This window comes from Macrotis lagotis, chromosome X (assembly GCF_037893015.1).
Source record: "Macrotis lagotis isolate mMagLag1 chromosome X, bilby.v1.9.chrom.fasta, whole genome shotgun sequence".
In the NCBI taxonomy this organism is placed as follows: Eukaryota; Metazoa; Chordata; class Mammalia; order Peramelemorphia; family Peramelidae; genus Macrotis; species Macrotis lagotis.
In genome coordinates this window covers 317,697,749-317,986,106 of record NC_133666.1, presented here as the reverse complement: position 1 = coordinate 317,986,106, position 288,358 = coordinate 317,697,749, and positions in this window count along the sequence as shown.

The following is a 288,358-nucleotide window of genomic DNA, read 5'->3' as shown; positions in this document are numbered from 1 at the left end:
ATCTTCAATTTGAACTCAGGATCTATGACTCTAGAGTCAGTGCTCTTTTCATTGAACTTAAAGTTCAGGCTCAGGTAAAACTTTGGAGTACAGGAATGGAAGAACTACATTATTTGGTATCTTTATGAAACTTTTCCACTAAGGGAGTAATGTGTCTTTCTGTGTCATTTGTGCATCATTCTGAGTATCTAGCATAAAATAGTAAAGAAAGCAGTATGTTATGCCTGTGTTTTCTTTGGCATGGTTGGTTGGTTATTGCCCTTCAGGCTCAAAAAGAATCAAAATGACATCACTAAGTCAGAAACAATATACAATTTCTTGGATTGTGGCTGTTCAGTTCAACAATATTTTGGAAGGCTCTACCATAGGTAGGTTACAAATAGTCCATATGAAAGTATTTGAAATAGAACTGTCTCTAAACTTGAGCATTCTAATTATTCTCATTTTGCAGATGAGGAAAGTGAAGCAAATGGAAATTATGTTATTTGTCTAGGATCACATAAGTAGAAAGTAACTGAGACCAGATTTGAACTAAAATCATTGTAATTCCACCACCTTTGCACCTCCACTGGTCAGCTCTGAACAATGGACCCTGGACCTCTCATACTCAAAAGGTGTCTAAAACTGTACATTTTGGCATCACTGTTTAGTCACCTTCAATGAGGCAAGTTTTTTTTTTAAAAAACATGTTTCCATGTTTTCATTGAAGATACAATGAAACCCAGTTTCAAACTCACTTAGGTTAATCCTTCTGGTTCTGCTCTCACCTGGGAGTGATCCCCATTCTCTCAATGAAAGAGAAGGGCAGCATTCTTCTCTTCTCTTCTCATCCCTCCAGGATTTCTAATAGCTCTGACTCTATCTGCATTGAAGAAGACTGTGGTGGTTCATGCTTGTTTAAAGATTCACTATGTCAGTGGTTTTTCACACTTATTAGGCAATAATGGCATTTCTTCATTATCCCCAAATGTTGGCAGAAGTAGGCCAAGGAACTCTACATCTGCTCAATTATCTATTATCTGTTAAAACTTTAGTTTCACTAGTGCAAGATAAGAGAAATCATGATTCAGCATGAATATGATCTAGGGACTTCAGTGGATTGTAAAATCAAGATGAAACTATAATGCAAAATGGTGGTTAATAAAATAAATCTAATCTTAGACTATACTGGAAGACATAGCTTCAGGAATTTAATAACTAATTGTCCCACTGTCCTTAACCCTGTGCAAACCACATCTATAATATAATGTACATCAACTTGGGCAACACAGTTCAGGAAAGACATTGATAATCAGAATGTCCAGAGGAGATCAATCAGAATAATGTTGAGTTAACTGTTATATGAGGAGCTGTCAAAGGAGCTGGCCATTTGGCTTGAAGAAAAGACTGAAGGTAGTAGGCTAGTTGTCTTCAAATATTTGAAATTCTGTCATGTAAATTTGGGATCAGCTTTATTCTTTTTTGTACCCGGGTAAAAATCTAAGAGCAATGGGCTATAAAAGGGCAAACTTACAATCAGAGTTGTTCAAAAATGAAACAGGTTGCTTTGGAAGGGAGGGAGTTGCCTTTCACTGCAAGTCTTCAAATATCGTCTAGTTGGCTACCAGTGAAATATGTTGTAGACAAGAGAATTCTTTTTATATGCATTGGTTGGAAACAATGAGCATTGAAGTTGTTGGCAGCTCTGAAGTTCTTTAGTTGAACATAATTTTGGCTTGGGAAGAGGCAAAACTTAAGATAATAGGAAAGAATTAAAAGTATAATTAGAAATTCAATTAGTTCTTGTGGTTTTCTTTGGCATTCTAGAACTTACAGTTTATCTGAGGGTCAGAAATAAGATGATAATGAAGGTAGAGCACTGAAACTGAAATTAGAAAGACATGTTCAAATTCAGTCTTAGATATTAGCTATCTGACCTTGGACAAATCACTTAAACATTTCCTTAATTTTTTCATCTATATAATGGAGTTAATAATTGCACTTGTGAAGGTCAAATTAGATATTCTTTCTTTTTTTAATAAATATTTTATTTATTTTCCAATTATATACAATAGTAGTTTCTACCTATCATTTTTCTGTAAGGTTTTGTATTTTACAATTTTCCTCCCTCCCTTCCTCGCCCCACCACAGAAGGCAGTCTGATAATCTTTACATTGTTTCTATGCTATATATTGATCAAAATTGAATGTATTGAGAGAAAAATCATATCCTTGAGGAAAAAATAAATATTAGAGAGATAGCAAAATTATGTAGTATGTAAGACAACTTTTTTTTTAAGCCCTAGAAGGCAATAGTCTTTGTTTTTTGTTTAAACTCCACAGTTCTTTCTCTGGATACAGATGGTATTCTCTGTTACAGATACTCTAAAATTGTCCCTGATTATTTCACTGATGGAAATGGCAAGTCCATTAAGATTGATCATCACACACTTGTTTCTGTTAGGTTGTACAATGTTCTTCTGGTTCTGCTCATTTCGCTCAGCATCAGTTCATGCAAGTCTTTCCAGGCTTCTCTGAATTCCCATCCCTCCTGATTTCTAATAGAACAATAGTGTTCCATAATGTACATATACCACAATTTGTTCAGCCATTCCCCAACATTCACTTGATTTCCAATTCTTTGCTACCACAAAGAAAGCTGCTATGAATATTTTTGTACAAGTGATGTTTTTACCCCTTTACATAATCTCTTCAGGGTATAGACCTAGTAGAGATATTGCTGGATTGAAGGGTATACACAGTCTATTGCCCTTTGGGAGTAATTCGAAATTGCTTTCCAGAAAGGTTGGATCAATTCACAGCTCTACTAACAAGGTATTAGTGTCCCGGATTTCCTACATCCCTTCCAATATTGCTCATTGTCCTTTCTGGTCATACTGGTCAGTCTGACTGATGTGAAGTTCCTCAGAGATTAGATATTCTTTCTAAAGTACTTTTCAAACCTTAAAACACTGTATACCTGTTAACTACTACTCTTATTATTAGAAAAGGAATACAACATTTGGGAGGTTTGGAGAGTTTTCAAATCTTTGCATTGATACCCTGTGTTGCAAGGGCACAATAGCCATCATGATCTATGTGTCTGTTGTGGTGCTCCTGACTAATAGACAATGTGAAGGAAAACTTTATGTTGGGAGATATTTTTGTTTTAGTTTCAGACTACTAAGTTTACTATGAATGAGTGAGAAATAAGAAAGAATGAATGAAATAGCTAACCAGGAAATAGAGTTATGTCAGGAAGTGGGACAAAAGCTAGGAAAAAAAGAATCATGTCCCCTTGATGTGATTATTTTTGGACCTAAGATGAACTGGGATTTCAATCCAGGACAAAAATGGGAAGATCTGGTTGCAAAGATGATGGAACTTCTGGGAACTGAATTTATTTTTGTCAAGTTAGAGTAGGTGATTTATTTCCCAAGGTTCTGATGTTTGATTAATAAATTTTGACAGAACTCTTTAATCAATATGTTATGACATATTTGGATGACATTCAAATTTTTTTCCTGCCATGGTGAACAGGAACCTATCGTGCAGGTCTGAGATTTACTCATCTACTTGTCTCATTCTTGTCTAAATCATAAGCCTGAGAAATATTTTCCATAAGACTAAGGTAAGCTTCTTAGAAATCTATATTGGGTTTGGAAGGATTAGGAATGGACTATGGAATGCCATGCAGGACTGGATTATGCCATGCAAAGTTAAGGCTTTCTCTTTTTAGACAGTTTGTTTCTGATCTCTCAAGGTTGTCAGAATGTTATTATGTTAGAATGTTATGTTATTATTGAGGAAAGGAATATTACACAAATGAGATGTCATGGAAGAAAGGAAGATTTCTGGGATCAAAGATATCCTTCATGGTTATACTTCTGTTATAGAAGCAAAACTGTCTTTCTCATTTCTTTGTGGAATTTCAGGTGTGGCTATTGGTGTTTCAAAGTTTGTTGAAAGAAGAGAACAAAACAGAGTCTTGAGGCATATTTAGCTTTCAGCCATTTATTGCAAGAAATTTACTTTAGTAGGACAGAATTATTTCATGATGACCTAGAAACCTTGTAGACTACCCCCCAAACCTGAAACTTTCATTAGAAGGTATTGAACCCCCATTTACAATTCTATTGGACCTTCAGAATTTAATTAATTTCAAAGAGGTTCAGAGATCTTCTGCCTTTTTTGATACTATTCTCTCCTGGTTCTTAGTTGCTTCTTTGTTACTTTTGTTGAATCAATCTTCATTTCCCAACTTCTAATTATGTATTACCTAAGACTTGGTCTTACATGCTTTTCTCTTTTGTTAATTTAATCAAATTCTATGACTTCAATTATATTTATGAAGTAAATCTATATGTCCAATACTAATCTCCCTCCTGATCTTTAGCCCTGTGTCATTAAGTACTTCTGGACACCTGTCTGCTTGAATTCAATTAATTCATCCAACTCAATAAACATATTAAGCACTTGCTGTCTATGAGGCATTGTCTTAGGTGCTCAGGATCAAAGAGTCATACACTAGAACTGGAAAAAGACAGGGTACATCAAACACAATTTTTCATTTTGGGGATGAGGAAACTTAGATCCAGAGAATGTAAAAGATTGGCCCAAGATTGCATATTGTGGTTAGGATTCAAACTCATGTCTTCATGATTCTAAGACAGCATTCTATCCATTTTGCCACAATGTCTCCAATACATGTTTATGGAGGCAATGCAACATAAAGCTATAGAGTGCTGGTCTCAAGAATACCTGTGTATAAATCTTACCTCAAAAACTTATTAGTTATGTAACAATGAATAAGTCACTTAACTGTCCTGGACTCAATTTCATCATTTATAAAATGAGAATAATGATGTCTGCAGCACTTATTTGGGGGAAGCTAGGTGATTCTCTGCATAGAGTAGCCAGACTTGGAGTCAGGAAGACCTAATCAAATGTAGCCTCAGAAAGTTATTAGCTATGTCTTTTGGCAAACCTGTTTGTCTCAGTTTCCTCTTCTATAAAATGAATGGAAGAAGAAATGGCAAATCAATGCAATATCTTTGCCAAAACCCCAAATGGGGTTATGAAAAGTCAGACATGACTGAATAACAACAAAGCACTTACCTCATATAGTTACTGTGAAAATCAAATAAGAGAACATATTTAAAGTGCTTTGCAAAGCTTAAAAATGACATTAAATGACAGTAGTTCTGGGAGAGTTTTTTTTATTTTGCTTTGTTTCTGAAGCCGAATTCATTATCTTCCTCTCTAAAATAGGTCCTCCCTCAAATTTCTTTTTCTGTTGAGGATATTACTTTAATCTTTCAATCACCCTAGTTAACAGCCTCAGAATTATCCTTGAATTTTTTCTATTCCTCATTCTCTGAACAATTCACTTATTGATTCTCTCTCTACAATATCTTTCCCATCTATTCCCTTCTTTTTACCACTCAGTCATCAATATAATTCCTGTTTTTGCAACCTCTCAGCCTAGACTGTTGGTCTCTCTTTGGTCCAAATTTCTTATGAAGTATGAAAATTTCAGATTTTCAACTTTAGTGGGGATGGTGATGTGTATACATTCATGCATATACACACATACCTATATTAATATATGTGTAATATATATGTAAAATATATGTATAATATATGTAAACTATATATATATACATATATATAAACCATATATATACATAAACCATATAAAGCTCCTTTCCACAGGGAAATAGTGTTTGGTTTGGGAATAGGAGCAATATGACAAGGAAAGTAGCAGAGTCGATCAGAGACAGATTGCATTATCCTGTCATTATTGGTGAGGGGTGGGAGGGATGGAGGAAGGATAAGAAAGAATACTAGCTGCTGCCAATAAAACAAACAAGGAGACTACTTGCAACCATGCAGACTTTTGGAGCATTTGGTTGTTTGTGCAGAGAGTATCACATCCAGGAATAACTACTGCTGATAGGGATGGCTGATTTATTTCAGATTCTAGAAGCTGACATGGCCTTATGTCTCTGTGTCTCTTTGTACACTATGAATTACAGGAAGATGAAAGAGTTTGCTATGTTGTCTGTATATTCCATCCCTCTCATGGCTGGGATCCAATTTTTGGCACAAGCAACTATGAAAAGGTTACTCCAGTGACTAAGCTATATCTCTGGTAGTGCAACTGTTGCCTCTGAGTTATATTGGAGAGCTGTAGGCATAAGTCATCATTGATCAACTTCACCAACTAATTTATTAAATATTTGTTTTTTGTCATTCAGAAGGGATATTAACAGATGTGTAAAGGTTGATGCCTTCTGTAAACTTAAAAACTAATTGGAAGTCAGAACACATACACATAAGAAGATGAACTATTGTTCATACAAGGAATACAAGGAAGCATAGACCAAAAAACCAGGTGAATGACATGAATTGTCCCTTGTGCATAGGTCAGGAATGGCTGTCTTCCTTTCATCAGAGGGACAGAGGGGTTTAGTGACTTGCCTGACATCACAAAGCAAGCCAGAAATAAAATCATGGGGTTGAAGCAATATAGGGACACAAAAAGACTTGGCACAAAGATAAAGCTAGGTTTCAGGAACAGCTGAAGAGGAAGAAACTAGTGAGCCCTCTAGTCTTCTCTTTACCTTCCTGTTAGAATTCTAACCTATTTCAAAATGACTGTGGAGAAGCTCACAGGACCAAATTGTTACATCTTTTACACACTCTGTTCCTGATTTCTATTAGTATTTCTTGAGATTTCCAACAACCTGTAAGATGATAATAATCAATGACATGTAGAAATGAGTTTACCATGTAAAAAGCAAAGATGAGTCTGACTCCTTGGTGTCTCATGTTGGTGAAGAGACAAGTTTGGATAAGTAGGGAGATGCTGGATTATGAAGGAACCTTAAGAATCTAGCTATCAGGGTTCAAATTTAATGGTAAAATAAATTCCTCTAGGAAATAAGGAAGCCAAGAAATAATGTGGTCACAGGTTTCAGTGAGATACCTCTGGTCTGCAACTTAACCTCTACAGACAGGCTGCCATTAGCAGCTCCAAAGTGTGACAGAAGTTCCTCAGGCTACACAGATGTTAGAACTACTTGGCAGGCAGGTGCACCAGGTATTAATTAAGCCCCTGGAGCCAAAGAGCCAGAAATAGCAGAGGGGTCCAATTTGCATAGGGGCCCTGTGTGTGTCTGTTTACTAATTATCATGAAGAAACAAAAAGAGAATCCTTGGCAGAGGAAGGTAGGAGCAGTGACTATGTTAATTCAATTAGGACAAGATAAACATTCATAGAGAACAAATGAAAGCAGAAGATGATGTGGGGTCAGTTATACAAAAAGAACCCAAAGAGAATAATTATCATGAGTGCTGATACTGGGGGTGGGGGGGTTGGGGAGGGGCTAATGACAGATCAGAGAAAAGACCAAAGGGCTCAGTTAATTAATATTTAAAGAAGACTAGGGACTTCATAATCAAATTAAAATGATACTTTTGAGAGAAATCTGAAAAGAAATTGAATTATCAACTATTCTCCCAAGAATTTTTATGGTAGTCAACATTCAACCAAACTTTAGTGCCTTAATCAATAAAAGTCTCTGGTGAAGAACTGACCCACCTGTCATTGGAACAAGCAACTGATTTTCTTGGTAATCAAAATGCACGGAGGTCAGTGCATACTTTTTCAAGTTATAGAACAGATAACACTTTTCCTCTCTGAGAATGACTTTCCCTCTTCTTTGCTTCATCCAATTGATAACCACTTTTTAAGATTCAGTTCAATTCACAAAGCATTTGTTATTTGTCAACTATGTGCTAGATGATGGAGATACAAAAATCAAAATGAACAAGTCCCTACCCTCAAGGAGCTTTTATTCTACTTCAACCAAACAACATATACATAAAGATGTCAATACAAAGTAATTTCAAAATTGAAGTGAGCAAAGTGACTGGGTAGAACAGCAAAGTGTCTGATGTAAGAAGTGGTACTTGAATCTTGAAGGGAGTGAAGGGTTTTCAGAGGCAGAGAAGAGGTGAGTGTAGATTCCAGTCATAGGGTTCCACAATCCCTGACACATAGATAAAATGGAGATAGAATTTTAATTATGGGGACTGACAAGTGCAAGTTTGGGTAGAAAACAGAAAGTGAGGGGGAGTATTAGGAAATCAATCTGGAGAGATAGGTTGGAACCATTATGTGAAGGTCTTTAAATACAAAGCAATAGAGTGTATCTTATCTTCAAGGCAGTAGGGAAACACTGGAGTTTCTTAAACATGGAAGTGATGTCAGAACTTTGATTGAAGAATGTCTATGTGGAAAGGAGAAAGACTATTAGGAGAGATACTAATTAGGAGGAAATCAGGGAGGTAGCTGTAGCTACAAGAGTGGAAATGAATGTGAGAATGTCATGGAGCTTTTTTTTCTATAAAGCTTGAGAACTTTAAGTGTATGGATGGATAGGAAAGAGTCAAGGATGGCTCTGAGGTTGCAAACTCAAATGACTGGAAGAATGGTGAGATGTTTGACAAAAATACTTAAGTTAGGAAGAGGAATATGATTCAGGTGACATACTTAGTATGAAACTGGTGACGTTGAACAGTATTTTAACTTCCTCTGAATGTCTAAAGCACTTATAATCATAGTTTGTTTATTCATTTTCAGTCATGCCTGAATCTTCCTGACTCATTTTTTTTGGCAAAGATACAGAAGTGATTTGCAATTTCTTTCTCCAACTAATCTTACAGATGAGGGAATTGAAACAAACAGGGTCAAGGGACTTTCTTGTCTGAGACCAGGTTTGAACTCAATTGTTCTTGACTTCAACAGAATGGAAGTATACAAAGCAACAAAATTGTTCTGATTGGCTTCATATTGATATCACTCATATATTACAGTTAAACCATAACATATAATGTCAAACAGCCCATTGCACCATCAAATGTTATCTCTGTTTTTCATATTTATGACATAATTCCATTTCTCAAATAATGTTTCACCTAAATTGTTTTTAGGAAACTCAGTTAATGATGACAAGATATGCCTATGTGCTGTCTTAAAGTGTTTGCTATTTCCTACCTGTCATCCAAGAAAGTATATTGTAATGAAAAACATACCTGAAAACAAATCATTCAATAAACATTTATTATATGACTACTGTTTGTCAGACACTGTGCTAATCCTGAGGATACAAAGACAGAACAAGATATATCTCAAGGAGATTTTATTTATCAGGGAAGATATGTATGTATTTTAGTGTACACAAAATGAATAAAGGCTAATTTGGGGAGGGAGGACATCAGTGATTGGAAGGAATGAGTAAAAGCTATTCATAGAAGGTGGAATTTGACCTAAGAATTGAAAGAAGATTCCAAAAGATAGAGATGAACTGAGGGTACATTCTACACAGAGGCTTGCTCTAAGAAATCAATTAGAGTCTCTGCATTTCATTTCTGTGTCTGCATCTTCCTCTGCTCCTGCTACTGTACTCTCATTTTAAAGTCTAAGCCCAAGTATATAATAAGGTTATCAGTTGGAATTCAGGCCAGGTGAATTCAGGAAAGTTGGAGTAAACCTTATCAAAGGAGTTTTACACTTCATTAAGGATATGTATATATATATATATATATATATATATATATATATATATATATGTATATATATATGTAAATGATTTCTTTATTAACTTCTTATAGTAGTTAAAGATTTATAGTTTTTACAAATCAATGAAGGATGTTCATGTCACAATTTTTAGGGACTCCTTAAATGAACAATCCTTTATGTGAGGGTCCAGTAATCCTCTTACTAGGTAACTCTTTTGCTTATACTCAGGAAATAATGTATTAGTAAATGTTTAATAACCAGATCTCTGAAGACCCAATTAATGTTTTGCCCATCACTTAAATCTAAACAATTAACAAAACAATTGTACAAGACTGATGTGTAACATTTGCCAATTTCTGAAGTGTTATACTTACACACACGAAAAAAAATAACTTGATTTTCAGGATCTCATAGAAGCTGCCTAGCATACCTCTGCTATACTTGGAATCAGCATATAATTATACAGTGCCTTTCTTTTGTAGTGCCTATCAATTGAGAGGTTCCTGGGCACTCCTAATTGTTTTTATAAACAAATAATTTTTAATCCTTTATGGGTTATGAACCTCTTTGGTATTCTGGTGAAGCCTATGGATCCCTTCTCAGAATTTTTTAAAATATTTTGCTTCAATCAGGCAAAATCTGCCTTCTCAATTCCTGATGCTCCTTTTCTAGTTCCTCCTCCTAAAAGTGAGAATAAAGAAAAATAGCCTATTGCAAACATATATAGTCAATCAAAATAAATGTCTATATTGACTATGTCCAAAAAAATTATTTTTTCTCATTTTGCATTCCAAGTCTTCACCTTTTTATCAGGAGGTGGGTAGCATTTTTCATTTTAGCCCTTTGGAATCATAGTTGGTTATTACACTGATAAGAGTACAACACAATAGTATTCTTTCACATACTGTATTTCCTCATTTATAGGACACACCTTAATTTTGGGCCTGAAATTTGAAAAAAATGTATTACATAAAGTTATTGAACTCAAGTTTTATTCATCATGAAATTCAAGGTCTTCATGGTTTTCAGGCATCTTTTGGGCAAGTCTGATGTGTGGACACATACTTAGTCCATTGAAGCACCAGTTGTGTCTTCCTTTGAAATCAGTAACTTCTATTTCATGACCAATTCTTTTTGCCTCATGCTGATGCATCTTTGTGTACACAAGAATTCCACTTGCCCTTTGCATCTCAGTCCATCTCTTCAATTCCCTCTCTAAATCAACCATTTGGCTGATTTGCCTCTCATGGCCTTCTTCTGCTGGAGCATTTAACAGTAGGGTTTCTTTTTCCCATAGCCAGTCTCATATTGTTTCCTCAGTTGGTGGAGGACCAAACTGACATTCAACAGCATGATTTCGATTCACTTTTGCAAAGTGAATCATGTTTAATTTGAATTCAGCATTGTACAAAAATATTTTCTGAGCCATTTCTGGGCAGAACATGGCAAAACATAACCTAATATACTGGTAACAAATGTGAAACAATGAGCCCAAAGACAACAAGAGTGAAAAAGCAGGAAATGCAAGTAAAAAAATCTACAACCACTGTCTAAGATGCTCCAATTTTTTCAAAAAAATGGTGCATTTTATACATGAGAAAATACAGTAAAGAGAATAACATAATATCATTCTATCTAGATGGTAGCATAGGTAGAGTACTGATCTTGAAGTCAGTAGGACCTGAGTTCAAATCTGAACTGAGACATTTATTATATGTGACCTTGGGCAAGTCACTTAACCCTGAGTACCTCACATCCAGGGCTCTCTCCAGTCATCCTAGTTCAGGAGTAGGAGGAGAAAGAAATGCTGGTAACTTAGCATAGCAACCTCCTTACTCATGTCCACTCACCTCCCTGATGCCGTGGTCTTTTTTGACGATGAAGGAACACCATCATCATCATCATCATCATCATCATCATATGCAATATTGTAATGTATTCTTCAGTTCCATAATTTATAGGCACCCCCTTAGATTCCCATTTTTTTCCTCTGAAGGGTGAAGTGTTAAATTGAGATCTTCCCTATCAGCCATCATGGTTCAAGGAGAAGGAACTCCCTAAGCACACTGAACCAAAGATTTTTTTATCAAAGCAAGTTCTAGGAAGGGGATTGATGGGGAACACTCCTGGTAAACATGTTTTGGAGTCCACACCTGGGGACTTGGCCTGTCCTTGAATGCTGAATACAAGAGACCTGGAGAAAGTGATTGTACTCAGGATCTGAAGGTGATTTGGTTGAAACTCGTGGATCACTGAGTTCAATCTTGTGAACCTTTGGACTTGTGCCATTTTTGTGTAGGCACTTTTATAAAGATCTTACATGGGAAAGTGGACTTTGGAAGTCAACCCATTCAGAGAGGAAGTTCTGTTGAAGGGACTTTCCCAAGCAACCTTCAAGACTGTGTTGTGTCCTGGAGAGCTATTTGGAACTATGCCCAAAGGGCAACAAAAATGTGCATACCCTTTGACCCAGCAATACCACTACTGGGTCTATACCCTGAAGAGATGAGGAAAAAGGGTAAAAACATTACTTGTACAAAAATATTTATAGCAGCCCTGTTTGTGGTGGCAAAGAATTGGAAATCAAGTAAATGTCCTTCAATTGGGGAATGGCTTAGCAAATTGTGGTATATGTATGTCATGGAACACTATTGTTCTATTAGAAACCAGGAGGGATGGGATTTCAGGGAAGCCTAGAGGGATTTGCATGAACTGATGCTGAGTGAGATGAGCAGAACCAGAAAAATACTGTACATCCTAACAGCAACATGGGAGTGATGTTCAACCTTGAAGGACTCACTCATTCCATCAGTGCAACAATCGGGAACAATTTTGGGCTGTCTGCAAAGGAGAGTGCCATCTGTACCCAGATAAGGAGCTGTGGAATTTGAACAAAGTACAAGGACTATTCCCTTTAATTTAGAAAAAAAACCCAGATATCTTATTGTCTGATCTTGTTACCTCTGAGACTTTTCTTCTCTTCTTTAAGGATATGATTTCTCTCTCATCACACCCAATTTGGATCAAGGTACAACATGGAAATAAAGTAAAGACTGACAGAGTGCTTTCCATGGAGGGGTGGGGGGAGGGAAGCAAGATTGGGGGGAAAATTGTAAAACTCAAATAATATCTTTAATAAAAATAAATTAAAAAAAAGACTGTGTTATGGCTTGATCCCCAGTCAGTCAGATTTTTCAGGTGTTGGAGCCTTCTTGGATTGGATAATTCTTTCTCTTCTTTCTCTCTTATCTTTCCTTTTCTTCATATATTATATTATATATATGATCATATATATTATATATATCTGTGTTTATGTGTATGTATTCATATAATATATATCTTGGATTAAAAGTATATAATTTTAGATTATAATCTTGGGATATAAGTATATTGTCATTAAATTCTCATTTAGAGATTAAAGAGAGTGTCACTGTGGGGACAAATCTGAACCTATCAAACAAAAAGTCAGCACATCTCATAACCCTCTATTATATCCTCACTTAAAAAAGCTAAACTTTTTTTTATATCCTTAGAATTGATTTTAGTTAGGAGTAATTCATACTTTAATCTACTCTCCTAATTCCCCATCTTCTGTGTTCCTCCTTTTCCTTCTATTTCCATTTTGAGTGAAATGCATTTGTTCACCAAATTTGGCTCTTGTTTTGTATGGTTAAAGTTCAGTTTGGAGGATGTTCTGTATTTTTCTTTTTTGAGCTCATGCCTTATTTGGAGCTTTTCCTGCAAATACAGAATTTATTGCATTATCTTCAGTTTAATAGGCTTTTCCTGGACACATCTTTTACAGAATAGGTTAAAGAGAGGTCTAGACTTGTAGGTTTCACTTTTATTAAAACTGAATATTTTTATTATTATTATAATATTTCACATTTATAGACCATATTAGAATTTTCGAAGTATTTTCTTCACATCAAATCTGTGAAGTAGATAGTATATTATTGTCATTTTGCAGGTGTGAAAATTAAACTTTAAAGGAGTAAAGCAACTTGCCAGTGGCTACCCAGCTAGTATGTGAGACAAAATTTGAATCCATGTATCCTGACTTCAAGTGTATCTAGTTCTCAATATTGTCTATCTCTCATGCCTGGAATGTTCTACCTCCTCACCTTTTTCTTTAAATTTCCTTGGTTTATTTATCAATTTAGTCTAAATTTCTGCTACCCCAGGACACTTTTTCAGTCTTACTTGAAGCTTTTAACAACTCTATAAGATAGAGTATGTTCATCTTCATTTTGTGGATGTTGAAACTGAGGTTCAGGCAAGTGACCTGTCCTCAAATACTTCAGTAATTAGCAAAAGAGGAAGGAGTAGGATCTTTATCTCTTAACTATTAGTTCAAGGTTCTCCACTATACCTTGGATAGTCCTTCTTCTGATTCTCCTTGTGCAACTCATTAACAATCAGTATATCTAAAATACATATTCTAGTATAGTACTCAATTGCTTATATTTTTCTCTTTTTGAATACTTTCATGTATTACTGTTTTGGGATATTACCTCTTTTTCAGTTTGATCCATGTGGCTCTACAGACCTGTACATCTCATTCTAAATTTACTGGAGTCTATTTGGTCACTCTTCCCTTTGTCCACAAAAACCTCAAAGCAATATAAGTTGCCCATGTTTTAATATAGCCACAGTTATTCTATTGATGCTCTTGGCATCTGTGGCAGGAGCAGCAGCTCCTCTTAGTCATATGGGGGATAGAGCATACCGATGGGCTACCTGGTCTTTTGACCCCTGTTATACGTCTTTTGATCCTAATTTTTTTCTTTTCAATTTAGTTACACAGAAAAGGAAGTAGAAAGGATATGTCACTCAAGGTTCACATAAATAAAAGGAAATTTAAGACTAAGTCAGATCCTTACACCATAGGAGCCTTTATTTCAGAAGGTCTAGGCTGAACCACATACGTTATTCAGGGAACTCTAACCACATGATTGACTTGAAACCAGGAGTCAGACCCATCCCTTTGATTTTCTTGCTTTGTAGCCAGCCTGTCTTCTTAACAAACACGACCTCCCACAGAACCCTTGTTATCCAGATTTCAACATTTTATAAAGGTATGAAATACCAAGACTAGATGATGAAGCCAGAAGTGAGAGAACTAATGAAATCCTGTGATTTTTGAGGCTTGGAATTGTTCTTGAAACAATTGATCCAGTTGTTCTTTAAATTTTATCAAGCATTAATTACCGTGTGTGTGTGTGTGTGTGTGTGTGTGTGTGTGTGTGTGTGTGTGTGTGTATGAGAGAGAGAGAGAGAGAGTGAGTGGGGGTGTTGTATTTTAAATACTATCCAGAGAGGATCAGTATTCCAATTTGCATCTGACTGAGCTCAGGAATTTCTATTTTATGTTTTTAATCCAAAACCCTATGTTGAGGGCTCCTCTAAGTTTTATATCTATTTTATTATCTGAAAGTGGTTTAGAGCAAGGGGGTGAGGTGGGGCTATGAATAATATATACAATTTTTAACTGTCTGCAAAGCTGAGGGGAAAAGAGAATACTAGAGGGAGGGAGGAAATATCCCTGGATTTGCATTTTGTATTTGAAACTTAGAGCTTTGAGTAGAAGTATGTGCCTTTATCTGACTGTCACTGTTATGGATGATTTCTGTATATTTATAAAGATATTTGCATAGCTTTTATCAGATGGATACTCTTAACTGATTTAACATCCCAGGCTCCATTTGGAAAATAAATTAATATTTGAAAAGAAGATGAAAAGCTCTCCAGGTTTCATTCATTGTAAGTCTCTAAGGCTCTTCACTGACCACTTGCTATTTTGTTGGGGAAATCTTTTCCATTCTGACCCCATATGAACAAGGGGTATGAATGCCAGTAGTCAATGTTCTTGCTCAATACAAAACACTGAAGGAAATTGGTCTTTCCATTTTCCTTTTTCCTTCCTTTTGTATGTGTCATCTCAGTTGCAAAACTTGTGGCTCTATCCCAAAGGAATTCTGGCTTATTGCTCTGAATGTGACACTTCATCTTCCATCCCTTCTCATCTTCCTTATTCATCTCAAGATCTAAAGCAATGAAATTTAATGATGAAATTTCAGATACTAACAGGTAGTGTCAGGAAGTCTTCCCTAAGTCCCTCAAAACTATATAGTTAAATAATAGCCTGCCCTTTAACTCAGATAGTGGATAATGCCTATAGACCATCAAGGGCCTTGGAAGTCATCTGGTCTTGTATCCTAACCAGTTTTGGAAATGCTTCTTGACTTTCTATCTCATCCTCTTTTAAAGAATTAGGCATCTCTCAAATCTTAAAGGACTTAAAAAATCATAGTGGTTTATATTTGAATAACATTTTATGCTTTTCAAAACCTCTTCATCTCCTTTGTCACATTTGTCCTGACAATTTCCTGTGTGGACTCTTACTGATCTATGTGTGAATGGCCATTATGGTCATTTGAGGAGAGAGAACTGAAATTGTGCCTACCTATATGTGTACACATAAATGTACACAGACACATGAGTGAGGTTGAGGATGGTTTATTTCATACCAATGTAGTTATTTTGAAAACATCTACTTGAACTCAATTAATTAATTGGTTGAATTAAATCCCTTTTGTTTCTCAAACTGGTTTGTGCATATGGATACATGATTTAATTTTTTTAAATTTTTTTAGTTTTTTGCAAGGCAAATGGGGTTAAGTGGCTTGCCCAAGGCCACACAGCTTGGTAATTATTAAGTGTCTGAGACCAGATTTGAACCCAGGTGCTCCTGACTCCAGGGCCGGTGCTTTATCCACTACGCCACCTAGCCGCCCCTACATGATTTAATTTATCTTTCAAGTCTGTTGACCTTTTTGGTTTGACCATACTGATTGGGAGAGAGAGGAGTCTGAAGGAAAACACTGGTTTTAGGGAAAGCCACTTGCAATGACAGTATAAGCCATTAGTCTGACACAGTCCTAAAAAACATTCATAAATAGAGTTCTTATCTTTCTCCTGAAAAACTAAGCACATGATGGCCTGAACTTGTTATCTGTTATTTATGAAAATTTGCCCAAAAAGCTCTGAATAATAATTCTGCCACACATGTATATCCTAGTTTTTACTTTCCCAAGGGCTTGCCACTACTGCTATTCCTAGCTCCACTACTAATTATTTAATCATGGTGCATCCGGCTGTAACATGGATTAAAGACATAATGTGATGTTTAAACCAGTGCTTGCTTTACCAGCCACACCACTACTTGACAGATGACAAAAGTAAAATAAAACAATATTCGATCTCAGTAATAGTTTTCCTTTCTAAAATGCTGAATGTGATCTGTGTTGATTACAGGCCTCTATGTTGATACAGGGTAGTTGGGGAGAGAAGATAAAAGGAAGAGGGAGGTAAGAGATTTTTGGATGTCACCTAGTACAACTTCTTCATTTTGCAGTGGAGAAAACTTAGGCCCAAGCAGACAGTATGACCTACAAAGGTCAGTCAGTCAATAATCATTTATTAAATGTCTTCTATGTGCCAGGCAGGCAGTTAGGTGGCTGAAACAGTAGCTGCAAAGTAGACAGAATACTGGGTCTGGATTCAGAAGACTGGAGCCCAAATGTGGCCTTGTAACACTTAGTTACTATGTGACCTTGAACAACTCAATATCTGTCTTAATACACTGAAGAAATGACAAATCACTTCATTATCTTTGCCAGCAAAACCTGCTAGATGGTATTGGTGTACTATGGTCCATGGGATCACAAAAAAACAGACACTACTGAAGATCTGAAAAACAGCAATGATCTCTGTGTCTTTTTGTCTCCTAGGTATTTACATATTTCAGAGGACTTGGGTCAGGAAAGTGCTTTGTAAGTTGGATAAATTCAAATTCTCAGTCTCTACATTTTATAGCTGATGAAAATGAGCCCCCAAAAGGATAAATGACTTGTCTAAATTCACACTTGTAACTAATACTGTAGAACTTGGTCTAGAAACCAGATTGCTTGATGCCTTCAAGCACTGCTAGAAAAATAAGGAAAGTAAAAATAAATCAAAACTTGATCTCATTAGTTGGATATGTTCAGGACCTCTGTATTTAAGGAGAGAAGATGAGAGGAGGAGGAGATAGGAAGTTTGATCACTTAAGCTGTTAGATATATGTGTGTGTGTGTGTGTGTGTGTGTGTATGTGTATATGATATACACTACATATATATGTGATGTATAGATATATATGATATACAGATATATGTGTATACATGATATACAGAGGAAGTTTGTCAATAAATAATTAATAGCCTTTAAAAGAAACATTTTAACTTTCAAGTGTCTATAAGATATGTTTATAAGATCTATTTCTTTTCCTAGAATCTGAATTATGCTCTGGAATACTAAAGGAAACAAGCAAAGAATTCCCTGAACTATATTATAGGATTAGTTTTAGGCAAGCAAACCTTAGAAAAATGGAAGAGCTTGGATGATATCCTTAAAATTCTGAGCAGGAACAACATCCCATGCCCCATTTGCCAAGCTCAGATCATTGAACTAGTAACAGCCACTTCCATAGGGTCACATGCCTCCTGAGGCACATTGAAGATTGATAGATTTCTGTCCTCATAGGATGTAGTGAAACAATGCTGACTTAATTTTCTAGTGTCAGTCACATCTAATGAAGGTGATCCAATTGAAGTACAATGGCACTTCATAAATATCCAGTTGTGTTTATTGTTAAACATGTGTTGCATTTATATAAGGACAGAAAATGATTAACTTAAACAGATTTATTGAAACACATGGAATCAGTCACAAAAGAAATACTGCTTTCCATTAAAATTAGTAAGATTTTACTACTTGATTCCCTTTTGATAGTTGTAATAATCATAATAAATCCTATGTTTGTATAACTTAATATAAATTTCAAAGTACTTTTTTACATCATTCATCTTATTTGGCTTTCACATCATAATACCCAGTGATAGTAGAAGACAAAACAGTAGTATCCCCAATTTGCCAATGAGCAAACAGAGCCAGAGAGGAGCAAATGACTTTCTTCAAGTTCCAAAGCAAGGTTCAGTCCATTTAGTTGTAGTTGAAGTTCCTTCTCCAGGTCTATCTGGTGATTTTCTCTTTAACTGGCAGTGCTTATTAGTAATGCCTATCAGATATGCATTTAGGCTTTTAGAACCCACAACTTGACTGAAATGGGGGAAGGGCAATAGTGTTTAATGAAGTGGAAAAGGCAGGCTGAAATTGGGTTGTGAAGAATTTTAAAAGCTAAATAGGAATTTATATTTTGTTCTAGAGACAATAGGGAGCCACTGGAATGAATTAAGTAGGAGAAAAGCATGGTCAGAGCTGCACTTAAAGAAAATTACTTTAGCAACTATTGAGAGGATGGATTGAAGTGAGGAGAAATAGATAAGGGGGTCAGTTAAGAGGCTTTAGCATCAAACAGTTCAGGTGAAAGGTGATGAGACTGAAGCGGTTGGCTTCTGTGTGAGCAGAAATAAGGGAGGGGTAGAGAAGTTGTAGAAGTAGAAGTGGTAAGCATTTTCAATTAACCGGATATGGGATGAGGAAGAGTGAAAATAGGGGATAGGGCTGAGATTATGAATCTGGCTGACTGGAAGATAGGTGGTACTTTCAAATAGAAATTAGGAAGTTTGAAAGAGGGGGTGGGTTTAGGAGGGAAGATAATGACTTGTGTTTGGGAATTAACATAATGCTACATAGCAGATGTTTAATAAATGCTTGTTGACTGACTGACATGTTGAATTTGATTTGTTTCTAGGGTATCCAGCTGAAATGTCTAATCTACTGGTGATGGGGGAGAGATAATTTAGGAAATTATTGTGAATTGTTGTGAATTATCTGTATAGAGATGATAATTCCAAAGGAATTATTTAGGTCTCCAGGTAAAGTCAAGTAGAGAAAAGAGTATGAGTTCAGCATATATCCATGAGGAATACCTATAGTCAGGGTTCATACCAACAGCATGATGTGGATGATGAACAAGTAAAGAAAACTGAGATGTAACCAGGTTGTCTTTAAAAGATGAGAGTTTGCTGAGAAATGGTGGCAAAGGGAGTCTAGAACTGGCTAGGAGTATTTAGACTCCCCATCTGCAATCAATGAATTAGAGGTGGTTGAGAATGTGCAGTTTGGTCAGGAATGTACTGTCATCTGCAAGGAACAACATTTAGGTGAGAGCAAGTAGACTGAATGGAAGAGATCCAAAATGAAGGGTCTCTTTAGTGAACTCTAGTTCTGTGTCGTAAAATTGCTATTTATTTTTTTGAACTAGATATCTTTTAGATGTTTTGATATGTATAAAATGGAATTCACTCTTCTTTCCCCTCAAACATGCCCTTTCCCCCCCAAACTTCTCTAATCTTATTCAGAATAACTTCAATAAAGAGATTCACAGATAAGGGATCATCCTCAATTCACTCTCACTTTCTCCACAGATCTTGTTTCTTCTTCAACTTTTTTGGCCATTCTTTCCTTCTCTACTGTCACATAATAACCTATTTCAGACCCTCTTTGTCTCTCACCTGAACTATTGCAACAGTGTCCTAATTAAGTCCCTTTTTAAAATTTGTTATCCACACAGCTGCTAAAATTATTTTCCTAAGACACAGACCTTTCTATGTTCCCTGTAGGAACACTCAGTGGTTCTCAATTAATTCTAGGATCAAATAGAAATTCTTCTTTCTAAAAAAATCCTTCATAAACTGGATCTATTGGGCCTATCAGTACCAGACCTCAAAATAGATCAAAAAGAATCAATTATCATAATGATTTGGTACTATAATAGAAAGAGAAATGATTAGTAACACAGACTGTGTATGCAACTTTCAGAAGCAAATGAACATTAGTAACCTAATTTTCTCTAATCTCAAAGGTCACAACTACTAAGAATTTACTTTTCTACCAAAAACTATTGGGGAAACTGGAAAGCAATCCAGCTGAAAACTAGATATAAATCAACATCTTCTATCATATATCCAAGATAAGCTCCATGGTTACATGACTTAAAATAAGGTATATCAGAAATGAATTAGATGAGCTAGAGGGAAATTAATTTTTGATCTATGGTAAGGTGAAGAGTTCATGACCACACAAGGAATAGAGATGATCACAAAAGATAAAATGGACACTTTTGATTATATAAAAATTAACAAACTTTTGCATAGATAAAGCAATGCAGTTAAAATTGGAAAAGAAGTATTAAGTGGAGTAAATCTTTGCAGCAAATTTCTCTGCTAAAAAAAATCTCATTTCCAAGAAACATATAAAATTATTCAAATCTATTAGAATTAGAATCATTCATCAAATGATAAATAATCAATAATATGAATGATTTTTAGGAAAAAAACTTGTCATCAACAACCACATAAAAATTCCAAATAACTAATGTATTAAGAAAATTCAAATTAAAGCAACTTTGACATTCTTCCTCATACCCAGGAGATTGGCATAACTGCCAATAAAGGAAAATGACAAATGTCAGGAAGGTTTTAAGGAAAATAAATGCATTAATGCATTACCAGTGAAACTGTGAATTACAATTGCTATTCTGGAAAACAATTTGGAGCTATGACCCAAAGCATTAAATTGCACATACTCTTTGACCCAGAAATGCAACTACTAGGCTTATACTCTAAAGAGATTTTTTTTTAAAAGGCAAGGTCATGTGGGAAATATAAAAGCCCACATAGATAAGAATATTTAAATTGGCTCTTTTTTGTAGTAGGAAATACTGGAAATTAAGAAATTATCAACTGAAGAATGATGTAAAAGTTATTGTAATGAAATAGAACACTATTGATCTCTAAGAAATGATTTAAAGAATGATTTCAATGAAACTGTGAAGATTTGTGTGAGAAGAAAAGATAAAAGTAAGGAGAAACAGAAAAGCAATTTATACATGAGTAAATACTATAAAAATAATCAACTTTTAAAAACTTTAGAGTTTTTCTTTTTTTCTTTTCAACTAGTGTGGAGTAGGGACAGAAAGAGAAAATAATGATTTTTTTATAAATTAGATATTTTAAAAAGGGATCATTATATATGGTACAGACTACAATGCATTCAATGTAATGTATTCTATTTTTATTTTTTTTTTCATTTTTTTGGTGAATTACTGGGGAAAAAAACCTGAATTGATAATTTTTCCCCCTAGAGAGATTGCTATTATTCATTTTCTTCATGCAAAATACAATGCAGTTAAAGTTGCTTTCTTTGTCTCTCACAAAAGGGTATTCTGTCTCTCATCTCTGACTCTTTACTGTCTGTTCCCTATACTTGTAATCTCTTTTTTTCTCACTTCATTTTAGAATCCCTAGTTTCCTTAAAGTTTCAGTTTTGGTACCACCTTTTCCATAAAACTTTTCATGATCCATCACTGCAAGCTGCTAGAACCTTCCCTATAAAATTATCATGTATGTATCATTAAAATTAATTAAATTAAAATTAGCATGTATTTATCAATATGTATGTATGTCCTCCCTTGCTCTTTCTCACTCATTTTCTCACTTGCTCCCTTCCATTTATATGTGTGTATATATATATACAGAAATCTGTAATAACACACACACACACACACTCATATATTATCTTTTGTGATTGGAGAGCAGGGATTATTTTATTCCTTGCTTCCCCAAGACAATCACATGACCTGATATGCAGTGAGTGCTTAATAAATTTTTCTATCTTTCAAATTAAATGCTTCAACTAATATCAGATAGATGAGAAAATTGTACCTAGATGCAGAATAATTAAGTACCTCCTCCCCTAAGCTTCTTCTAAAATCCTTGCCTTCAGCATTGTAAAAGGATTCAAGAGACCAACTAGTTCATCCCATATTTGACCAGACTCCTCTCTACCATTTCATTAGCAGGTCATCATCTAGCCTTGATTTGAAGACTTTGAGTGGGGTTTTTATTCACTGTTTCCTGACTGGGCTCCTCCTATACTTCTTTTAGCTGAATAATGCCAAGAAATAAGTTCCCTTTCTTGTACCAGTTTAGTTTATAGCTGGCATCATAGTTGTGAACCGACGTTGCATTTGCAATTTGTGTATGACTCATATTCCAGGCAAATCCTTATTTTATAGGTCAGATGCACCTCTGCATTATTATCTGTAATATGATTTTGTGAAGGCTGAGTCAATTTTTACATTGCTTTATAAGTAAATGGAGATGTGGTCCAAAGAAAACAAATTTAATCCCAGTAAGAAATATGCAAAAACATTTTTAAGTCCCAACTTCAAATTATACATTATTCAGATTATGCATTTTATTTATTATTTATTGGCTATCCAAATTATTCATTTAGATGAGATGTGGGTAAGAATAATACTCAGTCAAAGAATGTAAAAATGAATCTGACACTTCAATCATAAATCATAAATTTACAGCTGGAAAGGACCTATTTAACAGAGGAAGAAAGTCACTTCATTCTTTTCTAAAGCCATAGAAAGAGCTGGATTCTGCCTTATATTTACAGTTAATCTACAGCTATTATCTCTAATCCAGGTATTTCCTTTTAAAACCGCTAAATTTATAAGCTATCTGCTATTGGTTGTTTGTTTAGGTTTAACCTCTGGTGACTTCTTGCTGACTCCTTGTTGGCAGTTTATTTGATAGAGATTTCTTCCTATTAAGGTATGTTTGCCTTTTAAATCAGATTTTAAGTTCTGTTTAAGCTCCTGAGAATTGGTTAGACTTCTTCCACTATTTACTGATGTTGCCCATGGTCAATCATGTGGTCACCACATTGATAAGACTGTTAAACTGAGATTTAGGAAATCTGGTTTGCTCTTGGCCTTGCTGTGGTTGCTGTTGCTATTTTTGATAGCTCAAATTTTAAAGGACTGTAAGATTTGCAAAGCATTTTACATAGTTCAACTCATTCAGTGCTCCTAATAGTTTTATTAACCCCATTTATAGACAAGGAAATTGAGATTTGGAGAGTTTAAGTGTCTTGCCCAAAGACGCTGGGGGCAGGATAATAACTATGTAAAGAGCTATGTGTCCTTCAAACTTCTCTGACTTCTTCATTTATAAAATGAGGGTTGGATTAAATGATTTCTTAGGTCCCTCTCAATTCTAAAATTCTGTGAACTTTTTTTGATTGAGAGCAAGGTAGGCCTTATGAATGCATGGGCTAAGTGATCACTTGCTAGTTATGAGTTAATAAGCAAAGGGAAGCTCTAGCAGTTTAAAAATACATTGGGTGATAGAAATAAATCTAAGAATATGTATGTAAGCTGAAGGAATGATCAAATTGAACAAAATATTTAATAGGGAATACCTATAAAGTACTACAGTTGGTGTTTTTTTAATTATCTGCAAACTACTAGGAAAAACTAGAAAATAACTTGGCAAAAATTAGGTTGTCTAGTATTTCACAACTTCAAAAGTATATACAATCTATTTAAATGACTATACAAGCTTCAAATGAACATGTAACCTAAGTATAAAATTTATTCATTATCAATTTTGGGGAGATTAGGAAAAGACTAGCTTTTTAATAGCAAATGACAATCTTTCTTCCTTTGAGGATCACTCTAAAGCAGGGACAGGGAATATCTGGTCTGTTGTTATAAGGCCTGCAAAATCATTTGGTCTGGTGCTGCCATGGCAACCACAGGCAAGTCTCAAAATTCATTCAATCTAGGAGTTTTATAGGGATGAATTAATTAAATGTTTGACCAAATATAGTAGACTAATTTTTAAATTGATAATTTTGTGTAGTCCTCCAATGATGTTATAAATATCCAAATAACTTTTGGCAGAAAAAGATTCCTCACTCCTGCTCTAAATATATAACCAATAAGATTCAGGCTATAGTGACCCATTGGTCCTGAGGTTATTCCCCTTCTTTTGCAGAGTTCAGTATATGGTTCATCATGGTCGTTTCTACCTCAATGCCTATCCATATACAAGAGTCTTTATTCACATATATATGTTAATATTCTCAAACATCTGGTCCTTCCAACCCCTCAGCCTCCTCAACTACCATTCCCTGCTCCTTCATTCCACCTCAATCACAGAGATGTGCACACTTTTTGCCATTCCCCACAAATAGAGAAGCTCTATTCCTGCCTAATATGTCTGGGAATTGAATAAATTTGAGACATGAATGAGTGAATGAAAAAAACATTTATTTAGTGCTTACTATATGAAAAGTATGGTATGAAGTCCTGGGAATCAAAAAGAAACTTAAGGCAATTTCCACTTTCTAGGCTTTGCCTTTTAAAAGGGAGATAATACATGAAGGAAGTTGCAGATCCAATTCAAAAAATGGAAAAATCTTTCTGGTCTTCATGATCTAAGAGCATGACAGATGAAAATACATTTTTTATAATGTCATTTCAATGTACACAACTGTTTGATGGTGCTGAGGACTTTGGCACGAACTTTGTTTTTTGGTTTTGTAGTTGCTATGGCTACAGCTACAGAGCCAGCCATCAGGGTGACTCTCTACAGGGATGGCTTCCCTGAACTTTTGAGTGTCTGGGAGATATTGCTTTTGTGAAGATTCTTGGGTTTGCCTGTCCATAGAGAGTAACGGTGGTTTTAGCAGGAATGACAGACCCTTGCGGGGTGGGGGGGAAGATTATTCCTCTGGATGGTAATTGTGAGAACTAGAGTAGGAACTTTTGAGTGAGACTGTTTGTCTCATTGTCCCTGGGAAATCTGGTATCAGTTAAGTGGGGCAGTGGATAGGGCACTGGGTCTGAAAGACTCCATGAATCTGACATCAGGCACTTAGTAGTTTTATGACTACAGATAAATCATTGCAAGTTTGTCTGCTGGGTCAATTAGGTGGCATAGTGGATAGAACACCCACCATGGAGTCAGGACCTGAGTTCAAATTCAACCTCAGACACTTAATGAGCTGTGTGACCTTGGGCAAGTCACTTAACCCCACTGCCTTGAAAAAAAATTGTCTGCTTCAGTTTCCTCATCTATAAAATGAAGATAATAATAGCACTTATGCCTTAGGGTTATGAGAATCAGATGAGTCAGTAGCTGCAATGCTCTTAGTACAAGGTCTGGCACTATTTCTTTCCTCCTCTTCTTCCCTTTCTTTTTTCCCCTTCATTCATTCCTTCATTCATTTGTTTCTTCCTTCTTCCCTTCTACTGTCTTCTCCTTCTTCTTCCCTTCTTGGCCTTCTTTCTTCCCTTTCCTTCCTCCCTCACTCCCTCCCTCACTCTTATCTTCTTTTCCTTCCTTCCTTCCCTTAGTCCCTCCTTTCCTTCCTCCTTCCTTCCATCTTTCTCTTCCTCCCTACTTCTCTCTTCCTAATTTCAGACCCAGAACTCTAGCTTGGGGCTGGCCTGAATAACTGGTTAAAATAGCAAAAATTCTGATTCAAAAAGCAAGTTCTTTGGTAGCTTAGAAAAGGTAGAGCCTTATAAACCTAAACCTGATGATATTTTAAAGAAGAGCTGAGCTCCTCTGACCTCTAATAGTATATCCAGGCTTAAATCCTAGCTCTGTCACTAACTACCTACTGACACCTGGGGCAAATTATTGAACTTATAGGGAACCCATTTGACTTATCTGTAAAATGAGTTTGACTACATGACTTGTGAGCTTTAAATTTGCAACATGATGACTACACCAGATTTCTTAACATAGAAGTAAGTCACTCAGTCTTTAGATTGGTTGATGTGACTAGAGCTAAAAACAAACACAAAGAAACAAATACCAAAAGAGTTCTTTTGTTTTTCTGTTCTAGGGTAGCTATAAGGTTTTGGTAGAGCTACCTTAGAAGTAATTGACAGTTTTTTTTTTATTTTGAAAGATATTTTTCCTGGATAATGTTCTTTGAAAAGAGCCTTTTTTTCTGGGCTAGGAATCAGGATTGGGCTTTCATTCTTGCCTTCTTAGCTCACGTTATCCTTCTACCCTTGCAAAAGCCTCTGTAATACTGAATTCTGACTCTGACAATAAGTAGCTGCCATGTTGAACAGGTTTCCTAATCCATTTGGACTTAAAATTTCTTCATCTGTTAAATGGAAATAAAAACTCCTATTCTATATACCTTACCATGGTTGTTAAAAGGGTCAAAGAATACACTTTAAAGCATTTTGAAAGACATATATGATGCATTATACAATGCAATATTGTTACTAAGTCTGAAGAGAAATGAATTAGAAATGTAAAAACACATTATTGAAAAGAGAAGGGCAGAATAAACAAGAAAATGGAAAAGAATAAAAGTGAGTTTATTGAACTGTTTGTTATGCTTATGAAGGAACAACATAAGTAATTGATGAAATGTTTGTGATAATTTTTGTTTTGCATGGTGATAAGAAAAAAGCATTGAATATGTATGCAGAAATATCTTGGCTTTCAGAAATCACTGGGGAATGAGTCATGTAGAGAATCATATTTTTCAGATAGCCAGGGGTATATTCTTTTATGGAATAAAACTTTTTTGAACCTTTTTTTTTTTACTATCTATTATCCATGTTTTAGCTTTCTTAAATAGCTACAAAGTAAGCATGATTTAACCTTTTGTTTCTGATATACCAGGGTCACCATTTCCAATATGCTTGAAATAGAAGTCATTTCTTTAGGGACTGTTATGCTAAAGGTCCCTCATGCTAAATGAATGCCAGACTGCTTTACTTCTGGATTAAACTTCCTTTTTATAGTTTTTCTGACTTCTTCATTTCTTAAAGTTAACAATGTATCTGCCTTTGTTAGCTTTCTCATCTTTTCAAACTTGCTATTTCTAATATGCTGAAGATTGGAACTATATCACCAAAGTTATTAGAATTTTGTGTAAAATAAGAGTACATAAGCTCTTAGTGAGGTGCCATTGAGCTCCTATGAATTAAGTTCCTAAATTTTAGTGCCTGGATTATAAAAGAGTAGTATAGTAGCAAGAATATTGGGCTTAGAATGAGAATCCTAAATTTCAGTTCTGTCATAGCTGTCATATTCTGTCATAGCAGAATAATTTTTAGAATTTTAGATAAGGCCCTTAACTTCTATGAATCTGAGTTTCCCTATCTGTAAAATAGGGATAATTATGCACACACACACACACACACACACACACATTACCTATGTGATTGGGTGGTTGTAAGGAGGTCACTTTGTAAAATCCTATGTAAACCTTTTCTTTGTTTCCCTCCAAGATTCTGGCTACATTTTGAATGGGTGGATTGCTGATATATATGCCAAAAAAAGTATTGTTTATATCCTAATGCTTTGTCTTCAAGAAAATCTTGGCAATTGAAATGCAACAGGTAGCTAGGTGTCTCAGTGGATAGTGCTGGAGTTAAGAAGACCCAAGTTCAAAACTGGTCTCAGACACTTGTTTGCTGTGTGACCCTTGGCAAGTTGACTTTAATCTACTGGAGAAGGAAATGGCAAAGCACTTTCATTTTCTTTGCCAAGAAAATCCCATAGACAAGCACTGGTGTGCTGTGTCCACAGGATCACAAAGAGTCAGACACAACTTAAAAATGAGTAACACTGAACTATAAATCTTAAAGGGCTATAGTGAATGGGAGGCAGGGGCAGATTTTGAAAAAGGTACTGTATGGGAAGAGGACCAAGAAAATAAGCACTAGAGAGTCTGGAGAAACAGGAACAGATGATGGATATATTTACCTAATTCTTGAAGACAAATGCAGGTGTGGAAAATATTTTTTATAATAGGGAGAGAAAACCTGCATAGATCAAAAGTATTTTGTATGTGAAAGCACTTTGAAATGTTTGAAGTTCCAGCTATAAACACATTGTTATTTGGGGATTTTTATATGCCAAATTTTATATGCCAAATTCATCTATACCGAAAGATCTATACCTTGTTACAAAAAATAGAATGATGGAGCAATTGACAAAATGTGCAAAGTCAACCCACAGGTGACCTCTCCCTGGCCATCATAGCCAATGTTAGGTCCTGTTTAATGTCTATATAGGGTTCTACTCCTGGATGCTTATTCACACAGACGCATATCATAAACCCTGGCTTCCTGACACCCAACCAGGCTGGCAGCAAAACTGGTTATTAAGTTTCTCAGCCTCCCTTGCTTTATTTTATTGCTTCTAAGATGGGAGCTCTGTGCCATTCTTAGACAGCATCCTTTCTAAGCAATTAAATCTCGCCATCTCCCAATCTCAGAAAGCCGCACAAAGGAAGTAAATAAGATAGGAGAGGCAAAGGCTTTGGTGGGGTCTTCCAGGTTATTTATTACTTTAATAAATCTAGACTCCTCTTGGCCCTCCTCACTCTCCTGTTTCTGTCAGACTGTGGAGGATAAACGATTCCTTAATTGTTCAGTTTGTGGGCTGGAGGGTGGGTGCCTTGCACAGTTTATTGTGCAGCAAAGGCTGTTAAATAAGACAGTGTGAGAATCCCCTAGCCAACAAGTCATTAAAGAGAAATTAAAAGCAGAAAACTCTAAAAGGCCCCTGTTCTGACTTGTATTAACCTCTTGTAGCCCCATACTATTGCTTTTGCAGCTACTGAATACAACATGCAAGTCTGTTTGAGGAACTGACTCAGAGGAGGATAAAACTAGAAGGGACCTTTGAAGGTCATTTAGTCCCTTCCTCTGATTCTAGGAAAATCACATCTAAATTACATCTAAACTTTTCAATTAATCAAAAACCAAGCATTTAATTATATCTCATTATGACTTAGGCATAGGAAATTGGAAGGCAAAAATGAAATAGTCCTGGATCTCAAAGAACTTATAATCTTTAAATATAGATACATAATAAATATGTATATATAATATGTATATTATATATGTTCATATGACTATATTTCTATGCACATATATATGTATATGTATATGTACATGTATCCATTTTTGTGAATCTAGATAGCTGTTCATGGGTATATTTTTTGTGCATATATATGCACTTCTGTAATTATATGTATAAGTATATACGTTTGTGTAAATATTTCTATATATTTCTAAATTTCCATTTTAGCTTTGTGGAAGAGCTTCTCAAAATATATGAATAACAGGTTTTGGCCTTTGGAGGAGGAAAAGAGGTAAAGTCAGCTAGAGGTTAGCTTAGACTAAGGAAATGGGACCAGGGAGACAGTGATCAGGGGTTGAAGGTGAATTGAAAGAATTGAGAAGGAAGCAGCTGCTATGACTACCAATCAGTCAACCAGCATGTATTAAGTTCCTACTGTGTTTCTGGCATTATTATAGGTACTAGATTGTGCTAAGGACTGAAGTTATGAGATCAAAGTATTTTGGCAAAGACTGCATTCTTTGAGCTGTTAGAGTTACTAAGACTGAAGCTGATGAATTTTCTTTCCTTTCTCTTAATTCCTTTCTCTCCTTCAAGAAGTCATGTACCTATTTCCTAATACTTCTCTCTGTTTCTTAAGGGGAAAAAATGCATAGTTCTGCTAAATTGTTTTTTAAAATGCTTATTATGATAAATGCAGTTAACCCTTCCTTTGCTAGCTTAGATAATCATTGTGCAAATGCAGCAGTCAATAAAAAAAATCACTAAGAAAGAGAAATAGATTTTACAACTGTATTATACTTTTCTGGAGTACTTTTATGGCTTGGGACTCAGATCTGTAGGAAGGGAATTATTGATTTTTAAAAAATATATAATTATCTAGAACAGAGAGATTTATTCTGGACCTTCTCTCTAGACAAAAAAAAATGAATCAGCAGTTTGACTCAAGGAAAGATGTGATTTACAAAGTATTATTCTATTTTCTTTGCCATTATTTCTATAAGGAAAAATAAGAATTTGTAAGGAAAATCACTTCCCAGAATTGGAAGTCTCTGGGAGAGACTGGGGAAGTGCAGCCTCACCCACACAAGTCAGAGATAGGGAATGAATAGGGAATGATAATTCCGCTCACCAGGAGATGTAACAACATACTTCCACATTTAGCCAGTGCTGGATATGGGGGAAAAAAAAGGAAATAAAAAAGAAAACAGACAAAACAGACAAAACAAACAAAAAAGTAATTTTGTTTTGTATTATATTTTTGTATGTGTGGAGTGCGGGTTAGCTGCTAGGAGATTCAGGAAAGCCTTTAAATGTAAGTGTTGCTTGAGCAGAGGTTTTATGGAAAAATGGGGATTCAAGAATATTCCTATCCATAGAAGAGGGAAAAAAAGACATGAGACTTTAGGAGTTACCTAGGCACCTTTCTTTCTTATAGCAGAACTGTACCTATCTAGTTCATTCTCTTTTTGCAGACAAGAACCTCTGATCGAAGAGCTAAATTTGGTTTTTGATTTCCTTCCCATCTTCAAGGTCATATTCTCTGGCTACTGTATTATTTAACAAAATTTCTTCTGAAAGTAGTTCTTCTTATTCTTCCTTTCAACCTTACAAAATCACCACTGCATGGAACTTCAGAAACCATATAATTTCATCAGTGGTGTCAGATAAAAAAAAAATAACCTGTCTCTTAGAAAACCACAAATCAACACTAGCTATACTATATTGTATTTTTATTTATTTTCTTGAACATTTCAATTACATTTTAATTGGATTCCAGTCCCACCCACTGTGAAGCTTTAGAAGTCATTTGCATTTCTGGGTCACAAGTTTGATATCTCTGGTTTAAACCTAAACATGCCTGATGTACTTATTTAGCTTTCCTTTAATGAAAGAAGTCCCTATTTCTCCCTTTTAGATTGAAATTTTCTCTCTGCATCAAGCCCAAATTGCCTCTTTTATGCATTGCTCCTAATTATGCCCTCTAAGGTTTAGCAGAACAATTTTATTTTGTCTTGTTATAGTCTCTAATACTTGAAGACAGTTATATCTTTCTTGTCTTCCTTTTTTTGAATATTTCACTTAACATTTTTTGTTTTGTTTAGCACTTACTTCCCAGTGATACCCCTATTGACCTATCGAATTGGAACCCTCACTATATGTAGGCAAAACAAATGAATACATTATTCATCTCTAAATATTTCTGCCTATTTCTGCACCAATTATTTTGCTGATTTTCTGTCAAAATACTTTCCCTTGTCTTCTGAAGTCACAACTGGATAGTTTTGTTTAGAATTTTCAAATTTTTCACTGCCATTTTCCTTTACATTACTGTGATTGTCTTGTGAATTGTTCTGGTTCTGTTAATTTATACTCTTCCCAAGTTTCTCTGAATCCTTCATACTTACCATTTCTTTCTTTCTTTTTGAAAATTTATTTATTCATTTTTATTTTTTGTACAAATTATGTTTTTTTATACATTACTAATATATTCTTGTTTGAGTAAACATAATACCCCCCCCCCAAATATAAACCCTCCTGAGAAATAAAGTAAAGGAAAGAGAAGAAAAATGTGCTTCAGTTTGTGTTCCAAAACCACCAGCTCTGTCTCAGGTGGATCACATTCTTTATGATAAGTCCATCACAAAAGCTACTTCCATATTTTTCTACTGTTGCCATTGCTGATTGCAACTTCCTCCATTCATACCTCCCCACTATCAAATACTATATTTTCTCTGTCCTTTCACTATGTCCCTCTTCTAAAATGTGCTGTAGGGTAGCTGAGTGGTGCGGCTGATTGATTATGGGCCCTGGGGCCAAGAGGTCCCCAGCCCACATACCACCCCTAAGGCCCAGCAACCACCGGGCCGGTGGTCCTCAACAGGCCACCCCACCCTTGCAAGAAGTATAAAAGAAAATGTATTATATCTGACCACTCTCCTTCATGATCCATCCTCTCTTCCATCACTCACATACTCCTCCTTCCCTCTGTCCCTCTTCTCTCCTTTTTACTCTATATGTCTATACCCCACTGAGTGTATATGCTGTTTCCTCTCTGAGCCACCTCTGATGAGAGCGAAGGTTCCCTCATTCCCCCTAGCCTTCCCCCTTCCATCCATTGCAGTAGCTCATTACAACAAAATAAAATCTTATTATACAAAATATCTTAGCCTATTCCACGTCTCCTTTCTTTTACTCCAATTACATTTCCCTTTTTAGTCACTGACTCCATTTTTAATACATATCTTCAAATTTAGCTCTTTCCTGTGCTTCAACTATAAAAGCTTCTTCTACCTGCTCTATTAAATGAGAAGTTTTATATGAATGTTATCAGTATCGTTTTTCTATGCAGGAATACATGCAGTTCATCATCATTAAGTCCCTCCTATTTTACCCTTCTCCTCCACTCTCTATGCTTCACCTGAGTCCTGTATTTGAAGGTCAAACTTTCTGTTCAGCTCTGGTTGTTTCAACAGGAACAATTGAAATTCCCCTGGTTCATTGAAAGTCCATCTTTTCCCCTGGAAGAGGATGTTCAGTTTTGTTGGGTAGTTGATTCTTGTTTGCATTCCAAGCTTTTTTGCCTTCTGTAATATTATATTCCAAGCCCTACTAGCTCTTAGTGTAGTTGTTACTAAGTCCTGTGTAATTCTGACTGCAGCTCCATGATATCTGAATTGTGTCCTGGCTGCTTGTAATATTTTCTCTTTGACTTGGGAGTTCTGGAACTTAGCTATAATATTCCTGGGTGTTGTTTTTTCTGGATCTCTTTCAGAGGGAGATTAGTGGATTTTCTCAATTTCTTTTTTGCCCTCTGCTTCTAGAATATCTGGAAAATTTTCCTGTAAGAATTCTTTAAAAATGAGGTCAAGGCTCTTTCTCTGATAATGACTTTCAGATATTCCAATAATTTTTAAATTATCTTTTATGAATTTGTTTTCCAGATCAGTTGTTTTTTTCAATGAGATGTTTCACATTTTCTTCTTTTTTTTTCATTCTTTTGGTGTTGAAGTATTGTGTCTTGAATTCTCGTAAAGTCAACAGCTTCCTTAAGCTCCAGTCTATATCTGAAGGATTTTTTTTCCTCAGAGAGTTTTCTTATGTCTTTTTCCATCTGGCCAATTCTGCTTTTTAAAGCATTCTTCTCCTCAATAACTTTTGAACTGTTTTATCCATTTGACCTATGCTGGTTTTTAACATGTTATTTTCTTCAACATTTTTTTTTGGATCACCTTGACTAAGCTGCTGACTTCTTGATCATGTTTTTCCTGCATCTCTCTCATTTCTTTTCCAAATTTTCCTTCTATCTCCCTTACTTAATTTTCAAAATCTTTTTTGAGCTCTGTCATAGCCTGAACTCAATTATTGTTTTTCTTGGAGTCTTCAGATGTAGGAGTTTGTATTTTCTCATCTTCAGATTGAGTATATTGATCCTTCTTGGGATCATAGACAATGCATTTCTCAATGGTGTTCCTCTTTTTTTCTCTGTTTACTCATTCCTCCAGTCTGTGCCTGGTTTGGTGGGTGCTTCCTGAACTTTTGAGTATTATTGAGATACCCCCCCCCACACACACAAGGATCTCAGTGTGTGAAGCTCTGACTTCCCTCCTGGTCTGTGAATGATCACAAATGCACCTCTCTGCCACGGGATTGAAGTGGGTGGGCCTTGTTCTATGGGGGGCCTAGCCTGTGATCAGGATCTGTATGTGGTCAGAGCCCCAGAGTCCTGTTACAGGTATAGAGGACAGACCTCTGAAGTCTCTCTTCACTCCCCTGCCTTCTGTGGACTGAGCACTCAAGGCTCAGTTGCCTGGGGGCTCCTGCTTATGGGCTCCTCTCCTGCTTACTGGCTCTCCACTTGCTTCTGTGTCCTGGATCTGGGCTGCCCTGTGGCTGTTGCTGCTGAGCTGACCACGTTGACTAATGCAACTGTCCTGAGGGCCTGGGCTTCTTGTGCTCACTCTGGCAGATGTCTCCCCTGCTGATCCTCCAATTTGTGCCTGTTCCCCTGGGTGTAGGTCAGGAAACTGCTCCCGCTGCCATGAGCCATGGCTCCCAGGTACCCTGGGGCTGCTTCCAGGAGGCTTAAGTTTCTTCACTGTGGCTGGCTGCCCCTCTAACCCTGTGGAGTGGAGCATTTCCACTATTTTCTGGGTTATCTTGGTGTGGAGAATTGCCTCACTGGATCTTTCTGTGGGTTCTGTCTCTTGAAAATTTAGAGTCATAATTTTAAGATTTTTAAAAATATTATGGAGAGAACACCTAGGGGAGGCCCTTCTCCTGTCACCATCTTGGCTCTGCCCCCCCCCCCATACTTGCTATTTCTAAAAGAGAAATAGTTTATTGCAACATATACACCACAATTTTTCACCCTACAGAAAATATGTTATTGTGGTATGAAGTTGGCCCTGGGTTCTCAAAGGCTATGCCAGTTTAATGTGAACTCTGGCAATTTCTACTGGACTGGAAAGGATTTGAGTAGGGTCTGTGCAGCAGACCAAATTTGCTTTCTGAAGAACAGTTGAACTAAATTTGGAGAAGCTTATCACCAGCAGATTGGCCACTTGATGATGAATTATTTAACCTTGGAAACCCATGAAATAGAAAAGTGCAGAATACATCTCAGTCATATGCTGCCCTCTTCTGCTTCTATTTTGATGGGTGAGAGAGGGGCTAGAGGATTTAGATATTCTTTAGATTATCTACAAGCTTTAACCTGACTCTTAGTGCTCTAAATGTGTAACTCTTCTCCAGTGACCATTTCTAATGCACATATTTCTGGAAGAACTATATAGCATCAATAATGTCATTCTTGCTTTAAACAAAATTAGAGGAAGAAGAGAGATACTTCCAAACAGAAGGATAACTAATGAGTTTTTCTTAGAGATACAAAGAAAGGAGTTGGTTATTTTTATCATATGCATAAAAAGCAACAAGAAACATTATTTCAAAGGATATTTGAAGGAGCAAATAGCATTACAAAAATAAATTGATTATATTTTAAATATAGTGAAGGAAGCAACTTTCTGCGTGCCATCAGGCCACTGATTTGTTAAAGTAAATAGCATTAGTATGAAGCTAGAAACAAGAACAATAATAAAAAAATAATTAAATTCTGAATTCTTTAAACAAGTAATTGACATTAGAAAATGGGTAATGACTGTCAAAAATGGTACACACTAATTTTAATAATTTCATATAAAAATTAGCCATATCCTCCCCTCCAAAAAAACCCCACTTGATGTATTTTCTAAGAGAAAGAGCAATGGTGGCCAAATGTAAACCCAATTTAGCAAATAAATTCACTTATCAACTCTTAGGAAGAATAATTAATGGATATTGAGAATAAAGGCTTGAAGGTGAATGAATGAATGAATAAAATGTATTCATTAAACACATTATATAAGGAACACTTTTCCTAACCTGGGGATACAAAATTATCTGAGGGAAAAGAACATACCAAAGGTCTGGATAAATTCTTGAATCTTATTAATATTGACAAGAGTAAGTAACCAAGAAAATATCAATAACCACTGGCTCAGATTCTTATTCTCTTATTTCTATAAAAGCTTTATAAGGATTATTTTCATATACATTGGCAAAAGTATCAGTAGGGAATAAATGAGTTTGTAAGTGATAATCAACAATGGAGATATCTTACCATCTGACAAAGGACTAAAGATCCCACTCTATTTATTTTTTACTGTATACAAAAAACAACATATGTTCCATGCAATAGAGCAGAATGTTGCCTTGCAGCCTCTCTTTCAACAAGGTGTGTTTCATCCATACTTCAAACCATTCAGTCCATAAACATTTATTAATACTTACCATATGCCAGGCAGACAGGAAACATAGCTCAGTGGATAGAGAGTTGGGCCTGAAGTCAAGAGGAACTGATTTCACATCAAGTCCCAGACACTTACTTGTGACCCTGGGTAAGTCATTTACCCTCTGTTTGCCTTAACCCTCTTGAGAAGGAAATGGAAACCCACTTAGTATAAAATTGCCAAAAAAAAACCCCTCTCATGAATAGGATTGGCATGCTATGGACATGATTGAATAACCGAACAACCAATGTTTAAGTGCTAAGAAAGAGGCAAGATAGTCCTTGTCTTCAAGGAGCTTACAATCAAATGAGGAAACAACAACCAAACAAATATGTACAAATAAACTACTATAGCATAAATAGAAAATAATTACCAGAAGGAATGAATTGGAATTAAGAAGAAATAGGGAACTAAAAAAAAATCCAGAAAAAAGAGGGGTCAGCTAGGTGGTACAATGGATAGAGCACCGACCCTGGAGTCAGGAGGAACTGAGTTTAAATCTGAACTCAGACACTTAATAATTACCTTGCTGTGTGACCTTGGGCAAGGCACTTAATCTCAGAACCTTGCAAAAACAAACAAAAAAAGTTATTGGGAAAAACTTTCTGTAAAAGATGAGATTTTAGATGGGATTTGGAGAAAGCCTGTGATATTAGGCAACATTTGGAAGGTGAGCATTCCAGTCATGGGAAGAATCTAGAGAGACTATCTAGAGCTGAGAGATGAAGTATTTCAGGATATTCTGGAAGATAAAACAACAGAAATAATACTGCTCTATGACATTATGAAAATAAACTTCAGGTGAAGTATAAAAGAGGGAGCCTTGTGCTCCCCCAAAATATTCTTCATTATGATGGAAGAGATCCAGTGCAGAATTCAGCTTAAGGAAGGTTTTCTATTAGATGGGTAAGTTTCTGCAAATGTTTCTGCTTTCAGTTGGTGACTGTGGATTACATAATGATCCATTACATTTAAAGTTTCTTAGAAGAAAACTGCAACCACTCAAAAAAATTGTCCTATCTCTAAAGACAAAAGCAATGAAGAATGTCTGTTGCCCAGATTTGAGTAAATGACTGAATGAACATCTTCTGGAACTTGTATGACTGTGTCTGGGACAGTCAGTAAAAGAGACAAAAAGCCCACATTTGAAAAAGAGGAATTCAATAGGTTTCATTGCAAAGAACTTTTGTTGATCCAAAGCTTCCCTTCAAACCAAAGGCACATTTCTACAATACAGACATATTACTTGTATTCCTATAAGGCATCAGGACCTTAAATACTTCTCCCTTTGAAGAGCTAAAGTTGAACAAATAGAGGAATGGAATGGCTTATAATAGGTATGAGTATGCCAGAACACATCTCCAATGAGGAAACCCTAAGAACAGGAGTAAAGAATGTCATCAAGGAATTATGTGATAGAAAGAGAAGTCAGACTAGTCAGATGCGAAGGGAAGGGATGACAGATAATCTGAGTATTTCTTTGGCACTCTGGAGAGAAAGAAAGAAAGAGGGAGAGTGATGATTGTCTTCAGCATGTTTGATGGCCTTCCTGTAGTAGGGAGAGAATTGGAAGAGGATGAGCAAACATGGAAGTTTCTATCTGCATCATTTCAGAGATCTCCTGAATGAGTGAGATCATAGAACTATTTGAGTCCTTGAGATAAATGAGGAAATAGAATTAGAACAACAATATACACTGTTACAGTGACTGTGCAAATCCATTTAAAAATTATATCACAAAGAAAGAATAATTGAATGTAAAGAGGCCAGAAGGAGACATGGAAACAAATATATTACTCTTGTTAGTATATACTTTTTTGAACAATTTTTTAAAAACTTGAAGTTTATGGTTTTATATGCAATTTCTTTTTGAAAATTTTATTGTTGTTTAATAAATAATATTAAATTGAATAAAATTTGCAGAAAGTAAAATAATTTCTCAATTGTATAATAGCCAATGCTATTATCCAACTATCAGGGATTTTTAAAAAAAATGACATTTTTTTACTATGTTGATAATCCTATGGAAGTGTAATTTCTTATATCTATTCAATATTACCCCTCTGACCAAAAACTGAATCATTTTTTCCTTTTGTCTACTCTATGACCAGTATAATTTTACAGCTTCAAGATTCAGTTCAAGTACCTCTTCCTCAATAATGAAAAACCCCCAATATTTATTTTTAGCATTTGTTTCAAAAAAAATTTTGAGTTCTAACTTCTCTTCATCCCTCCTTAATCCAACAAGTAATATATTATACATATGAAATCATGCAAAAACATATTTTCATATTGGTCATGATGAAAAAAAAGCAAGAAAAATAAAGTGAAAAAATACTTCAACTTGCATTCAAAGTTCATCACTCTGGAGGTAATAACATTTATCTTCACAAGTCTTATGGAATTCTCTTAGATCACTGAATTGATCAGTATAATATAATTTCACAGTTGATTATCATAAAATGTTACTGTAATTTGGTACAGTGTTCTTTTAGTTCTGCTCCCCTCACTCTGTGTCAGTTCATTTAGGTCTTCCCAGGTTTTTCTGAAACCATCCCCCCCCTTTATTTTTTATAGCACAATAATATTCTATCATAATTATATATCACAATTTATTTGACCATTCCCAATTGATGGACATCCTCTCAATTTCCAGTTCTTTGTTAACACAAAAAGAGCTGTTAACATATTTATATAAATGAAGTGATCAGAACTAGAAGAATATTGTAAACAGTAACAGTAATACTATAATGATGCTCAACTGTTAAAGACTTAGCTACTGTCCTCAAGACAATGATTCAAGACAATTTCAAAGGACCCATAATAAAAACTGCTAATCACTTCTCTAGAATAAATAATGAACTCTAAGTATATTTTGACATGTAATTTTTTTCCACTTTATTTTTCTTGTTTTTTTGGTAACATGGCTAAATATAAAATGTTTTACATGATTTCACATGTATATTGCTTCCCTTCTCATTGAGTAGGAGTGAAACTGGAGGGAGGCAAAGAATTTAGGAATCAAAAATTTAAAAATTGTTAAAATAGATAATACATTTATCTATTTTTGAAAAGAAAAAATATACCCATGACTCATTTTCCTTTTTCTTTTTTAGATATAGACCTATATTCCTGGGTCAAATGATATGCCCTTTGGGCAGAGTTCCAAATTGTTCTCCATAATGGTTGGACCAGTTCACAACTCCACCAACAATGCAATAATACCCATTTTTCCACATCCCCTCCCTCAATAAAATTTTAATCTCCTATGCCTCCCCATGACTTCATCCTTTCTGCTATTTAGTCACCAAGTGGGTGTTATATACCAGGCACTGTGTTATATGTTTGGAATTAAAATATCAAGTGAAAGAAATGATAATACCTGTAGTCTGGAGTATAATTGGGAAAGGAATGGCCTGAGTACCCTCCTTAAAAGGAGGTTCTAAGAAAGAGTCATCCAATCAAAGTAAGAGGCCTCAGGGTAGGGAAGTACTTCCATTCAATGAATTTTAGGGCTGGAAAGAGTTGAAGAAATTTCTGGGTCATGGGAAAGAAAATCTTGAGTTTAGCCCCCTAAAGCACACTGTTTATTATTCATAAAAGATAACAGGAATTCCAAATTTATATATGGAAGGGTCATTTTGCTCAATCCCCTTGTTTTGGATCTTTAGTCTAGGGGAAGTGTAGTACTTTCCTAAGATTAAAAAGTGAGTGGCAACAAAAGGCAGGAATTGAAACCCAAGTTCTCTGAGGACAGAGCTAGCACTTTTTGTATAATGTACAGTTTTCAAAAGCTTAAAAAAAACCTCACCTATGTTAGTACTACCTATCATCCCTTAAAGGTTTAAGTTCTCTGATGCTTATCATAATATGACTATGGACAAATCACTTGACCTCACTTAATCTTAGTTCAATCATCTGTAAAAAGGGTATTATAATACTTGCTTACAAATCCAATAGGTTGTTTTAGGTTATTAGTATTTACTTGTAAGTCATTTTTGTTGTTTTTTGAGAGGTTATTGATTACCTGTTATAATTTATATGTTTCTTCTGAATTTGGGATAGCATTCTTATACTCCATCAGATTTGGTAAATTTTATTGGTTGAATCTCATTCTTGACTTTGAATAACAAGGGTATCATAATAGTTCTTTACTTTGTCCAAATTGACCAGATATTCTCTATTTCTTTCTCTTTGACCCATCTCTGTTATATCTTTACCCTGTTTTTTTATACTTTTCTCATCCTTTTAAAAGTCTGTCCTAAAACCTGCTTTTTAAATAAAACAACAACATTCAAGTCATCTTATTTGTACTAGGAAGAAGCTGTGTAGACTTTGAGAGCACTTAGGAACAAATTGTTTTCCTTCCCATCATCTGGAGGTTTTATCAAAGTTTGTGGAACATGCAGGCAGTGGGATTGGGGACTGAGGAGTTACTGGAAATGAGATGAAATGTAGCATTTCTGCCCTTATTTTTTCTGTTTTCATATGCTGAAATTAATGTGTCATTGTGGAGATTCTAAACAGATGGGGAAAGGTCAAGGTTTCTTTGTTGCTAAGTTTGTTTCCATGACTACAGCAATATGTGTGTATTATCAGGGAGCATCCTTTGTTTGGTGGCTGGTAGTTCATTAGAGGCAGGTGGAGAGCTCCTTCGATGGTTGTGGGTAGTTTGTTTCTCTTTTAATAATGAAAAAAGTGGGAAAGAATGTAACCTAGCAGCACTACATCTCATATTGTACTATAAAGCAATAATCATAAAAACAACTGGAACTGTTTAAAAAACAGAAAAGTTGATAAATGGAACAGATTAGGCACATAAGATATAGAACTGAACACAACAGCATAGTTTGATAAAACCAGATATATACCCTTGAGGATAAAAACTCACTATTCAACAAGAATTTTGGTTTATTTTTCTTTTGTTTTTCTTCCTATTCTGAAAACAAAAATGAGATTAATATCAAAATAGAGCTGTGGAACAGAGGTAGAGCTCTAAACTTCCATGTAAAGGGATACCAACAAATTGGATCAGATGGTTGAATATAGGTGAATGAATTCTGGGTAGAAGATGAGGTAACCAAAAGACAGATTAGGCAACTAAGAGGTATATAGCATAGAATACTGTACTTTGAAATTAAAAAATAAACAAAAATTATTAAATATTCCCAACCCTCAAAAAAGAAAACAAAACAACAATATGGATTTGGATTCTGCTTAAGATATTCATTGGACAATCTCTATCATTTAATCTCTACTTTGCCTCAATTTCCTCATCTCTAAAATGTGGATAATAATAACACATCAAAGAATTATTATGAGGCTCAAATAAGATAATGTATATAAAAAACTTTGTAAATCATAGAGAGCTAACTAAATGATAGCCATTATTAAGGAATGATTCATATTATTGTTCATCTCAATCATTGTCAAAATAAGCATATTTATTTTGTTTGTATTTACATGGAAATTTTGCCCTCCCTAATTGCATTTCTTTCTTGGAACACAGGGAAAATCAAGAATTGTATTTGTATCCCCAGGACCTGGCAAACTATAGGTGCTTAATAAATTCTTGTTGGCTGTTTAAAAGATTGATAGCTCCTACATTACCCTCCCTCTGTTGATATTTTATTCATAGATAATTAATCAGCTTTGGCCAACAAAATGATCACTATGACTGATCCTCCTTAATTAGCAAATTATTTTAATGTAACCAACTTGATAATTAGATATGCAAAAAGTAGTTGAATATGACTGCTATCTTTGATTATGTTCTATGATTATGATTAGCTTTCTCTTCCAGGATTCCATGTTGAGTACCTAGCCTTTCCTTCTATCATACATCACCAAATTCCTGTATTAAGTTCTGTTCCATGGGGTCTATTTCTTTCTGCCTCCATCTGTCTGTCTTTGTATCTCTGTCTCTCTTAATTTAAGGTTTAACTCCCTCTTTGTTTTTTGAGGTGAAAGTCAGCTCTCTGAGAAGTGGAAAGAATATGTGCCTGAGAAGGTATTAGAAGAAATTGAAGCTATCATTGAATAACTGTCAGTTAATCATTACTTCTGTGAGCCTCAGTTTTTTTTTTTTATCTCTAAAAGAAAAGACTGGGGTTAGATAACCTCTTAGGTCTCTTCTACCTCTTATAATATGCAATTGTAGAAGGGATCTGGATTCAAATTTCTGGCTCTGCCAACTATAAGCTGGTGACTAGATAAATCTTTTTCTGAATCTTTTTCTCATTTAAAAAATTGGATAATAATGACTGTCATACTTTTCAGGTCTTGTTTGGAAGTTTTGTGTATATTATAAAGAACTATACAGATGGAAGGTATTTTTAGCATTAATGAAAATACTTTGTCATCTGAGATTTTTTTTCCCTAATGTTAAAGTATGAGAAATCCTAGTAGGAAGCCTGTTAGCAACCTTGTATCCAGTCAGCTTGGGCCTGCACTATAAAAGAAGACAGCATCAAACAATTCCTGCAGAAGGCAAGATCTAATTTTAGTCACTGAACTTGGCGTGAAGATGAGATTCAGCAATACAGGAAAAGTAGTTTGACTCAGGCACAAACCTTCAACCCAGAACTGAAATGGAGAATGAAAGTTCTTAGGAATGTTACAGGTCAAAATTCAGATCTTCCAGGTCAAAGAAAAAATACTGTAAACAGTCAAAAAGATTCTGGATTGAATGCAAATAGGATTTGATTTACAAGCTATAGATAGTGGCTCTGGATTGAAAGGTGGATATATCAATCCTTATGATTCTTGATAACGTGATGACAGGGAGTTTGCTAGGATTGAAAAATCTCCCTTGGGATGTTCATTGGTAGGACTTCCTACAGTTTTTTCCTTCCTTGGTATGCCTGTCATCCTCATTCTATTTCAATGCACAGGAGCTACTTACTAATGTTTGGGAGCAAAAGAAGACATTTTACCCAATGTGTTGAAGAAATTAACAATATTTTTGATTCCAAAATAATATAGACTCTCTGAGAAGACTATTTTTGGTTTTGTCTTTTTACTCTTTAATGCTTAATAGAGTGCCTCAAAGAATATCTAATGTGGATGGATGAGAGAGTAGAGAATGGAGATGGGAAAAGATATAATGGGGCTATTTCAACAATTCAAACAATAGGGGATCAGGTTTGGAATTCTAGTGTGGAGGTATGAGTGGAGTAAAGGACACAGATTAGAGGGATGGAAAAGGAAAATCAATAGTACTTTACAATAGGTTGAATTTGAAATAAAGGGAAGATTCAAAAATACATCTGAGATTTTGAACTTGGTTAACTGGGATGATATGGTACCTTTAATAGGAAGAGGAAAATTTGGACAAAGGGTAAGAGAAGTAGAGAAGAGGATAAATTTCATTTGGTATCATGAGGCTGCGTGCTGGCAGGATCCCCAGATGAATATGTCTAGCAGGAATTTAAACAGGGATTGGAGCATATGGGATAATCTCATACATGAATGAAATGAAATTCCTTTCACTGAAATGAAATGAATTTTATTTGAAATGAAAATAATTCAGACCTTTAATGTGGCATAGTGTTTTTAGAACCAGGATGTCAGCATCAGTAGGACTTGGATTTCAAAACCCACATCTGACATTACCTTAGAGACAATGGGAAAATCAGTGTCACTGTGCCTCCAGGCAATTCTCTAAGAGAGTTGATTGATGAAAAGTTGAAGTCCTGCATTGGAGCTCCTAATAACAATGAAGTCACAGGTCTACAAAAATAATTCTTGTTTTTGTTTTTTTAAAAAGAGATTTTATTTATTTTGAGTTTTACAATTTTTCCCCTAAATGCTGCTTCCCTCCCCCCCACCCCCCACAGAAGTCAGTCTGTTAGTCTTTACATTGCTTCCATGGTATTTCTAAGTTGAATGTGATGAGAGAGAAATCATATCCTTAAGGAAGAAAAATAAAGTATAGGAGACAGCAAAATTACAAAATAATATAATGGTTTTTTTCTAAATTAAAGGTAATAGTCTTTGGTATTTGTTTAAACTCTACAATTCTTTCTCTTGATACAGATGGTATTCTCTATCGCAGATAGCCCCAAATTGTCTCTGATTGTTGCACTGATGGAATGAGCAAGTCCATCAAGGTTGATCATCACCCCCATGTTGCTATTAGGGTGTACAATGTTTTTCCTGGTTCTGCTCATCTTGTTCAGCATCAGTTCATGCAAATCCTTCCAGCCTTCCCTGAGTTCCCATCCCTCCTGATTTCTAATAGAACAAAAGTGTTCCATGATATACATATACCACAGTTTATTAAGCCTTTCCTCAATTGATGGACATTCATTCAATTTCCAATTCTTTGCCACCACAAACAGGGCTGCTATGAATATTTTCGTACAAGTGATGTTTTTACACTTTTTCATAATCTCTTCAGGGTATAGACCCAGTAGTGATATTGTTAGATCAAAGGGTTTGCAAATTTTTGTTGCCCTTTGGGCGTAATTCCAAATTGCTCTCCAGAAAGGTTAGATAAGTTCACAGCTCCACGAACAATGTCCCAGATTTCCCACATGCCTTCCAACATTGATCATTGTCCATTCTGGTCATATTGACCAGTCTGAGAGGTGTGAAGTAATACCTCAGAGATGCTTTAATTTGCATTTCTCTAATACTTATTAGATTTAGAGTAATTTTTCATAAGACTACAGATAGCTTTGATTTCCTCATCTGTAAATTGTCTTTGCATATACTTTGACCATTTGTCAATTGGGGAATGGCTTTTTATTTGAAAATTTGACTCAATTCTCTATATATTTTAGAAATGAATCCTTTGTCACAGATACTAGTTGTAAAAATTGTTTCCCAATTTACTACATTTCTTTTGATCTTGTTTACAATGGTTTTTTCTGTGCAAAAGCTTTTTAATTTAACGTAATCAAAATTATCTAGTTTGTTTTTAGTGATGTTCTCCATACCTTCCTTGGTCATAAACTGTTTCCCTTTCCATAGATCTGACAGGTAAGCTACTCCTTGATCTTCTAGTTTGCTTATAATATTGTTTTTTATGCCTAAATCCTGCATCCATTTTGATCTTATCATGGTATAGGGTGTGAGGTATTGGTCTAATCTAAGTTTCTTCCATACTAACTTCTAATTTTCTGAACAAATTTTATTGAAGAGAGGGTTTTTATCCCAATATCTGGACTCTTTGGGTTTATCAAACAACAGATTACTATAATTGCTTCCCACTATTTCACATAGTCTATTCCATTGATCCACCACTCTATTTCTTAGCCAGTACCAGACAGTTTTTTAAAAATATTATATTTGTTTTCCAATTATATACAATAGTAGTTTCTACCTATCATTTTTTGTAAGTTTTTATATTTTACAATCCCCCCCACTCTTCCTTCCCTCCCCACTCCCCACAGAAGGCATTTTGATAATCTTTACTTTGTTTCCATGCTATACATTGATTGAAATTGAATGTTGAAAGAAAAATCGTATCCTTGAGGAGAAAACAAAATATTAGAGATAGCAAAATTATGTAGTACATAAGACACTTTAAAAAAAATTGAAGGAAATAGACTTTGGTCTTTGTTTAAACTCCACAGTTCTTTCTCTGGATACGGATGGTATTCTCCATCACAGGGGCTCTAAAATTGTCCCTGATTATTGCATTTATGGGAAGAGCAAGTCCATTAAGGTTGATCATCATCCCCATGTTGCTGTTAGGGTGTATAATATTCTGGTTCTGGTCATCTCACCCAACATTAGTTCAGGCAAGTCTTTCCAGGCTTCTTGGAATTTCCATCCCTCTTGGTTTCTAATAGAACAATAGTGTTCCATAGCATACATGTACCACAATTTGTTCATTCCCCAATTGTTCGACATTCATTCAATTTCCAATTCTTTGCCACCACAAACAGGGCTGTTATGAATATTTTTGTACAAGTGATGTTTTTACCCTTTTACATCATCTCTTCAGGGTATAGACCCAGTAGCAGCATAGTTGGATCAAAGGGCATGCACAATTTTTTTCAAGGTTATGATTACTAATTCTTTATTGCCCTCTGTGCTATCTTCCCTCTGTTTGTATTTTCCCCCTTTCCCCCCATTTATCCATATTCCCCAGTATTTTGTTTCTAAATACCACCCCCTTCAGTGTGTTTGCCCTCCTATATTACACCCTCCCTTTTCTTTCCCCTTTCCCTTTTCCCTTCCCTTCCTTTTGTTATTTCCCCCTTTTCCCCCACTCCCCTTCCCTTTCTCCATCCCCCCTCCCCTTTTCCCCTTTTAATACTTGAAAGGTTAGATGTTTTATAAGCTAACTGAGTATGTGTAGGTTGACTTTAAGCCAAGTCTGATGAGAAGAAGATTCAGGTGTTTCTCCTCTGCTCCCTTCTTCCCCACTATTACCATAGGTTTTTTGTACCTCTTAGTGTAATGAGATTTACCCCATTCAATCCCCTCCCTCCTCCCATTTCTTTCCTGTCCCCCCTTTTTAAGGAGGTAGTATTTTTTAGATCATTCTATCTAAGTCATAGAAAATTCTGAGTGTCTACACCTTCTAGTTTAGTATATTCTATCGAATAGAGTCAAAATTCCTGAGAGTTATTAGAGTCTTTCTCCCAAGTGGGGTCAAAGCCAGTTACATCCCATTAGATAGCAGTCTCATGGTCAGGTCATGAATGTCCATCATTTCTGGCTAGGTGTATTCTGTCTGTTAGAGTTACGATTCTCAAGATTTATGAGAATCTTTTTTCCCCCATGCTGGGATATAGCCAGTTTCAATTTACTGGATTGCATTTTTTTTTCCCTTTTACTGCCCCCTTCCTTTTTTTTTTTTTTTTTTTTTTTTTTACCTTTTCATATGTCTCTTGAAACCTCCTGTTTGATGTCCAAATTTTCTGTTTAGCTCTGGTCTTTTCATCAGAAATTTTTGGAATTCTTCCATTTCGTTAAATATCCATCTTTTTCCCTGGAAGAGAAGGCTCAGCTTTGCAGGAAAGTAGATTCTTGGCTGCATTCCAAGCTCCCTTGCTCTTCTAAATATCTCATTCCAGGCCCTTTGATCCCTTAATGTTGATGCAGCCAGGTCCTGCGTGATCCTTACTGTGGCTCCTTGATATTTAAATTGTTTCTTTCTGTCTGCTTGCAGGATTTTCTCTTTTATCTGATAATTCTGGAGTTTGGCCACAACATTCCTTGGTGTTTTCATTTTAGGATCTTTTTCTGGTGGGGATCGATGTACTCTTTCAATAACTACTTTGCCCTCCAATTCCATGATATCAGGGCAGTTTTCCATCACTAGATCCTGTAATATTAAGTCCAGGCTTTTTTCCCCCCCACTCTTCAATGTTTTCAGGAAGTCCTATAATTTTTAGGTTGCCCTCCTCGATCTATTCTTGAGGTCAGTGGTTTTGTTGATGAGGTATTTTACATTTGCTTCTATTTTTTCTATTTTTTGATTTTGTTTAACTGACTCTTGCTGTGTCATGGAGTCATTAGTATCTGTAGACTCCATTCTTTTTTGAGGGGAGGAGTTTTCTTCATTAACCTTTTGCAACTCCTTTTCCAATTGGTCAATTCTACTTTTGAAAGAGCTTTCCATTTGACCAATTGAGGTTTTGAGAGAGTTAATTTCTTTTTGCATTTGCTCATTTGAGGATCTGAAAGATTTATTCTCATTTTGTAATTGTCCAATTGATAATCTGAGAGATTTATTTTCCTTTTGTGTTTGTCCAATTGTACTTTCTAAGGTTTTGTTTTCTTGTTGCAAGTTATTAATTGTCTCTCCAAAATTTTTAAGCTCCTTCCTTATTTCTTCAAGGAAGTCTTTCTGTGCTGGAGACCAGATTGTATTCTCCTCAGAGGTTCCAGGTCTCTCTGAGGTAGGGTCTTTCCCTTCCAGGAATTTTTCTATGGATCCACCTTTCCACTGATCCTTCTTCATTTTGCTAAGACCTGAGTTGGGGAGGGGCTGGTTCACAGGGGCTTGGGACCGCTAAAGGCTTTACTTACTGAGTGCAGTTTCTGTGGCTGGCCAGTAGGAGGTGTTAGTTGCTTTCTCTGGAGTGTCTGTGACCTTGGTTGTGGCCTTCTACCTTTGCTTGAAGGGAGGGGTTGGAGCTATTGAATTCTTTTGCCTTCAATCAATGGTGGGCTTTACCCTAGCCTAAGGTCATTCCTCAGCTGGGCTGGTTCTTCTGCTCACACAACTAGGCCTGAGGCAGAAGTAGTTTGCATTTGTTTCTTTGGGAAGAAGTCTGAGCTGCAATGGGACCAGAGGAGCCCAGGATGGTGTCCACAGCTCTCCTGCACCAGAACTCTACCCCCAGCCCCGTCCCCAAGCTCCAGGGGGACAGCACCAACACCAGCGTCTCTGCTTCCCTATGGACCCAAGCCCCTGTCATCCAGCCCCACCGCTGATCCAGCAGGTCCAGCTCTTGGGCCTTCAGTCTCCTGGTTCTAATTCAGCTGTTAATCTGGCTGATCTGGGGCTGATCCTCCCTCTGAGCCTGGACTCATCCACTTGAATTCAGCCAAAGCTGCTGCCGGAGACAAATCCTGAGGTAGATATTCTTTCTCCTGGCTTTTCTTTCTGGGTTTTGTGGGTCGGATTATTTTAAGAGGTTTGTTTCATGTGGTAGATAGGGAAGAGATCAGGAGACTTTAGAACTGTGCCTGTCTTCTCTCTGCCATCTTGGCTGGAAGTCCAGTACCAGACAGTTTTGATGACTGATGCTTTATAATATAATTTTAGGTCTGGTAAGGCTAAGCCACTTTCATTTGCACTTTTTTTTTCATTGAATTCCTGGAAATTCTTGACTTTTTCTTTCTCCTTATGAATTTATTTACAACATTTTCTAACTCATTAAAGTAACTTTTTGGAATTTTGATTGGTAGGGCACTAAACAGGTAATTTAGTTTTGGTAGAATTGTCATTTTTATTATATTAGCTTGACCTATCCATGGGCAGTTGATGTTAGCCCATCTGATTTTATTTGTGTGAAAAGTGTTTTATAATTATTTTCAAAAAGTTTTTGAGTCTGCCTTGGCAGATAGACTCCCAGTTATTTTATATTATCTGAGATTACTTTGAATGGAATTTCTCTTTCTAGCTCTTTTTTTTGCTGTATCTTGCTAGTCATTTACAGAAATGTTGAGGATTTATGAGTTTATTTTATATTCTGAGACTTTACTAAAATTGCTAATTGTTTCTTGTAGTTTTTTAGATGATTTTTTTGGATTCTCTAGGTATACCATCATGTCATCTGCAAAGAGTGAGAGTTTTGACTCTTCCTTCCTGATTCTAATTCCTTCAATTTCTTTTTCTTTTCTTAATGCTGAAGCCAACATTTCTAATACAATATTGAATAGTAGTGGTGATAATGAGCATCCTTATTTCACCCCTGATCTTATTGGGAATACCTCAAGCCTATCCCTGTTGCATATAATGCTTGTTGATGGTTTCAGATAGATACTGCTTATTATTCTAAGGAACAATCCATTCATTCCTACACTCTCTAGTGTTTTTAGTAGGAATGGGTCTGTATTTTGTCAAAGGCTCTTCTAGCATCTATTGATATGACCATATGATTTCTGAAATGTTTGTTATTGATATAATTAGTTGTACTAACAGTTTTCTAAAATTGAATCAACCCTGCATTCCTGGGATAAATCCTACTTGGTCATAGTGTATTATTCTAGTGATAATTTATTGTAATCAATTTGCTAAGATTTTATTTAAAATTTTTGCATCGATATTCATCAGAGAGATAGGCCTATAATTTTCTTTTTCTGTTTTAACTCTTCCTGGTTTAGGTATCAGCACCATATTGGTATCATAGAAAGAGTTAGGCAGAGTTCCATCTTCACCTGTTTTTCCAAAGAGTTTACATAGAATTGAAACCAATTGTTCCTTAAATGTTTGATAGAATTCATTTGTGAATTCATCTGGCCCTGGAGATTTTTTCTTAAGGAGTTCAATAATCATTTGCTGAGTTTCTTTTTCTGAGACAGGGTTGTGTAGGTATTTAATTTCCTCTTCATTTAACCTGGGAAACTTATATTCTTGTAAATATTCATCCATTTCATTTAGACAGTCAAATTTATTGGCATAGAGTTGGGCAAAATAATTCTGATTTATTACTTTAAATTCCCTCCTCATTGTTGGTGAGTTCACCTTTTTCATTTATGATACTAGCAATTTGCTTTTCTTCTTTCTTTTTTTTAATCAAATTGACCAGAAGTTTACCAATTTTATTGTTTTTTTCATAAAACCAACTCTTTTATTTATTAGTTCAATAGCTTGCTTTCAATTTTATTAATTTCTCCTTTAATTTTTAGAATGTCTAATTTGGTATTTAATTGAGTTTTTTAAATTTGTTCTTTTTAAAATTTTTTTAGTTGCAGATTTAGTTATTTTCCTTTCTCTAACAAGTAAGGATTTAAAGATATATTATATCCCCTGACAGCTGCCTTGGCTATATCTCATAGTTTTGGTATGTTGTTTCATTATTGTCATTATCTAGGATGAAATAATTAATTCTTTTTATAATATGATGCTTGATCCACTCATCCTTTTAAAATGGGGTTATTTGTGTCCCTTAAGTTCTGGGTCTATATATCTCTGAGCCAATATTGCATATGATTTTTTTTATTGCATTTTGATCTGAGAAAGATGTATTCACTATTTCTGTCATTCTGCAATTAATCATTAGGTCTTTTATGCCCTAGTACATGGTCAATTTTTGCTTAAGTGCATGTACTGCAGGAAAAAAGTATGTTCCTTTCTATTCCCCATTCAATTTCCTCCATAAATCTATCATATCTAGAATTTCTAACAATCTATTTACCTCCTTACATCCTTCTTGTTTATTTTATGATTGGATTTATCTAAATCTGAGAATGGGAGTTTGAGGTCCCCCAGTAGCTTTCCTGTCCATATCTTCCTGTAGTTCTTTCAACTTCTCTTCTAAAGAATTTGGATGCCATACCATTGGGTGCATACACATTTAGTATTGAAATTACTTTATTATCTATGGTAAATTTTAGGAGGATATAGTTTCCTTCCTTATTTCTTTGAACACTATTTTTGCAGCTGCTTTGTCTGATTTAAGGATTACTACCCCTGCTTTTTTCACTTCAGCTGAAGCAAAATATATTTTGCTACAGCCTTTTACCTTTAATCTATATGTATCTCTCTGCTTCAAATGAGTTTCTTGTAAGCAGTATATTGTGGGATTGTAGTTTTTAATCCACTCTGCTATTCGTCTACATTTTTTTTTAGATTTTTGCAAGGCAAATGGGGTTAAGTGGCTTGCCTAAAGCCACACAGCTAGGTCATTATTAAGTGTCTGAGGCCAGATTTGAATGTACTCCTGACTCCAAAGCCGGTGCTTTATCCACTACGCCACCTAGCAGCCCCACTATGCCACCTAGCAGCCCCTGTTCGTCTACATTTTAAGGGAGAGTTCATTCCACTCACATTCAAAGTTATAATTATTAACTGTTTATTGTCCTCCATGCTATCTTCCCTCTGTTTGTATTCCCCCCCCTTTTTTACTTTATCTATATTCCCTAGTATTTTGTTTCTGAATACCACCCCCTTCTGTGTGTTTGCCCTCCTATATCCACCCTTCCCCTTTCTTTTCCCTTTCTCTTTCCCCCTTTTTCCTTCCCTTCTTTCTGTTAGTTCCCCTTTTTCTCCCTCTCCCCTCCCCATCCCTCCCTCCCATTTCCCCCTTTTAATACTTGAAAGGAAGGACAAGTTTCTTAACTTAACTGAGTGTGTGTTTAAGTTAACTTTAAGCCATGTCTGATGAGCAGAAGATTCAGGTGCTTCTCACCTCTTCCCTTTTTGTACTCTATTACAATAGGTTTTTTTAATCTCTTCATGTAATGAGATTTACCCCATTCAGTCTCCTCCATCCTCCAGTCTCCTCACTGTCCCCCTTTTTAAGGAAGTATTGTTTTTAAATCATTCTATTTGAGTCACAGAACAGTCACAAGTGTCCATCACTCTTGGCTAAGTATATTCTCTCTAACAGAATTATAATTCTTGAGAGTTATTAGAGTCTTTCTCCTGGGTAGGGATATAACCAGTTTCATTTTATTGGATAGCAATCTCATGGATAAGTCATGAGTGTCCATCACTTCTGGCTAAGTATATTCTGTCTAATAGAGTTTCAATTCTCAAGAATTATGAGAATCTTTTCCCCAGGTGTAGATATAGCCAGTTTCATCTTATTGGATAGCAGTTTTTTCTTTAATCCTCCCCCCCTTCTTTTACCTTTTCATGTGTCTCTTGAGCCTCCTGTTTGATGGTCAAATATTCTATTTAGCCTGGTCTTTTCATCAGGAAATGTTGGAAGCCTCCAATTTCATTAAATGTCCATCTTTTCCCCTAGAGGAGAAGACTCTTTGCTGGGTAGTAGATTCCTGGCTGCATTCCAAGCTTTCTTGCTCTTCAGAATATCTCATTCCAGGCCCTTCGATCCCTTAATGTTGATGCAGACAGGTCCTGTGTAATCCTTACTATGACTCCTTTGTATCTAAATTGTTTCTTTCTGGCTGCTTGCAGGATTTTCTCTTTTATCTGATAGTTCTGGAATTTGGTCACAACATTCCTTGGTGTTTTCAATTTAGGATCTCTTTCTAGAGGGGATTGATGTAGTCTTTCAATAATTATTTTGCCCTCTGGTTCCATGATTTTAGGGTGGTCTTCCATTACTAAATCCTGTAATATAAAGTCCAGGCTTTTTTTTTCTCTCTTCAGTGTTTTCAGGAAGAAAAATAATTCTCAGGTTGTACCTTCTTGATCTCTTCTTGAGGTTAGTGGTTTTGCTGATAAGGTGTTTTGCAGTTTCTTCTATTTTTTCAATTTTTTGGTTTTGTTTAACAGTCTCTTGCTATCTCATGAAGTCATTAGTTTCCACAAACTCCATTCTTTTTTTTAGAGAAGAATGTTCTTCATTTACCTTTTGTAACTCCTTTTCAAATTGGTCAATTTTATTTTTGTAAGAGTTTTCTATTTGCCTAATTGAGGTTTTGAAAGAATTATTTTCTTTTTTGCATTTGCCCAATTGAGGTTCTGAGAAAATTATTCTCATTCTGTATTTGTCCAATTGTATTTTCCAAGGATTTGTTTTCCTGTTGCAAGGTATTAATTTTCTCTTCCAAATTTTCCAATTCATTTTTAATCTCCTTCCTGATTTCTTCAAGGAAGTCTTTCTGTGCTGGAGGCCAGATCATATTCTCCTCAGAGGTTCTAAATCTCTCTGAGTTAGGGTCTTTTCTTTCTAAGTAGTTTTCTCCTTTCAATGGCCTTTCTTCATTTTCCTAAGACCTTGTGGTGGGTAGGCACTGGTTTGCAGAGGTTTGGTGTTGGGATCCCTAGAGACTTTACTTACTGGGTTTAGTAACTCCACATGGGCTAGCCAGTAGGGGGCACTATTTGGTTGTTTCTGATAGGAGGCCCTCCCACTTAGAGAGGGTGGTTAAAACTGCTGAATACTTTTATCTTTGAACAATGTTGGGCTTTGCCCTAGGGCAAGGTAATTGCTCACCCCATTCACAGCTGAGGGAACTCTGCTGCTCACACCTGAACCTGGGGCAGAGGTGGACTGTAATTGTGTTTGTTCTTCAAGGGAAATGAAGGTATACACTCTGAGTTCCTCTAGACCATAGGAGCCCAGGGATCTGCTACTCTCCTGCACTGGAACTCATCCTCCAGCCCTGCTGGCAAACTCCAGACCATCACTGCCACCAACAATTCCTCTGCTCCCCACTTTGGCTCCTACTCCTGCAGCAGATCAGGCCAGTCCAGCTCTCAGGATCTCAGGTTCTCACCCTGTCCTGTGCTCCTGGCAGAGTCCGTCCACTGAGCCTGGGCTCACCCATGATCCTGGAAGACAAACCTTGAGGCAGATGTTCTCCTAGCTTCTCTTTCTGGGCTTTGTCAATTTCTGTTAAGAGGTTTGTTTCATATTATTTATGAGGGAGCTCAGGAGACTTTAACACAGTGCCTGTCTTCTCTCTGCCATCTTGACCGGAAGTCAAAAATAATTCTTGTTAATAAAAATTATTCACATTTACAAAGTACTTTTCAGTTTTACAAAGTACTTCCCTGACACCAACACCATGAAGGAGATTTACTTACTATTATTATGTCAATTTTACAGACAAGATTAAGGAGTTTAAATGAATTTAAGTGGCTTACTCACCTAGTCTCATAGATAAAATGTCTATAAACAGAAATCTAAACTCATTCCATGGCTCTTTCAGCTAATGCATCTCATGGAGAGAGATGGGGAGTGGTTATGTAGATTTAGGAATCATCTGCATAGAGGTCATCATTGAACTCATGGGAGTAAATAAAATATCTCATATTGCAAAGATATAGAGAGAAGGGAGGATGACATCCTTGGGGGATCACTCCCTTTTAGGATGATGATGAATAATTGAAAGAGACAGAAATATTACAGAATCCTAGGGAGGAAAGAAATTCATGAGAAAATGTTGAATATTGCAAGATAAAGGAAGATGAAACCCAAGAGAAAAGTATTTGCTTTAGCAATTGAGAAGTCATTGATTGGTAACCTTGGAAAGAATCTTTTGAACAATGTATTGAGGTCAAAAGTTAATTTTCAATATTGAGGAACAAGTGAGGTTCTGAGGAATTAGAGATGTTGATTGCTGGTTATTCTATCTGGGAGTTTTGAAAGTGAAAGGAAGGAGAGAGGATGATAGCTTGAAGGGCTAACTGAGTATAATGAGGCATTTTTTTAATGACTGGGAAAAACCAGGGAATGATTTTATGAAGAAGGGAAGAAGCTAGTAGGTACAGTTAGAAGAGATGAAAGTGAGAAGGAAGGGTGGGGGAAGGAGAGTTTTGCTGGGGGAAGTAATAAGGGAGAGAAGGAAAGGAGATTAAGGACACAAAAGGAAGGTTTGGGAAAATACATTGCAGATGTTTAGATCCATGATGGAGAGTGGTATAGTAAGTTTTCTTCCACAAAATTTCTCTAAACAGATCAAGAAAATGCACCAGACTAAATGTTGATTGGAAAATTCTGAAAAAGTCACAATGGCTTTGTTCAGCACAGTTTAGCAAAGGAAGACAGACAGGGGGATCTATAGACACTAGAGACAGGTTAAGGCCAAGGTTCTAGTGTCCAGGGTGAGACTGTGTATAGACTATACCATAGTGTCAGGTGCATACTGGAAACTTTAATGCCTCTTACTCAGTTCTGGATCACAGATGAAGGGCAGACTTGATAATGCCCCAAGAAAGCAGCAATAGGAGTATCCCATAACTTTTCTACAGAAGTGCCACAGATTCCAGTCCTGCTATCAAGTCCAAAGTCAGGAACTAGTCTGGAAGAAAGAGCAAACAAAGAAAAATAATCCACTCATAAAAAGTTCTTATGGTGGCAGGGAAGTTCAAGATGCAAATCCAGGAGAAGAAAATGAATCCAAAATATCTATAAGAAAAACCTTAGAGAAAAACAGAGTTTAGGTAAAAATTCAACCAGAATTCCAAGAAAATTTGAAAATGTTTTCTTTAAATAAAATAAGAAAACTTGAGGAAAAAATCAGAAAACAAATGAGAATCATCAAAGAAAGAATCAGAAAGAGTATTAATAACTTGGCACAGGAGGTACAAAACCTTGTCCAACAGCAAATTCACTAAAAATTCAATTGGAAAAAGTAGAAACCAATGACATCTATGTCAATGAGTGCCCATCTCAACCCTGATTAGATGAACACATTTAGGTGCCATCTAACCTCATGGACATCTTTTGAACTTGCGTCCCTGCTTTTATATCCCTAGAGTTAGAAACCACTAACCTTGATCACATATTTAGGACCCCAAGATTTGCTTGACCTTAAAGACCTTCTCAGGTGCTTAATCTCTGACATTCCTGGATTTGTCTGTTTGGTCTCTAATTTATTTTTAAGATTGGTCAGTTGTTCTGGGTGGTGTTGAACAATAGCCAACATTAATCATTATTTGTGCAAGCTCCTTGAGGGAAAGGGCTATTTTAATTTTTGTCCTTGTACTTCTTAATAGGAATCATATTCCAGGCATATAAAATATATAGAAAATGCATGATCACAATGGGTTGACAAACCAGTCAGTTAACTGCCTTAGATACAGGTTGCTAGAGTTCAGGTAAGGGAACTGAGAGACTTCACTTCTACCAGTTGGTTGTTGACCTTGCTGATCAGTGAAAGAGTAAGTATTTTTTGTTTTTGCTTTTGGTTAGTCTTGCATAAAACCTGGGGTAAAGGAAAACAAAATATAAGAATTAGATGTGATTGCCCATTTTCCTTTGAAATGGAAGTTTGTTTACAATGGCATTCCCTATTTAAAAATAGATAAAAATTGTGATCTTTTTTCTGCCACCAAACAGATGTTGGAGAAGCTAAGTGGAGCAGTGAATTGATTGCTGGGCCTAAAATAAGGAAGACTTGAGATCAGATTTAGCCTTAGACACTGACTCTGGACAAATCACCTAAACCCATTTGTCTCAGTTTCTTCATCTGTAAAATAAGCTAGAGAAGGAAATGGTAAACCAATTTAGTCTTTGCCAAGGAAACCCCAAATTCAGTAAGGAAGGGGTCAGACATGACAGAAACAACTGAACAATAGCAATTACATAGTGTCATGCAGATTGAATGAATAATGTGAAAAATGATTTACAAACCTTAATTTCTATGCTGATAGGAATTATGATTATTATTTAGTACCTCCTGAGGCAGTTCATCACTCTTTCATCATCATGAGGCTATTATTTATATTGACCTGACTTGTGCCTTTTTAATAATTTCATCCATTGCTCCTAATTTTGCTCATGGTTGCAAAACAGAGTAAGTTTAATCCTATTCCTACATGATAACCTGTCAAATATTTGAAATAGCTACCATGCTTTCCTGCCCATCCCTATCCCAACCCCAACCCTCAAGTCTTCTACAAGCTAAACATTTCCAGTTTCATTAAATGATCATTCTGTATTTAGCCTGGTCTTATACCATCTCTCCACTTATGATTACTCTCCCTAGTATAAGGTCTGGTTTGTTTAAGTCTTTCCTAAAATGTGACAAGCAGAGTTTACTCTGCTTAGATACAATCTAACCAGGGTACGGTTCAGTAGGGCTGTTATATTCTTTTTTTTGCTTTGTCTACCTTAATGAAGGATAAATTTTTGCAGAATATAACTCATAGCAGACACCTTTATAATTCTACAATTGATTGAAAAGTATAGAGAAATCAACATCATATTGTGTGCTTTGCTTTTTAAAAAACAATTTTTCCTTCTTTCTTTCTTTTCCAGTTACATACAAAGATAGTTTTCTACATTCACATTTTGAATTTCACATTTTTTCATCCCCTTTCCTTCCCACCCCCTTCCCCATGGCACCAAACAATCTGATATAAGTTATACATGTAAAATCTCATTTAACATATTTCTATATTGGTCAAGCTGTGAAATAAGAACTGGAACTAAGGGAAAAAATGAGAAAGAAAGAAAAAGCAGAAAAGGAGTTTTCAAAAAGTGAATGTAGCATGCTTTGCTCTGCATTCAGAATCTGTAGTTTGTTTTTTAATTCAGATGTGGCTGGCATTTTCCATAACGTGTTTCTCAGGATTGTCTTTGATCACAGAACTGCTGAGAGGAGTTGGCATCAATCACAGTTGATCATCTCACAGTGTTGCTGTTAGTGTGTATTATGTTCTGGTTCTGGCTAATTCACTCAGGCAAGTCTTTCCATGTTTTTCTGAAGTTAGGCCTCTCATGATTTCTTACAGAACAATAGTATTCCATAACAATTCATATAATATAGCTTGTTTAACCACTCTCTAATTGAGGGACATCCCCTCAATTTTCAGTTCTTTGCTACTACACAAAGAACTACTACAAATATTTTTGTACTTGTTGATCACTTCCCCTTTTCTATGATCTCTTTGGGATACATAGACTTAGTAGTGTTAATGCTGGATCAGAGGATATGTAGTTTTATTTCCCTTTGGATATAGTTCCAAATTGCCCTCCAGAATGGCTGGATCAGTTCACAAATCCAACAATGGTGCAGTACTGTCCCAGTTTTCCCACATCATCTTAAAGGATATAGAATACTCAAGATCTTACTGTGTGTATTGATTTTTTTTGACTATAAAAAGGCATCTGACTGACCCTAGGTCAAAATTCAACCTTAAAGCCTCTCCTCCAAATCTTCATGCATATGCCAATATCTCATAAGATACCTGAAAGATATCCTCTTCTTTTGATGACCTTGTTATTAATAATCTAAGATGGTATCAAATCAGAAGATACTCTGAGAGTCAGGGAATATCCATTCTCTGAACATTGGAGATGGCAGGTCATCCACAGGATGGTGGGGAAGGTAGCAGAGGTCTTTCTCATATTCAGACATATCAGGAGGCTTATATAGTAGAATTCCCATATTTATCCTTCCTTACAAAACTTCCAAGAGTTGAACTCTTGGTTAAATCTTGTTTTGAGCTGATTCCCAGATAATGAACTCCATTTCACATAAAATGAACTTGGTGTATTTTGTGAGGATTTCAATTGTAATCAAACCCATGATGATAGAAACTTTTGTCATAGTTGGCCTACACTCAGGAATGCTATTCTCACAGCAAGGTGGTATTAGGGGAGAAAGTGCTGGACCTAGAGTCAGGAAGACCTGAGTTTAAATTTGACCTCAGACACTACCTGTATAACCCTAGACTAGTCACTTAATCCCTTTACCTTAATTTCTTCATCTGTTAAATGGGGATAATAATAGCAAATTACCTCCTAGAATCGTTATGAGGACATACTTTAGAGACCTATATAAATCCTTGCTAATACTATCACTGCATTTAGAAGCATGAACTTCTATTTGTTATTCTTTATATAGTTCTTATTGTCATTGTGTTACTCATAATTCCAGACACTTACAAATGAGGAAATCCCTGAGCAGAAAAGATGATGGTATAGGCACCTTAAGAGTGCTCAGAGTAGCAACTATAGATAATCTTTTTTAATTTGGTGATCTGACAAAGTAAAGGTAAGGCAAGGAAAGCATCGTTAGGCAGACCTCCTTTGTTTTATTTACTGGGAACAAGAACTGAACAGAATAGGAAGGCATGGGTATGTTGCAACAGGCATCATTTGAGGAAGCCTAGAGTCATTTCAGGTCATCATTTTTCACCCCTTTCCTTGAACTCTATTCCTGGAAATTTATTGGGCTTTCATAGGCCTAATTTGATTTTTATTGTACTTGAATTCAATTATTTTCTCTCCATACCCTGTGTATGATCTTCCTCTATTTTCCCCTTTCCCAATTATATTTTGTCTTCCCCATTAGATTACCAACTCCTTTATGAAGGGACTATTGTATTTGCTTATATATGTGTCTGTAGAATTTAGCAGAGATCCTGGTACATAGGGTATACTTAGTAAATGCTCTGGCTTAACAGTTCTATTTGTTTATCTGTCTTTTATCTATTTGCCTGTCTCTATCACCTGTAAATTCTTATCATTATTTGAGTTTTATCTGTTTGTCACTGTCTATTTCTCCATCTTTCTATCTATCTGATGAATCTTCCATGACACTTGAACTGGTGACATTATGGAAGAAGAGCTGACTTTGGGACTTTGAGGAATGTCAGTTCATTGAGGAATATCTCATGCTTTGGAGACTGGCATTCCAGTGTATTTTTTAGTCAATTTAGTCATAAGAACCTTTGGACTTGGCTAAATTATTCCTGAAATAATATGTGAATAGTCCATCTTTATTTCCATGCCTTTTTCTGAAAATTAAAACAGATCTGAGGTATTGCCTCTTACCTTGCAATGTGGTATATATATATATATAACAAAATAAGATAAAAGTCACTATTGGAAGGGTTATGGTAAGATAAATATGTTAATGCATTGTTGATGTAACTATGGTTTGGTAAAAAAAATTCTGGAAAAACAATTTGGAATTTTGTAAATAAAGTGATTTAAGTGCCTAAACTCTTTGAGAACCCAGAGAATCTACTGTAAATATATATCCCAAGGATATCAATTATTAAAAGGACCCCATAAATGCAAAAATATGTATACCATTAATTTTGTAGTAGTAAAGAACTAAAGTCAAAGTAAATGCCAATTGTTTGGTGACTGGCTACACAAATTACTTGAATGTAATTATATAATATTTACTTGTAACAAATTATGAGTGTGATAAATATAGAGAAATATGGAAAGACTTCTTTGAACCATTTAAGAATGAAGAAAACAAAACCAGGAAGACAATATAAATGTAGAAATGACAACATTGTAATGAAAAGGACAGGAAAGTAATCAAAACTGAATATTGTGAAATTATAATGACCAAGCATGAACTTAATGAATAGCAATGAGATGGCATCTTCTCTCTTTCTTTGCAGAGATGAGGGACTATAGGTATAGAGCTCTGCATATAGTGTCAGATTTTTAAAATTAGTTAGTTTGAGCGGACTGCTTCCCCTTCCCCCTCTTGAATTCTTTGTTATAATGGAAGACTATCTGGGAAGGAAAGAGAAGAAGAATATGTTGAGAAATGTAGGTGGTGTCAAAACAATGGAAAAATTTTTCTCACTCCAGATGCTCTATTTCTATAAATGATACATTATTCTTCCAATCACCAAGACTTGAAATATTTGTCATTTCCCATTTTTCTTCTTATCAATTTAATTCTTCCTTTTATAATATCTTTAGTATTCTTTCTTACCTGCCTTCTTTTTCAGATTCTCTGCTACCATAGTAATCTAGTTTCTCATGACCTCATGTCTTAAGCATTATAATAGTCCTTTAACTCACTTCCCTGCCTCTATTGCCTTTCCTCCAACCAGCCCTACATATGTATTCTTGCTAATATATTAATCTTTCCTCCTACTCAAAGGTTATCAATTCTTCCTCATTGCTTTTAATATAAAATCTGAATGGGCAATGAAGTTCCTCTAAAATTTTTCAGCCATCTTCTCCTTCCCCATGTTCTACTCCTACTCTGCAGTTTGTTCTGATCAAATATTTATTTATTTAATATTAAGGTAATGGAGTTAAGTGACTTATACAAGGTCACACAGCTAAGTAAATACTAAGTATCTGTGGTCACATTTGAACTCAGGTCCTCCTGACTCCATTATGCCACCTAGCTGCTCCCAGACCAAATATTTATTGATTATACTTCTTACAGATTTATTCATTTGAAGAGAATGCTTGAGCAGAGGTCCAGAGTCCTCTATTATTCAAACAAAATCAACTAACTAGGCATAATCTTGCTAAAGGTCAAAATGCTGGCATGGATAATTGCTCTATCACCCAAGCTAGGCTATTGGTCTTGGCAATCACTGGGACACAGAATTGTCAGCTCCAAGATACCCTTGGGCAAAAAAAGTGGGGGAGCACAACTTTCCTCAACAGAATGTATTTTTTTCTTTTGACTCTTGATCTTTATATATCTATCTGCATATGGAATATAATCAAGACTCGTGCTCTCTGTAAGATTATGGTAGTAGTACTTTCTGTCTGTCTTTTTGCCTCTTTCCTTTTCTCCTCTATTTTTCTGTTTTCATTGTACTGAATAGCCATAGTTTACTAACAACTTTAGGTTGCTAAGATGTTAGGTTGTTTAGGTTAAAAAAACAAATTGTACCTTAGAATTTAAAGCAAAAGATTTTCAATATCTCCATGGGAGAGGGTAGGGTATACTCAGATCCTTTTTTACTATTCTTTCCCAATTGTACTTCTTCATAAACCATGAGGGAAAACAGAAACAGAAAAGTAGCAGTTGAACAGTTTGAAGGGTGACTAGGAATATGTGACTTCAAGGTAAAGTTCTTTAAACCTAAGCAAATACAATGGCCTCGTAGGCCCTTGAGTTTAGTTTGGAAGGATTTCCAGATAATCCCCCCTACCTGGTTTACAGATTTATAGCTACAAAGCATTGCAGAAGTCATTAAAAGAAATTTCTCATTTTACTGAAGAGAAAACTGAACCCCAGCGAGTTTAAATGACTTTCTTAGGACCATAGAGCTAGTAAGTATGTGAGATTGAGTTTGAAATGAACTCTTGCAGCTTTTTCCTTATCACTCTCTGGCAGGTTCTAGCTAGTCAACTAACTTATGGCTGCCATTTATTTTTCAACATTATAGATCCTCTATTCTCTTTAGGAGTTGCTTGGTGAGAAATGAAAAATCTGCCATTCCTTTCTTCTCTTCAAAAGACAAGAATGAATCTGTCCTGAAAGGTCCCTTCAGGATCTTCTGAAGAAATCTACTGCTTTCATAAGACATCAAAAAACAGAAAAACTTTCAACTGAGAGCATCCAATCCATCCAATCCATCCAATCAACAATCACTTATTATGATCCTACTATGGTCAATTATTGTGCTAAGCAGTAGGGATACAAAGTTTGGCAAAAGATAATTCCTGCCCCCAAGAAGCTTTCTAGCATTCATTCTTTGATTCCCTTCCACATCTCACATGTAATGTGCTTTCCAGCCTCCATGCCTTTATTCACATCACTATCCCATTCTTTCCCCTTCTATAGACTTAATCAGATTAAAACCAGGTTTTAAACACCTAGATCAAGTCCATTTTCTCATGGAAACTTCATTAACTGTCAGAGGCCACAAGGAGTTCAAATTCCCTCTGACCTAACTGTAACACTTAAGGTCTGTACTGCTCATTTAGGTTTTAACATAAATTGCTTTATGGTATTATTTGTTTTTTGATGAATATGGTCTATCCCCTAATTAGAATGATAAACCCTTGAGGTTAGTTTGGAAGCATTTGCAGTTCAACACAGTTATGGTACAAAGTAGAAGCTCATATGTTTGTTGATAATGATTTCATGATAAGGGAAGGAACCTGTTTCTCACTAACTCTTTGACTGATCTTGTGCAAAATAATGTAGCTCTCTAGGCCCAAGTTTTCTCATCTATAAAATAAGAATGACTAACTCTAGGCCCCTCTTCAGTACTCTAAGAAGAGAATAAGTCAGGGAAGGGGAGAGGAAGATGAAGAAAAATTTGGAATTCAAAATGAATGCAGCAATTTTCAAAATATATAAATGGGGAAAAATAAAAAATACAAATGCTATAAAAATAGGTCAGTAGCATTTCTTCACTTATAAGATAAAAGAAATGAAAACAACACCTGAAAATATTTTAATGTTTTGCTTACCTCAAATTACACCCTACCCCACACATGAAGAGAGTAAGTCATCTTGATCACCTGACCACAAGAGGCTATGTCTCAATTTAAGAGGCAAGAGAAGGAGGTCACTCATCTCCCATCCTTTGCATTGTAAAGGAATCAGTGTTTTTTTTTTTTTTGTTTTGGGGTGGGGGATAGAAAGGAGAGGATAAAAGGAATATCAGTAGAATATATAGAATAGACACTTGGGGCTATGGTGGTATGGAAGAGCTCTTGACTCAAATCATGTCATTTTAGAGATAGTCTTAATTTCCAGGTAAATGAGTAGTCACATCCACCTCCTACATTTGGTCTCTTTTGCCACAGTTCTTGAGTAAAACCAAGTGAAAGTCAAAACAGATTATAACCTGATTGGACCTCAAGACTTCAACATCATACTCATAGATTGGAAAGTCTCTTTTCAATCTCCTGGAAAACAATAAACTGCCTCCAAGGCCACTAGCTAACCATTAGTGAACCCAGAATAACTAAATGCTTTGAATGTTATGATATTTCTAAGAAATAGGAGAATTGAATTCTATTCAGAGGTTTGTTTTCCCTAAATACATTTTTCTTTCCCATGAGGCAACCAATGCTCTTCCATGTCATGTATTTTAACTATGGGCAAAATGAAGCTTTTAAAAAAATCATATATACCCTTAATTATAAGCAGTGAGTCTTTTTGCCCCAAACAAGATTGATGATGTACTATCTACTTTGAAATCCAGGGAAACCTACATCTTTTCTTTCCTTGAAATCTGAATTAGGGGTTGCCACTAAAGAAATAAAAACCTAGGTCTGTGAAGCAAAGTAAGTCAATAAGTCAGTTAGCATTTATTTAGCACCTACTATATGCCAGTGTGTTAAGATAAAAGAAAGGCAAAAAACCCCCTGAAAAACATAAAACCTCAAACAGGTAGTTTTAACCACACAGTAGAACTAGAGTGGCAAGGTTTTCAGAGTTAGTATTCACATTTTATGTGCATGTAATCCTCAATATGAAGGTCTTAAACACAGAATGTGCCTTAAGGTCTCTATTAGGAGTCTGGGAAAATTACCAGGCTCTTGGGCTATTTGACCATATATGAGGGTTCATGTCATTACTGATTTCTGCATGTTGGAAATAGCAGATATTCTCTCTTGGAGGAGGGATTCATCTAAAAGCTGAAAGTATCATCAAAGGGCTTGTCAGAGACATTAAAGTTTAGAAAAGAGTTTATCACTGAATGTTTTTAAATGAATTAAACAGAATCAGTTTTTTAAAGTTTACCATTATGATTTCTTCTACCTACTCTTGTGGACACTGCCTATGATGTCATCATATACATCATTTATAGGTATTTGTCTATAGGAATCTTAGACTTGGAGGGAATTTGTTTTGGCTGGTAGAGTATATTCCTTTATATGCTATATATTATTGCACTATTTTTTTCTAAGTGGAACTAAATTGGTACTAGGAAGAACAAAGAGAGGGCTAAACCTGCGTGCTCATTACCACATCAGACAGGGTTCCCAGGGTTAGCTTGGACTTATGACCCAAAGCACAGCTGTCTGAGAGAGAGTGCATAAGAAATTGAGTATAGGAACACCACCAGCAGCTCCCTAATTATTTGATATTCAGGAAATGTATGTATGTATGTGTGTGTATATATATATATATATATATATATATATATATATATATGTATATATATATATGTGTGTGTGTGTGTGTGTGTGTGTATGTGTTTTATATGCACATACATATAAACATGCACATATTAGCCTTCATGGGGATATTTGGAATGTACTGGCTTGACTGCTATATGCATAGCTGTCCATGTGGTACTTAGAGAAAAACCTCCCATTTCTCTCCTTGAAAAAAAATCAGCCCCATTTTGTTGCTGCTGATATACAATATATCATGAAATGCAGGTATTTCTAATCCAATTTAATCCTGAAATTGTACCACTGGAGACTCATTCCTACATTCCTTTTGTTAAAGAGTCTCTGAGTTAGCTGGTGAGATGCATGTACCTCTGGCTATTCGGTAAGCTAGCTTTCAGCTATGAACCCCTTAATGTTCAGTTCTAACTGAATGAAGGCTGAGTGGGATCATAAAACTTACAGCTGGCTGGGAGGGATCTTAAATAGTTTCTGCTTCAAGCTTTTCATTTTATAGATGAAGAAATTTAGATTGAGAGAGGTGATATAACTTGATTAAAATCATACTACTGATAAGTGATAGACTCAGGATTGCAACCCAGGTCCTCTGCCTTCCAGTTCAATGATGCTTCCACTCACCACACTGCCTAGGACAGTAGGGATGAGTGACTGTAACATGAGGCTTTAGAAAGGTAAACCTAGGCAGGGTACCATAAAGAGGGACCTTGGGCACACAGGAATCAATATTGAAGAAGCAGAGATTTCTGACAGAATAAAGAGGTGGCACACAGTGGGAAAAGGGGCTATTGAAAAGGGACATGAGAAAGTGAAGAAAAAAACTTGCATTTTGCAGTATTGCCAAAGGTCAACCTAATACACACAACCTCTTTGGGATAATTTGTAAGATGATGAAACGATGTGAGGAACAGAGCAGGTGGTTCCCTTGGCCCTTTCACCTCCCCTGCCTCCCCTGCAAAGATATCTTCCAGCCTCAACCAGAGCTGACCCATACTTCACTAGGCAGATGTGAGATTGTGCCAACATCCTTGTTATGCCAAGCTGTGAGACCAACTGTTTCTTATTTTCTTGGAATGGAGCCACTTCTAGACCTTTGCTCCTTTGTTCAGGAATTGGATTCATTTACTTCATTCCCTTTGAGCTAGTTTGGTCCCTAAATCAGGGATGGATACTATCTATTCTGCCATAGATAAATAATGATTTTCAAATCACTTCCTCATTTATTATCTTATTACATTATGACACTACCTCTGTGAAGCAGGGAACTCACATCTTGAGAGGTTAACTTATATAAGATCATTCAGATTTTTAGTGGCAGAAGCAGGGCTGGAATCCAGATCTTTTGGGTTCTAGCCTAGGCTTTTTTCCATGTGACAATACTGTCTTTTCTACTTTAAACTATGTAATTTGGAACTATTTAACAAAACAAATAAATTTTTTAAAAAAGAAAAGAAAAACAAAGAGACCTTAAAGTTCATCTAGTCTAATGACCTCATTTTTATTTTAAAATTTTATTAATTTTTTTTTGTTTTTATGTCCAAGCCTTTTCTGTATATATCCCTCATATTGCTTTACTTGCTTGGTGATACTTTTCCTCAAAGAAAAACTAGTCAAAATAGTGACTGAGTCTGACAGGAGATGTAGCATATCACACTCAGTCCATCACCTCTAAGAAGAAGGGAGCATTCCCAGCTTTTCCCCAAAGGCAAGATTATTTACATAATTATGCAGAATTATTTATTTACATTATTACAAATATTTATTATAATTTTTTTTTACATCTTACATATTCTTTTGGTTCTGCTTACTTTATTCTGTATCAGTTCATACATAAATTTTCCCATGTTTCTTTGAATTAATAATGCTTATTTATTATCGTGAACAGTCTATTCTATTTATGTATTACTGTTAAGCTCTTATCAATTTACTAGAAGCCCACTACATTTCATTTGTTATTAGAAACTGCTTTTCTGTGAATGTTTTGGAATATTTGCATCACCCTTTTATAGAGGAAAAATAGGTTCTGAGAGATTAAATTACTTTCAAAAGTCACATAAAGAGACTTAGCTTGGAATGTGGTACTGGCTGGGTCTTCTGACTTCAAATATAGTGGGTTTTTATTTTGATTCTTCTCTGACCAAGAAAGTTCATGATGATTTTATATAAGAAGCTAAATGTGATGTCAATCTTGAGACTTGTTAACTTTTAGTATTTACAAAAATCTTGTAGTTTGTAAGAAATATCAATGTTCTTGTGAGCCAGGTTATTGGTGGAACTAAGGAAGTTTATGTTCTTTCCCTTTCCCATCCCCACCTTCCCATATCACTTACAGATATATACCATAATACCAGCCTGGAGCACAATGCAGATATGGGGTAGTTTGAGTGAAATTTACTCAGATGTGGGCCCTTTTAACAAGAAGAAAATAATAAAATTTTAAAAGTTTTTGTCTAGGAACTCATGAAATACCAAGGAACCTCCATATCAGTAGTTACTATCTGCTTTTATCTTCCAGAATTATTTAAAAAGAACTTAGGAACTGCTATATACCTGAAATATGATTTGGAATATGATTTTAATAAAAGGACCATTTAGTATTTGGTCTCTAAGTACTAGATGTAGCATAGTGAATTGAACAAAAATTGGTGGAAAAGAAAAAACAAACAAAAAAGCTCTCACAATGTCTTTTCTTTGTGATTCTCAACTGAATGACCAAGTAGACAAAAATAATCATTAATTGTAACTAATTATATTAAGGCATTGGTCAGTCAACCAATATGACACAACACTAATAAGACCTCTTCAGGGCATTACTGAAGTAGACTGGGCAGGGTTGAATACATGATATGATTTTGGGGGCATTAACAAAGGACTCAGTTGAAAAAAATCTTTCTCCTCTGTAGAATATTTGAAATTTCACCTTTGGAACAAAATAGTGAAATAAATTTATTTGTCTCATCTTCCCACTATAAGGCATTTCATTTCCTGTTAAGTGTGCCCTTTTCCTTGATCATATGGACTGTCCACTATCACTTATCACTTATATATGTTGTCTCCTATTATATCCACTTCTTTCCATCCTTCCCTCCATTGCTAGTAAAAACCTACTTCCTGTGTGTCTTATTCTCCAGAGTTACCTCTGCTAGAATAATCTATGTGCAAAGCAGTTTGCTAAGCACTGATGATATGAAGATGAAAAATGATTACATCTAAACTAGTTATAGAGGAAAGAGGGCATGCAATATTCAGGGAAATATACTATGTGATATGTGAGTCAGTTTATCCCTGTCCTAGGCAATATAATTCTCAACTGAGAGAGTCAGAAACATGAATAGACTGTACAGACTCCTCACTTGAGGTCCAGTCTCTTGACAGATGATGATGTTTTATCATCAGAATCTCTTGGGAGGACATGCCTCAGAGCAAGAAGAGTCAAGAGTTAAGAGTCAAGTGAAGATCTAGAGATATGACTGGAGTCTAATGACCTAGCAATGGAAAGTGTGGGAGGTGAGTCCAGTGGGATGTGACCCACTGCAGAAGGCCCTAGAATGCAGAGACATCATTTAGATGGCTTGGAACTGGGGATGATATGAGACTTGTTGGGAAGGCACTGGGACAAAGAAAAAGGAGAAGGGAGGAAAGGAGTATTTTTATAGCTCTTACTGTTGTTGATTGAAAGTAGGAGTTTCATTGTCTCTGTTACCACACCTATACCTCAAGGAGGCCATTGATGAGAAGAAAGTTCTCATAGACATGAAAATATCTATATCAGCACTTTTTTGTGATAGCAAAGAATTGGAAACCCAGTAGATAACCACTGATTGGGAAATGACCAAAAAACTGTGGTATGTGAATATCAAGGGATATTATTGTGTTATAAGAAATAATGTATATGATGCATATAGAGAAGCATTAAAAGATCTATAAACTGGTGTAGAGTGAAGTAAGTAGATCCAAGAAAACACACAAATGTCTTCAATAAGGTAAATAGAAATAAAATCACAAGCAAAATAATCAAAAGTGAGTGTGTCAAAATAAAAGAAAGTGAGATGGAGGAACAGAGAGACAGAGACAGAGAGAGAGAGACAGAGACAGAGACAGACACAAACACACACACCAGACACACACACACACACACACACACACACACACGCGCGCGTGCACACAAACATACGTATATATATACACACACACACACTCCCACACACAGAGAATTTTCACTGGATGGTTAAATGAATATGAACTTGGATAGAATGGGAGATTATGGAGGATAAAGGAGCCTGGCATGCTATGGTTCATAGAGTCATGAAGAGTCACACAACTCAGCAACTGAAAAATAAAATTTTCTTACTTTCAGTGACTTACAACTCTCCCCTCGCCCCAAAAGAAAGCCACAGAAAGAAAACCCAAAACAAAGACAAAACATGTTTATTATTAACTGGCAACTTTTCCCCAAAACCTGTATGTTCATATTCTTTGATCTTTTATCTTCAGTGAATAGTTCTTGACCATATATATATATTCAATATATATATATTCATATTAAATCCCTATATGTATGAATGTGAGCCTTTTGTCAGAGATATTAGAATATACAGAACTAGAACTGGAAGAGAACTTAGAGGTCAACAAATTCAAGTCTCCCATTTTACAGATGAGGAACCTGAGGACCACAGAGATTGTGTTGTACTTAGTCATACAAGTAGAAAATGGCAAAGTCAGGATTTGATTTTGGGTCCATTGACTCTAAAGTCAGACCTCTTACAATCTTAGGCTGAATGGTTAAATGACTAACCCAAGGCCACAAAGTCAGTGTCAGAGACAGACAAGTCTTGAACACAAATCTTGATTCTATTATCAGCTCTCTCCATTATGCTATGTTGTCAGCATAAAATTTTCAAAATGCAAATATTCAAGAGTCAAGTGAGAAATACAGATAACAAGTGATATAGGAGTTCAGAGGAAGGAGAGAGATCAATGGACTAAAGTGATCAAGGAAATCATTAAAAAATGGGGCTTTTGAATTGTTCTGGGAAGTGTGTGCAAACACTGACTCCATGGAAATAAGCAAAAACATCATAGATGGAGAGAATAGCAATGGTATATATAGACAAATATATTCTGAGGATAGTGAATGGACTAATTTGTAGGGTTTATGTTGGATTATAGCAAGCAATCAATATTTAGAGAAGTATTTGGGATCAGACTGCAGAGCCAAGTGATGTAGCAAGCAAATCTCATTTTCTCTTTTATTTCTATTATAAAATTTTCAATTAAATTAAATCAGCAAATCATTTCCTTTCTTGAAAGGATTACTAGAGTAATAAGTTCAGGGAAAATGGAGCAGGTGTTTACCTAGCTTTTTGCAAAATACTTGACAGAATTACTCAGGTTATTCTTGAGGTCAAAATAGAGCAATATGAATGAGGGAAAAGCATAGGTGGATCAATTTGGCCATGTTTGAATGGATTCCTAAGAAAGTAAATTAATTGTTAGATAAAGTTGTTAATGAACTTGGAAGGAGGTCTCTAATACATTGACCCTGGGATCTGTGTTTGGGTCTGTGCCATCACATTAAAAAAATCATTTACTCATATAAAGTCATACCAGAATTGCTTGTCAAGGTTGTAGAGGATGCAAAGCTAAGAAAACTAGCTAACATGATAAATGTTATAGAGTTGGCAACTGGAAGCCAATGATGATTTTTTTTGAACAAAGAAATTATTGAAGTAGTGTTTTAGGGAGAAAAAAGTCTGACAATAGTGTGCAAAATGTATTGATGGGGGAAAGGTACTGAAGTATTATTATCTCTGCTATAGGAAAGGAATAATTTGGGCAAAATTACTCTCTTTTCCCAATTAGCAATTTTCAGTATTTTTAAAGCAAGGGATTGATAGTATACTATGGTAGGCTGAATGCCATTCAACAGAGAGAACTAGAGACATTAAATTTAATTTGAAGGCATCTAGACTTTTAGGAAAACATTCTGACTTAATACAAAGCTGCATATTCATTGAAAATGACTTCCATAAATTGAACCTGTAATTCTTGGAGGGGGGGAACTTAAATTATATCGATATACAGGCAGATCTGTTAGTAATACTGTTAACTTTTAAGCCTCTATGTTCATGGTCTCAAGTAATTTTGTTAGTAAAAAGCATTCCAGAAGACAATGGAATTAGTGACTAGTCAATATTTGGGCTAGATCAGTGGGATTCCTTTACATGAGGTCATAGAACTTTCCACAGAGACTTAGGGAAATCTGAGTTTGACCATATCTCTGTTGCCACAAGAAAGAAGGCTGCTCCTTACAGGAAGCTGACAACAAAATGATAATAGCTAAAAGGAGAGCAGACGAATGCTTTTGACTGCTCCTTCACCTGTCAGAAAAGAGAGTGAAGAGTTGGAAATATGAATAGAAAACCAACGTGCTTATTTTACATCACAAATGTTGGCTAGTCAAATTAACATTCTTCCTGCTAACATTGGGTTCATTACTTGGGGAGCACATTTTTTTTGACTATTTTGATAATTATTTCAATATAGTTCATATCTTTTGAAGTTCTATGTATTTTATGTATTCTAAAAATATTATTCTGATTAGGTTCCATGGATTTCCCTTATTTAAAGGTTGGGCTAATTTTGAATTGAATAGATTTAAATCCATTGATAAATTAAAAACCAATTCCCTAGTGCAGTCTTTAGAAAGAAAACTTCTTGGGCAGCTAGGTTGGATAGTGGATAGTGTACCGGCCCTAGAGTCAGGAAGATCTGAGTTCAAATCCAAATTGCCTAGCTGTGTGACCTTGGGAAAGTCACTTAACTCCATTGCCTTAAAAAAAAGTCAAAAAAATAACCAGAAAGAATATTTCTTACAAGAAAGGATTGTTTCATTCTTTGTGTTTGTATCCATTGCCTATTCAGTGTTTAGAACATAGTAAATGAGATTTGTTGAATTAGATTATCTCTTGCTTTCTTCATCATCATCATTATGCCTCAGGAAGTATGGCATAATGATTATAATGTCAGAAAAAACAGATAACATATCTACCTCTGACACTATGTGACTTTGGATAAGTCATTCAACCTATCTAAATCTCAGTTTTTCATCTGAAAATGATGAAAGTAATACCTGTAGTACATACCTCACAGGATTATTGAACAGTTCAAATGAGATGATTTATATAAAGCACTATATAAATTTCTATAATATTTACTTAATAGATGCAAGGGAGGAATAATAAATTATATAGCAATATACCCATGAACCTGGATCACACTTTCTCACCAATGCAAACAGCATTATGGAGGAGAACAGGTATATACATATAAAAAAATCAGTGAAGAAACATGAGTAGGTAAATTCATGCACCTCATTCTGTACAACAATTACTCTGTAAAACAGGTCTTGATATTCTTGATCTCTGTAATGAATATTCTACCATATATCATCTTCTAGGGAAAAAAATCTCTTCTATCTGGTCCCTTTCTGTTCCTCACAATTCTGCTTTTAGACAAAGTTGTTTCTGTGCTACTCTAGAACTGACGAAACAGTAATAAATACTTTCTGAACATAGCCATCTTTGACAAGGTTCTGAGAATGCATTCATCATGCTTTTTCAGTGATAGGGAGTTAGTTCCCCTTAAGTCAGAGAGCTGCTACCCTCCAGGGATCTGCTCTGGAGCTCTGAGAAGTTTTTTCTTCTCAAATTGTAGGTTCTAAGAGAGCCATGCAGCTCTTCCTCAGTGAGATTTTCAAATAAGAGAGGATTCTGTTTGTTTATTTGCTTTTATCCAGTCAGCTCTTAGCAAAGTCATCCTTTTCATGGCAAAGTAGGTATAAATCCTGTTCTCCTCTTTTTCCATCTCAACCATAGAAAATAATAAAAGGCAACATAGGAAAACCCCCTGAAAGGTTCCCCCTGTCTCAAGGTGTATATGGTTCCAGAGGGCAAATCTTCAAGTAATGCTTCTCTTTAAATCAGCATTACTCCCTGTTAAAAAACTTCCAGCTTTTATCAACTCCTGTCATTTTTCAACTTTCTTCTAAAAGCAGTTCTTCTCACTCCTTGTATCTTATGTCCATGATTCCTCCTGTGTTTTACTTCATTTCCTCCTTCTGTTGTCATCTCATCTCAGTATGTTCTGTACTTGTTTCATGGATTCTAATGCTTCAGGTGAGGGTCATTTGTTAAGCAGTGACCTATCTCTAATGTCATGTGAAACTCAAAAAATTCACATTCACTGTCACTGAGCAGTTTCTTTCCATAGTTTCCAAACAGTTATTGAATTTTAGTTAAATTTATAGCTTAGAAAACTCCAAATAGCCACATATAAATGTACTGATGGACTACAATGACCTATATACATCCTTCACTCAGTGCTTTGCCTGTACACAATTCCTCTCAGTACATTTGTCTGAAGGGAAATTTCCTTTTGATCCATAGCAATGGATAGATAGCAATTTGTGTCTCTCTTCTCAACTTTTTCTCTGAAAGGCTATTACTCAAGCTAATTTTTATCTGCATTCCTTACATAAATAGTATTTTACTGAAACTTTCAGCACCCAAAATATTACAAATTAAAGGGGCATATAAATTAAATTTAGAATTTTAGAATATTTAGAATTTTAATGGGAAAAAGCTCATTCACCAGGCTTCTTTATTTGGAAAACTGAAAGCCTTACAATTGAATGTTCCCATAAATACATTTCATTTCCCACATATATATCCTTCTACAAATTGTTCCCTTTATCTACAATTCTTTCTCTCATTTCACCTCTTCCCCTTTGAATCCTTACCTCTTTTGAGCCTCAATTTAAGCTCTACCTTCTACAAGAAGTCCTCCTTAATCCTTTCTTTTTTTGTTAGTACTCCATTAAAATAACACATACATATGTATGTATGTTTATATTCATATACATCTTTATTCTCTGTTTAGTTATCTGCTTCATATTGCTTCCCTTCAGTAGAATGTAAACTCCCTGAAGGCAGGTCCCATTTAAATTTCATTCTTTGCACCACCAGCATCATTTTTAAAAAATATGTGTTTATTTATAGACAGGAAGAAAGGGTAAACTAAAAATCAAGAAGAATCTGTAGAACTTTTAGGCAATTAGCAGAGCCCTAAATTTGTGGAGCTAAGGATCATTTGATGATTGCAGACCCTTTAAAGGAAGTCACTTTGGATTTGTCTTGGTCTCTTTTTGCAATGGGATGCTCCTGATCATATAGTCTTGCAATGCTGATGCTTCTAGCATCAGAATAGGAAAATGAGACTCTTGGGAAAGCAGAAGATAGTTAAGACTAGATCAGTACAGTGAGATTCCCATGCCACAAAATACAGATATCATAGGGCCAGCAAATAAATGCTTTTGTTGTAGCTGCTTTGACCATTTTGGGCCCATTTGTTCAGGCAACACCAGGTCAACTTCAGAGAGATATCATGACAATGCATCTCCTCTAGACTAGAATTATAAGAATGGATAAAAATTTCTCCAAATTCTAAAATAGCAAAAATAACCAAGTTTCCAAGGTCACATTGACTGTGGGGGAGAAGGGAGAAGGTACCAGGACAAGTAAAAGATTTTAAATTGGTATAAAACTGACCCAAATCAAATGTCACCTGAGCCATGAAGCTATTTCTGATTTCCTTACTTAATAACACTTCTCTCTATTAGACTTCAAATTAGACTTCCAATGTAATCTAATCTAATCATGCATTATTGTATGTTATAGTTACTTGAATATGTACCATTATTTTTCCAGGTTATAAACTCCATAAGAAGAGAGATCATTTCTTATTTACATTTTATATCTCCTTCAACATCTACCAGTGCTCTGCACATAGAAGGTGATTGATAAATACTTGCTAAATTAAAGTAAATTTAATTAAGAATTGAATAGGCTCTGAGTTTGGCTGCTCAGATGAGAAAAGTTTATAATAATTAGAATATTACACTATTGAAATGGTGTCTTAGGACTTATCTCCACAGCAATGAAAGAGTACAAGGAGAGTTTGAATTGCTGCAGTAGAGAGCAACTTTACTTTGGAAGGAAGATTGGATCCCATAAATTCTTTTTTGGATTCTAAATTAGTTTAACTCTATATCTCTAGCAATGTTTTCACTAGCACCAAAAATTTGCCCAAACTTAATGCTCAATAAGGCAGCCAGGTGATACCATAGTGCAAGGAGCACTATACCTGGAGTTAGGAAGACTTATTTTCCTGAGTTCAAATCTGACTCCAGACACTTACTAGTTGTGTTATACTGGGCAAGTTATTTAGTATTTACTTCAGTTTCCTCATTTGTAAAATAAACTGGAGAAGGGAGTGACAAACTTCAGTATTTTGACTAAAAAGCCCCAAATAAGGTGGTTAAGAGTCAGACATGACTGAAGTGACAATAAAAGCAACACCACTTAGTAAATTCTTGATGAAGATCATAGCAAATATTCCACTTGATGTTTTAGATTCATTTATACACAAGAAATATTAAAATACCTCCCTCCAACTATAGCTTGCTATTTCTCTTGGATAATTTCTTCAAAGCTTTCTCTGTTCAAACTTTATTAAACTCATTTAAACTTGGAAGGATGAAGGTTTTGATATTATCCAAATCCTTCCCAGTTCCCATTGGTTCTTTCCAAGTCTTTTCCTTTTTCATTGACCTATTTGGAATCTTTTCCTCTTTATTCTCAGGGACCTGACTTCCTGTTTCCCAAGATGATATCTAGATATCATTTAAAGAACTAAAGAAGCAACAACTCATAAACTATCAGATAAAAGCAAATGAATATCTGAAAAAAATTCTTTTTTTAAGATGACCCTTGGGGTGGCTAGGTGGTGCAGTGGATAGAGCATTGGCCCTGGAGTCAGGAGTACCTGAGTTCAAATCCGGCCTCAGACACTTAATAATTACCTAGCTGTGTGGTCTTGGGCAAGCCACTTAACCCCATTTGCCTTGCAAAAACCTAAAAAAAAAGATGAACCTCTAAATCTGATTCATTGACCTAAAGATCATTGAATTAACTAAATGAATTAACTGGAGTTAATGATGTATAGAACTAAGCATTCTTAGGAAAAGTTCCAGATTTAGTTACATATAAACATTTTAATGATCAATATGTCTGATATTATTCTCTTTATTTCAAAAGGCTTGCTATGGCTAATCCAATGTATAGTCCATGTGGTTACCTCTGCCTAAATACTGTATTTCAAGTATATTAATAAATAATACAATGCATATTTCAAATTTCTTTTATTTAAAGTATTATAGTTAATATGTACATAATTCTCCAGGTACTGTTTCCTTCATCCTATATCAATTTATACAGATCTTTTTATCTTTCTCTGAATTCCTCATACTTGTAATTTATAATTCAGCAATAATATTCTGTCCCAATCCTATGCAATAATTTTTCATTCATTCCCTACAAAAACTGCTGGTCTAGTTATATTTTAACCAAGGTTCCTTACAGAAATAATATTTTGACCTAATGGAAGGCAGTACAACATTTCAGACATATCAAAAGAGAAAAGTTAGGGATAGGAACTTGACAGTAACTCAATTTTCAACAAGTAGGTAGATAACGACTTTGCCTATGTATAAGATTTGTCAACTTGACTCTTCCATACGAAGTTTTCAGGTCTTTGCAAAGATCCCTTCTATTACCATAAAAATGATGTATTTCTGCCTTGTGTTGATGCTTATGATCATAAAAAAGGCTGCCATTTATCTACAAAAAAACTGCAAATCTGGGCCCCAATTCCTTCCTCCCTCCCCTAAACCCCTCCAAGACATAAGAACCAAGGCCAAGAGGGGAGGTAATCTCTGAATCTGTAAAAGGGGTGTCTGGTTTAGGTTAGGCCAAAAGTGGAATGGATCTCATGGGATGTCTACAACGCCCCAAGTTTTGTTATATAGGAAAACCTTGCCAGCATTCTAATGATGCCTTGGCATTTTCTGGGAGAGATTGAATTCTCAAAGTAAACTCTGATGAGAGGCAATTTGGACACAAAAATTTTCTCTGAGTAGTGTGCTACCCACTTGAGTAAATCGCCTGGCCCTGTGTGTCAGACTGGCTGAGGGTTTTTATGTAGCTGGGGGGGGAGTACAGCATTGGTTTTATGGAGTGCCCTATCAGGTAGATACACATTTGACACAAAGAACGCTGAGTTATCAAGTTTTCTCCAAGGGCAATCATATATCTTGGGGATCCGGAGCCAAATTATATTTGACATTTCATTTAAAGCCTGAGACATCTTGATGTTAAACCAGAGTCTAAGAGTGCTAAAGCAGGAGGGCATTCAATTTGACAGAACGGATGTTTCTATTCCTATCTCACCTGCTTGGGTAATAGACAGGTCCTGATATTTTTCCCTTTATTTCATCCAGATGAAAATCACTAACTTAGCTCTCCACTGAAATGACACTACCTCAAAATTATTTTCTCTTTGGCAATGTGAAGGGAACACATCTGGAGTCATTTGGAAGCTGTAGCTAGGCTTGCATTATTTATTCAGCTAGCAAGGAAGTGATGTGCACTTGGATTGCAGTTTCACTTCCACCTGAAGAACTATTTTCTCTCCCTTATGTGGGAGAAGTGTGAGCTGAGTGTCAATCAGTTGATATTTCAGAATTTCCTATTCAGTACCTGTCTTTTTCTGCTATATTTCCATCCTAAAATGGGATCAGGAAAAGACTTAGGGAAAGTGTCTTTAGTGATTACATTAGGGTGTAGGCACCAAACCAATGATAAAACTATAAATCACCAAATAGACCGATGAATATATGTATCTATATGTATGTATATATATATATATATATATATATATGTATCCATGAGTATATATGTGTGTGTGTGTGTGTGTGTGTGTGTGTGTGTGTGTGTATTTGGGAGATCGGATCAATTTCCCACATTGACTAATTTGATACAGCATTTCTAGAGACAATTATGAAAATGAATTCAACAATGCAATATTTTTTACAAACTACTAGGTCAGTCAGTAAATATTTTTTAAGTATCTGCTATATTCTGGATTCCATGCTAAACTCTGGGGGATACAAAGAAAATCAATCCCTAATTTTAAGGAGCTCACAGTTTACTGAGGGAGACAACATGCAAACTAGAGAAAGAGGCTAGAATTAAGACAGGAAAAACTTCTTTTGTTGTTGTTGCTATTGTTGTATGCAAGGCAATGGAGTTAAGTGACTTGCGCAAGATCACACAATTAGGTAATTCTTGAGTGTCTGAGACTGGATTTGAACTTAGGTCTTCCTGACTTCAGGGCTGGTGCCCTATCCACTGCACCACCTAGCTGCCCAGGAAAGACTTCTTGCTGAAGGTAAGATTTTAATTGGCACTTGAGAATCTCGAAAAGGCAAGAGCTTGAGATGAGGAAGAAGTATATTTGAGTAAGATGGTGTCCCTACCCTGAAGAAGTTTATACTTATTATCTACCCTGAAAAATCAGGTTTGTACACATGAAAAGACAAATGACAGTATGAGGTAATCTTTGATAAATTCTGCATGAGCTGTTGCCTGAAATGGAGTTTGTAGAGGGAGCATGGAAAGTTTTATGGAGAGGTTGGGATAGAAAGATTTCTTGTCAACCAGGGAATCTTGAATTGTCTAATCCATTCCTTACTTTAGCTAGTTGCTTTTTCCTGTTTGTCAAATAAAACACTAATAGCATTAATGACCTGAGGTCCTTCTCCAGATTGTAGTAGCCAGATTAATTTTCCCAAACAATATTTTAATTCACATCCTGCCTTCTCACAACCTCCAAAGGACCCCTTCTGTCTACAGGAAAATTCTAATTCTTTAGCCTGGTTCAAGATTGTTAACAATCATCTATCTGACCCTCACCTAACTTTTCATCCTTATCTCCTATTTCCTTGCTTAAACTCTTCCTCCTAGGCAAGTTGCCTTACATTTTGTCCTCTTCACATGTTTTGTGTTTTTTTCTAATATGTAAATATCTCCTGACTCATCATTCTTCTCTTCCACTTCCTGAAATGATGTCCATATTTCCCTGAAACATTCAACATCTTACCTAACCCTTAGGTTTTGACTCAAAATGCATTTCTCTAAACTTTCCAACAAACCATTTTATAGTAGTTTCATTTTCTGATATAGTAATGAATGTACTACTTAGCATGTATTGCTTATATTGTTAACTTTTTATGTGTATACACACACACATAAATATATATGTTTAAATAGATTGCACATTGCACATTTTAAGGGTGGATATTAAATATTATACTGCTAAAGCTCCCAAGTTTCTTACCACAGTAAAAACCCCCCCAAAACTCAATAATATTTGTTGATTGTTCAATGAATAGTTGAAAAGAATTACTAGAAAACTGGAGCAATGCCTTGACCTAGTTGGTTCATTTCCTAAGTTTTGATCCAAAGTCAGAGAGTAGAAGTGATTAGGGGCGGCTAGGTGGCTTGGGGCAGCTAGGTGGCATAGTGGATAAAGCACCGGCCTTGGAGTCAGGAGTACCTGGGTTCAAATCCAGTCTCAGACACTTAATAATTACCTAGCTGTGTGGCCTTGGGCAAGCCACTTAACCCATTTGCCTTGCAAAAAAAAAAACCTAACAAAAAAAAGAAGTGATTAAGTCCTCAATGGTGTTTGTACTATTTGCTTCACATGTTCGTAGATTTAAGCAAAACAAAGAATATATTTACTTAAATCATACCCTTGGGTAGAGAAGTGTCTAATAGCCATTAATTTCACAGTATAATATCAGATTCAAAGGAAGGGTCTTTAAAGTATATTTTCTCAACCTCTTTTATAAAAAGGAAAACCATGGCCCAGAGATATTAAGTGACACATAGGTAGTGAAAGAGGTAGGACTGAACTCAAAATATCTTACTCCAAAGCCAGCATTTCTTGCATTATACTATGGTACTTGATACTGATGCTCTAAACTACAAAGTGTCAAAAGAGGGAGAAAGGGGTAGGAAGTGCTATAGTTGAAGTCAGGTGCATAGTGAAGGTGGTCTTGGTCTTTTGATATCTGTAGTGCTCTGGAAATATTAATATGTTCTGGTTTGGCTGGGTCTGTGGTAAATTCACTGGGGGAGTGGGTGATAAGTGTTTTTCATCAGGTATCTTCTTGGTGGGACTGGACCAATCAGACATTCTATTCCAGAGAGTCTAGACCCAGTTAATACTGGAGATAATCTTTTAGTATGTTATACTTTGGGAGCAGTGGAAGCTACATAACATATTTCCCCATGTATAAGACATAACTTAATTTTAGGGTCCAAAATTTGAAAAAATGTATTATGTAAAGTTAGTAAACTGAAGTTTTATTCATCATGAAATTCTAGGAACTTCTGCTCATAGCTTTCAGGCATCTTTTGGGAAAGTTTGGTATGTGGACACATGCCTAATCTATTCCATTTCATGAAACTGAAGCACCAATTGTGTCCTCCTTTGAAATCAGTCACTTCTTTTTCATCAACAATTCTCCTTGCCTCATGCTGAACCATTTTTGTGGACACAGGAATTCCAATGGTCCTTTGCTCTTCAATCCATCTCTTCAGTTCCCTTTCTACATCAGGTCATTTGGCTGACTTGCCTCTCATGGCCTTCTTCTTCAGGGGCATTTTCAGTAGGGTTTCTTCTTCCTGTAAGCCGTCTCAGATTGTTTTCTCAGTTGGAGGAGGATCAAGCTGATGTTCAGTAGAATGATTTCCATTCACTTTTACAAATTGGATCATAAAATCTTTTCTGAGCCATTTCTGGGCAGAACATGGCAAAAAGTAACCTAATATACCAGTAAGAAATATGAAACAATGAGCACAAAGACAACAAGTGTGAAAAAGTGGGAAATGAAAGTTAAAAAAAAATCTACAACCTCTGTATAAGATGCTTCCAAGTTCTTAGACCTAAAATTTTTTGAAAAATGGTGCTTCTTTTACATGGGGAAATGCAGTATGTCTTAGAATCACATGAGCTCATTTATTTGCAGCTAAGTCATTCCAAATAGGAGTGAGAAATGTGGCATTGATATTTGGTGTAATTAACTTGACTTCTCCAATAACCTTCTCAGAATTTTATTCCAGTTGTGCAGAGGCTGAGGGAGAATGACAAGGATTGATGTTGGGTTGGTTGCAGAGGAGGAGACACTCATGCTAAATCATGGTCATTGTTCAATTATAGAACACTAGGAACATTGTGTCAGAAAGATTTGAGCTTGAATTATGCCTCACAAGTCAACTATGTGACCCTGGGTTGAATTTGGCCTCTAAGGTCATTTCCTGCTCTAAATCTATGACTATGATTCCAAGACCTCTAGTCAAGGATGACAATGCTAACATCTACCTGTTCCATTGTTCTCTCTACTGTTCACATGTTCCATGGACTACGAATGACATATATGTGAGCCAATGTAATTTTATTGCAAAAACATAAAACTCTTAAATAGATCAAGCTAAAGGTGATTCTTTTTGTTTTGTTTTACAAACTCATTTGAAGAGGGGAGGCAGAAAAGATTCCCTTTCTGGGGAGTTATCATCAGTTTAAGGCAGAATTTCTAATGGGTTAAGGTGGTCTAATACCACCACAAATAATTTGTGACAATTGTTTTACCAAACATATAACAGATCAGGTGATCATTCACTGACTACCAGAGGTTGGCAAACTATGGTCCAAGGAACAAATGGCTGTTTTTGTATAGCTTGGGAACTGAAAATGTTTATTAGACTGATTACCAAACTGAAGGTCTACAGAGCCATTGTGCTGACCTCATTGCTATATGACTGTGAAACCTGGACAGTCTACCAGCACCATGTGATCTGAACCACTTTCGTCTAAATTGTCTTGGGAAGATTCTGAAGATCACCTGCAGGAGAAGATACCAGACACTGAGGTCCTTTCTTGAGCTAAACTACATAGCATTCCAATATTACTAAAGAGAGTGCAACTATGATGGGCTGGACACATTGCCCTGGATGTATTCTTGCCAGCAAAACTATTCTATGGAGAATTCACACAGGGCAAGTGTTCACAGGGGGGATCAGAAGAAGCAATACTGAGACATCCTGAAGGTCTCATTGAAGAACTTTAGCATTACTATATAGAATGGGAGATACTGGCACAGGACCACCCAGCATGGTGTGCCCTCATCAGTGAGGGTGCTGTGCTATATGAGGAAGGCAGAATTGAAGCAACTCAAAGAAAACGTGGCATCCATAAGTTTAGCATACCCACCACAGATGTTCACATGGACTATTTGTACCCAACCTGTGGTAGAGCATTCTGGGCTTACATTTGTCTGCTCAGCCACAACAGGAAATAATATAATTTAATTCAAACATGGTGATGTCACTTTGGTCTTGTTTGATAACAAAGGACAAGAACCAACCAACCAACCACTGAGTCACAGAACTGGTCACAATTGAACAACTGAACAAATAAAATGTATATATGTATTATGCATGTATATGTAATACATATGTTAAAGAAATACATATTTGTGTAAATACAGATGAATGGTTATGTGTGCATATACACACACATATATGTTCTCTGTTTCTGAAGAGAACTAAAAAAAGTATAACAAAGTTACCCTGTGCTCAATTGTAGCTGATCAGACCAATATGAGCTCAGGATGCTCCACCACAGTTTGGATACAAATAGTTCATAAACCCCCACATACACCTACACACACACACACACACACACACACACACACACACACACACACACACAATATAAATTTAAAGCGACTTAATGTTCTACTAAAGTGGCATTGTTATATTCTACTAAAATATCAATACCCACTGCAAATCACCATCTGATTGTCAGGTTATAGACACTGCAATTCCCCAAGCACCTAAGAACCAATCCCTGAGCCTGGGCCTGTTCTGTCATCTGTCAGGATGCTGATCTTATTTGACTCTTTAGTATTTGTTTATTTTGTCCAAGACCTTGTACCTCTCTCTGTGTCTCTCTAATTGCTCTCTGTCCTCTACTTAAAATCAACCTACCCCACTGATCCAAGTGACTAGGAACTCATGAAAAAAATGAGCCATGGAAAACATTTTCACATACTGTTGTGACACTGATGACTCCAGCTAATTCTAAACAGCCTGAACTTGGGACCTTCCTAGTGAATCCCACCCAGCTCCAAGGCCATAAGCATTGTCAGGTAAGAAGATTCTGGGTGTCTTGCTGAAATAATAGACTATAGACTAAACCCCAGATTTCCATATTCTAAGAGACTGAGATCTTGAAGAAACCTCCAGTTGTCTGAGTTTGTGACTATCTTGCCTACCTTACTTTTCTAGATAGTCTCTCAGCTACCCCAATTTTTTTTTATCAGATCACTAATTTATTTGGAGAAGAGATTTTACCAATCAGTATCCTTTTAAAGTTTGTATCCATCTCATTAAAAAAATACAAACCTTACCTCTTTGCATATAAAATGTTCTGGAGCTGCTGGAATTTGGCAACATGGTCCAGTAATCAGTAAACTAACTTCATCTGCTTTTTTTCTACCACCTGCATGCTAGAATGGTTGTTACATTTTGAAATAAAGTTTTATTGTATTGAAAAATGTGAAAAAAAGCACTCTAATTCCCAAGTTGTAAAAAAACCCAGCCATTTGTTCTTTGGACCATAGTTTTCCAACCCCTGATAATTAGTGAATGCTATATCTTTGATAAAACTATTGCCTTAAATATTTTGTGGTGGTATTAGACCAGCCTAAATCACTAGGAATTCTGCCTTAAACTGATGATAACTCCTCAGCAAGGGGATTCTTTCTGCTCCCCAACCCCCCCCCCCATGGAATTTCTTCCTCTAATTAAAGTTTTAAAATAAAACAAAATGAATCACTTTTTAGCTTGATCTATTTAAAAGCTTGTTAAAAAAATTACATTACTCTGTGTGTGTGTGTGTGTGTGTGTGAATTGTAGTCCATGGAACATGAGAAGAGTGGGGTAGAAGATGGAGCGGGTAGATAGTAATATTGCCATCCATGACTGGAGGTCATAGAATCACAATCATAACTTTAGGGCAGGAAAGGACCTTAGAGGACAAACCCAACCCCTTCATTTTACCCAGGATAACATAGTTATTAAATGCCTCCTAGGGCAGAATTCAAACTCAAATCTTTCTGACTCTATGTTCCAAGTGTAATATGTAATTAGTTCATCAACTTTTATGCATATTTAACAGATTCTTAATTATTGTCCCATAGAGGGCCCAATGATTCAGGAGGCTTAGAGAAGGGAAATCTATCTATTGGCTAGATGGAGTTAATTCTGGGGACCTGTTCTGTCATTGACTTTAAACAGGAATAGGATTGGGGGAAGGAGAATAGGAATCTGGAAATATTCATGAGTACCACAAGATGCCAGGAACAGGGCAGCTATTGAGATTGAGTCATGAGAACTGATGAAGTCAATTAAGAATGACTCAGTGATAATGACAAAGACAAGAGAATGAAAGAGATGTTCTGAGTGTGACTATGTACTAATTTGGATCAAGAGTGAGTCAGGAGGTTAAGGCCATGACTGTACTCCTCTTGCCTTTTCCATCCAGGGGCAAAGCAAATTTCCACTATTGCTAGTCAGTGACTTGTCCTATTTCATTATCTTTTTGGTCTCTTTGAATAGCATCTGGGATTTAAAAGATCTCTCTTCTTCCTAAGGATTTACTTTTTCTTAAGCCATTTAAAATGTGGTAAAAACTTGTTGACCAAGAAAACTCAAACTCTTTGCTTTGTCTAATACACAGAATGAAAGGAATAAGAAAATAAAAGATATTCCTCTTTATGAGACAGGATAACATTTCTCCTAATCAGAATTGAGCAGCCTTGTTCCACAAGTATGGACAGTCTCTTATGATGCCATATTAACTCTTTATATATATAAAACTTTATGTAAATTTGAGCCCTAAGAGGCTTGGAGTTTGGAGCCACTGGCTGGACTATGAAAGTGGAAATAGCAGAGAGGAAGGCATGCTGTTCATAAATGACATGTGTCCCCCTTCAAAAGTTAGCTCTACTTTTTGGTGGCATCATTCTTTGGGAATAATTCTCTCCACTTTTCATGCTCACAATCTCTTTTTGGTGGTTAGGTATGCAAGATAAATCACAATTGGAAAGGATCCTGTGATGCCATCTCACCTAACTGGCAAGTGATCATGAATTCCTTCCATAACAATCTTAATAAGTGCTCATGTAATTTCCTCTATAATGATGGAGAAATCTTTGTACATACTTAAAATGTTTCCATTTTTTGCTACTGGGTAATAATGAAAAAAATCCTAACAAACTAGAATTATGAATGAAACCTAATAAGATACATATTAATAGCAATAGATATAAAGTACTGTTCAAAAAATAAGTTTCATAAATGACAGGATCAAGGAAGGATGTCTAGATCATGTAGGCAACAAACAAATGACTAGGGATTTTTAGCAGACTACTCAAACTCAATATGACAGCAAAAAATAAGAAAAGAAAAGGGGGAAAAAAAGAAAAGCTTATATAGTATTAGGCTGACTTGATAAAAGTATAGTGTATATTGGGAGTCAGGTCACACATGTATAGAACTGGGAGAACCAAATTTAGGAAATTACCAAATTAAAGTAAATTCAAAAATAGGCAGCCAGTCTGTGAGTGTACCTGAAACTATAAGCATCACTTGAAAGAATGGGATGTGTTAAATCTGAGGAAAAGGAGGTTTACAATATTCATTTGTTTATTAAAGACTCCTCCTCCTTTAATTGAACAAAAATTCATCTAGATCATTTGCCCAGATTCCAAATTATAAATATCTAAATTAATGAAATTTTTGTGCTGTTTATACCAAGTTGAAATTGGTAAAAAAACAAGAAGTCAAGTCTTTGAATCTAAGAAGTCCTGAGGCCTAGGAAAGACCTAAAATCTAAATGACTTGGCAGTCAATGAACTCTGTCTTTAAAGATACTACTTAAATCTCTGAGTATTTCCTCAATTTTATTATTATAAGATAATAACAATTGGACCCAGATATTCACAGGGTAGTGCTTTTTAAAACATTTGAAAGTCTAAAGAGGAAAGACATTATATCTGGGCCAAGGATTTTTTATTGCATCAAATTATATTATGCACAGAAATCACTTTTCCTATCTCTGTGGTTTGAGGTCACAGAAGTCTCTAAGCCACCCATTAGAGCTCCCCAGCTGTGTAGGGGCCATTCATAAATAAGGGCACAGCATCTATTCACAAATGGAGTACAAATTAAGTAAAAAAGATACAACTTCTGAGGTTGAATGAAAATGAAGTCAGGGATTTGAGTTTTCTCTAGGGAACATTAAGATATAGAACCTTTGTATAATTGTTTATTAGAAAGATTTCATATTCCTCAAGATATTATCATTAATATCCCCATTAACACCAAGGATATCAAGCATTTTTTAAACATTGTTGTGGGTTAAGATGTTTTATACTCTATAGAATTATAATTATATAGCTATAGGTCCAGACATCAATTCTAGGGATCCTTAATCATTTTATGGATAGGATCTAATTTTCATTTTTTAAAATTTCTTTTTGATTAGTAATTTCAGATCCTGATTTAGACATTAATTGTATAACCCTAAATGTCATTTAACCTCTCAGATTCAATTTCCTATTCAGAAAATATGAGGAGAATAATAGCATCTACTCCAGTAGGTGGTTGTGAGAATTAAGTGAGTGAACATATATACTGTACTTTGTAGACCTTAAAGTGATGTATACATGCTGCTTATTTTTATAACAATATTAATTATTATTATATATGTAATTATTTTCATACATACTTAGATAAATATTTATAAATATATGTCAATACTTTCCAGTATCACATGTTGAAATAAAAAGTAGTGTTCTTACAAAAGCAGTGGCTAAATTGTGACAGCTTTTTATATACACACACACACACACACACACACACACACACACACACACACATATATATGTTCTATATTTATATATTCAGCATTATATAGAAGATGGAGAACCTGATCTTGGAATCAGTAATGTTCAAGTCCTACCTTGAAAACATGCCTTGTGCATACATATTCTGATCAAATCAATCTCTCAGTTATCTGAATTATGTGCTAAGACTGTAAGTGACAATCAAGGTGTCAGCCTGAACTAGTAGAGGGAGTCTCCTTACCTGAGACCCCTGTACTCCCTTATACCAGTGAAATCCCAGGTCTGACCCCTATTTAAATCTCCCCTCCTTCCCCTTGTCCTTTGCTCTCCTCTCAACTCCTCTTCTCTCCTCTATTTCTCACATCTATGTTCTTATATCTATATTCCATATTTCTATCTTTCTGTTTATCTATTTTTCTCCATTTCTCTATCTATATTTCCATATATTTAACTAAGTACAACAGGATTATTTGATTTGTTACCCTTTCTACACTTCTTTTTATTTTCTTCTATGCATTAAAATGAGTTATTGATTCTCTTTTTAATCATATTTATCACTACCCACTAACCCATAATCCCACTCAAGTAAAAGCCAAGCTTGAACAATCAATTGAATAATCAAGTAAAATAAATCAAGATATTGGCCATATCTGAGAATGCTCATTTCATTCTATACCTCCACCAAGAGCTCAGAGGCTCATTTCCCCAGATGTCTTTTGAAACTGTGACTGGTCTCTGCTTTTTTTCAAATTCCATACTTTATTTCCATAAAGAGATGAAATCATGGTGGAAATGGGATTGTTGGTGGCAGTAAGTCTTGACATTATGAGACCCAGGAAGGTCTATTAGTTTTACACCATGAAATCACTTGATTTCATAATCATCTGATTGATTTTCATTTTAGATGCTGATGAACATAGACCAAAAATCAACCATCTAGTCAAGAAGCATATCTTAGGCACCAGTATCATGTGCCAAACATTGTGTTGGGTACTGGTCATGCAATGATGAAAAGTGAAATGATCTCTTTCACATATAGACTAAGACTGTTACATTCTAGGGGAGACAAATTGTATATATACAAATATTTTTATAACAATAAAAGTAAATAAAATAAAACAAGATAATTTAGGGAGGAGAGCTTTAATAGGGAGGGTGGGCTTTAATAGTTGGGAGGAACAGGGTAAGTTTTATATGTATCTATATAAATATCTATAACTATGTCTATATCTATATCTATAGCTATATCCATCTATATCATCTATATTAGTCTCTCTCTCTCTCTCTCTCTCTCTCTATATATATATATATATATACATATATATATATATGTATATATATATATATATATATATATATATATATCAGTAGTCCTTGAGTTAAGTCTTGAAGTAAAGAATTTTCTGAAGGTGAGATAAGAAAGAGTACACTCCAAATATAGGGAATGGCTTGATCAGTGTATGAGGGAGAGGGCAGTACCAGGCTAAGTATTTGATGGGAAGATCAATGAGGAGACCAGGTTGCATAGTCCATGAAATGCATGGAGGGAAATGATGTATAATGAGGCTGGGAAGATAGGTTGGGGTCAGGTCATGAAGAATTTAAAAAGTCAAATAAAAGGGCATATGATTTATTTTGGAGACAATGAGGAGCACCTGAAAATTATTGAATAGGAGAATGATGTAAGATACATTAATGTTCATATGGATCAGTAGTGTCAAATTCATATAGAAATGGAACCTTAAGAATTCCTTCAGATTGCATATTGACTACGTTTTAAAATGCAAAAATTTGTTTTACTTTAGTTCTATTAATTTTATTATTTCCCAATTACATTTTAGTCTGGGATGGGGCATATTCATGAGTATTTTGTGCTACATGTTGCTGGTTGTATGTTTGATACTGATAAAAGAAAACTATCTATTTGTTACCTCTAGTAGATAAATATCTAAAAAGTTAATAGGTAAATAAAAAAAGCAAAATTAAATGTTATAGTATACATTAAAAGTTTTTAGATGACAGCTTTTCAAATGTCTGACTGAGAACATTTATCATGTACCCTCTAAGTCTTTTGTTTTCTTGACAACATTTCTGATTCTTTCAAATGATATTCACATATTATGATCACAAAACCCTGACCGAAGATAAATTTTCAAGGTGTCATTATTCTTAAGTACCTTAAGTTTCTTATTTATAGCTAAATGATGCCAGATTGTCCTACAAATCAGTTTTAAATGCAACTAATAATCTGAATAAACCTCAACAATAGTCATTCAAATTCTCATGACATCTTTCTCTTAGATTGGAAGCAACTGTCATATATACAAACACTTTATGGAATTCATTATGTTTATTAATTGGGACCTAATTATAAAATATATCAGGGAATCATAGAAAAGAAGGAGTACAAGGAACCTTGAAAATGACTTATAAAAACTTCATTTTCCAGGGGTAGAAACTCAGGCCCGAGATATAAAGCAACTGGTCCAGTTAGTGGCAGAGCTAAGATTAGAGCCATTCTTCTGATTTTTATTCTAATCTTCTTATCATCCTACCATCCAGGAACAAGTTCAAGAAAAATTTATTAGGCAAAAACTTACTCCCTGAACCTCCATTGATATCACTAGGTTTTGGAAGTGGGGGAAAAACCATGCTCTTAGAACTGAATTCTTTAAATAGGAAAATGAGAAGAATTCTGCACAAACATACTACTGACTATAATAATGACAGAAACTGAGAAATCATGAGAGGTAGTGGGTTTGTGGGAAATATATGATTTGAAGTTTGGATTTATTAAGTTTGATGTTGTTCTAAGAGACTGTTTAGATGGATATGGCTGGCACATATGTGAGATTACAGGTGAGAAGTATTTGAGGTTGTAGAAAGACATTCTATTTTTCCCCTTAGAGGAGGTTTGGAATGCCAAAAAAAAAGGGTATAGCAAGAGAACAGAACTGGAACTTTATGAATTTAGAGGAGAAAAAGAAGTCATCAAAGAAGATGGGGAAGAAGTTCAATAGTTATATGATCAAAAGTAGGGATTTCAGATCTATTTTTAACAAATATATGTTATTAATTTTACAAAGGATGCCTTGGAGTTATCTGAATTAATTTAAAAATAACATAATGTGAGAGATATGAGATACAAGTGATCTTTCAAGGACCAAAAGTATGGAGGGAAAATGGTATTGGGGAACATATTGTCTTCCAATCCATCTACTATTCCTGGCTCTAACTCAAGGTACACAAAGTTAATTTCCTTTAGTTATTTGACTACTCAAGAAATTTAGTCTGGGATTGTACTAGGTCAGTGTGTTCCATAAGGAAGTTTTTCAAAGTAGTTATTATTCACTTAGTAAACCCATACTCTCTCCTGCTTGCTACATATACCCTCAAGGGGACTTACGTGAAATGATTCAACCACAGAAGAGATCAGGCAGCCAGTAAGACCTTTCTCCAAATTAATGACAGCATCTCTATACTCTACCACACAGATAAGCAAAAGAGGTTGGCAACCCTAACTTTATCTTGCAGTCAGAAAAAGCAATTGGTTTTCCTAGCACCACATGCTCCTCCAGCCTTGGTGAGGTATCAGCTTTCCAAGGGTTCCTTCTTTGACCTTATTAAGGACAGGCACAGGCTGATGATTTTAATAGTTTGACCTCTTCTGAACAAAGGGCATTGCTTCCCAAAAGCATATAGCAGAAATGACTAATTAATGCTACTTTTTTGGGGGAAGGGATTTAGGAACCACAGGAAAAAATAAAGCAATTTAACTGACACTTTGGTGATAAAATTGGCTTTAATCTTTCTTTTTCTTATCTGAGCACCTCACACTAGGAATTGAAAGCTATGTGTTTAGCTCGACATTTGGAACCAAAACGAGTCTAGCAATCAATGGATCCCTAATGAGAGCAGCTAGCTGAACAGCCACAATAATCATCTTTTGAAAAATCAATATGGAAGGAAATGTGAAAACAATTTGATAGAAGATGTGACCACTTCTATTTTCTCATCCCTAATCAGAGGGGTGTGAACCTATGTGTATATATATATATATATATATATATATATATATATATATATATATATAATATATATTATATATAATGCATATATATACACATACGTATACATATATGTGTGTGTGTGTGTGTGTGTGTGTGTTTTCTAGAAGCACTCCCTCCTCAAGAGGAGACTACTTTTCTCCAGATGATCATGTAATTAAGATGTATGAATGAGGCTAACCCAAGGTATATTCAATAAATGAAAATGAAAACCAAGGAAGCCTTTCAAAAGGGCCACCACCCTTTTGAAGGTAGCAACAATAAACCTAGTCCCAAATGTAAATAACCTCATTTCATACATAAAGAATTTCAGATTAATGCAGATTAATGCAGAAAGCTAATTATCCAATCCAAATATCTACAGATACTAGTAGCAGCAATATTAAGTACTAATCCCATATTTGCCTCCCAGTATCCAAAAGAAGAGTCAAGGAGAGTCAAAGTTTGCTGAATAGGAACATCTCTAAGACTATCTAACCTGGGTTCTATGAATTAAAAAAATCAATAACCATATTTTAATAAAATTGGTTTCCTATATTAATAGATTCTACATATTTCATTTTATGTCTAAAAACTGTGAGACTGGCTCTTCTTGTCACCTTGTTAAAAAATCTTGGAATCATTTTTTTTTTTAGTTTTTTTTTTTTTGCAAGGCAAATGGAGTTAAGTGGCTTGTCCAAGGCCACACAGCTAGGTAATTATTAAATGTCTGAGACCAGCTTTGAACTCATGTACTCCTGACTCCAAGGCCGGTGCTTTATCCACTATGCCACCTAGCCGCCCTGGAATCATTTTTGTGCCATTTTTGTGCTATTTTGTACCATTGTTCTTCAATAGTTTTCTCTAACACCAAACACAAAAGGGCTTCCAATTTATATTCACAGACAATAGCCCACCCAGAGTTTTCTTCAGTGGTCACTGCCTCTAGGAAATTGAACAGATCTGGGCCCATCAAGGTGGTATGAGAAGGAAAAAGCAGGGATATGTGAGAGATGCTGACAAGTTTTGGCAATTTGGATATGGAGGGTGAAAGATAATAAGGATTGAAAGATAATGACACATAGGTTGTAAACCTCTCTGACTAGGAGGATGACAATGCCCTTGATAGTAACAGGAAATTAGAAAATGGGCAGGGATTGGGGGAAAATAATGAGTTCTGCTTTGGATATGTTGTATATAAGGCAAGCAATTAATAAATTTATGACTGACTCCAGTGTTTTTCCTGCCTAAAATCTACAAAAGTCACAAATTGACCCTTTCCTTACTATTCATGAAGTTGTATCTTTTTATATTCTTTGGTATTATTTTAAACTAAAATGCCATTGAATACCTCAGAATTTCAAGAACATTGATTTTTTCCCCCCTTCTCCCAATGGAGAGAAATCATTTGTGAGACCTCAGTCTTCATATGGGTTTTAGTATCTAAGTTTTTATTGTGTTTCTTATTTCAATAACTATTTGCCTCTCTACTAAAGTAACACACTGTATGGTTTCCCATTGCTGACCTGGATTTTACTAATAGCCATTCTAAATTGTGTTATCATGTGGTATCAGTTGTTCAGTATTCAGCCTTGCCTTACTGAAACTTAATATTATGATTTATCTCTGCCTCAGCTTTTCTTTATTTAATGTTGGCTTTTCCTATAAGGTTAATGTGGAAACGTGTAGCTTGGCCAACGCACACATTCTGGCCTTGGGGCAAAGGCAGAGATATTGACCAAGGAGAGTATTCTGGGCCTCTTTAGCAGCCAATAGAATTAGCATGCACATTTTTGCCTCTGGCAGTCTCCTAAATATCATGGAATAATTGCAAGATTTATCACAGAAGTAAGAGAAGGAAGCAGCTGTTGCTCAGTTAGAGCCGACACATTTAGGCTCAAAGTTCAGAGTTTATGCTGAAACTTGACCTTTTTGCTGATGAATTCTTTTGTTGCTGGTGAAGCACACCATATTATGTGGCAGGAGGTGCCTCTGAGGCTTCTCCCTGAGCAAATACTCCTGCAATCCACTACTCTATTTGAATGTGCTCAAAGTAAATGACTCAGAGGGATGGATTAAATGTCCCTTGAAATACATCCAGGCTTAATAATTAGTAGAAGAGTGCTTATCTAAACATATTTGAAATGTTATTGAGCCAAAGCAGACTTAGGCAAACTCCTATTTCCAAACAGCTACATTTTTGTGGATGAATATTTGGGAACTGGGAAGAGTACACACAGTCAATATATAGCAGTATATAGGAATATAGCAGAGAAAATGTAAGGATTAAGTAAGGGTCTGAATGGCAAGTAGAGGGATTTGGGTTTGTGGAGGGTTGGGACTTGAGTCAGATCACAGTGCTAAGTTGCCCAAAGCAGTAAGAATTTCCCCTGGGCCATGATGAAAAACTCTGGTTCATGGCATGTGAGTAATCTTGAGACATGTTGAGGCTTCTAAGGCTCATACGGTACTTTAATTGTGATACTCACCTGCTCCAAAACCTTTGATGTCTCATCTTTAATTCCATGTTAAAGTATAGCCCTCTTAATATGGCATTCAACGCCCACTTCAATTTAGACCTAAATCTATCTTTCCAAGTATATCTCATGTCAGTTCCCAGCAATATTACTTATGTATCCCTGGTTCTATACCTTTGCTCATATTTTCTGCCATTATAGAATGTCCGCTTCTTTTCTTTCTACCTTTTGAAATCCTACCCAATCTTTAATGTCCTATTAAAGTAGCCCCTCCTTCATGAAGCCTTACTGAATCATCCTAACTCTTTTTCATCACCTATAACACTATATTCACTTGTTGACAGCATTCATTTCATACTTACTCTTTATATTATGACCTTTTCCATGTATGTTTGCATATCTTATTTCATTATTTAAACTGTAAATTCCTTGAGGGTAGGAATATTACCTCTCTTGAGTTGGTAGGCAATGATGCCATCATATCTCTGGTGGAAACCATGACTTTGACTTCCCTGTCCTACCCTCTACCCAATTAAGTGTTCTGTGGGATTTTATTGACTGACTTATGGAAAGAGACCTATAATGGTGAATGTGATTTTTATGTATTATTGGATATTCAAGATTAAGGTTGTTCTGAAGCATTCATTACTTTTAACTCAATGAGTTGGTTAACTTGCATCAGGTTCATAAGGGACCTAGATTCTCATAAGCCCCAAGAGAAGATTCTGAAATTTTCTTCTGTGTGGTATTTCCTGTTTTCTAATTTTCTAGAAATTATTTGAAAATAAAACATGAATTATTCATTAATTAATATTAACAAAACTTTAATGCTTTTATAAAATATCTATACATTTCCTTGGGGTAATACTATTTCAAGAGAATCTCTGAAGTTAGATCAGACACTCACATGGGCAAATACAGCAGCTAAGTGAAAACATGATTTTTGGCTGAAAGAAAGTATTAGGAATTTGCCTTAAGACACAATTCTGAATTACCTTGGGAGAGACATGGAAAGAGCAAAATCATTTTTGCTTAAAAGAGAAAGAGATTTGGTGTGAGGGGAAAAGCATCTATTAAATTTTGAATTCCTTTTACTTTCTGCTTTGATTGAAATGGCAAACTGATATGGTTTCACTTAGAGTGGGGACATGGAGGGCTTTCAGTTCCACATTGCTGCTGCTTCCTATATGATACTCACAGAAGCCCTTCCTTTCTTGGAAATGGAACATGCAAGCATCTACATGTTCACACACACATACACACACTTCTTGAAACTGAAGTCTTTTTCTAAAAACTTGCCCTATACCATTATTGACTCCAATTCTTGATTTCTTAAAGAGCTTCTTCAAAGCTGTATTATTTGATGCCAAAGCTTAGGGTAAGTCTGGATGATTAATTCTTTGTTCTGTGGTGGTGAAATTTAAGGAGTGTTGACAGCAATCTCCATAAGCCAAGTCAGGACAACAAATAAATGAAATAAAAGACTATAATCACTTGTTATTTTTTCTTGAGTATCCCAAAAGTGTTGTTCCCTTATTTACTATGGAATATTCTTACTGCTTCCTAGTATTTTCTTCTTTCCCCTATATCACATCCTATTTTTTTCTAAAGATGGAAGCTTGCCCTGGGTGAGATAAACCTTAGTCATAACTGTGCTTGTTACTATCCTCAGGAAATTCTTTAAAAAAAGTTGCTTTTATTTACCCTACTTGTTGCTACCCCACTTTTAGAAGCTCCACCATGCCATAGGTAAAATAAAAGGCCCTATCTATAATCTGACTAATTTGAGGGATAATGAGAGAGGATCTCTAGACTTCATTTAATGCTGGAAATTCCTTCTTGAGGGTTAAATGATTTTGGTTTGAGGCATTTAAAAATCTCTTCAAATGCAAATATCTCTGTTAGAGATAATATATGAATGCAATGGCCAGTCTTTGAATGTAAATACCTAACTGTTCTTTTCCAGCATTTAGCAAAATGGTGCAATAGAAAGACTATTGAATTTATAGTCATAATGAATTAGAATGAATAATCATAGTCATAATATAGTCATAATGAATTATAGTCATAATTTATAGTCATTCACATCATGACTCAATTGTAACTAACCTTGGACAAGTTACATCATCTCTGCTCTGCGTGTTCTCCTTTAAGATCCAGAAGGTCAAGCAGAAGCAGGTGCTAAGAAGTCATCTCCTTCCACCTTTCTGCCAATCTTTCCTCATCTTTCATTTCTAGATATTTATTAAGCTCCAATTATATGCCAGACACCAGAATAGGTGATGGGATATTGGGACAAAAATGAAATAATCACTATTCAGATGAAACTGGCTGCATGCTGATTTCCTAATCTCATTGTGGTAACCCATAGCCCCACTCCCCCATTCAACTGTCTGGCCCATTCTGCTACCCAATGGGCCCAATCCTTCCAATATTCCTCCCTTTCACGACCTTATTTGCTTGGAACTTGAACAGAAAGTCACCAATTCCTAATATTACCATCTGACCCATCACCATGCTCTAGGAATCCTTAGATCTTGCTGTCTCCCTTGCATCTTTACTTTCAAGACTACTGTGTCCTTCTTTCTACCTTGCTTCTGAACTCTCCTATATGGATTGGATTCTATAATTAGGTTATAATGTCTTTGAAATCTTGGTTTTTCTCTTTTTACTTCCAGCAATTATCACAATGCTTGGTAAATAGGAAGATTTTTTTTTAATTTTTGCAAGGCAATGTGGTTAAGTGACTTGCCCGAGGTCACACAACTAGGTAATTAATAAGTGTCTAAGGTCACAATTGAACTCAGGTCCTCCTGACTCCAGTGCTGGTGCTCTACTCATTGTGCTACCTAGCTGTCCTCAATAGTAAGATTTTAATAAATGTTTTGAAAAGAATGAATGCTTTGTTATTCATCTGAAAAATGAATGGGTTGAATAAAGTGATCTCTAAGGTCCTTTCCAGCTTCCCAACCAATAATTGTAGGCAAGTTATATTCTGTTTAGAAAAGCTCAGGATAGTAGGATAAAGTCAATCAATTGATTCACCATGTTAGCCCTTTATGATTTAATCAGGAACAAGGCAAAAAACCTCAACCTGATACAGAGAACAAAGCCATTGAGATAAATAAACCTGAGGAGGAAGGGATCAAGTGGGAATCCTAAGAGAATGAGTATAAGTCATCTGCCTAGATGAGTTTGAATTAAACCCTGACTTACTGATGGTGCTATCTTTGATTCTTGGGCAGCAGTGGATTGATTGCTTCCCCACCTTGCTCCTTAATGACAAGTAACTATCTACAATTTGAAGCTGTCAGTTAACTAGTAGTGAATTTTAATGAAAGAGAGCAAGAAAGAACAATCCAGAATGTGGTCACACTACCTGGGGATAGCAGAATACAAGTCAGATCACATCCTGAGCACTGGACACAAATGGAATAGGAACAGAAGAATTCCAAGAGAGAATAGACAGGTGCAGATAAAGGAATCTGAGAGAGTATTAAAGATAAATTTAAGTTATATTACTATTTCACCTTGGCCTGGCACTACATAAAATAGAATAGGTACAGGTTTATTAGCAGAACATAATAATGATGGCTACCAGTATTCCCTGATTAGGGGCAAAAACTGTTTTTATCAGATATCTGCCTTCTTCCTCAATATATGTATATCTGACAAAAGCTAGCATTATCAGAATGTCAGGGAAAAATCAGGGAATTCCAGTGTTGGTATATTTATCTATCCTTAAAGTTTTAATAAATTTCTCCTTCCACTAATTCATAAATCTTTTAGCCATTTGACAATATTAGATCCATATTCTTTGTTCTGTCCTCCATCCCCGAGATAGATCTTTCAAATCCAATCTCTATAGATCTTTGAGTGTGAAATCTAGTAAGGTTATCTTATTTCTGTAATCAGAAGGTCAGCAGTTACCTAGGGCTTTTCCATCTGTCCATGAGCTGAACACTGGCATTTAGTAAATCAAGTATTGGTTACAAATTAGAGAAGCTGGAGAGCTGAATGAGACACAGCTTGTAGTCTTTGCTCGAAGGTTGGAGGTTTAAATATGGTTTGAGGGGAAATTCTAGGTGAACTCAATTTATCAAAGCTTTAGTGTTCAAGATGAGAGTTTTTCTACTGTGGAAAAAATGTCAAATAATGCTTATCTGGAAAGGACAAGGAATTTACTACACCTTTGCTGCATCCACAGCATGATTTTTAAATTCTGATAATCTCTCTGGGCAGGTTAAGGATAGTACAGCCAGAGGCAAGGATAAGACCTAGAGCTGGGATTCTGAAGGCTTTTCAGTTCAGAGACAAAGCAACCAGCAAATATTTGTGGAGCATTTACTACTACTGTACTAGTTCTATGGAATATTACACAATAGAAGTACAAAATATGATGCTAGTCTTCAAGGAATTTATAATTTGCAAAGAGGAAACCAAACTAATATTCATGAGAGAGAGAAAAGGAAAAAAAATCTATGAGAGCTAGAAAAACTGTGGAAGATCCCAGATAGGAGGGGAACCTTGAGAAATGAATAAGAATGACCTGACCATAATGAAAGGGGGTTGTTTGACTGAGCAATAACATTGGATAACTAGAGTGGAACAGATCAAAGAAAGTCTAGAAGAGATTTGAATTTGATCTTCAAACAATAAGGACTATTAGCAGATCTTGTGGAAGATAGTGACAAAAATCAAAGCTGAACTTTAGGTAGATTAAGATAGGAATAGTATGTAAAGTAGTTAGAAAGGAAGAGAGACTAAAAACAGGAGAATCAGAATACTATCATAATAGTGCAAACTGAGATGATAAAACCTTGAACTAGGATGATAGTAAAAGGAATGGATAAGAAAATCATTACAAAGTAAAAAAATCAGTGGGACTTGTTGACTGTGTATGAGAGAGATGGAGAAGTCAAAGATAACTCCAAGGTTTCAAAGTTGACTTTGGAGGACTATTTGATAGAGTCTCTTCTTAGCAACCCTAAATGTTATAAGTATTTAAAATTGTTTGCTGAATTGTATAGGCATTTTCATTTTTTAAGATAACTTTATTTTTCATTGTGAAATTGACAGTCTTCAACCAACACAAGCATTTCAATATACAAAGAAACAGAAAGAAACTTAAGAAACTGAAGATTTTCTTATTTATACTCTGTTCTTTGGGAATTGTATCTATCTATCTACATATATATCCATCCATCCATCCATCCATCCATCTAGCTGTCTATCCATCCATCCATCTATCTAGCTATTGGAAACATTGCACATTTTCTTAAACAAGGTCCAGTCTGTTTCTGGTTAGTATATCCTATGCTATGTTATGCTATTTTAAACCTTGCAAAAATATATATATTTCTTCAAGTTAGCATTTAACAATAGTTTGCAACCTCCAATCAAAGAAAGATACTCTTTAATCTTGGGAAAGAGTCATTGACTACAGTCTTACTTTTAAGCTTCAGAATTTTCTGGACTCATTATTTGAGTCCTATTTAAACCAGATTCAGCTTGGATACAATTAACTATTGTAAGGGATTTTTGTTTCCATTTCCCTGTGAAACAGAAAAAAGCAGCAGTAAAGGATAAGAATTTGCTGTTTGCTGCTCTTGGTTATTTTAAAACCTGTTTGGAGGAGTTGGTATCTGATAACCAAGAAGAGTTTTGGGGTGCTTTGTTTTCACTCCCTGAAAAAACCATCAGGCCCTGAGTAGATTCTGAAGGGAAAAGAAATCCTTTGCATTGTTAAAAGAAAAGAAAGCAAAATTTTATTACCCAAATAGAGCTTTGTCACAATAAAGTCTCTGTCACTTTTTTCCTTGGGCTTTATCTTGTTTCTCTATGATAGGCATATAATTCCAAAAAGAATTTGATTTCAGTGGGGCTGCTAGATGGGACAAACTCTCCTGTGAATCAGCATGAACTGACCATGCCAGGTGACCTGGTCTCTAGTGATGACTTGGGGGAACTCTGCCATATTGGGAAGCTATTTGTGCATTCATAATATATTACCTGGGTAAGCTTTCTTTCTAGGGATTCTCCCATGACTTGAGATGAGGTTGTTATAGGTTTTCAAGAGTCAACATGAGAATCTGCTGACTATCACATCCCTTCTCCCTTATTCGAAATCCTCAGTTCTTTCCACTGACATAACATGATCTTAGGAACCTTCACAAAACTGGCCACTATCCTTTGTAACCTTTCCAACTTATCAGTGCCCTTTGATATCTTCATTTACTGCTACTAACTTGGCGGGGGGTAGACCTTTTAGAGCTCAAGATATGGCATGTCCAATTGGTCTGTCTAGACAGGTTTAGATGTTGTTCAATCATTTATCAGTCATATCCAACTGTTTCTTACCCTTTTGGGGTTTTCTTGACAAAGATATTGGTGTGGTTTGCAATCTTCTTCTCCAGCTCATTTTATAGATAAGGAAACTGAGACAAACAGGATAAAGTGACTTGTTCAGCTAAGTGTCTGAAGTCAAATTCTTTTTTTCCCCCTCCCTTCTTTAGTTTTCCCCCCAATTACATATAGTCTTTAATCATTCATCCTTTTGCAAGTAGCAATCTGATAAAGGTTATTCATGTACAATCATGTTTGATGTATTTCCATATTGGACATATTGTGAAAGAATTAGAACTATGAGGGACAAAAAAGGAGCAACATAAAAGAAGTTTTAAAAAGTGGACATATCATACTTTGCTCTGCATTCAAAATCCACAATTTTTTCTTTGGTTGTGGATGGCATTTTCTATAACAAGTCTCTCAGGATTGTCCTTGATCATTGAAACACTGAAGAGGAGCTGCATACATAATAGTTGTTGCATGTATCATAAATTGTTGCTGTCAATGTGCATAATGTTCTCCTGGTTCTGCTCACTTCACTCAGTATCAGTTCTTGCAAGTCCTTCCAGGTTTTTCCATACTCTGTATGCTTATTATTTCTCATAGAAACACAAGCTGTGAAAATTTCCCTGTTTTCTGCATTTCTTCTAATCTCACTTGCATTGGTTTTCTTTGTGCAAAAACTTTTTTGTTTCCCTCCATTCTCTCTTTCTCTATTTGTACTTTTCTTTCTCCTTTCCCCTTATCTCACCTCATCAATGTTTTGCTTTTGACTGTTGTATATGAGGTCAGATTTTAACTCATGAAAATGAGGTTTTTGGACTCCAGACCCTGCATTCTTTCTACTAACTGCTCCTGGTATGGATGAGTCACATACAAAGAATAGTTGGGAAAGAGTAGGTCAAGAATATTTATACTGAGTCTTGATTTTTTTTATGTGAGTCCACTCAGGAAAGTGCAGGGCTGGGGAATATGAGAGTAATATATTAAAGGGGTTTCAGAACAGGAACAGTAACCAAATAACAAAGTAAGAGACAGATACACAGTCTAAGAATTGAATGATCTTTCAGATGAACAAAGATTTGGTGCATCATTGGTAATGACAATGTTTGACTTGGCTTAAGGACAGCTGAAAACCATCTATTTCCCAGGTCCACTTCAGTCAGCCAGGGCTACCATCAGCAGGTGTTGACCTGAAATATCTGATGAAGAGTTGGCAATGGCCTTTTCACTCCATACTGATTAAGAATAGAATTCTTGCAAAAAGTCACAACAATTTGTTCAGGTGAATATGGGAGCTTTGAAGGATTGTCACAAAAATTTCTGATAAGCACCTGGTTTTGGTGCCATTGAGTTCCAGAGGGCAACAAACACTCTGTAAAGGGATTGTAAGTGATGGATGGGTAGCTAGGTGGCACAGTGGATAGAGCACTGGCCTTGGAGTCATTAGGATAGGAGTTTGAATCCAGCCTCATATACTTGCCTTTTACTAACCATGTGATCTTAAGCAAGTCACTTAACCCTGATTGCCTCACATCCAGGGTCATCTCCAGTCATCCTGATTCATATCTGGCCATTGGATCCATATGGCTCTGGGGGAGAATGTGAGGCTGGTAACTTAGCACAGCCTCCCCTCACTAAAATCCAAATCATGTGCTTGTCATAGCATCGCCTCCCTGATGCCATGGTTTTCTTTGAGAACAAAGGACAATCATCATCATCACAGGTGATGGATATTGACAAATTTCCATGCTACCTATATTTCTAGTAAGAGTTTTTGATCAGAAACTACAGTTTGAACCCCAGCTCTACTGGCCCTTAAGCAAAACATTCCCATCTCCAGGACCTTAGTTCCATCACTTGTAAATTGAAGAGTTGAACTTGATGATTTTAAAATTTCTTCTAGCACTAAATCTTTTAATCCTTCCAAAAATCCTATGCTCTGAATAGTTTGTATATGGATTAGTACCTCTATGGGAGCAGATTGACCTAAAGAATAGCAGAAAAAAATGGAGCCGAGAGATTGTCATATGAGGTGAAAAAAAAGTGTGATAGTGGAGGAGTAAGAAATTTTAGTGCTTGGGCATCACCAAGTATTTAGGAAAAAATCACTTAAGAGAGATTACTTGCCTGCTACATAGGCACAGTAGGATTATTTGAGGGAGGGGTCCAACTCCCCTTCCTTCCTCCACTTATCTCCCCTAAGTCTTGAAGTTGCATCACTAGAGCTTCCTTTTGGAGTTCTTTTAAAATGAGAAAGACACTATTCAGTGAAGAATGTCTTAAAGTAGGGAATTAACTGAAATCAGGAATTTGTCCCCCGCCCCTGCAAAGGGCTTCTGTACTTGTAATCCAAGTGCAGAATCTTTTTAGGGTTTGGGGGAACCTGATGAAAGCCTGTAAGAGAAGAGGTAAAGTTAGACTGGGGGATGATGTCAAATATCTTTAGCTGGGACACCAAAGATCTAGAACTATTGAAGAATGAAAAGACAAGGGGCAGGAAGTCAAAAGCTCAGGAAACCAGATAAAAGTAGTTTGGGTGGATGTTGGTGCTGGATATTTGAGTTACCTCTGCTTTTTATTGAACCCCTGGTCCTATGGCCTTCTTTTGCTCATCTTCCCTTTTGCATGATTAAACTTGAACATCTTGGACAGATCACTGCAAATAATATCTTAATGGGAGTTAGTCACATTGGATTATTTTTGGCTGAAAGTTTAATGGTAGTATATAGAGATACACAATGACAAGCCTATAGAGAGAAGGATTTTATTGTGGATTTTAGTAACAAACTTACAGGACCCCATGAGCCTGGAAGATTGAAGGAAAAACCACATGCAAAAGAGTTTCAGAGAGTTGAAGTGAGAGAGAGAGAGTATTGAAGACACTTATATTTTAATTGTGTTATGAAATATAAGGACAAAAACACAAGTCTCTGACATCAAAAGTTTATTTTCTGCCAGGGAAGATGTGTATTATAATTTTGCTTTGAAGGGAGTGATGGTGAATTTGACTGCATTTCTGTTTCTGTTTCTCCTCCCCACAGTTGAGCCTAAGTTTAAACAGTTTTGCCAATCTGAACATTTTGAGTCTGAAACCAGAGATAAGTTATATAGTCCAGTCAAATTTGAAGAGAATATTTGAGAGTTTGCTGAGGGGTAATGATTTTTTTGTCCATATAAACTCTATCATCTATAAATTTGGGGTTTGAGATCCACTTTGATGAAGGGACAAACCATAATTCAGCTCAACAAACATTTACAAAGTTCCTACTGAGTGCCAGGCAATGGGGAAAGGAAGAAAAAGATGAAATATTGAGGTAATCTTTCCTTGCTCTCAAAGAACACTCTATTGAGAGATACAGTATGTTCACAGATGAATAAATGCAAGATTTAAATCCATTTAGGATCATACATAAAATCCATTTAAGTTTATGTATAAAGTAAATGTTAAGTAATTTGTAAGGTAGACAAACAAGTGAGGCAATCAGGAAAGACATTTGCCAATTATGATAATCCATGCATCTATCTATTTGGAGACTCCTGGCACACAGAAATCATTGTGAAGATGCTGATTGGCTTGCCTCCCAAATTTGTCTCCATTGGAATCATTACCCAAAGGTAAATTATCTCTCACTTTGTTCCCACACCCATTCTGATTTTCTTTATTCTCTTTAAACTCCTTTGGGATTTCCCAAATACCAAATCCTTGAAGTATTAAATAAAAAATCTTTCTCTAATTACTTGTTGTTTCTACTTCCACAACATTTCTTTGTTAAGAATTTTTTTTCATTATATGCACATACATATTTTTAAGCTAGAAAATTTCCTTTCACCCTCCCTTCCCGCCCCCTCCCCTCAGTGGCAAATAGGTTAACATTGTATATAAATATTTTGATAAACATGTTTACAGATTAGTTATTTTCTGTATGAGGAATTAGGGTTAAGGGAAAGAGATATATAAGACATAATTTTTTATAAAGTGTTCATCAGATTCAGAAGGGTTGAGTTATTTTATTATTTTTTTTGTCTGTGAGTCTGTGAGAGTGTGTGTGTGTGTGTGTGTGTGTGTTTGTGTTTGTGTGTGAGAGAGAGAGAGACAGAGAGAGAGAGAGAGAGAGAGAGAGAGAGAGAGAGAGAGAGAGAGAGTTGTGGTTTATTTTGTTTTTCTTCCTCTGCATGGGGATAACATAGTCCATAGCCAGTCTAATACAGTTAGTTGTCCTAGTTCTCTGAACTGCTGAGAGGAGCTGCTTCCATCAAGGTTGTTCATCTCACAATGTTGCTGTTTATGAATACAATGTTCTTTTGGTTCTACTTCCTTTGCTCAGTATCAGATACTGTAAGTCATTCCATGCTTCTCTAGAGTCTGACCCTTTATGGTTTCTAATGGAACAATAGTATTTCATAGTAGTCATGTACCAAAACTTGTTTAGCCGTTCCCTAATTGATGGGTATCCCCTCAATTTCTAATTCTTTGCCACTACAAAAAGGGTTGCTAAAAAAGGGCTGCTATGAATATTTTGGAACATGTAGGACTTTTCCCTTTTTATATAATTTCTTCTTCTGCAACATCTCTTTGAACTGTTGCATTTTCTTCATCTCCATAGCTACCACCTCAGTTCAGATCATCACCACCTCTTGTAGGTCCTGTTGCATTAGTGTTCCAACTGGTCCATATTCTTCTAGTTTTTCCCCATTTAGATTTATTTAGAGAGCTTACTCAAATCTTCATTTGAACTGATCATGTCATTCTTCTTCTCAGTAGACTTCAATGGCTTCCCATCACTTGTAGGATCAAATATAAAGTCTGTTTGGTATAAATAACCTGGTCTCAATCTACCTGGCCAGTCTACTTACAGGTTAATTCCCTTAATACACTGTACATCTAGATTAGCCTTTTTTACTATTCTTCATACATTAAACTTCATCTCCTTGTTTCCATGACTTTGCACAATCTCTTCCCAATTTTACTTCTTACTCTATGACTCTTAAAATCTTTAGTTTCCTTTAAGAGGTCTCAGTATTACCTTTGCAATGAAACCTTTTCTTATCCTCCCATTTGCTCTTTCCTTCTGTCTCCTCTCTCTCTCTCTTTCTGTTTATACACACACACACACACACACACACACACACACACACACACACACTCACAAATAATTTTGGCTTTGGTTTTTATTTTGCCTTTACCCTTTTTTTAATTTTTTTGTTTGTTTTTTGAAAGGCAGTGGGGTTAAGTGGCTTGTCCAAGGCCACACAGCTAGGTAATTATTAAGTGTCTGAGGTCAGATTTGAACTCAGGTACTCCTGACTCCAGGGCTGGTGCTCTATCCACTGCGCCACTTAGATGACACTTACTCTTTTTAATATGCATGTCTTCCTTGGTAGGAAATAAACTTTTGATGTCAGAGACTTGTGTTTTTGTCCTTATATTTCATAACACAATCCTTAGTATATAGTAGGTGCTTCATAAATGTTTAACATTATTATAGGTATGCCCTGATTAGTTCAAATAATAGATCTCCTGAGATAATTTTACATATTAGAATTTATATTATTTGAAGTTAAAATTATTTTAAAAAAGTAATTGCTTCCATTCCCAATGGAAATACACATGTACATTGGAATAGTGCAATCATTTCATTGGATTCATTATTTTCTTTTTTCTTTATTTTAAAAAAAAATTTTCTTTATATATTTTCCAACAACATGCAATGGTATTATTTTTATTTTTTTAATAGTATTTTTCAACAATATTTTTTGCAAGGTTTTGAGTTTTACCTTTTTTTCTTTCTCTTCCTTTCCTCCTCCTCCCCCTGACAGAAAACAATATAACATAGATTCTGAATGAAGCTATGAAACATCAGGTTTTTTTTCCATCTTTTTTGTAGACTCTTAATTCATGCTACTCTTTTGGCTGTACAGCCAGATTGTCCCCAGATTTTTAATAAATATTTGCTGACCCACCTTAGACTTTTCACAAATGAAATTCAGCATTTTTATTTGTGTGTGTGGTTGACTAAAACTAAGAGTGATAGCAACTATAGAGTTATAGTTCACATCTATGTAGTGCTTTCCGGTTTAAAAAAAATATGTTCTTCACAAGATCCTGTGTGAGTTTGATAAAAGTGCTTGCTTATTTGTTTTTGACTATGCTCAGTCTTCAAAGTGATGCCAGATTCCAATAAGTCAGATGATGCCATGTGTTATTTTCGACAGCCTGCTTGAGACCATATTTCTATTTCCTCTTAATATGTGGGGCTATTCAAACAAAAACTCTTTTCACTACCTTACAATCAAAGACCAAGAAAGGATCCTACTACCTTTTTTTTTTGATGTTTTCATTTATCTTGGAGTGTAGCTATCATAAAAATGGTATGTTTAAAATGTCCTTTGGGTGTTAACAGTCCCATAAACTCTTATAAAGGAATGACATGTGATAATGAAAGTACCAACACAAAGAAGAGCAAAATGAGATTTAAAAAAAAATTTTATTGTAATCATCAAATAGTTTGCCCCAAGGTATTGATTGAATTATACATAAACCCAATATGTTGCCATAAAAAGGATGATAGCATGCTAGTTCAAAGCAAATTGTGGGAAGATTAGTGTTTAAGAAAGAACCTTAATTCTCACAGTAGCCTTAACCAGTCTGGCTGGATCACAAAATTAAATGAATATTGAATTCAAGAACGGGGATAAAAATAAGTATGGAATAAATAGAGATATTTTCTTCTGTGTTGGATAAATTTTGAAGAGAAGATGTAGAGTGAAAAGAACCTTGGATCTGAAATTGGAAGACCTGTGTCCAACTGGCTCTTCTACTTAATAGCTGTGTGTTCCTAAGTCCTTTGACTTCACTGAGATTCATTTTCTTCAGTTGCAAAATGAGCATAATAATCTTTGTACTGCTCACTTCTTGACATTGTTGTGAGGAAAATTCTTCTATAACATGTAAAACATTTCCTTGGGTCTTTTTAAAATATAGAAATTCCTTGAAGGGAGAAATAAAGGAATTTTTATTTTTAAGACTTTCTGAATATAAGCTAGCAGACTGATTATCTGATTTATTGAGAGAGACTCTGGGATAGCCTTATGTATTTGAAAGGAATAAATAGAACCCAGAATTCTACCTATTCCTTGCTATTTTCCTTGTGGTCTTATACACCTCTTAATCTGTCTCTTTGCATAGAGGTAGTAGGTTCTATGAAAGCATGACTACTTAGTCTTTGTGATAAAAAAATTAAAAATGTAACTATCCTGAAGATGGGTAGAATTAAGTCCATTATACTGAACATCTGGGGAATGGAACCAAGATGATGGAATAAAGGCAGGGACCCATCTGAGCTCTCCCCCAAATCACTCCAAATATCTTTTAATAAAGAGTCTAACCAAATTCTAGAGTTGTAGAACCCACACAAAGACTGAGTGAAACCATTTTCCAGCCCAAGACAACTTGGAAGATCCACAGAAAAGATCTATTACATAGGTCTGCAGCCTGGGTTATCCTGCAGGGAACTGGCTTCAGCCATCCAGGTACAGATTGGTTGGGTACCTGGACAGTGGCAGTGATGGTTTTTTCCAGATCTCTCAGCCCAGGGATTGCTATGACAATTTAGAAGGTCAGCAGGAGAAACTCTGCTACACCAGGGTGGGAAGGGAATCCAGTCTAGCACAGGCCTCAGAAAACAGACTAGACTGCAGTCATTCAGGAACAGATCTCGGGATTCACCCAACAGCTGCTTCCAGAGAAGTCAGTCAACATATGGTAAAGGGTCAGTGAAGATTGCATAGATTTCTGAGGAAGGATTTTGTTGCTTTGCTCATATTTAGATCTGGATTGCAGTTTGGGGCCCCAGTCTCAAGAAAAGAAGTACATGGTTTACAAAGCATACTGCCTTAGCAGAGCAGGGACTCTCCTCACAGCTTCAGGGCAGAAAAGAGTGCTTGTGGTTACCCACAGACCAGAGCCCAGTCCAAGTAGTCATAGCCTCTCATAAGATCTAGGAAGAACTGAAAACTTGCAGGTCCCTGAAGGTATCTCAGAAAACAGTTGCAAAAATTCTCAAAAGCTTGGGTCAGTGTGTTCTCCTTCTAGAATCAGAACCCCTTCTTAAATAAGAGTTAAAATCAAGGGGTAACTAGGTAGCACAGTGAATAGAACACTGGCCCTGGAGTCAGGAGTACCCTGAGTTCAAATTCGGCCTCAGACACATAAGAATTACCTAGCTCAGTGGCCTTGGGCAAGCCATTTAACCCCATTGCTTTGCAAAAAAACTAAAAAAAAAGAGTTAAAGTCAAGTCAAAGGCTAAGGAAATGAATAAACCAGAAAAGGAAAATAATATGGCCCTCGACAATTACTTTGATCATATAGAAGATAAAAATATACACTTAGATGAAGCTAACAAAGTCAACAAAGTCTCCAAGAAAAATATGAAATGGTCTCAGGCTATGGAAGAGCTCAAAAAGTTTTGAAAATCAAGAAAGGGAGGTAAAGGAAAAATTGTGAAGAGAAATGAGAGTAATGAGGGAAAATCATGAAAACCAAGTCAGCAGCTTGGTGAAGGAGATACCAAAAATATTGAAGAAAATAGCATCTTAAAAATCATCTGGGGGGTAGCTAGGTGGTGCAATGAGTAGAGCACTGGCCCTGGAGTCAGGAGTACTGGAGTTCAAATCTGGCCTCAGACACTTAATAATTACCTAGGTGTGTGGCCTTGGACAAGCCACTTAACCCCATTGCTTTGCAAAAATAAAAAAAAAACTCAAAAAAACCCAACCATCTGGGCTAAATGGAAAAAGTGATTGATCCAAAAGGCTAAAGAGGAGAAGAATACCTTAAAAAGCAGAATTGACCAAATAGAAAAGGAGATACAAAGGCTCTCTAAAGAAAATAATTCCTTAAAATATTGAATGGAGCTTATGGAAACTGTTGTCTTTGTGAGAAATCAAGGAATAATAAAACAACCAAAGAAAGAAAAACTAAAAGAAAATGTAAAATATTTCTTTGGAAAAACAACTGAAAAACAGATCCAAGAGAGATAATTTAAAAATTATTGGGCCACCTGAAAGCCATGACCAAAAAATAGAACCTAGATGTTATTTTTCAATAAATTATTAAGGAAAATTGCCCCTATTCTAGAAGATGAGGGTAAAATAGAATTTGAAAGAATCTTTCAATCATCTCCTGAAAGAGATCCCAAAAGAAAAATTGCCAGGAATATTATAGCAAAATTTTAGAACTCCCAGGTCAAGGAGAAAATATTGCAAGTAACCAGAAAAAAGAAATTCAAATATCATGGAGTCACAGTTGGTATAACACAAGATTATAATGTAGCAGCTTCTACATTGAGGAATATGATTTTCTGGAAAGCAGAGAGCTTGGATTATAACCAAGAATCAACTTCCCACCAAAAGTGAAGATACTCTTTCAAGGGAAAAGATATATATTCAATGAAATATCAAGCTTTCAAATGAAAAGACCAGAGCTGAACAGAAAATTTGATCTGCAACTACAAAACTCAAGTGAAAAGGTAAATAGAAAAGGAAAATCATAAGGGACTTAATGATGTTGAACTGCATATATTCTTGCATTGGAAGAAGATACTGGTAACTTTATTAGGGTAGTTAAAAGGGTCATACATAGACAAAGCACAGGTGGGAGTTGAATTTGAAGGAATAATATATTTTTTAAAATGTAGTTAATGAGTGAGAGAGGAATGTACTAAGAGAAAGGGAAAAGAGAGGGGGAATTGAGTTAGTTACTTCACATAAAAGAGGCAAGAAAAAGCTTTTGCAGTAAGGTGGAAGGTGAGGGGAGTAAGAGAGCCTTGCTTTTATCAGAATTGGCTCAGAGAGGGAATAACATGCACTCAATTGGGTATAGAAATCAGTCTTATTGTAGAGGAAAGTAAGGGAGGAAAAGGATGGATGGAAGCAAGGGACTGGGGGGTGGAAGGTAGGGAGGCAGGTGATAGAAGGGAGGGATGATTGTGGGAGGGGGTAATCAAATGCAAAACATTTTTGAGAAGAGACAGAGTGAAAGGAGAGAGAAAAAAGAATAAATAGGGCTGAAAGGGAATAAGATGAAAGGAAATATAGCTAGTAATAGTAACTGTAGGAAAAAATATTGAAACAAATGTTTCTGATAAAGACCTCATTTCTCAAGGGCAGCTAGGCAGCATAATGACTGGCCCTGGAGTCAGGAGGACCTGAGTTCAAATCTCACCTCAGACACTTAATAATTACCTAGCTGTGTGACCATGGGCAAGTCACTTAAGCCTTACCAAAAAAGTAATGGAAAAAACAGAAAATGATGGGGAAAAAAGACCTCATTTCTCAAACATAGAACATTGAGTCAAATTTATGTAAAAAAATGGTTATTCCCCAATTGATAAATGATTGAGAGATATAGACAGTTTTCAGATAAGATTATCAATACAATCTATTTGAATCAATTTTTTAAAATCTCCAGACTCACTACTGATAGAATAAATGCAGGTTGGGACAATTCTGAGGTATAAGTATTGGATTGGCTAATAGGACAAAAGGAGAAAATGATAGATTTTGGAAGGGATGTAAGGAAATTGAGACATTGATGCACTGTTGGAGAAGTTGGGAAATGATTCAACAATTCTGTAGAGCATTTTGGAGCTATGCCCAAAAGAGCTACAAAACCATGCCTAACCTTTGACTTAGCAATGCCACTACTAGTTCTATATTTCAGAAGAGATTAAATATGGGAAGAAAAGAACTGGAATAGCTGAACAAATTGTAGCCTATGATTGAGATGAAATGCTGTTCTGTTATGGTCAATGATGAACAGGATACTCTTAGTAAAAGACTTACATTGGCAGATGCAATAACAACAATTTTGTAGGATGATTAGCTCTGAATGTTCTACCTTTTCTTAGTAATGTTGTGACCCAAGGGAACTCTGAAGGTCTTATGATAAAGAATACTCTCCATCCCAGAGATAAAGTTGATTATGTCTGAATACAGATTGAACAGATTGAAGCATATTTTTTTCCACTTTATTTTTCTTGAGAGTTTTCTTTTGTCTGGGAGGAAGATGGGTTTACTTTTCCAATGTGACTGTTGTAGTAATATTTTTCATGACTTCACATTTTTAACCTGTATCAAATAACCTACTCTCTCAAAAGAGGGAGGGGGATGGGAGGAAGGAAGCAGATTTAGAACTCAACGATTTGGAAGTGAATGTTGAACCTTGTTTTTGCATGCAATGGATGGGGCGGGGGATAAAATAAAAAAAAAACCCAAACTGAGCATTTGATGAAGCAATTTTTGCTCTCTTTCATAGTGCCTGACATCTGCCCAATCAATTTGGTATAAACTCCTAACCAGAATATGGATTCTTCAATTTTTCTTCTAATGCATCTTCTTTTCCATCTCCCATACCACCTACTACAGGTTCAAGCAGACACAGAGTAAATCCTTAAGAACTATTTATAATTGATCTAAATATAGTACTACCAGTATTTTCTCTGACATTCAGATCATAGAAAACAACAACAAATCAAGATCAAAACAACAAAAAATGAACAAACTAAACTCTATTTATAGGTTCAAGACATTCCTTGGGTCATACAAAATCATAATCCATGCACTTTCATCTATGCAACCAGATGGCATGTTAGTTGAAATTGAAATCAACCAGTAGAACAAATAAAGAAATAAGAAAAGATTTTCTTATAACTCATGGGTTATAGTTTCACAGGTTACCACAGCAACAGTGGGGAAGAACACACATGCACAAAATGTTTGTGATTGGAGAATATACTGAATAATATACTGAAAACATTGTGGTGAGAGTAACTTATACCTCTGGTTGGTATTGAAGAGCTATTGTTGCCCTTTAGTATTTATGATGCAGTTCTCTGGGGGGGACCTGAAAAATCTCTGAATGTGCTGGCTGTTTCTCTTAGTCACCATTATCTCTTTTGTGAGCCATGTGTTTTTTCTGAGAATTTAATTTCTTAAGATCCTCTCTGCTACCATCTTCTATGCTTCAGGTTTCTAGGACTCTGTTCTGGGACCTCAGTTTCCATCTGGTAAGGTACAGTAACTAAAAATCCTTTTTTCTTGCCAAAGGTAGAATGATGAAATTTTAGATTTCAGGTGAGAATAAGAACTATTAGGCATAATTAAAAGTAGCCCACAAAAAACAGAGTGCCAGCATTCTGAGATTAAGTCTATTCTTCTGTCTATGTATTCTGTAAATTGAAAGCTCAGGGTCTCAGATAACTGTGTTATTTAGAATCAAAAATCCCCTTATAACTCCCATTTAATCCCTGTTGGGGATCCTATGAGGCTAAAGCTATTCTATCAAAAACAGCCCTTTAGGAGCTCTAGAGAATCTGGTTGTTAAAATTCATTTTTCTCTTCAAATTCTCTCTTCCATGCAAGTAAATCTATGGACATTGTGACAATGCCGAAGCTGATTTGTGCTTAAAGCAAATTAATAGCATTATTATTATTATAGCAAGAGGGATACTCAAAACAATTAAGAAAACTTCCTAAGCACTCTCAAAACACTTTAGAAGCTGCTAATTACACCAAATTGTTATGCTAATAAATCATTCCTGCTTATTCCTTAAAGTAGGTCCCTACCAGGAAACATTTTATTAGTATAATTTGATTTATCATATGTCCACATATAGTGGTTGCTTCTGTAATGTCTGTCATTTCATTTCTCAAAGGCCTCTGGAAAGTCACTCCTGGGAGAAAGAGGACAAGACCTTCAGAGCTCCAACAGGTAACTATACAATGACTTTGGATTTAAAATTATGGGGCTGAAATGCTTGCTGATTGCCACTGTGATCACAATCAAATTAACACCTGTATTTTAATTTATTGTTTTAGAGAGTTGCCTGGGTAATTAATAGGTATAAAAAGGTTTGTCTACGGACACACAGCCTTCATATATAAGATTCAGAACTTGACCCTGAGGATAGTTTTCTATATCTCAATGCTTTTCAAGTGATGATCATCATTGTCAATTGTTGGTATTATTAGAGTTACATTCATATAATTCAGAAGTCTTCATAAAAAGGTAATTTTTTAAAAAAGAATTTAGTCAATCAGGATAGAGGGAATGGATGATGTGACCATTTGATGTCCATTCTTCCATGGATGCCAATATATGAAGGATTTAGTATTTCTTCAATTTAGATAATTTCACCTTTGCAGATATTGTTCTGTGACTTAGTAGATAAATCCTAGAAGTCCTCTGAGGCACATTTGAAGTATGATTTGGCCTGTTTGTGTTGCCAAACTTCCTTCCCTCCATCCCCAGTACTCATTTAGACTTATAAGCAAGATTTGAATTTTGACTCCAAGCTGAACACTCTATCTACGATCTCTGGCAGCCTTTTTTTTTACTGACAAACTTAAAAAGAGCCATTATCAATTTAAAGGCAATGATTTCTTCACTAGATGAGACTCTCACTTTCTTCTTTTACCTCCTCTATTCTTCAGTAATTCATTTTAAGCAGTCCTCTAACAGCATAAAGCGTCTGCCCCTTCTAATGGAGATTCCCAGACATGATTTTGTACAAAACTCAATGCCATATGTAATTGAGCCTGGTGTGAATAAATCTCCATTTTAGCATTGCCCTAGTTTCTAAGTAGAGAAGACTATATTCTGCACAAATTATATGTTTTCCTTGACCGTGTGAAGGGAAAAGTATAAATAATTATAGGTCTTATTCTTGCTCTAAAATGTACTTTTTTTTTTTAAGGAAAATGGGCTTTGGATGATCTGAACTACTGATGTTCAGTTATTCCTCTTCAGTTGTTCACAAAACAAGGTGAGCAAGCCCCCATCAGCAGGGCAAAACATAACCTGATGAAATGGTACCCAGTAGTAGAGCCAAAGGACCTAGGTTCTAATCCTTTTTCTGGTTCCTAATGCATTTCTTTTTTTAAAAAAAATTTTATTGATATTTTATTTTTACAAATGCATGTTGTTATAGAAGTTTTTTGACAGTCATCCATATGCATATGCACAATTTTAAGTTACAAAATTTTCTTCTGCCCTCCCTTCCCACCCTCCTCCCATCAGCAGTGGACTGTCAAGTTACATATTTGTGATAAACATGTTTACAGATCATTCATTTTCAGTATGAGGAATTAGAATTAAGAGAAAGAAATCTATAAGTATTATTTTATTTTTATGTAGTGTTCATCAGATTCTGAAGATTTAAAAAAAATTTTTTTTGGTTCCTAATGCATTTCTGACCTTGGACATGTTACTTAGTTTCTGTACTCAATTTTGTAACATGTAGGGGTCAAAATAGATATCTTTTGAGGCTCCATCTGCTTTTCTGTACTGGATCCTCTCATCAGCCTTGTATTATTGGGGAAGATTTGCTTCCCCACCCTTAGCTCAGTGGATAAAATTTCAGATGATGAGGTGTTAATAAGTTGACAAAGTGTTAACAGCCTGCATTGTGATTTGAAGTATGAACACTTATTTCTGATTGAGGTAGTTGAAGAGAATCAGTGGACTTGGACCTCAGGACTTCATAAATGTCATTTGACTTCTGTCTGCCTTAGTTTGTTCATCTATAACATGGGGATAATAGCATAACTACCACCCAACATCATTGTGGGGATAAAATGGAATATATTTGTAAAGCACTTTGAAAACCTTCATGTGCTGTATAAAAGCTATTGTTATTAGTCAGAAGGGAACGAATGAACAAAGCAATTATTAAGTACTTAAGTGTACAAAGCTCTGCAAATAGAAAAGTTAGACAGCCCCTGCTCTCAAGGAACCCACAATCAAATGAAGGGGGCAACACAGATGGAAAATTTGACATGCAAATCAGAAAGGAAGATCCTTTGATCCTTAAGGACAGTGGCAAAGCAGATGGTGATGCCCTCTTTTTCCATTGGTCTGCCACTGACCACAATGTCTTACAGTGGAGATGCTTATTCAGAAAAAGACACTTCATTCAGCATTTGGTGATTCAGTTTGAGAGATTTTTAGGCATAGTTGATGGAGAAGAGTCACACATTCTCCAGACAGACGGGTATAAATTGAGGCACTCACTTGAAATGGGAAAGAACTTCAAGAAATAGAGTATCTGGCAACAATAAGCCTGGCTATGAAATCAAGAGGGAGCTATCCTTGGAAATGGAGAAATAAACTACAGACAGGATTTTAGAAGGAGGGAAATGATTTTGAGGCTTAGTAGTCCTGGTCACATGTATTATAATCTTTCCCCCTTAGGATTCTCAATTACTATAGTTTGCTACTCTTTCTATAGATGTTAGGTATATCTATGGGAGAGTCTTTCAAGGTTTATGGGTGTGTATTGTGTCTGTGTGTGTGTGTGTGTGTGTGTGTGTGTGTGTGTGTGTGTATCTGTATATGTGTGTTTAAGAGAGCTATTGGAGGACACTTTATAGCTACGGTTCTTACTGAACCTTAGCAAAAATAAGCAAACAAAAAAACCTTTGCTTTGAGGTACTCATGTTTACTGCTTGGGGCTTACAGGAATGCATCCTGGTGATCACTTATGGACTCTAGTGATAGTGATCTGCATTCATTAATTATACTTCTAGAATCCAAGATGGCAGCCCTGGACTCAACCTTGGAGCTTGGAGTGTTAGTTGAGAAAATAAGGACTGAACCTTAGAGATTGGAGTGTTAGTTGAGAAAATGAACCCAAAGCAAGTAAACCATCCACACTTTCCCACCATTTCTTTCCAGGATAATTTTCTAGGATTACAAGTTTCATTTGACTATGAAACAGTTTTCCACAATATGAGTATCATTGATATATCTGGGTATTTCATGCTTTAGCACCATATTCCAACCACTGGACAAGTTGATACAGATAGATAGGTTATTCTATCCAACAGGCAATTAATGAATTTTATATATTGGTTAACATTGCTATTCATGTTACTGCCTTGCCTGTGTCCCACCTTCAAATACAATTGTTAAGTAAAAACTGACATGTTGCTGTGGGTTTGTGTTTTGTTTTAAAATATGTCATGTCTTAAATAGAAAGCAAGTCTTTAAATCCAGCTGCAGCAACCAAGAATGTGTCATAATTCATAAGCTATAATCCAGAGTTAGTTTTATAGTGGTGCTTTCCTATATTAATAGTATACACAATATTTTCTATATATTATGGTTGACAACTATGATGCCTTTTGGATTTATACTAAGCCCTATTCTTCTCAAAGATAACATGAAGAACCAATGGCAAGGCACTTATTTCAGGGGAAGACAGAGTTTCTCTTTCTCTCCCTCATACCTCCCCTGTGGAGTTCTCTGAAGAAAAGGGGAAAAAAAGAATATTTTGGATAATCAGTGTTGGTCTGCTATGAGAATGTGAAATATCTCCTAAAGATTGTCTTTTGAATTTGATATTTCAGGAAAAAGAAACTAGGGTGGGTTAAGCATGACCCTGAGAGATATTCAGCAAGTAGGACTTTTCCTCAAGGTGATAATATTTGGTAAGGAATTTGGTGAGCATACTTGCTCTTTACATAGGCCGCCATTCCCATGCTTTACCTTTTTGTCATCTGCGAGATTGCTATAAGTTTCCAAGACTAGTTATCCATAAGGGCTGGTTTTCATGGCATCTTGTTTTGGGCCCCTATTTTCTCTTAACTCCTTTGGTGGCAAATATCAGACTCTGGGGAACAGACTTTTCCAACACTCTTGACTAAAGCTGCAGTTAGCCCAACTTCTCAAATTCCTAATTATGGCTTTGGCAAGATAGAAAAATCCCTTCATTCCCTAACCCACTTTTTAACCTCACATGCAGTTTTTCTGATTCCTTAAGTATCTCTGCTTTCTATCCATTAACCTAGCTTTGAAAAGAATGAACTCTGTCCTGGGAGATAGAAGATCTCAATTTTCATCTGGAGTCATATGTCATCTACTGGCTGTGTGATTGTCCTTGGGATAAGTTCATGAATGCATTCATTCATTCAACAAATAATTATAAATATATAGCTAGATTTAAGAGATTCTTAAATTCCTTCCAGTTCTAAGATTTTGGTGACAAGTATTTGATGAAATTTCATTGGTGACATTAAAGTAGATGTTACTAGAAATACCAATACTACAAATGGAAAGGAAAGAAAACATAACATATCTATAACCATATTTGTATTTGTAATTGGCATTTATATTTTTTAAAGATGCAAAATACAGATTTTAATGTGACAATAATTATACTCCTACCATGATGATAAATTTCCTGCCTTTATTATTAATCAATTGCATCTCTGGATTGTGTATTCTCTTCTTAATTTTCACGCTTATTTTCTCCCTCTAAGAGGAGATTGAGATTTGAGTTAACAAAGTGAATCTTTAAAATTAAACCTTTTCCTACAAAGTTGTGCTTTGTTTTATCTCAAAATGCAGTTAAGCATGGGGCCTGAAAATCTGAAGGTATCCTTGTGTATGCATGGTCTGTGTGTGTGTGCATGTGTGCATTTGTCATTATTTGTTAAGTATAGGGGTGGCAGGAGATGAGGAAGATCACAAAATCCTTATTTTGACATTGACTTTTTGACTTTCTATACACTACCTATAACATGATTATATTTATATGTATGTATCTATATATATTCAGATTATATATAACATCTATAAATGGGAATATTATCACTTTAGGAACTTAATCATTGTAATCCAGATTCAAAGCTAGAAGGGTCCTCAGAGGTCAGCTTACTGAATCTCCTCTTTTTTTTTTTAAACAGATGAGGAAATTAAGACCAAGAGAGGTTAGATAACTTGTCCAAGGTCACAAAGGTAAGAAACATCAAGTGTGGGTTTAGAAACCAGGTCTTCTGACTGAAAAATTAGTGCTTTTTCTAATTTATCATTTATCTTGCAGAAAAGGGATGTCATTCAAGTGCAGCTGAGTAGGATTGATCTAGAATTCACAGGATTGGGAAATTCAGGAAGTAGTTAAGGCTAGTTAGAGGCAGATTTAGGTTTAAGCATCCTGAATTTTCCAGAGATTGAGCAAACTAATGCTAACAATAGCCAGGAATTCTTCAGTGTTCCAGCATATGGAAACTGGAGTCAGTAAATGCATAGAATAAACATAGAATAAAAAGCTCTTGGTTATGAATCTAAAGTGCTTTTAAGACTCAGGAAACTCAGGTTGTTTGTGACAATAGAACCAATGGAGCAGAAACACTCATCTGAACCTGATCCTAAGAGAAACTGTTTTATTTTTTTCCTGGGGTAAAAGTGACTGGATCTGAAGATGAGGAGGAGGCAATTATAGTAGTATGGAGGACTGGAAGAGAGATGAGCTGGGTTTCTAGGAATGCCTTCAATTCCTCTGGTTTTGAGGTATCAACTAATTCATCTGGGCCCATGTACTCATGGAAAGTCCTCCTAAATAATATATATGCATTATATATGCACAGTGGTCTGCTGGAGAATCTAGCTCAAAAAATGCTAAGGGACATTTTAGGTCCCATTGAAAAAAATAGAAATTTGAGGAGGAGGGCAAGGAGAGGCTCAGTTGCTTGATTTGTCTGTGTGTAGGATCAGAACTGACTGGAGGGAAAAATAAAGGAAAGGAAAAGTAATTCTTACTGTTTTCTCCTAAGAACCTATAACCAGTTTCCTAAGGTAGTGAAAAAAAAAGAGATTCAGGTTATTTTATAAATTTAGTTTATTAGTAAAGGGTAATGAACTCTTGGCATATCCATGATTTACTTATCTCCCTATTGATATCTGACCCTTTTCTTCAAAATTATTATCCAATTTGCCTTCCCAGATCTTTAATGCTTTTCTTGATTCCCCCAGATGGAGATGATCTCTTAATCATTCAATAAACATTAATTAAGCATGAACTATGCTAGGCACTGCCTTCTTCACATATGATACATATTCTATCTAATTTATTTATCATAGTTTTATTTTTATTGTATTTATAAATGCACAAATTTTTATCATCCTTATTGCAAGTAGACTATGGCCTGTTCAAAAGGCTTTATTTTACCCTTGTCTTATTTTACTCTTGTATCTTTTACAATTGTCTATTGAATGGCACACAGTAAGCACTTAAAAATGTTTTCTATTGAATAATGACATCTGAGGACATTCATAGGACTTCTAGTATGGCATTACTGTAATGATGCAACATAACAATGCAAATTAGAGATTCTTTTGTAATCATTTACATGACCAAGTATGTGTATATCAAGAGCTTTACAATGTCATTCGCATAGAGCAAGAAATTTCTTAGCTACATTTAATATCTAATCTTGGGGGAATTTACCACTTTTTTTTCCTTTCTTCCTCTTCAGGAATTCTAATCTACCCCAGGGGCATCATAAATATTCAAAATTATTTAGAAAGTAATGGAAAGTTTTTCATTAATGTTTTTTCTTTGAATGACCTTGCTTGAAATTTGGTGAGTTCCCCCCATGGAATAACAAATTCTTCATAGGAACCACCTTATCTAACTGATCCTTTAGAGGATGAAGGTAGCAAGCTATGACTTTGCCTGAGCATTGGTGAATTTCCCCCAGATAATTGCTTCATTAGAACCATCTTAACTAACTGGCCCTTTAGAGGATGGAGATAGCAAATTATTACCAAGTCTTCTAGGTTTTCATTTTTAGCAAAAATTCTTGACTTTGTTGTTAAAAGGATGGTTGGTAATTATCTAGAAAAGAAGTCAACAATAGATCAAGAAGTCAACAATCAGTAATATATATTAAATTCTCTCTTTGTATTTAGGCACTTAGTACTGGGAATATCAGTGCAAAAAAAGTGAAACAATTCCTACTTGGAATGAGGTTACATTCTAATTAAAAGGCAATAAATTCATTTAAAATATATAGTCTTAATATGAAGTCAACAAACAAATGTCTATCTTTAAAGTAGCTATATGTCTAGCTATAAAGTAGTAAAATATAGGGAAACTAGGGAGGAAGGGCATTATTATTTTGAGGTATCAGGAAACTCTTAACAGAGAAAATGGTGCCTGAGCTATATCATAAAGAAAGAGAAGGTAGCTCTGTGAGGCAGAAGTAAGGAAGAAATGCATTCCAAGAATGTGTAATGACCAGTACAAAAGAATGGAGAGGGGATATGAAATTTCATGAACAATACAGGAAAGACTAATTTGTTGGAATGTAAAATGAAGAAAGGGAATAATGTCCAATAAGACTGAAAAGAGGTTAGGAACAGGATTTTTAGGGATTTAAAAGCTAAACAGAGGAATTTATATTTTATTCTAGAGGTAATAGGAAGCCACTAGAGTTTGTTGAATAGAGGAGTCACATTGTAAGATCACTGTTTATGGAAAATGACTTTGGCAGCAGTTTGTAGGTCAAACTGGAATGATGATAGATTTGAGATAGGAGACTATGAACTAAAATTCTTCAAGGGAAGTGTCTTAGCATTCAGACTTCCATAAAGGCATTAGTGAGTTCAAAGGTTCTTTGGAAAACACACAGAATACTATGCAAAGACTAATACTAAGAGATTTATAGCAAAAAATATGGAGGAGTTCAGGTATATAATGGGTTCCTTTGAGGTCATGGAAGACATCTTGATCAGTAGCTCCCCCTAGCATTGTCACTCATAGACCCCTCCAGGTATATCCTGGATCCTGATGGAGTTAAGACTAATGTAAACATATAGACCTCTCATTCCATGATTTATATGCCACTCTGTTTCTCGATTCCATGCCTTTTTAATGGCTGTAACTCCTTCCTAGTTATTCCTTCCTAGTACTCAGTTCTGCCTTTAGTCTTCTCCAGCTTCCTTAAGACTCAGTTCTAATCCCAGAGTCTGAAGGAGACCTTTCTCCATGTCTCTTCCCCTCCCTGGACCCCCCCCCCCCACAACCACTAATTTTAGTGCCTTTCCATTGAGAATGCTTCTCATTCATACTGTATATATATATCTTATATGTTCCTGGATATTGTTTTTTCATCACAATGTGAACTCTTGAGGACAGAGCTCAGGTTTTTTTGTCTTTGGTGGTATTCCTAGTTCTTAACATAGAACCTGGGGAACAATAAATGCTGATTGACAAGTGTTATGGGAATGATGGAGAGCTCTAAGGGGCCTCAGATGGAAAATTGCTAGTAGTGCCATTAATTCTTTGAGTAGGGTCTTAATTACTAATTAGAGCTTCCAAGGCTGCCTTGAGTGCACAATCAATCATCTGTGAACAAAAAGTCATGTATCAACCCTTTCTCCACTTTAGTCTTGGGTTGTAGCCTTTTCAAGTTAAATACTTTACCATCAATACAGTAGCTGATCTTGATGCCATATTTGCCCTTCCTGAAAGCAGCCAACAATAATGCTAAAAACATCATGCTTAAAAGCCTGGGATGATTGCACACATATAACCTATATCAGATAACTCACTATACTGGGAAGGGGGGGAAGGAAGGGTGAGAGGCAGAAAAATGTGGAACTTAAAATATTACAAAAAATCAAGATTGATCAAGATCTTTACATGTAATTGGAAAAAAGTAAAATAAAATATAAAAAGGCATGGGAGCAAGTACACAATCTTCTTTCAATCCATTGGTGACTGGGAAAGCATGACAGCATCATCATTCCATTATTTAGAACCCAATCAAGCCTGCCATCATGGAATTGACATGCAATACTGATGGAACTTTTCCAGCAACCAAATTCTGATATAATTTTCCATAAGCCCTCATGACTGACAATGTCAAAGGTCTTGGTCAGATAGATGAACATTGTGTTTAGAGTTCTGTTCTGCTCCTATATTTTCCCCAGAGTTCTTAGGCAGCAAATGCCATATTGACCAATCCTTGCCCTTTTTAAAGTCACACTGAATCTCAGATAGATGACCATCTTCCAGGTGAAGAATCAGCCTATTAAGGAGGACATTGGCATGAGTCTTGCCAATGATTAAAAGAGAGACCTCATCACAGGGCAATCTATTCCCTTAACTTCATAAAACTAGACAATAGAGGCATTCTTGAACTCTTGGGAGATTACCCTCCCTTGCCTTATAACCTGGAAAATTTCAGTCAACTTTTCTATGAGTACTGGACTATGCAACAAAGTATGGATTGATTTTCTGCTGCTTGTGCTAATTTTGACCTAATAATTAATATCAAGGAAAACAAAGGTTCTCTACCATAGCCAGTCAACACCACACTATCCATATGTGGAGCCATCAGTTATAGCAAATGGAGAAATCTTGAATATTGTAGATAAGTTCAATTACATTGGCAGTATACTTTCCAGGCATGTACACATAGATGATGAGGGGTTTTTTGGTACCCAATGTCAGAGCTAGCTTGGTATTTTAGAGGCTCCAAAAGAAATTGTTGGAGAGAAGGAATATTAGACAACCTACCAAACTAAAGATATACAAAGCTGCTGTATATTTGTGAAACCTAGACATTATATCAGTGCCATGCCATGAAACTGAATTGTTTCCTATTTGATTTGTCATAGCAAAATTCTGAAGATCACCTAGTCCTCTTTCAGAATGAAGGACAATGGCTAATCTATAACAGACATATACCAGTAAGAGGCTGGGAGAGGCTTAATAAATACCTATTTTATCTCAAGGAGAGCAAGGTAAAAATACCTTAATAGTGGTCTTGACATGAGTATAGAATTACTCTGTTATCCAGGTGCTTAGCTCAGGAGACATGGGAAATACTTAAGCATGAAATTCTGAAAGAGAAACACTTGTGATGAGAAATGAAAGGGGGGAGGGTGATCTATAGAGACAAATGCAGATGCACAAAGAACTCAGTAACCAATTTAGATTTTAAAGTGAAAGAATATGGAAGATGAATATAAATGCAAGTATGGCCATATAAGAATAGTATGAGAAATACAATGATCCCAAGACAAACCAAGACTCTTAAGAATAATAGCACTTAAAAAAGTTCATTGTGGAAAAGGGGAAGGCATAGGATTTCTGCTTTGGGTGAATGGAATGATAAGAATAGACAATAAGCAAGAAAGCAAATAAATATTAAGTACCTGCTATGAGCCAGATACTGGCTTAAATATTTGACAAATGTTACCTCCTTTGATCCTCACTTCTCAAGGAGGCAGGTGCTATTATTATTCCAATGTTATAGTTGAGGAAACTGAGACAGATAGTAGTGAAGGAATTTATTCAGTCACATAACTGTAACTATCAAACTAAAGACATACAAAGCTGAAGGAAAATTTGAACTCAGATTTTCTTTACTCCAGGTCAATGCTTTAACCATTATATAGAAGGTAAAATCACTCAATTCTTTTTAACTTCTGTTTTATCTTCCAAGGAAAATAACTTTTGGATTGGAAAGGACAAAACAAAAGTAGTTGATAAGGAGTTGAAGTCTAAGATGAGAGAGTATATGTTGCATTTCTTGAATTCAAATCACCAGATTCAGATGAATAAGATTGGTAAGGTCAGTATGTAATGTAGATGTAATAAATTTGTGTTTCAGAAAAGGTTTTTCACTATATTAGGTCATTCTGGTGCATATTATAAAATGCTATGACTAAGTAGAGTTAAATGAGGTCAAACTTATAGAACTGGATCCCAAGAATATTAATTAATTGATATATACCAACTTTAGGATGGGCCTCAAGTGGAGTGTCAGAAGGTTCAAGGCATCTTTGACAGTTTTCTATTTATTGTTTAGCTTTGATGAAGTCATAGATAATATGCTTAGCAAATTTATTGATAACACAAAACTGGAATTGCTTATAAGATGGATGACAATCTTAAAAAAAGAATTCTAGGGGCTAAGAGGATTACTTGAATCTAACAAAATGAAATTTAATCATGAAAAATATAAAATTTTATGCTTGAGGGCAAAATGTCAAAGAATCAAATAAGGAACCATTGCTAGATGACAGTTTGCATATAAAGTAATGTGTAAATTTTTCTTTGACTAAATTTTCAGTATGGGTTTGTAATTATTACATATAATATTATTTTTGCTTGGACTGCCTTCAGAGGGTAGAGTGTCTAGGAACTGAATGGTGATTGGGCTAATTGTCCCACTGTACTCTGCCTTCATTAGGACAGATGAGGATTGAATGAAAGAGCCAGATATATCTAGCCTAGAGAGGAGTATTTTAATGACTTTACTATGGAAGAAGAAGTGTTGAACTACTCAGTCCAAGAGGGTAGAATTTGTAGTGGGTGGAAGTAGCAAAGAGGATGCTCCTAAAGGGGACTGGCTACATCAAGAAACTGATGTGTTCCTAATCACAATAGTGACTGAGGCCCCCTTCTGGGAACTGCTATATCATGTGGGTAAGATGGTCTTATCTGAAAAATCCAGGCTGCACAAATGGTTTATCAGTCTGGGTCAGCCTGGCTGGGGCCAGATTTATAATTGACTTGACTTCAAGGGCATTTAGAAGTTGTTTGTTTTTTTTTTTTATAAGAAAAGGCTTAAATTTTAATTCACAGATACTGCAAAAGTTCACACGTTAGTAAAAAAAGTTCACAAGCTACTATACAGAGTCCACAGATGAATACAAAAAGTTCACAGGTTAAGTTTTTTGAAGAAGCAACAAGAGAAGAAATGGTCTGAAACTGGGGCTGATAAGAACATCAAGGACAACTAAGAGGGAAGAAGAGTGAGAGAGGTTGTTTGGGGGAATCGCACTCCCCCACAGTGCTGCCTTCACTGGAAGACAAACAACTAGAGGATAAGTAGTAGAGAAGAGCAAAGGGTGGGCATGGGGAAGTCACTTCCCCCAAGAGCAGATTATCTTCAAAGTCAGAGAAAATGACACTTAAGAGTTTAATAGAATTCAATTGCAAGTGGGTCTTTATCTCTGCAAAATAGGATAGCTCAAGGAAACAGGGGACTCCACATCTTGGGGAGGGCTTCTTTATAGTTTTAAAGTACATATTGGATAATATCTTGCCAAGAGTATGGTGGTGGTTTTACAAAGAGTGTATTAGATCATCTCTTAGATCTCTGAAATAGTTTTATAATTTCAAAAATCTGAGGTCCTTACCATAATTCTATAATTTATCAAATTTCTTGTAGCTCTGCTAAAGTCTATCTTAGAAGTAGATAGCTGAAATAGTGGATAGAATATTGGACTTGGAATCAGGAAGATCTTAAGTTCAAATGTGACCTCAGACACTCAACCATAGGGCCATAGATAAATCACACAATTTATGTTTGTTCCTCATCTGTAAATGAAAATAATAATAGTATCTGCCTCCCAGGGTTGTTATGAAGATCAAGAGAGATAATATTTAGAAAGTATTTTGAAAGTCTTAAAACATATAAATGAATGGTAATTACCATTACTATTTATTGCTACTATTACTATTATTACTGTATATTTACTTGTTTAGTTTCTCTCCTCATTAGAATATAAACTTCCTAAGACTAACACAACAATAACTTAAAATCTTTCATTTTCTATTCTAGTATTTCTATACTATTCTAGTATAGAATTTTTAATTTAAATTTTTTTAAAAAATAATAATTTTTAATGAATAAATGGTTTATAACTTTAATCTCTTTACAATAGTTTTTCTGGTTTCAAATTTGGCCTCAGACACTAAGCAGTTCTACGTGACCCTGGGCAAATCATTTATCCCTTTTTACCTCAGTTCCTCATCTGTAAAATGAATTAAAGAAGAAAATGTTGAATTATTCTGGTAACTTCAGGAATAAAAACTCAAATGAGATCATGAATGAGTTAGACACCAAGAAAGTGAAATGGAACCAATAGTGTTTACAGATTGAAGAGACCTAAGAGATCTAATCATCCCCTGTATTTTGCAGAAAAAGAAAATAAGGCATAGAGATTAAGCAGTTTGACTAGGGTTCACAGATAAAGTAAAAATAACAGATATAGGATTCAAACCCAGATCTTCAGATTACAAATCTAGATCTATTGTCCTTATTTTATGCTGCTACTAAACTTTGCAGTTCATTGTCATGTTGGTCTCCCCAGCTTTCACTCACTTCAAAACTAGCAGTTTTAGTTTTTTACTGAAGAGAATATGAATAGTTATAGATTCTGAACAAAGATATAAGTAGGCCCCCTAATTACAATGGAAAGACTGCACTGCAAATAGATTTTTTTCCCATATTACAGGTTTTGTCACAGAAAAAGTAGATTAATATAGTAACAGTTCATAGTAAATGGACATTAATGAATGCTAAATTACCAAGAGATTTCTACAAAACTACACAGTACAGCTAACCTCACACTCAGAGTCCCCAGTGATTAATGTATTGTAATGAATACCAAAGAAATTAATAACTATTTGTCATTTACCAAAAGAAAAAAAAGGTTTGGCGATTAATTTCATGCCATTTTTCTCTTTTCATTTGTCAGGAAGGTGAGATCTTAGAATTTTAATGCCTAATGTGGAGTGTGAATTAAAGAGGTAGTCTTGCCATGATAGACCTTTTCAACATTCTATTTCTTGATTGGTTGATCCCATAGACCTTTCCCTAGCAATATTTAGGACATAAGTAGAGTGAGAAGGTAATGTCAGTTGGAGAGACTGAGGAAAAAGAAGAAAAATTTTAAGGCACACTTTTATAACTCATCCACTTTATTGAAAATTCAGATTTTCAGACTATTCATTACCTTGCCAAACATTGTAATGAGTGTAGAATATGGCACCACATAAATCTATTCTCTTGACAAATAATGTAATGAAAATAGTACAAACTTGAAATGATCACTTTATGATCTGAAGACTGTATGAAGAAAGCTATGGTCCTTAAAATGTTACAATACTCTTTTCTCCTTGTACTGAAAACAAATGGAAAATTTTAAACATTTGGTTTGGGGAGAGAGAGAGAGAGAGAGAGAGAGAGAGAGAGAGAGAGAGAGAGTTTGTCTGTGTGTGTATGTGAGTAACATTTTCTTTGGCCAATGATCCCACCCAAGTAGATTCTCTAAGGATTAAATGAAAACTTTTTTACTCATAAAGACTGTGGTTTGTTTGTTTGTTTTTAGTGCTGTATCCCTGCGTATGAGCACTAATTTGCAATTAGTTTGAATTCTCCATTATTTTGAAAGACATTGAAACTTTTGCTTATTCAGTAAGTATTTGATGAGTATTTTCTATAAGTTTACCTCTGTGCCAAGCACTAGGGGGACTGTGGACATAGAAATATAATACATGGTCTCTGTTCTGAAGGTATATTACTACTTTTTAAATGAAATGACTTTCTGAGAATGAAATGGAAGGGATACTGGGGAAACTATAGTAATATAATAAATAAAACACAATACAAGCATGCTTATAATTTAAAAATAAAAAAAAAGAAAGTAGAAAAGTAGATTCCCTACTTTTGGTCTCCCTCTCCTTTACAATTTTGTTAATTCTATAGTGTTGAATCTATATATACAATAATAGCAGGACTCTTTCCACTCCAGAGTCAGTCATCATAGTATCTATCAACCAGCCAATCAACAAGTTTTTAAGCTCATTATTTGCTAAATACTGTTCTTAGTATTTGGAATCCAAGGAAAAAAAAATCTAAAATAGTCCAAGTCCAAACAGAATGACATGTAACAGAATAAAAGGAATATGTTAAAAAAAATAAATTGAACTTTTTTAATTGGAGACAAAATGAGTTCCCTTCCTTCATTCCCACTGGTTCCTTGGGACCAAATAGGTTTGTGTTTGTGCTATGCTATTTATTTTTATTATTATTATTTATTATTTTTTAAATTTTTTTTAGATTTTTTTTGCAAGGCAATGGGGTCAAGTGGCTTGTCCAAGGCCACACGGCTAGGTAATTATTAAGTCTGAGGCCAGATTTGAACTCAGGTACTCCTGACTCCAGGGCCGGTACTCTATCCACTGCACCACCTAGCTGCCCCTGTGCTATTCTATTTATGACTGTAGATATGGACAAAATTGAATTTGTTACCCTGGCTCTAGAATCATGGGATTAGAGTTTAGAGGGGACTAAGAACTAATCTCCTTTTTTTTTTTTCAAATGAGGAATTGGATTTAGAGGAGAAGAGTAATTAGTTGAGGTCACTCAGATATCAAGCAGCAGAACTAGGCCCTAAACTTGGGTTTCAAGTCCAAGACTAGAACTCTTTTTTCATACCATGCTTTCCTCCCTTTTCCTTTCTTAAAAATATATATTCCCTCACTAGTCTGTAGTGGCAATTGAAATTTTTATTCCTAGAGTTTTATCTTTTTTGGTCCAAAAAACTCATTATTTAAGTTTCTACAATTAAGATACAAATACCTGATGATAGTATAGGAAACTGAGCTTTTTGAGTATTTTGGTGTACCCTAGTTTGCTAGCTTCATTTGTCATAAGGTGGGAGTTTTGGTCTGGATTCTGGAAGACTGGAAGACCTCCAACATGAAAACTGACCAGAACCTAGGCCATCAGCTATAACCATGGCCTAGGACTACTAGAAACCTTGAGATCTTAAAATTAAGGAAGTTGGATAAAGAGGAATGAAGGTAGGAGGGTGCTAGGGACAAACTTGCCCTGCTTCATGATTTTGCCAGATTGCATTCTACTCTATGAGGCACTAATATCATTCAACTTTAACTTAAAGTGCAGTTTTAAAACATTTTTCTCTGCCTTGGTTCTATACATGATTGTATCTACAAGGAAAACAGTAAGGATTAGGATAAATCTCGCCAAGCTGAGTTTATCATATAGAGAGAAGGTCTAGGAATATACTCGATTCAGAGTAGGACCTTGGAATCTGAGTCCAGGTAAATGATCTGTTAGTAATGGAGTGATATTTGTCTTTACTTCTTGAAGAAGACCATGACATCAGGGGGGTGATTTCATGACAAGCACAGGGATTGGGTTTGAGTGAGTGGGTGTTGTGATATTACACCAGCCTCACTTTCTCCTCCATAACTATCTGGGTCCAATGGTCAAATCTGGATCAGTATGAATGGAGATGGCCCTGGATGTGAGACAATGAGGATTAAGTGATTTGCCCAAGAACACACCACTAGTAAGCATTGAGTGTCTGAGACTGGATTTGAATTCCTGTCTTCCTGACTACAAGGTCAGTGTTCTATCCACTACACCACCTGGCTGCCCTCAGTAATAGAGTATATCCAAGTAGGGGAGGTCAGAGAAAGGCATGAAAAACAATCAAGTAAGTATGCATTTGCTGGGGCAAGTTATACAATCCCAAATCCATGGGGTTACAAGTATTAGAGGTCAGACCCTAGGCAAATAGTTAAGAAAAGAAATCTGAAGCAGACTAACACCATATAAAAATAAAATACAAATAACTACAATAATGCAAATGGAAAGAATAACAGTAAAACACCTGCATAGCCAGCTCAGATCAGAAAATTGGGAGCACATAAGATAGAGAAGCAAGCAGCATCTATCAGGAAACTATTAAAAAATTTAAGCATTCAATCTATTGCTCATTGCTTGGGGGAATGACTAAAGAAGTTTTGGTTCATGCATGTAATAAAATATTAGTGTACTGTAAGAATGGATGGATATCATGAATAGAAGGAAAACATAAAAATGTTAGAAAAAAAGGAGAACTTTGAAATTGAAATACAATCATTTACAACAATGTAAATGAAAGGAACATCAAAACAATAAAAAATAACTGATTATAAAGTATTTTGAAACCTTGGTTTCAAAGTATATTTGGAACTTTGGTTCCAAAATAAAAAAAAAATATGAGAAACTGTTCCCCACCCTCTTTGCAGAGGTAACCAACCATGAACAAGTAACTCTAAATATATCATGTATTTTTTATGTGGTGGTTAATTAAGATGTGTCCCCAAAACCCCAGTCCTGATTTCTGGAAGGGGTCATAGAGGGAAATGTAGGTGATCTAAAAACAAAAGCTATCAATAAAAATGTATTTTTAAAAAAATTCCATGCACATATCAAATTCTAGTGGCAATTAAAATTCTGTCTTACTTTGAAGGATCTGTGATTCAGTGGTATGAGTGGACATTCTCTATAACAGTGAAACAATTTATACTTTATAAACTACCATGGCCAAAAAAATTCATCCCCTTCCAGGGAGGTGATAAATCGTTCTGCACTCAGCTGAGTTGATATTTGGATGACAGATACACAGTCCTTCACTGAGTCTGCATTTGAAGTCTTTTCAGGGTTTTCTCTCTGCTGCTAATAATCTTTGGGAATCCATGATGGGAATCAGAGTAGGACTGTGGTAAAGTAATGAAAACACATTGTTTTTATTTGCATATTTTACATTACCTGATGTTTGTGTCTTTTATCATAATTTATCCTCTGCACACATTAAGATGCATCTGCTTGTCTTCAGTGTACTGAATGAAATTGGTAGCATTCTAAATGCAATATTCTTAAAATTGCTATGTTTTATAGTCACCATTGATAATGCAACTCACATTTCAATGAGATGCACAAAGCTGTTCCACTGTCCAGTTATATTTCATACTTTTATTACATCATAATTCTACTCAAAAGTCAGCATGGTGTGCAGTCTGACTTCATGTCAGATAGTCCAATGTACCTTTAAAAGACTGAATATTTAGGATTTTATTGTATCTTTTTTTGCCATTGAATAGTTAGATATTTTCTGCTTCTTCATATAATTCTTCTGTTTATAAGGAAACCACATGATAACTAGATATAAGCCAAGAATCTTGAACTATAGCACTTGATATATGGCTTTTCAGAAAGATCAGAAAAGCAGAAGTTTGAAATTAATATCTCTAGTCCATCTTCACAGCAGAGCAAAATAGAGACATGTAGAAGATCAGTATGTTGGGAGCTTAATGAAGAAATTATTAAATATGTGTCAAAGAACATTGATCTTAAGTGAATTCTATGCCTCTGTGTACATTTATAACCCACTAGAAACAAACTCCAAAAACCATTTCATTTTGGCAACAAAAATATTCCTGTTTCACTTTAGAATCATAAACATAAAAATTGTCCCTAGCTAGAAATTGGAGAGTGAATTAAGGTCTATTCAATTCTTGGTAATGAAATAATTTTTTTCAACCCACACTCAAAACTTCCTTTTTAGAACTCTCCATGCAAAGAGTTTTCTACCAAAGCAAAAATCTAGTCATGCCCATGGATTGCTTAATGAAATGCTAATACATGTAGTAATTAGCTATCAACTTATATTCCATCTGAATTCAGTTCTAAAGCTAGAACCATTATAAAACATCTCCCCAAAAGAATGAAATCACCTTGAGACCAGACAGGGGAAAAACAAAAAGTGAACAAGCAAAAATATGAGTCCTCCATTACTTGATAAAATTCCAGCACAGAAAATGTCAGAGCTAGTATAAGGTCTCCTAAGAAGATAGTTACAGAAAACATAAGATTAATATGAGATAAGATAGATTTTAAGAGGAAGAAGCTATTGGCAAATGGCTTCAGAGACCTTTCCAAATCTAAAATTCTGATTCCTTATTTTCATTGTTTCTTTCCCCAGATAAAAATAGTATATTGAAATACAAAATAAATGGTATGACTATCAGACCAAGAGTTCTATGCATTTAAAACACTTGTAATCACCAAAGATCCATATAAATGTTAGCTGCTAAGATATTAATTTGATATTTTCTGTGTTGAAATTTTGTCAAGCAGTAGAGGACTCACAACTTTTGTTTGTTCACTCTAATACATAAAGTTCTTTATAAATTCCTTTCCCTATCTTTCTAGGTTTCTTATACTATCCACCCTCACCCTTCCCTAATACTCTTTGATTCAGTCACAGCAGTCTCCTTGCCATTCCTGGAACAAGACACTCCAACCTTTCAGCTCTGAGACTTCTCTGGCTATTCCCCAAGGCCAGAATGCACTTCCTCTTCATCTCCTGGCTTCCCTAGCTTTTCTCAGGTCCCAGCTAAAGTCTTATCTTCTAGAAAAAACTTTTCCCAAGTCTTAATTTTAATGCCCTCTCTCTTTTAAGTACTTCCTACTTATCCTGTATACACTTTGGTTGAATAATCTTTTTATTCTTGTCTCCCTGATTAGATTGTGAGCCTCTTGAAGGCAGAGAGTATTTTTTGCCTATTTATGTATCCCCAGGGTTTAGCACACTGTTTTATAATATAGTAGGCAATTAATAAATGTTATCGACTAGTTGGCATTACATTATCATATCATAATTTATTTATTTATATAATTAGTAGCCAAATAATTTGTTTTTATTTTTTGCTACAACGTAAGTGCTACCATGACTACTTCTACTTTGTCTCATGTAGTGTATTTATTATTGGAAGTGAAATTTTTTAAGTTGATAGTTATGGACATTTTGATAACATTTTAAGCATAAATCTAAATTCTTTACCAAAACAGAGCAATTCACAGGTATATAAATGTATATCAAATAGTCTGTTTTTTCCTACAAATTCTCCAGCATTGAATTCTCTTACCTTTTGTCATCTTTATCAATTTTCTTTATATGAGATGAGATTTCATTTGAATGTATACTATTTGAAAAGCAGAATGATTTCTTTGATTAGTGTTTCGGAACAAATTTTCATTTGTGTCAATAATTTTAAAGTCTCTATTTTGAATGGTTCACATCATTTTACTACTTATCCATTGATGAATGGCTCTAGATCTTCTATATTTTTCTTAGTTTTATTTATAAACTCGATGTTACCCTCATCCCAGATCTAATGTTTGAAACAAATATTTCCCTAATCAATATATTCCATTCTTATCTTTTTTGCATTGCATTGCTTTTATTTGTCTAAAATCTTTTCAGATTAATATATAATCAAAATTGTGTCCTTAATCTTTCCCTTTATTTTAGCTATTTATGTTCATGAAAATTTTTTCTTCAACAATAACTATTTTTTTAATGTGTGTGTATCTATATACATATATATGTATATATATATGTATATATATATATATATATAGAGATAGATAGATAGATAGATATAGGGGTGTGTGTGTGTGTGTGTGTGTGTGTGTGTGTGTGTGTGTGTGTGTGTGTCTTGAAACTCAGGTCTTGTATCCATTCTAAGTTTAGTGTGATATGTGGTGTTATATTTATAATACTTTTCAAAGGAGTAGAAAATTCCACTCTCTTGAAAGTAAACTATTGTATCTTGTTTTACTGGCTAAAAAGAGCTTTCATCTAATAACATCTCCATTATTTGAAAATATAATGTACTATCTTTAAAATTCTTTAAAGGCAGCCTTAAAGTGCCATATTTTTGTAACCTTACGTACATATTTACTACCCACCTGCATCAAACTAAGAAATTTGTATGGTCAAATTTGGCCTGATTCATCATGTCTTAGGTGGTTCTTTCTGGATTGTTCATCTGCTAATATTGCCTAGCTGCCCAATTTTTTTCCCCTACTTCTTCCTTTTAATTTTTTTCCTTGACAATAGATATTAGGACTTGACTTTTCATCCTCTTAGTCAACCCTCTATTCATGGTTTTGTCAATTATCTTCTCCTTTATAACTCAGGTTAACTCTGTTGGGTAGTTGACTTATGTCTTCATAGAAAGCATTAGCTACTGGACTCAAGTGACTTTTGTCTCAATTATTACCACCTTACCTTGTTCCTTTTGACACCATTCTCTTTGTTAAGACTTTGTCCTTTTCCTTAAGTTCCTGAAGGTTTCCTCATTCCTATTTGCCTGCATTTTGGACTTTTTATTTTATCTTCGATTGTTTGCTTCCTTCTCCTTCGTGTTACCTTAGAGCACATCTAGTCCACTGCTTACCTACCCTGGCCTTTATACTTGAAAAATTTTGAATGTGGGCGGCAGCCAGGTGGTGCAGTGGTTAGAGCAATGACCCTGGAGTCAGGAGGACCTGAGTTCAAATTTGACTTCAGACAATAATTGCCTAGCTGTGTGACCTTGGGCAAGTCACTTAACTCTATTGCCTTAAGTAAATTAAAAAAAATTCTTTTGAATGATACTTTTGCTTTTATATTATAATCATTCCTCAGCATGGCTCCTTCCCTCTACCATGATAAGACCTCCCTTTAAATAATGGAAAAACAGTTTAGTGAACCATCTAAGGCAGGAACCATGTTAACAGTATGTGCAACATTCCATATCCCCAGTCTCTGTCTTTATCCCAAAAGGGAGTTGTGTTCACTTTTCTTCACTGGTACCAGGATTAACAATGTAAATACTTAGCTTTATTTTAGTGGGTTTTTTGTTTTCATTATTAGTCATTGTATTTCTTATGTTCCTGATTTTGCTTACTTGGTTTTATATCAGTTCCTATTAGTCTTTTCATTTTTTTCTTGCATATCTGTTTAATTAGCTATTTCCCAATTGATGGGTACTTACATTGTTTCTAGGTAATTTCTAGCTACCATAAAGAAAGTTGCTATAAATATTTTGGAATACAGAGGACTTCTCTGTTTTTTACTTCCTTATAATGTAATAATATAAAACTACTGTTTATATAGAAATTTTCATTTTGCAAAGTTCATCATATATGTTTAGTTGTGGGATCTCTGAATCAGAAGATATGAATAATTTTGTGATTTTTCTTTTCCAGTTGTATATTATTTGTGTATTATTTTGTAGAATGATTAGAATAGTTCACATCTACATCAATATTGCTTTATTATTCTTGTCTTCTGGTAACTCTTCCAAAGTTGACTTTTTATCTTTTATCATCATTATCAATTTCTTGCTTGTGAGAATAAATCACAGAATTGTTTTAATTTGCATTTATTTTATTAGTAATAATATGAAACAATTTTTCATATAGTTGCTGATAGTTTATAAGACATTAAAAAAACCTGTTCAATATCCTTTTACCACTTCCCTCACAGGTAATGTTTCTCAGTAATCTTCTCTTTTATAGAATGCCCTCCCTTCCTCTTGCCCTGCTGCCAGAGCCCCTTGATTACCCCGTACCCTGGGGCTCCAAAGTGCCTTTATCAGCCACTGCTGCCCATCATGAAGACTTCTATGTTTTTTCCTTCAGGCTTAATAACTTGCCTTTGAATCCTGCATTTACTTGTCTGCTTTGTGTTTGAAATCTGACTTAAGAGTTCCAGATCCTACCCTACAACCTTGACCCAGACTAACCTTACACCAATGAGTTGAAAGAGAGGGCCAGAGTCTTCCTTTTGATGTGCTGATTCTCAGAAGTCAATTGGATTGTCTAATTTTCCTTTCACCCTGGGTAGCACAGCATCATACCCTCTCCATATTCAACCAAAGGGCCTTTGAGACCTTCAGCTCAAATATTCAAGTCACATAAATTCCTAGTAGTTTTAAAACATGCTTATTATATAGTCTGGAAAGCCAAAACCTGATAAGGAAACTAGAGAGTGACATTTAAGGAAAACTGTGACTGCAGGGACATGTTTTGAAAGATGACTATACTGATTATCTACTAAGGATTTTTTTATGTTCCTCACCATGTGAGGGACACTTTCCTCTAGAAATAAGTCAATAATAATAATAATAATAATTCATATAATCCCATTCAGGGATTATAGAAATGAGTTCTTTATAATTCTGGTAAATGATTTGTAATTAACCTATCTTCCAAGGTACCTGCAAATAAAGTACCAAAATTCTGGCAGATGAAAGTTCAAATTGAATTGGATTAGGATCCAGAGATATTGCACTGAAAGGGTGGGGAGGGATATCTTCTTTTGGAACATAGAACCAATTTATGATAGATTGACATGAAAAATTGGATAGGCATAGATCTACAATTAAATGGTATTAAAAAGATAGATGAATGGGCAATATATTTGCAATAGTTTTTGACTGCCTGTAGTATTCCTTGTCTAAGTTGGCATCATGAGTATTTAAAAATGAAAACTTACAAAATCAAAAATTAGGAAGGTTTCCTGTAATGTGCTTCTCTTTGCCAGCTCAGGAACAGATGGAGCCTGGGCTAATACATTACATAAATGCATTTTTAGGTCAAATACTTTGTTTCTGTCCTTTGTAATGGTGATGTGCCAAGCAACAGAAGAAAGATGGGAATCCTGGGTGGTGAGTATAATTTGAATGTAAAGTGTGGACAGTTATGTGGGAGGTGGGAGATAGATGAGGAGAACAAAGAAAGTAGCTAGGTAGAGGTATTAAAGTAAGGCATATTTATTCATTTATTTAGAATATCTGCAAAAAAGATTTGAGTTTTTTAAAATTAAAATACTGAAAAATCATCATAGTGTGATTGGTCCATCAAAATGTGAAATGCATCCTCATGGAGTTTCTATTCAATCAAAAAAACTCACAACCTTCTAGGAAGGAATTGTTTTGTCCTGAATAGGACATACTATTTGAGTTAAAGGGAGCTGGGTGGCAATTGTTGTCAACCACTTAGAATGGAATAGTTCTTAATGCATATCCAACCCTTTATAAAAGAGGAAGTTGGGACCTCTAGAGTTTAAGTGTTTAAGGGACATTCAAGGTTACAGAGCTGGTGACTGAGAACTTGAACCCATATCCAGTCCTCTTTCCTCTATACCCATTGCCAACCAAACCCTGAATTTAGCTCTGAATTTCCTGGAAGGGAAGTAAAGGGAAGAAAATCTTGGGATTAAGACTTACTTTGTGATTTAGAGACATGCTTATTGAATGAGGGAGATAAACTGACTTCTACAAACAATGTGTCATGTGGTTCTTTGTATAAATTATTTTGAATACTAAAATTTTTTCTTTACCCATACTTATTCATAAGACTCAGGAATATTCTTTCAGATATACATTTCTTATATTGATGTATAGAATCAAAGGATATAAGATTAAATCTGAACTCAACAAGGGTTTTTCTGTGGGAACCTGAGATAATATGATTCAAGTTACATTCAGGGATGCCTTCTAATAATATTACTTAATTCAGGGATAGAGCAGAGAGGATGCAGAGGAAAAAAATAGTTAACATGGCCATTAGTTGTTTCTCTCATATACCAGCTGTCTCAAGAGAGTCTTTGGCAAGAGAGATGCTATTCTCTGATGAGTATCTGAAGTGCTAATATTCTGGGTTGTTGATTAATACCAGATGTACTGAAGGCAGGGTTGACAATCTGTTGTGAAAGTTTAAGAGCCTTATTTATACCATTATCCAAAAAGAAATTCATTTTCCTCCTGCCCAGAAGAGATGGGCTCAGGGCAGAGGCAATGTCTTTTGTGCCCTAGACTGTCTGAGTCATTTTTGTTTTCTTTTATCCCATATTTTCTTTCTAAATATGTCACCTTTTATATTTAGACCACTTATTCACTTGGAGCTTATTTTAATATATCATGTAAGGTATTTTAAACTTAATTTCTGCTAAATTTCTTTTCTGTTTAGTGCTAAAATTTTTAACCCTGGGGAGTTTGTGTTTTAGAGTTTTTCTAATTCTAGGCTATTATGTTTGTCTGGGTTCTTACACAGTAAATCTGTTCCATTGATCATTATTTCTCTTTTTAAAAAGAACCAAATAATTTTAATTATTACTACTTTGTACTTTGTTTTGAGACCTGGTACCACAAAGGCACCTTTCATTCCTACTTTTATCATTATTTCCTTTAAGGTTCTTGATTTTTATTAATCTAATCAGGATTTAGAAATGCATTATGTGACATGGACTCTTTTTCAGTCTGGTTAAACCCATGACCCCTTCTCAGAATATATTTAAATGCATAAAATGAAATATATTTGATTAATCAATTAATGTACATTTATCAAGAACTTATGTGCCAAGAACTGAGGATGCAAAAAAAAAAGCAAAAGCAAAATCCTGTATTCAAAGATATTATGATTTAATGGGGGGGGATAACATGCAAGTAAATAAATTCTTAACAAGCTATATACAGGACAAATAGGAAATCACTTAACAGAGGGAAGTCACTGAAATTAAGAGAGGTTAGAGAATGTTAGTAAAGAATGTACAATGGAGAGAATTCCAAGAATTGGGGACAGCCAGATAAAATGGTTGGAATCAATAGATAGAATGTCTTATTAGGGAGTAAAGTTTAAGAAGACTGAAAAAGGGGCGTCTAGGTGGCACAGTGAATAGAGCACCGGCCCTGGAGTCAGGAGTACCAGAGTTCAAATCTGGCCTCAGACACTTAATAATTACCTAGCTATGTAGCCTTGGGCAAGCCTCTTAATCCCATTGCCTTGCAAAAACCTAAAAAAAAGACTGAAAAGGCAAATGGGACCCAAGCAATGAATGAAGAGCTTTGAATGACAAACATAGTATTTTGTATTTTCTCCTAGAGGCAATAGGAAGACACTGAACTTTTCTGAATAGGGGTTGGAATGGGATGAAGGATGACATAATTGGACCTGTACTTTACAAAACTCACTTTAGTGCATGAATAGAGAATAGATTGGAATGGAGAGAGACTTGAGGCAAGAAGTCCCAAGATCAGGTTATTCCAACAATCAAGGCATGAGATAATGAGAGTCTGTACTAAAATGGTGGCAATGTTAGAGAAAAAGAAAGAGATATACTAGAGAGATGTTGCATAGGTGAAATACTCAGGTCCTGGCAACAACTTAGATATGAGGGATGAGAGATATTGAGGAATCCAGGATAGTTCCTAGGTCATAAACCTGAGATATTTGGAGGATAGGGTTGCCCTCTAAAGTAATAGAGAAGGTTATAGAGGAGAGGTTAATGGGGAAGATGATGGATTCAATTTTGGACATAATTAAATTTGAGATATCTATTGGATATTTAGTTTGAGATATATAAAAGACAGATGAAGATGTGTGAATAGAAGAAAGCAAAAAGATTGGGTCTGGAAATGATTTGAGAGTCATCAGGTTAGAGATGGTAATTAACTCATTTGGTACTGAAATTTTTTTTTTCCTTTTGTCCCAGTGCTAGGACACAAAATTTGGTCTAAAATATGAATTTCATAAGGAATCAATTATAATTGCAATTTATGTTAAACTACCCTATTAGTGAACCTAAACAATTGAATAATAAATAAAACTTGCAGAAAAACATGTATTTTTTCAACAGAACATGCTCCTGTACCAAAAAAGTTAAATCCTTGGCAGCTGATGAGATCACCAAGTGAAGTAGTATAGAGGGAAAGAAAAAGAAGATGACCCAGGACAAAGCTCTTAAAGACACCTTTGATTAGAGGATATGAAACCAATTATTGTGAGATATAGCTGTCTAAGCATAAAAATATTTTTGCATATATGTATATAATGACAAACACAGATGTATACCTATGTGTATATATATGTCTATCTGTCTGTCTGTCTCTCTTTCTCTACCTCTCTTTGTGATTCCAGATTAAGAGTCTCTGCTTTAGTAGAAGTTTGTTATTTTTCACAAGTTTAAGTAACTTCTTGGTATTTTGATAAAGCATTCAATCTAGAAATTGCTATATGTCACATTATTATTTTTAATATTTTAACATGTTAAACCATAAACAGTGAAGAACTCTCCAAATATGTAAAGAAAATAAATTTAACTTTTAGTCATATAAATCATGAGTGTATCTTGGTAGACAAACTCCAATATATATATATATAATTTTTTTGGCATTTGTAGTAACTTGAATAGAATTTTTTTTCATATTTTTTTCTAATTTCGGTTTCTACTATAAAGAAAGGATAATGCTTTTTTTAAAAATTTTATTTTGTCCTTCAATAATGTTTTTTAATTGATTCTTTGGGATTCTGTAAGTAAAACAGTATAGCATCTGTAAATTGATATTATTTTCCTTCCTCTTTGACTATGATTATGCCTTTTAATCTCTTTTCTTGTTTTATTGTTATAGCTACTACTACGGTAAATGTTTTGAGACAATAAACATCCTTGCTTTATTCCCAAATTTATTTGAATGCCTATAAATACTATTTGATTACATGTAAAACAGATTCTTACTTTTAGATATCACTGTCACATTAAGAAAAATATTATTTGAGTTTATGCTTTCTAGGGGTCAGTTTTTTCTGAAGCTATTTACGTGGTCTTGTGATTTTTATTCTTATTGTTTGTAATATGTTGTTAGGTTTCCTAATGTTCAAAGTGTTTTATAATAAATGATTTTGAAGGAAATACTATAACTTCTTTGCTAACCTAGTTTTTATTATTTTTACATCAATATTTGGTAGTGATATCAGTCAGTGGTTTTCTTTTGCTGTCTTCTCTCTAACTGGTTTCTGCATAAGGATTATATTTGTCTCATTAGAGACAAATAGTCCCCTTTTTTATTTTTTTATTTTGTAATTTGATTTGTTCCACCCACCCCTATGCCACAATCATATTAGTTAATCCTTTTTTTTATTGGTCTAGAAATAATCCTTACATTACATTAGATTTGGATTGCTTTCAATTTTGTTTAGCACCAGTTCAATTTTCAGAAGTTTTACTTGTATATTTGTTTGGGGAATATTAAAGTGTACATTTCAACCACAATTGATTCTCTTTTACTGATGTAAATTTTTCTTTAAGGGATAGTGTGACTGCATCCCATAAACTCTAGTATGTTTTTTCACTGTAGAGAAGGGACTGATAGCATCCACCATCTGCCAAGCAACTGCCATTGACTAGAAAGGTAAACTAGTTTATCTGAGACACTGGGGGGATATAGGAAGCAAGATATTCTTTTTTGTTCTTTTAGATTTTTCAAGGCAATGGGATTAAGTGGCTTGCCCAAGGCCATATGGTGTCTGAGGCCAGATTTGAACTCAGGTACTCCTGACTCCAAGGCCGGTGCTCTATCCAAGCCTCCCCCAAAGCAAGATATTCTTGAAAAGTCAAAGCAACACCACCAGTTTGATCTCCCATTTCTCCTCATTCCATACTAATCCATACTCTACAGAGTTGTCAATTGATTTTATTACTGTAAAGTATCTTTCTATCAAACAAATTTAAATAGCTCCCTGTTACCTATTGGATCAAATATCCAGTTTTTTATTTGGAATTTAAAGCTTCTCACCTCTTTCCTCTATTTCCAATGTTTTTGCACTTTATTTACTTTCTTGCACTCAACAATCCAGTCATACTGGCTTACTTGCTGTTTCTCACAAATAATGTTTCATCTTCTACCTCCAGGCCTTCTCTACCTGAGAACTCCATTTTGGAGAACACTTCCTCCTCACCTCTGCCTCTTGGAAGGCTCCCTTCAAAAGTCAGCTTAATGGTGATCTTCAGTATAATTCCTTTCCTACTTCCCCAATGTCTGCTGCCTTCTTCTTTAAGGCTACTTAGAATGCATCTTGTGTATATGATTTATCCTCATATTTTCTCCTCCATTCAATATAGTATTGGAAATGCTAGCAGTAGCAATAAGAGAAGAAAAAGAAATTGAAAGAATAAGAATTGGCAATGAGGAAGTAAAACTTTCACTCTTTTCAGATGATATGATGGCATACCTAGAGAACCAGAGAAAATCATATAAAAAACTCCTTGAAACAATCAACAAATTCAGCAAAGTAGCAGGATCTAAAATAAACTCACATAAATCATCAGGATTTCTATATATGTGAACACCAAAGCCCAAGAGCAAGAGATAGAAAGAGAAATTTCATTTAAAATAACTGTAGACAACATTAAATACTTGGGAATCTACCTCCAAAGACTAACCCAGAAACTGTATGAGTACAATGATAAAGCACTCCTCACCCAAGTAAAGTCATATCTAAATAATTGGAAAAATGTCAAATGCTCATGGTTAGGTTGAGCTAATAAAATAAAATGACTATTCTAATTCAGTGCCATACCGATCAAACTACCAAATAACTACTTTATCAAGCCAGAAAAAAAATGGTAATAAAATTCATCTGGAGCAACAAAAGGACAAGAATATCAAGGGAACTGATGAAAAAAAAATGTAAAGGAAGGTGGCCTAGTTCTACCAGATATAAAACTAAACTCTAAAGCAGTAGTCATTAAAATTGTCTGTTACTGGTTAAGAAATAGAGGAATGGATGAGTGGATTAGGATAGGTTAAAAAAAACTGCAGTAAATGACTACAGCAATCTGATTTTTTGACAAACTCAAAGACATCAGCTTCTGGGATATGAACTCACTATTTGATAAAAATTTAGGGGAAAATTGGATAATGGTATGGCAAAAACTAGGCATAGATCCACATCTCACACCCTATACCAAAATAAAGTCAAAATGGGTACAGGATTTATACATAAAGAGTGATACCATAGATAAATTAGGAAAAAGGGATAAATTTATGACCAAAAAAGAATTAGAGTACATTATAAACTGCAAAATGAATGATTTTGACCATATGAAATTAAAAAGTTTTGCACTAATAAAATCAATGCTGCCAAAATTAGAGGAAAAGTAGAAAGCTAGGAAACAATCTTCACAACTAGGAGTTCTGATAAAGGTAACATTTCTAAAAATATATAGAGAATTGCATCAAATTTATAAGGTCACAACTCATTCCCCAATTGATAAATGGTCAAAGGAAATGAAGACAGTTTTCAAATGAAGAAATGAAAGCTATATATGAAAAAATGCTCCCAATCACTATTGATCACAGAATCTGTTATCATTTCATACCTATCAGAATAACCAAGATGAGAAAAAGGGAAGATGATCAATGTTGGACAGGTCATGGGAGGATTGGGACATTGATGCATTGCTGGTGGAATTGTGAATGGATCCAATCTTTCTGGAGAGCAATATGGAACTATGCCCAAAGTTTAATAAAACTATTCATACCCTTTGACCCAGAAATTCCAATTTTAGGTGTATATCCAGAAGAAATTACAAAAAAAAGTCCATGTTCCAAAATATTCAAAGCAGCTCTTTTTGTAGTGGAAAAGAATTGGAAATTGAGGGAATGCCCATCTATTGGGGTATGGCTAAACAAGTTATGGTGCATGAATGCTATGAAATACTATTGTTCTATAAGAAACCATAAATGGTTGAATTCTAGACAAGAATGGAATGACTTTAGGGATCTGATGCTAAGCAAAGGGAGTAGAACCAAGGGAACAATATACACATTAACAACAACATTATGGAATGAACAACCTTGATTGATGCAGCTCCTCTCAGCAGTTCAGAGAGATAGGACAACTGTATTTGACTTTATCCCCATTCAGATGAAGAAAAACTAAACAAAATAAAAGACACTGAAAAAAAAAAAACCCTTCAAATCTGATGAACACTTTATAAAAATTATCTCTTATGTATCTCTTTCCCTTAATCCTAATTTCTCATGCCCAAAACTACTAATTTGTAAAAATTTTTATCAAAATATTTATGTAAAATGCTAACCTGACTTTCCATGCTGAGGAGAGGGTGGTGGGAAATTTTGTAACTTGGAAATATGCATGTGCATATGGATGAAAATAAATTAAATTTTAAAAATAGGAATAAAAAATGTGAGTTTCTTAAGGGTAGAGGAGACTGTGTTTGCTTTTACTTTGTACCTAATATGTAGCACTGTTCAGGGAACATAAGAAACCTTATTAATTACTTTTTTGATTGATTTTTCCTCAAAAGTTCTAATTTTCTACTTTATCTTTTCTTTAATTTCTGCCCTCATTTCTGTTGATAGGACTATGCTATCTAGGACACCCAGAGTTCTGTTAACTCACAGTACTTTATTCTATAAAGCAATAAAAATAACTCATTTTTTTAGCCTTTTCATAATGGATATCTGGTAAAGTTCCCCACTTCTTCACCCCCCTACCCTGAAATTTCAGGAGTTAAAATCATTGATCATGCTAAGCTCATGATACATGGAGGAGGAAAGGGCTACTAGTAGCTAGCTAAGCAGAATGCTAAATTCTCAATTGTGATACAACCAGAATATCCTGGCATCTTCCTCTCCCATATAGTTCTGCATGGGGTTGAGGAAGGTAGTAGAGACTGAACAAGGTAATTTTGGTTCTAAAGGGAGCTGTTTTTGATTTACCTGACAATGAACCAGAAGAGAGTGATTATTTCTCATTTACCTTGGGTTCATCTGAGAATGAAGTCAAAGCAATTCATGAGATAATAATATGGAACCAGATTCCTTAAATAACTTCTATTTACTCATCTGTTTACATGTTATTTCCTTCAATGAAATATAAGCTTATTGATGACAGGGACTAATTTTCATCTTTGTAACTGAATGACTAACATGTCTTGCACATAGTAGGTGATTAATGTTTACTGAATTTATTTATTGGTTGACTTGAAACTGATTTTCCCTTATTTCTATTCTATTGCTCTTTCCAGTACAGCACATTGACTTCTACATTGTGGTCCTTATAAGGAAGGATTCTTTAATTTCAACGGACATCCTGGGTAATGCCACTGAAATTCACTGCTCTAGTCTGCCATCTGTGCAATAAAATTGCTATATAAAACATTTGCTCAACTTTCAAAGCACATAATCCCAGTTAAGATGTAAGCATCTTTATGGAGCACAATTTCTGTATCCTACAATTAGTGGTGGTTAATGAGTTGTCTTAAAGGTTTTATGAGTACTTTCTTTTCTTTCTTTTTTTTTTTTTTGCTGGTAGCTTTTCTCTCTCTCCATTAAAAAGGCTTTTCTCCTTTGAACTACATTCATTAATATAAAGGCCACTTTCACTTTCCACAGCTGGTTTCCTTTTATTGTCTTTATTGAAATTTAATAGGGAGAAAGATGGCACAACAAACAGAGCTGAGGGAACCAGAATCTGGACAACCGCTTCTGCTGTTTATTTTTTATTTTTATTGACCTTTGTTAATGCATTTGCTACATGCTCATCTCAAATCCTAATGAAGATCATAAATGTATAAGCAGGTCCCAAACTAGATAGACAGTCAGGATTGGTTCTGCCAAATTAGAGTTGAATTAATAGAATTAATATTAAGATAAATAGGGAGAATTCAACAAAATTTTTATTTTTTTCTAGCCACTTTTGAGAAATAAGACAATCTACATACTATAAGTGAATTTTCTAAATAAAAGAAGCATCTCTTTTAGCACAATTTCTTTTAAACTACTTAATCTTTTGAATGGAAATCATTCTAGAGCATATTACATATCCTTGTCTTTTACAAAACATGCTAATGTAATTTTTGTTGAGATTGTTGTTGCTATAAGCATGAGACAATAGAAAAAGTGATAGATTTGGAGTCAGAGGATGTAGGTTCAAATCCTACTAGTCATTAACTACATATGTAGTGTCTTGCTTTGGACCTTGATCTCCCTTGGTTTCACATTTATGAAATGAGGGGGTTGGATCAGATGATTTCTTTTGACCCTGTTAGCTCTAAATTTTATATCCTTTTATATCTAGAAGTTTAGTGATTACCCTTTTTGACTACTTAATGACTTTTTTGGGGGGTCTAATCTTAGTTATCTGATAGGTTGCATGTGAATTGGTGCCAGGGGCCAAGAAGCCCCCATAAAAAGAGCAAATAAATTCCAGACATACCAGGAGCCAAGAAGCCCCCTGTCAGATAAGATAAAAGGAGCAAACAAAATTCCAGGCATACTAAGGGCCAAGATAAAGGAAGGTCACCCTCCATTATCAAGAACAAACTGACCACAGACTATCCCTTCTCTCAGGCCAAGGCATACCAACTCCACCCCTAAGCTAATCCCCTTGTTCCTTCTCTACAAAATATAAGCAGGTATTTTTCTCAAATAAACTCAGACCTTATCCACCATCCTTGGGTCTCACTCTCCTTATTCTCACCCATTCCATTTCAGGCTGGGTCCTCCTCGACACCCCACTTTTCTGCCCCGCGGGTCGGGGCACGTGGCGCCCAACGTGCGGCTCGAGGCACGGACTCTTGCCAGGCAGACCCCGTAAAGAAGAATCGTCGCGACCCCCTCTTATCGCTCCGGAGAGCCCCTCGAACAGGTAAGTGACGTCTGCCTCATTCTTTTCTCATGGGTTCCAAGCTGTCTAAATAACAGGTCTTTATACGGGACCTTAAACTGGCACTTAAAGACAGGAGAGTTAAAGTAAAGAAAAAGGATCTTGTTAGATTCTGCCCTTTTATAGATGAAGTATGCCCGTGGTTTCTGGTAACAGGACCTGAGATCCACCCAGGCAAATGGCTGAAAGTAGGAAGAGATCTTAATCAGAAATTGAAAATAGAAGGACCCGATGCCGTCCCTGTTTCAGCCCTTTCTTACTGGGGTCTTATAAGAGACATAGTGGAAAGCGCAACCAGGGACCCCACAAAAAAAACAGCTACTTTCAGTTGCAGAGTCCTGCCTTCGCCCTCTTTCGCGTACAGCCTCTATAAAGTCTTTGAAAGAAGAGGAAGCGAAACCCCCTAAAACTCCAGCTAGATCTCCCTCAGCAGCTATTGAAATCCCCCCAAGCAAATCCCTCTATCCTCCTCTCCCTTCTGAGCTAACACCAGCAGAGGAGCCCATAACCTGCCCAGTGTTTACAAGAAATAAGAATCTCCAGCCCAGTCCAGAGATGGACCCAGATTCAGAGCCTCCAGACCCAGGCGATGAGGCAGAACTTGAGGAAGAAGCTGCTAGATATAATAACCCAGACTGGCCCCTAGCCTCCGCTCCCCCTCCATACCTAACTGCCCCTGCCTTCCTGCCCCTGGGGCCTAATGCCCCTTTTACTCTCTCCACACTAGAAGCCATCTCCTGTGGGGTATATCTTCTCCCCTCCGAGTGGCTCAGGGTCATCCAGGCAGTACTTACACGAGGACAGTTCCTCACCTGGAAGGCTGATTTTTTTTTTTTTGATCGTTGTCAAACCATTGCTTCAACTACCTATAAAACTTCTAAGGGAGCTTATGAAAAACCCTCAAGGACAGGGCATTGTAGAAAGAGCCCACCAAACGCTCAAAAACATGATTACTAAATTACAGAAAGGGTCAGAGACACTCTACCCCAAGATTTAACAATGCTAAAACTATTCTTAACCATGCCCTCTTTGTCCTCAATTTCCTCTCCCTTGATGCTAATGCCAAATCTGCAGCAGATCGCCTTTGGCATTCCACTACTGAACACTTTGGCATTCCACTACTGAACACAACTATGCACAGGCTATGTGGAGAGATCCCATCTCCAACAAATGGCAAGGACCTGACCCAGTCCTTTCCTGGGGTAAAGGACATGCCTGTATTTATGATTCATCAGCTCAAAATGCTAGATGGCTACCTGAGCGTCTAGTAAAATCACATAATCCACCCAGGGAACCCCCTGAGGAATCCCCCTCTGTGCTCTCTTGTAGATAAAAGATCCAGCATGAAGGCACTCCTCCTGTGCCTGCTCCTTCCGCTGTCCTGCTCATACCAACTACTTAACTACACTTGGTCAGTCAAAGACTCTCAAGGATTCCGCATCTGGAGTACCTCGAAAGTTGACTCCATGACACCCTGGCTTCCCCTGTACCCAGATCTTTGTCGATTATCCGAATGGAACAGTGGATGGGACGCAGTATGGGGGTCCGATGATCGCATGACAGGCTGTGGCTCTCAAGATAGAAAAGAGAGGCTTGGGACCCTCTCCTTTTATGTTTGCCCGGGATACCATCGCTCATCAGCCCCACAATGTGGTAGAATGGGGGACTTCTATTGTAAAGATGGGATTGTGAGACGACAGGAACTGGGTACTGGATCACCTCATTAATGCCTCTGTACAAGCTTTGACCCAGATACAGAATTCTTCATTGGAAGAATGCTGGATCTGCTATTCCTCTTCCCCTCCCTTCTATGAAGGTATTGCTCAATTCGGGAACATCACACACTCCAACAGAACAGATGATCTCAGATGGGGCACTGGGGAATCCCAAGGCCTCACTCTTGCAAAAATCTCAGGGAAATTGTCTCCTTGGCCCGCAAATGCTCCCCCCTCTTCAGCTAGACACAGTATGTAACCAAAGTACCCTTATTAATACTTCCTATAGATATGCTGTAGCCCCTCCTAATACCTATCTTGCCTGCTCATCAGGACTAACCACCTTTGTGGACACCAAACAATTCCTTGATAAAAAGGACTATTGTGTCCTTGTCTCCCTTTTTCCTCACCTAACTGTCCACTACCCGGAGGAATTCCTCCAATTTTGGGAACATGGAAGGGGTACCCTTATCAGAGACAAAAGAGAACCCCTGACAGCAGTTACACTTGCAGTCCTGATTGGACTTGGGTTTGTTGGCTCTGGTACAGGTATTGCCTCCTTAGTTTCCTCCAATGCACAGTACACCCAGCTTAGCTCTGCTATTGATAAGGATCTCTCAGAACTTCAAGCAGGGTTAGAACACCTAAAAGATTCTGTTGCCTCTCTAGCTGAAGTAGCATTACAAAATAGACGCGGTCTTGATTTGTTATTTTTACAACAGGGGGGACTCTGCGCGGCACTAAAGGAAGAATGCTGTTTTTTTAAGGATAAACTTGGCCTGGTAGAAGACAGTCTGCAAAGGGTTAAGGATAGCCTGGAAAAAAGAAAAAGGGAGAGAGAGAAAGGTGAGGCATGGTATAAAAATTGGTTTTCCACATCCCCCTGGCTCTCTACTCTGCTCCCAAGCCTTCTAGGCCCATTAATTGGCTTCCTAATTCTAATTTCTTTTGGACCATGGGCCTTCAGGAGACTGACCAACTTTATCAAATCCCAAATTGACTCAGCCCTTGGAAAACCAGTTTCGGTTTTATATCACCAATTGAAAAGCCAAGGGTCCTGTGAGGACCCCCAAATGGAACCCTTGAGGTTCGCTGCTCTTACACCTCGCCCACCTTGGTATGCGCGCATCTGCTCAAGGAAAGGCACCCCCTAAGGGCTGCAGTGATACCCAATGACGGGATTTAGTGCAACTCCATGACTTGGGAACATCAGATCCTACAGGAGATAACAAGGACCTTGCTAAGGTCCCCTCCTGGTCACGGATACCAAGCATGAAAACCAAGTTGCACAGCCTAAGACAGGGATCCTGCCCATAAATTTAAAATAAAAAAGGGGGACATGCCAGGGGCCAAGAAGCCCCCATAAAAAGAGCAAATAAATTCCAGACATACCAGGAGCCAAGAAGCCCCCTGTCAGATAAGATAAAAGGAGCAAACAAAATTCCAGGCATACTAAGGGCCAAGATAAAGGAAGGTCACCCTCCATTATCAAGAACAAACTGACCACAGACTATCCCTTCTCTCAGGCCAAGGCATACCAACTCCACCCCTAAGCTAATCCCCTTGTTCCTTCTCTACAAAATATAAGCAGGTATTTTTCTCAAATAAACTCAGACCTTATCCACCATCCTTGGGTCTCACTCTCCTTATTCTCACCCATTCCATTTCAGGCTGGGTCCTCCTCGACACCCCACTTTTCTGCCCCGCGGGTCGGGGCAAATTGGATTTGAGAAAGAAGGAGTTGTGCTATGTCACCAACCTCACTTTTTCCTCCTGAGCCACCTAGGTGCAGTGGCTGGAGATGTGGATCAGGACATGTAGAGATGGCCCTGGATGAGAGGTAGTTAGTGTTAAGTGACTTGCTCAAAGTCACACAGCTAGTACATATCAAGTGTCTGAGACCAGGCTTGAACTCAGGTCCTCCTGACTCTAGGACTGGTGCTCTGGCTGCCCACTAAGATAAGTGTAAAAGTCATAGGAATAATAGTATCTTCAGACCATAAATTCTGCTTCTAACTCACTCTCCCTCACTCTGTTCTCCCTGTCCTCCACTATCATCTAGGGCAACCAAATCCCTGATAACATAGAAAGGGAAATTCTTACCATCAAGTCTTGGTACCATCAAATGGTTCAATGTATGAAACTTATATGGTTTTATTAATAGAATACTATTAGAGAATGCACATCATCATCTGTTCTGCTTCATTGGGTGGTTCCATCTAACTTGTAGCTGAAACCTCCTATATCCTTTATCTCCCCTTATCAGAATATGAGTTCCTTGAGAGTAAGGACTTTCTATTTTTTATCTTCAATGCTTTGCACATAATACATTCTTTTTTGAATTTTGTTTTTAATTTATGGAATAAAATAAGCATTTTCACACAATTTGAAAATAATGCAATCTTAATAAATGATTTTCTCATTCATTCATTTATCCATTTCTTCATTATAAATGGGTAAGCTGTCATATTTTACACTTGGTTAATACATTATGTTTTAAAAAAAAACTTTAACTTTCACATATCATTAATCATCATCTTAAATGCTTTATATTACCATAGTGGATGACACACTTAACAAGAATTACCTTGGTGCAGTATCCTCCTTTTTAAACATAAATGATTATTAATATTATAGTTCTGTCCAATAGGGAGTTATTTTATAGAATTATATGGCAAGTATATAGACAAAATAATACAAGACATATTTTACTTTATAGACAAGAAAATTGACTCAGTGGAGTTATGATTTACTCAAGGTCACACAGTAAATAGCAAATCTGAACTTTAAACTTAAGAACTTACTTTGTGACAAAGTAATTGTCTTCTTTTCACTATGCAAAACTCCCTCTTTTTGTTCAGTGCCAGAAGAATGAAAGCTATTATTTGCTTTGACTCTGAAAAATGTTGTGCTCTTTTGACAGCTACAGTGAATTACTAATAGAAATGCTGGGGGAGTCTAATTTTTGCCAATCTTTTCCCAGGTTTGCATAGAAATGTTTGCAAATACACCAACACTCAACTGGTCTCATTTAGAGGAAGAGGAGTAAAGGGATAGATAGTAAAAATAGCAGATAATTTAAAAAAAAGCTATAGAAGGTAGTCTCTGACTTCTTCTGTCTCTGTTTCTCTCTATCACTGTCTTTCTCAGCTTTAAGTAGGACTGGGGGGTTGGAGGTGGAGCATGCTACTATTCCCAGGGCTGTTTGTTGGTGGCAGTTACTGAGCAGCTGTTGATGGTAGTGGTGAAGATGATGGGCCCTGTCTCAACAATTAATTTTTCTTTCAGTGATGTCTGGGGTGGGGGGGAGAATGACCTGGAAACTTGTCTGGTTATTTGAGGGACACTGCTGCTCCCAATGCTCTTGGGTTTAGTGTACTGGAATGTCATCACTAGAATCTAAGAAGAGATTCTAATTAAGGTGGTGGTGATGATGGATGGTGTGCATATATTACCTCCATGCTCTTCCTCAGGGTCTCTTATTGCTTCTATTAAACTTCCTTGCCTGCCCTGTGAATGACAATCGGTTGTCATTGGGGGAGGTGGAACTGAATCCTTCTCCATTGGCAAAACTTCTGTGCATAATGCCTGAGAAAGACTGGGCTGGATACAGGATTGGTGCAACCAACTATCAGGGCACCTGTGTTTATCTGCACCTTTTTCTCCCTTCTCTCTCTCTCTCTCTGTCTCTCTGTCTCTCTCTCCATACCCCCAGACATATATGTGCATATGTGTGTATAGGTGTCATCGATTTTAATAACTTGAACTCCAGTCCTACATTGCCACTTGCCTACTGGACATCTCTACCTGGATGTCCTTAGCATCTCTAACTCAACATATCCAAAATAGAATTTAAAAACTTTCCTACAAACACCTATTTCTGTAGAGGGCACCATCATTTTCATAATTTAGATTCATAATTTCACAATTATACTTAGCTTTTCCATCTCCTTTATCACTTACATCCAAGCATTTGTTGGATGAGCATTTGTTGTCCCCTTCTCTTCATTTACATGATACCACACCAGTTCAGTCTCTCATTACCTACTCATGGATTGTTGTAGTAACCACCTAATTAGTTTTCATTGGAGAGGAAAAGGGAATAAACATTTATTAAGCCAGGGATTATCCCAAGTGTTTCAGAAATATCTCATTCAATCCTCACATCAACTCTCACTTCTAATTATCCCTCTTTAAGGAAACTGAGGTAGACAGGTTAAGTAAATTGTCCAGGGTCATATAGTTAGTAAGTACCTATGGCCAATTTTGAGCATGGGTATTCCTGACCCTTTACCCAGTACTCTATTTATCCCTTGAATCTATCTACTTCATAGAGTCTGCTCTCTCTTAATACAGGCTTCCACAGAGCTGGAAAAACACATCTCAAGTCAAAAAATATTCATTGGTTCCCAATTCACCCATGGATAAAATAAAAACTTATGTTTATTGACTAATATTTACAGTTTGTAATGATTGAAATTTACAGGTTTATTCGCTATTATTTTCCTTTACATACAGTTTCTTTTATATGCATCAACAGAGCCTATTCCCCGTGGCTTGTGAATACTTAGTCCAGCGTGATTAAAATAGTTTTTTGATTAAGACATCTTAATAAAAAGGCACACCTCTCTCAAGGTGGGAGAGACCCCCCCCCCCAAAATGCTAGATGTTATATGCACTTTCAAAGGCTTTGTTCCTGCCCTTTCAGACCAATCATTGGCTGGGGTCACAATCTTTTTTTTTTAATTAAACAAGGCAGTGGGGTTAAGTGACTTGCCCAAGGCCACACAGCTAGGTAATTATTGAGTGTCTGAGTTCGGATTTGAACTCAGGTACTCCTGATTCCAGGGCTACTGCTCTCTGCACTGCCCACCTAGCCACCCCCTGGGGTCACAATCTAATTGATATAATTTGACCCCAAGTGTTTTGCCTGCCTGCTCATTTATACTAATGATCAAGATCAATTACCTCCTTGAGCACTGGCCAAGGTGAAGGGCAGACCCTAATTAAATTAGAACTAGATGGGGCAGACCTGGCCTAATCTCAGATTTTTTGATCAGGTGAGGCTAAATCTTTTGTCTTCATTCACTTACCTGCCCATAGGCAACAATAGAGGCAGACCCAGTCTTTGTAATGTAAACTAACAATTCTCCCTTCACATTCTTATGGAACTCAAACACCCCCAATGTTCCTCACACCCCATGCACTCTTTCCAAGTCTTCAATAATCCTTCAAGGTTCAACTAAATTCCTTCCTTCTTCCTAAAAATCTTCTCCTTTTCTCCCAAGTGATTAGTGCTTTATATCTCTTCAAATTATCTTTTATTTACTTATGATTACATATTGATCTTCTCATCCTAAACCTTATTCCAAATTAAATGTGATTTCCTTAGGGCAGAGATGATTTTGTTTTTGTTTTTGTTTTTGCATCCTCAATACTTAACCCAGTGAGTGCCCTTTACATATTTTTGTTTTATTTGTTTGTCTATTTGGGTTTTTTTTTTTGGTAGTCCAGAGGGAACCAACAGCAAAGTCTCTCTCTCTCTGCCAAAGCTGAATTAACCTCTTGAGAGGAACATTCTTTTTTTCTGGTATAAATGGGAGAAGATCCTCCTTATCCCCACCCTCCCTCACTTCCAGGGAACTAATAATTTTCAGTTTTGGGGATTCTGTGAATGAATCTAGTTGAGGAGTTAAAATGAATGCATTTAGGGAGCAGTTGTGTGCTAAATGGTGTAATGCAGATTTTAAGTTTATAGTCCTTCAGGAAATCTATATATATATATATATATATATATATATATATATATATATATATATGTTGTATAGCAGAAGGAAATTGGATCTTTGGCCCAGGCACCAATATAAAGACAGTTTGCTTTTAGGCTCCTCCTCCCATCAGGGCAAGCTTGGATACTTTAATTTACTTTGTCTCCAGACCCTTTTTCCTGGTGTCCACATGCCTACAAGGTGAACTACTCATCCTGTGTCATCTAGCCCAGGGACCTTACTTAATAGGAAGGATGTTGGCAGTGGGCCAAAGTTGGTACTCATTGAAGATTATCTTTAAACTCTCCTTTATTCTGGAGTTTTCTTTCCATTAGTAGGTGTTCTTTGAAGCTAGATTTCCCTGAAAGATCCCAACATCTCTTGAGATTCTCTCTAGTGCAGTCCTCTCTTCTCTCATGTGCTTTGATCAGGAAAAGGAATACTCCTTACCTCTTAGTAATCCTTTCAGACCCTCCCTTTCCCAATTGAATCCATTGTATTCAGATCCTAGTTGATGTCATCTATTGCTTTCTCATATATTGACTTTTCATTTCACTTATTTGATTCATTCTAAATCTTGTCTTGTTAAAATGCCTTCAAATGTTCCTTTTCAGCTTTCTTAACTTTGATACCTTGTTTTAAGCCTACTTCATCCCCAAGAGTGTCCTCCTCACTTCCCAGCTAAATTTGCCCTAGGTACCAGAATCTCTAGATACTATTACACACAATAATCACTACTAGGAATTTGAAGTGATTTTATAGTGGCAGCTTTGGGCAAGTAGTGAGAGCATCATATACAGAGGAAGCTTGATGAAGGTAGGTAGCACAGGAGTTGTACACACACACACACACACACACACACACACAACTAGAAGTCTTGGTGTACTTTTAAAGTTATGCTCTCAATATTTCATATGTATGTGTGCACACAATAAATGTTGCAAGGGATCGACCCAGGAATGCAGGTGTAAAAAGAAAACATATTTATTAAGCAGTAGTTTTCAAGACAAGGAAAGTGATAGAGGACAGCTAGGTGGCCCAGTGGATAGAGCACCAGCCCTGGAGTAAGGAGGGCCTGAGTTCAAATCTCTCCTGAGATAGTTAATATTTACCTAGTTGTGTGATCTTTTGCAAGTCACTTAATCCCATTGCTTTACAAAAAAACAAACAAACAAACAAAAAGAAAGTGAAAGAATGTTAAGAGAAATTAAAGGCCACTTGGACTTTAGTAACCAGAACCCATTCCCCAGGCCTGGAATGCACTACTTCCTAGGGAAGAAGAGGACTAGCACTGGCCAGAGGCCCCTTAAATGCCCCCTCAGGGTGCACAGGAAAAGGTGGTGTCCTGGAAGTTGTCCAAGTCCTGCACTGGAGAATTTGCCTTTTGGGCATAGTCAGGGCCTTGCATTGGAGAATTTGATTCTGGTTGGGTAGTCTTAAGATGATTTTTGTCATGCCTGTTTTTAATCTAGCTTGCCTTACCAATGAGAACATGGCCAGGATCAGACTGGAGATCAAGGTGGAGTGTTTTAACAGAGGGTTATGAGGATCAATAAGATTACAAGATTTTTACAATGCAAACAAAAGATTTACAAAATTTGTTTCCAATTAATACAATGTTTCTTATGGCCACGATTCCCTGTATCATATTTACATATATATGTATATGTGTATATATATATATATATATATATATAATATATATATATATATATATATATATTTATGTATGATGCAGGGGAAGGATGAAGAGAATTGTGAATGTAGAAATTGGGTAGAGATGTAAATTGACTACCACATACTCTTGAGAGGTAAATTGACTAGAAACAGAGAATTATGATTGTAACAGAAACAATTTGTAATCTGCTCAAACTGGGTAGAGATCCCCATTACCATTGATTCATTATTTAATGTAAAATTTGTATCCCGATCTCCTTAGGCTTCACCTTCTACCTAATTCCAGATGCAGTAAGGAGAACAGAGTTTACCTTTTGCCCTCTGGATGAGAGGCAAGACATAAAAACCTGGGTTGTACTCCTGCTCAGGCCATAGTCTTCTCTGACCTGCTGGTCTAGCCATAGCTGCTTGGCTGTTCTTTTATCTCTCTCTCTTTCTCTTTCTATACCCATCCCTTCCTATGTGTTGTAACTTCTTTTAATAAATTTTTGTTTTATTTCCACCATTGCTTTCCCAAGTCAATAATGAATCGAACTCAAGTACATATATATATATATATATATATATATATATATATATATATATATTTTTTTTTTTTTTTTTTCCTATAAGCATTTTACAGATTGGGAAATTGTTGAAAGTCAGGATATGTGAATTACTCAAACTCATCCCACAAGTCAGTGGTAGAAAGTAGACTTCTAGACCTGAGATATGCTCATGTTAAAAGACTCCCTTTAATAATCAGCAAAGTAACAATCTGTCAAACCATGTTAAGAACTTTGACCCTGATATATAGAATATGTCCTTAAACTGCTATGCTATTACCCTCCCCTCCCTAAAGTCCTGTGCTGGAGAATGTCACTGGATCATAACTCAGTAACAGGGTTAATGGAGATAGCTGAGGTCAACAGTGCCAAATCTGCAATCTTTAAATCTTCATCCATGGCAGGCAGTTGATATGAGTGATGTGGGAAGGTAAGGGCTTGGCAGCCTTCTTGTGGTATATTGCTTTGCATCCCCCTCATAAACCTTTTTATTTATTTTGTAGCTGTGTAAACTGCCTGACAGACCTTGTCCGGGAAGGGGGGCAAAAGAAGCAGCAGTTAGCTTTAGTCTCCAAAAAAAAGGAACTGGTAAAAATTTAACTTTTGGTACCTTCTACCTCCTTTTCTAAGCTTGTCTCCTATTTCCTGGTAAATCCTTTCCATTGCTTTCCAGACATCTGCTGCCTTCTTTCTGACACACACATTCCACTCTAGCTAAATGTGCCTGACAGTGTGTTATGTTCCATAATTACCTTTTTTTCTTCCCCTCACCTCCATTAACACTCCTATTCTCCATGTTCTAAAGATTTGAAAATTGAGGAAATTGGACTAGATCATCTCTTAGGTCTCTTCTAGCTCTACCACCAGTGGTGGGATTCAGTGGGTTTGTATCAGTTTGTAGAACCTAATTTTGAGTTCTATGAACTGGTTGTCAATTCATTTGAAACCCACATTTACCTAATTATCTCTGGAGAATGTCAAAGGAATAATAATAGTTCCTTAGCTTGACACTCTAGGCTATTCACTAGTTGATGCAATCCGGCTGGCCTCCCTTTTCATCTTTATCTGATCCAACTTTCCCCATCCTTTTTATTGCTGATTAGACTATTCAGCATCCTCCGTTGAAGTCCTTCCTTTATGATTTAGAATCCCCTCTCCCATTAACAACCTCCTCTTCCTCCAATTGTCCCTATTGATTTTCCTTTCCTTGAACTTTCAATTTGTTTGTAACTTTCTTATACATTATTTTAGCATTTTTTCTATCTTAAGAAATATAGTTCTATTGTTATTTTGTTTTTATCTTATTCTATAGGAATCTCCATAAGGGGGACCATTTCTTATCATAAAATTTTAATATAACCTAATATTTAATAGAATTATGTACATATATACTCCTTAATATTTATCAAAGTTGAATTTGAATGACTGATAATCTCTGTTTAATTATCCTGATAAAATTTTTTAAGACATGTTTTTTAACCCAAATGATTCTGTTTCTGAAGGCATGCTAGCAAGCCTTGGCCACCTGAGTACTTTAAAATACATTACACTCCACATTCACTCTGTCTCTAAGTCAGACAGGATCAGCTCTTCATATTTACACATACATATGTGTATTCAGCAGTTTTGAAATCAGTTTTGCCCACCCTAAATCTTGTACTTAGCATGAGCTGCTGTCCTTTTCCCCATTATTTAGGGCCTTGGTGACTTGATTTACAGCAAGCCTGACTGTATCTAATTGTCCTTGCTCTGCAGACTGAACAGTAGCCACAAAATGAACAAGGAGAGAGAGTTTTAGCTAGGATAAAATCAAATGGCAAAAAAGCCTAATTCTTGAGAATGATTTTACCACATATTAGAGAAAAACAAAACAGTTTCCCTCCCAAATATGTGGTAACTGAAGATTATATGTCAAGTCTGAGACAAAAATATAACAAAATAGATTGGGTAAGGCTAATTAGATACAAATTGTGTTTTCTATAGGCTTATTTGTTGTGTTTAATTTTTCTTTCTTCTACCTACAGCAGTTTTTAACCATATGTTATATGATGGATCCCTTTGGCAGTCTGGTGAAGCTTGTGAACCCCTTGTCAAAATAATTAATAATAATAATAATAATAATAATAATAATAATAATAATATAACAAAGGAAACCAATTATATTGGAAATAATTATCACAATATTAAGTTTTTAAAAAAAAACCTCATGGACCAGATTAGGAATCCCTGATCTAGAGTTTCTGTCTCATAAGGTTCACAGCTAGGATCTACCTTACAAACATTAATTCAGGGGTATATTCTTCCTAAATCTCTTGACTTTTTCATCTTGGACTGTGGACCTTATCCTATAATTTTAGATCCCAGTGATGGGATATATAGAAACTAATGCCAAGACTGGCTTCAACTTTAAAAGTCCTATAGGATTTCCATGAAATTATGGGTGAAGAAGAGAGCCACTCTGACAGAAATATGTTCAGGAAACATTGTTCCCTTTTCTTGGTTTTAGAGGTCATTGTGCATGATACTTAGGGGCACACGTGAGGACTGTGCTTCAAATAAAGCTAAATGACTCCTTTCTTTTTCTTTGAATAATAAATAACTGCTATGCAATGAGAAAAGTCATATACTGCAGTAGTGGAAATAAGTAACTGCAATCATATAGCAAGAGTTTAGCCCTATAATGAATTATTTATATTGAATTATTTGCAATAAATGGAATTCTAGTTTTGAAAACATTTGGACTTTTGCTTCCATTCAATAGATAAAATTTGTTGTTCACTTGTTTGTCTTGTCTAAATCTTTGTGACCCATTTGGGATTTTCTTGGCAGAGATAATGGAGTGGCTAGCCATTATCTTCTCTACTTCATCTTACTGGATGATGATGAAATTGAGTCAAACAAATTACTTGCCCTGGATCACACGGTGAGTGTCTGAGACTGGATTTGAACTCTAGTCATCCTGACTTCAAGTTAGACACTAGTTGTTCCTAGATAAAAGCTACTCAATTGAGGAGGGAAAAAAAAGATATATAAATGTTTCTAAAGGATGACAAAGAATTGATTTCCAAATAAACAGCTCCAACTCTGTCAAGAGAAGGAAAAAGATATACTATGTGTATGTAACTTCTGACTATTTTGAATTCTCCCCATTCCTGAAGTGAATCTTTTTGTTAACAAGGTTTTTCCAAAAATTTAAAGGTTTCAGGGTCTTTGTTTCTCTGAGCACATGAGTGGCAATGATATATTTCCCCATCATAAGCCTGCAATTCCCATTAGAGGCAGGTGAGAAATGGGAAATAAAACAAAAACTGACCTCAGCCTTTTACCTTTTGCAAATCTTCCAGCAAGGCCAGATGTGAACTGCATTTCTGGAACTGGCTTAACTGGGCCCCTAGTCAAACCACTCATCTGATGATATCACATTTTAATTAAAAGTATTTACTTTTGCAAAATTATTCAGGCTATCCCTTTGTGATTTTATGTAAATAATCTGCTTGTTTTTGTTTCTGTAACATTTTTTTCTCTCATTTTGGTACCTAATTTGTGACCTCATATTCTTATTTGTTTTATGTGTTATATCCTCAATGAAACTCTGAGCTCTCAGATGGCAGGGACCATTCTTCACCTACATTCCCTAATGCTAGAAGCAATAGTAAGTTCTTGAATTAAATTTTGGTATTATAGAATCCTGAGCAGGAAACTAAATCCCTTGGGTCATTGATGATATTTCCATCACTCCTAACAATTGAAGAAAGAAAAAATATTGGAAGAAAAGAGGGGTTCTAAACATAAGGTCAGAAAATGATATTTGCATTTCTGGAAAAAATTTGAGATATAGGAATTATGACTTCTTGGCCATAATAAAAGTTGGGAAAGAATGAAATTATTTGACTGTATACTTAAAGATCTAATCAAGATGAATTTAAAAATGGAGAGAGGAAAGGAGAAAACAGCACTTTTACAACATATTACTAATCTAGATAACAAGTAGGGAATTTACATAAAAAGACTAGTAACAACAAGAATCAGTAATTCCCAGAAAATATTATCTAAAGAATGACAAAGAATTGATTTCCACATGAACAGCTGAAAAGAAGGACAATACTGTTATCTATTACCTTAGTTACATTTCCAAAAATTTATAGAGTATATAGTATATAATAGTATAATAAACTATAGTATATAATAGTATAATAAACTAGCATTTCATAGGAGCATAGTTTTCTAGCTAGTAGGGCTCCTGAGTGGTCATGGAATCTATCTATCTTATTTGTCCAATGAAGAGACTGAGACTTTTTGGTTATGTCACTTAACCCCATTGCCTTGCAAAACCAAAAATGGAAACAAAAAAGACAGTGAGATCTTGAGAGTTGAAAGAACTTGCCCAAGATCAGATAAGTAATAAATGTCAGAGGTGAGAGATGAACCTCTTTCTTCTGATTCCAGTGTCCATGGTCTCTCCTTAGTGACTGAGCACTGAATCATTGAAGTAGATATTGTGCCTGTCTACTTTGTGGATTACATGAGGTTAAAAATGTTGAAAAATGGATCTAGGATCTAAAAAAGATCTTGACAATCTAGAATTATCTAGAATATAAAAAGATACAATCAAAGATTGATCAGCTGTTGTCCTGTTAGTTCTCACTCTGCAACACCTTTTGCTTGTCCTGTTTTTCCTTTTCTCTCTCTACTCAAATGGCTACCTCTGAGGATCTACTTTCCAGACTATTGTACAACCCTCTTAATTGAACTCTGTGAATTGATATTCCAAAAGAATATATCTAGCTGTATTACTACACCATTCACTAAGTTTCAGTGTCTCCTTTTCATCTTTAATTAAATTGAAACTTGTTTAGCATTTAAAACTTTTCACAATCTGTCCTTCCATATTTTTGGCTCAATAGAGACAAATGTAAATCTTGGCACTTGGATTTAAAAATTTAATTGCAAAAGTGCAGGCCAGAGGAAATATGAATGAACAAAAGTTCATGTTTGAAAGATATGGGAAATTTAATGAACTTCAATATCATTTTGAGTCAAGAATATGATATTAAAGCAAAAAAAGTCAATGCTATCTCAGGTTGAATTAATAGAAAAATAATGACCCAATACTTTGCCCTGGTCATACCACATTGAAAATATTATATTTAGTTCTGGCCACATTTTAGGAAGGATATTGAAAAGTTGTAGTATATTCAAAGGAGAACAGCCAGGATACTAAAAGAACTCACAAACTGTTGTGTAAGGATTTGCCTTACATTAAAGAACTAAGGATAGAAGAGAAGAGATTTCTTGTTTAGAGTTGGAATGGGGGGGAGGTCTGATGTAAGATGATAATATTTGAATATTTGAATGACTTTAATTTAGAAAGAGGAGATTTGTAGACTGACATCTGAAGGAAGACCTAAGATCAATGTATGGAAATTTCAAAAACATAGTTGGTTTTATTTTCTAATGCTTCAAGTTATCCCAAAGTGGAGTGAGTTGTCTTGAGGTAGAAAATAAATACCCCAGCACCTTGTGCATTTGGGTATTGCTTGGATTAAAAGTATTTACTTTTGCAGAATTATTCAGGTTATCCCCTTGTGGTTTGCTGCCATTAAAATTCTTGTTCTTGTTCTTGGACCTTCTTTTGATATTGAATTTGTGGCTTCATATTCCTATCTATTTTGTGTCTTCTCAATGAAACACTAAGTTCTCAGATGACAGGGACTATATCTTATACTTCACCTTTATTCCCTATTGTTAGAAACAATAGCAAGTTCCTGAATAGAATTTTGGTATTATAGAGTCCTGAACAAGAAACTAAATCCCTAGGGACACTGGTGATATTTCCATCACTCCTGATAATTAGTTTATAAATGCTTTCATTAGGTATGGTACAAAGAATTGAAAATAGTTATATAATATAGCAGTTGCCTGGTCAGGGCAAAGTACAGCAAGATGAACAGTCCTCATCTTAAGATACCATGCCTTTCCAAGTGCAGCCCCAAGATAACCTTAGATGTGGGTTATATGGTAGTTATTAATATGTTGATATTAATTGAAAAAAGATTTGTCTTCCATTTACCTAAATGTAATAAAGTTTCATGGATATACCTTGCAACAAACATTGGCATCTAATAGACTATATGATTATAAGGAAGAGACAGATAGGATATTAGAGTAACAAAGGGAATGTGTGGTGCAGAATGCTGGACTAATCATAGATTCATCATTTCTAAGCTAAATATTCACATTCAAGTGCAGCGGCAGCCCTCAGAGTTATCTACCAGAAGAATTATTGTCAAGAGTCTGGAGTGCTTCTCTGAGTGGGAACAGCTTGTTGCTAATGAGGAGGAAAAATTGAGCCAACATGATTGGAAATGGTTGAAAGAAAAGGAGTAGACAGTTTTCAGAGATTTGTATACAACATTGCATTTACTCATCTGATCACAACACTCAAAAACATCTAGACTGGTTTGATGAAAATGATGGGGAAGTACAGAAGCTGCCAAATGAAAAACAAGAACTCTACAAGGTTTACCAGCAGGCATGGCATCTAATTCCATCAAAAGTAAAATACAGGGGCAGCTAGGTGGCTCAGTGGATAAAGCACCGGCCCTGGAGTCAGGAGTACCTGGGTTCAAATCCGGTCTCAGACACCTAATAATTACCTAGCTGTGTGGCCTTGGGCAAGCCACTTAACCCCATTTGCCTTGCAAAAAAACCTAAAAATAAAGTAAAATATAAATGAAGTTTAGAGAGATATAGAATTCTTGACTCAATAAGAAAGCAGATGAAATTCAGGTTTATGCAGGTAGTAATGATACAGAGTATTTTTATGATGCCATGAAGGATATTTATGGGCCAAAGACAAGATGCATCTCAATTACTCAGTGCTGATGGAGCCACATTGATTGATGATAGGGACATGATAACCTGAGAGATGGGCTGAGCACTTTCATACTGTTTTTAGCAGACCATCATCAATCAATGCAGAAGTCACTGACTGTTTACCTTTATGCCAATCTGTCCCAAGCTGAAATTCCAGCTGAAGAAGGGTTTTGAATACCATTAGTCTCCTTTCATATGGCAAAGCACCTAATACTGATTTTATTCTAGCTGAGATTTATAAGGTGGGAGGGATCCATTGCTTATACAAAAGCCGAATGAAAATTTTCAGATTATATGGCATGAAGAGGTTGTCTTCCAGGGATTGAAAGATGCCTTCAGTGTTCATAGCTATGAAAGTAAAGAGAAGGGGGCAGGTAGGTGACACAGTAGATAGAGCACCAGCCCTGGAGTCAAGAGTACCTGGGTTCAAATCTGGCCTCAGAAACTTAATAATTACCTAGCTGTGTGACCTTGGGAAAGCCACTTAGCCCCATTTGCCTTGCAAAAAAAAAACCTAAAAAAAAAAGAAAGTAAAGAGAATAGATTTTTCTGTGAAAAATCAAAGGAATGTTTAACTCTTAGTCATTGTTAGCAATATTCTTGCCAGTTTACCTCAATAGATTGATCCTTCTTCTGGAAGATGGTCATTTCCCTGAGAGTCAGTATAGCTTCAGTAATGGTCGAGGAACAGTTGATATGATGTTTGCTGTCTGAAAACTTTAGATTAAAATGCCAGGAATAGAACAGAGGACTGTATTCAACCTTTATAGATTTGATCAAGGTCTTTGATACAATCAGTCATAAGAGTTTATGGAAAATTATGTAAAAATTTGGTTGCCCAGAGAAGTTCATCAGTATTATATGTCAATTTCATGACTGTGTGCATGCCTGGGTTCTGGAGAGTAAATTTTCCAGTCACCAGGGCAGTGAAACAAGAATGGGATTACTTCCATGCTTTTTTACCATTATGGTTTCAGCCATATTACCAAATACCTTCACTGAGAATGAACATGGCACTAGGTTCAGCTACTGCACTGCCACTAAATTCTTCAACTTGAAAAGACCACAAGTCAAGACCAAAGTGGAGGGAGTGTTCGTGTATGATCCTCTGTTTGCAGATGATTGTGTACTCACTGCAGCCTCTGAAGCTGAGATATAGCAAAGTATGGATTGATTTTCTGCTGCTTTTACTAATTTTGGTCTAACAATTAACATCAAGAAAGCACAGGTGCTCTGTCAGTCAGCTCTGACGATACATATGTGGAGCCATCAATTACAGCAAATGGAGAAAACTGTGAATATATTCATTTCTCTTGGCAGTGTAGTTTCTGGGTAGGTACACTTTGATCACTTTGTCACACACTTTGTCAGAGCTAACTTAATGTTTGGAAGTTCCTAAAGAAAGTGTGGGAGAGAAGAGGTATTAAATTGATTACCAAAATGTAGGTTACAGAACTGTTGTGCTGACCCCATTGATGAAACCTGGATAGTTTACCAGTATGGTTACACAACGGTGAATCACATCCAGTTTGATTGTCTTAGGAAGATTCTGAAGGTCTGGAAAGACAAGATACAAGGATAAGGGGTCCTTTTCCAAACTAGACTGCCAAACATTCAAAGATTACTACAGAAAGTGTAACTACAATGTACTGGTCACATTGTTCAAATGCCAATATGTATTTGCCAAAACAACTATTTTATGGGGAATTTACACAAAGTAAGCATGGAGATGGGGTGGGGGAAAGGAGGGTCAGAAAAAGTGATACAAAACACTCTCAAGTTCTCTCACAATAACTATGAAACTGATTGTGCAACATGGGAGACATTGGCACTGGACCAGTGCCCTTATCAGAGAGGGTGCTCTATTAGCAGGGCAAAATTGATGTGCAAGCTTAGAGAACCCACTCAAGGTGGGTTGTGACCAATCTGATGGAGCATTCCAAACTCATATTGGTCTGATCAGTCATAGTCAGACACTGTATCTTGTAACATGGTGATGTCATTTTGGTCTTCTTTGATAACAAAAGACATGAACTACCACCACCAAAATGTTAAATCCATTAGGGAAAAAGTGTCTAGTAGAATACTCCAGGGATGAATACTATCTTTGCCAGTAACCCACAGAACTTTAGGAAATAAGTAACTACTATCTTAAAAAAAAATGATGGTAGCCACAAGTTTATCAAAATCTACACTTAAATTTAACCTTTCACTCTCCCTAGATGTGGTTGTTTCCTTTTCTTCTCATCTAGTTATCTACATCTCTATTTTGTGATCTTGGATGGAGAAAAAAATTATACTGATTTCCATTTCCACAGCTCAATGTAATAATGCCTTTCCACGAGTGAGTGAGATAATTATGCACTAAGCTCTAAAAATTTTAAGACCTAATAAGAACAAACACATAATTTTACAGTTCATAAATATGACAATTCTGAATTACAGGCATAGTCATTGATTAGTCATGTATGAACTGACCACTTTAATATTACTAGGGATAAAATGGAATCTAAGTTAAGTGCTATATAAAGTCTCAGATTAAGACACCTGCTTCCTTATAGGATATATATATATATATATATATATATATATATATAGTCATGACAATAGTTAAGACATTTATTGTCTTACCATGGGCATTATTTAATGAACGAAAATATATGGATGTTTGAATCTTCTCTTCTCACTGAGACTATGTTCAAAGTCCATCAAAGTCCATTATCTCCACTTTGTGATTTCATTTGCTTCCTATCCCTACAAAATTCCTCTCATTGCTTAACCCTTTCCCATACTAGGAAATAAGGCTTTAATGTCCCCCTTCCTCTTATCCATTGAAATTTGAGTTTGAAAACCTGAGTTCAAATCCTGGCCAGATTTAATACTTCTTTGACCTTGTATAAATTCTCTACCTCTCTAGACTTTAGTTTCCTAATTTCCCGAAATGAAGGGGTAAAACTAGATGATCTCTAAGGTTCTTTCTAGCTCAAAATCCTGTGTGTATGTTTTCAGAGGGAGCTCAATAGATTTATATTCATATTTCTTTTAAAAGAGGAGGAAAAGGTTTAGGGAACTGAGCTTATTTACTGTAAAGAATCCAAACTGAGGGAAAGATATTAAGAATGATTCTTTTTTTCCTATAGAGTAAAATACCTTTTTAAAAGAGAAATTGGTGGACTTTAAACCCAGTGAGATCTTGTATTCCAGCTGTAGGGGCATGCCAGTCCTTCTCATATTTTCATCAAGGATAGCTATAATGCCCAAGATAGAATTGGAAATTTTAATTCAGGTTTGAAAATGAAAGTAACAAAAGACATGAAGTTTCTAAAAGTGTCCAGGCCTTTGCTACTTTCATTATGAAACCTGAGTTATAATTTCCAACTCTACCTTGGGTAGATTACATACAACTCTGATTATCTTTGCACTCTAGTTACCAAAGACCAAAATAAATGTTGATTTGGCTTAGAAAAGCATGTAGAATTTCTTTGCCTTTTCATCAGGGGAGCAACATGATCAGAATTGTGAGTAACCTGTGATCCAGAGGCAAATTCTATGTTTACATGGCATGATTTTAATCTTTGGTACTTCTCAAAAATTTTTTTGATCAATTTTTTTCCTACTAAGAATTTTTTATGAAGACATCAGAATATTTATTCATTCCCACCTCACCTCACTCCCATGAGAGATCCCTCAAAGATATAAGGATCTCTCATATCTAGGTCTCCAAAGATAAGATTAAAGGAAACCCTTTGACATACATGTAATCAGGCAAACATGATATGAGATGTAATACAAGTTTTATTTCACCCAATAGAAAGTACAAAAGATTCATTCTTTAAACCTTAAACTCTCAAAGCAATTCCTCCTTAGCTTTCTTGCAGTGGACTTAAAACTGCCAAAGGAATATGTAGTTCGCCATCCTGTATAGAATTATCCAAGAGTTGAGCCCTTTACCTGGATCTGCCCATAAAAGAATCACTGGAGAGTCATTATACTTATTCAAGTGAATTTTAAGTTACCAGAGACCTTCATAGTCAGCTCTAGCCTTTCATTATTCCTCTGTTTGCCCTTCAAAAAAACTGGAAATATATGGGAAGAACTCAGGGTTGTTAGAGAGCTGAACCCTCTCTCTTTCAGCCCTATGAAGTTACACAATTCACAGAACCAGTGAAAGAGTTTGCGATTCCACATGACAGCTCTGATTCTTGATGTTTTTTGACAACTTCTGCTTGACTCAAGACTCCTCTCCTTAATTAGAACCACATCCATATTGTCAGGAAACTTCTTTGATTCTCTTCTTCTGTTACTTCATTTATAGTATTTCTGGAGAAGAGAGTCTGTCCATGGGAGGCTGGGTTAATCCATGGGTGTTGTCACCCCCAGCCCTGAATCAATATCCTATGTGGAGCCCTTCTGTCTTTTTGCATTTCTTCTTTTTCCAATGACTCTCACTTTTCTGTGTTTTTGAAACAGCCCCTTAAAGACCAAGTCCAAGATCAGGTATTAACTTCATTAACCATTAGGTGACCAGTGAATGATAAGTATCAATTATTTCCATCATTACACCCAAGAGATGAAATAACCAAATATTATTTTGAGGATTAAACCTTGGTTGATTGGCTGAACAGATGTGTCATCAACAGAGTCAGGGAATTTTGGTGGAAGAGAAGATTTTGAGAGAAATATGATGAACATAGTTTTGGTTGAGTTTGATGATGTGCACATGTTGAGTTTAAGGTATTGGCAGGATGACCAAGTAAAAAAAAAAATTATCACAATAGGTCTGGAAATAAATTACAGATGTTTGTATTTGTGTGTGTGTATGAAAGTATAGGAATGCAAAGAAGCATATAGAAGTACATGTCAGTATAAATAGTATACAATATATAACAAATGAGAAATTGCAGAAAAGTATTATAAAGGATAATATCATCAGAGAAATATATGATGGAGCAAAATGAGGATGTGCTACTTATAAAACAAAAGTTAGAGAGGACTGATAGAAAACATGAATGTTCTTTTGAATGTCGAATGAATGTGAGGATATCTCCTTGAACTGTGGTAGACTTTTGGGAGAAGATAGACAAGAGTTTCATGACTGGCATAGATGCTTTGTTGGAAGAAAAAAACAGATCAATGGAACCACAAATTAATTGGGAGATATATATATATATATATATATATATTTCTAAATAATTAAGAACATATATATATAATATGTATGTATATGTCTTTGTTGTGGTTGTTTCAGTCATGCCAAACTTTTTGTGACCTTGTACTTGACAAAGATACTAGAGTGATTTGCCACTTCTTTTTTCCTTCTTTTCTTTTTTTTTTTTTTTGGCAAGGTGATGGGGTTAAGTGATTTGACTAAGGTCACACAGGTACTCCTAACTCCAGGGCTGGTGCTCTATTCACTGTGCCACACTTGTGTATATGCAAATATTTATTTGAAGTCATCTGCATGGAGGTCATAAATCAAGGTTGAAGAAATGATCTATGCTAAGGAACCTGACCCAAATTGGCCATTAATAGCAGTGTCTTTATCAACCCAAACATGAATAATATGAAGACATTCATTAATTAGGGTCCTGTCAGTTTTGTTAACTATAATTATCAGTTTATTTAAATAAACTTCTCCTGTCTTCATTAGAATCATTAGGGCCTTTCAATAAATGATAATGAGTTTAAATTTCCATGAGCTTGTTTGTATGTCACCCTCTCAAATTTTGAAGCAAGGGTTCAGCCTTCATCAATATATTTTTATATAGTGATATTTGTATTCCTCAGTTTGACAAGGTAAGAAATTATTTTCTTCCATGTTTTAATTATGACAGTACTCCCATTTTTAGATAACTCTTTACTTTCTAAGCATTTTCATATCTCTATTTTCATTCAATACTAATGAGTTAGGTAAGGCAAAACAATGATCCTCATTTGACAAATGAACTCTTATTACAAGGTAGCCATAACTTGAACCCATGTCTTCTGAACCCTAATTCAGTATTCCTTTCATAATGTTGCATTTTACTATATAGACAAGCCCATTTATTGTCCTAATTATTCCTTTTGTAAGCATTAGCTCTTGTTCAGTTCTTCAGAGTTAGAGATGTTCAACTCCAAAGGTGATCTGAATGAAAGCAAAAATAAAATTCAGTCAGTTATTTGTATATCTGATTGAAATCATAATCTTTTCCAGTTCTTTTTTTTTCAAATGCCTGAATTTCCCCTAACCACAGGAGTAGGAGATTCCTTCTCAGTCACTGCTTATGCAAACAAGTAGCTAGTATATGTAAGGGTATATGCTAATATACTCAGTAGGAAGCTGTTATTTCCCCTTAAATAGAAGACAACAAAATACTAGTGATAATAGGGAAAAATCATCTCCTTTTCTCTGTATGAAAATATCAGGTTGATTCCTTTTTTTCCCCTTAACAGACTCTTCCAGCAACTTATAGACTGGTTGGCAGCCAAATTACAGTGTTGCTTTTTTCTTATCAAATAAATTCCCCCTGAATGCTCTAGTAATTAAGGTCTTGGTTTCTTGGTTTCAATTGTAGATCAACCTCCATGTGACAGCAAATCCTCAGACAAAAGAACATTTATTCCTTCCTCCCCATATCCCTTCCTTATTCCTTCCTCTAATTTCTTTTGATATCAATTCTAGAACTGATTTGTCCAATGTATGTAATAATATGAATATTATTCTTAGATATAGCAACCAGATCCTCTCAAACTATATTCAGTTCTAAGTGCTTTGTAGCTCAGAATCCTCTCTAAGCCATAACTCTCAAATCCCCTAGTGTGTATTTATATTGTTTATATCTATGTATTATATAGATTTTTTCCTCTTCCCTATTTATTCTATCATTCCACTCCCCATCCATATTGAGACGATTAACTCTTTTGTCCCTTGTAATTTTTATTTAAGATGTCTTGAAATAGAACTCTGAAAAACTAGACTTTGTTAAAGCCCATTTGTTGAAGCCCTTTGAAAGGGATTCAAATGTTTTAAATACAAATCACTCTTTCTTTGATTGACCTAGTCTCACTTGGTCATTTTGTTTTCAGTTAACCTTCTTTTTTAAAATTTTTTTAAAAACCATTTATTTATTTATTTATTTATTTTCATCCATATGCACATGTATATTTTTAAGTTACAAAATTTCCTTCTACCCTCCCTTCCCATTCTTCTTCCCTCAGTGGCAAACAGTCAAGTTAGCATTGTACATACATATTTTGCATAAACATGTTTACATATTAGCCATTTTCAGTATTTAGGATAAAGGGAAAGAGATACGTAAGAGATAATTGTTATAAAGTGTTCATCAGATTCTGAAGTCTTAGTTTTTCCTCTTTTTTTTTTTTTTGTTTTGACTTTCTTTCTTTGGATGGGGATAACATTGTGATCATTTGGTTTTGATTGCTCAGTCAGTGTAAATAACAATTTTTTTCCATTCTGGCCAAAAATCCTAAGGATCTTTCCTTCCCAAATTAATTTTTTTGAGTATGCAAATTAGGGAATTTTTTGACTCATTTCTTGCCAAGCCTTAAATCACTTAATATAGACCTTTTATATTTAGACCATATACATATAGAATTGGGAAAGACTTTAGCTTAAAAAGATCAATATCTCTCCACTGCATGCAGGGTCATCTCCAATTGTCCTGATCTATGCCTTGCCACTGGACTCAGATGACTCTGGAAGAGAGAGTGAGGTAGGTGATTTTGTACAGCTCTGCCTCATTTAATTCCAATTTACTTGCAAGTCAAGACATCTCCCTACCAATGTCATTGGTCCTCTTCTATGAACACCAATAAACACCAGTCATCTTGAGGACACTTTTGGTTCAAAGTGAAGTCATTTAATGAAATAATTTAATAATCAAAATAAATTCTATGTCTCTGTCTACCCTTAAATCATATACCTTGAGTTCACTCTCCCACAAATACACAGACCATGGAATGGATAAAAAACATATGTGACCAATACACATTGGTAAAGGGTAACTCATATCTGATACAACATATTGTTATTTGCTATTCTCCATTAGGTCTGTTCCTCACTAGATGTGGTATCTTTGCTGCTCCCTCTGAGGCAAACATTTTTCTTCTTTTCAGGGTTAGAAATTCTTATATCAAAGACTCCAGCTCTTTCAGCTAGCCCAGTCTTCCCCCATTGAGACTCAGTTATAGACTTTAACTGAAGTGAAAAATTCAGTCATCTATTACCCAGTCCTTCAGACAGGTTATTATGTCAACTAATTCAGAGGCAGAATTAAATATTTGACAATCTAGGAAGATATTTTCCAAATGGAGTGATCACTGAGTTACTTGGCTATGATTCTTAGTAGAACTCTGACTGGCATTGATCTGGCACTATCTGTAGTGCTTTTGCTATTTAACCTCATAAGACGATTTAGTCTTCAGGATTATATGCTATTCTGTGCAAACATCTGTTGTGGTGTATTGACTAGAAAGCCTCTCCTAGCCTAAAGCTTATGTCCATGAGTCATCATACCCAATTAAGCCTACAGTAAAAGTCAGAATTTCCCAGAACTAGATTATGTCTATGTTTTGATTTAAATTCTCCTAATGCAGACTGTAGATACTTGGCCCAAGCAACTATCTCAGTCTGGATTTCTGAAAATCATATTTTAAAAACTTTTAAATTTCTGATAATGTATCTGTATCTCTCAAAACTCATTTCAAGATTCTTGCTTATACTAGCTGTGTGGACAGGAGTTCCTCCCATTGATTGCCAAATCTTCCTTGATTGACATGCAAATGAAACTCAGAGGCAAGAAGAAAAAAAAAGCAGATTGAATCAGTTCACACTCTAAATATACATTAATATCTTAATATATATATATATATACATATATATATGTATATATATATATATGTATAACTAGCTAGCTAGCTATAGATAGAGATATCTCCCAGAAAAAGCTTTTGTGCTTTATTTCACCCAACACAAATTTCATTGATCTTGTATATTCAACATACACATTCCTACAAGAGTTGAGATTTCTTTTATCTCTATCCACTTCTCTATCTACTTTTTCTATATCACTTTGAGTGATGTTTGTCTGTTCCCAAGACTTGTAGGAATAGCCAAAAGAAACTTAGTGAAAATTATAATAACTTGTAATGAGTTATAGTTATAACTCATTACATCAGAGGACTATATATATAAATCAACTAATATAAAAACAAGCCTGAAAGAGCTAAAAACACATTAGTTAGTAAGCATTTGACTTACTTGCCCAAGAGAGAAATAGTGGGCAAAAACTCCACATATTTGTAATAGAAACTATCTTGTAAAATCTTATAAAGGAGGATAATGATTGTGAGCATCACCAATTCCCCATAAGGAAAATTTAAGGAGGAGAGATAAAAATCAGTTAGAAAAAAACGTTTGGCTCAAGATTCAACGAAGCAAAGTCAACTGAAATGGGAGGGTACAACAAAGAAAAAATAGAAAAGATTGGTCAATAAAAATTACAACAAATTAATTTCACTATCAAGAAGAACAGAACTACATTATTTAAATTCTAATACAATATGCTTATAGAAGAGGCAGAAATGACACTAAATAGAGAAAAGATCAAAGCACTTCCATATTAAGTCAAATGGTCACAGAGAAGAACTAAAATGAGATGTTATGATTTTGAGAGAATTGAAGAACTGATTCAAAAGGTAACTGAAGGAAGAGAGGTATAGGAAATAAAAAGATTTACGGAGAGAAAATTAATGACTGCTAACCAATATATCTGCTTTTCATATATACAAAAGCTTTATGAGACATCTCCATATTAGCCATTCTAGAAAAAACATTCAAGAACAAAAGATTTTAAAAAAAGCTAATCTGCATTCTAAGTTCATCAGTTCTCTGCTGGTGGGGGGGATAATATATTCTGTTATGAGTCCTTTGGAATTGTCTTGGATCATTGTATCATTTACCATTTACCATTGATCAGAATAGCCACTCTCTCACAGAAGACCAACACTGGCCACAGAAAAAAGGCCAAGGTCTCCCTTTATATCTGGGACCATCTCTAGTTGTTCTGATGTGCCACTGGACCCAGATGGCCCCAGAGAAAATGAGACTGGTGAAGTTGCATAGTCTTCCATTACTTACATCCAATCCATTTTCAAGTCATGGCACTGCTTTCCTGATAGTAGTCCTCTGAAAATGAAGGATAAGCAGCAGCAACAATTGTTAACATATCACTGTTCTGTGTACATAGTCTTTTCAGTTTCCACCAGTTTATGTGTCTTTCTAGATTTTTTTCCTGAAATCCCCTCCTTCATTATTTCCATTATAATCATATACTACAACACTTTCAGCCATAGTTTGATGGATGGGCCTTCCTTCAATTTCTAAATTTTTGTCACAACAGAAAGAGTTGCTATAAATATTTTTGTGCTTAATGATTTTTTTTTTCTTTTTGATTTCCTTGGGATATAGATCTCATAGTAGTAGTAGTATTGCTGGGTCAAAGGTTATAATTGTGCTTCAGAATGGTTGGATTGGTTCACTGCTCCACTAACAGTGTATTAATGTCTCTGTTTTTCCACATCTGCTCCAGCACTTGTCATTTTCTTTTTCTTATATATGTGAGGTGGTACCTCAAGAGTTGTTTTAATGTGCATTTCTCTAATTAATAGCAGATTATAGCATTTTTTTATGCTACCCTTGATAGTCTTTATTTTTTTTCTTCTCAAAATTGCTTGTTCTTTGACCATTTATCAATGGGAGAATGGATCTTATTTTTATAAATTTGGCTTAGTTCCCTATATATTTAAGAAGCTATGCCTTTATCAGAAACTACTTTTTTTGTACTAATATTCCAATTTTCTTGTTGTATAACTGTGAAATATAAAATATAACATTATCTGAAGACATGAAAATTAATTCAACTGACAGAAATAAGAAGCATATGGTAGATTTGATCAGGCTACTACATACAGCTAAAGAATATAACAATAAAGGGATTTATTAAGAAAAAGTATTGTAGGCAAAGAAGATGGCCATATGAACAGGGTGGAGATGATAGGTAGACATCCTGTTTGCTCTTTTAGTATCTTTGCAATTTCAGTACAGAGTAAGGAAGACCCCAAACACAAAAGATAGACTGCCATGTCAAATTCATAGCAGGGAAGAGCAGTGTGGTAAAGGATATTAATTAGTGTGGTATAGGCAAGTAGCTATTAACATTATTGTGGACTTCTCTCCAAATTCATGACATCATGTTTTAATCAAGTGTTAGGAGGATCAGTTCACTATATATTTTTGTTGTGCATCATTTGACCAACACAGAACCTTTCTGGATTTCATGAGTATTTAATATGCATTTTCCCCATAACTATTTTAAAAATCATTCCTTTTTTCTATCCTATTGTATATTTCCTTGATTATCCCTGTCAATTTTTGTGACTTATATGTTAGAATCTATGATTTGCCTCTCCATAATCAGTTTCCTGCAGTATGTGTAAATGGTGATTTAAAAATTGTGTGTCAAATGCTTCAGAGGGTATACACCACAGGGATAGGGACCACCTCAAAGGGCTGCTCTCAGAGGCTTTCATTTCATTTGGGAAATCAAATAACAAACTATAACAGCAAAGAATCTCTTAGAAGTCAGCATAAACTTCCATAGTAAGTATCTGCACTAACCATTTTAATTTTTGCAATTTTGAATGTTAGGTGATAGGTATCTTCTGGGTCCATTTGATTTTTTCTCATAAAATGTAGTGGTCTGGTGTCAAAAAAAATCCTGTAGACCAGTTATTGTAAGACCCTGAGTGTCGAAACCTGTGAACTTTAGCCTGAATGCCTGTAAGACCCTGAATGTCAAAACCTATGAACTTTTGCCGAAATTCTGCCCCTAAGTCTCTGGCTTGCTGAATTTCTGCCAGATCAGCTTCTGGAGTTTCTGTCTGGTCAGCTCTTGGACCATGCAACTGGGTGGGGGGGCTCCCGAGGACCTGCATCCAATAAGAACATGCCACACCATCTCAAGACAATCAGCAGGCAGATGCTTGAAACTCCCCTACCAAACCATATATAAGGTCTCTCCTCACTTTACTCGGGTTCCAGGATCCTAGCCCTGTCCTAGGACAGAACCCTAGCTCAGGCTAGTTTAATAAACCCTTGCTATTGCATCTCCATCATGTCCAGTGCCTCTGTTCCGTAATTGGGGACTTTTCTCGGACCTTAACGTTATTTATTGACAGACAAAACAACTGAGGAGACTGAAGAAATTTATTGACAAGAGACCAGTCAATAACTTTATGTATTGTGAAAGCAAGACTGGATTTTCAGGTTAAAGACAAATGCTGTACAAGTTTGTCTATGAAATGTTACAGAATAAAAAAGCAATTTTAATCCTAACCATTTATTAATATGCTATCCTTTGAAAAAAATACAATGATTTAAATAGCAAACTATTATTAATAATTAGACTGCTATGTACTTGTAGTTGTTTTTCAGTTGCTAGTTATATATTCTTTTTTTTTTTTTTTTTTAGATTTTTCAAGGCAATGGGGTTAAGTGGCTTACCCAAGGCCACATGGCTAGGTAATTAAGTGTCTGAGGTCAGATTTGAACCTAGGTACTCCTGACTCCAAGGCTGATGCTCTATCCACTGTGCCCCCAGCCTCCCCCAGTTATATATTCTTAACCCCATCTACATTGCGTTGGACAATTCACCTTTAACAGATTTGCTTGGAAAGAGGCATTCTAGAGAGATGGAATAGAGTGGCCCTAATTGATCCTCTTGAGGCAGCTGGGAGTTCAGTAGATAGGACAATATGAGTTCCAATCTAGCCTCAGACACTTCCTAGTTTTATGACTTTGGTGAAGAAACTTAACTCTGATTGTCTGACAAAATAGATCCACTGGATCCACTGCAGAAGGAAATGACAAATTATTCTAGTATCTTTGCCAAGAAAACACGAAAATGGGGTCATATTCAGAAACTGAACAATAACAACTGAACCTCATAGTGATGTAGGGAAATGATGTAGAGAATTAAGAATGTAGGAGAAACGAAATTCTGTAATCTTAAATGCTGTTAAATCTTGTTAAATGGGTGGAGGTTCCCTGCTCTTGAGATTTAAATTGGCTCCCAATGTTTCATTGTTTAATGTAACAATCTGTATCCAGTTTTCTTCAGTTTTCAATCTGTTTCTGGTCATGTAAAGGTAAAGAAAATTCCCCTTTTGCCTTCAGTGTCCAGAAGAAGGGGCAAGGCTATAAAACCTGAGTCCCACCTTTGCTCAAGGTGGCCCCTCTCTCTCTCTCTGGTCCAGTCAACTTTGCTTGATTGTTCCTGATATCTGTCTCTCTTTGCTTATCTCCCCTCTCTCTGTCTCTGCCTCATTCTCTGCCTACTAAGCCTTTGTTATTCATTCTATCTTAACTGCTTCCAAACCTTCAGGAGGAAAAGTTTTTTTAACCTGTTTACTTTCTTATATTTTATAACAAAATCCTGAGCAATTTTAACATCCCAGAGAACATTCCTTTGCTTTTCAGTGACTCCCAAATTCCTATGATTATCTGGTGAACCCAGATCTCAGGGTCAACATTCTGGCGATCCAAATGGGACATATTCTATCTTGACCTTGGAACTTGTTCGAGCTTAGAGAGGTGGCAAGAACACTTTTCCAGACCTAAGGTTTCTAGAAAAGTAGAAAAATTAAATTGGACCTTTTTAGCCATTCTTTCTGTTTGTCCCTTCTCTTGCCCCCAGGGTTAATGTGGGAGAAGGCTGAGTTAATGTGTGAGAAGGCTGAGACTGTGATAGTGTGAGTTTTGGAGACTAACAGAGGTGTCCCTCTGGGTGCAGGATTCACTTTAACTCAATGAGCATCCCTGGTTTGCTGTGTTCGTGGGTTTTTGAGCTGACTGTAGTTTGTAGCTTGTATGTTCAAAAGGTATCGAATGTATGTATAGAAGGATTTTTGACTAAATTCCCATCAGTGTGTTATTTGTCTAGGAAGCAATCATTAGAATTAAAACATGGGGAAAGCTTATTCAGTATCAAAGATTTCCCCCCCTAAGTTGGGTGCTATCTTATTGCAAGAATTAGACTTGACAGAAGTTAGCTATGGTCAAGTTTTTATGGCTTTATCAAAACAACTGAATTCCTGGGTGAAGTATTGATTCTTCACTGGAAATACTAAACCCAGACAACATTTATGGAGAGCCAACCAGGAGCTCACTGAGTCACTCTGGATCTGCTTGGATTTCTATGAGATGAGAGAAACTCTGACCTAGGCTATCTTTCTGGATCTGGATAAAGTGAACTCTCAGGGAAAACTATCCCCATTTTTGGCCTCTCTACCTTGCTCTCTGGAATTAGCAGGAGAGAATTGGCCATGCTGTCTGGAAATGAGACCCTGAGTGAGTTGTCCTGTGTTTTGTGTGTCAGATACTGACCAATGAAGTCACTGCTGAGGTTTTGCAGTGGATTGTGAGAGCCCTTAGGGCAAATTGTCTTTGGGGTAGTCCACCAGTGCACTGGGAGGATTTTTTTTACTGAAAAGTTTGTTTGGCTTTTTGATAAGGTAAGTGGCCAGTTACAGATTCTCTCTGCCTCAGTCTTGGAGGGCAAACTTTTTATATATGACTCAAATTCCTGCTTTCTCTCTGACTCTTTGAAAATGTGCTTGTGCTCTTTCCTTCTTGCTCTCTCCTCTCTCTCTCTCTCTCTCTCTGTCCCTCCCTCCTTCCCTCTCTGCAGTCCCCCCACTCTCAGCATGGCTATAGGGAGGGGGGAGGGAGAAGAAAGTCCTTCCTTTTTGAGGACCTAAAATCTCAAATCTCTATCCCAGCTGGAATGCAAGCTACACTATAGAAGGATAAGATCACCCCCAAACTTGGGCTAGCCCCATTGCTTAAAATAGGTGACTCCTGTGCTTTTTCCTGGTTTGGGGAGAAGAGGGGCTAGGCAAATGGTTTTTTTTTCCTTAGACTTACTTTTGGTTACTAATTCCCTATCCCCTAAAAGCATTAGTTTGGGCAGAGGAGCCCCCCCCCCCCCCCCAGGAGGGAGAAGGGGAATGTGGCAGATTGATTGATATTGCCTCATGGTCAATTAGTTAAAGAGAAAAAAGGTGGGGGGGAAGGAAGACAACTTTTTCTGGGACTAGGAAATTTTGATTTCATCTTTTAATTAAGTCTATGCTAATAACTAATATCTCTGTAATGGAGTAACTGGATTTGAACTTTGTAAAGTAACTTAAGAATACATTCAGCTATATGAGGAATTTTAGCTATTAATTGACTATTTTAAGATCTTAATATACATAGGAGATTCCTCAAGAAAGACTAATTAATTCTAAAAATTATTTTCTTTTTTGACTGGTCTTAACAGGCATGATTCAAAAATTAATAGTATAAACATATGTGTGTATTTAAACAACAATCAGAGGTTTTCACACCTCTCCAATGGCCTGGAGAAATGGGAAAATGTTTCTGAATTTGTGATTTTGGTGCTGGCCAGGGTGTCCAAAAAGCTCACTTTAGTAAATCTGAAAACTTTGTACAAAAGGAATTGTCTTTGTATTTGTGTCTAGGTGTCTAAAACTCCCCTATGTGTGTGTAATTCTCTTGTGAAATAATTTCAGATTGTTATCTGAGTCCATCTATGGTTTACATTTTAAAGTGTATAAGTTATAAATTTTGTGCTATACCTTTGAAAAATACCCATGAAACTACTGTATTCAACCAATGTTAATTAATTGAGTTTCTCTTGGGTATAGAAAAACATAGAAAATTGTTTCATTTATCCTGGAAAATAAGTGTTAAATTCTGCATAGAGCCTGCCCTCAAGAGGCTTTGAGAAGGGGGTACTTTGATAGGCAAGGTCCCCACCTTGTTGTTAAAAAAGAAAAATTGGGGTGTTATTTAGTCAACTCTGAGTTCAAAGTATTTGGAAGTTCTGTGACAAATTTGGAAATTTATAAATTCTGTAATTGATTTGTTTTGATATTAAACTAATATTGGTAATACATTGTCAACAATCTCACATGGTCTTTTGTAGGTAAAAGAAGAAAGTCCAATTTTGTCTCTCATCACATGTTTATGGAAGGGAACATATATATACATATACATAAAACTATGTATGTGTACATATGTTTATGTATGACTGAGAGTAAAATCTACTTAGCATCTATTAGAAAATAAGAAAGGTATTGTCTAATCTGATATTTTTTAAATTGGAATTAATGCTTCTGTATTATACATTTCTGATCAGAAATTAATCTCTTAATCTTTCACTAATAGTTTTAAAATGTCACTCTGCATTCTCTTGGCATGTAGACTTGGCCTTTGTCAATACTAGCTGATCACTTCAGTGATGGCACCAGTGGATTTCTTACCTGGTCAATATAACTCAAGAGATATTTTGGATAAGGAGAGAGAAGATTCTATTGTTACATGTAAACATTTGCTCTCCAGCCCAAGTGAGACGCTTATCAATAGGAATTTTAAGTAAATATTATGAGATTTGAGAGAATCATATTGTAAAATCATTTCATCTATATCAAATATCATTGGTTATCTAATTCAGTTTTTATTATTCTTCATTCTCTCTGTATAAAATGCCCCCAAATTTTGTATTTATGTTGGCATTTGTAAGGATGCCATCTACCCATGGGGTTATTGGTAAGATTCTGAAGGATAAAACTTCATCAACTAACCTTGTTATTTCATTTTTAGCCCAAGAAAATTATGTTTCCCATATATCAATTTGAAATCTTGTAACACTGCCTAGCATCCATGATATGAATAAGAGTTAATTGGGATTTTGAAAAAATATCATAAGATTACAATCTTTTCTTATTTTCTTTTTTCTTTGTTTGGTTTTGTTCTAAAGGAATGAGATGTTAGCATCAGAATCTTATGCTTGATTATATGCTTAATTTTAAAGAAGTTAAAAAAAATTACAGATTTCTTTCAGCAAATTACAAGCAGAAACACAAAATAGGAAGTATGTCCTGATTATGGGACATTTTCTGTCAATGTGTGTGTGTGTGTGTTTGTGTGTGTGTATGGGATCTGTAAGTAAGATGTAGGAAAAAGAATCTTTGTCAGTTACGTGATATGCTTTTGCAGACATAATTATTTGGTTCTCATATGAACATATAAGCTATTTGTCTGGAATTAACACCTGATTATTTTTGAAAGGATAATGAAAGGGAAATCTCAAAACCCAAGACCATTACTAGGATTCCAAATATTAGTAAATCTAATAATGGAAATATTATTATATTAAATTTAATATCTCATGTGCTAATTGATTTGAATACCTGGTTGTTCTTCCTATTGTTTTATTATATTGAAATTAATAACATATGTTGGAAATTTGAAGTCACCTAAGATGTTCTAATGGTTTTAAAGAATTCTGAAAGTAATCATTTGTGTTTTGATTATGGCTAGTAGTTAAACAAGTTTATGTATAGACGTTTCTAGCTATATATGTAAACTGGAACTAAACTGTGGTTGTTTGTTTTGAAGGAAAAGCATCTATGTAAAATGAAGAAGATAAAATAATATTGATAATTTGAGATTTCTTTGTGGCAATTTCTTAGCCAAATGAGAGATTTAATTATTTTGAACATAGTTAATAACTAAATGGATTCTTTGCAAAAACTTGCTTATATGAAAAATTCAGTTTTAAATATGAATTAAGATTATTGTATTTTTATATCTCAAATTCTACTTATTTTATTTCATTTACAACACTGTCCTTAGGTACATTAGCAACAATTGAATTATAATTTTTTCCTCTGGATCTCTTATACCAAATTACAGCCTGGCATACTCTTGATTCTCTTTAGTGCTCAAGTCCCCTGAAACTCTGGTTATAGATAATTGCTATCTTACAATATATTGATAACTGATCTGTCTGACATTAGGTATGTTAAAATAGGACAACTGCATGCCAGTGGAGCCATTAAACCTATGAGGCTTGATTTTAATGCTGCAGATGGAGGGAGTGACCTTTGATTGATCTCAGCCTTAGGTGTGATAGTATTGGCAGACCTAGACCCTGGCTTACTAGAAAAGGACATCTAAGGGAACATGTTGTATGGGATAAAGTTTTGAGATTTCTTCAGTAAAATAATATAGATTGGATTTGGTTAACTATGTGCCCCTCCTCCTTTGACAAAGCAAACTTTTGGGATATTGTTGAAGAGTCAACTGACTTCATTTTATCTGTTGATGTCTGGAGAATCATTCAATTCCTGGGACTAAAGAAATAATCTGTTTTTGGTTTGAATTTTATGTTCTTTTCCCTAGATCAGTTTGCTTTGCTTGAATTCTATGCCCCTTTCCCTAGGGTAGTTTTCATGTTTAGATTGTAAGACCACATTCCTCCTTAACAAGGGTGGGTCAGTTGGGGGGAGGGGGAGTCCAGTTAGGATGTGTGTGATTCTTGGGCCTTTTGCTTTTGCCTCAATCTCTCTCATTGATTGTGGCCTGTTTCTCGAGAAACCAAAAAAGCCTTCTCTTCATACCTTGAGAGATCTCGGAAATTTATTTAAGTGGCATTTGTTCCACACAATATCTTCACATCCCTCTCTGCTCTTTAATAGCAAATTGCCATACTCATACCAGATGTACCACAATTAATTATGAGAGTCAGCCATTTGAACTCTACCTCCTAAATATTTCATAATTGGCAAGTATTTTTGTCTTGGTCTTTTAACATAGGATATGACCCTTTATCACATGTTACCTCAAGGGAAAAGAAATATCAGTATGACTGTTAATATCAGGATATTGCTTATTGATCTATTTTTTTAACTGCTTTAAAGTAGAGATCCACTCTTCAACTATAATTTTTGTTCATTCTAAACACGGTCAAAGTTAAAATAGAAAATTTTATTGCAAATTACTTTTTAGACATTTGTTTATATTATTTTTGAGCTTTTGGTTACAACTTAATGTGGCATCCATTAACGAATCTGTGTTATATTGGAACCCAAGTTATTATAAAAAGTGTTCTGATACTGTCTTAGGATCATAAAGTATAATCCTTGCTCTATATAGATACCTTCTAGTTTTAACCTAATTATTGGACCTGTGTAATAGCTTTCTCTGTTAAAATATCTCTCTTTATGGCTTCATGTGTTCAAATTTCCTCCCCCTTGATTTTTATTTCTCTAGGTTACCATGCTATACTAGGTTTCATACTACATGTCCTCAAGACCAGCCTCTGCAGGATGCCAGTCAGCTGTGCCAATCAATCATTCTCTGGACCCTGCCTCAATGAAGTTCTAGATGCAATTCATTCATCTCCAAATGGACTCTGAAAGGTTCAAAAGAATGTGGGTCCTGAATGATTTTGAGGGGGGAAATGATGCAGGGAAATGATGTAGAGAATTAAGAATGTAACAGAAACAAAATTCTGTAATCTTAAATGCTGTTAAATCTTGTTAAATGGGTGGATGTTTCCTGCTCGATATGTAAATTGACTCCCATTGTTTCACTGTTTAATGTAAAATTTGTGTCCTGATCTCCTCAGTCTTTAACCCTCTACCTGATTCTGGTCATGTAAGCCAGAAAGACAATTTCCCTTTTCCCCTCAGTGCCCAGAGAAGGGGCAAAGCTATAAAAACTGAGTTGAACCTCTGCTCAAGGCAGCCTCCCTCTCTCTGGCCCAGTCAACTCTGTTTGACTGGTCCTTATCATTATAATGAGACTGATTCCACTACAAATAATATTGTGGAGTATCCTATGGGGCTGATTCAGTCTAGAGTAGACATTGAAACTGAGGACCTTCTTTACTACAGGTGGATATTTTACTTTAAACCCAAGCATTTCCCTCCTGGCTCCAAAAATCTTTGTCTCTCTGTCTCTCTGTCTCTCTGTCTCTCTGTCTCTCTGTCTCTGTCTCTTTCTACCTAGGTTCTTCTCTCTGTTTCTGCCTCACTATCTGCAGTCTAAGCCTTTGTTATTCATTTTGTCTTAAATGCTTCTGACCCATCAGGAGGAAGTTTTTTTAACCTATTTACTTTGTTACATTTTATAATAAAATCCTGAGCAGTTTTAATATGCCAGAGAAAGTGCAAATTCCTTTGCTTTTCAGTGGCTCCCAAATTCCTTTTCTTATCTTGTGACCCCAGATCCCAGTGGCAACATTTAGAACTAAATCTGTGACCTTTGACTCCTAAAGTCCTTGTTTTGTCAACTAAGATGGGTCTCTGGGAGTGAAGAGATAACAGTCAAATTTTAGCTGTTTCCTCTCTGTGTCCCACAAAGAGAAAGTAATCAGGAAAGAAAAGCAGTAATTACTTCTCATATATTTACTCAGAACACAGTCAGCTACTCTTAGGGTGTCAAGACTGTGAATCATGTTTTATGATTTAAAGAGGACCAAGATAGCCCCTTGACACAAACTTTCCCTCTAAAAATTTAACTCATCTCAATAAACATTTATTAAGTGTTTACTACGTGCTAAGTGATAGGAATACAGAGATGATTATCAATGGCATTACTGCAATCAGAGACTTATAGTTTTTCTCTATTGTGGGAATATGAAAGTTACCCAGATTGGCTTAAAAGAAGGGTGATTGTAATAAAGGTTCAGAATAAAAAGTGTTTTAGAAAATACTGAAAAGGGAAAAAAAATCTCTTTCAATCAAGGGAATTGAGAAAGGCTTCATGAAGGAATGGAGCATCTAAGCTGAGCCTTAATGGAGAGCACTTTTTGACAGGTTCAAATGAGGGAGATATTTGTGAAATGTATAGCAGTGGGAAACCATAGGATGACAGAAGGGAATAATTTATACAGTTTAACTAGAATACAGAATTCATAAGCAGATACAATTCCTATTGAAATAAAGCAGGAAACTGATTAATCTTCATTAAAACAATGCTTATATTCATTAATAAGAATAATGATAACTATATTCTGATGTTTGTTTCTTGGACTGAATATTTACAAACATCAAATATAACACAACTGGTTTTCCAAGGATTTACAAAATGTTTTAGCCCTGAGAAGAAATGTAAGCCATCTTTTGGAGCCCTATTAAAAAGCATAGAAAATTGAGCAAGGTGAGACAGATGGGGCTTTGAGTAGAAGGCAGTTCCCTTCTTGCCTATCACTGGAATTGAGGGAAGGACATAGGAAGGAGGTATGGAAAAAAGAACAAGCAAAAAACCAGAAAGAGGAAGAAGGATAAAGGTATCCTGGTAAGCAGGAGAGATGAGTATAGAACCATGGAGAACAGATGGAAGTTTGTGAGTTTCTGTGTCAAAGTCTGAGTCAGTATAGTGAGGATCATTCCACTGCAAATTATATCTTGGAGTATCCTATGGGGCTAATTCAATCTAGAGTAGAAATTAAAACTGATGGCCTTCTTTATTTTCCTTCTTTGTAGTAGATTGTATGGTGGATATTTTACTTAAACCTATACATTTCCCTCCATAAATTTCTCTCTGTGTCTCTCTGTCTCTCTCTCTCCCCCCCATTTTGTTTTTTAATCTTGAAAATTTTAACAACTCATCAACAGAAATGTTAAATTGTGTGTTTATTCTATTTAATGCTCACAAATGGAGAGAAGATAAGAGAGAGAATATTCATTATTTTAGAGATACAAAATAATAATTGGTTTAGACTGCTCCTGGGGGCTTGAATTCATTTAAAACAGTTATTCAAAGTGGGAGATACTCAATGAATTCACGAATCCATATACCTCTAGAAATGAATTTGAAAGCTAAAGAGGTTGGAAGGAAGAAAAACACAGCCACTTTCTTCCATCCAAACCACTCTCCATCTTTTTCTCCTTTTCTTCTTCTTCCTCCTCCTCTTCCTTTTTCCCCTCCTTCCTTTCTTTCCTTTCCTCCTCCTTTTTCCTTCCTTTTATCCCTTTTCCCTTTTTCCCTCCCTCCTTCTTTTCCCCTTCCTTCCTTCCTTCCTTCCTTCCTTCCTTCCTTCCTTCATCCCTTTTTTTTCCTTTCTCCCTTCCTATCCTGAAAAGGAAGGAAGAGTGAATTGCTTGAAAGGGGAAGTTATGGTCCTGAAGGGGCTGAGTTTTGCCCATATGAAAGGAGAAAGAACAAGTTGTGCATATACTTAATAGGTCCAGTGGCTCAGCATATAATTGACAGCTTGAACTGCCTAGCTTTTCTAACACTATTTGCTACTTACATTTAGACACATGAATTCAGACAGTTTGTTTAATTTCTGAATTCCAGAATCAATTGACTTTATGTAGAAGTAGCATGGAAAGTGCAATTCATAGTGGTGAATCTAATGTCAGGAAGACTAGTTCATATCCCAATTCTAATATATACTGTGTGGTTAAAAGCAAATCATTTATTTCTCTAAGTCTCAGCTCAAAAATGAGATAAATAGCACCTGTAGAATTGTATGCCTTTCTCACAGAATTACTGCAATGCTTAAATAAAGCAATAAATAGAAACTATTATAAAAGTGTCAGCCATTATTGTTACTGTGACCCAAATAGCCTAGCTTTAGCCATAGGTACAATAATTGAAAGAGATTGTCACACTTTCCCACTCGTTCTCATTAGCCTTTCTTTTTTAATATAGGAAATATAGTTGTTTTATTAAAATGGTTAGCATAGCAACATTAAAGGACACTATTCTTTGAAAGGATACACATGAGCAAAATTGAAAGGAATAAACACTTATTTAAAGAAACAATTCTGTATCATTCTCATTAATATTTAACTGTTATTGTTCTCAATTTTTTTCTTCCTTTCTCTTTATGACTTCAATGAGAGAAACCCCTAGCTCTTTTTCTCAGCTATTTCATTTGATGTTAAAATCTTAGTTTTTGTTCAGAGTTCCACTTTATATTTGTGGTAATTTTGCACATTCCTTAATTTTCCTCAGAGGAGTTGTTGCAGTTGTCTGCAGTTGCCAGAAGGAAGAGATAGTGGTGGTAGAAAAATAGACAACAAATCTTATTTGTCATTAATAAGTGGTCTTCATCGGCTAGAGTAACTCAATCTCTGTGCTTGTTGTTATCATTTTATTTGCTGTCAATGGAAAACCTAAACCCCATTGATCTAAATTTTCGCCTGTTTTTTGGCTATAAGGTTATGGTAATTTCTCATCTTGGATTACATGCCAATTTTAGCTGAATTACTCTCAAAATTGTTTACTTTGGTTCAAGTTCTACATACTATCTTGCTAACTCCAAAGTGATTATAGAAAGATGGATATAAAATTGATTCTTTAAATAATTATTTCATACATGACTTATTTTTTAAAGTATAACATTCCTTATTTTTGCTGTTTTAATAATGTAATCACCTTTAACATATAACACAAAAGAAAATGAGAGTGTGGAAATATGCCAATTCATCTTTCAACTGATCATACCTAACCATAAATAATAGGGTCTATTGTCTTTTTAGTGCATATACCCTGCCTTATATTTAATGGTAGTGGGATAATCTTTTCATTGATAATTATGACCATCATTTACTTGATTTTTTTGGGTCCATAATAACCCTGAGGAGATACTGTGTGATGACTTCTAGAACCCTTTTGTGCATTGTAGGAGATAATTTGGTGACTATAATCCTATACATTTTTTTGAATTATCACTTCCTATTTGCTCACATTAAAGTTAATCTGCTACTTTCCTAGGCCTTCTTGACTCCAAGGCTCTCTTACAGAGAAATATGCCATACTGTCTCATCTCACCTTCTACAAGTTTTGTAATTTTTAATTTGAACTTTTTACATATTGTATTTCCTTTGTAGAATGTCAGCTACTCAATGATAGAGACTCCTGTCTTTGAATGTTGTAATTGTCCCCAGCACCTGAAGGTACCTGAAGCAGATGTTGTGGAGTACTTCAAGCTCAGTCAGACATCAAAGACACCAAGGTCATTTACTGCATACTGCGCCATGCCAATTGCCTTGACTTTTGTCTTGCCACTAAGCTTCAATGATCCTAAAAGATAGTGAGGTTGATGACTTTGCACAACTTTGTCTCACTTAAAATCAATTTTATATGCCATTATCACTTTGGAATGTCATTAATTCTTTTTGAAAATGAAGGACAAACAAAATATATATCTACTAACCACATAGTGGTCCTTAGCCTTTTTTTGTGTCATGGACTTCTTTGGCAGTCTGATGAAAGTTATGGACTCCTTTTCACAGTAAAATGCATAAAATAAAATACATAGCATTACATGGAAATCAATCTTATTGAAATAGATATCAGAATTTTTTTTATTTTATGCAAGGCAAATGGGGTTAAGTGGCTTGCCCAAGGCCACACAGCTAGGTAATTATTAAATGTCTGAGACTGGATTTGAACCCAGGTACTCCTTATCCCAGGGCCGGTGCTTTATCCACTACACCACCTAGCCGCCCCTAGATATCAGAATTTATTAAAAAAAAATTCACAGACCAGTAGTAATAACTGTGGTACCTAAAATGGCACCATCTTCTGCTGACAACATACTCCAGTTTCAGGAACTAATCTGTTCTTTGAGAGCTTAGTTTACAAATATATCAAATGGACATGTCACACCATTGTTTTTTATGCTATTACAACCAGGATATATCTTCTGTTATTTATTCTCACTATTGATTACTTAATAGCATATTTCTGGCCCCAATGGAAATACAAATAAAGAGAAAGTATAGTTCCTGCCTTCTAGAAGCTTATAATTTAGAAACAACTTATATAGTGAGGAGGAAAATGGCAACAAGGAGGAAATGAAACTACACCAGAATAGCCATGCATATTTAAATCATATAAACCTCAGATTGACAAAAATTTTGTTAAGAAGGGGTATTTCATTCTTTTTTTCCAAAATAGCAAAACTTTTTTAGGAAGGCCTGGTAGTACTGTGTCTCCTCACCTCACCCAGTATAAATTTATTATAAAACCTCTCATCACCATGCTTATTAACTCAGTTTTGATTCTCAATTCTTTAACTCCCTCAATTGATTCTTTTGTCTGATTAGAAGGAGCTATTTTAAAATTCTAAAACCTTATCTAATAGAGAATCAGATCAGAACTTCTCTGGTAACTCCATTTTCCATCAGTAGCTTTGATTGGTTTCAGCTCCCAGGATAACATGTTCCTTTGCTGGGTACACTAGGAGCCAAAATCCCTCTCCTTTTCAGCTTCCTTTTGCATGTTATCTTTCCACCATTAGATTTTAAGTTCTTTGAGAACAGGAATTTGACTTTTTTTTTTTTCTTATTTTTATCTCTAGAACTTAGCACAGTGCCTGGTGGTCACTTAATTTGTTGAACTGAAGAAATCTTATTGGAATCTAACTGAATTTTTTCATTCTAGTAAGTAATTTCATTCTTTCTTTAGTACTTCTTGTTTACTTCCTTATGGATAAGACCTTGAGTGCCTTTGGAAGTGGGGTGCTTGAGAAGAGAACTGCCTTCCTCAAAGTTCCCTTTCAGCATCCTATGTGACAAAGGAAGCATGATCCTCTGTTTTAATACAAGTTAAGGAAGATTTGGGATCCCAAGGTGTAACATGGGGCAGAAAAAAAAGAAGAAAAGTTGGCAGAGAGAAAATACAGCAAACCAGCTTCCTTTAGGAGAAATACCCCCATTGAAATATATATATATATATATATATATATATATATATATATATATATATGTATATGTCCTTTCATCCTGATTAACCTTTTATATATATATATGTGTGTGTGCAGAGAGAGAGAGAGAGAGAGAGAGAGAGAGAGAGACCGACCTAATAGGCCCCTGAACTCTGAGAGGAGGATTAAAGAATACTGAAAAGAGAAGGTACAATTTAGCAGGAGGGGATGGGTTAGTCTAGGTCTTAAATTTAAGCTTTACCTCCTTTATAAATTTGCCCGGGATCAACCAAATCAGTCCAATAGTATTGATTTGTTTTAAAATCTGTCTGGATAATATATCTTTCATCCTATTCTCAACTTCTTAGGTTTTCTCTCCCTCTGCTCCTATTTAGTTCTCTAAGTGTATTATTTAACTCAGTAAAACATGTAAGGATGCTGAGTATATACTACAGAAGACACATTACAAAATAAAGCCAGAGGATATTGCATTATAAACTGAAGTGGCGGGGAACTCATCAAACAAAATCTGTAATGTACTCAACCATACTCACAGGCATTTCCCACAGCAGTGAACAAAGTAGAAGGAAGAGATGCTATTAAATCTGTGTCCATAAGGTAATATTCCCAGCTTGCTTGTCATAGGTGTCTAGGCTTCTGTTATCAGATCCCAGGGCAGAATGAGGACCAGCTGAAAAAAATTATGCTGTGCTCCAGTGACATCATATTTTTCTTCATTGCCTCAGGCTCTTGAGGGTAGGGAGAGAAACACTCCCTGGGAAATTCTATTAAAAAAAAACCCTGAGATGAGAATAACAAGAGAAGCAGTGTTTTTTTTAAAGCAAGTTCCTTATTAATGTTTAATATTTTTAGTATTAGCATAACAACTGTACTTTAGTAGGGAAAAACAAGTCAAGCAATTTGTTTAATGGAATAGGAAAAAGTCAAACCATCCCATATGCTTAGTTGTTACTCATAAAGATTATTAAGAAACAAAATGTTCAGCAGGATAATAATCATACTCTCAATTCTTTTATCTAATGAAGGTTTAGCCTTGGGGCTTTCTGAATTCCTTTCCCCTTTGATATTCTAGGATACTATAGGAAGCATTCTGACTCTTACCCAGTTTTACATTAAAGCTTAAAATATGATGATGTATAGACCTGTGTATATTTGAATCGCATAGAGTTTACTCATATTTTGATGGGGTTCTGAAATACAGTCTAGACATGGACTGTGGCTATTGCCAAAAGAATTAATGTATATTTACTTCCTGTTCTTTTCTATGTCCTCCTCCTTGAAACTTTTTCATTTTTAACCACTTTGGGGTTGGATATAGAACCCTGCACATTGAAACATTTTTATACTTAATATTTTAATCTGAGATTTCTCCTGAGATGGATTTTCAACTCTTGAGTACTTCTATATGCTCTAAGTCACTATCTCATTAGATCAAAGTAGAGTCTCTCCAGTGAGATGATTTGCCTCTTTTTCATGGTGATAAAGTAAAATTTATATTTCATAATCAATACTATATCATAAAAATAATTGTTCCATAGTCACCAAATAATTCTAGGGATCAGAGTTTCTCAATTTTTAACTTCAAAGTCCTTATATCAGTGTTATACAAATTAGATGCTGAGAAATAGCTTACCTCAGGAATCTTTAGTTTGCATTTATCTTCTTTTTTTCAGGATCTTATATTTTCTATTTGTAAAACTGTCAACCTGTCCCCATTTGAAGAGGGGTAGCACTCCTTACATTTTAAGATTAGATTTGTATATGTTTATATATATATATGCAAGAATTTTAGATGATTATGATCCATAAGCTCTAGAAGTTCCTACTAAATTAAAGACTTTAGTTGAAGAACTATTGTTAATCATATGATTATACTGTTAAACTTGAGAAAAAACAATGTGAGGAAGAAAGATTCACAATCTTACTTATTTTTGTCATCTAATAATTGCTTTGCATCTAATGGGTGCTACATTTAGAAGAAAGAAAGAGGAACTGTAAGATTAAGAAAAAGAATAGTCAAATAGATTGGAGAAGAATGAATAATAATAGAACCAAATGAATGTGAGAGCTGGAAGGGATGTCAGAAATCATTTAATTCAATTTCTCCCAATCTGTAGGCTGTGGATTACTGCAGGAGTAGCAAAGGATGAAATTATTTCAGAGGATGTGCAAATCCATGGAAAGGCAGGTTCTCCCTTGCTATAAAGACATTGAGGATGGTTCCAGGAATATACCATGTAACATGTCTAAAAATCAGCAACAAAATGGAGAGGCTTATCACCTATATAGAAAAAATTTCATTCAAATCTAGCCTCTTCCTGTATCATTGACATGTCCAACTATGGGAGAAAGGGGAGGAGGAGAAGAAAGAGCAGTATGAAAGAATAGGAAGGAAGAGGAATTAAATAGAATATTGGGAAAAACTTTGAAGTATTTTCTACTACTCTGAAAGCAGAGTCAGGAGTATCACTTTATCATTTAACAAATATATGAAAATAATAATAAAAACAAAACAATTGAAATTAATATACTTCTTTAAAGTTTTTAATAGAACTTTATATACATTATCTCATTTGATTATATTGATGATTTGCAGGATCCTGATGTTTGGTGGGGGGAAGCCTCATACTCATCCCTCCTAACCAGATCCTGCTGATAAATTCAGTATAAGTATCTCTTAGCCTAGAATATCTACCAGATAATTGTATCTAGTCTATGGGTCTCCCATTATTTTCCAAAGAAAATGATGACACAGTGGATAGAACTCTGTCTTGGAGTCAGGAGTACAGGAGTTCAAATCCAGCCTCAGACACTTGGCTCTTACTAGAAGTGTGACCTTGGGTAAGTCACTTAACCCTGATTATCTTGTATCCAGGGCCATCTCCAGTCATCCTGATTCATATATGGTCACTAGACCCAGATGATTCTGGAGGAGCAAGTGGGACTGGTGACTTTGCACAGGACCCCCCACTCAAATATAATTCATGTGTATGACATGACATCATTTCCATGATGCTATGGTCTTCTTCAAAAATGAAGGACAAACATTATTTTTCAAAGGGTGTCCATGAACCCTCTGTCAAACCATGACCCCAAAGTCATAATCATCATCATCCTGCTTCTGATGGGTTACTCATACTAGTAGTTAATGTGCTTCATCTTCTGTTTCTAATTGGATCTCTAGTATCTTAACTGAGATACCAGCGCAGTATAAAGAACACTGGACCTATACTATAAAGCAGCAGTCATCAAAACTGCCTGGTACTGGTCAAGAAATAGAATATTGGATCAGTGGATTAGGATAGGTTCAAAAGAAACTGCAGCAAATAACTACAGTAATCTCCTGTTTGACAAACCCAAAGACATTAGCTTCCAGAATAAGAACTCAATATTTGACAAAAATTGTTGGGAAAAGTGGAAAATAGTATGGCAAAAACTAGGCATATCTCATACCCTAAACCAAAATAAAGTCAAAATGGACACAGGATTTTGACATAAAGGTCAACACCATAGATAATCTAATAGACCAGAAATTGTCTATCTGATCTATGGAAGGGGGGAAATTTATGACCAAACAAGAAATAAAGTATGTTATAAACTGCAAAATGAATGATTCTGACTATATTAAATTAAAAAAAGTTCTGCACTAATAAAATCAATGCTGCAAAAATTAGAATGAAAGCAGAAAGGCGGGAAGCATTCTTTATAACTTGGAGTTCTGATAAAGGTCTCATTTCTAAAATATATAGAAAATGGTGTCACATTATAAGGTTGCAAGTCATTTCCCAATTGATAAGTGGTCAAAGAAAATGAATAGACAGTTTTCAAATGACGAAATTAAAGCTATACATAATCACATGAAAAAAATGCTCCAAATCATTATTGATTAGAGAAATGTAAATTAAAACAACTTTAAGTTATCACCTCACACCTATGATATTGGTTAAGATGACAAAAAGGGATCAATGTTGGAGAGGTTGTAGGAGAATTGGGACATTAATGCCTTGCTTGTGGAGTTGTGAACTGATCTAACCATTCTGAAGAGCAATATGATACCATGACCAAAGAGCAATTAAACTATACATATCCTTTAACCCAGAAATTCTAGTTTTAGCCCTATATCCAAAAGAAATCATAAAAAATGAGAAAAGTTCATATGTTTCAAAATATTCATAGCAGCTCTTTTTGTAGTGGCAAAGAACTGGAAATTGAGGGGACGTTCATCAAGTAGGGAATGGTTAAACAAGTTATGGTACATGAATATTATGGAATACTATTGTTTTGTAAGAAACCATAAATGGTTGGACTCTAGAGAAGCATGAAATGAATTACAGGATTTGATGCTGAGTGAAGGGAGCCGATCCAAGAGAACAATGCACATTTTAAAAGCACCACTGTGAGATGATCAATCCTGATGGATGCAGCTCCTCTCAACAGTTCAGAGAGCTAGGACAACATTATTAGACTAACTATGACAATGCCATCCCCATCCAGAGGAAGAAAAACAACAAAACAGAAAAAAATCCTTCAGAATCTGATGAACATTGCATTCAATTTTTTAAAATATATCTCATATGTTTTTCTTTCCCTTAATCCTAATTCCTCATACTGAAAATGACCAATCTGTAAACATGCTGTATATACAATATCATCCTGACTGCTCTCTACTGGGGGTGGGGGGTGGGAAGGGAAAGTGGAAAGAAATTTTGTAACTTAAAATGTATATATAGGCATATGGATAAATATGTAAAAGTTTTTATAACATATATTTGGAAAAATTAAGCATCAATAAAAAACCAACATTGAACCTGGAGTCTCTATCTTTAATTGGAATCTTGGCTGTACTACTTAGTACTTGTGTGCCCTTGGGAAAATCTCTTAACTTTTCTCTCTCAATATTTCTTTTCTGTTAAATGAGACAGGTAGAGTGGATGAACTTGGATGTTTCTTTTAACTCTAGTTTTATGATTCTATTATCATTTTCAGTAATTGTTTTCTCCACTGAATACCTCTTCAGGTGCATTGTTTTAGTTGGGATGGGACTCAGACTTCCTGACAAATATATAGTAGTTCCCTCCATGCTAGAAATTCTCTATAGGTGTCTGAGTGACCTGCCAAATGGATTTGAAGGAGTATCTTTACCAGATCAAAAGTTCAGGATGGTGGAATTTTTGGCTATATCAACGCATGAAGAACATCCACTAAGTCAAATAGAAACAGGGACCATAATTCATACATAAAGATGCCTTTAGATTTGCAGAACTAGAGACCAAATTATCATTTTCCCACTGCATTATGGAGAAAGCAAGGGAGTACCAGAAAAAGCCCCATACAACTTTTAGTTCTGCTTCATTTATTATGCTAAAAACTTTGACTGTGGATCACAATAAAATGTGGCAGCTCCTCAAAGAGGGGGAAGGGCCATATCATCTTATTGGTCTTCTGAGGAATCTGTATGTAGGTCAAGTGTCAACAGTTAATACCAAATGTGGGACAACTGATTGGTTTAAGATTAGAAAAGGAATACAACAAGGCTGTATGTTGTCACCTTGTTTATTTAAACTAAATATAGAGTGCATCATGTAAAATGCCAAAGAAAAATTGAAAAGTCTTTTAGTTTAATTAATATTTATTTTTCCAATTATATACAATAGTATATCATTTTTTTTGTAAGGTTTTGAATTTTACACTCCCACACAGCAGGCAGTCTGATAATCTTTACATTGTTTCCATGCTATACATTGATTGAAATTGAACGTCTTGAGAGAGAAATCATATCCTTGAGGAGAAAACAAAATATTAGAGATAGCAAAATTATGTGATAATTAAGAAAATTTTCTTTTTAAATTGAAGGAACTAGCCTTTGGTCTTCATTTAAATTCTACAGTTCTTTTTCTGGATACAGATGGTATTCTATGTCATAGGTACTCTAAAATTGTCCCTGATTATTGCATTGATGGAATGAGCAAGTCCATTAAGACTGATCATCATCCCATGTTGCTGTTATGTGTACAGTGTTTTTCTGGTTCTGTTCATCTTGCTCAGCATCAGTTCAGGCAAGTCTTTCCAGGCTTCTCTGAAATCCCATACCTCTTGGTTTCTAATAGAACAAAAGTGTTCTATAACATACATGTACCACAAATTGTTCAGCCATTCCCCAATTGATGGACAATCGCTAGATTTCCAATTCTTTCCTACCAGAACAAGATTGCTATGAATATTTTTGTACAAGTGATGTTTTTACTCTTTTTATGATCTCTTCAGGGTATCGACCCAGTAGTGGTATTGCTGGGTCAAAGGGTATGCACATTTTTATTGCCCTTTGGGTATAATTCCAAATTGCTCTCCAAAAAGGTTGGATGGAATCAATGCATTTGAATTGAGGTACTGGAAAAGACTTTTGAGAGACCCTTGGAAAGCAAGGAACTAAATCAGTCAGTATTTAAATACATTAATTTAGACTATTCAGTAGAGGGCTAAATACTGAAGATAAAGTTTTAATACTTTGATCACATAAGGAGAATCCAGGACTTTTTGGAAAATACTCTGATGTTGGGAAAGATTGAAGGCAAAAGTAGAAGGGAACAGCAGAGCATAAGATGGAAAACATCATGGAAACAATGAACAGCATGATTGGACATGTATAACCTCTCTCAGATTACTTACTACCATGGGGAGGGGGTCAGAGAAAGAGGGTGGTAGAAAAATGTGGAATTCAAATGAGAAGAATTGTGAGAATTATCTTGGCACGTATTTTGAAAAATTAAATTAAATTAAATTAAATTAATATAAGGAAGATTTCAGAAGATAGTGGAGGTTAGAAGGACCTGGCATATTATATTCCCTGGGGTCCTGAAGATTCCGACAAGACCGACCAACAACAACAAGGCTGCATATTGATTTTGTTTCAAGATGTATTGTTATCTATATTATATTTAATTTTTGATTATTTCCCAACCACATTCTAATTTGATTTAGGCTGTGCCTGGGAGTGTTGGAGTACCCCTGTGATAGTAAAGACATCCTTGCTTTAACTCTGATCTTATTGGGAAGACATTAAGTTTAACCTTATTACAGAATATGTTTTAGAAAGATTGCACTTATTTTAAGAAGGGTTACATGTATTCCTATACTTTTAAATGTTTTTTAATGGGAATGGGTTTTGTATTTTATCAAAGGCTTTTTCTGCATCTTTTGATATAATTATATGTTTTTTTAATATTGATATGGTCAATTAGTCTGACAATTTTCTAATATTGAATCAACGCCACATTTCTTATATAGATTCCACTTGGTCATAGCGCATGATCTTTATGATGTATTATTGCGATTTTCTCATGGTATTTTATTTAGCATTTTATATAAATAATAATTAAGTAAATTGGTTTGTAGTATTCTTTTTATGTTTTTGCTTTCCCTGATTTTGGTATCAAAATCATATCTGCATCAAAAATAAATTTGGTATGATTTCTTCTTTACTTATTTTTTTAAATTACTGTTATGTTTGGTAGAAGTCATTTGCAAATCCATCTGGATTTGGGGATTTTTTTCCTTAGTTCAGTTATGGCTTGTTCTCTCCTATTGATCTGAGTAGTTTATATTTTTGAATATGTTCATCTATTTCATTTAGAGTGTTAGTTAAACTATCATATAATTGGACAAAATAACTCCTAACATTTTGCTTTAATTTTATATTCATTGCTTGTGCTTTCATTCTTTTCATTTTTTGATACTAATAAGTTATTTTCTTTTTTAATCAAATTAACCAATCATTTATTCTTTTTTTTCCTCACAAACTCCTAATTTTATTCATTAATTCAATTTTTGTTTGTTGGGTTTTTTTTTAGTTTTTTGCAGGGCAATGGGGTTAAGTGGCTTGCCCAAGGCCACACAGCTAGGTAATTATTAAGTGTCTGAGGCTGGATTTGAACTCAGGTACTCCTGACTCCAGGGCAGGTGCTCTATCCAGTGCACCACCCAGTTGCCCCTTCATTAATTCAATTTTTAAAATTTTATTAATCTTTCTTTTGATTTTTAAGAATTCTAAATTTTTCTTTAATTAGGGATTTTTATTTCATTCTTTTTCTAGTTTTTTTAAAGTTGCACACTTAATTAATTGAGCTGATCTTTCCCTCATTTATTAATGCATGTGTTTAGAGATAAAATTTTCCTATATACTGTTTTGCTCCAAATCTCAGATTTTGGAATGTTTCATTGTTGTCATTGTCTTTAATGAAACTATTGATTGTTTTTATGATTTGCTGTTTGTACCACTCATTCTTAGGATTAAATTACTTAACTTTTAATTAATTTTTAATCTACATTTCCCTGGCACTTTAATAATGTACTTTTTAATTGTATTATAGTCTGAAAAATAATGCGTTTAATATTTTTTTGCTTTTCGACATTTGGTTGTAAAGGTTTTATGCCCCAGTTTTTGTAAAGATACCATATGCAACTTAGAAAAATGTGTATTGATTCCTTTTGATTCTTTTTCAGGTTTATCCAGATGTCTATCATATCTAACTTTTTCAAGGTGTTATTTGTCTTCTTGATTTTTTATTTTATGATGGCATTTAACTAGCTTTGAGAGGGGTAAGTTGAGATTCCTGTGTAGTTTAGTTTACTATTTCCTCCTGTATTTATTTTTACTTTTCCTTTAAGAATTTGCATGCTATGCCATTTGGTACAAATCTTTAATATTGATATTCCTAAATTTGTTTATAACTTATTTTAATAAGATGTAGGTTCTCTGCTTATCTCTTTCAATTAGGTCTACTTTTGCTGTTTTCTCCAAGATACGATTGCTACTTCTGTGTTTTTTATTTCAGTTGTATTCTGGTTCTTACCTAGAAAGGGGCCTTGATCCCTAAGCATTGCAATTGATACTGTTCCTCAGAGTCCTTAATTCATTGTAACCATAAATGATATTGCCCCTTGGGGCTTCCATTTCTTTTTGAATGAAAGTGCTTCTCTCTAACCTTTAACTGATACCTGGAGGTGGGTATAGTCAATGGAACTGACAAACAACAGCTCCTTCTTAAAAGACAGCAATATATTATCTTGGCTCAGGCATTAAGCATCAGTTTAAGAACAAGAATGCTTGAGCAAGCTTCTTTGTGATTTAATGAGAGCTACTGTCTGGAGACCATATATATAATATCTATACATTTATATTTATAATTTTCCTTACTCCTAGACAAAATATAGGTGTTTATAAACTGTGTCATATCTAAAGAAAGAGTACTAGAATGATGAAGGGATTTGGAAAAAAAATTTCACAGGAAGAAATAAGAAAGTTTTCAAGGTCGAGGATATATATTATATATATATATATATATATATATATATATATATATATATATATGCTATACTATGCTATACTATGCTCTGGTCAGAACACATCTGGGTAATGATGTTCAGTTAATGTCCCACAGTTTAGGAGGAAAATTAATGTTGGAAAGAATTCAGAGGAAGGCAACAAGAATGGCAAAATCTTGAGTCCTTGACATATGATCTGTTGAAGGAATTATGAAATATTGGACCTAGAAATGACCAGAAGCATCTAATAGAAGAGGGATTAGTCATACTCTGTTTAGTTTCAGAAGGCAGTACTAGAAACAGCCAAACAATGGAAGTGTTCAAACAGTTTTGATGGTTACTTTCCAAGATAGAGTTCTTATATAGAAGGTGAACTTATATAGCTGATCTCTAAAATCCTGTTAACTAAGAAAGTCTATGATTCTAAGTCTCTGTGGTGTCTTCCCACATCCCCCCCCCCCTTCATTTCCTTATATTTTGTAGTATTCACTTTTCTGCTCTCTGGAGTTTTCAAGATTCAACCTAGATATGTGAAATGCCCTCTTTTAATCTCCAGTCAAAATTATTTCTCATATAATGTGCTCCTTAATAAAACATTACTTTTAAGTTAATGCCATCTAGTCTCAGATATTAGGAGGAAAATAATTTAATTATGTTTAAAGTGATTCATGAAAAAGTATAATTGAGATCTAATTTCCTCAACTTGTATTTTAGAGAAAAAAAATCTTGTTGATTTGATTAAATCTTTAATTTTTCCTTTTCACAACTCTAATTGATAGACTTCTTTTTCTACTTTCTTATATCCCCCACTCCCCAGGACATAGACTAGAATGATTTTGTCATTGTTCAGTTGCTTGTTATTTTTGACTCTTCATGACCTTACTTGGGGATTTTCTTGACAAGGACACTGGAGTGGATTACCATTTCCTTCTCCACATCATTTTACCAATGAGGAACTGAGGCAGTGTTAAGTGAATTTCCAGGCGACATAGCTAGTAAGGTTGAGGCCAGGTTTGGACTTAGAAATATGTCTTCCTGATTCCAGGTATGGCATTCTATCCATTGACCCATCTGGTCAGCAACTTTATGAAAAAGTTTTTGGCCTCTTGAAATACAAAATTGATATATTCTTCAAAATTCATTATGCATTGCTGTCCATCAATGTACAGGATGCTAGCTATTAGAGTCATACCCAGGATTAAGTTCTAACAAGTATCTTTTGGTATTAACATACTTAGTGGTGTAATGCTTGATTGATATCATACTTTGATTTTCTATAAACACTTTGCTGTCAGATACCTGGAATGGTTTACTTATCCTCCCTCCAGTTGTTTTACCAATAATAATCTACTGAGTCTATGTGAAATCTCCTGGTTAGTTCTTTGATATCTCTCTTTTCAGAAATTCATATCATCCAAGAGCTGTCTCTATAGATAAGCAAGTTTGACTGGGTTGACTGAAGTGTGAAATGCAAGCAAATTTAACAATTGGTTAATTATAATCCAGTTGTGTTACTGAATTGACTGATTCACATAATTTTGGTTAGATAACAAGGTTTTTTTTCCAGGGGAGAGAAAGAGTATAAACCTACCTGAACTAACTAGTCAAGTTGATGAAACCAATTTGTTTATGGAATCATAGCCTAAGATGAAACTGTACCATTATGACCATAAGAATAGTTAAAAATTGTGGGCTCCTCACTTTGAATTTTAATTTTTAAGGAGTAATTATTGGAATTACAGTACTAAATGAAACTTATTTGAGGTTTTAGAGTTTGTTGCCCCAATGCCAATTAATAAATCTTTATCAATCACCTAATATGCAACAAGACATCATGATAAGGTCAATGAGGGATAGATAAAAGTTTATGATACCATCCTTTCCTTTAAAGATGTTATAGTCCAATTGTGTTGATAAAACTTAAAATGAGAAGATAACTCAGCATAAAGATGAGCCTTAAAGAAAAGAAATTTAAATAAGTGGTGAAGTGGAGTGAGAACATTCTAGGGTTAGAGAATAGAACAAATCAATATATACAAAAGAGAATACAAATTTTTGGTCTTGGTGAGCAATTCAGACTGGCTTGAGCATACAGTTTGTGCTCAGGAAAAATAGGAGATAAATTTGGAGAATTAAGGAGTTTACAGTCTGGTACAGCAAAGAGTGCTATAGGAACAGATCTTGTCTCTGCCAAATGTATGACTTTGCACTGTCACCTTTCTAGACCATAGGCTACTAACCATAAAATCAACCCATCAATCAACATTTATTAAGCACCAACTTTGATCCAGATACTATATTATTACTGGGGATACAAAAGAGGAAAAACGAATTGCCCTAAAAGGAACTTATAATCCAATAGGGAAGATGAAAACATGTAAGTGTATCCATACAAAGCAAGCTACATTCATGATAAATAGGAAATCATTAAAAGAAGGAAAATACTTTGAATTAAAAAGGGTTGAGAAAGGCTTCCTACAGAAGAAAGGATTTTAGCTGATACTTAAGGGAAGCCAGATAGATCAGTGTCCAAGTGGTAGAGGGAGAGCACTCCAAGCCAGGATAGGGAGAATAACATGACTAGAGCTGAGAAATGGAATTTTTGCTTGTGAATCAGTCAGAAGATCAGTATCACTGGATTGAAGCATACTTATTAGGGAGTAAAGTATAAGTAGACTGGGAATGAAGAGGGGGCTACTTTTTATAAGGCTTTGAATGTTTAACCGAATTTTGTATTTGATCCTAGTGGCAATAGGAAGCACTTGGGATTAACTGAATGGGGAGGTGTCATTACTGGGTTTATGTTTTAGGAAAATCTTTTTAGTAGCTGAATGGTGAAGGAATTGGTAATAGGAAGTAGTAGGGAGATACCTGAGAAAAGAAGATCCATCAACAGGTTATGTAACAATATGTGGGGTGATGAGCACTTGCACTAGAATGTTGGCAGCATCAGAGGAAAGGAGGGGACATAATGAAAATCTGATGCAAAAGTGAAATTGCATATCTTAGCAACAGCTTAGATATGAGGCCCTGAGAGAGAGGAATCCAGGGTCGCTTTTAATGCCAGAGAGACTGGAAAGTCTCTGGAAGTTTTGATAACAGGGAAGACAGGAGACAGGAAAGTTTTAGGGAAGAGTCTGTTTTGGACATATTGAATTTAAGTTATCTCTGGTTTGAGATGTCAGAAAAATAGTTGGAGATGAGAGTTTGGAGGTCAGCAGTGAGATTAAAATAGGAAAAGTAGATTTGAGAATGATTAGCATAGAGATGATAATTAGATGGTCTCTGAGGGTCAGTTCCAGGAGAGCATAGGGTCTAAGGAAAATCCATTAACTTATTCTATACTATGTATTCCTAGGTAGATGCTGGGGCACACACACACACACACACACACACACACACACACACACACACACAGACACACAGACACAAAGATACAGAAACATTTTAGCATTGGCAAAATCTGATTAAAATAAATGTCAAAGGAAATGTTGAAGGGGAACAGCATCTATAAAAGGTCAACTGAAGGAGCCTATGTAGAGAGGGGTGCTGTTTCTAGACAGTTAACCTTATTCCTGCCTTGTTGTGTTGGTGCCTGTGGGCACAAGTGATATGCTTATTGTATAATGCTAAGATAACTCACTTCTCCACCTCTCCTTTTAAAATGAAATGTCTACAGACTTCAGAGACCTTGTTTTGCCAGCAGTGCAAAGCCTTCACAACCATGGAGCTAGTGCCATCCAGCATGAAAGGATTCAAACCCATGTACTGTTTCAGCACAAAAGGAAATAGGGAAAGGCTAAAGGCAACATTAATCTATAATCATTGAAAAGTTTCCCTCATAGAAAACCTCCCTGATCACTTGTAGGGTTCTCTTCTACCTGAGATGCCCTGGCCGATATTAAACAATATGAGATTAAGCACTTGTCAGGGGAACTAATGAGTTTTAGATTGATTTCTGTCTTCAGCAATGCTACCAAGATTTTTTGACAGCTATGATTTATTGGGTATTCATTGGCTCTGTTCATGAGAGGAGCTGTTTATTTTGGTTGATGGACAAGGTTTTTAATGTTCCCAGTGGGATATGCCAATGACCAACAGGATGACCGTCTCCAAATCTCTCTCGCTGTCTGGGGCATGTCTCTTATAAATTTGTAATCAAGATCTCCAGAAACTAATGAGGGCAGACTGACTTGGAAATTGTTTTGGTGACATTTGACCGGTGGAATGCTCCCTGAAAATATATATGCCTGCTGCTTCCTCAGCTGGTTAATAAGCAGCTTTGTAAGGTTAGTGTACTTGTTGAGGGTTTGGTTTTTTTACTCATGTACAATAATAATAACAGTTCACATTTTAAAGTTGAAGCAGCACATTCTAAAAAATATCTCTAAGGATGCAATGAGATTCACTGACTCGGAGGGCCTCCCAGTTCATAGGACCAGACTTCAAATTCTACTTTTTATCCTTAATACATGTGTAAACTTGGGTGAATCACTTTACCATACTGGACCCATTTTCCCCACCTGTAAAATGAGGTTGCATTAATTGACCTGTGAGGTAGTTTCCAATTCTAGATCTATAATCCTTTCTATTAGGTCAGTATTTACAATTTTATTAGTACATTTTTACAAATAAGGAAACTGAGACTCAAGTTAAATGACTTGCTCACAGTCATTGCTACCTATACAGATATAGAACAAGGGATTCAGTCCAGGTCTTCTTATTTCAGTGACCTTTTCTTTAGTGTCAACTTTGAACAGAATGAGCAGATCAGTAGGCCCATGAACTAAATTGGAGAAATCTATATAATTCTCCTCTCTGGTCTCTGCCTCAAGGTTCCTCTTTAGAACAAGACCCCAGAATTTGGTGCACAGGTACCTCCAGTAGGTTCTTCACTAGTGCTTAATTCCACTAATTTTCATGAGTTTCCTTATAACCAGAAACCTAACTCCTGTCATAGAAGACTAAAATTTTTCATTCTTTCTCTTACTTTCCCTGCATACTTTTAGAGAATAGAATTTATAATTTATTTTTATAGTCAAGAATTTATAATCAAATGCTACAGCAGAATCATACAGGGGCCGGGGCTATAATCCAAGTTCAGAAATAGAATATTTATAAGTTATAATGGTTTCTGATGATTTAATACTGATCCTAAGTAAAAATTCTAGCTCATGAGAATTGTCTTCCTGAGAACTAGACTTTCAATTGCTCCTGCCTTATTTCCTTTAACTAAGTCTTTTCCTTGATTTTATCACTTCTTGTTTTTTTTTCTTTGTTTTTTCAAGGCAGTGGGGTTAAGTGACTTGCTCAAGGTCACATAGCTAGGTAATTATTAAGTATTCAGGTCATATTTGAACTCAGGTCATTCTGACTCCACAGTTGGTGCTCTATCCACTGCACCACCTAAATGCCCAGATTTTATCACTTCTAATTCTCTTGCTCTACATTTACATTTAGAGAGAATATAAACTCCTAGAGGGGCAAAGCCTGTTTCATTTGCTTTTGTTTATTTTGTATTCCAGTTCCTATTGCAGTATTGGGCAATTTGAAGTTGCTTAATTAAGGCTTGTTTGACTGACTTTTCTGGAACTTAAAGGTATGTATATTATAAAAGTAATTATAAAGAAGGTTGCTTTTGGGTACCTACTTCTTATTTTGTCTCACTCCCCTTTTACAAAGTAGTTGGTGTACCTATACAAGTGTCTATCTTGATTAAACTTAAGACTAGCTAAGAAAGGGTTTAGTAGTCTTTAAAAAGTTATCTACTCAAATTCTACCTTCTATCTTTTATTACTGATTAAATGGACATTTGCTCTTCTAATTGTTTAACTGGACATCAAAGAGTGAAGACAGTTTCAGATTTCTTTCTCTTATCCTGTTTCTTTTCAGGCAAGAAGCATCTTGATCCATTTGGGCCATTCCCTTGAACTCAGGTTGATATAACTGATATTCCATTTTCATCTTTTCTTTCTACCTGTAATGGGAGGGGAAACAACTCTATCCATTCAAGATAGCAATTGTGGATCCAAATAAGCCATAGAATCTCAGGCTTGGGAGAAGCAATTCACTCATATGCCTACTTTCAAAATTCAGGGCACCCAAAAGAGCAGCTAGCATTATTTGATGATCACTATGTTTTTTGCTTTAAAAGAAGCATCATAATTTAATTTTTTAAGGTGGTGGTTGTGGTTGTGGGGATGGAAATAACAATAATTTACAGCTTAGTGTGACACTATATGTAGGCAGTCTAGGGGATTTAATTTAAGGAATACTGGGATGGTTCCTCTGCTCCTCTCTTATTCCACTGTTAGATATAAAGCTTAGCATACTATTAAACCTAAAGTATAGTAAGATACAGTGGAAAAAACATAGAACTGGATCTGACTTTTGAATATGACATTTGTTATTGATATGATTTCAGAAGTGCTTTATAGGGCTCAATTTCATTATCTGAAAAATGGCCATAATAATATCTTTTGTGCCTGTATCAATCACATGATTGCTATTAGGGCAACTGAGATGATTTATGTGAAAATTTCATAAACTGTATACTTTTTTTAAATTTATTTTTTAATTCTCATTTTGTACAAATGTTTTTTTTCACATTAATAAAATATTCTTGTTTACAAGTAAACAAAATACCCCTCCTCCCCCATGAATATAGATAGACTTGCTTGGGCAAAAAAAGTAAAGGGCAGAGAAAAAAATTAAAATAAAAAAATAATAGTGATAATTTTAGGTATGGCCAGGTGGCACAATGGATGAAGCACCAGCCCTGGAGCCATGAGCACTCGAGTCCATTTCCAGCCTCGTAAACCCAACAATCACCCAGCCATGTGACATGCAAGCCACCTGATCCCCACTGCCATGCAAAAACCAAAAAAAAAGAAAGAAAAAAAGACCCAAAATAAAATAAAATAGTAATAATAGTAGGGGTGGCAGGGTGGCAGACAGAGCATTGGCCCTTGAGCCAGGAGCAGCTGGGTCCAAATCCGGCCCCAGACACCCAAAGATCACCCCGCTATGTGGCCCCAGGCAGGCCATCCAGCCCCACTTGTCCTGCACCCTCCCCCAAATAATAATAACAAAAAATGTGCTTGAGTCTTTGTTCCAACACCAACAACTCTGTCGTGGGTGGATCTCATTCTTTATGTTAAGTCCATCACAAAAGTTATTTCCATATTTTTCCACCGTTGCCATTGCTGATCGCAACTCCCTCCTTTCTTATTTCTCCACTACCGTGTACTATATTTTCTCTCTCCTTTCACTCTGACTCTGCTGTAGGGTCGCTGAGTGGTGCAGCAGACAGATCCTTTGTCCTGGGGCCAAGAAGCCCTGAGCCCACATACCACCCCTTAGGCCCAGAATCCACCTGGCCCTGTGGTCCTGGGCAGGCCTTCCAATCCCAGGCCCTTGCAACAAGTAAGAAAGAAAATGTGTTATATCTGGCCACTCTCCCCCCGTGGTCCATCCTCTCCTCCTTTATTCACATCCCCACCCCTTCCCCCTGCTCCCCCCCTCCTTCTTACTCCAGATGTCTATACCCCATTGAGTATATATGCTGTTTCCTCTCCTAGCCATCTCTGATGAGAGCAAAGGTTCCCTCATTCCCCCTTGCCTCCCCCCCTTCCATATCATTGCAATAGCTTATTGTAATAATAAAAAAATCTTATATGAAATATCTTGAACTATTCCCCCTCTCCTTTTTCTTTCTCCCATTCCATTTCCCTTTTTTTCTATTGACTCCATTTTTACACCATATTTTATCTTCAAATTCAGCTTTCTCCTGTACTTTAACTATAAAAGCTCTCTCTACCTGCTCTATTAACTGAGAAGGTTCATATGAGTATTATCAGTGTCATTTTTCTATGCAGGAATACATGCAGTTCATCCTCATTAAGTCCCTTATATTTCTCCCCTCTCCTCCAATCTCCAATGCTTCACCTGAGTCCTGTATCTGAAGATCAAACCTTCTGTTCAGCTCTGGCCATTCCAAAAGGAACCTTTGAAATTCCCCTGGTTCATTGAAAGTCCATCTTTTTCCCTGGAAGAGGACATTCAGCCTTGCTGGGTAGTTCATTCTTGGCTGCATTCTAAGCTCTTTTGCCTTCAGGTATATTGTATTCCAAGCCCTACGAGCTTCCAGTGTAGCTGCTGCTAAGTCCTGTGTGATCCTGACTGCAGCTCCACGATATTTGAACTGTGTCTTTCTGGCTGCTTGTAATATTTTCTCTTTGACTTGGGAGTTCTGGAACTTGGCTATAATATTCCTAGGGGTTGGTTTTTTGGGATCTCTTTCTCTGGGAGATCGGTGGATTCTCTCCATTTCAATTTTGCCCTCTGTTTCTAGTATATCAGGGCAATTTTCCTGTAGTAATTCTTTGAAAATGATGTCAAGGCTCTTTTTCTGATCATGACTTTCAGGTATTCCAATAATTTTCAAATTATCTTTCCTAAGTCTGTTTTCCATATCAGTTGTTTTTTCAATGAGATATTTCACATTTTCTTCTAATTTTTCATTTTTTTTGTTTTGAAGTATTGATTCCTGATTTCTGTTAAATTCATCAATCTCCCTGAATTCTATTCTTTGTCTGAAGGATTTGTTCTCCTCAGAGAGTTTTCTTATCTCTTTTTCCATCTGGCCAATTTTGCTTTTTAAAGCATTCTTCTCCTTAATAACTTTTTGAACTGTTTTATCCATTTGACCTAAGCTGGTTTTTAGCATGCTATTTTCTTCAGCATTTTTTTGGATTTCCTTGACTAAGCTGCTGACTTCATTTTCATGTTTTTCCTGCATCTCTCTCCTTTCTTTTCCCAGTTTTTCTTCCAACTCCCTCATTTGATTTTCAAAAGTCTTTTTTGAGCTCTGTCATAGCCTGAGCCCAATTTCTGTTTTTCTTGGAGTCTTTAGATGCAGGAGCTTGTGCTTCCTCATCTTCAGACTGAGTATTTTGATCCTTCTTGGGCTCATTTGCAAAATATTTCTCTATGGTCTTCCTTTTGTTTCTCTGCTTGCTCATTTTCCCAGCCTGGGCCTGGTTTGGGGGTGCTTCCTGGGCTTTTGGGACACTCCCACAAGGGTCTCAGTGTGTGAGGCTCTGTCCTCCCTCCTGGTCTGTGAATGACCATAAACACCTCCCTCTGCCATGGGGCTGAGGTGGGGGGGGCTGCTGTTCTGTGGGGGTGCCTAGACTGCTATCAGGATCTGAATGTGGTCAGAGCCCCAGAGTCCTGTTCCAGAGGCAGAGGACAGAGCTCAGCAGTCTCTCTCTTCACTCTCCTCCCTCAGCTCAATGGGCTCATGCCCTGGGGGTTCCTGCTTACAGGCTTTACCTTCTTCTGTTTCCTGGATCAGGGCTGGGGAAAGACCATGCTGCTGGCTGTGTGCCCTGAGGGCTGGGCTCCATGTGCTTGCTCTGGCAGAGGTCCCTCACTGTTCCCACACTTTATGCCCGGTGCTCCTTGGAGTGCAGCTCAGGAGACTCCCCCGCTGCTGTGAGCTGAGACTCCCAGCGCCCTGGGGCTGCCTCAGGGAGGCTGAAGTTCTTTGGCTCTGGTGGGCCACCCCTCTGGCAGACCACCTCTCCAATCCCAGGGAGCAGAGCCTTTCTGCTCTTTTCCAGGTTACCTTTAGTAGGAGAACTGCCTCACTGGGTCCCTTTATAGGTTCTGTCTCTCGAAAGTTTAGTTAGAGTCCTTAGCTGATGAATTTTATCCGAGAGCTCCTAAGACTCCATCCCTTCTTGTCGCCATCTTGGCTCCACCTAAACTGTATACTTTTTAAAGAATCTGTGGCTTAGGTGTTCCTGATACTAATATAGACAATAACCCCTCTGTATCTTGAGATTTGCTGAAGTCAGAGAAATTCATCATCTTGCAGCCAGTCTGGTAATGAGCAACTCTAAACCTAGCTAGTCTGGTCATTGGAAGAAAAAGCATATGATATATCATTGGACCAAATTGAAAGCCTATCTCCTGGGAAATCTCAAGGTTACCTCTAGGCTACAATGAGATATCCCAACAGAATTTTAACAGAGAAGTATATATGATACAAATGTTACTATCTATCTCTCATTACAATATAAACTGCTTGAGAACAGAGACTGTTATACTTTTTTCTTTACATCGTCTGCACTTAATTATTGCTTACTGACTTTAATAGTTTATTAATATAATTTTCTTGCGGCGGCTAGGTGGTGCAGTGGATAGAGCAGTGGCCCTGGAGTCAGCAGTACCTGAGTTCAAATCTGGCCTCAGATACTTAATAATTACCTAGCTGTGTGGCCTTGGGCAAACCACTTAACCTCATTACCTTGCAAAAACCAATATACATACATATATATATATATATGTATATATATATATATATATTATATATAATATATATATATAATCTGTAAAATTTTCTTTTTTATTATATGAAATTCACAATAAAGTGCAAGGGACAAATATTGTATACTTTGCATAAAAGCAAGGAGAAAGTAGAGAGCAGGAAAGTGTTGGACATCTAAAAGGAAGCTGAATTGATAATTAATTTATGAAATTATGAAAAGGGGGCATGTACATGTAATTCTTTGTGTTCTCTCAGGAAAAAAAATTATGACTGACAGTGGGAAATGGAATGGTGACCATACTTTAATTAGTCATAAAGGATGTGGGAGAAAAAATACATAGCAGAGACAATTGATAAAAGGGACACAGAGGCAGATGTATGGGGACAGGAGTTGGGATGGTTGAAGGAAGTGAGGCAGATTAGGGAAGCAGCAGAGAGTATTATATTACCAGAGATTAGAATTGTGAGTATTTGGCAGCATGGTTCGAGATGGAGGTGAAAGAGTGCTGGGGGTGGGGTTGGGAGAGTTTGAGATAATTTTTATAGGTTATTTAGGGGACATGAACTATTATCTGTACCACTTTGGAGCATATTCAAATCATCTCAAAGTGGAAGGCAAAACTTTAAAGTTAACATGTCCACATCATCTCAAAATCACAGCACTATTTGGTATTTTGCTGGGTTTAATGTGAAAGTTTGGAATAAGACCAAAAAAACCCAGAATAGTAGGTTCTAGATAGCTTCCAATTTTCATCACATAGTAGCAGGATGTTAATTTTGGTCAATAAAGGGTAGAACTTGTAAAGCATGCTCTTTGGTCTTTTGGATGATTTCTAGATTCCCCTTTGTAATCTTATTGCCTACTATTGCCCATTTATACTGACTATTTAAAAATTTACTACCTGACTAGAAGGAAGGGTGATCAGGGGTCCAGAGCAAGAGAATATTTTAACCATCTCCAGTCCTCCTGAAGTCTGTTTTGCAATTGGGAGGAGATAGTGAGGTTGGTGACTTTGCACAATGTTGCCTAACTGAAATGGAATTTACTTACAAGTCATGACATCTTCCTGATGTTATTGGTCCTCTTTGTGAATGAAGGACAAACAGTGAATGAATGTTCCATTTTAGCACAGAAGCTGAGTATACTTTGAAAGGAAAAAAGGAACAGGGAAAGGGAATATCTTTTTGGTGAAAAAAGAATTCCATTTTCTTCTTAATTTTTGCTCGACTCTAGTTCCTGAAACAAGTCTAGACTTTGGACTTTTATAGCTCTTTGATTCTAACCAGGCTTCTTTGAAAGTGCCCACTTCACATAGTTTTGTATCTCAGAGTAGAAGGTCCCTCAGCAGTTACCCAGTTACACTGGATGACCACTGCCTAAGGAGATAGTCATGAGGACATACATTTAGATCCTCATGACTAAATCCTTAGGCAGTGGTCATCTAGTGTCTGCTTAACCTCCAGTGGAGGAAAGGAGATCTATTACTCACCAAAATAGTTTATTTTACTTTTAGACAACTTGAATTGTTAGGAAGCTTTTCCTTATGTTGACATTAAATATATTAATTCTTCACCTGCAACCACCTGCTATTCCAATTATGTCCTCAAATGGCAAGGAGAATTTGAAATATTTGAAATCAAATGTTTGAAGTACTTCACTTCTTTCTCCTTTATGTTCTTCCTCTTCCTCTTCTTCTTCCTCTTCTTTTTCCTCTTCCTACTCACATTTTCCATACTTTTAACGGATCATCTTCCATATTTGGAAAGCTTTTTCTTTCATATCACCAAATGATACCATTTTTTTCATCCATCAACTTCACTTGGGTTTTCTATGATTGTAAAGTAACTTTGCTATTAATCAATCCTAATTCAATAGTGTCCTTTCTTCACCCAACAGAGACAGTTTCATGTTGTTATCTGTTTGGAAACACAATAATTTTGCAAGTGGCTATATAATTGGTATGAAAGAACTAAAATAGAAAACTAAGGGCTGGCAATTATTTGAAAAGTGATGTGATAGTGACAGTGAAAAAGGCTGAAACTGTGCAAAACTGTTAAGGTAAGCTGAACATGGCCTTTAACACAGTGATACCACTAACTATAAAGAGGTCATAGATGGAAAGAAAAAGCTCACATATATAGCAATGTTTATAGTCATAATTTTTTGTGTATTGAACTTAAAAATAGCAGTTATTCAGTTGGGAAATAATGGAATAAAATGTGTTGTTTCTCCTTCATTCCCTTCCCTCATGTGTTAAGTAATTTGATATAACTTAGATATGTGCAATCATATAAGACATATTTCCACATTTGTTATGTTGTGAAATAAAAAATGGACCAAAAATAAAGCTATGAAAAAAATGAAGTTGAAAATATTATGCTTTGCTCTGTATTTAAATTATATCAATTCTTTTTCTGTATGTATCTAACATTTTTCATTAAGAGTCTTTTAAAATTGTCTTGGATCATTGTATTGCTGAGGAGAGCTACATTATTCATAGTTGATCATCATGTAATATTGTTACTGGGTACAATGTTCTTCTGGTTCTGTTCACTTTCCCCCTTTTCAGAATTTCTTTGGAAGACAGACTTAATAATGATATTTTTGAATCAAAGGGTATGTACTGTTTGATGGAATTTTGACCATATTTACATATTGTTCTCTAGAATCAACATTGCATTTGTGTCCTATTTTTTCCCCATATCCTTTCCAATATTATTATTATCCTTTTTCTGTCATATTAGTCAATTAGTAGGAGGTGGTAGCTCAGAGTGGTTTTAATTTGCATTTCTCTAATCAATAGTGAGTGATTTAGAGCATTTTTTTCCATAGGAGCATAGATAGTTTTGATTTCTTCATCTGAAAACTACCTGTTCATATCTTTGGCCATTTATATGATTCCCATTTTTCAGTTGAGTAAAATGAGGCATTCAAAGGTTAAATGATTTGCTTGATACATATAGCTATTAAGGATATAAGGCTGGAGTTGAAAATAGCTCTCCCTGACTCTAGGCCTAGTACTCTACATACTGTGCCATACTATTGCCTCTAAATAAATTTGAAGTTTATTCTGGATAACATTTGAAGTCTCTTCCAATTCTAGGTCTATAATTGTAAAATTTAATATTTTCAACATTTTTCCTTCTGATGAGATAAATGATTACCATAAATGAATACATCACTGAATCTCCAAAGGTATCATGATTGGTCTGGTAACTGATTCTTTCAGTAGAGTATATAAATAGGATCAGAAAACATCCCGAAGGCTGATTAGAATTTCACTCTGTTCTCCACTCTTCTTTTAGAATGGAAAAACTACCTATGTGTTATTCACCTTGTCCCAAAGTAGTTATTGCTTCTCTGGGGGAAGAAAAAGTTTTAACCTGTTTACTTTACAATATTTTTACAATAAATTCTGAGCAGTTTTAAAATTCCATGGAGCATATGAATTCCTTCCTCTTTCAGTAACCCTTAATTTCTATCTTTAATTGGCAAGTCCAAATCCCATTGCCAACAGTGACATGTCAGTAGCATCAAGGAATGATCCTAACTGGGACATCCTCTTGCCCAGGCTCCAAACTCCTAGTTCCTGTTCTAGGAAGGAGAAGGAGAACTAATATGTTATGCTGTTTTAAGGTATTAAGGTCTTACTAGAGCACAAAACTAAGAAGGTCCATATAGATAGAAGCAGATGGGGTAGGGAGGGATAATTTCAAACATCATTTCTATCTTTACTTGTATTCATGAATTTATTTTTGAGGTAGGTATGCTTATATATGCCTATCAATCCAGAGGCTAGAAGCATAATCAATGAATATTTTTGGTTTCTTATAGCTCTCTTTAAAGTGGGTGGCAGGAAGACAAATGTAGTTTATTTTCTCATGCTCAGCAACTTCTTCGCATAACATGCAGGCAGGAGAATCCATGGGAAAGAAAATGTTAAGTGGGGCAGAATATGTTAAAATAGGTCAAGGGAGAAAATGAAATTTTGTCTCAGAAAATGCTTCCAAAATTAGGCCTCCTTCTGATTACAAGACCAATAATATAAACATTTTTTATGGCAAATAATAAGATACTGAATATTGTGCCGTGTTAGATAAGAACCTAATTAAAATCTAGGTCAACTACTGAGCAACATATGTGCTTTATTATTATTTAGTTTATGGAGTATTTAAATTGTTTCCCTTTAACCAGGGATAACCCCTGCAAAAATTGTGGTGGGGCAAACATTGTCATCAGTACCCTTAAACTTTCCTTTTCTACATTCTCATTCCCTTTTTTTTTTAGGTTTTTGCAAGGCAAATGGGGTTAAGTGGATTGCCCAAGGCCACACAGCTAGGTAATTATTAAATGTCTGAGACCAGATTTGAACCCAGGTACTCCTGACTCCAAGGCTGGTGCTTTATCCACTCATTGCCTTTTTCAAAACTTGCTCATTGCCTTCATGGCAGCCAGATATTTTTCTGAAATAAAGGGAATTTGATACACAATTCTCAAGAAGATGTTATTTCTCTGTTAGAGAATTTCTAAAATTTCTCAGTCATCTCAAAGTAACAACATACAGTAACCTCCTACTTTCATTGTGGATAAGGACAGAGTTTGTTCTGACTCAGTAAAAGCAAGGACCACTTACCTTCCCCATTTGCCAGGAATTGAAGAATAAAGACCTTTTCTTTTTCACACTCACAAGGTTAAGATGCTAATGTCCTCTCTGTCTTTAAGGTGCAAGAAGAATATTCAGTCTTATTCTCTTCTTGTTTGTTTTCAAACTACTATGTTCTCTCTTCTGATAAGGTTGACAACTGATTGGACAAGGGTGTGTTATAGGCTCAGTATCTTCATTACAGCTCTCTTAACAAGTGAGACAAAGATTTTTCTGAACTCATTAAGAAGATAACCTATACACCTGTAGAGAACAGTCAGATGAAATATAACCATCTACCTATAAATCGCTCTCTCTGAAGCTCATTCTCCACCCTCAAGTCCATAAATTTTTAGGCTATATAGGGAAATGGCATTAATTATAAGAATAGTACAAATAACTTACATTTATGTAATACTTTAAAGTTTGCACATATTATCAGTCCTGTCTGTCCTTTCATCCAGTCATCTGTCTGTCTGTCTACCTATCTATATGAAGAGATAGGAAATATTTTCATCCCCTCCTTACAAATGAGGAAATAACCGAGATTGAAAAAATGGTTAACCTACTCTTCCATGTCACTCAGCTTATAAGTGTTTGAAATAGGATTAATAGTGTCATAATTTTTTTTCATACCAGAACCTAGAGAAATAAATGGTCTTGGACTGGTCTATCCTAAAGATCTATATATTAATTATTTCCAGGGCCTAAGATTAGAAAATGAGAACATTAGCCAGAAACTTCACCAGATATTCTTGAGCCAACAACTCAAGTTGTTAAGTTATATGACAACTTCTTGAAGTGTTGTAAAGGGGCTTCATGGTCAAATGTATATTGGTCTAATATTCTCCAGAGGTCCTGAGTTCAAACCCAAGCTGCGATTATTAGTGTTTGTATGACTTTGAGTAGAAGTATTTTAGCTTCCTTGGTTGGGTCTGTTTCTTGTCCATTAAGTGAGTGGCCTATATGGTCCCTTCTAGATTTAGAACTGTAAGTTTTTGATGCTTTTCAAATTGTGGTTTCCAAAATCCTGAATTTCCTGACTTCTTTTGAGGAATGATACTAACCAATGACTGAGACTTGCTTAGGGATAGGTGAGGACTAGTTAAGATCAGGAGAACAGAGATGGAATCCCATATAGGAGAAGACAAATAGAATTTAGGAACATGTATTTCCTTACAGAGGTCTACAGAGAGGGACATTCATCTCCTAAATAATCCCTGTCTTTTTGGAAGTTGAAAAGAGTTAATTTATCTGGGTCTCAATTTCCTATTTATTTAAGATTTTCCTATATTCACTTGTAAGAATTGTGAAATTTTTTGTTAATGATACTTTGGTAAGAAAGCAATTTTTTTCAACTTATTCAGAAAGCTATTTGTACACATATAAATATTGTCACATCAGTGAACTGAACTCTCCCTTTGGGCACTGTTTGGATCTTTCCCAATCCTCAGGTAGTATCTTTTATCAATACCTTTGTTTTTTCCCTTCATTGAGTACTTTGGTAAAGATGAATTTTCTATCAATCAATCAATTAGCATCTATTGAAAAATCACTTTAACTCCAGACTAAAGATTAAAGGAGATGCAAAGAAGATTAAACTAAAAATCCTGCCCTCAAAGAGTTCAAAAATCAAGACATGACATACTCATATTATTTGTTAACAAAATAAAGTGTTTCATTATTAAATACTAATTTGACCAATAAATATGATAAGTTTAAGGAGGGTATAACATATGAACAAAGACATGGAGAAATATCATCTCTTCCATCTTTCCCTTGAATTTTTCTGCCTGAATTTCTTTAGGTCCAACATCTTCCTTATGCCAATAAGGTACTTCATTCATCACCAGTGTTTGCTCTCTTGCCTTTCCAATTCCATTTGTGTTCTCACCTGCATATACATTACTTGTAATGCTTGGATGCTCTCGCACTCCTGCCTCATTCTATTATCAGCCTTCACAAGGAATAATAATGGTCTCAATTTGGGGAAATAAAAGTGATAGATAATTTCTTTTCCCAAGTATTAGGGACTTGCCTCTTTAATCATCTCTAGCTGAATTCTTAATAGATATCACTTTTCCTTTTTTGCTTTTGGAATGAGTTATGTAATAGCCTGATTCACTACTTAGCTCTTAACAGAACAATAGTTCTCAGAAAACAAGGCTGATGATGTTTGTCATTCATTCTGGAAGAAGATTGTGGCAACAGGGAGGTGATCCCATGACAAGCGCATGAATTGGAATTGAGTGAGGGAGGTTCTGTGCTGCCACCTCACTTTCTTCTTCAGAGACATCTGGGTACAGTGGTCAGCTAGGGATCAGGATGCCTGGAGTTGGTCCTGGATGCAAAGCAATCAGGGTTAAATAGCTTTCCCAAGGTCATATGGTAAGTGGCAAGTGTCTGAGGCTGGTTTCAAACTCTATTCCTTCTGACTCCAAGACTGGTGCTCTATCCTTTGTGCCACCTAGCTGTCCAGAAAACAAGGCTAACCTTATTAGGAATAAAGACTGGGTAGGTAGAGTGACTGAATTGAGGAGGAAATTCTCTATTAACAAAGTAGGGCCCTATTGATATTTTTTTCTCATTTTTTTTGATAGAATGGGACATCTTGAATCTTCAGAGTGGCATTGAACTCAGACCTAAAAATAAAAAAGTTATGATGCAGCTTTCAGCCCTCAGGGGAAGTAACTGAGGAAAAGATGAAATGATTACTATGTCACTGGTTCAGAACAGAAATAGAGGTGGACCTGAAAGACACAATTCTTTTGAAAGTTCTGGTTTCTTTCTCCTTTTCCTGTTACTCACCTTAAGGGAGGCAAAACTGTTCCTCTTCTCTCATGGGATATATGGGAGGAATTGGAAAAACTCTTTTGCTTTACTATGATATCTGCATTAGAGACTCCACAAGGTTAAGGATAGGTACAGCTTGATAATTTATTTCATTCTACTTATAAGAATACTTGTGTTTCTCCTATATTTAGGATTATGATTAAGGATTTTATCTTTTTTTTGAATGATATTTTATTTTTCCAATTACATGTTATGAAAGTTTTTCAATAGTCATCTACTTGCATAATAATGTTTCATAATTTTCTTCTGCCCTCCTTTTTCACCCCTCTCCCCTCAGTGGCAAACACTGTAGTGAATGTTATACATGCACATTTGTGTTTAACATGTTTACATCTTAATCATTTTGTGTATGAGGAATTAGGACTAAGGGAAAAGAAAGAAAACCATGGATGGGAGGAAAAATGTAAGAGAAATTAAAAAAACCCCAAAGTGTTCATTAATATTCTGTAGGTTTTTTTTTTAATCTGGATATGAATGGTGATGACCATTACAGGTCCCCCAGGTTGTTCTAGATCACTGGATTGCTGAGAAGAGTTGCATCCATTATAGCTGACCAACTTACAATGTTGTTAATGCCTATAATGTTCTCTTAGTTTTGCTCCCTTCACTCAGCGTCAGTTTGTGTCATTCTTTCCATGCTTCTCAAAGTTTCCTACTGGGCTGTCCAATCTTACTTTTAAAAGTTTTTATGGAAACAATAGACAATACATTTTGATTTGCTGGTTTTAGTGAGAGCTCTGTGGTGACTGGGCTTCATTTACAAAAGAACTTAGTAAAACCCATAGGGGGGCACATAAAACCATACTGCAGGCCTCATGTGACCTGTTGGCTGCATTTTGGACAGCCCTGCTATAGAATAATAGTACCACAACATTAAAATACCATAACTTGTTCAGTCATTCTTCAATTGGTGGGCATCCCCTCAATTTTCAATTCTTTGTCACTAGAAAAAGAGCTGGTCCAAATATTTTTGAACATGTGGGAACTTTTACCAATTTTATATAATTCTTCTGGATAGAGACCTAGTATTGGTATTGCTGGGTTAAAGGGTATGATCAATTTTATTGCTCTTTGGGCATAGTTCCATATTGCTCTCCAGAATGGTTGGATTAGTTCACAACTCAATGAATAGTGCATTAACAAATGATTTTTATCTTTTACAAAATTTCTCTATAGGCTTTCTAGTTCTCATTAAATACTCCTTTCTTTTATGCAGAATTGCTTATTTGGCATCAACCAGATGAACATACTTTTGTCCATTGCTGAAAAAATGCTAAGGTACCAAAAACATTAACCTTTAATATATTCTAATCTCCAATAACTATTAGTTGAGGAAATTGTACAGTACCCTTAATACAAAGTCATATTTTCTCCTTAATTGGTTAACATTACCACAACTCCACTCTTCCAAAGTCCTGACATCCCAAGACTATTGAAAGGTCTTTCATTTGTTCATTTGTCTACCCCCCTCTATTAGGTTGGTAGATTTGTGAAGTCTGGGAAAAGTAGACATCCTATATTATTCAGTATGCATTTTTGTTTTTTGCAAGGTAATGTGGGTTAAGAGACTTACCCAAGGTCACACAACTAGGTAATTATTAAGTGTTTGAGGCTGGATTTGAACTCAGATCCTCCTGGCTTCAGGGCTGGTGCCCTATTCATTGTGCCACTTGGCTGCCCTCTATTCAATATATTTTTGAGCACTTTTTATGTGCCTGACACTGTGCTAAAAATTGAATGAAAACAGGAGAATAAAATAACATAGGTAAGAAGTTTGAAGAACAGAACACAAATCCAGCACCCAAACAAAATGTTGGCATCAGCTATATAAACATAAATTAGTGATATCTTCCTAACAAAAACAGTTGTCTTAAAGTCAATTTAATTATTAGAAAGGTGGAGGTAGTGACAAAGGAAATTGTTATTATGGATGAGATTTTAACAATGAGGAAATGATCGCTTAAGTAGAAATGATATAAAACTTGGAAATAAGGAAAGGCTCCATCTTTGAACTTGTGATATTATTGTTCATTATTGGCATAGATTATAAGGTACTCTATATTTTGGAAAAACTTATTTGAAAGAGTTCAGAGAAAAGACAAGAATCCTTCTCTAGCCTAGTATTCTGTAAGGGAATTGAATTCAGGAAGGATGAGAAGCTTTCAAGGAGATCCCAAATGTACAACAATAAATCATTCATGATTAAAAAAATCAATCTATTGATTAAAAATGATAAAAGAGAGGTACTTCATAAAGAGACATATTGTGCTTACATGGGGACTCACTAATTGTTTCATTTTTTAAAAATATAAACATAAAATATGGAAACAAAAAAGGTAACTGAGAAAAAAATAGAAAAATAAGTCATGCATAAACTTGTTGAGTGCTAAAGCCCCCCAAAGTCAAGGCATATTTATACTAAGAAAAACTGCTGCCATCATCACCAATAAAAGTTTTTAAATCTGTCTTGAAGACAAGAGGGGAATTAAAAAAAGAACAAGACTACTGCTTAAGATAACAATGGATAATAGTAAGAAAGGTGAATTACTCAGCTTTTGTTTGAGCATAGGGAAAGCTAACAAACATTTATTTGACATTTATTATGTGCTTCATGAAGAATCAAAAATATCGTGATAGAATGGGTAGAGGGGAAATAAAAGGAATAAGAATTTCAGTGCCTACTATGTATCAGGCATTATCTAATTTGATAGAGAACTGGTCTTGGAACCACTTAGTCACTTAACCTATTAGTGCCACAGGTAACTTTCTAAGACTATTAGGTTGCACAAAAGATGCCAACCTGAATTGGTAAAGTCCCTTATCTGTGACTTTTTTACAATAATAAGATTTCAGATTCAGTCCTTATCCCTAGTTAGATTAGAAGACCAGGAGCATACAGAAAATATAGTATACTTAGATTATAACAAAAGTTTTCACAAAACCTCTTTTTAGTTCTTTGTGGAAAGGATGGAGAGACATGGGCTAGATGGATATACAATTAGGTGGATTTAGGAGCTAATAAAATTAATTTATCCAAGAAGTAGTCAATAATAGCTCCTTATTGACTTGACTCTGTTCAACATTATCATTACTGACTTGGAAAAAGCATAGGAGGCATGTATGTCAAATTTGCAGATGACAAGAATTTGTATTGTTCACCATTGCCTCCTAAAGCAATCTGCTCAAAACTCTAATTGTCAGGATGTTCTCTACATTTAGATGATATTTATCTCTTATAAACTTCTATAAACTAGCACTAACCTCATTATCTGTAGCACCCAAGAGTAAATTTATTCTCTTTTTAAGTATACTACTTCAAAAATCTCACCTTCATGTGTACAATTCATATTGCTATATATTATTAATGATACAGTTAAGTTAGACTAGTCAGCCTATTTAGATAACTAGTGTACATCTTGAAATAAACTTATCTCATAATTTTCCAGTTCTTTGCAAGGAGGGATTGCCAAGGTCAAAATAAAAGTTGTTAAAAGGCAGTTTTTCTATACACTAAATCATAAGAATACAGATTTAGAATTGAAATATATGTTAAGAGTTCAATTCAAGGTGTGACTAGGTGTAGAGTACTGGCCTTGGAGTCAGGACTACCTGAGTTCAAATCCGACCTCAGACACTTAATAATTACCTAGCTGTGTGGCCTTGGGCAAGCCACTTAACCCCATTGCCTTGCAACCCCCCCAAAAAAAATTTAATAAAGAAGAGTTCAATTCCTTCACTTTATAGATACAAAAATTGAAGTCTAGCAATGCGAAGTGATTTACCCTAGGTTACACAGGTAGTGACAGATTGGAACACAGATCCTCTTACTCTAAATCTGGCCATATGCATTATACCTCACTGCCCCCAGTGAGAATAAAATCAAAGTGCTGCTCAACATTTCTTAAAGACTCGGATAAAGTTATACATGCATTAGTTTCAATTAGCACAAATGTTGTAGGAATATTTTACAATTTGGATGTCAGGATTCAGAAACAGTTTAGTTTGATGATTAGGATCTATTAATGTGAAGTCTTATGTTTCAGCTTAAAAAATAACAACAGTTGCATAAGTATAGGATTAGGAAGATTATCTAGATAGTTTTGAAGGAAAGAAAAAAGATGTGGAGGTTTCAGTGGACTAGAAACTCAAATCAATGTGACTTGGCATCTAATAAAAAGCCAATACTGTTTATAGATGTTTTAATGGAAGTACAGTGCCAAGAAAAGGGGAAGTAATAGTCTGCTCCACTGCTTAATTCTTGCCCTGGTCTGATGAAATGGAGAATGTAATTTTCATTTCCAGGCACCAAAATTTCAGGATGGCATTGACTGACTGGAGTCCAGTCAGAGGGTAAAAACAGACTAACAAATTAACAAAAACTCATGAGAGATCTTATTTCCATTCAATACAATCATGAATTGAAAGGAGATGTTTACTATGAAGGAGTAATGATTTGAGTCTCTATAAATAGAATAGCTATCTTCATATCTTTGAAGGGTTGTTATGTAAAATATAGATTAGAGTTGCTTTGTAGGTTGCAGAAGGCAAAGCTAGAAGGTAATAGGTAGGAATTAGAAGACTGCTTTAATTTTAGGAGCAAAATAATTTTAAAAGTCTTCAAATCAAATTAACAAATGATAATTATGCTCAATCCTGAGAGGTGTTTTGGAGAACCTTGTCATTTAGATAGAAGTTATACATGGATGATATGGCCTATACTAGGAGACAATAGATTCTCCATAACTAGATGTCTTGAAATGGAGACTGATTATAAATGATGTTATAGAAGGAATTCTTGGTCAGGTAAAGACTAAATTAGATGGCCTTTGAGGCCCCTTTCAATTCCCGAAACATATGCATTTGATGAATAGTGTCATATCTCCTTTCATTCCAAAGTGATTTCCTGTTTTTTCTGATCTCTTCCTCCTCTATAATAGTTTCCAAAACCTGGCTGCTCTCCTTCAGAAATCTTAGAGGAGAAAGTTCTTTTTCCTCAAACTTGAACTCAGAGAAATGTTACCATCTATACAAACTGTCTCATGGAGGCAGCCAGACAGCTAAATCCCCATGGTTAAGGTAAATAGAAATATATCTTCTCCAAGACAAATACACACACACAGATACACAGAGACATACACACATGCTCTGTAGATATGCATCATATACAGAAATATATATATATATATATATATATATATATATATATATATATAATATATATAAAACCAGCAAGAAGAAACTGATTTATTTAAGAAAGTATTGGAAAAGATTGACTAAGGAATTAGTAAAAGAAAGACTAGATGTTCTAAGAATACTCTGAAGCAAAGAATCAGAGTCTTCTGCCCTTGCAATACTCTGTAATCTTTTAATATGTTTGCCCAAAGATGGTTCTTTACAAATAAAGTTCTCTGAGTCACCCTGCTTTATAACTGGGTAAGAACATTCCCTTTTGCTATAATTAAACAATAATTATTATCTCCCCCCCCCCCCCGGGGAGAATTCAGTGAGATAAACAGTTCTCAGATAAATAAAACTCAGAGATTATGGGCTGCAGCTTTTATTGATTCATAAGGTACTTATCTCCCTGTTTGCTCCCAAGTAAAAAATAATGATAGTAATTATATTAAAAAATGGTTCCCTTTTTTAATTATTTAAAATTGCTGTTTTCAACTTTAACCAAACAATAATTGCTTTTATGACTCTAGTATAACAAAGGGAGTAAGACAGTGTGAGGAAAAGAAAGTCACACCCTTTTTTAGGTCTAAAGGAAATCCAAATCTCTCTCCATAAGTTATAAATAAGCTGAAGTGAGATGCTGGGCTTCCTCTGTGAGTCTGTTTCAACAAAACATTGTATTACCCAAAGTCCTATTGACCTTTTTGATGGATTATGGATGACCTAAATGGGTTCTAGGGCAAGGATGGACAGAGTATTCTTGAAATAGCTAGTGTTGTCATCCTTAGTATGAAGAAAGGAATAAGCATCTGTGTAGTTCATACAATGTGCCAGATGCTGATGAATGACATTTGCAAATATGATCTCATTTGTTGCTCATAACAGCCTTGAAAGGTAGGTGATATTATTATCCCCATTTTATAGTTGAAGAAACTGAAATAACAGAGATAAATGACTTGCCTAGGCTCACATGGCTAATATATATGAGGTGGCATTTGTTTTTTTATATTTAATATTTATTTATTCTCATTTTTTTCAAATAATTTTTTTATACCTTAATAAAATATTCTTGTTTAAGAGTAAACAAAATGCCCCCTCTCCCCAAAAATATAGACTCACTTGAGCGATAAAGTAGGGGAGAGAAAAAAAATTAAAATTAAAATTAAAATAAAAAAATAGCAATAATTGTAGGTATGGCCAGGTGGTGCAATGGACAGAGTACCAGCCCTGGAGCCAGGAGCACCTGAGCCCATATGTGGCCCCTTACACCCAACAATCACCCAGCTGTGTGACATGCAAGACACCCCAACCTCACTGCCCTGCAAAAACCAAAAAGAGGGAAAAAAAGACCCAAAATAAAATAAAATAGTAATAATAGTAGGGGTGGCTGGGTGGCAGAGAGAGCATTGGCCTTTGAGCCAGGAGCACCTGGGTCCAAATCTAGCCTTAGACACCCAACGATCACCCTGCCATGTGGCCCTAGGCAGGCCACCCAGCCCCATTTGCCCTGAACCCCCCCCCAATAATAATAATAATAATAATAATAATAATAATAATAATAATAATAATAAATGTGCTTCAGTCTGTGTTCCAACACCACCAACTCTGTAGCGGGTGGATCACATTCTTTATGATAAGTCCATTGCAAAAGTTACTTCCATATTTTTCCACCGTTGCCATTGCTGATTGCAACTCCCTCCTTTCTTATTTCTCCACTACCATGTACTATATTTTGTCTCTCCTTTTACTCTGACTCTGCTGTAGGGTAGCTGAGTGGTGCAGCAGACAGATCCCTGGTCCTGGGGCCAAGAGGGCCCAAGCCCCCTTACCACCACTTAGGCCCAGCATCCCCCTGGCCCTATGGTCCCGGATAGGCCATCCAATCCCAGCCCCTTGCAAGAAGTAAAAAAGAAAATGTTATATCTGACCACTCTCCCCCCATAGTCCATCCTCTCCTCCATCACTCACACCCCCCTTCCCCCTCTTCTCCCCCTCTTTCTTACTCCAGATGTCTATACTCCATTGAGTATATATGCTGTTTCCTCTCCTAGCCACCTCTGATGAGAGCAAAGATTCCCACATTCCCCCTTGCCTTCCCTCCTTCCATATCATTGCAATAGCTCATTGTAATAAAGAAAAATCTTATTATATGAAATATCTTGGCCTATTCCCCCTCTCCTTTTTCTTTCTCCCATTCCATTTCCCTTTTTTTCTATTGACTCCATTTTTACACCATATTTTATCTTCAAATTCAGCTTTCTCCTGTGTTTCAACTATAAAAGCTCCTTCTACCTGCTCTATTAACTGAGAAGGTTCATATGCATATTATCAGTGTCATTTTTCTATGCAGTTCATCATCAAGTCCCTCATATTTTTCTCTTCTCCTCCAATCTCTATGAGATTGAGTCCTGAGTCCTGTATTTGAAGACCAAACCTTTTGTTCAGGTCTGGCCATTCCAACAGGAACAGTTGAAATTCTCCTGGTTCATTGAAAGTCCATCTTTTTCCCTTGAAGAGGACATTCAGTTTTGCTGAGTAGTTGATTCTCCATTGTATTCTAAGCTCTTTTTGCCTTCTGGTATATTATATTCCAAGCTCTATGAGTTTTTAATGTAGTTGCTGCTAAGTCCTGTGTGATCCTGACTGCAGCTCCATGATATTTGAATTGTGTCCTTCTGGCTGCTTGTAATATTTTCTCTTTGACTTGGGAGTTCTGGAACTTGGCTATAATATTCCTAGGGGTTGTTTTTTTGGGATCTCTTTCTTGGGGGGATCAGTGGATTCTCTCCATTTCTATTTTGCCCTCTGCTTCTAGGATATCAGGGCAATTTTCCTGTAGTAATTCTTTGAAAATGATGTCAGGGCTCTTTTCCTGATCATGAATTTCAGGTATTCCAATAATTTTTAAATCATCTTTCCTAAATCTGTTTTCCATATCAGTTGTTTTTTCAATGAGATGTTTCACATTTTCTCTAATTTTTCATTGTTTTGGTTTTGAAGTATTTAGTCATGATTTCTCATAAATTCATCAATTTCCTTGAGTTCTATTCTTTGTCTGAATGATTTGTTTTCCTCAGAGAGTTTTCTTATCTCCTTTTCCATCTGGCCAATTTTGCTTTTTAAAGCATTCTTCTCCTCAATAATTTTTTGAACTGTTTTATCTATTTGACCTAAGCTGATTTTTTTAGCATGCTATTTTCTTCAGCATTCTTTTGGATTTTCTTGACAAAGCTGTGACTTCATTTTCATGTTTTTCCTGCATCTCTCTCATTTCTTTCCCCAGTTTTTCTTCTAACTTCCTCAATTGATTTTCAAAGTCTTTTTTGAGCTCTGTCATAGCCTGAGCCCAATTTCTGTTTTTCTTGGATTCTTTAGATGCAGGAGCTTGTACTTCCTCATCTTCAGACTGAGTGTTTTGATACTTCTTGGGCTCATATGCAAAATATTTCTCAATGGTGTTCCTCTTTTTTCTCTGCTTGCTCATTTTCCCAGCCTAAGCCTGTTTTTGGTGTGCTTCCTGAGCTTTTGGGACACTAGCACAAGGATCTCAGTGTGTGAGTCTCTGTCCTCTCTCCTGGTCTGTGAATGACCACAAGCACCCACCCTCTGCCATAGGGCTGAGGTGGGGGGGACCTGCTGTTTATGGGGGGGCCTAGATTGCGATCAGGATCTGAATGTTGTCAGAGTCCCAGAGTCCTATTCCAGGGGCAGAGCTCTTCAGTCTGTCTCTCTTCACTCCCCTCCATAGGTTCAATGGGCTCATGCCCTGGGGGCTCCTGCTTACATGCTTCGCCTGCTTCTGTTTCCTGGAACTGGACTTGCTGTGTGCCCTGAGGGCTGTGCTTCATGTGCTCACTCTGGCAGAGGTCCCCCAGCTATTCCCCCAATTTTTGCCTAGTGCTCCCCAGGGTGTAGCTCAGGAGACTCCCCCTCTGCCATGAGCCATGGCTTCCAGCGCCCTGGGGCTGCCTCCGGGAGGCTGAAGTTCTTTTGTTCTGGTGGGCCACCCCTCTGGTGGGCCACCCCTCCAACTGCAGGGAGGAGATCCTTTATGCTCTATTCCAGGTTACCTTGAGTAGGAGCACTGCCTCACTGGGTCCCTCTGTGGGTTCTGTCTTTCGAAAATTTAGTTAGAGTCCTTAGTTTTGGAGATTTATAAGAGAGCACCTAAGACATGATCTGCTCTTGTCACCATCTTGGCTCCGCCCCCTGAGGTGGCATTTGTAATCAGATCTTTATTCCAGGCCAAGCTGGAATATCCCCTCTGCCATCTATCTATCTATCTATCCATGGTGATTTACAGTTGATTGGTATCTTCAAATCTATTCAGCACAGAGGTACTACTGTGTTCCTAAAAGATGTTTTTTTTTTTTAAACTAGTCTCTCTTATTCTGTGCTTTGATCCATGGAAGCAAATAACAATACTGTATAACAGCATTGAATTGTGAGAGCAGATAACCTAATTAGCAGGGATAGAAAGATGTTCTCCTGCCCTTTCTATTTTAGACTAAGTATACCATCTCCAGCCCACTCCACTGTGTTTTATTGCTATGGATCCCAGGGTGCTATAGAGAAAATTCTTTCTGGGGTATGGATTAAGCTACATGGTTATTGAGATACCTTTCAACTAAGAAACAGAGTTCCTATCTCCATTCTGATCATGGCAAGATTTACTGCCATTTGTTGTCCCTTTGACTGTGGACCCTCTAGGGGGAAAAATGTCAAAGATTATGGAAGTATTGACTTTATAAGTAAAGTAGAAGTAAAACTCTTTCTTATAAATTATGAAAGTTCCTTATAAAGACCTTCTATTCCAAGTTGCAGAGTATACCAAACATAGTTGATTGCTCATGTACAGGATATGGCAAATAATTATTCAATAGGTTCTGAAAGGGAAAGTAATCAGTGCAATCAACATTCTAGGGGTAATGAGATGTTCTATTTCCACCATCTGAAATATATATGTTTTTAAAAATAATCAGTGAAAAAATCCTATTTAAAAATCATTATTCTGCTTCAGGAAAGTTTTTTTTAAAATAAGCTTTCATTTTAGCAAAGATTGTGAGTTCAGCAAACACCTATTTCCACACCAGAATAGTTTTCAAACATATGGGAATCAGAAGCAAGTCCTGATGTGAACACAGGAAGCAGAAACACAACACAGATGTATAAACCTTTCTGGTGAAGAGAATCATCATTGTATCAAATTCCAGGAAGTCACAGAATGCCATGACATTGTAATCTTGCTTTTGGGAAGACAGGAATTAATTTCTTCTGTGAGTGTATTAGAGACCCTAGGACATATTGAGCATAAGCCATCTCTTAGTGGGGAAAAAAAGTCAACAAGTACAAGTTCATTCATGTGAAACTCTCTCTTATATTTGCAGAAATGACTTATCTCAGTTTTCACAAAAATGACAGATGGAGTAGTTTGAAATCTTTCCTGCCTGTAAGTCACTGAGAGTGTCAAAAGTTTTGAAAAGGTTACTAGCCTATTGGTTATGGTAATTCATTTGTCACTCTTTGTTTGTTGAATTTTTGATTTTAAAGTGTCAATATAACTACATATTAATAAGAAATATATGCTATAATTTGATGGTAGGTATTACTTTTAAAATTTTTATAGATATGTAAAATGAGAGAAAGGTTAAATGATTTATTACAGGATATGTGGCTATTGTGTTAGAATGATAATGAGTACTCAAGTCTTCTGATTTACTTTACTATTGTTTCCATAAACCAATTTTATTCCTTAGCAAGCTAAGTTCCAGTTCACTGAAGTTTTTTACTGTATTTTTTGTTTGTTTGTTGCTATCTTACCCTGTAGAGTAAAGTAATGAAACCACATAGAAATAAAAAAAATATTCTTCTACAACCTTAAAAAAATTGTTTATTTTTGACAAGTAGGGGAATCATAGAATTTTGAATTGAAAAATACCTTATAATGAATAGAAGAAAACATGCTGAATGATACTATACTGGAAGCCACATCTTGAAACTCATGCAGCTGAATGAAAGGTATAGAAAAATACAATACTCTTCTGTTTTTTTTTCTACACTAAAAACATTGATTTGGTAGAGCAAAATATGCTTTGAGTTTTCTCCCCCTAAACAAAATATCTTCTATTCATATGTCAAATTCAGACAAAAATACTTTAAAATATCTAATAATCTATGAACCAATAAACATTTATTAAGCACCTACTATGTGTCAGTCACTGCACTAAGTGCCAGGTATACAAAGAGTGACAAAAAAAATAATGAGCCTTCATTCAAAGAGAGCTTACAATCTAATAGGAAATACAATATGTGGACAAAATAGATACAAAGAAAGCTATACACAGCTTAAATAGGAAATAAGAGAGGAAAAGTATTAGAAATAAGAAGGGAAGTTGAGGAAGAATTCCATTAAAATATGGAACTTAATGTAAGGGAAGGAAGTCAAGTAGGCAGAGCAGACTAAGACAGCATTCCAGGTATGATGGACAGACAGCATCCAGAACTGAAAGATGGAGTATCTTATTTGTGGAAGTCAGGAGGTCAGTACCACTGGATTGAAGAATACTGGTCAGGGAGACAACTAAGAGGACTGGAAAGTTAAGGGAGGTTAGGTCATAAATGGCACTGAATGTCAAAAATGTCATTTTGTGTATGATCCTGGAGACAATAAAGAATTTATTAGGGTAAGTAGGTTAGGAATATAACATTATCAGACCTGCAGGTCAGGAAAATCACTTTAATGGTTAAATGGAGAATGAAATAGAGTTGGGAGAGACTTGAGGTAGGCAGATCTACCATCCATCAATACACATACCTGGTAGATACTACAAATATATATTGATCTGAGTCAAAATTTGTCCAGAGGAAGTTCAGTAGCTTAGATTATCTTTGGAAAAATGTATAATTCTTCTATTGCTCCCAAGCATCTCCTTGAAATTCTTTAATATTCTCATGGTGTTGTGTGATTTTGAGTCAAAGAATATTTGTTACCAAATAATTATGATTATCTTTTATTTGAGCTGTTCAGAGATGATAGTGAATTTTCAGCCTTACATTGATTATGGCTAGACTTGAAATTAAGAGATCTGGTCTTGATCTTTCTTCAGATACTAATTATAAAATCTTGGGAAAGTACCTTAATCTATCTACAATTCAGTTTTCTTGCCTATAAAATAGAAATATTGATGTTTGCATCACATATTGCTTACTAGATGGTTTTGAGAAAAACATTTTTCAGACTTTAAAATATCCATAAAATGCAAGATGTAGTATGAGTTAAACTCATAAAAAGTCTTTAGGGTAAAGAAGATCAAAGTCTAAAGAGAAATAAATGTTGTTTGTCTCCCTGTGTGTTTATAGAGAAAATTAATCTTAATGGTTAAAAGATGAGATAAAAATTGACAAGGAGAGAAAATATGAGTATCTGTGTTTCTTGGGGGCAGTGTTTGTACTGCAAGGATGATCAGGGTTGACTTGTATTTGGAGCATGCACTAACACTTAACCTCAATTGACCTAGTGCTTAGTGGTATATAAAGTTGTACCAAATAAAGTTTTCAGATTGTTCATTGTCCCCAGGGAGCCACAGTAGTGGGTGATGGTGGAAGTAAATCTATTTTGATATAATTTCATTTTGCCATAAGTTTATTTATTTATTTTTCAATTACATGCAGAAATAGTTTATTCATTCCAAATGAATGAAAAATATTCTTTTTCTTTTAATAAGGTTTTGAATTCTACATATTCTTTTTTCCCTTCCCTTCCCTCCACCTTTCTCCAGACATCAAATAATCTAATTGGTTATACATGTATAGCTATGTTAAACATATTTCCATATTAATCATGTTGTAAATGAAGAAGCAGAGGAAAAAGAAAAAAACACGAGAGGGAAAAGCATAAAACATAAAACAAATTTTAAAAATTGAAAATGGTACACTTTGGTCTGTATAAATAATGCACAGTACTGTCTTCTCTGGATGCAGATGCTACTCCATTTATCTTTGACAAGATAACCCAAATGGAGTCCATTTGAATTATCTTTGATCATTGTATAACTAGAAAAAACAAGTCATACAACGTTGCTGTTAATGTGTACTGTGTTCTTCGGTTCTACTCACTTCACTCAGCATCAGTTTATTCAAGTTTTTCTGATTTTTCTAAAGTCCAGCTGTTCATGCTTTCTTGCAGAACAGTAGCACTCCATCATGTTCATAAAGCACAATTTGTTCCCAATTGATGAACATCTGCTCAATTCCCATTTCTTTGTCATTCTGGAAAGAGCTGTTAAAGATATTTTTTTACATGTGGATTTTTTCCCCTTTCTTATGATTTCTTTGGGGTACAGACTTGGTATTATTGGATCAAACGATATGCACAGTTTTATTGTCCTGTAGTTCTAAATTGTTCTCCAAAAAGGTTGGATCAGTTCACAACTTGGTGGAGGGAAACATTAAAGGAGGAAGATGATGAGTTCAGTTTTGTATATGTTGAACTTGGAAGAATGGTAAAATGTCTTGGCAGAGATGTTTCTTAGGCATTAGGAGACTTGAGACTGGTCAGAAAAGAGTTTAGGGCTGGAAATATAGATTTGGAAATAATTTATATAAAGTTGATTATCAAACCCTTGATTCTAGATAATATTATCAAAGGAAAGAATTTTGAGAGAGAAGAGAGGATGATCTGGGAAATTGTGTTTTTCTGTTGAAATTTTGTTATAGTAATTTAGTTTCCGACAATTGTTATTTTTAGCTTCAACAGGTTAAAATAATTCTCATGAAGGGATCCTTTTTTCTTATTGGGATAGAAGGAAGGTGGATTGAGGAGGCCATTTATCTTGTATATCTGGTAATAAAATGTTAGTTAGTCCTAGAATTCTTGCCTCTGCCTTATTTAAAATGAACAGAATTTATCTCTAATATTCAATGTTCTCTTGGGCATGTCAATGCTAATTGTTCTGGGAACTTTGTATCCATTAGACAGTATAAAAGAGGAAAAATATCAACAGATTCTATCCTAGCATCACAATTAACAAACTTGCTGACCCTCTGGCTTCCTTCTTGACCCACAGTACTTGCCTGTTCCTCCTTATCTTACCTGACCTTTCATGCCTATCCTGGCTGTATTATCTGCCCAAATCCTCTCATTTTCTGTAATTTTACTTCCCTCCCATATTATGCCTGGTTTGTCCTGTCCCATGTTCCACATGCTATCATACAACAAAGAGAAAACAGGCTCATGCATGTATTGATGCAGAATTAATGAAGAAAGATAATTCAGAGAATGTGAACTGTATATCAAAAGAACTCTCAGGATACTTACTTTTTGCCTACATTCAGAGATGACTGTCAAGTTCTTTCTGGAAGTTACACCTTCATAAGGTCATATTCCAGAGGGAGTGACAGGTCAGTACTGGTAAATCATTATTTCTAGCATTGCATTGTGATTTTTGGATGTCATGCCTCTGGGGGATTGAAATATAGCAGAACAGTTTCTTCTGCTGTGATGGCCCTCAAGCCTGACAGAGCTGAAATAGACCCAAAGAAAAGAGACATTTCAGGGAAAAAAATTCTTGGTGAAATATGCTGTTTTTCTTTGTAAACATCTGTGAGCCAAATGTTATTCACCATGCCAAAACTTAAAGTGAGAGTTCAAGAAAATAGTTCTACAAAATGAGACTGTTCTCTGACATATCATCATGAGATAAGGGACATAACAAAACCAATGTGTTGTGTAGCCCATGGTTGGCTCTATTCCCTGGATTGCTGTAGTACATTAAAATCTGCACCTATAATTTAGAATAAATAATATACACAGTGCTATCTTCAGTCTTAACTGTTTTTTTTATACTTGTTTCACCGGCTCAAACAAATTATAACTTTCTTGAGAGTAAAAATCTTTTTATTCTTCATTGAATTTAAAATTTACTTCTGAGTGGTTTAATTGAAATGGATTTCAATGGAGATTTCATTGTGGTTTGGTGAAAGGACTTTGAATTCAGAGGATCTGTTTTCATATACTGTTTCTGCCATGCCTGTGTGATCTTGATGAATCTATTTAACTTCTTAATATTCAAAATGAAAGGTTTGACCTAGTGACCTCTAAGGTCTCTTCCAGTTTTAACCCTATAGTACTATGATATTGCAAATAAAGAAATGGGATATTTTAAACATACTCTTGAAGTTGAGGGTGAAGACAGAGGATATATGTTTGAATTCTAAATTAGGAAAACAATTACTCTGGGCATCCAGAATGAGATCATCATAAATATGATGATTCTATGTCTATTTGGTACTCTATTAGGCACAAAGCATTGCCAATACATCTTTGCAATAATAATTTCCTGGTGATTAAAAATTTTTTGATCATATCTGTTGCTTTATATTATTCCTGTTTTCAGATATATCACTCTCCTCCTTTGTAACAAGATATCCCTTGTTACAAAGATTTTTTTAAAAAAGAGAGAAAAAAAGCATATCAGGAAAACTAACAACATCATGCATTTCCCCCATAAATCTGCTAGCCTCTCCTTTTTATGAAACTAATAGTGATCTTTTCTGCCTCTAAACTCCTCTGTAAAAAGTTTCCTTTCTGTTTTCATTTCTTGACCTGTATAAATAACTTATAAGAAATTATTTTTTATAATTTTACTATCACCCTTTGAATTATTTTCATTAGCCTATTGTAAATTGTTCTCTACTATGGCACAGTAGATAAAGTACTGGATTTGGAATGAGGAAGTTGTTCTGTCATTGTATGACTATGATCCCATTTGAGATTATCTTGGCAAAGATACTGGAGAGACTTCCCTGCTCCAGTTCATTTTACAGATGAAGAACTAAAGCAAACTGGGTTAAGTGACTTGCCCAGGGTCATACAGACAGTGTTTGGGGTCAGATTTGAACTCAGGACTTCAGACCTGGCACTCTATCTTTATACCACCTACTTGCTCTGGAAGCTGGAAGACCTGAGTTCAAATCCTGCCTCAGAGAGTGACTAGAGTATATGACCCTGAATATCTCTTCATCTTTCTCAGCCTCTGTTTCTCATTTATAAAATGTTCTGGTGCTCAAATATAGACTGCTTCACAAACTTTGAGGCACTATATAAATATTAGATATTATAGAATCATAGATACTTGGTGCTAGGTTAGATTTATTCCTTCCACTTGAAGCAATGGAAAACTATAATTTGTTCCTCTCACTTTAAAAACTAATATCTCTAAGATGGTCTGAGTTAAGACATTATCTAGAAGTTGGAACCCAAGTATTCCATACAAATAAGAAGTGAAGAAAACCTGACAAAGGTGTATGTGAATATATAGGGATATTCTCTCTGAAGGAACTCTCTTTTTCCTTTTTACCTGATGATGATTTTACCTGAGGTTCTTGCAACTATGTCCAAATCCATCTTTTCCTCCCTGGTGACTGAAACCCAGTTTTATTCTTGCCCCTTAATCTTTTCTCCATGGTTTCTATTACTCTAGTCCCCTGTCTTAGGGCTTTACATTTTAAGACTTGTTTCCTTTTTGAGGATTAGATGTACTATAATAAATGACAGTCATTGAAGGAAGGACTGGTGAAAGATGAGAAGTGAGGTAGATGAGCCAATTAATAATCTATTATAATAGGTTAGGCAAGCAGGAAGGAAGACCTATGCTAAGATGTTGGCTGTATGAATGGAGAAAAGGTGACAGCTGAGAGAGTGTGAAGGCAAATTTGACAAAAGTCTTTGTAAATGATTGGATATGGGAGAATAAGGCATTAAAGGAAACTGAAGCTGTTAAACAGAGTATCTGGAAGAATAGTGATGCTTTTGACAGAAATAGGAAAGTTAGGAAGAAGATCAGGTTTGAAGGATAGATAATGAATTCTCTTTAAAGCATATTAAATTCAAGATGAATACAAGATATCCAGCTTTAAATGTTTAATAGGCAGTTGGTGATGTGGATATTGAGTTTGGGAGAAAGATTAGGGCTGGTTAGTTCTGAGGGCCATCTATATAGAGACAACCAATGAACTCAAGATAGCTGATGAAATCACCAAGAAATAGAATATGACAATGAAAGAGAAAAATATTTCAGGAAAGACCTTTGGAACTACACCCACAGTTAGGGAGTGTGATATGAATGATAATCCAGCAAAGGATACCAAAGAGTGGTCAGTCAGACAGGAGAATCAAGAGAGAAGACAGAGTATCCAGGAAGAGTAGATAGTAAGCAGGGTGTAGGATTAGAGAGTTCCATGTTTAGAGAAATGGGTTTATATGTAATGAGAGCCATATATAAGGAGAGGGTTATCATTGTATGGCTCAAAGGGAGGCATATATTTCTAGCCCCTTCTACCCTCATATTTAGTCAAGGGAGACTTTCATTCATGCCTGGAGGAAAGCAGGAAGTTTGGGCCAGAGGCCTTTCTGGGCTAGGATTATATCTTTCTTTTTCCCTTAAATATTATAAGTCTATGGGATATGGTGGATAAGTTCAGGTCTAACTTCTGATCATCTATCATCATTATGACAGAGAGAAGAACTCTAAGCTCTGGATTCAAGGCTTAATCCCTTTCCTCACAAAATACCAGTTCCACAATGAATGTAGATGGCAAATAGCAAAAAAACTCATAAAGATAAATAATAACAACATAAAACTTAGAGAAGGCATAAATAGTCAAGAATATATAGAATATATATATATATATATATATATATATATATATTTATGTATACTGGACAATACAGAGTGACAGTTCTTTCCCATTGTGTTCAAGATAACTTATCTCAAACAAGATTAATCTTTGATTTCACCAAAGATCTTCCAGAATCTTTCCTTTCAACAATTCAAAGTGAAATTTGCCTCTTCTATCTTCTTTCTCAAACTGGAAACTAGAAGCATTGGAAGTAGCTCTTTGCTTGAAGATTTCTTAAGGAAAGAAGCTTAATGAGGCCTTAAGTGAGAATGAAGAAGACTGGAGCTTTCCTGTTTCCTCACCAACTCTGTCTTACCCCTTACATGGGGCAGGGGGATTCAGTTGCATCAATGAAAAGAGACTACATACAAATGGGCTCTGGGACAGGAATTACAAGTATTAAAGAGAAGTTAAAGAAGGTGAGGATTGAGAAAAAGCCATGCATTAGAGTGTGAATACTGGAAGACTGTTAAGCTAGACAGTCTTCAAGCAAGGACATGAGAATCATCTGAGTGTCTATTGTCCAAGGATCAACATGTTTAAATACTGAAGGTTTTATCACCAGAAGGTTGGGCATCAGAGGACGATTTATTTTTTAGCATAAGCAACCCACAGATTAAGACATAAAAAAATCATAATCTGTGTTGATTAAAGAAGTGAGTAATGGCTGTGAAATCAAGGGTTCTTAAAGTATTCAAAAAAATGATGTTCCTGTAACATTATGATAAACTTTGGGGGGACTGGAACTATGTAGTATATCTTTGTGTGTTTACCATAGCACTCAATTAATCATTCAGCCTTCTTTGTGCCAGACATTGTGCTAGACTGTGGGTCTACAAAGAAAAAAATGAAATAGTTTTTGGTCTGATGGAGGTTATATTCAATCATTGAGAGCAACATGTAAGTAATTTTATAATATGACTTCTATAAAATATAGGCTATTTAAAATCATGTACAAATTAAATATAATCTAATTTTGGGGGGGATGTGGAAGTTCTTGCTATGGGAGAGGGAGCAGGGAAAAATCTTCTCATTGAGAGGTTTATGTAATCTGGGTTTTGAAAAAACTCAAGAATTTTGAGAAGAGAAACAGTCAGTGTAAGGGTATGGAAATGGGAGATGAAATACCATGGGTGAAGGTCATCAAGTAGACCAATTTATTTTAACATAGAGTATATAGTGATGAATAATGTGCAATAAGCCTGGAAAGGTCATCTGGAGCCTGTTAGGGGCCTTAAATGGTAGTTTGTATTTCTTCCTGGATGGAATAATGAACTACTAGAGTTTAATGAGCAGAGGAATGATATGTTCAGACTTTCACTTTAGTACTATCACCTGGTAGCTAGAGAATGAAAAGATTTGAGGCAGGGAAATCAAATAAATAACTATTCCAATATTCAAGGTGAGAGGATATATATATATATATATATATATATATATATATATATATATATATATATATAAAAGGGAACAAATGCAAGCTATTGTTGAGGGAGAATACTCAAGACTTGATAACTGAATTGATATGAGGAAAAGAGAGAGTGAGGAAATGAATATTATTTTGAGATTGTAAACCTGCCTAACTGGAAGGATAGCTGTACTTCCCGCAAAATAGAGAAGTTAACAAGAAAAGTGACTTTTGGGGAGAAGGCAGGGAAGGGGAAAGAAGGAGGATAATGATTTGTTTGTGGCATGTTGAATTTGAGATGCTTATATATGTTCAACTGGAAATTTTCAAAAATGTTCATCAACTGGAGAATGACAATGCAAGTTGTGCTCTTTGATTGTGACAGAATGCTATTGTTTTGTAAGAAATGATGAAAAAAATGATTTCAGAAAACCTTGGGAACACTTATATGAACTGATGAAAAGTGAAGTGAGCAAAACTAGGAGAACATTGTAAAAAGTAACAGTAATATTGTATGATGGCCAACTTTTTTTTTTAGGTTTTTGAAAGGCAAATGGGATTAAGTGACTTGCCCAAGGCCACACAGCTAGGTAATTATTAAGTGTCTGAGACCGGATTTGAACCCGGGTACTCCTGACTCCAGGGCCGGTGCTTTATCCACTATGCCACCTAGCTGCCCCATGATGATCGACTTTGAAAGATTTAGCCACTCTGATCAAGACAGTGATCCAAAACAATCTCAAAGTATCCATTATGAAAAAGGCTATCCTCTTCCAGACAAAGAATTAATGAGAGTGCAGTTGGAAACATATTTATATTATTTTGCAACTTTGTTAATATAAAAATAGTTTTTCATGAATTTGTTTCTAATTGATATCATATTGCTTGACTTCTTGCCTTGGGTGGGGGATTAGTTGGGAAAGGAAAAATTTGGAACATAAAATTAAAAAAAAAAGAAGAATGTTAAAATAAATAAATAAAAGGGGAAAAGAAATGTCCCCTAGGTAGTTGGTATACATGACTGAAGCTAAGGATAAAGTTTTTGGCTACCCATATAAATGTTGGAGTCATCTAGATAAAGATCAGAGTAAAATCCAAAGAAACTCATAGGAATAAAAAGAGGATCAAGGACAAATCATTGTGGTATGCCTAGTTAGGAAGTGCTTAGATAATAATCTTAAAAGGATCTTAATAATCTTAAAAAGAGAGTGAGAAGTCAAAAGGCAGATAAAAGAAGTACATACAGAGGGTAGTGTCATTGTACAGGATCTTCAACATAGGTACTTTGCAAATGCTTTTTGATTGTTGGGTTCTATCATATCCAATGCTTCATAAAGATGCTCTCTGGACTTTTTATCATCATGCAGATGATGCTTTGAAACCTGCTACATTGTTGTTGTCACAATTTTTATCTTGTTTGTCCTTCATTCTAGAAGAGGACTGACATCAGAAAGCTGATGGAAATGAATTGGATTTGAGTGAGGGGCTGCTGTGCTAAGTCACCAGCTTCACTTTCTCCTTCAGTGTCATATGTTTCCAGGGATCAGGTATGGATCAGGATGACTGGAGATGACCTTGGATCACAGTGCCTCTCTGATGGTGTGGCATGGATATTTTCTTTTTAGAAGAAGATCCTGTCCATATGATTTTACATATAGAAACCATTGCTAATTGGGTTCTATATGTATCACTTATATCAACATTAAATTAAAATGTAGACAGCACATGCTCTGACAACATTTATTACTAGATAGAGTCAAAAGGTTTTTGGTCAGGTCATCATCCCCAAATTATTCAATTACCTAGATTAAAAGTCTCTTGAAACATGATCATATATTATTTTAGATACTGACCCTGCTATGAGAATATGTAAATATGATAAGAATAGGAAGGAAAAGCCTTTTACGTATTCTGAATTCACGAAATATAATCAAGGGATATAAAGAACATGATCTTGAAAGACAGGTTCTAAGACTATATGAAAGCACTTTTACCAAACAATTGTCCTGTGAAACATTTCCAAGCTAATTGTGTGCAAATAATTTTGAAGCGAGGGTACATTATTTGAAATATCATTTTGTAAAAGGCTAAGTTCCAAGCTGTTTACACTATTTTCTATGCTTTTTTCTTTAAAAATCTGAAAAGCATTTTTTAACTTCAGATTTGAATTTTACAGATGGTAAAAATCATTAGTAAAGATTGGCAACAATTAAAAACATAATTTTGGACAAATAATTTTACCTCTCTCAGTCTTGATTTGCATTTCTGTAAAATAATTTATTTTACTTTTTAAGGATCCCTTAATTTACAAGTCTCCAATGGCACTTTTATATTCATAAGAACTAAATTCATAATAATCTTCTTTTTGTGTGAGAATCATAGTCCAAGTTCATTACAATGAAAAACTTTGTTTTTTTGTTAATATGATATTTTAGGATTTAATCAAATGGGGTCAAGCACACATGATATGATAAGTTATATTGTTTTAAAAAAGCAAAAAAAATGATTGAATCACAAAATGATGGATTCAGAGAACTTATACAGACATAGCCTTAAGCAATGTCTGTTTAGGCAAAATGAAGAAAAGTGAAAAATATCTGATGAACTCAGGGGATAGAGAAAAAAATATGTATAGAAAATTATTTTCAGGAGTGAGTTTGTTGAATCTCCCACTTTCATATCTAACCCACCTCCATGATTTTGGGTTACAACAGCAGTTCCCCTAATTCACTATCTGGCAATTCCTACATGGAAAGACTGTCAATATAATGTTAGACATCTGGTTGAAAAATGAAAACAAAAACTCATATGTGAATTTTGGTCTACATGATGCTAAATATGTTTCTGGGAGCAGCTTGATGATGAACTGTTTTATAAAATTCATTCAGATGTTTGATATCATTTAGGAACAAACTAAGAGGGACTAAAGGTTACAAGAAAGAATGAAAGGGAGAGAGAATGAGAACCCATGCCAAAAAAAAAAAATAGAACCACTACTATTGGTATTAGAATAAGAATGAGATGAAAAGTGATCTTAAAGGACCAGTAATAGAGTTAGGATTAGAGGCCAGGTCTCAGTGTTTTTTTTCAAGAGTATAACATTGTTTTCATGAAAGATAAGGTTTCTAAAATATAAGTTTCATTACAGTAGAAAGATTATGTTAATTTTTGAACTTTACACAAAAAGCTTATATTTGAAGGTTCTGCAGTGTTCATATAAGATACTCTTATGAAGTGTTTACTGTACTCTAATTATTTTGCTAAGTACTAGAAATATAAAGAAAGGTATAAGACACTCTCTAACCTTCAAGGGTTTCACAACCTAGTGAGGGAAGACAATATGAAAAAAATAAATTGATTTGCCCAGCTCTATTAATAGAACTAATTATTGTATTAGATCAGATTTGAATGCATGTTTTCAGACCCAGTACTCTTTCCACTGCACTTCCTGAATCCTTACATTTTATCATCTCTCCATAATTTTATACAATGCTAATTATGCATTAAGTATTCAATAAATTCTAGTTGAATTAAATTCATTTTTTATTAAAGTGGAAATAATATACTATACTCCAGTGGTAGGATTATCTCTCTTGTATTTCAAAAGAATGAAAACTTGCCTTTATGAAATGCTCATTGGTTTAAAAACAAGTTAAAAATTCTGTCTCCACAGTAGTATCTCTTACTAAGCTTCAGTCTAAATTCTCAAAAGTTCAAATTCAGATTTAGTGTGACTGTAATTGGGAAAGATCCTGTAACTGTACCAGCCTGAGCCAGTGGCATTTCAGCTTCCATGAATTTACTCATTTAGCATACTCATTAATATTGTGATCCTTTAGCAGCAAAGAAAAAAAAAGCTTATCATTCATTTGGAATAATTAGTTAAAATATAAAACTCTCAGATGACAGAAAGGGTTATCTTTCCTCACTACCTCAAACTAATGGCAAGTTTGCACATTTTTCTCTGTGGACACTTCCTCACTCTGCCTTAAAACAAGCAAAAAAAAAGTTCTAGTTACACATCTTTCTCATAAAACAAATATCTGTTCCCTTTTATTATCTAGGTTTAGACTTTTTTTTACCATAGCTGTTTCAGCTTTGAGAGGTGTTCCAGATAATAAAGAGCTGAGTCTGGAATGAAAAAGACCATATTTCAAATCTAATCAAAATGCTTGCTAGCTATGTGATCCAAGACAAGACATTTAACCTTTAATTGTCTCAGTTTCTTAAAATGTAAAATGATGATTATAACATTTTTATTGCTCTATCAAATAAGATGTTTATAAAATGCTTAGCACAATTTCTGACACATAGTAGGCACTTAACAAATGCATACTTCCTTCCTTTCTTCCCTATTCCTTTATATTGTGGCACATATTGTCAGAACCTGAATACTTATCATTTTGAATACAAACTCTCTTAAACTTTCAACCCAAATATGTATTGTAATGTATAGGGTATTGAATATGAAAGAATAGTAGCAAGATTGTGATTTTCCTAGGACCATTTCTATTTGAACAAAATGAGATTGAGATAATAATAATAATAATAATAATAATGATAATAATAATACCCTTGAATGTACCTATTGCTTTCACATAATCTTAAATCTTACAATAACCTTGTAAAATTTTCAGGAAGGGTATTATCACTACTTTAGGAAGAAACTGAAATCCTCAAGGGCTGTCTTATCCAATGTCATTTATCTCACAATTAGCATAGTCTTCTGATTTCTGGTCTATCTTTCCTTCCAGTACATAAAAGTTCCCTCTCCATTTTGATGACTATTTTTTTTAACCAAGATAAGAGAGTTTCAACAACATAATTTCATTTCACTGAAAAGAGTGTAGCAAGAATGCAATTCTGAGTAAACTTAAATATCATGAAAACAAAATCTATTTTCATGAGACCCTATTCCTACCAGTTTTCTCTTAGCATAGGCAATGTCTTAATGGAAATAGAAATATATCTGTCTTATTGAAGTCAATCATGTGGAGAAAATGAAAATAGAAAAACTAGTTGAGAGATGTGCCTACAGCTAAAAGACATTGCCTAACCAAGACAGATACTTTAGTTAGGTCAGTCTTGGTGTCATTCTCTGCCACCTCTTTGTAAGAATTACTTTAAAAAAAAAGACTATAGACATGACTTTTACAGATTGATTGAAAACAATGGTCATATCAATTGGACAATTATTTAACTAATAGTTGAAACTATCTTGAAATACATTGAAACAACTTCTGTAATATTAGGGAAATATTTTAGGCTTATTATGAGAAAACAATGTTGGTCATAAGTCTTTGAAAGATATTGGGACAATGATCTTATTTCATTTTCACTAGCCTTTTCAATAGTCACTATTTCATTTTCATTAGTCATTTATCTCATATATAGCTATCCTGTCCTATTCTATTCCATTCCATACCAGGTCATGCCATGCCATGCCATACTTTGTCATTTTATGCCATTCTATTTCATTTAGTTTTATTCTCCTATTCTTCTATTCTATTCTATTCTATTCTATTCTATTCTATTCTATTCTATTCTATTCTATTCTATTCTATTCTATTCTATTCTGTTCTATTCTATATTATTCTTTCTGTTCTTTTAGGAAGCCTTCTTAGACTAGGTATTATCATTCAGGGATAAGTTAAGTTGGATAAACTTAGATCCTTTCTAATTGCAAAATTCTGGAATTATTACTCAGGGAATACTTCAAGTAGAAAGTAGTATTTAAAGATGAAGAAAGTTTAGACCTTCACTATAAGAAATATTGGAGGGAAGGGAAGAAAGAGGGTATTCTAATTGAATGGAATATTAATGTGTATAGAAACAGAGAATGTTCAAGATGATACAGAAACAGAATTTGTCCTGTGACCATATTGGAGGCCTTGTGTAAGAGATAGTATTGGAGAGGTAGGGTTAGAAACATATTCTGACAGTGGGGACAGAGGAGGTGATAATGAATATAAAAAAAATTCTAAATTGAGTGGCTTTCCTCAGAAGCTACTTTTTTTTCTTGAAAATTATGACTTTTTGTGCTATCCTATCCTGAAGAATTACACAGAAGTTCATTTTCTATCTCAGGTATCTCTACCTTGAAAAACATTTTTTAGAATTCAGCTTGATGAATTGTTTAAAAAGGATGTGGAAATATTCACTCATAATTCTCCATATCCATATCTAGTGAGGAACAAGAAATGGAATGAAACTCTTAGGATTAGAGAATCTGTTCTTGCATTCATTCTGGTAGAACAGGGTAGGGAGATTTTTTTCCTACTAAGGGCCATTTGGATATTTATAACATCATTTGCAAGTTATATTTGGTCAAACATTTAATTAACTAATTCCTAAAAGTGCCCAGATTTATTGTTTATTTTGATAGAGAAATCATATAATATTCTGTAAATATATTTTGGGGGCTTTAAATATTTCATGGACAAGAGATCAACTCTTTGACTCTGGTGTCATTTTCATTTGATGTCAAAAAAAGGGAAAAATGAAGACTATGCCTAGGACATAGCTGAGTTAGGATTTGGTAATTCTAGATTTTGTCGGACATTTCATTGAGCAGCACTGGAACAAAGCTAGGATGAGTGGAGCAAAAATAAGGGAGGGGAATCTCAGATTCAGAAAAGGACAGAGAAGAATGAATCCAAAACTTTGGAATAGGATTGATATTGAGCAGACAGTGATGGTTAAGATTTCAGAAACAGAAAAAGATATAAAATGAAGACAATCAAAAATAATAAATAATTTATTGTAACACATATAGCACATACAATAATATATAACAATAATAAATTTCATTAATGCAGCACTTTAACATTTGAGAAGCATTTTCCCTTACCGAAACCCTATGAGTAGCACAATTATTCAGGTGATGGCTTTGAAACAGAAGATCTCTCAGGTCCTTTTTTCCATTCTAAAGCATTGACCTTATTATCTTGGAAGGGGTGTTGCTTACCATTAAACACCTAATTATCATCAAACGGTATCTGGAAGGATTAAAACCTAGTTTTTGCCCTCTAGGACTCTTTCTACCATATTACATTTTCTTTACTAGGGTAAAAATAATAGCCAAAAATTCTCTGAAGAGGAAGAGTTGTACTAATGGATTTTTTTTTGTGAATCTTATTTAAATGCTTTCCAAAGATGATAGTGGAAAGGGCTAATATGTTCTAGAAAAATCTTAGCATTATGGGTTGATATGAGCTCTGTCCCAGCCCCAAGGAAAGTGAACTTCCCAAGGGACTCCCAATTCTACAAATAATATGTCTTCTTCCTTACCCTAAAAATGCTCTAAATTTAGAAGGAAGGGAAACATACTTTTGGATTGGATGGAGAACTCTCTGGACACAGAAATGTTACCCTTGTCACTAATTCTTGGGGTACAATCTGTTCAATATGACTCCTTTTACCATCTTCCCAACCCCTGCATAGTGCTGGGTGCATAGGCTTTCCACAGACACTTGTTAATTAATAAATTGAGTGCTTGACAGGCCTCCATTTATAGCCTTTTGCACATGAAAAATACAGAACAGAGTCATCACAGCAGATTTTGTGGAATTCAGTAATCTTGATAATTGCTTTGACATGACATTTCATTTGGTCTCCACTGGGCAGCAAATCAAACAGATGAAACTACAAGAATAGAGTATATGTGTTTGATAGGGTGGGGAAGGGACATGGGAGGGAGGTCTTGCCCTCAATCTTTTTCTTGTTCTTAAATCTTGTCCTGTTCCCCCACAGTAGTGGGGGAAAAAAGTTTTCTGAATGTTGGCTGAAAATGTCATCATTTTTTTCAATGCTGCAATGGTTCCAGGACATGCAGGAATGAATTGTCTCTCTAAACAGCTTCTGCCTAGGAACATCTCTAGATAAATATACACAAAGCTGCCATAACTTGCTAAAGTTTGTTTCTGAAGTTTTTGGCCTTCCCTGTCCGATCTCTTTGAATGTCCAGGCTTAATATCTAAATTGCAAATGGAACTTCTGATGCCTGGGGCAAGCAGCACAACAGGTTCCTTCTTATTCTTTCAAATATTTATTGTTGGTGGCAGGAGACCTTGAGACACAAACCCCTAAAGAACAAGACATACTATGACTGTGAAATTGCTGCTTCTCATGGAGGAAAAAGGACAAAACCAATCTGAAGAGAAACAAATGAATTAGAACTTTTCTTTTTTGCTAACTAGGTGCTAATTTCAGGAGCTAACTTTATTCAGGTTTCTACCTGGTTAAAGAATAAAACTTCAGTTTAATGCCAACCATTCGGGCAAAATCAGGTGATTCTATCAGTTATTAGTGATAACTCTGCTCTTTGAAGTTAATTTCCTCCTTTTAGATGTCAATGTCCTTCCTAATGTTTCATTCAGAAAAGGAGGTCATATCTCATATATTTCTCCCTGAAGCTTATTAGCAAATGTTATGTGCTGTTCCTCTTTATTTCATTTGTTGTGCTACTAGCTTTCTTCTTTGATTCTCTCCTAAAATAAGGAGCAAGTCAAAGCTACTCAAGCATCTTTCAGGCTAAGATGAGAATATCCAAGATACATGAGGAATTGTAGGATGGATATGGTTGGAACCTTTGAGACACGAATCCTGGTAATTGGTGTGTTGCAATGGTGAGTAGGGATAAGTGTAAGGTAAATCTCAGTAGTTGGCAAATAAAATCTAACCCTTTTTTATCTGCATACCAGTGTATGAAAAAAATGATGATGATAGTGATAGTGATGGTAATGGTGATGGCCAAAGTGGTGGTATGGTGATTTTGAGCTTAGAAGGTTTTACTAGTTGTATCTAGGAATGCAGGAAAAACATAACACTTAATTTAATATCATTTTTTAAATTAATATGCAATCTAGTTTTTTTAAAGAGACAATGAAATATCATGAGGTTTGAAAAAATGTTGAGGAAAAGGTAAGTTAAACATGGTTGTAATTTTCACTCAGACATGTTGAAAGCACATGGGTTATAAGGATGATCATTTTAATTATTTAAAGATAAAGAGCATCATAGGGTAGCTGAGTGGTGCAGTAGATAGAGTACTGGAATGGAAGTCAGGAAGATTCATCTTCCCAAGTTCAAATCTGGCCTCAGACACATACTGTGTTACCCGAGGCAAATCACTTAAGCCTCTTTGTCTCAGTTATCTCATCTATAAAATGAGCTGGAGAAAGAAATAGCAATCATTCTAGTATCTTTGCCATAAAACCTAAATGGAATCACAAAGTCAGACATGACTGAAACAACTGAACAAGAACAACAAATCATCATAGAAGATATCAACATTTCCACTTTTATAGGTATGGGCTATCTCTGATTTACAAACATGAGTTACAAATGAAACTTATGTTAAAATGGTTGCCATAATTACCTTTCTTGCTACCATGCTTTTATTTCTATTCCACAGATCCCAATACAGCTCTAGCTCTTATAGGAGTTATTGTGGATTAAACAAAACAGCAATAAAAAATGGCCTTTTAGATAAACTTGACATTCAAAAGGGGAGAAAAGTGAGAAACTGTAGAAAGTAGAAGCAGGTTATACCTACAGACAATATTGTCCTACTTCCTGAGTGTCTCGTTCCTTAATAGCTGTATATATACATACATACATATATATATATATATGTATATGTATGTATATGCATATCATATATTATATATATGTGTAAGTATGTATATATGTGCATATATCTATGTGTATATATATAGGGTATGCATACACATATATACATAACACATATATACAGTTATGTGCATGTATAGCAATTTTGCATTTGCATTTCAGTTTCGATTAAACTCATTTGGGTTTTTAAAATGTACAAATTTTAGGGTGGATTAGGAATCAAATTCAAATCAATCAACGTTTCTTTGAATTAGTTCGGTCTCATTGTTTTCTTCCTAAGATCTGTCTGAGACCTTGAAAAAATGGAAACCTAGCTTGTAGAGGAAGAGAGGAGTTAATTTTAGTTACGATGGTTGGATAATCATGGCTGGAGTGTATTAGACAGGGGAAGTGTTTAGAGAAACATGAAGGCACAGGGTATCTTGGAGCCAAAGAAGGTAAAGTAGGAGAGTTACAAAAAGTGACCTGGAAGAAATATCACTGAGAGTGTGAGTATGTGTGTGTGTTTGTGGGGGGGGGGGGCTATTTTTCTTTTCTTGCATTAACATGGCATAATAGAGATAATGCTAGACCTGATCAAGACAAACTTTGTTCAAATTCTGCCTCTTCCAAATATTACTGCTTGTGAAATCTTGGGCAAGTTTTTGCATCTCAGTGTTTCTGTCTATCAAATGGGGGGGGGGTGTTGCTTTACAGGTGATCTTTAAGGTACTTCCCAGCTCAAAATTTATGATCCCATTTTTCTGAATTCCATTATGATTTAAATAGAATTTTGTGACTGACCTGTGAATAATTTATGCTAACCATAGTGTTTCTATGAAAAACAAAAAATAATACAAATCCCAAACAATCCATCTATAACAGAATATGATAAAGTCAACTCAAACAACTATGAATATTTATACCTTAGAATTCCAAAAAACACTGCTCAACTCTGTAACTGGTTATTGTTTTGTTGATCATCTAGACTTAAGAAAGGAGAAAATGGCAATATAATACACTCAAAATTAAAAATGTGTCATGTATGTGTAGGTATATACACATGTAGTCATGTGTATATTCATAGTCTCTATATATACAAATAAGTATATATGCATATATGTACACATATATACTGTGTTTTGGATTGCCTGTCATTAAATAATTACCAGCACACCCATCTATAATCCCCAAACCTTGCTCCCCTTATTGTAATGAAGACTGCTTATTCTGTAGAACTAACAAAAGGAAAAGGAAAAAAACAAAACAAAACAGTGGTTTGACTATGTCAAAGGCATGCTAATTACAGTCATTTATGTGAACTACTTGCCATTTAGGCCTAATTACTATACAGTACAAGAACAATTATGTGTATCATTAAATGCGTTTAACTTTGTTGTAACTATGTTGACTAAGACAGTAAACTCTGTAAACATTCAGCATTAGCATAGTATTGCACTACTGATTTTTTATTTCTATTTCTCATTTGATATTTTAAAGAGAAGGAATTTTGGTCAGCACTTTAACACTACACTGCAAGATAATCAAATGAATACTTAATATTTCTTTCTTTTTTTCTTTTGATGATGGAGTATTTGATTTATATTGGGTAAAATTTCCCAAGCCACTACTAACTCTTCCTTTGATTTTTTCACTGTATGGAATTGTCTAATTGGTTTTTCCCTAGGAAAAGGAGAGCAAATAAGAGCTTACTTTAATTGCTAAATGCTAGTGCCTTCCTTCTAAGATTCTAATTTAACTAGAATATAGCTTATTTGTATGTAGTTAGTTGCTTGTATGTTATCTCCCTCATCAGACAGTGAGTTTCTTGAGAATAAGGACTGTCATTTTCTTTTTCCCAGTGTTTGTCACATAGAAGGTGATTAAATAGATGTTGACTTGACTTGTAGCACTTTCATGCTACAAATACTTTCTCACGACAAGTTCAAGTATTATGATCACCATTCTGTAGTTGAGCAAAGTGAATCTCGACTTGCCAAGGTCACATCTCAATATGGATCTGACTCTAGTATACTAATACATAGAACTAGACAGTATATTAGGGAAAAGAAAACTGTCAGAGCATGGAGGAAGGCTAGAATTTAACAGGCTCCTCATTTGAGGAGGTGTCAAATGAGGTTAATCATTTTCAGTCCAATTTTCATGTGGCTTCATTCCTAAAAAACTGCACAATGTGGAGTGAGTACATAGAAAGCTCTATGGAACAGATGAGACCAGGATGATTGAGCATCCCTCTACTTTTTTTCCCATTTATTTTTGTAATAGTACTTGTCACTTTAATAGCATTTTTAATCAGAGTGCCTTAAAGTGCTTTCCAAATAGCTACATTATTCTTATTTTATACACAGTTAAGTGACTCATCCAAGGTCACCAAAATAGCAGCAGAATGTAGAATAATTCACATGCCTGAGATTAAGTGGTAACTGTGGTTTAGTGCAAGAAATCTTTTCCAGGAATCTGGAAAACCCAGGTCTGGTCCTGGTTTTGCTAAAAATATGCTCTGTGACTTGGAGTAAATGGCATAATCTCTCTAGACCTCTTTCTTCATCTCTGAATTGATGAAACTAAACAGTTTCTAAACTTCTTCTCAGTATGAAGAAGCTATCTGATGGCTTTAGCATTTTAAATGCATGATAAAACTTTATTAAGCCAAACCAGTGATTTGAAATCTATTATAATTCCAACAGGAATTAAGCTGCTTTTCCTTTATACAGTCTATGATAAAGGTAATATGTAAACAAGATTGTAAGAGTGACATTTAACCTATTTAAGAAACAGCCTGTTTTGATCACTTAACTGTATTTATTTATATACAAACAATGGACATGCCAATTAATAGCTAACTTTATCTATTCTATTCATCTCTAGAGGATGTATGCTTAACCATTCTTTATTAAACTATTAGTATGTAGGTATGAATACAATAAACTATTTCTTTAAAATAAATGTTTATTCCATCCAAAAGTAATACATTTTGCATAATTCTGAGGCTTTGTTAGCTCAGACCAAGTTCCCCCCCCCAAAGATTTCAAGGCAGACAAGTTTACTGTATCAGGTGTAATAATATAGCAATGACACTAATTTTCATGTTTATGCTGAAAAATATATCTCACCATTTAAAGTAATCTCACTTGTCTCTATGTAGTAAAGTTTTTTCTTTGGATAGATTTACCATTGTAACTGTTCTTGACCCACTTTTTGGGTTTAAGGCATTTCTTCATATAGCTATATTTCAGATTTGGTCTAAGAAGGAAAGACATGATTTTTTCCTTTTTTATATCCTTAGCACTCAGTCCAGTGACTGACACATAGAAAGGACTTCATAAATATTTTTTAATCATTGATTGATTACTATTCACAGGGTATCCTGAAGAACACAAAGAAATATAAGATTAAGGTTTTGCCCTCCAGGAGTTTACAATGCAGTTAAAGTCAAGGCAAAGGGTTTCTTAACATGATATATGGAAATTTGATTTTCTAACATTTTGGCAACTATATATATTAATATAATAAGTATTCTTTGTAATACAATATATTTTATTTACCTTATTTAAAGATATTTCTTCTTGAGGGGGTTCAGTAGGTCACCAAGTTGCCAAAGTAGTCTACTACATAAAAACATGACCTAAGAAATGCATTCAAGAAAGAATACATTATTTCACATATGCATTATATTATATAATCTTGGTGCCCTAATTGGAGGATTGCTGATCCTTATAGTCTAGCTACAGTAAACAGGAAGTTTTCACAAAGAAGGTGAAATTTGAGCTGAGGCTTGAAGGATGGATAGAAAGTTTTAGGTGGCAGTAAGATAGAGACAACATTTCTGTTAAGGAAAGAATAAACAAAGATTGAAGTCAGGGAAGCAAAAATTATATTTAGAAGATATAGAGTATTTTGGTTTTGTTGTAAATAATACCATGTGGATTTAGACATGGAAGTAACCTTTAAGATCATCCTAGCTTTATAGCTAAGGCAATCATTCCTTGAAAGATTAAGAGTTGTCTAAGTTTACATGGGTTTCAAGTAGTAAACTTTCATTTAATCTTAAAGCATTATTTAAGTGCCAGATTATTATTACTATTACTGTACACGATTGTTATTATCATTATTAAGCAATGTTAGAAAGTTAGATTGTGAGAATTAGGAAAAGTTTTTGCTAAGAGAAATGACAGGGTAGCTTATTGAACATATAAAAAAATGTTTTAGGAAATGTAGCCTATTTGGGCATTGCTAGTTTAATTTTAGTTATGACAAGTAAACCAGTTGGAAAACTAGGTGGGTCTACAGATTAACCTGGTGGCAACTGGGGACTAAGAACACCCACTTATTGAAGTTGCTCTGTTGTGAACAGATAAAGAGAGAAATGAGGATGGGAAGAGAAGGGATGAATTTATCTAGGTAGGATGCAGGAAAATGTGTCATAACTTTTGACTGGATATAGAAAGTAAGGGAGAGAAGGTTCTAAGAAAACTGAGTTTATGAGTTATAACTTGAATACAAGATAAAGACTTTTTAAAAATAGAATAGCCAAAAATAATATAAAAATAATAGTGTTAGTCATCAAAGATGTACAGAGAACATGGGTCAAGCTTTTCTTCAGGGGAATGTGTCCCAGAGAAAGCAGAAATCTTAGATCCTATGATTTAATTTTAAGTATTGGGGAATTTTATTATAAGTTTATTTCATCTGCTATCTCTCTCTCTCTCTCTCTCTTTCTCTCTCTCTCTCTCTCTCTCTCTCCTTAGTATTACTTAAAATTCATACATTTCTATTGATTTTAACCAATAAATTATCCAACAAGTAGCATGCTACAAAATACTCATTCAATTCTTTCCTCTGACATTAGCTGTGTGACAACAATTACTTAATCTTTCTGAGCCTCAGGCACCTCACTAAGATTCTAAATTTTATATAATTTGTAGTCTTTGTGAATGAAGAGCATTTCTACCTGAGAAAATGATACATCCTTTACATATGACTGACTCATTCATTCATTCATTCACCCATTCATTTATTTGTTTATCCATTCATTCATATATTTATCTTTTATCCGTCTATCTCTCATCTCTCTGTGTGTCTCTTTCTCTGTCTCTGTTTCTTTGTCTCTGTCTCTCTCTGTCTACCTGTCTCTCTGTTTCTCTGTCTCTCTGTTTCTGTCCCTGTCTCTGTCTGTTTCTCTGTCTCTCTCTGTCTCTCTCTCTCTCTGTTTCTCTCTCTCTGTCTCTCTGTTTCTCTGTCTCTCTCTCTCTGTGTCTCTGTCTCTGTCTCTCTCTGTCTGTCTCTCTCTCTCCCTCCCTTCTTCCCTCCTTCCCTCTCTGTCTCTGTCTCTTTCTCTATCTCAATCTAGATAGCTAGTTGTCATTAAATGCCAAAGGTCTGCTTGCCAAAACATATGAAAAACTCACACAGGGCAAGTGTTCACAGGAAGGTCAAAGGAAGTGATACAAGGACACTCTGAAGCTCACTAAAAGGAATCGATTGTGCAGCATGAGAGACACTGACACAGGACCACTCAACTTGGTGTGTCCTCATCAGAAAGGGTGTTGTACTCTGTGGGCTAGACAGAATTGAAGTAACTCAAAAGAAACATAAAATATATAAGTTTAGAGCACCCATCCCAGGTCTTCACATGGACTATTGGTGCCCAACCTGTGGTAGAGCATTCAGAGTTGATATTGGTTTGATCAGTCACAGTTTGACACACTGTAACTTGCCTCTAATATAGGGATGTTTGTTTTGGTCTTCTTCAATAAGGAAGGCCAAGAACCAACCAACTCACCAATCAACCAACCAACCAACCAACCAGCCAACCAACCAACCAACCAACTAACCAACCATCATCTGTCTGTTTATACTTCCTTTTTAACTGAACATCAACTATATGCAAGGTTCTCTGAAAGCAGAAGAGAAATTTGCAAAACAGATGAAGTTAAAGGAAAACACCATGGAGACAGTGTCATTTTCTTGGAGAAATTTGATTCTTTTTAGCCATTAGGGCCCTCTCCTTCAAATAATATGTAGTTACTTAATTGATTTTTAAAATTTTGTTTCAGTCTTCTATCTCCATTGCCCAACAACATTTTTTTGTGTACAATAATACTTAAATACCTGTTGGATTGACTTGGAAGTGGCTTGTGGAATGAGTTTGGTAAGATAAGTAGGATTTATTCAAGTTGTTTCCTAATCTGGACCTACCCTTTCTTTGTAAAATTTTCCCTTATGATTCTTTTATATAAATCCACCAAACTAGCTAAATGAGGCAGTTATTCAATGTCTCTTGAATAGAATTTATCTTTCTTGATCCCTCCTCATGTGCAAGTCCCTTGAAAACAGATGTAAGACATGGGATTTCTCAAGTTCCTCAGTATCATTCTTAGAACCTGGTACACTGAATCCAATAGCCATTAAGTTAGCATTTCTTTACTGATTAGCAAGCAGACTTGGAGTATTCTAGGTGGCAATCTCATGAAAAAAGAAACAATGGGCAATGGACAAATCACTTACCCTCTCACTGCCCCCAGTAATTGTCTATGGCCATATGTTATAGATGAGCCATTAGTATAATGTAGTGTCAGAAACTCTCATATTAAAAGCTCCCTAATAGATGAAATCACAACTTAGAATTGGTTAGGAAAAATTTGTTTTAAAACTAGCTTTAGTATGTTTACTTTGATGCTTTGAAATGTACCACTAGTTGAAGGTTCCAGAACAAGACATCTTTACTAATATCCTGTTTTTGGATATAACTATGGAATGTAAAATTTCTTTTTGAATATTTACTTAGGTGAGACAGATTTAAAAAAAAAGAAAAAGAAAAAGAAAGAAAATAAATGATAGTTTGGAAGTTAAAAGCTCCTGAGTTGCAACGAGACTTATTCTTACAGAAGAGGAGACACTAATATCATGTCCTAATCTCTGTAGTTCCTGCTAGATAAAGGGACAGGTTTCCATAGAGGAGCATCAACCTACAAATGTCTCCTCTGTTGAGAGCCACTGTGGGAGCTGGTGCTTTTCATTCTGACCTGACTGGCATCAGACATCACCAGATCGATGACATGTACTCCACAAGGGATTGAAGGCCTGGCAGCCAGTTTGATCATAAAGTAAGTATCAATAACTGCAACAATAACCTCAGATCCCCAAACACATTTTCTTTGAATTTCTTTCCAAAGCACTGAGCTTATTCTTTCCTATTTCAAAAGGGATTTAAGTTCACAGAGCAAAAGGGACATTAATTCCACACAAATCAGCTAGCATTCTGTTGGACAGTGTTGGATGGCCCTTTTGTCCTTTACAATGTCACACAATGCTTATAAAAATCTGGAAACTTCAAGCCCACCAGGCCACTGAAAGATAGCTAAATGAATTCTGAACTCCTTTGGATGGAAAGGAAGAAATGCTTCAGAACAAGTATAAAATGGGGAGACTCATATTTGCATGATTTACCTCATTGGTCTGATATGAGGAAAATAATTTGAAAATATTAAAACACCATATAAACCCTGAGTTGCTTCTCAAATATTAAAGAGCTATATAAACTGAGTTATTACTGCTGTGTTTATTAAAATTATTATTATTAGGGGCAGCCAATTGATCAAGTGAATAGAGTGCTGGGCCTGGAGTAGGAAGACCAAAGTTTAAATCCAACTTCAGACACTTAACTAGTTGTGTGACCCTGGGCAAGCCATTTAGCCTTTGTTTACCTCTATTTCCTGTTCTGTATAATGGAACTAATAGTCCCATGTGATCCCAGTTAGGATCAGATGAGATAATAATTATAAAGTATTTCCCAGCATAGTGCATGGAACATACTAATCTCTATAGAAATGTTGGTTATTATTAACAATTATGTGGAAGCAGGGTTGATGGAAAGTTAGATTTGTCATCAAGTCAACCTGAGTTCAAGTCCAAGCTCTGCCATACACTTCCTGGGTGACCCTAGGCAGTTCCCTTAACTCGTCATGGCTGACTGATAACCCTCTCTAAGAATATGCATTGCAAAGAAGGTGTTCATCTGCATTAATGGAAGGAGTTTCCTTATCTGTAAGTTAAAATCCATAAAGTTGAAACCAAAAATTTAGTCTCTATCTTCCTGTTATTAATCACCATGTCAATAGAGAGGAATATGAAAGAATGCTTATAAGCAAGGTGACTCTTGCTAAGTAAATGCATTTTTTGGGGATTGATACAAACAGCCCATCAAAGGGTTGGAGTCCATTATAATTCATAGTGACAGAGAAGGGACATGTGTATGGTTAAGAAGAGTGAAGACATGTGCAGCAGCAGAACTGTTTTTGAACCACTCTGGCTGTAACATTTGGTCAAACTGATCTGTAACAGTCTGTCTACACAGTGGGACACTTGGCAGAGTTCCAGAAATAGGGATATATTACAAAGAAATAGTTAACTTTCTTTTTTTTTCCTCTGGGCTTTCTAAATATCAACAGAATTAATGTCCCAAGCACTAGCCTGCAAGGCAAATTTCATCATTATCCACCTATATTAACTGATCCTTCTCCTCTATAACTGTCTAACTTACCAGATATAATATTGGTCTCAGGCAACTATTTCCAGCACACAAAAGATTGACCCATGGTACCAATGAAATCAGACCCTGGAGGGAAGTTAAGAGTCAGGAATAGAGTACTAAGAATCCTCTAATAGCTTGCCAGAATCAACAAAGGAGTCTATGATCTGCTCTGGACATTAGAAGGAATATCATCCAGAGTGATGTCATCCAGTCACTCACAGAAAATTCAAAACCAAAACATTTGGAGATACTTAGAGCAACAAAATTGTAAAAACTTATCAGTCATTAGTTCAGAGAGATTAAGAGCAAAAACATATAAGGACATGGCATCATGAAACCTGGGGTCAGAGGAAAGCAAATGAAAAAATCATGTTCTTGGGTCAAGTAAGCAGGGATGTCAAATGTGTACTCATATACACATATGGTCACATAGACACAGAAATGCACAAACAAAACACAAAAAAGAAAAACAAATAACAAAAACAGAGTGGGTTAGTGGGTGTGACCAATTTTTTTTTAAAAAGACTAGATTGATTCTTCTATTGAAGCCTCTATGGTTCCAGTTTCATTGAATGACTTTGGTTTAAAGGACCCTTCCCTTGGACTGATGAGTGGACCCTCATATTATTTCATAATAATACCAGACTGAAGGAATTAATTATGTACCTCTATATAATCCAGTTTCTCAGGGATAAAAATAGATTAACTCTATCCAAACTGAGTAGTCTTAGTCCAAGTCATAGGTAGGAAACATTCCCTCAAACATAAGGGAATGGAATCAGATAATTGTGAGAGAGAAGATAGTACAACATGCATAATATTACATTTTCCTGTTATTCTCAAGCTTTTTGGGTGTATAATTAATTATATTCAATTAAATTCATTTCAATTTTGCAAATATTTATTTTGTGCTTCTCATATATAAACACTATGCTGGGAGTTATGCAGAGAATCAAAGTTGAGGTAAGACTATTCTTGTCTACATGGAGCTTATAGTTTAGTGGGATGACATACATAACATAATACATAATTAAATTACATGTACAGTGTAAGTGTACTTAGGCGAGTTAGATGGTACAGTGAATAAAGCACCAGCTCTGAAATCTGACCTTAGACACTTGATACTCATTGTGTGACCTTGGACAAGTCACTTAACCCTGATTGCCTTGCATCCAGCACCATCTCCAATCATCCTGATCCATATCTGACCACTGGACCCAGATGGCTCTGGAGAAGAAAGTGAGGCTGGTGACTTAGCACAGCATTCCATCAGTTACAACTCATATGCATGTCATAGAATCATCTCTCTGATGTCATGTTCTTTTTTTAGAATGAAGGACAAACATCATCACTAGAATGCACTTAAAATAAGTCCATTAGAAAGGTGTAAAATAAAATCCTATGCAAGATTTAAAGGGATAAAAAAATTTCCAAATTTGAATATCAGGGAAACTTTCATTAAGAATGGGTGTATATATAGACAGACTATTGTAGGCATAAATAATAAATCATAAAATGGGAAAAGGAATGACTATGGAAAATCATATGATTTGTTACGAGGTGTCAGAAGGTAGTATAGTTTGGTTGAACTATAGAGTTCTTGGAGGGGGGTAATATGAACTAAGATTAGAAATAAAAGAAAACACCAGATTATGGAGGGTCTTAAATTTCAGCAAATGAATTTTACCCAGGAAAGAAGAGGGAACCAGTGAAAACTGTTAAGTATGAGATAAGTCAGAACTATGTGGAAGGGAGATGCACCCGAAAGTTATCTAAATGATAGATTGGATTTGATGAACTTGGAAGCAATAAATTGGTTATAAGGTTACTGTAATAGTGGAAAGGGTGCTAATGACCCCCTGTATATGCTAGGGAAGTAGGACTTTGAAGACAGGTGAGAGATATGGCATTGAGATGGTAATGACATGACTTAATATCTGCTAATATAGTTGACAAGGGCCAGGCAAAAACTCATGTCATGTGTAATGACCACTGGATGCCATTCTTGTAGTTTCAATATTTAGAATATTAACAGATTGTTGCCCAAGGCAGATCAATTCAGTCAAACATAGAATAATTCAATTGCTATAAATGCAGAATATTAAATAATAATAATAATAATGATAATGATAATGATAATAATAATAATAAATGCAGTCATAAACTTTGGTTGATTCAGTCAGTTTAGTCCAACCCCTATTATTTGGTCTTGTTTGCAAATTCTGTGGTTGATTTAATTATACTCTTTATTCAACATTATATTGACCAGAAAGGGATTTAGATTGGTCATGTTATGAAAATGAGAAAGCAGAATGCTAATGAAAAGGAGAAGAAGAAGGCCTTCAGAATATGGGATAGTAATAAGGTATGCTCTAACCTTTTCTCTCTCTCTCTCTCAGATCCAGAATTATTCCATCACTCCTTAGTATTCCAGAGGAGCAAACTAATTGGTTGGTAATTTTTTTCTGTTCCCATTAGCTTGAGTTCCCACCAGTAAAACTGCCTTCATTGTTAAGGGTAAGTGACTAGTACCACAGCTCCATTCAATCACTTAACATTGATTAAATAAAGCAAGGCAGGAAAAAATTAAAGAATTAACAATGTTCTAGGTACTATATTATATGTTGAGATATAAATAGAGGCAAAGGAAATAAAAATTTTATTCTAAAGAGGCTTACATTCTAATAGGGGAGGACACAAGGAATCTTTAAATAGGGGGAGAAAAGTAAAAATTACTTGTGAATGGGCATAGCATAGAAAAATGGAAAATCAGAAGCAGGTCAAGGAGGGGAGTGGAGATTACCCACTCTGTATCCCTTCAAAAATGGAAGCTCTGGAAGGAGCTTGCCAGTGGGAGAAGAGACCTGGAATAGCAAAAGGCTATTGTAGAGTGAGAAGGACTCAAGTGATCATTTCAAAGATAAGACAAAAACAAATTACAAATGGTTTCTTTAGTATTTTAGGGTATTCTCTCCCTTAGCTTTTTAGATCCTTAATCCCTGGGGGAGTAGAAACTCAAAATTTAGCTAGATTCCTATATAGCAAGATGTGGTCTTATTTATCTGGTATCCTGAAGGTCATTCCTAAAGCTCATTCCTTTTCATTTCTGGGCTTCATTCGAAATTGGTTGTAAAAACTGGTCTAGATTCCTACTTCTGGATTCTCTCAACCTTTTGAAATTCCCATAGTCATGGAGATTCCATTCTTTCTAACTAAAAATAGAAAGTAACAACAAATAGGCCAAGAACTGAGACTTATTCTTGAAAGCCATATGTCTTCAAAACAGGGAATACCATAGAGATCTCTTTACTGCATGGTCTCCCACCAGATGTTTTGTGTGTGAGAGAAGGAAACTGAACTCAGACACAAATGAAATTTTTAATAAATGGTGGAAATTTTTTTCTGGGTCAGCCAATATATCTGGATATGCAGGCAATTGAAAAAGATTCCTTTGGACCATATACTTAAACAACCAAAACTAGACACAGAATATCCACACATACTCCACAGCTTTTGAACTGTACTTCTATTACATGCTATAACAATTCCTCTTGAAGCAAGCTTCTTAGCAATCTTCCTATGAAGAAGTTGCATCAGTTTTCCATTATTTTCCATTTGCAGTTCTGCTGATTTCAACTCCATAAGCAAGATGCTCCTCTTAGGATACTTTGTATCTCCTGACCATGCTGCTTCCTCAACCTTTCATCTCCTTCAGCTTCTTTTCCCCACTCATTGAAGGGCTGGAGGGTGGAGAACTAAATTCTACCCCAAACTTTTCTTTCTAGAAGAAAGAACCTGGAATTTGCATCTTATACCCTTTCCATCTGAAGTTTTAATTGGTTTCAACTCTATTGAACAAGATGCTGACCAGATTACCCCTCTCCCCACCAACTTATAGGTTCTGCACTTGTACCAGATATGAACCCATTACATATGGTATGATCTGTATGTGAAGAATCTATAGTAGAACAAAGATGTAGATTGCACAGGATGAGAAGGCATAGTGCTTTTGATATGTACTAGTGGAACAATAATCTATATATACATGAGAACATTTTAACCACTTTTCTGTAATATCATGGAATACAAGCTATTTACAACTACAATAAACATTTAGATCACTTTGATATCAGGCCTATAGAACATAGGAGAAAAGTAGAGGGAATAATTATCTTGTGTATCTGTGAAATGTAAATAATCAACATGGATCTCTTTGGGTAAATTGAAAAGAGTATTTAAAGACTTCAAGACCTTTAAATTTATTTAAGTTCTTAATTTATCTCTGTAACAAGAAATCTAGGTAAAAGTTGTATGAAAATGGATAAAATCAAAATCCTTTCAACAGATTTCATCAGGTTATGTGGTATGTAAAAATGAAAGTCAGTTCAACATTTATTAAGACACTGTTATGTTTAATGCATCACTGGGGATACAAAACTAACAAAGGATAAATTTGCAATCAAAAGGTAGAAAAAATATAAGTGAAAATGTGATAAATTTAAGAGGAGGTGAGACAGACAAGAAAAACTGGACAGTGATATAGTGGAGAGAACACAGGACCAGGAATAGGAAGACCTGGAATGGAATCCCAGCTGATACTGTTTTGAACCTATGAAAATCTTACAATTACCAAGCTAGTAAGAATCTAATGAAGAATTTGAATTTGAGATCTTCCCAATTCCAAACCTGACACTGTTCACTGAACTACTTAACTGCCTTGTAACTCTTAACCCATCATGTAGCTGGACTATTATCATGAAAAGAGTCTTGGAAACAAGTAGCCAAAGAATTATTTTCATTATCTTGTGGTGTAATGGATAGGGTAACATCTAGTCAAGGTATTCTGGGTTCAAATCCCATCTCTCTCCCTATTTGACCTTTCTCAAGTCTTTTAACCTTTCAGTGTTCAGGCAAGCAAGAGTATATGACTTGTAGAATAGTTGCTTGATCTGTTTTGGTGGATGGAGTTACACCCAGGGAGATCCTACACTGAAAAAAATCACTGGTCTGGATCAACAACCTCCCCCAACCAAACCAAGTAAAAATGAACCAGTTTGTCTGATAGACGTTCCCCCACCCCCATAAAGCTTCTTTAACGTACTACGCCAGGAGTATTGGAATCAGTAGAACCAGGTTCTAATGCTAGTTCATAAGATATGTAGCTGGAAATAGTTCCTTCATTATACTTGTTGGGAAATCTGACCCAGAGAAGTTAAGTGACCTGTTCATGATCAGACAGGCAGGCTGGAAAAGATAAAGACTTGGTACCCAGTTTCTCAGTCTCAAAAAGTCACTGTTCTTGCCACCAATTTGCTGAAAAAATATTGTTATTTCATTCCTTTAAGTCTCACTTTTCTCATTTTCAAGTTAAGAGAGTTGAACTAGCTGGTCTCTGAGACCCCTTCTATTGCTAGAATTACCTGTGAGCCTAGATATGGTGGGATTAATATTAATGAGTTTCAGTTTCAAGGCATGCCAGGACATTTTATCAATGCTAGCTGTTTTCTTATCCTTCCCCAGATTTCCATGCTTTGTGTAGTTCTATGAACTGAGGATTTTCAGACCAGGGAAAAAATATTTTTTCTGAGAGTGGGTCACTACCGCTGAAACAATAAACCAAACACCTCCTTTCTTTTTTGTTTTGTTTTTGTTTTAAAGCTCTTTATAGCCATAATAAATGAAGTTTGATTAAGGGAAAAGAGACTATCTTGGAGTGAATTTCATCCTGTGCAGAAAGCTATGAGCTCTGATGTTTACCAGTGTGTGAATTTGGAAAATTCCACTCATGGTCTTTTTGGAGCCGGCAGATGGGGCTGTTTCTCAGCTTTGTGACAAGGTGCTTAGACAGGAGGCTATCACAGATGCACTACTTGTTTATCAGACTGCTGTTAAATCTTTTCAAAATCTGTAAAGACATTGCAGATCTACTTTTATTTATTTAATTTGTACTTAGAGATAACAAATGGAGTAATCAGCCAAGATGAGGGGTGGGGGTTGTGGATACACAACCTTAATTGTCTTATATAATAAAATTATTTTCCTAATTTCCTTTCTTTTTCTCCCCTCTCCTCTCTCTTTCCCCTCTCCTTCTCCCTCACCTCTCCTCCTACACAAGACGAGCCCACAAAACGAGGGCTCAGCTGTGGCACGGAAAGGTGATGAAGTCCAGCTTCTGTAGCTTAGGATAGCAGCTGTTTGGGCTCAGAGGCAAATATATATTTCTCTTCAGCATCTAGATCGCTGAGAAGAATTGAAAATACTCCTTGCTTTTGGGCTGACCATGCCACCAGATGCCTGTGTGACTGTGATCAGTCACCCCACCTCTCTGGTTTTGTTTCTTTATCAATAGAAATTAAGAAATTTCAGTGCTCTAATTCAATAATATACTAAGCTTTCCTTCTTATAATTAAAAGGAGCTTTTGCAGGACTCAATACAAAGCCATGTACCATACTGTCATTGTGCTATCCAAGAGATTTCAGACTTGATTCCCTTTTGTACTATCCACTCACCCCTTCCCTCATCCTCCACCTTAGACTCCACTTCCTATTATTCCTTTAATCTTTTGTTCCTCTATTGAGATTTCAGCATCTCTAGGAAAAGAAACTAAGATTTAGATAGTAGATCTGAGCTATATTATAAATTTAAAACATGAATCCAAGTGGAGTTTGAGTCTGCTGTTACTGATTTCTTAGTGAAGGAAGTGACTAAACTTTGATTCACTTCTCTGTGTCAGACCTGTCTCTGTTCCCACATCTTAGAAGCTTCCTTCTATCCTGGTGCCCAGAATAGCAATGGTAATCCTCTTGAGTGGTATTCTATCCACCTCCCTTCCTCTTTCCTGGAAAACTTATCTCTTCTGTGTTTCATTCTTCCTAGGATCTTGTACTCTGTCTTCCCCATTACAGGTATCTGAAAAACTAGATAATGCTACTGGTATAATGTAATGAGTGCCCCTGTCTTCAATTTTCAATTTTTCTTTTAGTTTTAACATTTCCTCCAAATGTCCTTTCAGTGAGGATCTTGAGGAAATGTTGGTTAAGTTAACAGTTGACCTTGGCTAGATAAGGTAAAGGAAAGGAAATATCTGCCTTTTTCCAGTCCATGTTGACAAAGTATGTTGTGAAATGGTTAAGTTCATTCTCTCAGCATGTCCTATAAACCAATGGGTTGCTGCTGTTATTATTCTGATAGAGGAGATGAATGGTTTGGATGTCATACTAATCAAAAGACTTAGGACTTAAGAAGGAAGCAGCACTTTATCCCAACAAATGCCTCTGATTTTAGACCCAGGAGGACTAGGATTATTTTGGGGGGAGCATAGGAGAAGCCTAAGCCTCTAGGGGATTAAATTTTCTTATTATTTTTTTGTTCATTATTCACCTATCCTGAAATTTTGGGGAAAATCTCTTAAGCTTAGGTTTGGTTGAGGATTCAGATCTCCCCAAAAGGGATTAATGAGTTCTCTTTGAGATTTGTACAGGTACTAACTGATCCACAAAAGAAACATGTAAAACAGAAACAGATTCATAAGCAAGAACTAATAAACACTTAAAAATGAAACTAACTTCTCACAAAGGAATTGCGGGAGTCCATCATTAGATACAAAAACACATGTTATTCAGCACATCTATTGTATTCTCCTAGAAGATAAAGACTTCTGGGGAACTTGTAGTTTTGCTGGACAGATTTCAATTTTACCCAATCTTCACTGCCTGAGCAGTGATTTAGGGTCCATATCTTCTGTCCATCAAGGGGATACATGACTCATCTCTTTTCCAAGGAGGGAATAATTGAGGGAAGCATGACTCCAGCCCTCTTGAGCTCATAAGGAAGCCAACAAAGCTGGAACCATCCTTTTCAGTGTTTCTGTTCTATAACTTAAATTCAGGGATAGGAATGCAGCACTGAAGTGCTGCCCTGGGCCTTGACTTCTATTATCAAGACCATGAAAAGAAATTCAGGCTTTCTCTATCATAGTTTCCATAGCCACTACTAGGGAGGGGAAAGAAAAGGGAAATGCCATCCTCATTTCTGCTAGAAATCTTTGGGAAAACCTACAGAGTTGCAGCACACCTGAAAGTGGGGAAGAGAGAACAAGAGTAATAATTTCTTCCTTTTAGGCTACCTGAGTATATGTCTCTCTGCTCAGACACTAATCAGTTTTGGTAGAGTTCCTAATGATAGGATTAATCCATGGGAACTAACCAAGAGCCCACATCCTTTTAGAAGGGTGTAGAGTACATGTGTTTCAGAAAATAACCTGAGCCTGGAATTCTAGTTCAGGTTCGACACCATTTGATATTCCCCATCCATAAGTTCAGGGAGAGCTGCTTTGATTATCCTATTAAACTAATGCAATTCTTACTCAACTTGGTTGATACATTCAATAGACACAATATTTTTTTAGTCATAGATTTGAAGCTGTAAGGGACCTTAAAATCTTTGTATTCAACTTTGCAGTCACTCTACCTCATCCCAATTTTCCTCTTATTTAACACAGTGGATGAAATTCTGAGATTGGAGTCAGAAAAAACTGAGTTCAAATATTGCCTTAGATACTAACTCTGTGTAAGTCACTTAGACTCTCTAGTCCTTTATTGTTTTATCTATAAATTGATGAATTGCATTTAATGACCTCTAATGTCCCTTATAGTTCTAATTATGCATTCTTAAGAAAAATAGTCTAGATAGGTTAAATCATCTGCCCAAGGTATACAGACTGCAAGTGTCAGAGATAGGATTTGAACTTAGGTTTCCAGTTCTAGAGTCAGTGCTCTTTTCCACTGTTCCTTTCTGGAGAATATGGGGGTACCTATGTAGCTTAGAGATTCTTGTTCCTGGGATCAGTTCTTAAGGTGATCCTGGCATTGTACAAATCTAGATTCCAGCTACAAGACAGATAGTACATGTCCAAGAAAGGATTTGAATACAAGTCTGATGATTTTGGAACCAGTACATTTTCCACTGTGGCATGTTGCCTCATGTCTTAGCTGGGAGACTACAACTCACCTGGAGACTGCAGAGGAAGTCAGGATTGAGTATGATGTTCAATGAATGCATGAATGAAGTTTTATTGTTTTAATGGTTACTTAAAATGTATTTGCATATTTGCAAGTTTGAGACTGTCTCAATATTAATTTTCTGAATTTATATCTGAGTACTTACATTATGCAATTTACTACCTTCTTAAACAGAGAGTTAAATATAATTTAGCATTGCCCAGGATAATTCAGGTTTTATCTTTATAAATCGTCATTATTGCACTTTGCTACAGTATAGAGATGCCCTCAGGGACAATTGAGATGTATAGGAATTTTCATTCCTACACTATATATGGCCCCACAATCATTTTTGGTTGAGTTTGTTTCTGTTTTTCCTGGTTTCTGTTGTTTTATTTTTATATTTTATATTTTTTATTTTTATGATCTTTCTGCATCTACTGGCACTTCTCAGCATCAGTTACATACTTGCCTCCTGCGTAGCATCTATGTGTGACTCACTTCTTCCCTCATTTGGATCAAGGGATCAAAGATTTAGAGTTAAAAGAGATTTTAGAGATCACCTTGTTTAAACTGCTCATTTTACACATATACAAACTGAGATCTATAATGGCTAGTTGACTTGTCCAAGGTGGTAAATAACCAAGGATTAAACAATTAAATAGGTTCTCTGACTAAAAAACTAGCAAAATTTTCATCAAGCTATACTATACTGTGTTTCACACACATACTGCATATACATGCAACACCATCACCACCACCATCACCACCATAATGTTTTCTAATTCATTGTAGACCGGAAAAAAAAACATATAACCTTTTCTGTAACTAAAATTGTGAATGAAATGTCAGTAGATAATGAGAGATAGTACAAGTTTCTTTCCAAAAGAAATATGAACAAAATTTAAAAAAAAAACACAGGAGTTTTAGTTCCTGTTAACAGTGATTTTAGCTGCTAAGAAATCTTCATTTATTACTGGACTCTTACATATATTCTGGGTGCCTATGGTTATTGGGAAGCTAGCATCTGGAAAAATTGAGTACTACTTTATCTCTACATTTGTTGTTGTGAAAAATACAAATAACAAATAATTTTCCCACTGAATTTTGTTTGTGGGAACATTCTTTTTGTTTCTTGGGTACCCAGGTCCTTGGGAACCCTGAAGAAGCAGAAGCATGTTTCATTTTTAAGTATATAAATTCATCACCAAGGGTCCCTGAAAGTTCCAAGATAAATTTGAGATGTGTATGGGGGTTGAAAATGTACCATCATAGATGGGTAAAATGCTCCTGAGGAGAGAGATGTGAAGGTAAGTAGAGCAGTCAGTCTGATATATATATATATATATATATATATATATATATATATATATATATATATATACACATACACACATATACACACACACATATATGTGTATATGTGTGTGTGTGTGTGTGTGTGTGTGTGTGTGTGTGTGTGTGTGTGTGTATGGAAGGATGGAGAAGGCTAGCTAAGGATGTTGCCTCCACACACTTGTAACACACCTGATATCTAAAATGATTGTTAAAAGGAGGATCAGTTTGGCAACTGGAATAGCTGAGTTCTTACTAGTTCCTTGCTGGTCACTACTGAACTCTATGATTTTAAATGAATCATTTTTCCTTGGTGTATTTCTATTTCCTCATCTGCACTATAAACCTGTACATCATCAGCTATAGCATATTATATTATGTAGTTATATATATATATATATATATATATATATTATATAGTTAAAGAAAATAATAGCTTTATGCTTGTCAGCATTCATATCCTTCATTGCTGAGGCCAATGTGCATTCATTCAAAGTTCATTTGTTGAGTTCCTCCTTTTTGTATAGCAAATTATGTCTGAAGTATAGTAAAGTTAGTTCTGTCTTTCACTAAGTGAAAACTTGGAATAGGGCATTTTAAGATTTGTATCTGTGTCAGACAGCCCTTGTCTGGTGAATACTTGTTTTGCTATTTAGTGAATCCTATGGCTCCCTTCTCATAACAATATTTTTTGGAAAAAATAATCGGGGGCAGCTAGGTGGCACAGTGGATAGAGTACCTGCCCTGGAGTCAGGAAGACCTGAGTTCAAATTTGGCCTCAGACATTTAATAATTGCCTAGCTGTGCGACCTTGGGCAAGTCATTTAACCTCATTGTTTTGCCAAAAAAAAAACTAAACTAAAAAAATATTTGGAAGAAATGCTGAATTTTAGTTAGAAGCTAATGAAAATAAAGTTGTATTTTCCCCCCCATCCAAGTTCATGGATTTCTTGAAATTTATCCACTCACCTCTGATTAAGAAGCTCTATTTTGGAGGACACAGGCAAGGCTAGCATTATATATGGGTCTTGCTCAGAGAATCACGTCTTAATGAAAATTCATTTTAAGAAGTTAACTATGTGGCAAGGACTGTGCTAAGTACTAGAGATACAAATAGAAACAAAAGGAGTTTGCCCTTTTTTTTAGGGATATCATTTTTCCTCCAAAAATTATTTTTAGCTTCATCTCAAGCATACCCTTGTTGCTTTTCCATAATGTTATCATATTATTGGATCATAATTATTTGTCATTTCTGTAAGTTGTTCTATATGCCATTATGCTTAGATTTCATTATTAAGTCTTCACTTAGTTTTATATCTTTTGCTTAAGTTCCCTAAATTTGTTACCATTTAAAAATTTTCTTTGGTCTGTAAATGATATATTTAATACTTGTTATTTTATATTTATTTATAATTTATCTGTCTTAATATATGATCCTTTTTAAAAGATGTATTCTGTGATGTTTAAAAAATTTTGTAAATTCTATAGTGATCCCATTTGGAAGGTGCCATATAAATTGTTTAGGTATTAATTACCCTACAGTTTGTTCATTTTTATACTTCCTGTTTTGTTTACTTTTCTGTTCAATTTTTGTACAGTTTTGAGGTAGAAACATTAAAAGATATTACTATAATTGTGTTAGAATTTGTTTTTTTATAATTCATTTTTTTCTTTGTAAATCTAGAAGCTATGAGATCAGGTGTGTATTTGTTTAAAATTGTTGCATTTCTTTCTTATTCTTCATAGGTCCTTTAAAATGTTTTCCTTTAATATGCAGCATAGACACTATTTTTGGAAAAATTCTTTTGTGATTGACCCTGAACTACTATTACTCTCCCTTACAATTTGTATTATTAACTTTAAATTTTGATGTATATATTTTATACATTCTTATTGTCTCTTCCTTTAATATGTATGCACATTCTGAGTAGGGATTGTTTTAATCTTTGTACCTGGTATCCCTAGCTCCTAGCACAGTGCTGATAACTTGTCCATAATAAATACTTTTTTGACTAATTGTTATTTTTTCTTTTTCTTTTAATGAGTTCTTAAACCTAATATCATTTCCTTATTTATTTCTAAAATGTCATCTTTAAAGTGGCAAAAGCCTGTCAAAGGACAAGGAAAATTATAATTATGCCTTTATAAATAATGTTCTTAAAAGGTCTTTTATTGAATTAAAAACTGAACAACAAGTTTTTAAATCAAATTGTCAATTCATTTAATAAAGTTTAATGTGTTAAATGTACTAAATTCATTTTAAAAATGCTTGAACTTTACAAAGTTAAAAAAGAAGAAATTTTGATTATGTATCATTCTCCTTCACCCTAACTTGAATTTTTGAATGGAATATCCTAGTGTATAATTCCTCCATGTACAAAACACTTTATGTCACAGAACTCCTACAACTATATCTTATAAGTTCCTTTGTAAACTTCAGATGTTTGGATGACTTCCCAGATTCCCATAAGCGTATTCTGCAGTATCTACAGGTGAATTGATAGCAACTTTTGAATCAGAGATCTAGGAAAGGCTGAAATAAAAAAGAAGCAAACAAATATAATTCTACAAGAGTCTAGAAAATAATTAAGGGGAATATTCTGGGGACTTCATCAAAGGGATTTTCAGAAAGCTTTAACTGGAGCCAACATTTCACTAGGATTTATGTGTATAGGTAGTAGCGAATCATAGAATTGAGGGTGAGGAGATGTTTTGTACCAATTCTAAATAAATTACCATAGAAAATATTCCATTCGAGCTTATATCCTTTTGGTGGGGAAGTGTGAGGGAAATGTTTTACCTAAAGTAGTAAAATATAAAATATATATAAAGTAAATCAAAATTAATTGGGGTGATGGTATTAAGGAAAGAGCCTGGTAATCAAGAAAGGATGACTATAGAAAGTGGCACCTGAACTGAACTGAATGTTGAACTGAGCCATTGAATCCAAGAGATGGAGAAGGAGATCCTTGTAGGTATAAGAGTTAATCAGTAAAAAGGTTTGGAGTTGGTAGATGGAATATTGCATATGGGGAAAATCAAAGATGTCAATCTGCCTGGAATACAAAGTGCATGAGAGCTAAGAATATGGAATCCTTCCAGAAGGAGAGATTGGAGCCAGATTGTGAAGGACTAAATGACAAAGATTGGAATTTAAATTTTATCCTAGAGGCAATAGGGAGCCATAAAAGTTTCTTGAGCAGTATGTGATATGGACAGAGGTGTGCTTTAGAAATATTAATTTAGAGCTATTTCCTATTTAGAGCTAATTCCTATCACATTTAAAATCTCACAGTTCTGATAAGAACTTGATTATATTATTTCTTTTTCTTTCTATTCTATGTAGTTTTTAATCCCTTCAGAAAATGATTATTATTAATTTCCAAATTAACTACAAAGGACATATAAAGGAAGACTCTTGCATGCATCAAGAGAAAGAACTGACAAATAGAAGCATGTATAGAATGATTTTGCATACATACACACATGCACACACACTTATTTGTTTCTCTCTCAAGAGGGAGGTGAGGGGAAGAGAAGAAATGAAAAAAGAGAAAGTTAAATGATTATTTTATTATATATTTAAAAAGAATAGTAAGTTATACATAATAGATTTTCAGTTTCACATATCCTATTCTATTATGTCATGGAAATGCTTGTTTTATTTCTTAAGTTCATAATAAATAAATAACTTTTTTTAAAAAAATGTGAATTAAAGACAGAGACCTGATCTTATACTTTGACCTTGAAGACTCTAGCACAAGGCTATGCAAATATTGGGATTTTTTGTGTCAACATGGTAAGTGGGTACCATTCAGACATAACTTGGTATTGGAAAAGGCATCCTAGAACTAGAGACAGAAGACCCAGTTCAGAATTCAAGCTCTGATTCTTGTTTGTTGGTAACCTTTGGTAAGTCACTTTACAATACACACACAGCATTCTATTCCTCTGAGTCTCAATTTTCTCTTCTCTAAAATGGGAATAATCATACTTTTTTTTTATCTCTCTCACAGGATTTTTGTGAGAAGAGCATTTAGTAAACTCTAAATCTTGTGAATTGTTAGTATAATTATCTCACTTCTGTTTGTCACTCAATCAAGTCAGTTAACAAACATTTATTTATTAAGCACTGACTGTGCCAGGCATCGTGCTTGGTCTTGAGCAATATAAATACATGCAAAAAGAGTCTTTTTCTCAAGGAGCTTCCATGTGAATGGGGAAAACCATATATAAAAGGAAACTAAGAAGGGGAAGGAAGAGAAAAAGTGTCCCAATTAGGAAACAATGGAGAAGTCTGGAAGAATGAAGGCTGGTGGGAAATGAAGACATGATTGTTCAGTGTGCCCTCCTTAAATAGGGGTAACCCCTACTAAATCCCTCTACCACTAGAACCAACTAAGTGACATAATACATATAATAATACTTAATATCCATAATCAGCATAAAAAACTGTGAAAAATGTATTGAATCTGAAATTAATAGCCTTGGGGACTCAAATCCCAAGTCTGATACCACTGCTGTGACTTGAAAAATTGTCAGCTCCTCTGATACTTCATGTTTTCCATGTATTCAATGTCTGTAAAATAAAAGAAGGTGTCTAGATTCTTTTCTAGGTCTAAAATCCTAGGTTGGAGGGACAAATGCTTCTATGATAATTTCCCTGAGTTGGGTCTCTCACCAAGTTTTAAACAGGTGGCTTTGGATTGCAATATTGTGTGGCAGCTGTGAGCTAGGTCTGTGTTTATTAGGATCAGATGGGATTGAGAGATGTGGTGGCTCTGATCTGTAGCAGCTTATGAAATTGTTGCATGAGTCGCAGAGGTTGGCAAACTCAGGTTTTTGAGGCAGGGGCTTCTCAATAGCAGTGACTTGTTTGAATACTCCCAAGGGCAGAAAATGTTCTTGAGTTCATCCTTGTGTCCCTGTTTCCTACCACAATGCCTTGCAGAGAGGGCCTTCATGTAGCTATGTAAATATTGAACAGTAAATTGGATAACCCTGGGTCCCTAGGTTACAGTCAGTTGTGCTCTTACAAATGACTGAGAACCTTTCATCCAGGTAATGAATGCAAACAGAAATAGCAAATAAACAAGTTTTTTTTTTATATGAGATTAAGTGAAAGCCTGGAATCACAAAATATTATTTAGAAGGAGTTGAAGATAAAGCTTATTCCAATCTCCTTCATTTTATCACCAGCCAAACCCTTTCAGTTTTCTACAGTACAGAAATTGAGACTCAATGAATCTGAGGGACTTACTTGAAGACACTAAAATTGAGCTAATGACATAAACAAAAGCAGTACATAATTTGACTTTCTGACACACTGTTCAATGTTCTTTTCACCACATATCTTTATAGAGGCAGGTAGATGGTACAGTAGATTGAACACTAAACCTTGTCAGGAAAATCTGAGTTTAAATAAAGCCTCAGCCTCTTTCAGAGCTGTGTGACTTGGTAAGTCACTTAAATCTCTATATTTCAATTTCTTCAACTGTAAAATGGGGATTATAATAGAATTTACCTCCCAGAATTGTCATTATAATCAAATAAAATTTTATTTATGAAGTACTTGGCACATTCTAGGCACATACTAAATTCCCTTCCCTTTGTGAATATCTCAAGATGCTGATCCTTCTGCATTATTCAATATCCACCATGCTGTAATTAGTTCCTATGGATACATTCCTGGACCAGGATTTAGAAGATTTGTGTTCTAGTCTCATCTCTGTCACTAAATTTAGTGTGTAACCTTGGGCAAGTCAGTGAAACTCACTCTTTGTCTTGTTTCCTCATCTAGTGAATCTAGTCAAATTTCTCTTACCAATTTCCTAGCCTTGTTGTAAGAACCAAGTGAATGATCTTCATATAATTGTGTTCCCTGCTCCTTGGCATATTTGGGTAGAGATTGAGAGTAAATGATAATTGTATATGAGAGCACTTTTGTAGTAGAAAGTCCCAAAGCAAATAATAAACATTAACTGAGAATAGTGATGTTGATGCATCAGTGGGGAGAGGCATCAGAGGATGATGGTGTTAGTTAAATGGGGAAAGCTTGTAAATGAAAATGAGACACAAGAAAAAAGAAAACAACACAGACTTGATTGCCTCCAAATTATACTCGAAAGACCCAAAGGTCAAGAATTGATTCATTTTGAGGACATTTTATGCAGTAGGAAAGTGGAGACTTGTAAAACAGTGACCAGTATGTAGGTGAATTAAACATCTGGAGCAGACTAAATTGAATCCCCTACAGAAACAGCCCAATCCCCGATAGAAGTAATACTATTGGTTAGAACAGAATGTGCTGTATAACCATGGTAAATAGGGGATACATTAATCCATTGATTTTAAGAGTTTCAATCTCACTTTTATTTATATTTAAGCTTTTAATCCTGGAATAATTAGTCATTACTAGTATTTAATGACTGGTTTGCTAATTGGGTATCCCTAGATGGAGCTGGAAGCAGTTAATATTCCAACAAACTGGTCATTAACTATGTTAATGATCAAATTCTCTGGGATTATTTCTAAGTCATAATTAACAGTTTATAATAGCTATTTTTATACTTTTTTCTTTTGAGTAAAAAAGAAAATATCCCTGAAAAAAAGTAATAAATGCAGGCTTCTCGATAATTTCCTCAGATAGAAAAAATATTTGTGAGAGAAGCTTTGTTTTCTTAGTTGTTCCATGTAGGAAGTGACCTCAGAAGTCATCTTGTTTAATCCCCTCATTTATCATAGAGGAAACTGGTTCACAGGGGATTAAAGGGACTTGCCCAAGATCATATAACTGTTAAAGGGCAGAACCTGGAGTTGAACTCAGATTCCCTGACTACAAATCTAATGCATTTCCCATTGTTATTCTGTCACCCTCATCCATGAGATGGCCTGAACCAAAAAGAACTCAAATAATTCGGGGAGCTAGAACATCAGGATTCCTTAATCAATGAATCAACAAGCTAAAAGCATCTAGTATGTATCAGGCACTGTGCTAGATCCTAGGAATATAAAACTGACAATGAAGCAGTGACTTCCTGCCTTCAAAAAACTTATAGTCACTTGAGGCACTAGAGGGACCATATTGAAAGGTATCTACACATCCTCTAAGATTTGAGAAGTGATTCATCAGACATATCAAGCCTAAGTGTGACAAAAGTAATAAAAGGCTGGTGCTTTCAGGAGTTCAGCATCTGGGAGGTGAACATTTCCTCTGAAATGGATTTGTCTTCCAGGTTTGCCTCCCTCCCTTCTCTCTCTCTCTCTCTCTCTCTCTCTCTCTCTCTCTCTCTCTCTCTCTCTCTCTCTCTCTCTCTCTTCTTTCTTTCTTTCCTTCTTTCTTTCTTTTTTCTTTACTTCTTTTTTCTTTCTTTCTTTCTTTCTCTTTCTTTCTTTCTTTCTTTCTTTCTTTCTTTCTTTCTTTCTTTCTTTCTTTCTTTCTTTCTTTCTTTCTTTCTTTCTTTCTTCTCCCTTGAGCATGAGTTTAGTTCATCCTGGAATATTCAAGCCCCAATTATTTAATGAGTCAGTTATCTGGAAGTATATAGTCTCTCTTCCACCCCTCGTTCTCAAGCATTTGAAAGGACTATCCATAGACTCTGATTCTGTTCCCTCCAGATTAGTCTTACTCTATTACAATTAGAGGATACTTAAGAATAGGAAAATTGAAGCAGAGTTAGGTGACTTGTCCAGAGTCACACAGTTAGATTTGAACTTAGGAAGATATGTCTTCCTGACTCCAGGCCTGACTATCTATCCACTTGTTTTTGAGTGGATAGTCACCTAGCTTCCCCAAGTTACCATCTATTGAGTCCAAAATCTCATTTCTTTGCCACCTTGCACCATACTTACAGTACCTATATACACCTCAGTCCTTTCCCTCAATGTTACCTATCTTTGTTTGTTCTTCATTTCATTATGCCCTCTGGAAACCCCTTATCTCTCTGTTAAGCTCCCATCAATTCTAGATCTCTTTACTCTTTTCTGTTGCTAATGTAAGAACCTGTTTTGACATAGAAAAAATCACTATCTACCCTTTTCAATTCCTTCTTTCATACTCTTCTATATATTGGATCAGGTTACTCTTTGACCTTTAAAAATTCTTTAAGACAATCCTTTTACCACTATTATACAACAGTTTATCCTTTGAAGATTTCTGTGTCTGTACACATTAACATGATCCATATCTTTGTCACAGATATCTACCATCTACCATTCTTGAGGTCACTTCTCTATTCTATAAGGAATTCAATATATGAATTATAATCTTTTATTCCAATTTCAGCTTCTGCTTTCATACTTAAGGACTTCAATACATGTTCATGTCTGTTCAAATGCCTTGACTTCTCAGGTTATCAACCTCTTTAACTTCCCCTGATCTATATCTCCATTCCAGTCATTTGTGGGTATAGTCATATCTTAGATTTTATCATCATCTTTAATTTATATACTACCTGCATGATCTTGAACTCTGAAATTTCTCTCTGGTCATAAACTTTCATCCTTCTTTCTTTCCTCCTGCTTCATTCCTGAGTAAACATTCTTTTTTAGGTTTTTGCAAGGCAAACGGGGTTAAGTGGTGGCTTGCCCAAGGCCACACAGTTAGGTAATTATTAAGTGTCTGAGGCCGGATTTGAACTCAGGTACTCCTGACTCCAGGGCCGGTGCTCTATCCACTGTGCCACCTAGCTGCCCCTAAACATTTCTTTATCCTCACCTCTGCTCCCTGTCTCCCATCTTTTCTCCCAGGTAATCACTCCTGATATAGACTTACTTTTCAACCTTCACAATCTTTTCTTTATAGATGACCAACTAAATTTTATATTACTCCCTACTCATATCTCTTGCTACTTTGTCCCATAATTAACTTTTCCATCTACCTTCTTCTCTGATCTTACTCATGAAATGCTGAACACTTAAAGAATATCAGGGCGGCTAGGTGGCACAGTGGATAGAGCACCAACCCTGGAGTCAGGAGTACCTGAGTTCAAATCCGGCCTCAGACACTTAATAATTACCTAGCTGTGTGGCCTTGGGCAAGCCACTTAACCCCATTGCCTTCCAAAAACAAACAAACAAACAAACAAACCCCAAAAGAATATCAAACAGCTATATTCACTTCAGTCTATGATGAATTTGTGTTAGCTAACATGAAGTGAGTCTTCGTTCTTGCATAGCAATTCTTTTCTTCTTCCTGATTGGACTTTTTATTAGCATGTATGCACATGTATCTGTAGACTGCATTTTGGGCAGCCCAGCTCTATGATATGCCATACACTGTTCCTCTATGGCAGTAAAGCCAGGACTGGAGTCAGGAAGACATATCTTCCTAAGTTCAAATCTAACTCTGTAACTCTAGAAAGTCACCTAACTCTGCTTCAATTTTCCTGTTCTCAAATAAGATCTCATTTGATTATCATAATAATATTCAAATATATTTCCGTTATTATCCTCATTTTGTGACTGAGGAAAACTGAGGAAAAAGAGAGTTAAGTGGCTTACCTAGGGTCCCACTTCTAAGTCTAAAGGTCAAATAAGAAGTTTGTTCTTCTTTTCTCCAAACCCAGCATTCTATCTACTATACCTCTTGCTTCTAGTGGTATTTGAGTTGGGCTTTATAGGTTACTAGTGATTCTTTTTTTTTAAGGTCATACCTACAGACACACACACACACACACACACACACACACACATACACACACACATATATTGCATTTTACAAATTCAATTGAACATTTATGATGTAATAACTACATGCCCCAAAGTGCACCGAGTAGGCATGTGGGTAACTGAACTTGGAATCAGGAAGACTCATCTTCATGAATTCAAATATAACTGTAGACACTCACCAGCTGTGTGATCCTGGACAAGTCACTTAACTATGTTTATCTCAATTTATTCATCTGTAAATTGCAGCTAGAGATGGAAATGACAGACAATTTCAGTATCTCTGCCAAGAAAACCCCAAAATGGTATCTGGAAGAGTTGGACATGACTGAAATGACATTATAATATATGCCCCAAATTAGATGCTTGGGATACAAAAAGAAATGAAATATTATATACTTAAGAAAGTTATACTATTGGAGGAGTTTATATCATATTGCTGCTGGGGTTCTATCCATAATATAGTAAATATTTGAGGTAGGATTCAAGCCCAACTGACCTGATTCTAAACTCAGTTCATCACACATCCCCCACCCTGAAAGGCCCCTTTGATCTTATTAGCTGAAATTCAAGGTGAGGAGAAACAGGATGATGGACTCAAAGTGGGCAAAGTAGATCCTCTTTTCTTTATTTTTTTTTTAAAGTTTTATCTAGCTCCATGCAAAAGCAAGTTTCAACATTTATTTCCAAAACCTTGAGTTGCAAATTCTCTCCCTTAACTCGTACCCCCCCCCACACCATTGAGAAAACAAGTTATTTGGTGTAGGCTTAAAATGTGATATGTAGTCATGAAACACATTACAAGAGTAATCATGTGTAAAAATAGCCATAACCCCCAGAAAGAGAAACCTCATGGGAAAAAAGTGTGCTTTATTCTGTATTCAGACACTATCAGCTCTGCCTTTGGTATGGATAGTATTCTTAATCATAAGTCCAGAAAAATTGCTCCAATATTTTTCCCCACAGTTGCTATTACTAGCTGTATTTCTATCCATCCTGTTCCCTGCTCTCTGGCCTATGCTCTGGTCTGTGGGTGACCACAAGCACTCCCCTTTGCCCTGGGACTTTGAGGATGGTCCCTATTTCTCTATGGCAGTAAAGTTCCTTTTCCTGTTACTGAGACCCTAGGCTGTGACTTGGATCTGTGTATGGGCAAGGCCACAGAGTCCTGCCTTGGGGATAGCAGAGAGACCTCTGAGATGTCCCTCAATCCCCTTACTGCCCATGGACTGAGTTCTCTGAAAGCATCTAGTGGGTGGCTTCCAAGGTATGCTCCTGGTTCCCCTGGTAGGGGCTGCACTGAGACGTGTGATGAACTGGACTCATCTCTCTCTGGTGCTGCAAAGTTTTCCCACTACTTTCCCCAATTTTCTTTGGTAATCTTTGGATTGAGAGGTCTGGAAACTGCCACCACTTCCATGTACCCAGGCACCCCCAAGATTCCAGGGGTCCTGTGGGCTATTCCTGGATGATTGGAACCAGTTCACTCTGGTACAGCCCAGGATGTTTTGTCGGCCCTTTCTAAACCCTGTGTAACAGACCTTCCACATGGGTCTTCCAGTCCAAGATGTCTTGGACTGGAGAATTTTTTCACTCATTCTTTTGGTGGGTTCTGTCATTCTAGAATTTGGTTAGTCATTATGTAAAGGCATTTGGAATTGTCTGGGGGAGAGTTTGTGGGAATTCCTGCTTTTACTCTCCCATCTTGGCTCTGCACCCCCCCACCCCAGCCCGGGTTACTAGAAATTCTAAGAAGTAGTGGGGGAGAATAGTGTTGCAAGTTCAGGGGTCAGCCCATGTAGAAGCACAGTGCTGGAAAATAGACTCCTGTTCAAGAGAAACATCAAGAAAGCTGATCTGGCTAAATTGTAGGAATGGGAGACTAATGAACAATAAAAAAGCCTGGAAAAACAGGCTAGAACCAAACTCTTTAAAGGTGAATGAGTTTGTGTTTTATTCTATTGTCAACAGGGAGCTGTTGGAGATCCAGGAACAGAGAAGTATAATGGTCAGACCTATGCCTTATTAAGGAATGTCAAATTAGCAACAGCTATGGGGGAGATACATGGATCCATGTCCCTCTGGACAGAAATGGTCTCATTCTTATCTTAGAGAGTTAACCTTGACTAGAAAATAGTCTGGGTTTTCCCTGAGAATCATGAATTACCAAAGTCTCCAATTTCCTGAGAGTCCGTATGACAATGTAAACTGTCTTGGAAATAATTTTCAAACTTCACAATAGTAAATACACCAATAGATTCACTCCTAGGGTATGGCCCCCAAACCTTTGGTAGAACTTTCCTTCAGAAATGAATCTATCATTCAATATTTGGTTTCCCAATGGTTCTTATTTTCTATCTAGTTTAATAGATTCTGAATCTTCTGACACCTAATTATCTGCCTTTTGAAAACTGCTTTTATTTACTAGGTAGTGATATGGGAAAAGGTTCAGCCAAGGCATCCAATTAAGCAAATCTCTTGCTTTGGTCAGCTGAAGGAGAGGAGAGGAGATTTTTTTTCTTTCTATTACAACTTCTTTTCATCACTTCCTTGACAAGTGGTATCATTAAACCAATGATAGGCTTTCTTCCGATAGTAAGACAAGCAATGCTAGATTTCATAAACTGTTAGCTTTTAAGGCACTGAACTTAATTGGGTTTTTGTATTTTTTCTATTTTCCTTTCTGTTTTCATTTATTTGAGTTTTGTTTATATATATATATATATATATATATGTATGTATATATATATATTTCAATATTCCAATATGAGTTAAGAATCTTTTCATCACTGTTTGAGATTCATACCCAAAATACTGGGAAAATGCAAACTGCTCCTAACAATTGCTAATAATTCATTTTAAATTAGTGCATTCAGCTAAATGAATTAATTAGACCGTTAGTTATATATAATTGGCTTCACATTTTATTGGGATTAGATTAAAAAGTGTTGGTCCAAACAGTTTTGGCAGACATATAACTTAGGGCAAGGAATGACCCAATTTCTTTCCCTTGTGTTTTAGTTCTATAATTTCTTCAATTATCACAGCATAAAAGAAGTCAGCTCAGAATGACAATAACTTAAAATACAACAACTAGAAGATTGGGTTATAATGAAAACTAGGTCTACCCCCAGACCCTTATATTCTACACTGTGCAATGATCTATGGAACAGAATGACAGAGGAAATGCAGAGGAAAGAAGATCCATGGAGCAGAAGCATAGATTAGTGCATACATATAATATAGGTTTAAGTATATACACAATATATAGTGACAGATTCTGTAATGAAGTTTTGGGGTTTAGAATTTAACAGTAGTTATACTATTGATCATAGACATGGTTCTGTTTTTAGGTAATATAGTCTGATTTGTTAGAATGTCTACATTTATCAATTGTGTTAAAAGCTAACTTTATCAATACAAATTAAAATTTAAAAAGAATTTAACAGTAGGAGAGAAATATAAACTTTTAATGATTTCAAAATTTTCTCGTGCAAATGTGATAATAAATGTATAATATGTATGCATATATTTTATACACAATACTTGCTTATATGTGTGTATATAACAGTATATGGATACACATGTACATGCATAGATATATGTATAATAAAGGTATTTAGGGAAGAGATAGTGAGGACAAAGGAGATCACTGAAATAATCATATTTATATAGTTATATTTGTACATGTCTTTACTCTCTTGTTGGCATATTGTAGGGATCATTAACCTGGCACACCTATTGGTTTATCTGTGAAGTTCTCTAAAAGATCAGTTTTTAAAAATGTATTTAGTATTTTATTTCCCACAATTATATTTATAAACAATTTTAATGTTCATCTTTAAAATCTTGAGTTCCAAATTTTCTCCCTTCCTCCCTCCTCACCCCATTCAGACAGCAAGCAATTTGATATATATGTAGCATGTAAAAACATCTCTATAACAGACATGTAAAAAAAATCACAGATCCTCTCCCCCCCAAGTCAAGAAAACTATTGTATACCAAAAAAAGTATGCTTCACTCTGTACTCATTCACTACTGGTTCTTTCTCTGAGAATGAACAGAAATTTTCATCAAAAGATCTTTAGTTATCTTGGATTATTGCGTTACTGAGAATAGTTAAGTCATTTACAACTGATCAACTTGCAATTTTGGGGTTACTTTGTACCCAATAATTTCCCTTTGCATTAACTCATGTGAGTCTTTCTAGGTTTTTCTAAGACCTTCCTGTTCAGCATTTCTTACAGCAGAGTAGTATTCCTTTATAATCACATATCACATTCTCCAACTGAGAGACATCCTAAAAATCAGTTTTAAATGCAATGTTTTGAAGAAGACAAAAAAAGACATTTTTATCAGAGGTAATGAGTGTGTCATTTTCTACCATTTATAAACCCTTCTACTTGCACTCTAAACATACTTCTTATCCACTTCCTGCCACCTAGTATCCTTGTCTCAGAATGTTGAAATTGGCTTTATTCTTCTCAAAAACAGGATTTTAATTCACTTTCTGACCATTTCTGAATCATGATGTAAGGAATGTGCTCTGACCCCTTTTAATTGCTTTTTAAATGTAGCCTTACTCTGACTAGAATGTAAGCAGGATATTCTTTTGCTGGTACTTGTATCTCGACATTTAGCACAGTCTTTGCACATGGTAAATAATAAATGATACTTTTAATTTGTTCATTCATTTTTCTGATATTTGTGGAAAAATACATTTGGGAATCTAGTCATTCATATTCAAGGAACTGTACTTGCATATACAAATAAATTCAAAATCATGAGTATTAATCATCATTCCAAAATTAAAAAAAAAGATAGATCTTTTTACTCTACTTTTTACTTTCTATTCTTTTTTCCCCTTCATTTATTTTTTGGGGGGTGAGTAGGTGCAGTAAGGGAAAAACCAAATTACTTTAGAAAATATATATAGTTTTAAGCAACAAATCTTAATTCTATTTTCCCCCTAATAGCCGAAAGTCATAAAATTTTGTGGATAAAAGAGACCTTCAGGATTATCTAGTCCAGTCATATGACTGGACTACATGTGATAATAGAGGCTCTAAGAACTGACTCTGTGCTAAAAGTCTCCTTTTCTCTGTCTCTGCTCTATTTCTGACTCTTTTTCTCTGTCTCTCTGTCCCTCTTTGTCTCTCTCTGTTCCCCATCTCTCTCTCTCTCTCTCTCTCTCTCTCTCTCTCTCTCTCTCACACACACACACACACACACACACACACACACACAGTAAAGTAAGAACTTGAATTCAATTCACACAGTTCTAGGACTAATACCCTTCTTATTTCACCACAGTCTTAATAACCACTTAATTAGAAATTGGTGAATTAAAATAAAAAAAATATTAAACTAGTAGTCAAGGGACCTGGATTCTGAATACCCATTTGTCACAGAATCATCATGTAATTTTAAGTAAGTCATTATTACCCTTTTTTGAAGCCTTAAGATTAATATATAAGGAAAAAAATTGATGATGATAGTCAAGCCAATAAAATGAAAAGTACCTTGCATTCTTTTTTATATTTTATTGTATTTTATTTGTTAAATGTTTCTATTTCATTTTGATCTACTGGGGGGTAGGGGAGGAAGCCCACCCTAGAATATTACAGGCAGAGTTTGAAACTTCCAATTTACTGACTCCCAGGTAGCAAAGACCCTCTACAAAGCAGGTCTGTCAACTATCTTATAATTTACAGTCTTAAGAGAACTGAGAGGTTAAATGATTTGAAGAGTGTTACAGAGTCAACTGTGGCAGAGACAGGACTTGAACTTTCCAGACTCCAAGGCTAGTCCTCTATCCAATATACCACATTGCTTTAAAATATCAGACATATTATAAGAAAACTTGGAATAGTAAAGTATCTTGCATTATTAAAATGCTATATGTTATTGTTATTAAGTCATAAATACCGCCATACAAAATCATATCTTAATGTGTCATCATGCTATGGAAGTGACTCTAGACAGAGTCTATGTAAGTTCTGGTATGTTCTTCCATGCTTGAAAGGATCTAGGTATGGAATCACTGAACCGAGTCTACTTTCTAAGGACTATTCTAGATAGGTGCAGAAACGGTCATTATTTTTAGGCCATTACAATCTGGCTACTTAGTTATGAATTCTTTGACTATGATAATCCATGAAACAAAGAGAAAAGCAAAATGGCCCTCAGTACTGTGTAGCCCTTTCTACTTCTTTAGTCATAAACTCAGAGTTTTAGAAAAGGATCAGATTTTTTTTTTTTACAATTAATATAGTCATTTAAGTTCTAGATGTTGAACCTTATGGAATTATATTACTCTTACAATTCTCCCTATAAATTACTCCATAAGAAAGAAGAAAGTTGTAATTAAATGGAAGGATGTCTAACAGATTCTCTTTGAAGAAGCAAAAAAAGCAGTTGGCAGAGTGTTTTATAATGTGCCTTGAAAGTAATGAGAACTTGATTTCATGAAAATCCTGGTTATTACAGTGTTCATGGTGTGTTTTTTTTTTTTGTGGAAGGGGAGAGGGGTGAATTTCAACTTATGAATGACATGCAGAGGAATAAAATGTAGAGAAATTCTATGAAGAACTTAATAAGATCCTCACAATTAGGTCAATGGCTACTTAAATACTCAGTGATTTCAATGCAAAGGTGGTAATAGAAAAGGATGGTGAAAAATATATTGGGGATATATCTATATTTATATCCCTCTACATATATCTTTAATGGCCCCATGATTTCATCAGTGAAGGGAATTCTTGGTAAGGAAACTCTCTTTGTCAATGCATATTAGTGTCTGCTCTGAAACTTACAGTGCTAGAAAATTACTAAGAGTACTGAGAATTTAACTGGCTTGTTACTATCCAAGATGTAACAGAGTCAGGATCTGAACTCAGCTCTTCCTGCTTCCTACTCAGTTCTTCCTGCACCTCCCTATCCACTTCATCACATTGACTTTAATATTGGAAAATATATAAATAAGGAAATGTAAAGACAAAAAATCATAAAAGTCTCACACTGGTATCTCATGAATACTTCATAAGAAAATCAAAAGGCTCAGGACATGCTGAACAGCAGATATATAATCACACCACTGATTTGCTGAAGATTTAAATCAGTATTAAGTTAGAAGAAAGATTCAAAAAGATATGGCATGCAATGAAAGAAACTACTATAATCTAAGTAAATAAGTTATTGATGAAATAAATTGGAATAGGGAAAGAAGAAAGGACATGGATTTACTGCAATAATTTCACACAGAAGTTAAGCTGATGTAACTCAATTGCCATAAGAAGGTGATAAAAAGAGTCTAAAATGTATTAGTCAGCAAACATTTGCTTTTTTTTTTGACAAGCACAGGACTAGGAATGTCAAAAACAACTCCAGTTTAGAATAGGAAATCTTTTGTAAAATCTCACAGAGAAGGAAGATGAGCTGTAGACCTGCCTACCATTCCTCTATCTTACCCTGTCTCCCAAAAGGAAGAGTAGAAAGTAAAACTAGCTTATAGAAAGTTTGACATGAAATCCAGATGTGCAATGTCATGTTGAGGGCATTTAAGAAGGAAAAGGGAAGAATGACAAATCAGAAAAGTAGAAAAGATTTGAAAGCAAACTTGGGGGGGGGAGTAGGGTATTAAGAGCAGTAAAACTACTACATGTATTCTAATATCATAGTCTCAGATGTTCCCCCCCAAAATGCCACTAAAAAGAACAAATTTGAATGAATTATACCCATTATATCAAAAGGAGTTCTATGTGGGGAAACAAACTGATTGAGGGCTAGATTTATAAGCTATCTGAAAGAAGAGAGAAGACCAAAGACATGAGAAAGAAAAAAAAATCTTGGACTTTATTGATACCAAAAATAATGATCTAGAAAAAAATCTATAACTACTGGTATGTCTAGTTTTCCCATCCACATAAAATACTTATAAACTAATATATATATATATATATATATATATATAACATCTATAATATATACATATTATATATTATATATATGTGTATATATATATATATATATATATATATATATATATATATAATTTCAAGGACATTCTCAGATTTTCTTGACTCCAAGGCTGTTGCTCTATCCACTGCACCACCAAACTGTCCCAAACTGCCCTCAATAAAAATTTAGTTGCCATTAGTTTGGTAGTTTGGTAGTCCATATCTTTTATATTGCATAAATGACTGAAAAAATATTGAGAATACAAAACCTAGACTGATTATTGCTTGCTAATTTTTAAGTATTTGATTTGATTTAACAAAAACACTGCCTTAACAATTACATTTCAATGAGATGTCTCCCTATGTGAACATTAAATCATTTAAGACTACACTAAAGAGAAAACTTTTGTTCCATGAAAGCTGTAACAACAGAGATAATTTTGCTCTGTAACATTCTAAGCATCAGTATTAGGCAAGTCATAAAAAAGTTATGTAAAGTTGTGCAACATTTTCATGCATGAGTTAAAGTTCAAATTGAAGAAGGAATTACCTACAGTGTTCAGATCCTACAGATTGTCCTTGTGTAGATTGTATCAAGTACTGTAACTTGGTGGAGCTTCTAGGATAAGATCCATAACCCGAGGGACATTTAAAAAAATAGTTTCACAGTCCCTGCCTTCATGGAATTTACACTCTAGTTAGGTAATCAAGGCATTCTTTGTTCCTAAATAAGATGTCAAAGTCTATTTGGTCTTTCAGGCTAATGAATTTTAGTCTGAAAAGATAACTAACTAGTATCAATTTTATCTAATATTTAATCAGAAATATATGTATGTGGAAAGCATTACTGGGCAGTGAATAGAAATAAATGTATTGAAAGAGCAAAGGTGATTCAGGTCCCCAAATTTCCTTGGAGACCATTCCAGTATATGGTTAAAATGGGGCAGAATAAAAAGAAGGATAAAAGTGAATGCTGATCTATGAGTCAGGTTATAACTGGCAGAAGGTTTGCAAAGAAAGGCAGTGTGTGAAGTGGTGGATCAAGAGTTAGCCATGGAGTTAGCCTTTAAGAGTTTAACTCTTGATTTTGATACTTCCTGGCTAAGTATAAACTAGACTGGGTTCCAGGCCACTCTCTCTAACCTACAGAGCAGCTGAATTGGAGAGAATTTTCATGGAGCAAGACTGACTCCCTACCCAACCATGGCTTAACTTTTGATATGTCTGAACTTGAAATAAAACTCTGGGTCAAATGTTACTAGAATTATTAACCCATCTTTTCCTAGAAAAATAAAATGATTTTCCATAGTCATCTAAGTAGTAACTAGTTAATGGTTATTACTTTGGGTTACAGTTGGCTAGAGGAATAGGCAATATCTTTTGGACAAGTCATTTAAATTATCTGATTTTCCATGAATATGTGGTCAGACAATAATTCAAATATGGCCCTCACCTGACTGCAGTTTCAGTAGTAGCCTCTCAAAGTCAAAAATCAAGGTCATTGAAAGAATAGCTGAAGAGCTATAGAGCAGAGAGGAAAAATCTAGATTTATGTCAGTTGAGTCTTCTGTTGCCATGAGAACTAACTTTTTTTTAATGCTAGCAGAAGTTCAGCTATAACCCCTCTGTTAGTATCCCAGTTAATATAGCAGCTGTCACCTTTAGCTCTAAGGTATAAAGTGAAACAATAAAAACAGATGAACACAATCAGTGCATAAACAATCAATTATCACAGTAGTTTCCTTAGCTTTTACCTGATAGGGCTTCATGTTTTCTTTTTAAATAAAGTTTAATCAATATAAACAACTAAACTAAGCTAATACAATAAGTATTCTTGAACCAGACCTATGATTTCAGTGGTATTTCAGTGCTTCCCATGGAGTAACTCCCTCTATCGATTCAATCTGTCTCTTAAAGGATCACATATCAGTATCAGAATATGATTTGAATCTACTAGGTCTTCATGTGTTAGGGCTACCTTTTGAACACTTCATCATAGCTTACCTCTCAGTGAATAGTTACATTTAAATGAATTTATTTACTCATATAAAATTCCATAACATTATTTCTATCCTTCCATGCCTTCAATGAAATTCTATCTATTCATTTCTCATTTAGTTTTCTTATTGTCATCTTAATTATTGCGCTCTCTATTCTTTTAATTCTGCATATTTTGACTTTGTAGTAAGAATTCCTGTTATTTCTTAATACTAGAGAAGGAAATGGCAAACCATTCTAGTGTCGTTGCAAAAAAAGGGAAAAAAGCAAACAAAACAAAAACCAAACCATAGACAGCACTGACAGGCTTTGGTCCATAGGATCATGAAAAGTTGTACACAACTGAATGACTAAACAACAGCACAATTTTTTTTTTGGTGAGGCAATGGGGTTAAATGGCCTTTCCAAGGTTACATGGTTAGCTCATAGGTATTAAATATCTGAGGCAAGGATCTGAACTCAGGTTCTTCTGACTCTATCCACTGGGCTATTTTGCTGCTCCCTTCACCATTATTTCCTAAAGTCGTCCAGTTTTATTCTCATTCATTGTAACTGTCAGGCTTAGCTTCAGAATAATATTCCTTCCTTCTGTTTCACATGTAAATTAAAATGTCTTTATCTTGAATCATGTCCAGGATAGAGAACTTCATTTTTCATGAGGCTGAGGCTAAGAGTCTTTGTATCTAGCTGGATATAAAGACCAATGAATGGATCCCTAAACCAAAATACTAACTAGATTGTGTCTTTTATATTTGCTTGAAAATATTCAAGTAGAGGAGAGAAGTGTGAAGGATGAACAAATTAGAGCATTGAAGCATTTTTATCACATTATTAGCAATGTGTACATTATTAGTACTGAATGAATGCTTATTGTTTGATTATATTTTGTCCTGAATTGTTTTCTGTTCCTTAATAGTCCTATGTCTTGCCATTCCATTTAGATTACAAGCTCTTTCTGCAGGGCTGGGACTCCCACCTCCTAGAACACTGTCCTAATCTCTGTCTCTCTAAGTATCTGTCTCTGTTTTTCTGTCTCAATATATCAGTCTCTTTTTTTCTGAGTCTCTGTCTCTTTTTCGGAATCTCTGTCTCTGTCATCTGTCTCTCTGTCTCTGTCTCTATTGTCTCTCTCTCTCTCTCTCTCTCTCTCTCTCTCTCTCTGTTTCTGCCTCTCTTGCTTACACACACACACACAGGGGCAGAGGTTGATCAAACAATAAACAAAGAAAGGATCTAGTTTTATTGTATATGATCAGATTATATCCACAGATTCAGAATTACCCTCTTCCTTCATTAATATTAAATAATCAAGCTCATAATTTGGAGACATCAATTCAAGAAGAAATCAAAACCTTTTCTGCTATAGTGCTGCAAACATTTTTACTCTCTTTCCTTCATTTTGCCTGAGAAGAAAGCAACTTGACAAAGAAGAAAATGGGAGGTAGTCGTATAAAGGCAAAATGACAGGAATGGGATGAAAGAATCAGGCCAGTGGTGATATATTAAATGTCCTACTTTTGATTTCCTGTGTAGGAAACACTTAAAATGGATCTTCAATATTTCCATCAATATTCTAAGCCATTATTGTCTACGCTTTCTGACAGCATTGATGCTTCCTCTCCCCCCTTCACCCCATGTCAGTAGTTAACACTAACCATCCCTTTACTGGAGAACAATTTGTGGCTAACTTACCTATTTATAAATTGATCTCACTACTGGACAGACTGTCAAGAACGCAAGGTTATCTGGGCTCAGGTCTTATAGTTACCTGGTCTTATTTTCCACCAGATCTGAGGCAATGCATATTGTGGAAAAGATTCAAAGTGACATCTCACAGAAGGAATAGGAATCTATTTTTAGTATTGGCCCCTTGGAGGGATTGGTGCTGTGTCCCTAAGCCTCCCAGATGTTTTTGGGAACACTTTCACATTAGAGACTAATGCATTAGAGACAACACATTGATTTCAGTGTATCTGCCAAATGGCTCCCTGTAGTCCTCCTGACAAGTGGTCTTCATTGTCTGACCGGTTAATTTAGTTGGTGAGAACTTCCTGCTAATGAGGCCAAGGTCACAGGTTCAATCCCTGTGCAATCTTTTTCTGAAGAAAACTATTTCTAACCACAGTGCAAATCTGAACTTTGGCTGGGCAACAGATAGGTATTCTTGGTTACAAGTTTTCTTATCTGTCAAATGACTTAAATTCCAGATATTTATCAAGTGACAGATGTTCAGGTCCCTGGCCTAAATTCTTTGGGAACTACAGTGATATCTAATCCAAGCTATTTCATGCTTTCAAATTTCTTAAATCTAGTAATGGTCACAAAAATGAAAAAAAAAAAAGGTTTATTTTGTTATCTTTGGTCCTGAACATGGGGGTTTTAATCTAGAAGCCTTGAGGGCTTCAGGTATCTGACCTGAAGCTTATGGAGGCTATGTGGAACTTTTCAAGTTCATCAGTCTATTCCACTGGAAAAAAAAAGCAGCCATTTCTAGCAAGCAGGAAGGCACAAGAGAGGAGTCCTATGGAAAAGAGAAGAGCAACTAGGAGAGACTGCTGAGATGAGACACTGTGATAGCCAACAGTCAGAATAATAGCAATCTTATCTAGCCCTGGAATCAGGAGGATCTGAGGTTCAAATTTGATCTCAGATACTTAATAATTACCTAGCTGTGTGACCTTGGGCAAGTTACTTAAACTCATTGCCTTACAAAAACCCAAAGCAAACAAAATAAATAATCATATCTAGCATTTACATAATGCCTACCATGTGTTGGACAATGTGCTAGGTAAGTCTTAAAAATATTATTTTATTTAATCCTCACAATGACTCTCTTGGAGATAGGTGCTATTATGATCCTTAGTTTTTTCAGAGTCAAACAGATGTTAATGACTTATCTGAAGTTACATAGCTGATAAATCTCTGAGGTCACATTTGAAGTTGTCTTTGACTCCAGACCCGGTGCCAGTGTCCCACCTGTCAAGAGGATACTAGGGATTATCTGACCCTGATCTATAAACCAAGAGAGATATATAGTGCTGAATTAAGCAGAGCGGGGAAAGTATCATCTTTTTCCTTCCTTTTCTTGCCTTGAGAAGGGGAGCTGAAAGTCATACGGATTATATTCTCTACATCTCCTTTTTTCCATTCATCTGTGATAGGTTGTTTGAAAGGAAACTGGATGGGGAGGGCTGCTGTGCTTGGGAAGTTTCAATATTTACCTGAATATTTATCTCCATTTTTAAACCTTTAAAATATGATAGAAAAGAACTTGTGATCAAATAGTCAACAAAAACCAAACCTATAAACTATTGTATTTTTGCTTAATGTGCAGATACATAAGAAAGGACATTTTCCTTTAACAAAAGAAAGAACTCTTTTGAAGAGAAATGATATTTTATTGATTTGAATTCTGTAGACTTAGAATGAATCTAGTATTTTTAATCTGATAGATATAGATCATGTCATTTTTGACTCCAAGGCAATTAAGAACAAAACCAAAACAGCATTTGAAGATGGAAGATATTGTGAGAGTCTTATAAACCTTACAGAGGCCAAAATGTTACATGACATTGGCCTAGTAATTCTACTAGGGCCTTAAAACTTGGAGTTACCCTAGATAGTTAGATTTTGTACACATCAGAATAGGGAACAAAAGAAAGGTTGCAAATGACATCATATGGGGAGCTGGGGGAGTGGAGCAGTGAAAGAATGTCTGATTGGAGGGACCAGGAAATCCTTAATGAAGCAGATCACAGTGGGATTTTAATGTGGGAGAAGTACACACCAAATAGAGGGAGTAGTATGAGCAAAAATGATCAGGATATCAATTTTGGTTGCAGTGTATAGTGGAATTTTGGAAGATAAAGTTGGAAAGAGAGGTCAAAGGAACCTTGTGGAGGTACTTGATTTCTTGACTGAGGAATACAAATCTGTTTAATTTTTTAAATTTTGTAACATTTTCATTTAAAGTTTTGAGTTCCAAATTCTAATCTTCTCTTGTTCCCTCTTTATATCCCCTCCCTGAGATGATAAGCACTTAGATATAGGTTTTACAGGTGCAATTATGAACAAGGTGATGAATTGAAGAAAAAAATAAAGTGAAAAATAGCATGCTTCAGTTTGCATTCAATCAATATCAATTCGTTTTCTGAAGGCAGATGGTATGCTTCATTATTAGTTGACTTTTTGGAATTGTCTTTAGTAAGCAATGGGGAGCCACTGAAATTTCTGTGAGCAGAAAAGGGGTGTAATTAGGGTTGAACTTTAAAGTTATTCTAGTAGTGGCTTTAAAATGAATCTGCCAGAGTGGAGACTCATGGCAGAAAAATCAATCAAAAGACTATTATGATACTGCAGGTTAGATATAGGGCAGCTAAGTGGCACAGTAGATAGACTGCTAGTCTTGGAGACAGGAAGACTCACCTTCCTAAGTTCAATTCTGACCTCAGATATTTATTAACTGTGTGATCTTGTATAAGTCACTTAACCCCATTTGCTTCAGTTATTTCATCCATAAAATGAATTGCAGAAGGAAATGGCAAAGTACTCTAGAAAAATTCTAAATGGGGTCACATGAAACAGAGAGAATGCTACCTAGAGGACGAGTTGTAGGAATGGGAAGAATGGTAGAAAAATGGGGAACTCAGAAGTTTACAAAAAGATGAATGTTAATTTTTTTCAATTTGCATGTAATTGGAAAAAAATAATAAAATAAGAGAAAGCAATTCTATTAGAGAGAACTATGTCCTAGAGTTCAAACATCTCTAGCCTTCAGTTTAGAGGCCACTTGAGGTTGTTTGATAAGATATTTTTGTTTTCTTTGTTCAGATGAATATTTAACTGTGTTAACATCATTTATGAAGAGGAGCAAAGATTTAGAGATTGTCAATCAATCAATAAAAATTTATTAAGCCCTGAGTTTTATGTATTATTTTAGACTATGAGGATTGAAGACAGTCTCTGTTTTAACAGTATAAATTAATATAAGCAATTAGTGGAATAAACTTAAAACAAATATGCAATCTGTTATTTTAAAACAAATATGCAAACATGTTATTTTAGTTGACCATTCTTTTATTCAACAAACATTTATTGAGCTTATATTGTAAGAGCAAGATTTTTTTGGATACTTGGGGATATACAAAATTTAGATATAATAGAGTCCTTGCCCTCAAGGAGATTGCAATTTTCATATTGAATCAAACAGTGTGATAAAAATGCTCACAGAGTTTAGATTTCATTAACAGAAATCTAATGTCTATATCATTCAATTAAATAATAACTCTAATTTGCTATATTTGAGCAATGTAAGTAGAATGTCATTTATTGTAAAAACCTTTATTCCATTCTTCCTGAATTTGCTTCTGATTGTTCCTTGACTTGGTTTAGGATGCTTAATGGTTTTCTACCATCTTCTTCTTCCTTACCGTATGCACCAAGACTGAGAAACTAGACTCTCCACTCTAGCTATCATCTGCTGAAGCTACTTCTGCTGCTACATCACTGATAATTGCTCTGGTAATGTTCTTGCCCCCAATTTATTGCTACTCCCTCAGATAAGTGTTTTAAAGTGGAGATTTCCAGGTGCCTCTGGAGAGTTAATACACTGGCTCCACAATTTCAAAGGCTCCATTGGAAGACCACTTCAGCAGTAAGGAAACTTTTCTGAATTATCTTGGAGTATAAAGTGCTCAGTACTTAATCTTGGTAGGCATGTGTATTCCTATTCTATTTTATCTCATTATATAGGAAACTCTGTTCCTCAAATTACAAACATTGTCAACAACTGATACCCAAGGACACTGAAGCTGGTGATAAATATTTGTTTCCTTTCCCTTTGTCCTTTTAACTCAGATCATGTCCCTTGACAATCAGGGTCATATGAATGTCTCTGAAACTCCAATATGCTTTTGGAAAAGAGAAGTAGGACTAGATAGGTCTGTCTCAATGAGAAATGCCCTTATTTTTTTCTTAGAGATGTATAATGTTCAGATCATGGACAGAAGGAATAAGGGAAGACTCCATAGAGTAGATGCTAGGCCTTGGAAGAAGAAATAAATTTCACAATATAATAATATCTCATCATTTCTACA